This window comes from Xyrauchen texanus, chromosome 47 (genome assembly GCF_025860055.1).
Source record: "Xyrauchen texanus isolate HMW12.3.18 chromosome 47, RBS_HiC_50CHRs, whole genome shotgun sequence".
Lineage (NCBI taxonomy): Eukaryota > Metazoa > Chordata > Actinopteri > Cypriniformes > Catostomidae > Xyrauchen > Xyrauchen texanus.
In genome coordinates, this window is record NC_068322.1 from 6,965,093 (window position 1) to 7,222,575 (window position 257,483).

The following is a 257,483-nucleotide window of genomic DNA, read 5'->3' on the forward strand; positions in this document are numbered from 1 at the left end:
CAATGGAGGAAACAGAGCTGGAGAGTATCTCTCTATAGAATGTCTGTCTGTCCCAATCAAACGCAAAGAGCAACAGACTGTTGTGCGGAGAACCAGAAAAATGTCAAAGCAGTCTCTGAGAAACTGCTGAAATTACTTTATTTCAGCAAATAAGACAAGCTTGTACTCATTGCATATAGAGGTAATGAATGGAGCAATTCTAAGAAGGGGTTTGGAACCATGTCAGGGCCCGAGGACTGGAGCTGGGCTTGATTATGTACAGGAGTGGGTCGTGAGAGGTTTGTCAGATAAAAGCTGCAGTTGAAATGCATCACGTTTCTAGCTTGGCTTTATCGCGGCCGTTTTGACATTCTTACATTTTGCTTGCATTTGATATGGCATGGCAGACGCGAGGGAGTGCGTTCAAAGGCCTCGCATTCCCATGACAACTGCAATGTCAGTCAGTTCACTGTTTCCATGGTGAGATGAGTTCCTTCGCCATTCAAATTGAAACTTTAGAAGGTCCCTTATAGCATGATGCTCTTAAAGGTACCGATATTGATCCATTGACAGAATGTGTTGATGAATTTTTTAACAACTGTAATGCTAGGTAGTTGTTCCAGGTCTGTTTACCAGATCGAAGTTCCTAATCTCTTTGCCAGAGTATTTGTTATTGTGAGAGCAAGTCTATAAAGACAAAGACATAGGCCTAGTTTGCCTCGTCCCTTCTTTAAAAAAAAAAAAAAAAAAAAGCATAAATGTGGGTTACAGTGAGGCACTTACAATGGAATGGAATGGGGACAATCCGTAAATGTTCAAATACTCAACGTTTAAAAAATATAGCCACAAGACGTAAACAATATGCATCTTAGCATGATTACAGTGTAATTAAATCACTTACTAACCTTTTCTCTGTACAGTTATTTCCAATTTTACTACTTTGTTGCCATGACGATTTAATGCCAGAAAACCTAAAACACTAAAATGACTGTAAAACAACAATTTAAACAACTTTACAGTTCAAATGATATGCAAGTTTTAACAGAACAATTAATGCAAATCTTTTATAAAATTATAAGCTTCACATTTCTGCCTTTTAAACCCTCCAAAAACTGGCCAAATTCACTTCCATTTGAATGTCCTCCCTGTAACCGTTTTTGCTTCTTTTTTTCTTTTTTTTACGAAAAAGGACAAGTATAAACAATTTTGGTTGTAGGCTAATCAACATTATGCCACAAAAGCTGTCGATTGAGCTTAACTTGTATTGAACCTGTAATATTCCTTTAAAGAAAATGACATGTCTTTCAATAGGGTTGGGGGAAAGGCTCAGAAAATTGAGATGTTATCAATACTTTTGTCAGAATCTTTCACGCTGTTTGCCAGCACAAATCTCCAGATGTCAGAGGTGGGCACGCAGCGGTAGATCAGGCCCATATGTGTGGATTCAGGAGTGGAGCACTGCAATATGTGTGTTCTGGAGAAATGGAGTTGGGTCTGACCTGCTGGCCCCTCTACGCTTGTTAAACCGATATCTTCACATGTGGAAATCAGATACAGCTCTACTGCATGTTTGTGCTCCATTGTCATCTACCGTTTGTTCAGACGATCCGTGTGTGTGTGTGTGTGTGTGTGTGTGTGTGTGTGTGTGTGTGTGTGTGTGTGTGTGTGAATAGACTGTAGGTGTACACCCCAGCAAAGTTCAGAGCTATTGTCAATGATAATTGTCATATTTATGCATTTTTAGTACTGCTGCAATCTCTGTGCAGTTATGAAACTACAGCTTGAATCAAATTGCAAGAGTGCAAAGCAGTTTTTTGTCAAAGCCATTTTGTTGCAGTTTTATAAATCGTGCATTACTTCGTAATATGCAAACTTTTTTCAAATGTTATACTTTACTTTTTTTTTTTCTTTTACCCATTTGACAAAACAGTTTTATCCAAAGCGCATTACACTGCATGCAAAATATTCTATTTATCATGTGTGCCCAGGGATTCCTGATCTAGAGGTTACAGGCACCATGCTACCAGTTGAGCTATTATTGCATTATGTTTATGTAAATTATTAACTAGAATATTGTATATAAATAAATGTTACAAAACTCTAAAAAGTTATAATTAGATTCTCAAAGTATGCACAGACCTGCCACAATACTTCATCACTGTTATAATAGCTCATTTCTACAAGTTTATTGGCTGACTAATATGAGCAGTGGTTGGGACACTGGTCCAAGTGTTCGTTAAAAGGGAATGCGCGTTCCCGCTGGGCTGTTGGAGGACTGTGCTTTCTTTCCCTCCCCTGTTTCAAAGTTGGAGAGATAGGGAAGGCAGGCGGGCCCATTAGTAGGCAATGCACAAACTAGTCCAAACTCATTCAGTCTTTCACCCCCCTGCCCGCGGACTGAAGCAGTCGCTAGAGTTTCATCGTCTGCTTTTAGTGCTTTCTTCTAAGCACTGGGGTTTTAAGTTAAGAACCAGTGCAGTGACACATTTTGCCTCTGGAAAGAAAAGAGAAAAGAGGAAAAAAAAAGTTTGAAAAGGTTTCCAAATTTCCTGCACAAACGGCACAAGAGGATTAAATGCGGAGGTTGGAGTTAAGAGAAAAAACTTTTGAGCGTAAAAGTTCAACAACTCTAGTTCATCAACTCTGTGAGGTGAACTGAATGATTCCAGACTCTTCTGTCCACGATAAATTGCTCTAATAAGAAGGGGGAAAACTGTTTGTCGTTCCAGCTGCCTGTCGCGCGCTGCAAGCGGGGCGCGTGCCTCGAGTTTGCGCGCTTGTCAAGCGATCGAACGTTTAATTGACACCTGTTGCATTGTGACGCGCGACAATGCACTGTTTCCCGGTAAGTGATTCAAACATTTAAAAAAGTTAAATTCGAGTGAATTCTGTGGAATTTTTGTAAGATGGACAGCGCCGGACAGTTAGAGGAGTATGTTCTTCAGTCTGTAAGTGTTTAAAAGGGAGAGAAAACACACGGGGAACTCAGGCGTCAAGTTAAATCTGTCTGAGGTGGAATTGTTACATATTTTCAGGAGTAACTCCTACTTTGTGAACGGTTAAAAAAGTAACTCAAAGAACATAGAGTTAGACGAGGTTCAGCTCCCAGGACTTCAACTCTGGAACTTTAGAGAAACTTCTGGAGACCTGCGCTGAACGGAACGTCAAACAAGTAAGAATGTGTTGTTTCTATCACGCCTATTACACGTTAAATTAATTGTAAATGACGTTTGTTGAAAACGTTTGCGCTCCTAAGTTACGAACCTAGGTTTGAGAACACCCTCTGTCAGAGAGAGAGAGAGAGAACGTTTCTGCTGGTCCGAGATGCTTCATTTATCCTAGCTATTCACCTCTAAGTAGTATTTACAACAACAAAAAAAAAAATATATATATATATATATATATATATATATATTTTATTTTATTTTATTTTTATTTTTTTGCACAATACCTACTTGTATCTAGTTTTATTTAACCACTTAAATTCTCCTTATAGTAATCAAGCTTTTTCCGCTGACTTATAGAACCCTTATGTCCCGTTAATCGTAGATGTGTATTTTTAATGAATTAATGTCGTCTTTGGTTTAAACGACTCACCCTTCGAACAGTCAATTTAAGACTGGGATACTAAAATAAACTGAATCACTCATCGGCCTTTTCATTCTCGAGGCCATAAGATATGGGGCAATTCTTTACGAATTTAGGTCAAATGATTTAAATAACTTTTATCTGGCTCGTGCTGGGATTTTATCGCAAAAATACTTTGTCCTATAATGGAGTTAAAGCTGAAAAATGACAGCTGGTGCATTTTATGAAATTAAAGCCGTCTGTAGTATGTCCGTATAGATGTATTTGAAATCTACCTCCTGTAGGCTATGTATGTTTTCCACGTCTTCTTGCTTGACGGATCCTAATTTATTTACGCATATTTTGTTGTTAAAGTTAAAAGTGTGTCTAAAAGTTTGGATATATTTGTGAAAGTTTAGTTGCATCCTCTATATGCCGCTGTGGACGTTTGCATCGTCTTCACAGATGTTTTTTCATAACATTACATTTAATTATTTAGCATACAAACATCATTTAGTTTTTTACATTAGAAATGAGAAATGTTTGATTGTCAAATTTATTTCTTATGTATGGAGAGATAGTTTTGCAATATATTTTGTATTATATTAATATTAAGCAAATAGAAAAGATTAGAATAGAAGAACAGGGAGATCTGCAAGAGATGGCATTGCCCACCACAGAGCCCCCCATTTAACATTGTGTCTGTCTGGGATTACATGAAGATACAGACGCAATTGAGTTAACCTACATAGATAGAACTGTGGCGAATTGTCCAAGAAGCTTGGAACATCCTATCTGCCAACAACTAAGAAAAACTATGTCCAGGTGTACCTATTGGTGCTGTTTTAAAGGCAAAATTGTTCACACCAAATATTGATTTAGCTTTTTTATGTTTACTGGACTTTGTATGATGTTAACTGATAAATGAAAACTATTAATGGCATTATGTTTGAAGATACCCTCACTATGCAACATCTTTCAATGTGCCTAAAACTTTTACGTGGAACTGTGTGTGTGTGTGTGTGTGTGTATGTGTGTGTGTGTGTGTGTATATATATATATATATATACACACACACACACACACACACATATACATATATACACACACACACACACACACTACTTTTTCTAAACTTTTGAAACAGGACTGAAATATTTCTCATGATCTTAAAATTCGTTTGATCTGAAGGCGTATGCTTAAATGTTTGAAATTAGTTTTGTAGAAAAAATATATTTGTGCCAACATATTAATTTAATTATAAAAGTAAAATTGTACATAACAATTTTTTTTTTTTTTAAATTGATGACTTGGACCAAATAATAAAGAAAATAAGCCAATAAGTGCCCAACATATAGATGGGAACAACTTCAATACTGTTTAAAAAGCATCCCAGGGTGATACCTCAAGAATTTGCTGGAGAAAATGTCAAGAGTACATGTCTGCAAATTCTAAGCAAAGGGGGACTACTTTGAAGATGCTAAAATATAACACAGTTTTGATTTATTTTGGATTTTGTTTAGTCACAACATAATTCCCATTGTTCCATTTAAGTTATTCCATAGTTTGATTACATTAGTATTATTCTAAAATGTGAAGAAAAAAAATATATAATACAGATTGAATGTTTTTCAAACTTTCTAAATATATGTGTATGTACGTATGTGTGTGTGTGTATATATATGTGTTTATGTGTGTGTGTGTGTATATATATATATATATGTGTGTGTGTGTGTATGTGTGTATATATATATATATATATATATATATATATATATATATATATAATGCCTTTTTTATGCAGATTGTTCATTGCATCTGTTTTGTTTTACTATTATGGACATTTTTTGTTTTGCGTGCACAGTATTTGAATTTGTGTGTGTGTAACGTAAAGCTACCTTTTCCAGTGCCTCTGGAATGATAAGACAAGAAATGCTTGTCTGCTCATGACTCAGACAAAATAGTTTCTAACCACAAAAATATAAACAGGTGTCGGTTAACCAAACACTTGAAGATTTAGATGTACTCTGAGTCTCTCTTTTATCAGCTCAAACTAAGGAATGGACAGTGGGAAGCAATATCTCCTGTTGTGTGTATAAACGCTGGCTGCGGGTTTCATTCCCTCTGTCGGCTGGATAATTCATGTGTTTGTGTTTTATGTTACCTTTTCTGCCTGTCATAAACTGAATTTGTTTAACTGACATGACAGGCTTGCATTAAACGTATAGGCCACATGTGCTGTATCAATTGTGCATGTTAGACCTCATTAATACTTAATCTGTGAAGGAAAGAGATTCTGGGATGTAATGTGGACCCAGAGTTTTGGAGAAGAGCAACTCTACACTTAGGTCTATTGCTTAGTCTTTATCTGATTTTAAGATGGTCCATAATACTGCACATTCATTGGAAGTTTGGTGTTCCTTGTCTTCCTGTTGAGATCTTAATCCTGAAAGTGATTTGGGTGTTTTGAGTGAAGCCCTGGTCTAACAGTAGATGAGTGTCCAAGTGGTGCTGACACTCATTTGGATGTGCATGAACATGAGGTTCGATGGATTGTATCTATTTTCCATGGGGTTCTAAATATCTAGAGGATGTGTATAGAAGGCCATTTGATGAGGCTTTTTTCATTGTTAATTTGTTTGAAAAGACTAGCTGTATGTTAATGACCAATTCCTTTGATCACGTCAAAGGAATCCGTGAAATGTATGCCACTTTTCCGCAGCCAAAAGTCTCTTTTGCAAAGCGAAATGGGTCAGATCTGTGATCAAGAAACTGCTGTTTAGCTTTCAGATGCTTTCAACCTCATTCCTACCTCAGTCCAGGGTTTTTCCCTCTCTCACTCTGTCTCTTTTATATATGTCTATCTGTTTTTCTGTGGTATTTGTATTATGGGGGGTGATTAAGCCATTGATTCATTTAATGAAATGTTTGAGTTCTGGGGCGGAATGAGAAGCTCCAGACACCAGCTGTGTTTCTGTGGCCAAAGCTCTGGGAAACCTCTCAAAAGCTGATTCAGAGAGATAAAACCGTCAACAGCCCACCTGCACAAGCCAACCTGCCTCTCTTGCCTGAGCACGCGCTACACACATGTACATCCCCCATCATTCACAACACACACTCTTTGGATCGCTCTTGTTTTTTTTCTCGCACAATCTATTATGCTGTCTTTCTTTCGCTCTTAGGAGAATGCATACACACAAACGCACAAACAATCTAAACTTTACTCTCCTGTAATCGCATACACACGCACAATACAAACAGGTATCCCACCTCCTCAATAAATGTGTATTTCCTCTGCAATTGTTACTTGTGTCTACATTGCTTGTTATTCTTGTCAGATTCTGGTCTGATCACCATGAACCAGATGCTTCTCTTAAGTCTGACAATGCACCCTGCCAGGCCCTGCAGTCCATTGAAAAGTTAGGCATCCTTCTTTAAAGTGCTAATAGTACCACCCCCTGCTCACAAGCTACAACAACAGAGACCACACCACCTCCTTGATACAAAACAGCTCTCTCTGTCTCCCTTTACCCATCCCTTGTGGCCTAAAGCCTTTTGTTGCTTTCTGGTTCTTGGATGTAAGCCTTTCTCTGGGTCTTTTGGGGACGTGCAGGGGCATACTTCTGCCCACTGCCTGACCAGAGCCACCCTGAACCAGGGAGAATTTGTGCAGATGTCTTCCTCATGCTAACCAAAGGCTGGTGCAGTCTTCAAAGTGATGTGTGATTTAGATGGTCAGCCGTTCACTTGTGAATATAAGGCTAATGGATCTTCTTTGATATATTTTTTAAAGCAGCACTACAAAAATGTTCCTGTTTTAGTTTTCATCTTGGTTTTCTTTAATTCAGCCCAAACTGCTTAAATGAATGTTATGGTTTCAGTACTTAAGTTAAGCTTTATCAACAGCATTTGTGACATAATGTTGATTTCTCAAAAAAAAATATTTTGACTCGTCCCTCCTTAAAAAAAAAAAGAAAAAATGTGAGAAGTGAATGGGGCCAATGTTTGGAGGAATTAAAGGCAAAAATGTGAAGCTTATAATTTTATAAAAGCACTTGAATGAATTCTCCTTTTGAAACCTGTTTATTAGTTTTGCTGTAAAGCAGTTTTAGGGTTTCAGAGTTTACAGTGTTAATTTGTCATTGCAACAAAGTTGTAAAATTGGATGTAACTTCACACAGAATAGGTTAGTAAGTGATTTCATCACACTAAAATCATTAAAGGGGTCATGACATGGGTTTTTTTATTGTATTATTATGTTCACTTAGGTGCAATTATAGTATTAATATATTTTTTTTTTAAGAAAAACTTTTAAAATCTAGTGATTTATGACCTTTTCCCACCCTGTTTCTCATCCTCTGATTCAAACAGTCTGTTTTGGGAGCGTTTTCCATTTAAGACTTCAGTGTTAACGCCCACTGTTATGATTGGCTAACGTCAGTGCCTATGTATCAATTATTGACGCCCCAGCCAGAACAATATGCAAGTAAACTAAGTAAAAACACTGTGATTATTCATAATGAATGAAATTGCGCTTTAAAAAGTAGTTTAAAGTTTAAAATAGATTACTTACAGTTTGCGTCGTCGTTGTTCCCAGAATAGTCGGCACGGACTTATCTTTGAGCAACAGTTTTCTGGCAAAGCCAGCATCATATTGAGATTTGTTCTCAAAACAGTCATCCTTAAAATGTACAGAACAAACGCTTAAGTTAACACTGCCGTGACTGGGACGTCCTCAAAAAATAAACTGCATCCATTTTTCGCTGACGTCTGGATCTTTCGGCAGCTTATTCAGAGGTTTTGTTTGACCACAGCCAGGAACAGCACATCTGTGTGGCATCGTAATTTTCCTGTGCACAAGTAGTCTCTGTCAGAGCTCGCTGTCCATCGACTGAACACTTGTGAGGCGCACGGCGATACGAAATGAGCGTAGTTGTCTTGCGCTGGAGGCGGTCATATGCAAACGCTGGTACGTCACTTCTAACCGTCACGTCACTTCTAACCGTCACGTCACTTCTAACCATGAATCCAGAACGAGCTGTATTTTGAGCTTGATTAAATAAATGATTCATTTAGAATGGGGAGGACGTCTTAAAATATTAAACTTGCAGGACGTTTTAATGATACAAAGACCTCTTATATACCAAAAGATCAAGGCAAATTTGGTTTCTCATGTCATGACCCCTTTAAACACGCATATAGTTTACGTCTTGTCACTATCCTTTTTAAACTACAGTATATATGCCTTTACACTGCAAATGCAGCATCGCATGTGGAATTATGTTTATGCAAAACCAAAACCTAAAGCTGTAGATTACTTAAAAAGAAAACACTAATCTTTTTTCTGCTTGAAAGCACTTGTATTTCCTTTTGGAAGTGCAAATCTAATTGTTTTTGCTGTCCCAGTATTATATCACAACATCTCATTGGTTAATACTGACCTGCTGTGCAACAGTTTAAAAATGTAAAGACTTTTGCATTAAACTTCACTTTTTCCCCCCAATTTGGAATACCCAATTCCCACTGTACTCTAAATCCTCATGGTGGCGTAGTCCTCATGGATGAACCTCAGTTGCCTCCGTGTCTGAGACCGTCAACCTGCGCATCACGTGGCTTGTTGAGTGTGTTGCCGTGGAGACGTAGCGCATGTGGAGGCTTCACGCCCTCCACCGAGACATCCATGCACAACTTGCCACATGCCCCACCAAGAACGAGAACCACATTATAGCAACCATGAGGAGGTTACCCCATGTGACTCTAGCCTCCCTAGCAACCGGGCCCATTTAGTTCCTTAGAGGATCTGGCTGGAGTCACTCAGCATACCCTGGGGTTCAAACTCGCGGTCTCCAGGGGTGGTAGTCAGCGTTTGCACTACCAATTGCACTTGTTTTAACAAATCTAAGATCATCAGCTTTACACTGGTTTCTAGCTTGTAATCATATAGAGATAGTCTAACTTGTTAAGATGCTCAACAGAAGCTCCAACACCTGGTGTGCACTCTCTAAAATAACCCACTATTTTAGAAGAGGAGGCAATGTTCATTGATTAGAGAGGTCCAGGTTGTAAAGTGTTTGTGTTCAGCCTCTTGACTCACTCATTGAAGGGCACAGCGTATCGACATCATGTCCGATTGAGAATGGGCATGTCTGTCTATGTGTTTACCTTCATCACCTGGGATGTGCATTTTGATGGGCATCAGCATCTATCTGTCACTCACACACACTCACATATTGACGTCCTGTCCATACGCAGAGGCTGATCAGCAGAATTGCTGCACAAATTTCAAACGGCTCATGAGCGCTAACACAGCGCTAAAACTGGAGCAAAGTTAACATTTGTGCTTTTATGAACAACATTTTGTTTACTAGTTAGACCCTTTTAACTTGCATTTTCCTGTATCATGAAAATTAATGTTGACTACCATATTTTGTGTTTTTATGCATGGCGAAAGCTTGCTCCTTTTTGCATATGTGAAACAGTGGCTGGGGATGTAACTGGTAAAATAATACCTACATGATGTATCTCCGCACCACGTTATATTGTCAGTGCTGTATGGCATCGACCTGGTGTAAACACAGCTGTATATAACTCCCAATAGCCAGCTGTTAATTTGTGAGTGTGTGTTCACCTCTGGGTGTTAGAAGATTCCCCATCGGCTCTTTAGCAGAAAGCAGGGCTATTCCAGCATATTCATCAGTTATGCAAAAGGCTCTGCACTTATATGTGTAAGATTTAGAGAGTTTCCGGTAGAGAGGATAGATGTTACAGATACAGGCCACTGTTGAATGCACACATGCCTGCACATGTGTGTGTTTAACCACTTTAATGTGTTAGATACTGCTGTGAAGTCCTGTTTGAGATTTGAAGCTTTGTACCAGATAAATCTCTCCCCCTTGCTGTGATGTGCAAAATTGGGTGTCTTGATGGTGAGTCTTTTAGTGGCCTGGGCAGCAGGGAGGGTTTGAAGCTCACCAGGGTTTCTAGTTGTTGTTGTTGAAGGATGAACAAAAGAATGGTGAAATTATTTTTCCAGTTATGCACTAATTGAGCTCTACTAAGGCCCAGAGACAGACATAGACTTTAGGAGTTTTTACAAAAGTTTTACCATTTCTTCTGTAACCAGGATGTTAGCAGGCTGTTAATGTATATTTGTGTCTGTCTGTATTCACATGCACACACTTAAAGTATGTTCACCCTTTTGAAAAGCCCAGCTAAGACCAGTATGATTTCCCACGCTGGTCCAGTGATGACTTTGCTGGATTAATATCTTTTGTTGGTCCTTGAACAACATTCAGGTCAAAAGTAGTCCTTATTCTACACATTAAAGCAGAAATGAAAATACTGTTCCAAACCTGTATGACTCACTGACTTCTGTGTAATAAAGGAGATATTTGGCTGTATATAGTCTTAGTCATGGGTTAAATTGGACCAGTACAGTCCGGAATGGTGTTCCGGCACCTTCGATTTCCTAAAGAAAAAAAAATTGCTTGTTTGTCAATCAATTCCATTTATTGTGTTCTCCAGTGCAGTTTTTGTTTGATCCATTTGATGTATTCCTTCTATATTTAGCGAGTGCACTTGTTCATTGTGCTTTGCTCTAGTCAATTGTGGTACTGCGCTGGTAGAGGCAACATATACGAGAGTGGCATGAGACAACGCAACCCCGCCACCACCCTGCATATAGACGCACCTTCCGCTACTGTATCTGCCAAATGAATAAATGTATTGTGCCATGGTCCTATCTGTTTTAAAGAAATCGCGTAATATGGAATCAACTGCTCACCCGTTTCTTAGATCCACTGATATGCAGTAGCAAGTTTGCTTGGTTTTGAAAAATAAAAGCTGCCTGAAGGGGTTTTTAATTCAGAATCAGTTGCATCCAAAGCAACATCAACATGGATCAAAATATCATACCACTCGAGAGTAGGGTTCCCCCAACTCTAAAATCCCTTTTCTACAACACCCCATGATTTTAGGAGATCAACACATTTCATCAAAAGGTTTGTTTCTGTGAATACGGTTTGAGAGCTGTCTGCTATGTATGCAATCATTAAACCTGCTGTAGAGCACAATGTTTATTACTTTATGCATTTATTGCCCAGTCTTTTTTAAAGGGATATCTCACCCAAACATGAAAACACCACCATCATTTACTCACCCTTATGTCATTCAATACCTGTGACTTTTCCATGGAACACAAAAGGAGATGTTAGGCAGAATGACAGCCTGGATCACATTTCACTTGCATTGTATGGGGGGAAAAGATGCAATGAAAGTGAATATTGACTGAGGCTAGCATTCTGCCGAACATTTCCTTTTGTGTACTGTGGAAGAAAGAAACTCAAATGTGTTTGGAATGACATAGGGGTGAGTAAATGCTTCCAAAATGTCATTTTTAACTGAACTATCCCTTAAAGCGATAGTGATTGGCGCATTCTGACAGGGGCAGCACTAAAGAGCTGGCAAAGGATTTGAGTGAGAACAGACCATTCTGCTGAGCACATTTGAACACGTTGAGTGTGAAATAGGGTTTAGGGAGTGAGCTAAGAAGATTTTGAGGGCACTAGCAGAGCACTAGAAATAGACTGGTGTAATAGCTGTGTAAATCCTGCTTGAGCCTACACACACATGCACATACACACGCATATGGCCACGCTTTCTTTAAAACACTCTAATTTTCTCCTCTCACATGTTTTCTTGTTCTTGCACCAATTGAAACACAATTTCCCCACAGTTTAGCTTTACACACACTCACTAAATGAGAGTCTGACCCCGCTGCCCTGGCCCTCACAGCAGCCTTAATTGGTGTCATTAAGCACTCTGAAAGCTGGAAGATAATTGGCCGGGCCCACTTGAGCAAACAGGACTTCAATGGAGTCATTTAACAGGCGATAGGGTGAGGGTCTGGGAGCCCTGGGAAGAGGGCTGACAGCGAGAGAGGGGGGAATGGGGTGTTTGGGTTTAAAAAGGGTTTCTCTTAAACAAGATATTTGGGGGCCAAATGGTGGTAGCGCACTTAATCTGTTTACCAGGTAACGCTGTGACCCAGCAACACTGAAACACAATGCACTGTTATGGTTCTTTATGTATGCATCTTACAATAATGCATAATGTTATACTGTTGTACAAGCCTTAGTAATATTAAAAATGAATCTAAATGTTAATATTAGTGTACTAAATTCTGTCTGTCTGTATTTCTAGCTATCATTTGTTTGTTTATTTTACATATAGTTTTGAACAATATTTGAAGTTGGGAACCATGGTAGATTTGGGCAGTTTTATAAAACATATAGTTTTAACCGTGGATGTTTTTAAGGACAACTTTAATCCCTAAAATTGCTGTTTGTTTATTCTCCGTTCTGTGGAGACTTGGTGGGCTCTGTGGGGGCAGCGGGACGTTTGGAGTGACTCAGAACATCACCAGGCCTTTTGTTCTTCATTGAAGTTCATTAAGTTTTCCCATTCTACTGCCACAACATTATGGCTTTTATTTGAGTCCACTTTCACATTCATTGCCAGATTCACACACTTCCGAAGGCCAGATTTTGTGCCTGAAATGTGCCTACTGTCTAAGATTTCTTGCATTATTCCATCATCTTTTTTCCTCCTTACAGAAATTGTTTGCTCAAAAGTGAATGTTTTGTTATCATTTACACACACTCATGTTGTTCCAAACCAATATGAATTTCTTTCTTCTTCACAAGTCAGCCAGCTATACAGGTTTGAAACAACAAACTGGGCAAACTATCCCTTTAAAATGCTATCTTTTTTTATGTGTCTTGCTATTTTCTGCTTTCTAATAACATCCTTTATAACTTTTTCTCTTTAGCTCTCTCTCTCTCGAATGCCTAAGGCGCATTTCACGACTGATTTCACCTCATTGTGAGCTAGTTTACAGAAACATGCCGACTTCAACACATTGAAGTGGACAGCCAGAATCTGGGTTCACATTAATCCTTAGATGAGGTCATGCAACATTTGGGGGCAATTTAATATTATTTGCATTGCATCATCAATTCCTCTCCCTCTTTTCTCTTTTCTGACCTAGTATCCGCCACCCAGTCCACACTTTCTTCCACTCTCTTGGTCATATGATGAAAAGATGGAATCTAACCTCACCATTAATGAGGATTAGTGGGGCAGGGAATGTTTGTCAGCGAGCCAACCAGATCAAAGATGCTGCTCAGTGGACCGTGAACTCCTCTGATCCTGTGATAGCGAGAGTCCGTGGTCGCTTAAACAAGCAAAATAAACAACAAAACCAACAGCATCACCCCTGTATAGAACGCTGGGTCTCACAGGTTTTTTTTATCACTAGCGAGGCACATCTGACCCAAAATGACACAGTAGGGGCCGCTCCGTGCATCCCAGGTTGAATATCTATGTTGATCTATTGTAAATCACGCCTCTTCCAGCCAGCCAACCCAAACATGAGCCCTGTGAATGGGACTCGCTGGACTTGCGGTGTGGTCCTATGTTTATTTGCCTCCACATCCATGGAGGCTCTTTTAAAGAGCCATTTAGAGCATGCTGAGGCCTCGAGACGGCATTAACAGAAGAGATGTTGCACTGGAGACGCAACAGGTGCTGCATTGTGCATCTGTGTGTGCAGCTGAGTGTCCGATCGTGTTGGTGTGAACTGACAGTGAGTAAAGGTTCCATCGGCGGTGATCTGCATTCCAGCAGAGCGCTAATTATCAAGGTTGTTATTATTACCTAGCAAACAGACAGATGTTTAGATAGATGGTGAAAAGACTTGCAGGTGGTGAGTAAGAAGGAAAAGGGCTGGGTGGTGTGACAGTACTGTGTGACAGATATGTGTCAGCCAATCCAAGTTTTGCTGTATGGTTTATCCTGCAGTAGATGTTTTCATGACTATTACTTTGTAGGACTGCTTCACATTTATACAGTTTCCTAATGTCATTGTTTTTCTAAAATATACATTAAAAGAGACATGGAGGAAAACACTGTTTTACTGTGGATGTGAGGTGTAAACTTGGGAAAATCTATGTGTTTTCAAACGAAAATGTATTAGTGCGGACTTGGCCTAATGCTGCATGAACATTGTGTCGGAATTACTTTAAAGGAGAATTCCAGGTATAGCTCTACCGACGGCATTTGTGGTATAATATTGATTACCGCAAAAATATATTGTGACTTGTCCTTAGTTTTGTTTAAAAAGGTAAGAAGCAAATAGGAAAAGAATGGGAGCCAATCCTTAAATGTTAAAATACTCACTGTTTCAAAAGTTTAACCACAAGACATAAACGATATGCGTGTTAACATGATTTTAGTGTGATAAAATCACTTACTAAACTTGTGTGTAAAGTTATAGCCAATTTTACAACTGCATTGCCATGAGTATGTAATGTCAACAATCCCTAAAATGCAATTTAAACAACTTTGCAGCTCAAATAATACATTCGTTTTAACAGAAAAATGAATGTAAGTCTTTTATAAAAATGATAAGCTTCACATTTCTGCATTTTAAACCCTCCAAAAATTGGCCACATTCACGTCCATTGTAAGTGCCTCGCCGCAACCTCGATTTTTGCTTCATGCTTTTTGAGACAAAGTACATTTTTGTGGAAATCAATATTATGCCACAAATGCTGTTGATTGAGCTTAACTTGTATTGAATCTGGAATATTAACTAACTTTATGAGATTCAACTCGGAAATTCTAATGCCAAAAATAGCATTGTATGTTGATAACAGCAAAATATTTATCACCATATTAATTCAATAATTCACCTCTATATGTTCTTGAAAAATGTTTAAGAACAAAGAAAGTGCAGGGAAGTCCAGTGCATGCTGAGTGAGGCTTCCTAAGCAACCAATTGGCATGGTTGCTAGGGTGGGTAGAGTCATGTTGGGTTGGCCTGGTCGTGGTCGCTATAATGTGGTTCTCGCTGTCGGTGGGGCAAATGTTGAGTTGTGTGTGGATGCCATGGGGAAAGGCGTGAGACTCCACAAGCGCTAGGTCTCCGCGGTAATGCGCTCAAGTCAGGTGATATAAAACACGGATTTACGACCTCAGACGCGGAGGCAACTGAGATTCGTCCTCCACCACCCAGATTGAGGCAAGTCACTACGCCACCACGAGGACTTGGAGTGCATTGGGAATTGGGCATTCCAAATTGGGGAGAAAAGTTGGAGTAAAAAAAAAAGAACAAAGAAAGTGCTCCAGAGATCAATGGCATAATTAAATGGCATATCAAACAGAAATATGTGTTCACTAACTTCATCTATTGAGGGTGAGGCCGCTCTCATATTGGCTATTTTTGCATCTTGACGTCATCAAGCCGGAGCTTTATAGAATTCAATGTTTGCAATTTTTCTACGAAGATGTGAATGCTTTTTACATTTTGTAATTACGGTACTTCAAACATGGCGTAAAAGTATCATTAGTAGTTTACCAATCCCAAGCCAATATTGAATTTAATTGATGTATGGTCCCAGTTGTGTATATATTGACTAATTTAAAGCAACTCTGAATATGGCTCACCCAATCGGAGCCAAAAATATCTGTTGAGAATACTATTTGTAGTGTTGAGTCTTTTGTGTTGCATAATGTCAGGCTGATCATTTATTTTATATGAATAGGCTAATCTTTAATTAGTTTGTCCATCACATAAAAAATAAGAACAAAAAATAAAATGAGAGTATTCAGTTGTTACAATAGTTCACTGCATTGTCCAGAAATATGCATTTTCTTGTGGTTATTCAAATAAATACAAATCTTGTATTTATATATGCACAATTAGATTGTGATACATATCATTACTGTGATATAACATTTTGGTCATACCGCCCACCCCTAACACCCAGTACTGCCACAGAAAATGTATAAATCATCAGCAAAAAAAGTTGAGAGTTTGGACAGCAAAAGTTAAGAGTTTCATTAGCTATAGACTCAGACAGCCATGGGAGAGTGAGAGTGCTGCACACATTGGAAGATGGCACAGACTGACTGATGGGTAGGGATTTTGAAACACAGTTGGTGTAGGGAGACAGACGGCACACAGATAGACGTGATGTGAGGGATGAAGCCTGTGGGGAGCACAGAGTGTAAGTGCCCTGCAGGCTTCTCTGCCTGCATGACAGCTCTCTGTCCCATTTTACCACACACTGTGCTAAAATGTCACTGGTGTCAAATTGTTCAATGCAACTGCCTTGCATGTTCTGTCTTAGACACATTATTAAAAAAAAAAAATTACACTTTCTAAAGATTGTAAATTGTATTTATAACTTACACTTTAATTGAATTAATGAAAACTTGGACACCTCCGTTTTAGTGCTGTGGGTGGAATCTTCAGACGGTCCCTTACGAGTGCTGAAAGTCTATCGGAGCATTTTCAGGCATAATTCTCCAGCTACAACAAACATTGACTGTTTGAGTTCAATGAGCCTGTTTGATAGAGTCATATATTCTTTAACCTAATTGGGCTTTTGATATTGTTGTAAAATTGTCGGCTCCAAACGAATAAGTTACCTTACCTTTGTAGTGCAATTTCCCACATTTTTATCACAAAACCTGATCTGGATCTGATTTTCTGCTTTATTGAATGCACCTGAGCCCAACTCGTGAGAGATCGCTCTTATTTAGCATGCATTCATTACAAAATATTTTTGCACGTATAGAATACATCTGTTGAGTTTTATTTTCTTGAACTACATACAGAACACACTTATTTATAATCAGGTATTTTTTTCCTCTGTCTTTTATTTAATGTTTTACACTGTACAATGCAGAAACAAGACAAATGTAGAGCAACAAGTTTGGTAAAACCATCAATGAAGCGACTTGAAACGGCATGCAGGAACAGAAGTAAACAAACAGGTATGAAGAAACAGCAGCTAGCATTATACAGGGGCACACCGCACCTGCAATGGCAAATGTATTATGAATACACTTAAAAACATAAAATTGAAACCCTTATTAACCATCCCACTCTCGAATTCATGCATATTTTTCAAAACAACTTGTCACTTAAATCGTTAAACTGATTATATGTTTAATCTGTAATGGGAAATTTTGGATTTAAATTTGAAAATAATAAAAAAATAGAAGCATATTCACTTGTGATCTCAAACTTTTGGACCCGCTGAGTGGCTGTACATGGAAAGTCTGCCACATACAAAGTTTCTACACAGTCCAGGCACTTAAAACAAATGAACGGAAGAGAGAGAAGACAAGTGAATGATGGGTTTAAAGGGAAGGACACTGAGGAAGATGGACACAAGTCATATCTGGAGGGAAATATCGCCCCTCTATGGCAGCTTACTCTCACTGCACTCTCTCTCTCTCTCTCTCTCTCTCTCTCTCTCAATTTCTGTTTCAATTTTAAAGTACTTTTAGCATGATTGTGTTTACATACAATATTGCCAAAGCATTAATATACAAAATGGATAGCAAGAAAAAAATAAAATCTAATGGTAACAAATAACAATAAAAATATAATTAAATATATAAATACAGTATAACAAAATAAGCATTTAACAAGACATTATGAACTTAAAAAATAGAGTGGTCTTAAAAAATATATATATATTTCTCTCTCTCAGCCTAGAATGCAGACAAAAGATAAAACTATTAAAAAGACGAAAAGCAGTATTGATCTGAGGGGTTTCACTTTTTGTCACTGTGTATTATATAGATCTTTGCGCCAAGTGTGGTCTGTATCGTGTTTGTATGACAGATGAAGAGCCGATGGAAATGAGTGTAGGAAGTCTAAGCTCTTTTATTGATCCAAAGCGTGAAGGGCTGCCACACACCTCATAACCTTAAAGGACAGTTCTTAAAATTCATAATTTCTACATGTATTTATGTGTTCGCCCCTTGTGTTTTGGAATACAATTGAATGTAAAAGTGCATTGTGTGTATGTTGTTCCCAGTAAGAAATATATATATTTTTGGAGTCCAGTACAAATGTACTTTTACAGATTTACTCTTTCTCTCATTTAGGAGACACTACAATTTAACTGTGCTGATATTTCACTTCTCTTCTGCAAAAAACGGCTTAAACCGGTGGTTAGCTAGTCTCCTAGCCTGGAAAAAACTTGTTAGGCTTTTTTTTTTTTTTTTTTTTTCTGTTTTTGCTGGTTTTAGGGCTTCTGGGAGACCTGCTTAATGCTCTCTTGACCAGACTGGGAGACCAGGTGGTTTGCTGGTTTTAGCTGGATTTTATTTCCCCCAGCACAGTTAGCCTTTGTATCTGCCTGTGTCATCAGCTTTTTTCAACAAATTCACCAAACCTCCCTAATTCTCCTCCAAACCTCCTCCAAATTCACCTTTTCCCATGATCACTTGCCATCACTTCAATTCTCTCTTGGTATCACTTCATTCTGCATTTGGAGCAAAGAGATTCTGCTGACGGTCATCCAGCCAGAGCAATCTCTAAGGAGGGCGGGCTTTAAATTGTTTCTGGCTGTTTTGGCTGCCAAGAAAGATACCATGAGTGAGATAAATTTCTTTACCTTTGGTGTTCTGCAATTTAGAGTTTATAAAATGGTCTTAGATTGCTGGGAGATATTTAGGTTTAAGGACAATGGCTTGTGTTTAAGAGTCATTGTTCCAGCTGCAGACAGAGGGCGCTCTCTCCTTTAGATAAAACAACGAGAGCAAAAGGGAAGAGTTGGAAAGACAGATACAGCGATCTGCCTGTGTAGAGGAAACGGGATAGGAGAGAGAGAGAGAGAGAGAGAGATGTGGAGAGTCTTTGTCTTGAGACCTTTTCTGATTAAAGCATGCAGTGAGTGAAGATAGCAAGAGAGCACATGGTAGGGAGACTTTTATGAGGAACAGATGGATAGAGAGAGATGTGGATTGTGGAATGAGGGGAATATACACACACTTGCGCGCACACACAACTCTTGTGATTACTTTTGAGTGACGACTCTTGTGAATATTGTTTTTTTTTTTTTTATGTTTTATACATTACATTATTGGCCAATGCAGATAACTTCAATATGACACTAGACAATATAACAGTTTATCACTTCTAACCCAAACACTCTTGCTTTCTTTCTCTCTATCCTTGCTGTTATTTATAGTGCAGTAGAAAGGCAGATAGAGTCTGCGGCATGGGCCGAATCATGCTAAGTCAATGTGTGTGTGCATGGGGATTTTTTACAGTTTAGTTAATGGTATATATCATATCTGGATTTCACACCAGTGCTCCCCTGGGATGCAGCAATCCTCGCTGCAATTAAACTGACAGTGGGCAGGCAGGGCTCCCAACAGATGCTCTGAGGACAGCTAATCAGCCCTGAGAGTACACTGGGGGTGGAGAGGCGTCAGAACTGAAGCAAGACTGATAGACTGTTCGGTTTGAACTAACTCGAGGCGGAGGATCCCAAGTTATTGATTATTACATGGTTTTAATATATATGCAATATAATATTTTTTTGTATTAATATAATTGTTTAAATGTTGTCCCAGGTAACCTATATTTCTTTATTTGGTAAGTTACTGTGCAATGAGCAGAATAATGTAAAGTCAGCCAGTCATATTTGCAAAATAATCCCAAAATAATGACTGTGTGATCAGGGTGATCTTGTATCACCCTGAAGTAGTTAACCATAACATTATTCATTACATAGCTGTTGGCTCTAATGAAGTGCTGTAACCATGGATTCAGAAGAAGAAGACAGAAATTCAAACCTGTTTTTGTAGGGGTGTACAAGATTCAAACAGATAGCTCTGGGAATTCAAATTATGTTAGTGGCCATCGAAAGGGATTTGAGCCTAGCTCAGAAACAGCCAAAGAGGATTCAAAGCGACTCAGAAACATTGAAGAGACAATCCAGGGATGAAAAGATTTAAGGATTTGGTAAATATCAGGTCTGTTTCTTAGCTGAAATGATTATTTGTTAGAGCAGTTATGTTTACCATGGGGATTTCTGGCAGTGAGTATGCGTCATGGATGTTTACTGTAAAGAGCATGTATTATGCATGAGTGCTGATAAACTCTTGTGCTGGTATTGACACGGTTTGTGGTCTCCCTCTCCTAATGTGAGCGGTATGTATTTATATGTAGGCATTCCTCAGCCTTCATTGAATGCAGAAAGCTGCAACTCTTTTGAGCAGTGGTGGTTGGGTCGCAACCCAAAATGAGTCTAATAAAATACTAATAAACATGTTCACCAGCTTTTGAAAGGGAAGAAAAATGCTTCCAAAATCATTTGTTGTTGATGTCAAAGGCTGTCCATACAATCAAACTCTACATTATTTTGGCACAAATTCTTTCAAATGCCCTCATTCTTAATAACGATTAACAAAACTGCACGATAAACAAAAATATGACTCAAATTAAATAAACATTAAATAAAGTTCAGTTGCAACAAACATTAATATGGTTTGCGCAAACTGCAATGCTTATTGAAAAGTGCATAGAAAATTAAGAGACATTGAAGAAGCAAAATTGCCAGTTTTCCTACTCTGTCTATACAACGCCAACATACCATTAGGACAAGTCCACTAATAGATTTTCGTTTGATTGATTTTGCTACCTTTTACACCTGTCATCCACACTATAATGCTGTTTTCCACCACCAAAAACAGAGCATTTAGAAAATGCCCTCTATTACCGCATACTTGGAAAAACAATGACGTTAGAAAACAAAACCGATTTTATAGAAGAAAACTGATTATTTTGGATGTGAACTTATTTTACAGACTAATTTAAGTTTTTCCAAAATCCCTAAATCAAGATCCTAATGATCAATTGTAACTCCCTCTAGAGCTTTCAAGTTAAATCAACCAAATTCTGCAAATTCAAGGTCTTCAGACTGTTCTGAAATAGTGTGCCATGTCAACTCTTCGGGCATACAGTTTTCCTGTAGTGGGCGATCATGTAATCTGACAATCTTTCTGACTGTCTATGTGACAGTCTCTTTGACCATCTTGCTAGCTTTCTTGCTGGCTTTTTGTCTTACGGTAATGTCTGGATAACTATTAAACTTTTAAAACAACTTTATACTTTCAGACAAGGCTTTGGCAAACCAATATCAAAGTTTGTCTTGACACACTTTACCTATCTGGTTTTGCATATATATGGGCCAATGCAGTTGCATAGGAATATTAACTCTTTTAGTTTATGTTTGTGTGATGGTGCTGTGTTGAGTCTCCAACTTGATGTCCAATATAAATTCTGGGTCCTCAAGCAAAACCAGTTGAGAACCATTGCTTTGGATCTTCAGAGTTTTCCATGTCAGTCACAGCCCATATCCCACCTTCAGACTCAAAACTACACACAGGCTCTCTGTCGCAGGTTCTCTATATGACTTGTCTTTCCCATTTACCTCTCCACACTGAACATTCCTCTACTCTCCACCATGATCAATCAGTAGCTACGCTCTGTTGGCTCCTCTCTAGTCTGCATGGCTACAGATGATACTCATGTACTTGGTTCGAGCCAAAACCCCAATTTTGGCAATTCCATTAGTAGTATGGGAAGGGGTTTGTTCTCAGCGTGTGGGCATTTACCAGATGCTGCCGCCACTGTGAGAGACCATCATCAATCTGGTTTCAGCTGGCAGTGGATTTCCCCCCATTGCGGCCCACATTTGCTCAAATACACACAGTAAATACTTTTCAAACAATTCAAATTTCAGAAATTTTATGAAAATTATGCAATTTATTGAATTTATCTTTTCACTCCCTTCTGTTTTTGAGACCTTTTACAGTCGTTGACAACACTTTATTTTTGTCTTATTTGACAGTCAGACTCTGTTCTGGCTAGCTGTACCTCTCTCACATTTATGCATTTACATTTACATTTATGCATTTTGGCAGACGCTTTTATCCAAAGCGAATTACAGAGCCCTTATTACAGGGACAATCCCCCTGGAGCAACCTGGAGTTAAGTGCTTTTCTCAAGGACACAATGGTGGTGGCTGTGGGGATCGAACCAGCGACCTTCTGATTACCAGATTACCAGTTATGTGCTTTAGACCACTACACCACCACCACTCTCACCATTTCCAGTTGTTGTTACTGCTGCAAAATTTATGCAGTCAATAACAAAAATGATATTGATTTTATCCACTACTGTCCTCAATTAAATACATTTAAAGACAATGGCATCACAAAAAGAATGAAACAAAATGATAAATATTATGAAATCTTCCTACTTTGTGTCTCAAAAAGTGATTTTTGTGTCCTCACAAAAAATTGAAAATGCTGCATTATCAAACAAAGTTACTGTCAATCAGAAGCTATTTAATGTTCAGTATGCAGTTATTTTTGTGGATTTTGAACCAGCCGTTGAGAATGGACTGTGGACAGGGCTGTTGATTTGGATAAAATAATCTGCCAAATGCCCAAATATTAATGTTTCACTGTTTAAACTAGATTAAATAATAATTGATGATTGTACAATTCTCTTCATGTCTGTATAACCAGAATCTGTCATGTAAAAAAACACTACGTCTTCATAGACATCATAATTACAAGTTGTAAACTTAATTCTATGAAAACTTTTTGTGTGGTTATGTAAAAAGAACCAATATGGCAGCGGCCTCAACAATCAAATATAATATTAAACACATTTCTGTGTGAAAGGACATTTTATTATTCCATTGTTACCTGGAGAGCATTCTGTGTTGCATTTTGCATGAACATATAAAGGTGAATTAATTAAGGCAGATGCTATTTGCATCTAAATGTGTAAATAATGGTATATGCTAATTACACCCCAGTGCAAATAGTGGCAGATATTATTTGCACCCCAGCCCTGGTGCAAATAGTGTAAAACTATTTGCACCCATATTTAAATACTAACATTCAGTATGATGAGTCCCACAGACACACTACATTAACCTCTATCCCTAAACCTAACTTTAACCTTACATTAGAAAAAAATATATCCTTGGTTTTACTACAGTAAACATGGTTTCACGTGGGAATGAGTACAATCGACAGACCCGCCTCCAGATCAAACACAGTGACCAAATCACTGCAATAAAATCAACATGCATGTAAATTATTATCTGTTATTTTAAATAGTATTAAAGGAAATATTAAGAGTGGACAGTAAATCAGATGTGAAAAAGAGTGGATCAGAATGCAGATTGGAACTGCGGTCACTAAGACAACAGTACACGTTCACACCGTCTTTACACTCCACCCTCTACAGCGACATCTATTGGTTAATTTGTTGTTAGATTTCTGTGGTTCCACCATACTATTGGGGTGCATATACCTGTGTGGCAGATGCTATTTACAGAGTGTTATTAGACATTCCGGTTATGATAATGGAGTTATAAATGCAGCATAACACATTTTGGCAGAAACTGTGGTTACCAAGGTAGATTTTTCTGGCTCTTTTTGCCTAAATCTGCCTCTCTCTCTATATATATATCTGTCGGCCTTTGCAGACCAAAGCAGCACAATATTACCCACTGAATATCTGTGGGAGGGTGTGAGTGAGTGAGTGAAATGGCTCTGGGTGGCTGCCAGGTCTAGAGCTGTGGAGGCTGGAACAGAGGGGAGGGCAGGCAGAGAGGAGCCAGCCTCCCCAAGTAAGAGAGGTCAGAACTGGGCAGTCATCTCCCTGGAGCCGTGGGAGAGAGAGTCGAGCCTGTGTGGAGGAGAAAGAGGCAGGCAGCGGAGCGCAACGCTGTAGAGAAGAGTAACAAACATCCTGACACTCAGCACAGAGTGTGTGTGTGGGGAGGATTTGGATGTGTGCTCTGCTGGAGGAAAAGCACTTGAAATACGTGTGTGTAAGAGAGAGAGCGATTTTGAGGAATTCAAAATCTGGAATTATTGTGCTAAAACCTTGAGAATGTATTAATTACAGACTAGGGGAGCCTACACATTAGAGTTTAAGTCTCGAAAATTTTACGAATCCATAGATTTCAATGGGGATGGTGGATCGCAAGTATGTAGAAGAAAATCATAAGGGTTTGTTTACTTCTGCTGTAAAGATGCACTCTGCTGTAAACCTTGTCTAATGAGAATTTCGGAGAGGCGAGTCTACTTATCTTTCAGAAATCCAATTCGCTGTATTCCTTTTTATTTTAAACTGACCCGGCTCTTTCCGCACCCTCAAAATGGATCTAACGTATTACTATGTGTCATTTGGAGCTTTCACTAGTTTCCTCTAGGCATCAAAAGTTACAAGTCAGCCACGCCAGATGCGTTCTTGCATCAGTCTACAAAAATAGCATATATCTGCACTGTAAAATTGAATTGAAAGATTCAACAGGAGAAATATTTCATTATACTTAGTTGTAGCATACAGCAACTGTGTTTGGAGATCACACGTCTCACGTTTGAGAAACACAAAGACTTCCATCTGAACAAGAGTATATGGTTTATGTGTGCCTGCATGACACTATGTACTCTAGAATATTCTGGAATTCTGCTTTCTTGTATTTGTGCTCTATCTTTGTGTGTATACTCTGCATGGGGTCTGATATACAGAATTTGAGTGTTTCTCTGTAAGAACAAACAGACACCCAGGAGGCGGTTGGACATACGCACATCTGTTGTCAGGCAGAATTGCAGAATCTGTCCTTCTGTTCGAGTTTTCAGCTGTCATTGTATTTTAATTGATCATTTTATGTCATTAGGTTTTTGCAATGATGGACCCTTTTCACATTTCTGGGATTGGAATACAAAGATAAACTATAGCAGGGTAAACTTTTATAGTGGTGAATGGTAAACTACAGCAAATATTATTTTTACATTCCCATTTGCTTTAACAGCAAAATAAAAAAATGCACTTTTACTTTTTCACAACATCCCAAAAGAGGGAAAGAAAATGGAGAGCATTGGATTACGACACTCAGAAGAGGGAAAAATTACAAATGTAATATCACTCCCTGAACTGAGTTTGAAACCCATTATAGTAAACTCCCTGTTCTCAGTAAGGGGCTCCATACTATAGTGAGCATTTGCATAAATTATCTTCTACGATTCTAAGTTTTTTTTCCTTGTTGTTCCCTCTTTTGTAACCGTCAACACTGGCCAAGTATCCACGTCTGCATACATTTTTAAGTTTAGATTAAAACTCTTGATTGTTGCAGTACGTTCTTGTGTTTAGACGGGAAGAAACTGCCATGTAAAGGCCTGAGTTTACTTTGTTTTTCTGCTTTCTGGATCAGATCGCACCTGATCAACCTTGTTGCCTAGCAAATTATACTCTTTTGACCATGAGCGATTATGAACGCGTTCGACGTGTGTGCACGACAACTGCTTTGTGACACTCTTTTAGTACAGTCGATGGAGGCCAGACTGTTTGCACAGAATGTGCTGATGATGGAATTTTACAGCGAGCAATCAGGCACTCGGACTACTGTATACTTTGGCCTGGCATGTAATATTGGCTTTAAATAGTATATTTAACATTGTATTCAGCCATTTTTATAAGCATCTAACTATATGCCACAAATCATCTCATAGATGTAAGCCCAGCTAGGACAAATACACAGGTCTGATAGACATTTAGGGCGTATGCCACATGCAGCAGGGCAGGACTTTCTGTCCGTCAGTGCAGGTCTCACCTCAGGAAGTATGTTTAGCTCAACCTATCTCTGATTATTGAGGACTGGCCGAAAGATTCATTGCTGTTATTTTATTGGCCAGCAGATTGTATGTGAGCCAGTAGGGAGAGGCTGAATGACCTTGTGGCTTGTTTTCCCTTGTGTAGTCAACTCGTTAGGAGTCAGGACACACGTCCAGTTTGCCATATCAGAGTCCAACTATGACACCGTCTAAGTGTTTTGCTGTTGTTGTTTTTTTGTGTGACATTGTTAATTCCTTAGAGCAAATTATTGTTCTGTGTGCAGTGCTTGTAGGGGAGAGGGAGATTGTTGGGATCTCATCTGGAGGTGTGAATGTAGAGGAGTGCTCATGATGAAATGTGGGAGAGAGTGATGAATGTGTGTTTGAATTAAGAGTGCCCAGGGAGCTGGGCGGCTCACACCTGCCTTGGGCTTCTCTCTCTCTCGCTCTCTCTCTCTCTCTCTCTATATATATATATATATATATATATATATATATATATATCTGATGATGTACGAAGATGGTTATTTATATCTTCAGCATTAGTGTGTCAATAGGAAATATAAATGTTAGACTCCCAAACATTACTTTTGCAAATAGAAAAGATTAGAATAGAAGCACCAGGAGCCCTGCAAGAGATGTCATGGCCCCCACAAAGCCTTCCATTGAACATCATGCCAGTCTGAGATTACATAAAGAGACAGAAGCAATTGAGCCTAAATAAATAGAAGAACTGTGGCGAATTCTCCAAGAAGCTCGGAATATCCTATGCTGCTAAGTCTATCTCATAGCAAATCTGTTTTGAAGCCTCTTTTTAAATAGCTACAAAACATGTCTTTTTCAATGTAATGCAAAATTAAACTTTATAAATATTAATTAAATAATTCTCATAATTTACGCACCCTCATGCCGTCCCAGAGGTGTATGACATTCTTTCATATGCTGAACTCAAATGAAGATTTTTAGAAGAATTTCTCAGCTCTTTTGGTCCATACAATGCAAGTGAATGGGTGCCAACATTTTGAAGATCCAAAAGTCACATCAGCATAAAATTAATCGATATGACTCCAGTGGTCTTCAGAAGTGATATATGATATGATAGGTGTGGGTGAGAAACCGATCACTTTCACATTGTTCTTCTAGTATTTTCTTGTTGATTCACATTCTTCATGCATATTGCCCCCTACTGTAAATGATGAAAGAATGTTCATTTTTGGCTTAACTATCCCATTAATATTTTCTGCAAATGTGGGCTAGGGTTGTAACAATTTAACTGGTATGAATTTGGTCACTAAAAATACCACAGTATTACGATATCACAATACTAAAAAGTGCATCGCTAATGTTAATATTATTAAGATAATAATAAAAATAATAGCAATATTATATAATAAAAAATCATGTATAAAAAAAGACTGCTGCCCAGATTAACAGTTTATCTATGTATTAGATTCCGTAATTGGTCGCTCTTGTAATTTAGTTTGATATCGAAACCGTTCTTACTGAAAAATAAAGAAAACTTCAATAAACAAGGTGTGTACTGATAAACTATGCTCTCTTTCTTTAAACCTTATTTACTACACTTTCTGGTAGTCAAACATTAGTGAAAAAGTCTACACCTGTGGTTACTTTGTCAGGATGCCTGTATAAACTTGCATGAACTGACTTCATACATCCAATAAAACTGAGAATGAGACCAGTTGATTGAAAGTCACTGCAGAAATGATTGCTCAGAAAAGTGAATCTAGTTCAGAGAAAAGGTCTAGCGTCATATTCTTGCAGATGCCACTTGGTTTGGTATCTTAATCTTTAATGCAATGACATTCATACATTTTAAAGTGTGTCTTAAGTGTCCAAATAACTTTTGGAACTTCTGTACTAATCCCCCCCTTTATTCATGCCATATTATGTGTATTTCCCCATTGATTCCCTCTTTGTGTGATCACTCTCTGGAAGGGAACATAGAGAGTCAGTCCGTCTGGGGTCTGTTAGTCAGAACTGTGTATGTGTGGAGGGGAAGCCGCCTTTCTGTCTGTACCCAGCACACTTCAGGGAATCATGGGTTTATGCTCACAGGAACAACACGTGCTGTTACAGCATTTGCTGTGTGTTCCCTCAGAAAAAAAGGTGTTCTGATCGGACATAGTCTTCACAGTGGGCTATAACAGCATGAGAGGGAAGTGATGAGTGAGTGTGTGTGAAAGGGAGAGAGGAAGAGAGAAAAACAGAAGCAGTGGGTGTTAGGAGAAAAGTCACCTTGACGGCTCTATTTAAAAAGGAACGTTCGGAGGACCTTGGGTATTGAGCAATTTTAGTCTAATTGTTTTTCACAGAAAGAGCTTGGCTGGAAAACACAAGGGAGAACTTACGTGAGAGAGAGAGAATCACAGTTTGTTCGTCGTCTCTGTTTTTTCTCAGCAGCGTGCCAGCAGAAGGGTCTAAGCCTCAGAGGAACTTGCAGTTAAAGGTCAAAATCTTTGGGAGACAGTGACTTACTAAAGACACTGTCTGTCATCTTATCGAATTCAACAAATGGAGCAAACCATGATTGGATGGTAATACTACTAAAATCAAGTATGGTAGAATGCCAAAGCCATCATGTTTGCATAATCTGAGATATCATAAGAGTCACATGCTTTTTAGGCTCTGTTTACACCTTATATAATATGTGTCTTGGTGATCCGATTAAAAGAGTTAAACTGAGGCAGATCGCAATTTACACCAGTTATTAACATGCATTTCAAATGTGTCTCCTGCGACCACTTGTGATTGGATTTCATCAAACAAAGGGGTTTTTACATGGTCTAAAAGGATATTTTCTTATAAAGAGCAGACCTACTGTAAATTGTCCTTGTGCTGGAAGGAAATACAGTTATACCCAGTAAAGAGACCAGTATGTTTAATGATGGCATTGAGTCAAAGTTGAAATATAAATTAATAGAGAGAGAGTTTACTGAAGACAATGTTATCCACATTTCTTTTGGCAAAAGATGAGAAAACGAGTTCAGGATCTAACCTCAAACTTACTTTGATTACAGAAATGACAGTAATTATAGGCATATGCAAATAAATTGACATCATCTTTACAAGTACAGGGTTCTGATAGGTGAACTATCTTATATATTTGTCACTTACTATTTCAGTCAGTACGGTTACATGCACAGATATAACCAAGCTACTGCATCTGTCTGTCAAAGTATACATGACACAGTGGATAATCGAATATTTGAAGGAAGGTCATCATTTGAGTAAGTGTAAAATATCCATCATGCGTCATGTCTTTCGGCGCATGCACAGAATTCAGGGGATAATTGTAGTCTGAATAGTGTCTATACATTCTGGATGAAGCCGAGCCTCAACTGAATTTTCTAGGTCTGTTAGTCCAATTTTGGAGAAATCTGACTGGTATGATTTACGTGACAATTTACCATGTTATTAATGTCCTGACTATACATTGTGATCAGTTGAATGACACTTTGGTGAATAAAAGTACCAATTTCTTTTCCAAACTTTTGTCCGCCAGTGTATAGTGTATAGTGTGGTGGGGTGAGCAGGTGACAGACACTGTGTGTATGTGTGTCATCAAGCCTCAGAGAGGCATTTATTGAAAATAGTAGTAAACATAAAATGTCCAAAAGGGGGAATAAATAGTGTCCAGGGGGAATTGGTAGACAAAATAAAGGGGAAACTGGCATCCTCACGGTGAAATTGGGGCTCCATGAAGGCTGGGGAAGTGTCCATGTATGGCCCAGGCGTGAGAGGGGAGAATGGCCTCACAGGCGTCACAACTAATTCACGCCTGGGGGTTCGAGGAGCAGTTCTGGCAATGCATCTAACTTGGCCGAACCCTCCCTGCTCTGCTCCTGGGCCTGTGAGGATGCTAGTGTGTGGAGAATAGAAGCCGGCTCCCTGAGAAGAGGTTCGCTCTGCATTTATTTAGCAGAGGTGATGAAGCCAAACACAAATCAGGTGTGCCTCATTCCCCCGCTGCCCAAACGTGGCTTATTCATTTTGCGCCTCTTCTCCTGCCCAACCCCCTTCATGAGCATTGCTGAAGGACGGACTTCAGAGGCGGGGCGACGATGACGAGAGGGAGGGGATGAGATGTTATTTCTGTGTGTAAATGGGGGGCCTTGGAGATTATTGATGCTTTGAGACATGTCAAGCCAACATGCCTTTCCTCATCTGCGCTGGGCATCCATCATAAAGCCCCAGCGCATCACCCTGAGCCCAGAGCGGATCTGTTCAGTTTACCGCAAGCTTGTCCCATATGCTTGAAGCCACAGGGGGCTGATGACAGTGCGTAGGTTGCAAGGATAGAGACTTGTCCCCCAGCCTCTTAGCATGAATTCAGCAGACTTCACCAAGGCTGACATTGGTCATGGTGGAGTTGCTGGGAATGAGGATGTGTGTGCTGCGGCCGGGTGCAAGGCAGTCAGGGGTCACATGTAGAACAGGTGCTGTGTGACCCACGGTGTTACTTGGATGTCTCTTTTCCCTCTCTGTTTATCAGAGTTTTAAATGAGTGAGATTGGAGAATGGAATCCCCCTTGTGGCCCCTGGAGCTGGCCCTGAGCTTTGACTCATTAGCGCCTGGTTCTCCCCTGACCTGGAGCTACTTCAGTGGGAAACCCACAGCCTGATACTCTTGTGGCCAATAGTGCTAAATCGTGTGTTAAATGTTTGCTGAAAATAATTTTTAGACTCTAATTTGATTATCTTTTTAATCAGGGAAATCTGAACCAAATCACTTGTCACAAGTTTTGGATGGTTTTAGTTTAAATTGTGGGATTTTTTTTTTTCTGTTGTAAATTTCATTTAGTGAAGAAAGGACAGGGAATAAAGGCCAAAAGATGGGAGAACCAGATTGGGAAAGGTTGCGAGCCAGGTTCAAACTTATGCATGCACATTTGCTAACCAGTAGTTTCATCAAAGTCAATTTAGTAAGGTTTATTTAATTAATATTCTTATGTTGGTCCAACTTTGAAACTGTTGCACTGTAAATGAATCATAATAAAAGTCCACCCTCAAACTAAGCACAAGCACCATTCTTCACTACAATGATATCCCCAAATCTAAAGGATAAATATAGGACACTCTTTTGAAATACCAATATAAAAGAACATTAACAAACCTCCTTGAAGTCTATATCTTGTTCAAAATGCATAAAATATCACTTAATTTCAACATGCAATGAAAGTACCATGCTGGAAAATGGAAATCCCCTGCCCAGTTTCATAAATGCTACATTAACACCATAAAAGTTATTCAGGGATAGTGGATAGAACACAATGTCATCAAGTTGTGACAAAATGTGTTGGAATTGTTTAATTATTATTTTTATTTTTTGGGGGAGTTGGTGGAATCTGACCACTTCATCTAATCAACAAATCGAGCACAATTATCAGCCGATGCAGATCATTTCAACACTGCTAAATATTGGTGAAAGTCTGGCTGATATATCGGTCTCTCATTCTCTTCGTGTCTATCATGTTTTGCTGGAATATATCTCCATGTTGAGAGATATTTTGAGCTGCCTCTCAGTTCTTATTATTTGTTCCTGAAACATATTCTGCATTGACTTCAACTCAGGCCACAGAGTGCTGAGCTCTCACAGTCTCTGGGAGAGAAAGTTGAGTACAGGGCGTGTGGAGAGGAGCACTCTGGAACATGATTGTGCCAGCAAGCGTGACTGAGACTGACAGCTTGATTTATATTATGGCTATAAGTAGCCACAACGTCGGCTGTCTTCAGCTGGGTGGAGTCCCTGCAGACACCTAATGCCTGGTTCCTGGTGCCTCTGTAGAACACACTCCTCACTCCAGCAGGGTGTATGTGCGCTTAAGGCGGGAGAGCAACAGTCCTCAGCCAAGGTGCCAAATCTGCATGTTTATCTGGTCTTGTGCCAGCCGGTAATCAATTAAAATTCTGCTGTCTTTGAGGGAGGAGAGAGAGGAGCAAATGTATCCTCAGGCTGCCTGGAGGGAGGGAGGGAGGGAGGAAAGAAAGATAGAAAGAAAGCAAGCAAGAAAGAAAAACAGAGAAGGGAGGAAAGAAAGACAGAGACAGAAAGACAAAGAATAAGAGTAAGAAAGAAAGAGACAGAACTATGGAGAAAGAAATTACTGTTACTTTACTCACACACTGCCATGTTCAATGATATTGAAATGCATTTACAATTTTTTTTGGAAAATTACATATTTAATGCTTATATTACAGACTCGCCTACATTTACACACTTATTCCAATGTGATCAGCTTCTGCGGTATCTCACCTCATTGTGTGTGTTGAATTTAGGACTCGGAAGGCCATGATTCAAGACCAGTCAAGTATGCAAGCTGACATGCAAGTCAAGAGTGCCTTAGAAGCAACACGAGATGGCGTGTTTCAGAAAATGTGTTTTTTTTATTTCTCATTTTGTTTTTGGACACTATCGGTTAGGGTTAAGCATAGGTTAAGGGTAAGGATGTCTATTTTGTGTCAACTTCTCTTTTGATTTGACATCACAATTGGTTAGGTTTAGGTTCAACTTTAGCACACTGGTTCTAGGGGGCATCAAGATGACTTGAATTGTTTTAAAATTTAGTTATATTAAAATATGATAACTTTGTTTAAATGCTGAAATCAGCTGTAGGTTTACAACTGACTATTCCTAAAACATCTGAAATCCTAAAATTAATTGAGGTATTTATTTGAATCTATTGAAGCTCCAAGTTTCTAGGGTTTGAATATTGTCTTGGACAATGGGAGGCATCAGGTTGAGAATCATGGATCTAGGTCATGCTTACAAAGGAAAACCATGCAAAAACACATTTGGCCCCTTAATGTTGCTACAGTATTAATACAACTCTGGCATCACTGGCCACTATTATCATCAAAGTTTAAATGACAGGAAGATTCCTACAGCTTCTTGCACTGTGAGTGAAACCCCATGTTCATTTATTACAACAATAACTGTAGTAACCTTTTTCTGCAGAAACTGTGGTTACCATGGTAAACATTATTCTTTCACAAACTTTTCAATTGAATGAGTGCACTTCCTGTAGGCTACTCCTATCTTGCATATATTGTCCAGTGCTGTGAGAGGCTTGTGTGACCTGTGTGACCGCCGTCTCATTGGCTCGTGGTTGTCATGGGGATGTGTCTTGGCTTAGGTGCTCATGGATGTGATCCTGCTCTTAGAGCAGGTGTTTTGCATCTTCCTCTATCTCAGAGAGAAACCGCACATCACCGTCATTACAGATTCACAATTTAATTACACGTGTCTATGTCCTCATCAAGCCAGCTATCTCTTTCCTCATAAAATCTCTAGAAATATTTACATCCCCTCATCCACATCAACCAAAAAAAAAATAAGGGTGTTGGGGGGGGGGGTTCTTTGATCTGATAGAAAGGCCCCTGCAGGGATGGAGGCCTGGGCTGGTGCCAGAACCCCTCTTGGCTGACAGTTGTCTTTGCTGGTTGGCAGCTTGAAGGCTTTGGTGATTAATTCTGCTGGGAGGATGAAAGCAGATCTAGCCAGCAACTCCTTGACTTATAAGACCAGGGACATGTCCTAAACCCAGCCCAGTCCAGACCAGCCATTATTTCTCTGGCTGTCCAACTGCCTGTCTGCATGCCTGCTGCCTCAGGAACAACCACTACAGGTGATGGAACAGAGAGAGTGACAGTGAGGGAGAAAGAGAAGGATAGGGAGAGTTAAGGGAAGGTGGAGGAAGAAAACAGTTATTATAGTTTTTAATTTTTAAAGTAGTTTTTATTTGTATTGTATTTATAATTTGTCCTTTCAATGAAGTGTCATTTTCATTATTTTTCACTTGGTGACTGTTAGTTTTAGATTTAGTTTTGCAGTAAATATATAGTTTGACATGTGGAAACAGCACACCACAGTATGTCTGCATATGTACGTAACATTTAGAGGCACATAAATCTGCTAGAGGGGCTCTGGACACCAAAATAAACCAGCATGCAAGAAAGATCTGACTTCAAATAACGAAAGAGAAATTAGAGCCTCACATACAACCCCAACTCCGAAAAAGTTGGGACAGTATGAAAAATGCTAATAAAAACAAAGTGATTTTGATAATTATATTTACCCGTTCCCATATTGAAAGCAATTCAACTACACAAAATATGATGTTTTACCTTGTGAATTTCATTGTTTTTTTTTTTTATTGTACAGTAAGTTTAAATCAGATGTTTACATCACGCTCCAACAAAAGTTGAGACGGAGACAATTTAAGACTAATAACAATTTGACAAGTTGAAAAAAGGCAATGTGAAACAGATGTAAACAGGTGAGGTAATTGTGTCAGTACTGTATACTGTATAAGGAGCCTAAAAAAACAGCCTAGCCTTCAAGAGCAAGGATCGTTCGAGACATGTCAATGTGCCAACAGATGCCTCCGCAAATAATCCAGCACTTTGAGAACAATGTTCCCCAAAGACTAATTGGAAGGATTTTGGGCATTTCACCCTCTACAGTGCACAATATAGTTAAAAGATTCCAGAAATCTGGTCAACTTTTGGTGCGTAAAGGGCAAGATGTAAACCACTTCTGAATGTGCGTGATCTGTGATCCTGCAGACGTCACTGTCTTAAAAAACATCATTCATGTGTAATGGATATCATGAACATGAGCTTGTTCTCTGGGCCAAAAAGGAAAAGGACCATCCAAGCTGTTATTAGCATCAGGTCCAAAAGTCTGTATGGGCCAGGGGTGTGTCAGCGCCCGTGGCGTGGGTAACTGTAACGAACCCCGCTCCTCTAGTTCTCCCCACTTCATCGAGCTCACAGGCTCGCTCCCCGAGCTCACACGCTCACTCCCAATCACCCCCCTCTGGCTCTCATGCACGCTCCCAATCACCAGAGTATTAGTTTCACCTGTACTCGTCCCAATCACCTGGTTATTCGTTTCACCTGCACCGCTCGTTTTCTCCCCTATATATATCACAACCCTTTCGTTTCACTCTTGTTGGTTATTGTTTAGTTTACCCCTTCGCTTTGCCAGCTCTAGTGTTCCCCTAGCTCCCCTGTCTATTCAACTCGCTTGTTTACCCGTTCTGATATTCTGACTTCCCCGGCTTCGACCGTACGCTTTCCTCGACCACTCTTTTGTAGATTTGCCCCGTTGCCATATCCTGATTCCCCGGCTTCGACCTTACGCTCCCCTCGACCGCTCTCTTCTGGATTTGCCCTATTTGTACTTTTGCTTTGCCTGCAATAAACGCAGTTTGACTATACATTGTGACTGTCTCTTCTTGTGCGGGTTACAGAAACTCACACATATGTGAGAACACCATGAATGCAGACAGATATGTAAACATTTTGGAGCAACATATACTGCCATTCAGCACCGTCTTTTCCAGGGACGTCCTTGCATTTTCCAGCAGGACAACTTCAAACCACATACTGCCTGGACTTTAAGTGCATGACTGTGTAAGCAGGGAGTGTGGGTGCTAGATTGGCCTGCCCACAGTCCTGACCTGTTTCCAATTGAGAATGTGTGGCGCATTATGAAGCGCAGTAGATGGCAATGAGACCCCTTACAGTTGTGCAGCTAAAGACCTACATAATAAATGAATGGGGAAAATTTCCACTTTCTAAACTTAACAAACTTGTGTCTTCAGTGGCCAAATGCTTAATAAGTGTTATTAGAAGAAATGGTGATGTTTCACAGTGGTAAACACTCGACTGTCCCAACTTTTTTGGAGTGTGTTCCAATCATCTGATTTGAAATGACTGTAAAAAAAAATAATGAAATTAACATGGTAAAACATCATTTAATGTGTAGTTGTAGAGCTTTCAATATAGCAAAGGGTGAATATAATTTACAAATCACACATTTTATTTTTTATTAGCATATTTCATACTGTACCAACTTGTTTAGTATTGGGTTGTAGTTGACCTCAAACAAAACTTATGAATATATTTAATTCGACAAACTTCTGAAATTTTGGTAAATAAGCGACTAGTTGTTCCCTGGTGCAGGCCATCTGACACAAGTGTTGTGTGTTTCTAGTCCTTGCTGATAAATGCTGAGGAAATGTCGAAGTAGTTACTGTTTAATGAATCAGCAGTGGAACATTTATATCACATTTAATTCCATTTTTAAATCCATTTTGATATGTCAGTCTCTGTCATTCATACAGTGATTTAAAACTCAACTGGGCTACCATATAAAAAAAATCCTTCTTTTTAATACTAAAACTAAAATTATGGTTTAATTTCAGTTAGTGAAAATGGCTTTATTTATTGATTTAGATCTCTTAATGAAAATAACCCTGAGAGAAAGACACGCTGATGCATATTGAACAAGCTTTCTTTCTGTTTCTCCCTCTGTCTCTCACTCCTGTTTTATTAGGTAGCATATTTTATGTTGTTCTGCTATGCTACAATAATCCCCTGAGACAGTGCAGCACCCTGTTTCAAACAGGAATATAAGGAACAGCTGTCAGCCACTCTGGACCAGTGCAGCAAGAGAGAGAGAGAGACCTTGAACCCACAGACCTCAACCAGCCTCAAAGAAAAATGAAGCAAAAACTAGAAGATTTAAAGAAAACAATAAAAAATTATCAAAATCCATTGGTTACATTTTATAATTACCAAAGATTTAGTCAAAATATTCAATCTTGTTTTTTGGTCTGGTGTCTTCCCAGAGATCTGGTCCGAAGGACTGATTACCTCTATATTTTAAAAATGGAGATAAATTTGACCCCTATAATTACCATGACATTTGCATGGGCAGTGCCCTAGGGAAGTTATTCTATAGTATAATAAATAGATCACATTCATTTCAAAATGCAACATCCTAAATAAATCACAAATTGGCTTTTTACCAAAACAGCGTGCATCCGACCGCATTTATTCTCTTCATTCTTTAATCAACAAAAGCTTCAATGACAAACAAAGAACAATATTTGCAGGTTTTATAGATTTAAAAAAAGCATTCGACTCAATTTGGCACAATGGTTTATTTTACAAACTTCTTCAAATTGGCATTGGCAGAAACACATTTGATATTATACAATCTCTGTATGCAAACAGTAAATGGGCAATCAAATTGAAAAATCACAGAACAGTATTCTTCCAGCAGGGACTTGAGGTGAGACAGGGATGCAGTCTGAGTCCAACCCTATTTAACATCTATATAAATGATTTTGCAGCAGCTCTGGAGCAGTCCAGTATCCCTGGCCTCACTCTGCATAACACTGAGGTCAAATATCTGATGTATGCAGATGATTTAGTCCTGCTGTCTCCCACAGCAGAGGGTCTCTGCAGAGCTTGTCCCTGCTGGAAGAGTACTATCAGGAGTGGGCCCTTACAGTCATCCTGGACAAAACCAGAGTCGTGGTATTCCAGAAGAAGGCCAGATCTCAGTGAAACTAATACCAGTTCACCACATAGGAGAGGTCCTACAGCATAGCACCAGCTACAGTTTTCTGGACATTGAGGTCAGTGCATCTGGGGGTTTCAGTCTGGCTGTAAAAGCATTGACTGATAAGGCTCAGAGTGCATTTTATGCAGTTAAATCACGATTTGGCCATATGAAATGACCAATTATAACATGGATTAAATTATACAAGCAATTCTATTATATGGATGTGAAATTTGTGGACCAGTCTTACATTTTCTAAATTGGGATAAAACTGCAGTAGAAACAATTCAGTTGGAATTTTCAAAGAATATATTTGGTGTATATAGAGGCTCTTCTAATACCGGCTGCAGGACAGAATTAGGCTTATATCCCCTAAACATTGAAATACAGAAGAGATCTGTTCATTTCTGGCATCACCTCTATCAGTCTGATCCGAGTCTATAAAATATAAAGCCCTCCTTGCCAATGAGATCCCACCAGTGTCTCATCCTCTAAATATGCTGGCTCTTTAACTAGTTAATGAACTCAACCTGTGATTGACTCCAGGTACAACTCTAAAATCATTATTAAAGACATTGATAAAAATCTAAAAAATACTCATGATAAAATGTTAAAAACTCAATTTGACCTCCAAAAGAAACTCCAACGTTATTCAGCCCTAAATAGAACCACAAAATTGGCAAACTACTTGTCAATTAAACAATCTAAAGAGAGAAAAATACAACCTCTCAAAATACAGATGAAGTGATCATGAATTAGAAATAGAGAGAGAAAGACATAAGGAAGTCTGGACACCAAGAGAGCAGAGGACACTGTGATCTTTTTTTCTGATCTGTCCCAAATACCACACTGTGAGAGAAATGTTTTTCCCCAAATTTAAAACACTGAATCCATCATTCCTTTATACTCCCCTATATATTTGGAGAGTACGACAGCACAGCTGCACTAGCAGATAAATATGTGTCTGCCATTCACACTGTTAGACATGACTAATTCACTGTATACATTTAATTTATGTTGTATATATTCTCCTATTTTATTTATATATATATATATATATATATATATATATATATATATATATATATATATATATATATATATATATATATATATACACACGCAGCCATTCATACGCTAATGTGCTGAGGCGATCAAGGGAAAAGTACACGCCCTCGACTGCGAGATTTGATGTAAACACAACACAACTCAACTTTTCTGCATGTTTGTAACGATACACAGGCGATCAAACTCTTGGCTATTAAGGAAGAGTTACATTTTTTCTGAGAAGAAGAGCGGGACTCCGATGAACGTTTGTATTTTGAAGAGTGACTTGATCCAGCAGAGGATACAATTTCAAACGAGTAAGTCGTTTAGTTTTCATTAGCTGACATGCAATTTTATATAAACATGTACATATTTTACTAGTGGGACTGTTTCCAGACAGGATTCAAAGTTTGACATTTGACATTCAAAGTATTGACATGTCCTAATAGGCAAGTTTTAGTTACATGTAAATGTTGTTATTTACATTGTATGCTGTATGATATAAATATGATATGTAATATGATATAAAAATAATTTGAATGTTAGATTATATTTTAATGTGTTTATGCTGACTCGTTATCATCAACAAAGCTTGTGCTTGCAGATAGGTTAAATGAGTAAAATGCACTTTAAATATGCCCATATTAGAAAATCAGCATATTATCATATGTATTTTGGATCAAATAAATGCAGTCTTGGTGAACAGAAGAGACTTCTTTTAATGGTAGTGTAGGTCTAAAATTAAGTAAAGTCTTTATGTAAAGAAAATATATAGTCAGATTACTTCTTTTAACTTAAAACTTGATTTTGATCATTAAGTCTCCTCACATTAATTCTCTTTGTCACAATCCTCATTGATGGGCCCAGAGGAGTGTCCTCAGGTGTGAATCTCATCAATATTCATGATCGTTCACGCCTCCTCGCTTATTACCATTCAGCACTAAAATTGTCGCACAAAAGTTAAATGACTATATTGTTTTGTATGAATGAGTGATCAGGATGATTTTTCACATCATTTTGTAGCAAAAACTCAAGGCTACAAGATCCAGTTCTCAAAAGTCTTGTGGACAAATGTTTAGTATGTGTTATATGGCCTTATTTCAGTGACTTAACATTTTCGTTTTTTCAAAAACCACGCATAAACGTTATTTTCTCAAAAATACAAACATGTACACACATGTTGCTCACATATTATTGTAGCCCAGTTTGTGCTGAATACAGTGTTATCAGACTTTAGACATTAATATGTTTTTAAGCAACTGAAAAAAGCACAAATGTCAAGGCATGTCAAAACTTCTCCAGGGCCCAAAACACCCTCAGACCCCAGAGGGTTAAAATGCTTTGGCATTGCTATACTCCAATTGTCGTGCCAATAAAGCTATAGAGAGAGAGAGAGAGAGATTTGTGACAGATGCAGAGGTATAAAGAGAAATGTAAAGGAAGCACATATGAAATACATGGTCATTTATCTCCTGCAGTCCATTAACTTGATGCTTCAGAAACTCACATCATTGTAATGTCCTCACATGCTGTTAAAATATGGTTTGTGTCTGGTAATATTACAGCTCCACCCCAAGACATTTAAGTTTCCGCCTTTTAGGGAGGGGCCAGAGACGGGGCAAACAGCTGGGGATTTCTGGGATAGCAAGAACAGCTGTTTAGGTGCAACCAGAGGAACATTTTAATTGCTGAAATGTTGCTCTTTCATAGCTCAAGTGACTTAATGGACTTTCCAATTGGGGTTTATTTTCATGTCAACTTTATCTCACATGTTTCTACTAAAATGACTAGAAATAGAAATAGACAAATATTAGACCTTTGCTGACATGAAAAAAGGGTATTGAATTATAAAATGAATATGGAGAGCAAAGCTCAGGTAATTTGGTGGTGGAAGAAATATTTCAGTTTATGTAGAAATCTCAGATCCCAGATGCGGGTATGTGAAAGAAATGTGGAGTACTCCTGTTTAAACACTTTATACTGGCATGTAACTGCTTTAATCGCATTTCTTCTCTGATCAAAGTGTGCCTGCACCAGTGCTGCGTAAGGATCATGTTCCACTCAAGCACAGGTTTGAAAACATCGCGAAAAAGAAGCTACGCTTACTTTTTGGCTTCAATGGTGCTCCCCCATCTACAGCCCTGCCATGGCAAAAGAAAACATATTATGAACAGATTCTTTTTTTTAAGTGAATCAAAACAGATAGAGTAACCATTGTAGTCCAACAAACAAATGACTCTTATGAACCTATTCTTTTTAGTGAGGCAAAACAGACAGTGTATCCAGTGTAGTCGAAAAAGACTACACTGAATGAAGTGGTTATTTTAATAAATCATTCAAAAAGACGAAATTGAAGTGGTTGGCCCAAACGATGTAAACATCTTATTCTTATTCTCCAATTATTGCAATAGTCAGAGTATTGGTGTACATGTAAACGTATGCAATGTTGATTTCTTCTGAATCTTTAGAGAAGACATGACATTACTCTGGTCTTTTTCTCTAGAGAATAATCTGAGAAGCAGGATCTTGTGATTTAACATTATTGCTGTCTTGGAGAATCGATTGAGATATTAAAGAGCTTTCATTTGTGTATTTCTTTCCTACAGGCAGCATTCAGCTGTGCTTCCAGTAAAATCTACGATGGCAATGCGTGTTACATTGTGTGCAATCTTGATTCAATATACCATCTTAAGATCTTTAAAGGCAAAGTCAGATCTTGATTTTTATTTAATCCAGTCAACTAATAATTAAATTCAATTTAAGAACAAGAGCGTTTTTTTACAAATCCATCCCTGGAAATTATTGTGTACAATTGCACTTTTCAGAGTTGCAAAACTCATGCACACACAGTACAGTTAAAAGCAGTGCCTGAGTTTTGAGCCCTGCAATGGAATTAGATATACAGAGACCTTAATAACCTTTGACCTATAACCTCAGTAACTCAGATTACAGATTAATAAAATGCTGTAATTAGGGGCCTTGGTAGCTCAGTGAGTATAGACGCTGACTACCACCCCTGGAGTTCATGAGTTTGAATCCCAGGGTGTGCTGAGTGACTCCAGCCAGATTGGCCTGGTTGCTAGGGAGGGTAGACTCACTTGGGGTAACCTCCTCGTGGTCACTATAATGTGGTTCTCGGTCTCAGTGGGGTGCATGGTGAGTTCTATGTGGATGCTGCGGAGAGTAGCGTGAAGCCTCCAAACGCATTATGTCTCCGCGGTAATGTGCTCAACAAGCCACGTGATAAGATGCACGCGTTGAAGATCTCAAACATGGAGGAAACTGAGATTGTCCTCCGCCACATGGATTGAGGCGAGTCACTACGCCACCACAAGGAGAGTGCATTGGGAATTGGGCATTCCAAATAGGGGAGAAAAAGGGGAAAAATTAATAAATAAAAGGCTGTAATTTGTGTCATATAATACAATTTTGCATATCATTTTTGTAGCCTTGTGTCTGCTTTCAAGATATTTCTACTTTTTCCAATTCTCAGTATTGTCGGTTCATTGCTTACCAATTACACACATATTTGAAAGAAAAATAAACTACTGATTATTAATCTTCTTACTAGAAGATTATCATTGTAAAACCGTTATTAACAGATGCTCGTTTCAGATGCAGTTAGTCCATCAGATTTTCAGGTCAAAGTCAATTGGCCAGATTTGATAGAATATTTTCCAGTTTTTGATTAAGTGCTCAAATCATGATCAGGACCAGAACTTCTGTGATGTCATGATTTATTCTGATAGAATCAAAAGTAAACTTCAAGAAACTCACAAGCTATTCACAAGCTATCGATTGGATTCAGATTTTGATATGATTTGATTCTATTCTGATTAATTTGGGTATATTTCAGTAATAATGTCCATTTTGTTAAAATATGAAATAAATGATCTCTCAGCTAATGCTTTAAATTACACAGGAAAACTTTAACTCCTCCCATTACTAATGTACATTAAGAAAATTTTAACAAAATAAATTAACAACAGGGCCAATTATGTAATTCAGTTTCTATTTATTTAACAGATATAATAATGAACAAAACCAAAACTGAAGTAAACTTTATAACAAAAGATCGATATTGGGATTTAACCAAGGGATTTTATTAGATCGAGCATGTTCCTATGAAAATTGCGATTATGCTATAAAAATAAATGCAGCCCTACATACAATATTGTGTGTCAGGTGGGCTTGACCTCTTTTCATCTGTTTGTGGATGGATTACATGAAATATTTTTGCAAAGTTGATGTCTAAAACTATTTTAAACAGCGTTTTGCTATTTCATTTATAATTATTATCAATGAAGCTTTTATGACCATGTTAATTGAGAGACTGTATATCTGTACTTTCAAGAATAGCTACAGGACCTAAGATATACACTTCCCTCAAACATCAGGATAAATTGTAACCTAATATCTTGATGTTTAATTAGAAAGAAAAGCTTCTATGGACAAGTTATGCATCCATTACTCATGTCTGGCCCTGCAGCTGGTTTTAGGCCAGGAGACGGCATTGAGTGTGTATGTATGTATGTGTGTGTGTGTTACTCTCCCACCCTTACCCAGGAATATCCCTCACTCTGCAAAAAGGAAATAGCAGATTAAATCTACATTACTCTCAGAGCATTTTCATCTCTCCCACTCAGAGTGCCCGCCTCCCTCTGTATCAATCTTTTTCGTGTTTTGCTAGTCTTTTTGTCCCCTAAGACATGTTCTCTTTTTGGCACCCTGTGTAGAATTTGTGCTATGTCTCTCTCTCTCTCTCTCTCTCTCTCTCATATACACACACACTTACTCTCTCCTGGGTGTAACATTGTTGGCAGTCTGTATGAGAGGCAGCAGCCAGGCCTGTAAGCATATCCTGTGGGAGATCGGTTTTCAGCTGTGCGTGTGTGTGCGTGAATGTTTTCTTTCTCTTGCTCTCGCTGTCTCTCTGTGGCGGTGGGTAGTTTTTTCACCTGCTCGAGGGACAGGCTCCCAGGTCTTAGAGGGGGCTTTACGGCGGGTTCGGATAATGCTGCTAATGTTTCTGTGTGCCGCCTGGCTTCAGCCATCTACTCTCAACGTCCTGCCTGTGCTGAGTCCATACGGCCCTGCACATACACATACACACAGCCACAGGGGCCTGTCAATGATTAATAGCTTCTCCCTGAGTGGCATCTTGGGAGGGCCTGAGAGAGAAAGAGGCAAAACAAGAGCTCTGTTTTCCTCTCTGCTCGCTCCTCTCTTCCTCTTGTGTGCGAGAGAGCATTCACTCTCAATCCACTTCAGAAAGCTTGATTAAAAAAAGACAAAGCCAAAAATGTGCACGTGTGGGTTATCAGGAGAAAATGCAGCAAATCCCATGTCCTTAAAGGGATAGTTCACCCAGAAATGAAAATTCTGTCATTATTTAGGCTATTTACCCTCATGTCATTCCAAACTCATATGCTGTTAATGTTTTTAATGGAACACAAAAAGGGGATTTTTTTTTTTTAGGAACCTCAATTCAGCTTGTGTTGTATGCAGCATACTGTACAATGGCAGTTTATAGTGACCTCGGCTGTCAACCTCCACAAAGGATGAACGACAGAAGAAAAAAAACTTGTGTGTGTGTGTATATATATACACTGGCGGCCAAAAGTTTGGAATAATGTACAGATTTTGCCACCAAAGTGGCATTCAACTGATGTAAAAAAAAACAGCACCATCACTATTTGGAAAAAAGTCATTTATCAAATCTAGACAGGCCCCATTTCCAGCAGCCATCACTCCAACAACTTATCCTTGAGTAATCATGCTAAATTGCTAATTTGGTTCTTGAAAATCACTTGCCATTATATCAAACACAGCTAGAAGCTATTTGGGTCATTAAATGAAGCTTAACATTGTCTTTGTGTTTGTTTTTGAGTTGCCACAATATGCAATAGACTGGCATGTCTTAAGGTCAATATTAAGTAAAAAAGAAACCGTTTTCTCTAGAAACTCATCATTGTTTTGAGGAGTGAAGGCTATACAATGCTTAACATTGCCAAAAAACTGAAGATTTCATACAATGGTGTACACTACAGTCTTCAAAGTCAAATGACAACTGGCTCTAACAAGGGCAGAAAGATGTGGAAGAGACTCTAGTTTGAGAAATAGACGTCTTGATCTGCAAAGCTGTCATTGCTGCACATGATTTGTTTTATGAGAACTCTTTGAAGTAGTTTAAGAAAAAGTAGTTGAAAAAAAAAAAAAAACTTTTTCTGAAAAAATAAAATGTATTAGTAATTTTTCATTGTGATAAGCTGAATGACATTTTGGTGAAAAATTTACCAATTTCTTTCCATAAGAGCAAAATCTGTACATTATTCCAAACTTTTGGCTGTCAGTGTGTGTGTATGTATGTATGTATGTATGTATGTATGTGTGTGTGTGTGTGTGTATGTATATATATATATATATATACACAGTATCTCACAAAAGTGAGTACACCCCTCACATTTTTGTAAATATTTGATTAAATCTTTTCATGTGACAACACTGAAGAAATTACACTTTGATACAATTTAAAGTAGTGAGTGTACAGCTTGTATAACAGTGTAAATTTGCTGTCCCCTCAAAATAACTCAACACACAGCCATTAATGTCTAAACCGCTGGCAACAAACGTGAGTACACCCCAGAGTGAAAATGTCCAAATTGGGCCCAATTAGCCATTTTTCCTCCCCGGTGTCATGTGACTCATTAGTGTTACAAGGTCTCAGGTGAGAATGGGGAGTAGGTGTGTTAAATGTGGTGTCATCGCTCTCACACTTCCTCATACTGGTCACTGGAAGTTCAACATGGCACCTCATGGCAAAGAACTCTCTGAGGATCTGAAAAAAACTATTGTTACTCTATATAAAGATGACCTAGGCTATAAGATTGCCAAGACCCTGACACTGAGCTGCAGCACGGTGGCCAAGACCATACAGCGGTTTAACAGGACAGGTTCCACTCACAACAGGCCTTGCCAAGTTGAGTGCAAGTGCTCAGCGTCATATCCAGAGGTTTTCTTTGTGAAATAGATATATGAGTGCTGCCAGCATTGCTGCAGAGGTTGAAGGGGTGGGGGGGTCAGCCTGTCAGTGCTCAGAACATACGCTGCACACTGCATCAAATTGGTCTGCATGGCTGTCGTCCCAGAAGGAAGCCTCTTCTAAAGATGATGCACAAGAAAGCCTGCAAACAGTTTGCTGAAGACAAGCAGACTAAGGACATGGATTACTGGAACCATGTCCTGTGGTCTGATGAGACCAAGATAAACTTATTTGGTTCAGATGGTGTCAAACTTGTGTGGCGGAAACCAGGTGAGGAGTACAAAGACAAGTGTGTCTAGCCTACAGTCAAGCATGGTGTTGGGAGTGTCATGGTCATTCTGGCACCATTCTGAGTAAATTCTAGAGACTGTTGTGTGTGAAAATCCCAGGAGATAAGCAGTTACAGAAATACTCAAACCAGCCCATCTGACACCAACAATCATCCATGCGATTATCTAATCAGCCAATTGTGTGGCAGTAATGCAGTGCATAAAATCACGCAGACACGGGTTATGAGTGCAAGTTAATGTTCACATCAACCATCAGAATAGGGGGAAAAATGTGATCTCAGTGATTTGGAGTGTGGCATGATTGTTCTTGCTAGATGGGCTGGTTTGAGTATTTCTATAACTGCTGATCTCCTGGGATTTTCACGCACAACAGTCTCTAGAATTTACTTTATATATTAAAGGCGCCAAAAACAAAGTAAATCTATTCAGCGGCAGTTCTGTGGTTGGAAATACCTTGTTGATGAGAGAGGTCAACAGAGAATGGCCTGACAGTCTAACCACTCTGTACAATTGTGGTGAGAAGAATATTATCTCAGAATGCTATTCTGAGATGCGGGTTGGCGCTGTTTTGGCAACACGAGTGGGACAGACACAATATTAGGCAGATGGTTTTAATGTTTTGGCTGATCGGTGTATAGTTTATACTGTATATAAAATTTTCTGTTTCAGAATTACACAACACACTCTCTCGGGATGGTACTGCAGCAGTCCGACAAGAGTTGGACTGCAAACCAAAGTCAAGAGTCTGCTTTACAAAGTCATGTCATAATGAACTCACCAACTCTGACATTTTCCGTATTTCATCAGGTCCAAAGCGCTGCATAATGCAGTTGGAAACATGAAAGAGTCTTTCATGCTTTTATGCAAGTTTTATCAAGTCCGAAGCACCAGGGCTTTTCAAGTCGTCCAGGATGAAATCATATGAAAAAATAAGTAGATAATGATTAGAATAGTCTAATTCCTGTTTTAAAATGGTGTAAAGTGACTTTTGGAATATCCTTGATGATGTGTCAACAGCACATGGATCATATCAGGATTGTACAGGCTGCAAGCCAATGTGATTATAATGATGTTACAATGAGCAGGGAAGCATAATGAATGTCCTCAGCTATGGGAGATCTTTTAATTTGCTTTAGTAGGTGAAAATCTATTGCATCATTCTAAATAATTACGTAGTCAGATGAAAAGTTTTATTTTTTAGAGGTTTCAGTTCTCAGTTAGGTTTCAACTTTGTATCAATGGCTACGTTTACATGCACCCTCATAATGCAATTACAATACGATTAATGCAATACTGCGATTAAACTGCTCATGTAAAACAGAATATTGCGACTATGATATTGAGATTATGCTAATAATCAGAGTGATGTTAATCGCAGTAAGATATGTGGAGTAATCCTGTTTTATACTTTATACTTGCATTTCTTCCACTCGGATCAAAGTGTGTCTGTGCCAGTGCTGCATATGGATCATGTTCCACTTGGTCATATAGCAAAACAGAAGAAGCTGTGCTTATTTCTCGGCTTCATGTGAAACGGCAGTTTCTTGCAATGTTTTCCAGCAGTGGTGCTACCCAACTGAAGAATCTACAGCCCCACGGCTAAAGAAAACATATTTTCCTGAGTTGTGAATGACCGTTTGCAGTTTTAATTGAACGTTGGTGATGTACAAAGACTGTATTCTGCATAATAAAAATGGCGAATTTGTCATCGAGTTTGTCAAACAAGTTTGTCCTCGTGGGCAGAACACAACAACATCCAGCGCGTGTATCCTGATTCACAAACAAGTTACTCGAATGAACCGATTCTATTTAGTGAATCAAATGAGACTGGCGCATCCAGTGTAATCGAAAATGACTCTTTTGAAGTGGTTCCTTTAATAAATCGTTCAATAAGACTCACAAACTGACTACATAACTGAAACTGAAAAACTACATATTTGCAACAAGATGTTTTTGTAATATTATTTTATAAAAAAGCATTAAAACTTAAAATTAACAAGCAATAATCAGAGCATTATCAAGTAGCATCTAAATGGGAATGAAGAGGTGTAAACATCTTAATCTAATCACCAGTCAATAATTTTGCTTGTTCTCATAGCGTTGTCTTTGAAGTGGATCATTGAGGCAATGACTTATAATGTTTTCAGTTGAGGGGGCTATTGTGCCACAGTTAAATTTGACATCCACAGGAACAAACAATGCTGCTCTTTTGCTCTGTTTTGGTCTCAAAATTATATTAGGAGTGCAGGGTTTTGGAATGAGGGTGCATGGCTGATTCAACGGCTCAGTCACATGAAAGCTTCAGAACGTTACAATCGCTTACAGCACCTTTAACAATACAAATGACTGATGTATGGTAAATGGTCTGCACTTATATAACGCTTTTTTTAACCTTAGAGGTTACCAAAGCACTTTACACTGTCCCAATCACCTATTCGCACACACACTCATACACCAATGGCGGCAGAGCTGCCATGCAAGGTGCTAGCCTGCCATTGGGAGCAACTTGGGGTTCAGTGTCTTGCCCAAGGACATTTCAGCATGTGGAGTCGTGGGGGCCGTGAATTGAACCGCCAACCTTGCAATTAGCAGCAGACTCGCTCTACCACCTGAGCCACAGCCACACCTAACAGCCGATGTATGTCTGTAATATGCTTCCATCTTCTCATTCCAAACCTTGATGTTTTCTTCTATGGTACACAACTGTTATTTTTCTCCCCAATTTGGAATGCCCAATTCCCATTGCGCTCTAAGTCCTCGTAGTGGCGTAGTGACTCGCCCCAATCTGGGTGGCGGAGAACGAATCTCAGTTGCCTCCACATCTGAGACCGCCTATCTTATCACGTGGCTTGTTGAGCGTATTACCGCAGAGACATGGCGCCTGTGGAGGCTTCGCACTATTCTCTGCGGCATCCACACACAACTCGCCACACGCCCCACAGAGAGTGAGAACCACATTATAGCGACCATGAGGAGGTTACCCCATGTGACTCTACCCTCCCTAGCAACCGGGTCAATTTGGTTGCTTAGGAGACCTGGCTGGAGTCACTCATTCGAACTCGTGACTCCAGGGGTGGTAGTCAGTGTCTTTACTCACTGAGCTACACAGGCCCCCTGTTATTCTAATTTTTAAATCATGGTAAGGTTTAAGTTTGGGTCTTGGGTTAGTGGTTAATCTTAGGAAAAAACATAATAACATAGTTCGTTGGATTCATTTATTTTTTTTCTAAAAGGAAACTCGTACGATTTCAAAACTTGCACTTATTATTACAACTTGTTGTAAGACCGGGTTAGAAATGACAGGGAAATCTGCTTATTTGTGAGACGTATTGTTGTAAACTACAGCTTTGTATTGTGATGATAGTACTGCATTAGTGAAGCACAGACTTTATACAGCCGAGCAGGGGGGTCTGCAGTCAAAGATGAGGCTTAGGGGAAGACAAGAGGCCCCAGGATCGAGATAGTTCAGGCAAGTCCCTTGTGCCTGCTGGCCGGCTATGAGACCAGGCCAAGAGGAGGAGGAGGAAAAGTGAGAGGGTTAAGGAGGGGGGCCAGGGGGTGAAAGCAGAGCTGGAATTTGTGCGGTATGCAGAGAATGATGGGATTTTTCCTGCTGGGCGGCTGAGAGCTGCTGTAATGCAGAGCATTGACCAGCACACACACACACACACACACACACAAAGAACTGAATGCTCTACCACCATCACCCTCTCTACTTCACACATACTCTCTCATTCTCTCACTCTCCCTCACTCTCTAGCTCAATTTTTTCATCTTTTGTGGAATGCTCACAGTTATTTAAAGGGATAGTTCACCCAAAAATGAATTTCCTGTTATCATATATTTACCATTGTGTTGTTCCAAACTCAAATGACACAAAAAAAGATATTAATGTTTATCTCGGTCACCATTAACTTTTGGTATTTCTTAAATTTGGTCTGGTACCGCTAAGTTGACTATCTGGAAAACAAGAAAAACAAGGCAGGGCAGGGTGCAGTGTATGCCGTGGCTATATTTTCAGGGGTGGGTGACTTCTGGATTATGATATAAATATGCATGTTAAAAGTGGGTGGAGTGTCCACCAAAGTTCATGTATATCTGGTGGATATTAAATATGATGTACCGTTGATGAATAGGTGTTGGATTTCTTGAAATTTAAATTCTCTCTCTTCCACAAAAGAACAGAGCATTTCTCTAACAGTTGGCTCTGTCTTTCTGTGTCTGTATTCCTGTCTCTTCTGTTGCTCTTCTCCTTTTTTTCCTCTCTCCCTTTTAGCAATCACTCTTTTCTGCCATTATTTCATTTTCCTCCTCTTGATGATTAAAACACTAACTCTCTTTTCCTTTGTTCTCCTCAATGTCTATGTTTTCTTTCCTCCTCCACAATCATTCTTCTACCTGTCTCCATCTCATTCTTTTAACTTGTAAATATTTAAAATGAAATTGTAAATATTTAAAATGTCTAAAGCTGTAAATATGTAAAAATGTTTCAGTTTTAGATGCTTTCACATATCCATATTGTATGTTTTAGTGTCTATCCAAATGCAAAAACAGGTACATTTAAATGTTACAAATATTAACGTACAAATAGCTACTTATATTAATGAGATCAGGCTGGTATTTGATGGTGATTTGCTATTTGCACACTTTTTGTTATATTTTTGTAGATCTTAACATTTAGATTGTAATTTTATAACTTTTACTGAACTTTCCATGATTTGACAAAAAAATGTCTCCATATTAGGCATGCATGTAGGACATTTTCAAATTCCATTCTATCTTTCTCGCTCTTTCTTTTTCTCTCTCTCTCTCTCTCTCTCGGTCTAACTCTCTGCTCTGAGGCAGCTCCTCTGCTCTGTCTGCTGGCTTGCTTCCAGTGCCTGACAGTCATAAGATTATTTCATTTATTTAGTCTTTTTTTCCTCTTCTATTTTCTGTCCATTGTGTCCCTCTAAATATGAGCCATTGTTCAGAATGACCTTATCGGTCTTTGGGAGCATGCTTTATTTTAGTAACAGAGTTAAAGAATTTAATTGTCTGCATTTGAGATCATGATGTGGAGTCTTTGGGACATAGCGTATGGCTTTAAGGGAAAACAATGACAAATATTAAAAAAGTAAAGTTTACCCAATATTAGGATGTGCTTTTGTATTTTTATGCTTTATAGAGTATATTACATTATTAGTTAGCAAAATCAAACTCTATTGAACTCCCATGCAGAGCACTATATGTGTGGTGTGCAGAGTTGCTGACTGTGTTATGTGTTCAAAATCAGTCACTTGGAATGTTTTATCTTAGTTAGGATTGTAAGAAGGTAACCGTTTATGTAGACACTAGGCAGCTCACTAGGTTTTTGAACAGAGCTATTGTGTCATGTGTTGATTTTCTCAAACTAGAAACTAAAAATCTGTTTGTCTTTCTCTAGCCCTCTTTTTCTCTCTCCCTTTCTCAGGACAGGTCATATATTAGGGTTCAAGAACCATTTTGTTTCCTCCATTCTTTTGTCTGAGGCAAGTTTTGAGAAATTCTTGGCCGGCTCCCTCCCGCCTCCTTGAAAGAGAAACTGTCAGTTTAATTGGCTGTGATCTCGTATGCAAAGCTGCTTTCACTTATTGCACTCAGGTCTTATCCTTAAAATATGGATAAGATGCTGTGAAAAAACCCCTCCACATGGTCTTCTCCTGTCTGTATGCTTTGAATTTAAACCAGACGCACTGGTTTGTCCCATATTATTTTTATTTAAGTTTTTCAAACCGTGATATATTCCTCATCGTAGTGCTGGAGATTTCCACACATCCTCCTCTGTCTCTCTCTCTAAATGTCTCTAAAGAATATCAATGGGTAGAATTTCACAAGAGTCGGATCGGGGGAGCACTGAAGTGGCAAAGCATTTTTTTCAGAATCACTTAACACACTACAACAAAATCTGCAATCATGTCGGCTATAATCCTGAGAGACAGATCCATTTTTGAGACAAAGAGAGAGATGGGGAGATGAGGACAGCCAGAGATAGTTGGTTTTACATTAACACGTGTATGGAGAAAGCGTGTGCTTGTTATTTAGGCTTAAAAACAACATGAAACCGCATTCACAATGCATTAAGTTCCCATAATGTGTCGTATTTCTTAGTAAAACAGAATATTTAAGTGGGAATTAATGAAGTGGGGCTTTTGTCCATCAGGATTTGATTGGATAAAAACATGCTGTTGTATTTAAGCAATATTACCATAGTTCTGCTATACTGACACACTATGTAAGAGCACGATTAAGTGTGATATTCCTTTCATACAACAGTTAACAACACTTAATATTTGAGTAACTGACATTAAAGACATAAAAAAAACATTCTGTTTTGTTTTTGGATACAATATTGCAAACCATAAAATTGGACACAGATTAAAAATCGTCCAAGTACCAATCAGATTAGTGGACCAGAACTAACTGCTATAATATTGGTTAGTTCTGATGAAGTGCGCACAAAAAGGCTGTAAACATTTTTTGGATTTTCTCTGATTTTCTCCCCAAATACCAATGCGCTCTAGGTCCTCGTGGTGGTGTTTTGACTGGCCTCGATCTGGGTGGCGGAGGATGAATCTCAGTTGCCTCCGTGTCTGAGAGAGTCAATCCATACATCTTATCACGTGGCTTGTTGAGCGCATTACCGAGGACTTCTAGCGCGTGTAGAGGCTTCACGCTATTCTCCACGGCATCCAAGCACAACTCACCACGCGCCCCACCGAGAGTGAGAACCACATTATAGTGACCATGAGGAGGTTAACCCATGTGACTCTACCCTCCCTAGCAACCGGGCCAATTTGGTAAAATTGACCCAAAACATTTATTAAGAAAGTAAATGGTACTGTATGTTGTCTTTGAAAAATCAGATCTGTTGAAGTATTTTACATTACTTCAGAGCGGCTCATCCATGGTAAGGAGTTAAATCAGGGCAGTGAGATGTCAAGGGGCCATTGTGTGAATTCCCTGACTAGCCCATGTTTAATTGAAGTCTTTTTTTATTGTAGTAACATAAGCAGTTGGATGTTGCTGAAATGTATTAACATTAGTTCCCTAATAGCATAATACCTGACCAACCCATTTTCTCTCACTGTTTCTTCTGGAGTATCAAATTAATAACTACTTTACTGCTGGGTGTTTTTTCAAATTTGGGCACTTTTGTGTCCCAGGGGTTGATTTTAATTAAAATAAACCGATTTAAACTTTTTGTTATACGTAGGTCCTTTTAAACCGTTCAAAAATCAGCTCCATTTACTTCCATTGTAAGTGCCTCAATGCAATGTAGTGGAAATGTCCCTGTGGTGGGAATTTTCAAGACTTTAAAAAAAAAAAAAACACACAAATTTGACAAATCTCCTTTGATGCATTTGCATACTCTGCTTGACATTATTAGTAGAAAAAGTTTATTAAAAAAAATTGAGAGCATGAAAAATGCTTTAACATTCTAGAAATGCAAGTTAGAAACAGCCTGTTATTTTGTGCTAATCTTAAGAGAATATTTATAGAATTCTTTCTCAATTTAATAACATTTTAATATCATGAATATCTCTAACATATTCATTTACCGTGGTATTTACTTGGTACTCAAACGTACATCAAAGTATAGCATTACAATCATGGTTGTGTAGTCCACAAATTTGTGTTTCTTTTCTATTTGGCCTTTACCAAGTGGAGATGTCTTCCTAAGGATCAAAACATAAAGACAGATCTTCCCAGACAATGGAATCAAGTATGTAGCAACTTTAATAACACTTTCTAAAATCAGTAGCAGTGATATACCGGTACTCTAAGATAGAAAAGCAGTGCAGACTTGGATTGGGCCGATAAACATCAGCACAAGACTGAGTTTCCAATTCCTGCCTCTGAATAGACCCTGGGCTATGAGAGTTAGGAAGAGGGAGAACGAGAAGGGGAGATTGAAATGCGGTAGAGAGAGTGAAAGAGAGAGAGGCAGCCCTCTCTGGCCCTGTGGCTGTCGGAGTGAATGGACCATGTGACAGGACATGTCGCGTTGAGTGACAAAGCAAAAAAAAAAAAAAAGAGAGTGAAAGAAGTGGCAACACAAATGTAAAACACTCTGGTTTCCCAGCATCCAGCCTCACAGCGCAGAGAGAGAACGCGAAACAGGAAGGGGGAGGAAGAACAGATGGAAAAACTGGCAAATGCATAGCAAACACAAGGTTAAAAAGTGTAGATACAGTATGGATGGTGCATGGGTAGATATATGTGTGCACATGTGTTTCAAGTTTTGAGTATGTGAGAAAAGAACAGTGAAAGGAATAATTCGCCCCCAAATTGAAAATTCCTTTTACAGAGGGAGGACAGCAGGGGTTAAAGGAGTTAGAGAACAGGGCAGAAGATGTAAAATGGATTGGAAATATGGAGAGGTAGTGAGAGAAAAGTGGGGGAGGGGTGAATACTCTGCATACTGCATGGCGATAACGTCAGACACTTTATAAATTTCCCCGGCTGACTCAAACTGCTACCTCGAGGCAGACACAGGCCGTGCCTCTCCATGTCACACTCTGAGCCTCTAAATCTTAGAGCGAGAGAGCAACAGCATGGCATTTACAGTGGGCTGAGAGAGAGGAGGAGATGTACATGGACGGCTGCCACTGAGTGAGAAGGTTCGTAGGGAAAGAGGAAGGACGGAGAGAGAAAATGAGGTGAAAGAATGGGCTCAGTGCTTCCCAAGTGTGTGGTGTCATATTCCTGCGTAGCCCCTAGCTCTACAAATGGCTAAAAGAGAAATACTGTTTTACATTTGTTCCTTTTCTATAATACTAGTATTGAGAATACAGTTAATTTGCTTAGTTATTATGAAGAATTTCAGATGGTGACGGGCCTTTCTTGAATAGAACTTTAATCAAAAGAGTCCAAGCTGAGGAGCGATTCAGGTTACAATTCTGGTATTTCTACCATGGAGCAAAAAAAATAAAATTCTCTCTCCTTGAAAGTATTTTTAAAGAAGCTACCGATTATAAAAAAGCATATTTTTTAGGGGGGGAATTTTGTAAATTTGATTTTCAATATTCAAGATTTTTTTCAACCAAAACTGTTGTTGTGATCGATACAGTTCAGAGTTCAGCTTATTTTATGTGTAGCTGCTGTGTAAAAAAAAATAAATAAAAAAAATAGGTATTATTCAAATGTTTTAAACTTTGCAATTCTAATGTGCTGGGTCTCTGAGTGATAAACAATACATTAATATTGAGTAACTTGACACTTTTATAAAAATAATAAAAAATCTATTGTTGCTCTACTAACAAAAATGGTTCCAAAAGAAGCCGAAGCAAGTAAATGTCAACTTAAATTTCATCCGGTTCTTCATACAATGCTATCATATGCATTCAGAAGACTTGGAGTTGGACTTGTATCGCTAAAATTGTATGGACTAGATTTATGGTGCTTTAGTGGAGAACTTTTAGGAGCTTAAAGGAATATTCCGTGTTCAATACAAGTTAAGCTCAGTATACAGCCTTTGTGGCCTATGTTGATTACCACAAAACCCTCCTCGACCCTCCTTTAAAAACAAAAAAGGAAAAATCAAGGTTTAAGTGAGGCACTTCTATTTAGAGGGTTTAAAGGCAGAAATGAGAAGCTTATATTTTATAAAATCAATTAAATTAATTCGTCTGTCAAAACTCATATATTAATTTAGCTGTTAAGTCAGGGTTTGTTGACATAAGTTGTAAAATTGGCTATAACTTCACACCGAAAAGGTTAGTAAGTGATTTTATCACACTTGTGGCAATTGTTTGAAACAGTGAGTCAGTGTTCCAAAATTGGCCCCATTCACTTCCATTGAAGGTACCTCACTGTAACCCAGATTTTAATTTAATTTAAAAACATTTAAGAAAAGGCCTCATGTCACTATGTATTTGTTGTATAAAAAAGATCAGTGTGAACATTCTACAGAACGTATCCTTTTATGGTCGATGGAAAATACATCATAAATGTTTGGAACATAATGAGGCTTAATCAGAATAATAAGAAATGTAATTTTGGGTGAACTATTCCTGTAAGACCAAAACCACATGAAGACTTTATTTTTGAGCCTCTTTTACTGTGATAGCAGCACAAGGCTATCCTAGTCAAATGTATCTTTTCTCTTTCAATGTATGCTGAATTACGCACCCCATTTCCTGTTGGCATCAACGTTCTTTGGACATGCTTGAAACAAGGGTAGCTGCAATTACGCTGACACGTCAGCTTCTGTTCTGCTATTGTGCATGTAGACCAGTGGGTGCTGCTGTATTAATACGCAGCTAAAGCCCTTAATATAGTTCACTCATTTATATTGTATCCTGTTTTTATAATTTTGTTATCCGTTTTAGTAACCGTTTCACTGTTGTTTCTGTAATCAGTTTCTTGGAATAATAACCTAATTGTAATACCGAGGTACTTTGATGTATGGCATTGTACTGAATGCTTAGTATATTCATATAACATGAGCGGTTTCCCAAACGACACTCTATACACTACGCACTTTTAAAATATACTATGCACTCAGCCATGTAGTGTGAATTTTCAAAGTGTAGTATCATCCCAAATGGAACACTTAATGATTTTTTACTACATGGAAGCATTCAGGACAGCTTCCTGACTCCTCCTCGTGACGCGTTACCTTGCCAAACAAGCTTACATCATCCCTCTCATGAGTGCATGTCACAGAGATATATGGAAGCAAACATTTGTTACTAAAAGTATTTAAGAATTGTTTGTTTCTCAAAATAATCAAGCGTTTATTTGCCGACTGGAGTTGTGTGGATTATTTTGATGCACCCTAAATATGAGTACATTCACTTGCATTGTTTAGAGGAGGAGGCCTGAAATGAAATCCTAGAAGTCTTAAATTCTGTTTTAATGAAGAAAGAAATTCGTCTTGGTTGGCCTGAGGGGGGAGTAAATTATCAGCTAATTTTCATTTTTGAGTTAACTATTCCTTTAAAGTTAAGATGGACTGGTAATATGGCCGGGTATTTTCCTGGTGGGCCGACACACTTTTGGGCCGATCAGGAAATTATCGTAATGGCCATCGGGAGAACTGAGCGGGCCGGTGGTTCGGCCGCAAAACATGCCGAATGGGCCGCGATAAGCAGAGAAGGACAGCAACAACAGTTGGGCCAGTTGCCATTTAAAATCCCGGGATGATTTCTCTTCCCAGTCCAGCCTTGATGGTACTCCAAGGTACTTTAAAGAACATCATGGCTATAATGGAGGTGTTCAAAAACCATTGAACCATGATATTTTGTATGTGTGATGCCAGAACAGATTTTTATATATATAAATCCCACAGTGTCAGTCTCTGTGAAATTATTTTAAATCAAAACTTGTTTTTGAATCCAGGATTTTGAATTTTGAATATCAGGATTCTAAGATTGACATTGACTAAGATTGTGATTTTCATTGACATTAAAGCATCAGAATTTAAAAGAGACAAATATTTAACATAGCTTTGAATCAGGCAGTATGAAGTTATAAGTGTTCCTTCTCTAGCGGCGCTCTCCTTTTTATTTGTATACTAGAGCTGGTATTGAGAGGTGGGCTCGAGAGAGCCCGGCATTAAACTTGATCAAACCGGTCTATTTGTCTTTAAAGCTCCCGAGACATGCTTCACTTCCTGTTGTGTAACACTGCCTTTTTCACATCTCCAACAGAGCCACAGAGTACCCGGGCCCGAGAGAATGAGAATGAGAATGAGAAAGAAAGAAAAGAAACAATTTTGTTGCCGCAAAAGACATTCCAAATTTTGGCTGTCCAGTGCTCTTCCAGAATATTCCATTCTTTCAAAACCTGAATGTTCCACAAACCTTAAACTTAGTCTGAAATGTATAAGAATAGCATAAAAGGAATTTGGCTCCCTGTTAAGAAGAAACAAAATCACATTGTGGAATATTTAAGAAGGGTGAGATCTTCATTTGAATGATGATAAATATTAAAGGCCATAAAATTAGTCAGAAGGTGGGATTTTCAGTTAATAACAAACTGGTCTCACACAAAGCTATCATATTCATACGGTATCAGTAGGCTTGGAATGAAATGCTTAAGTCATATGGGTAACTTTTATAGTGCTTTTATGTCAATTCTTTGGAGTTTGACAGCATAAATGATCATCTATTTTCACTGCATGAAATAGAGCAGCAAGGACATTCTGCTAAATATGTTCTTTTGTTTTCTCACAGATGAAAGAAAACAATACAGATTTTGAATGACATGAGGGATAGCAAATTATTACAGAAGTTGTAGATGGGTTGAACAAGCTGAATCCCTTTAACATTTTATCATTTAAATAAAGATCTCGCTGTTCTTGCAAATTCCACAATGCCATTTGTTTCTGGAATTCCACAGATTTATGTCATCAATCTGTGGTACAGTGGTAAAGTTAATTTCCTTGTTATGGCTATGGTGCCATGTTGGATCTACTTTGATTTATCTAATCCAGATTTGCTAAGGTTTTTTTTTCTACCTTGCTCAGGATACATCTTTATTCCATTTTGACCAATACCTTTGATCTAAAATCACTGAAAAACTCATGGCAAGCTACAAATTTCACTGGATTTATAAACCTATTGGACCTTTAGTTCTTTTTATATGTATTGCACTTAAAAAGTTTCTACCCAAACATTATAGATTGCACCGCTTAGATGATTTCAAATGCCATGGTGGTTGAAAAATACATCCCCCTGTAGAGAGCAGCTAAACCAGCTCTGTGGGGTGCAGCAGATGTTACGGGCAGAAGCTGCTGTATTTGTGTGGAGTGATTTTAGCTACAGTACTGCGCCTCCCTTGTCATCCATCTCTCATTCTCTTTCTTCCTTTTTGCGTTCCCTCTTTCCGCTATTTGAGTGGATCCTGAAAGACACACACGCCCTCTCTACCACCCACACTCTGAGTAACAGCACATCTCCTCCTGTGCAGTCGGCCTGTAGCCTTGGATTTCCAGCACACACAAACACACCGAACAACTCGTCTATCAACTCTTACCTTTTAAATCCTAAAGCAAATACAAATACAAACACAGTTGTGGAAAAATAAAGCAGTTTCTTATACTGTTACCCCAAAAGCAAGTGCTGTACAATAATATTAATAAAACGGTAGGAAAATTCACAAGTTCACACAAAATTATAACATATATTCACCTACACAGATCTAAGAGATGGTTGAAAAACATCAACAGTAAGAAAATGACAAACAACACAATCATGTAAACAAAATATAACACAAACACATATCCACCTACTCGGATCCATAGGCTACAGAGAAAAGATAATAAATAAAATGGACAATAAAACTGTTTGTGATCTGCATACCAATGGTAGGAGATGTGGTGTTTCTGAAAAATAGTGGCTAATGATAGCATATACAAAGCCAAATTTAACCGGGGCCAAAATGGATCTCTGAGGTACCCCACATGTTAAAGGTGCAAAGAGGAGAAATTCCCAATCTCTACAAAAAAAAAAAGTTCTCTCCTTGAGATAGGACGAGAACCAATTCAATGCAGATCCCCCAAATACCAACCCACTGCTCAAGGCATTCCAGCAGAATTGCATGATCAATAGTATCAAACGCAGCAGAGATCCAAAAGAACTAAAATGGCACAATTCCGAAGTCAACGGAGAGCAACAGGTCATTCGATACTTTCAGTAGGGCATAACCTGTGCTGTACTCTCAAACCATATTGGTATCTATCCAAAATGTCATTCTCCTTAAAGTTAGAAAGCTGATTAAAAAAAAAAAACCTTTTCCAATACTTTAGAAAGAGAAGGAAGAAAAGACTACTTCCATTTTACCCCATTTCCCAAGCATCTTTCCCCTTTTACCTACCTGTTTTCCAAGCACCTTTTCCCGTTTTACCTGACTTTGCTGGCTTTCTTGTTAATACATGTTAATAATAGAGAATACATTTTCATATGTTAATTAAAAATAATGACAACTAGCATTTTCCTTTGTCCAGTGGTGGCTAACGCTTTAGCTTATAAACCCATGGAAGAATGTATTAATGCTTATTTAAATGGTCTACCGGTCTTTTTTTTTTTTTTTTTTTTTTTTGAGTATTGTTATAGTATAGTATGTTATATTATTATTTAAGCTAGAAGGTAATAGAGGACATGCTATATTGTGAATATATTCACAATGTGCATATATGCTAATGGAAATATTTGTATATTTATAATGAAATGTATAGCATTAAACCAGTCAGAATTTATACTTGTTGTCAACAATGTGTGCTAGCTCAGTCTGACAATTTGAGGTCAAGGATTAACATGAAAATAGTTGGTTGAGAACCAACAAAGCTTCCAAATGCAGGTTCACTTTTTTTTGTTGTTGTTGTGTGGTGTAGTTTTCAGTCATGCACTCAAGTTTCTTTCATGCACAGACCTCCTGCCTCCAGAGTGCTGCCGGAAAGCTGCGTTTCACTGCATATGAAAGCAGATACAATCCAGAACATGTGGACTCGTCACCTAATGCAATCAGAACAAAGGGGAAAACTGGTGCAACCAACATTGCTGTTGTAAATATGTGTGTGTGTGTGTGTGAAGGGTGGGGCGAGAGCAACAGATTGGGTCTCCTGGCTCCAGCCCCTCTGTACGAACACTTCCAGCAAGGTCACATGACACCAGTTAAACCCTGTCACAACCTTTTCCAGGGGAGTGCTGGCAACAACAAACTAGTGCACACCGAGACATTACACATACACCAATCTACTTGCCTTTTTACTTGCAAACCTATCTTTTTGTCAGGATGCTTTAGGAAAAAAAAGCACTCGACATACAGTATGTGCAGTAAAACAGTTGTGTCGGTACCAACTGCTTGTAAAAATGCCATATGGCCGTCATCCAGCCCATAGTGTAAAAAGACTGCTGTGGATTAGCCCTAATGAGAGGTATAACTAAAACCTGAAAGCCATGTGAGACCGTTTGCCAACATACAGGCATACACCATAAAGTTAATTCCACTTTCTTTCTCAATCCAAAATCTCTCTGTATATCCGTGTGTCACTAACCTTTATCACTGAATATCTCGAAAACATGTCCAGTTCACATTTAACCCCAAAATCAAAAGAATATAGTTATAAAAATATTTTAAATTATATGTTGAAATATATTTTATATATTCATATATTGAATATCATTGTTTTAATCATTTATAAGTGAATAGAATTTTGCTTATTTTAGAGCCATTTCTGCATTGTGACATTGTTTTTATGACAATTAAGTATATACTTTTATAAATCTCACACACATACAAGGGTGGGCGTTACAGTGTGAAGAATTTACATGTGTCCATTGATCTTGCTTGTTTTGATTATTCCCATCCCCCTGGAATCTACGTCGTAGCACACAAATATGTTGGGATAAATATAACCTGGGCACGTATTTTGTCTCATTAGAGAATTTGGGGATGGACTCAGCCAACAATAAGGCTAATAAGCCTCCAACATGACTCTACAGTTTAAATGAGCTTTACTCAACTCAGTTTCAAAATGTAGCCAATTGTTGTTTCTCAAGAATGTAGATTGCATACTTTTGCACAAATTAAAGATTTCCTTTTCCTGATTTGCTAAATAGGATTCCTTAAACTCAAATCACACGCAAAGGCTTCATTCAAACCTGTCTGAAGTATTTATCCTGTGCAGAATTGAGCAAAAGATTCAGTTTGGTAACCATGCCCTCTGCATCTGGCCTCATGCCATTGTTCTGTACAAATAAACACAGCTATACCACACAAATAGAAAGGAACTAAAACACCTCAAAAAAACTGTATCACTCATATGCCATGTTTGTTAGACAGTGCCGGTCTCCTGAAGTCGGACAGGATTCCTGCACCGCGGTTTTTCACAGCGTAGTCGAACAGTGACTCATAAATTCCTCTCTATTTTCCAGCGATGTGGCAGGCACTGCTTTCAGCAGCCTTTTCTAAACTCTCAAAACCTCTTTTACAACCACATCTGATTTTTTATTTGTGTTTTTTTTTCTATCAGATGATTACACTTTTTGATTTAAGCTTGATTTAGGCTGTCTGAGCAAATCATATATACCTTCTAAAATGCCTGCAACTTTAGACAAAGCAAAATACCTTCCAATCCTGTAAACTCCAAGCCCTCCACCCACACCTTTCTGGAACCTTCTAAAACTTCAAAACGACTCTCTGTAAGCTGGAGACACCTTCAACCACTGGTGCTGAAAAAGCCTTACAGGTCGTTGCTAATGTTCCAACTGCTTTGTTAAAATTTCCCTGCTGCCAGCAGTATAATAAACCGGTATTTTCATAGGGAGAAAAAAAAAAAATGTGAGACTTCTCACAGGTGTAACTATTTCAGAGATTTTTTTCTTCTGCAAAAACATTACACTAGTATGGTTTTAAAGCAATATTCTGAGTTCAATAAAAATTCAGCTCATTGACAGCTCATTTGTGGCAAAATGGTGATTACCAAAAAACTATTTTCAACCCGTCAAAAATCAGTGTTACAGTGGCTATGTTTACATGCCTAATTTTTTCAATCCGAATAAATTCAATCCGATTGCAGATTCCGAATGTATTGTTTATATGTCCCCTAAACTTTGCAATCTGATACAAACATTTGTTTACATGTGCATTACATGTTTTCCAAAACTTCTGCGCATGCGAAGCACGTTCTGAAGTGGATAAAGGCTGAGAACGTGAGCATGGCACCAAAAACCATAATTGGTGTTTTCTCTTTGAGATATCTAAAAAAATATGCCAGAAAAGCTTTCTTCTTATGTTGCTCACTCTACTCGGCAAATGAAGAATTAGAAGCAGCATCTAATACCCTGTCTGACCATGTATTTGCCTCATGCCCATTGCCAATCTAACCACAGACAGCTCTGGATGCGAGTAGGTCACGAAGTGAAGACAGGTGGGGGAGAGTTGTCCTTAACTTTAAGCAACAGCTGCGGATGGGACGCTACGCAAAAAACACTAAGCAATAAAGATGGCAGAATGGAGCAATTTAATCATTAAAGAAAAAAAAGCTAGGCTATTTAAAACGGCAAGAGAATGGATGCATTGTTAAATTAACAGTCAGAAGAAGACTTTTACTCTTGTACAATATAAATAGCCTATGTCAAAATTGTAGATATTATATTCAATAGGCTATCAATATTTTTAAGTTTTTTTTTATTCAAAGCCTATAACTGTGTGTAATTTAACACGTTTTGAGGAGGATGTATAGACAGACTATTTACTTTGTTCACTTAGCATCATCTCTTGTAAAACATTCTAACATTTACTATACTAATATGTCACTATGTCAAAGAAGAAATGCTTCAGAAATTATGGTTTCGACATCAGGAAGTCGCGTGCACACAATGGAACACAACACCGTAAACCACACCTACTGCTTGAAGTCCCTATTAAGAATGACACAACATTATTTTTTGCTTTATGTGATGTCATGAAAGAACATGAGTGCCCTACGTAATATTCAGTGTGAGCCTGCATCCCCTTAATAATGCGTTTTGTCATTGCTTTGTATAAATTAGGTTCCCATGAAGCATATCATGTGTAAACATGCATACACACCAAATCTCTGCCTATCGCAATGTATTTTAGAGTACGATTTAGAAATTAGTCAGATTCAAACATTTGCGTGGCTAGTGAGGCACTTACAATGGAAGTGAATGTGGCTAATTTTTGGTGGGTTTAAAGGCAGAAATGTGAAGCTTATAATTTTATAAAAGCACTTAAATTACTGTACATCAATTCTTCTATTAAAACTCATGTATTATTTGAGCTGTCACAGCAAAGGAGTTGTTAAATTGGCTATAACTTTACACAGAAAAGGTTAGTAAGCAATTTGATCACACTAAAATCATGTTAACATGTCTTACGTCTTGTGGCTATACTTTAGAAACAGTGCGTATTTAAAAGTTTACAGACTGTCCACATTCACTTCTATTTTAAGCACCTCACTGTTACCCAGATTTTTTATTATTATTTTTTTTTTAAGGAGGGGAAGGTCAAAATACATTTTAGTGGTTATTAATATTATGCCACGAATGCTGTCGATTGAGCTTAACTTGTATTGCACCGGAAAAATGCCTTAAATATACTAGTCAAATATGTTCAATAATAACAAAGCAGCATTCAATCATTTTATTATTAAATAGGCTATCTAGCAAGAGAGCATAAACTCGGTCCATTTGACTTTAATGTTTTCTCAAGCCAAAGACGATATAATGGGTGTGGGGATTGTTTTTCTAGGCACAAATTTGCATTCTTTTTAAGAATAACAATCCGTATTGGTTACATATACCATTGTATAAAATACAACCAAAAATGTTGCTCCCGAGCAAAAAAGATCTATGAACTCTGCAAAGTTTGTGAAAACGAGATGGCGGTAAACTTCAGATGGGCTTAAATTCTCTTGCGCGCTCTCATCAAGTGGTCAGCACCCCCGTTTAAATCTTCCTCCCCTTCTGGAGGGAAGCAAAGAGATTTAAATGCTTTGAATGATGGTGAGGAATGTTTAAAAGTGTCTGTTTGAGGAAGGGGGGTGGGCTTTTGAGGTTTTTTCATGGGGGGAAGAAGACTCATGTGGGACAAACCCCATCTCTCAGATCTGGTATGCGTGACTGAGCAAGGAGAAGGCAAAAAAAATAAAAAATTCAAAACCTGGCTTCTCAACTTAGGGAAACAATAGCAACTGTTGAGAGCAGGATTTAGCATTTTTGTAACATAGTAAAGTATTCTACGATTATAATCACTGAAGTAATTTGATTCTAAATAATAATAATAATGTTACTGGATTATAATCATTGGAAATAAAAGCACTATTTGCAGTTTTAAAGCCAAACTGGCACAATCAAGGGGAAGCATCCATTTTGTTGCGCTTCATAAATAATGTAACAAACAAGAGCATAAATGCCCTTAAAGCACAAATATCATTCTCTAAAAATGCTGATCTTTCAAACTCACTAAATTAGCTGAAACTCAACCAAATAAACCCACACATATTGACAACTCTTGTCCTGATGATAATATCATATAAAAACAACATTTGACTCCGATACCATCTAAACATTATGAAATTCACCTGTTTTTAAAAGGGCACAAAACAACACTAAATGCATGAGCTTAATGAAAAAAGTCACTAGTGTGTTCCACACAAAAACAGTTTAACGAAATTTAACGTGGCACTTTTTATTTATATAAATATCAACTTTAATGTTTTTTACTGTAAGAATATAAAACATTTTAATTCGGGATTCTTTTTTACAAATACATTTACAGTACATTAGATCACAGTAGCTTCTCAGCAGGATTCAATACATGTTGCAGGTCGATACATCATGTTACATATATAGGCCTGACACTCATTTTGCTTGCTCCTCGTTGTCCTTTTATATGTAATATTGAATATTAATTTATTTAAAACGGACATATTGTTTTAATATCATGGTAGTGCCCTGTAAAGCCTTGTAAAGAGGCAAACCAGGTGTCAGTGAATTGCAAACAGGAAACTCAGTGGTTTTTCTTTTTCCGAGACAAAATTCACTTCAATTTGAAGTACAACGCTCTGAATAACAGCCATTAATGCAACAATATCTGCTTACATAAGCATAAATACATCAGCAGAGAGCCTCTTATTCAAAGCAGGAATTAAAGGCTTTCAGGCCTGTAGAATTGAGCTAAAATCAAAACTAAAGTGATTGGAAATATAAAAGCTTTAGTGTACAAACCCAGTATTTTCGTCTGTCTTTGCATAAACTCGCTATGAGTCGAGCCGATCTTTGCTCGCGACTCCTTTTGTTGGTTGTTTAAAGGGAAGGGAAATTAACAAAGGTAGTTTGAATCCATTGCTTTCAGTCTTTTTTGCTTTTCTCAAGCCAAAGACGAGATAATGGGGGAGGGGATTGTTTTTCTAGGCACAAATTCGCATTCTTTTTAAGAATAACAAGATATAATACATCTAACGAGGTAGCCAAAATATCTCGATACTTAGGGAGGAGGAGGTTTAATATTGCGATTTGTTAGGATAATGTTTTAGTGTTTCTTACACTGACCGGACTGTGTTAATAATTATAATATCTGACACATGTATCACATTTAGAATTTTTTTATTATTTATTTTTTTGCCAATGCAGAAGCTTCATTTTTATGCTGTTTGCTGTACTGATATCCAACTAGGATAGCAAGAGAAGGTTTTTTTAATCATTAAAAAAAGACCCTCCCAACCTATCCCCTCCTCCTCCATTCCCCTCCCTCCAGAATCTCACCGAGTTTCACCTCACTTTTTCACTTTCAGTCATCTGCCAAAGGCCCAGGTTCAAAACTTTAAGGCAGGGGAGCTGCGTGATCCTCTCCAGTCCCCTCTTAGTGATTTTCGTACATCCATACAGATCAATGCCGGTCAGTTGAGTCAAGTGGTCGGCGATGAGCTCCAGTCCTTTGTCTGTAATCCGCACGCATTGGCCGATGTTCAGCGTCCTCAGCTCGTGCATCTGGCGTACCATCCTGTTGATGCCGTCGTCGCTGATGTGGCACGAGCACAGCGACAACGACTTGAGCTGGTACAGACCCTGCGCGATGTACGCCAAGCTCTGGTCGCCGATCTTATCGCAAAAAGACACATCGAGCCCGGAGAGTCTCAGGGTCCCCATGGCGAGGTGCATGATGCCCGTGTCGCTGATGTTGTCGCACGAGCGCAGATTAAGGCTCCACAGACTCGTCATGTGCGAAAGGTGAATCATGCCGGCGTCCGAGATTCCTCCGCAGAAACTCAGGTTGAGCACTTTGAGCTTGGTCAGGCCTTTAGAGATGTGCTTGAGGGACAGGTCTGTCAACTTCTGACAGTCCTGCAGGGTCAGGTATTCCAGACTGAGGCAGCCCTCCGCCGCGCTCCGGGTCATTCCGGCCAAATGTCCGATCCCCACGTCCGACACATGTCGGCAGCTCCGCAGATTAAGACTCTTGAGTCTGTGCAAACCCCATGCGATGAGTAACAAACCAGTATTGGTGATGTTGCTGCAGCCGCCCAGTTCCAACACTTCCAAGTTTTTCAGATACTGGGCTATTCTGCCCAAACTGGAATCCGTGATCTGTTTACAGAGGCTCAGATTGAGCACTCTCAGGGAAGAGATCTCCTGTACGAACGCATGCCCCAGGCCGTTATCTGTTAAGTTATAGCAGCCGCTCAGATTCAAGCTCTCGATGTTGGGCATCCCCTGGATCACGTAGCTGAGGCTGCGCCGCAGGCTGAGGATCTGCACACGCCTGATGCCCCGCGCCTGCAGGCTGGGGAACAGAGAAGGGTTCGCCCTCCTCAGATGCAACTTGGCTTCCACCCCCCTCCACACGGACTTGTGGTAGGACGCGTCCCTCCACGCCGTGCACACTTGGGCCACTCTGCCTTTGTCCCTCACGTCCAGGTAGCTGAAAATCATGGCTAAAATCTCTGGGAAGAGACACGAGATGTGCGTCTCCATCTTCCACGCGCACGTTTACGAAAATAAACGGCGGCAAACCCCTCCACCAACGGTCAGAATACAGTCCGCTCAGGAGAAAAAATGGCTTTAAAAACCTTCGCTAGTTTTCTTTTTACATTTAAATGTGTAAATCGAGCAACTCCACGTACCACGTGATCCGTTCGGTGGCGCAGTAAGTATTCAAATGCAAAAAAGCCCAAAAAAAGCTTGATCCGACACAGACCGACAGCAAACGGAGGGGAAACGCTGGCGGTCATTCAGCGCTGCTGCCCGTTTGGCGCTCTGATAATAGCCTTCGCTCGACCCGGGGATCCAGACGGTCGTACATTTTCAAAAGATTTCTAAAACTGCCACAAACCTCGGGAGAAAGCAAATTCAGTCCGATTCGATCGTGTCTTCAAACCTCTATCAGATAACAAGACTGAGGTTTCGTTTTGCGTTTGTGCTCCGCTCACACTGCCAAGCCGAAGGGCTTCCTGCTGCCTTTGTCTGATCTTTTCAAACATACTTGGCAGGGCCGCCAGCACAGAGCGGCTGTGGGGGAAGGCGCGCATTAAAACACGGTTAAACTCCGCAAATCATTAGAGAAGAGCCTGCAACTTATAAATAAGCACAATGTATATGTTCCATAGAGGTCCTTGTGTGTGTTCTGTTTTTCTCAAAACTCTCATCAAATAAATTCTTGTAGTCTTTGTTTGTTCTCCCCCCTTTTGGAAACGAAAGTGGTTTAGCCCAACTCAGCTGGAACAGTAAGAATAGTTCCCCTGGAAACCAACTTCTTACAATTCAGTTCACTTTACCCTTAACCCTTCATCTGCCGAGTCAGATGATGCTATATTATTATTATTATTATTTTGATATTTCAGTTATGTTTTTCCGAGTAAACTGAAAATTAAACTTTATAACAGAAAAACCTTACTGTGAGAGAGGCCTATTTAAAAATGTAAATAGTATACTTAAATAATGTCACATTTTACCATAAAACTTTTGTAAATCTTAGGATAATTGATTACAATATTTTGCATACTTGTTTCTCTGTATATTGTCTTGATCTTACTGAATATTTTAGATTAATATTTTAATTATTTGTTATTCAAAGTCGAATAGATTTAGTATGGCAGATTAATGTCAGGATTTTTGTTACGTAATTAATCTTATTGCTGTTTCTGACATTCGCTGATCCTAAAAGCAACATTGCTTATTTATAACCCAAATAAAATAAAGGTGCATAATGTTTAGTTTAATAACAGCTCTATTAAATAAACAATAACAGTTACATTTGTTGCTCCAGCCAGTCTTACTTAAAGTAGTTTTTATTCCACCTTTTGCATATTTCCCTGTCTTTGGGCCTCGGGCCCCCCTCTGTGGGTGCTTTGGCATTGTTTGCTGATATGACGGGAGCATTTGCACAAGGTACTGGAGTGTAGCAGAGAGATAGAAGAAAAGGAGCACACACACACACACACACACACACGTATTTGTGTTTACAAAAGAAAATGCAGCACAGCACAACTGACAGCACAAGTCCAACATTCCACCCTCCCCACTCTGTCTGTCTGTCTGTCTCTCTTTCTGTCTCAAACATTTCCTCTAGTCTAGCTCATCACATGTCTCTCTCTCCCTCTCTCTCTCTCTTCAATAAATATCACTTTTCTCCTTCCCCTCTCTATAATTGCGTAATAAACATTAATAGCATAGTGTAATAGCATTTCTATCCAGTAATTTGATTATTTCTAGCAGTGCAGTCCTGTAGTTTCAAGCTTTTTGAAAGTCAACATCATATCAAAATGGGCCATATTTACTCTCCTAATTCACGTTCCTGGTCTGATGAATGAGTGCATGTTATTCCGGTGGGAAAAATGCCTTTATAATCTTATATCAAAATGTAATAAATTGTTCCTCTTCTGAAACAACTTTTATTTTCAGATGAGGTCACCAAGCCCTCTTTTTCAACCCCTCCCCTCCAACCACATGGCTCCAATCCAGCTTGATCTCATGAAAATAATGTGACTGTGGTGTAATTGCTGCAAAATTGTATTACATGGTTCCTTACATGTATCACGGCAGTTCCCTGGAGAAATGTCCACTGAGTGGCTCAGAAGCAAGTTCAGTTTTGTTCTAAACATATTAATCAAGTTTAAAGACAACAACCAACCTATCTAACCTAAACCTTCAACTTAAACTTAACCGATAGTGTCATAAAAAGCAAACGTGACATGAAAAACACAATTGCTGAAGCAACCATGTCATTTTCGGTTCACGAAAAACGACCATTTGCGCTACCGTACAATCAATTCTATCTGTTGAGCTACTGTGCAATTTGACCGCGCTCAAACAAGCTTGTTAATGTTGTTTGTTATTTAATGCAAATGTTAAAATGTATGGCCTTACAAGTCATGCACTTCAGTAAACATGTTTATATGTAATAGCATTGTGTGAAGAACAGGGCAAAAAGTAAGGGTTAATGTACAATCTGCCAGTTGTTATCGCAAAAAGACCCCTTCAGGGCGATATAAGATGCTGATCACCCTGTCTGGTTTTATTCTGCAACTGTACATTATCCCGCTTATTGAACGACTACAAATCAAATAAATAAAGACATGGGCATAAAATATTGATTTGCATTGAAATTATGTAATTATGTGAGCAGAAATACATTTCTGAACAGCTGAAATCCACCTCTGGTTTGTTAGTTTATTTTGTAATTAATGACAGCCTGCTCATTATGCATCTTAATAGAAGACTGCTTGCCAAATAAATAAATAAATGCACAAGAAACATTGATTTTGATTAATTGAGCTGAAATTATTTTATCATCTTACTTGTACAGATCGCACCGTGATCTGAGAAAAAGTAAAGATGGCTCGCAGTACCCAGAAAAACAGTCTGATATGTAGATGTGCGGTTGTTTCTGAGAAATATCAGGCCACTAGATGGCCTCAGTGACCAATCAGAATCAAGGATTCCAGAGACCCATGTATTAAGGACTGATAATCTTATGTTTTAATCGTGCTTTGTGTGAAAGAATAAAAGTAATTGATGTTGTAGTGCCTCTAGTGTTCATTTCAATGTGAAAATGCCACATACAACAAACCACGGATAAATAATTCTGCAGAAATTTTGGTATATTAACTTGATTCTATGAGACCAAATTTCTCCATTGTGGTATGAAACCTCCACTTTTCATGATACAATCAATTACAGATTGTTAAAATGAAATTTGTCTAATTGAATAAACATTTTCTCTCTAAAATACATTAGATAAGGTAAGTAAAATGGGTTATGAGTGTTAATGAGTTTGTTGGAGTTGAATTCATGCACTGGTTGATTGGCAGCTCCTGGGTTTATGTGGTGGACAGATGAAGGGCTCTGAATGTGCACTGAGCCCCAATGCCCAGCGTGTAAGGGTTGAGAGGTCTGTGACAGCGGCCCCTCTCCCCTGCTCTTCTTGCCGGCCTCACTGCCAGAGAGGAGGGCCGCTCCAGAACTGCACTGCTGTGAGTCAGAAACTCTCAAAGCAAGCCTGCAGAGTCAAAAGCGGAACTCAAGCTGGAACTCAAGCTGCTCCTGGAAATAAGCAGAGAGAGAGAGAGAGAGAGAGAGAGAAAGAGAGAGGAATGACAGGGAGGGGCTTGATTTAGAAAACAGAAGAAAGCTAACAATTAAAAACAGGCACTCACCACAGAGATATGGAACTATTAATTGTTCAGTTTTTGATCATTCAGTCTAAATTGAACCAAGTGAAATCAAAATACACTGTGCAGACTGAAAGCATATAAGGACTTTGCAACCTCCCAATAGACTAAAGACAAACAAAAAAGAAAAGAAACAAATAAAAACAAAGAAGTAAAAATGAAGCTGAAAGACATAAGAACTGGAAGGACAAATGCTACATGCAAATGCGAAGGTGTTGTTGGACCTTGCAAAAAATTCTGTCATGTGATTTGATGTGTTGATTCAGGGGAGGGAGATAATTGGATAATTGCATGCCACAGAACTGCGCTGATAACTGCGCTTGGGGCACCCGTTTCCTAGGAGACGTAGGCATGTGTCAACATGCTGTTGAAAGCTGACACCTCATGAATAGATTTTAGGCTACTTTGTAGTTTCTCTCTCCTCCTTCACGGATTCGTGTATGACTCCAATCTGCTTTTGTGTTTTGCAAGCGGTGACAGTTTGAGGAAAGATTTTGGCATCTGTAACTTGCACAAACCGCACACATATCAAGCCAGCTGAAATGGGTTTTTCATGAAATCAGACAACAGTTGCTTCTACGGCAGGATAAACCACATTACTCTATTCAAATGAGGTCGATCTCACTAGGAGCCGCTCCCCCAGTGGGATACTTCAGGGGACACACTAAGAAGTCGATGCTCTATGTATGTCTATAAAGAACACGCAATGATGTAATACTCGCCCTGTGTAACTGCATTCTAATGGTAATACATTTATGCATTCAGCAGTGCTTTTATCCAAAGTGACTCACAGTGCATTCAAAGTATATTTTATCATATATTATCAGTAGGTGTACTCCTTTGGAATCAAACCCATGACCTTGGGGTTTCAAGCACCAAGTTGAGCCAATTGAGCATTCGTAACAGAATTCTATCTTTACAATACTAACAATCTATACAATTACTAATTTTAATACTGCCTATACAATACTAACAATCTATACCAACAAGTCCCTGTTTTTACCTCATAACATCTTTATCGTTTAAATTAACTGCTCTCATGTTTTATACCCTGTAATCAAACACATTGCATGATGTAATGAGGTTTTTGTTTTAGTACTTATGAGAAATGTCCACTGAGTGGCGCTAAAAGCGAGTTCTCCCAAACAGATGAGGTTTTTAAGGTTAATGCTTGTTAGAGTTTTAAATCAACAAAACCTACTGTACTTCCTTAAACCTACACACAATTGTTGAATCAGACAACATCATTTTGTGGTGCTTCTATGACACTCGAAGACTCATTTGACAATTTGCTTGCTCTTCAGAATGCGATCCCCATTCATTTGCATCACAAGTGCAATGCTATATAACTTGAGCTACTGTGCATTTTGGTCTTGCATCAACAAGCTTTTAAGTATATTTAGTTATGTAATACAAACATTAATACATATCACCTTAGAAGTCAGTAAAAGTGTTTTTAATGTCATAATATATTATTTTGTCAAGAACAGGTCAAATAGCAAGTGTTTATGAATTGAAAATCTGCTGTTTTATTCGTGATTTGTGTGGAAGGGAAAAAAGTCATTCTTGTTGTAGCGCCTCTAGTGAGTATTTAATCAGGAAACTGCCACAGCAATGTACAACAAACCACATACAAATTATTTTGCCATGTATTTTAGTGTTTCCATGGTTGGTCAGGTCAGCAAATCTACTTACATTTGATTAGTGAACTAGAGATAGTGCAGAATCTTAAATATTTCAGATTAAGTTGTAATGTTTCTTTGTTTTTACATTTTTATGAAGCTTTCTCATCATTCTCTGTCTCTCTCTGTCTCCCTCTGTGTGTCTCTCTCTATCCCTTTGAATGCCTGGAGCCCACAGCCAGGTGAGGCCCCTCCAGAGAGTAATTACAACCTGAAACAGAGATCGGAGCCCTGCGGCATTCACCATCAAAGCGGTCGTAGGGAACAGCCCCAGCTAATGTGGTGAAGGAGAAAGACATTGACAGGGCAAATAGCAATAGGTTCAAATCACATGCACACATCCCAAAAAAACATTGAACTCAAGCTCTCTCTCATAGCATGACCAACAATAACAAGCTATTTGCCCACACAATGGACACGTTGCTCACATGGGACCTTCAGAAGGCAAAAACAGAGAGAGAGAGAGAGAGAGGGCAAAACAGACAGAGAGAAGAAGAGGGAGAGAGATGACTGAATTAGTCTGCAGCATGTCCAGGCCTGGAGAGAGGGTGGGACCAAGAACACATTGAAAAGTGTTCTGCAAACTACTGTGTGACTCAAGGGCAGGTTTTGGCTGTAGAATTTACATGCATCACAGGCACCCAGCTAGTAAAGCCAACAGCATTAGGAGTTGTGAGATCCAGTACCAGGAAATGCCATAGATCCAACAATACTCACATGGAGAAATACTGCTAATTAAAGCTTTAAAGCTTCTAAACCAAAATTAAAAGTGATATGTCTGGAGCAAGTGTGACATTGAAAAAAAAACATGCCTACTGTTAAGGATGCTGGTGATAGTATCATGCTGCAGGGCTGTTTTTCATCAGCAGCTACTTGGCATCTTATTCTTTTTAAATGTATGGTGGAAGAATGGGTGGTGCAATATACAGATAAATATTGCAAGAAAGCCTGTTTCAATGTTGGAAATAATAATAAGAATGATAATGAATGGAAGGGGTGAGTGTTTTTTTCTCTCTGCATATTAGGCTGGTATGGAAGAAAGTATTATAACGCTGGAAAATGACATCACAGAAAGAATGTTTTCAACATAAAACAATGTTTCATTTATTTTGAGACATATAGAGGGTCTAAGTACATTGTAGCCCTGCACTTTATATCTCTCAGTGTGTGTGTGTGTGTGTGTGTGTGTGTGTGTGTGTGTGTGTATGTGTGAGCGTGTATTTATCACTTTGTGGGGACCAAATGTCCCCATAAGGATAGTAAAACCCGAAATTTTTGACCTTGTGGGGACATTTTGTCGGTCCCCATGAGGAAAACAGCTTATAAATCATACTAAATTATGTTTTTTGAAAATGTAAAAATGCAGAAAGTTTTCTGTGAGGGCTAGGTTTAGGGGTAGGGTTAGGTTTAGGGGATAGAATATAAAGTTTGTACAGTATAAAAACCATTATGTCTATGGAAAGTCCCCATAAAACATGGAAACACAACATGTGTGTGTGTGTGTGTGTGTGTGCGCACACGCCAGTTTATTTTTGGTTCATCTCACCATAGCTGTCAGAGAGTATCTCTTTTAGACAGTGTTGATTGTGTAGAAGAAAGCTAAGCTGTTTGTCTCTGTGCTGGGACTCAGAAACAGGCGTATGCTGACAGACCATCTGTGCTGCCCTCATAATAACAATAATGAAAACCTAAAAAATGTATATGTTCTCGCAAAAAATTAACAGTTTGCATTTGAATTAAACATTCCAAAAAGGTGTATTGTGATCAAGTTCCAAACATAAAGGAAATGAAATGCAAAACCTGAATGTAAGGATTAGAACATAAGCAAGTCTGATTTGGTTCTCTTTCTCTTCCTGTACTTCTCATTCCTGTGCCTCTCCTCTCATCCACTTCAGGAAAGTGGGCTGCACTCGCGTCCCGAGGGGTTTATCCGATACAGGTCAGGTTAATCAATCCAGCGGGAGTGAGAGGCAGTGCTGGGACTTTTAATCAGGCAGAGACAGTGGAGACTCCGACCTCTCCACCCTCCAGCTGCCTGATCCCAGCCAGCATGTTTGTATGTGTGGTCACGTTTAAGGACTTGTCCTCTTTCCTCTCCTCTCTCTCTCTCTCTCTCTCTCTCTCTCTCTCTCTGCATTTGTGCTCATGTATAAGCTGCAACATTTCTGTACTTTGATGCAGTCCCATTGTGGCTTATGCACTTATTCTCAGTACTCTATTCCATTGTGAAGCTGCAGTCATGGATGGATGGATAGATAGATAGACAAACAGACAGACATTATTATTTCACATGTATTGTGTTATGCATGTATTCAGAACATTTTTAATTGCCAGCACCAGTTGTAATTGAAAAGCTTAGAAATGTGGCACTGTTGTATTCTAGTTGCACTTGAGGAAGCTCTCCTGATTCTTCAGTGTGATAAAACCTTTTAACTTGGGCTTGCCACCTTGGGCCCTGCTGTGTTTCTGAGGGTGACATTCAGTCTGTAGTCCCTGTATGGCAAGTGATAGGCAGGGAAGAGGGAGGAGTAGAGGAGGAGGGTTGTAGGGAATGAAAGGGCTCTCCAGGGCAGTGCAGGAGGACTGATGGGCAGCCAGCGGCCTGTCAGCGTGCCAGGACTGGAGCGGGCACCGTGCCCAGACTGGCGGCATCCTCCAAGCTGCCTGGGGAGAGAACGAGAACCCATCCTCTTCCGAGATAAGAGTGAAAGAGATATATACGGAGAGGGAGACAGAAATAAAGGGGAAAGGAGAAGAAAGCAGCTAAATACATTGATGGAACTGACCTGTATCCTCCGTAAATACACAATGCATACAGATTCATGCAAGATCAGATGAGCAAAGCCATCCATTGACTCGTTTGACTCTTAACACAGAAAGTGGATCGAGCCATTTTGTTGGTTAGCTGTTTACCATTTAGTCAATGCCTTTTCAACCAATGCAACTGACTCTGATCGTAATTGCTGGAGAATCCAGGTTAAGTGCATCGATCAAAGGCAAAGTGGCGATTGAGCAGGATCATGGCTGCAGTCAATGGTAAGCACTTCTTTTTAGATGTAACAAGGATTTTAGGTTGCCTAATTATGATTTATAATACTTTAAAGGGATTGTTTGTTGTCTCTAACTCATTTGACTTTCATTCTTCGGTGGAGCACAAACAGAGATAATGTGAAGAATGTCAGTGGTGTTTTTGCCCATTCAATGTGTGTCAAGATGTTCCACAACTTTCAAGCTCCAAAAATGACATAAAGGCAACATAAAAGTAATCCATATTATTTGAGTGGTTTAATCCATGTCCTCTGAAATTCTGTGATCTTTTTGGGTGAGAAGCAGATCACAATTTGAGTTCTTATTCACTTTAAATATTATACCATTTGCCCGTTGTCCCAATTTTACTTTGCATGTACATGCATTTAATCAGTTTAAAACAAACGACATCATTTTAAAATGCAATTTGAACATCTTTTTCTTGAGATGTCGGTTTATTAATTTTCATGATCTGACACCGATTATGCTTACTAAGCAACGTGTGAGGTCATGTAAATGCCTTAAATAGTTTTGTTATACTTTATCAGAGAATGGGTCTTACGCAAAACCCAATTGGCACACCTCGATTTTTGTCCATTATGCAGATTTTGCTCTGCTTGTGAACACGTTTACCAGTGTTCTGGACATTTATTTAATGTGCACATCTTGTGCTCAAATCTTTTTAAATTTTTACCTCAAAACTGAAGATAAAATAGACCATTTTAAAATCTCTTTCATGGTATATTTAAATTATGAGCTGATAATTCATGCAAACACATTCATTGCTCATTTTAATTTGCTTTTCCTGGAACATGATGACCCAAACTCAAACAGTGCCATAACACCATCAACCCCACAAAGCAATAACATGTGCTGTGTTCCTCATCACCCTGGGGTAACTGACCCCAGACCAGTTCTGTGCCCATGAAGAGTGGCTGTCAATGCATTCCCTCTTTACATCCTTTCCCACCCCTTACTCCCCCATGAGGAACCTGGCAGACACATGGTCTCTCCTACAGGCACAGGCCCCTGACTGCTGAGGCCATCTATTTATTAGAGAATAAAGTAGCTCTAAGCAGACCCTGCACTTTTATAGCAGAATCCCTGCTGGTTCTCTATACTACACAAAGTCCTATCAGGCTTCTTACTGGGAACAAATTGACAGAGAGGAAGGAGAAGAGAGTGAGAGAGAGGGAGCTATGTGCGTCATAGAATAGAGGGAGTGACTGGTGTGTGGCCAGTTTGGCCTGTGTCTGGTTTCCTGAGCAGTCGGTGTAGAATGCCATATGTGCTTGAGAGAGAGAGAGAGAGAGAGAGAAAGAGAAAAGAGAGACATGCGTTCACTTTCACAATAAGAGCTGCTTGCATGAGTCATCTTTTTCCAGTTCAGAGAGGGAAGCAAAGAGAAATATAGTGGCAACGAGAGTGGAAGATATTTAGGTATAGACAGGTACAGAATAGTCTGCTGTCTCTCTCTCTCTATCTATCTAACGAGAGGGAGTCTGTTTGTCTGTATGTATCTAGAGAGAGAGAGTCGGGGGCATTAAACATCTGATAGGCAGGTGTTAGACAAAGAAAAATGTGAAAGAGCAGAAGAAAGAGTAATAGAGATCATATTTTGTATATAAAATACCATATGTTGTACATGCCATATCTCATACGTAAGTCCATCCCCATTGTATTGTTATTTTTCATTTATTTATTTTAACCTGGTCCCTTTTTTTCAATTCCCCTGCATTTCCTATTGTGCTTTATTTATTTGTATTTTCTTGGGTCATTTTGTACATTTCTGTCTTAAAAGTATTGGATAAACTTATTGTATAAACATATCCTGCCAATAAACCTTTGGTTCTTGTTGGTTCATACTCTGGGAAACAGAAAACAAGAGAGGCATGTTACTTGAAGTAAGGAGGTGAAGGGTAAAAAAGTAAAAAAAACGGGACAGAAAGAAGAAACAAATTATGGAATTTCAAGAGTGCATAGTGGAAAATGTCTCTGAGTGAAAGAAAGCAACATGGGGTGGGAATGATGGAGTTGACAGTAAAGGAGAAAAAGTATAAGTGTTGATACATTGTGTATTTCAGTTTGTGTGTGCAGCCCACATGTCTTTGATTTGGGAGTCTGCCTGCTATCTGGGTTAGTCACAGACAGCGTTACGGAGAGACGCTGCAGTTTTAATGATATACAGCAGGCTGCTTGCTTAGACACCTCAGCATGCTGATCTGTCAGGCCTCCCTCACCATTGATCTCACAGTGGTTGGTGCAAAGCACCCTGGGAAACACAGCTGGACGGGTTAACCCCACCCCCAACACATGTAGTTCTTTTCAGCTGCCTCCTCCCCTGATTTTCCACTCTACACTTAACCACATGGCAATGCTGAATTTATGTGTGTATGTGTAGAAAGATGGGGTATTTTACAGTATGTGTGACTCAACGGGGAGTTAAGAGTTTTACAGACCTGTGAACACTTTGATTATTATATAAGTGCTGCGAGTTCACAGCCAGAAAGCTGCTGCACATATGATAGTTTGATGCTTTGTGTTTAAAGACATCATGAAAGGCCATTTGCAACCCATTTTACCTTTATGATGTGACATATTATTGATTGAAACAAGATTTTTGCAGATGTTAAATTTTTTTTAACCATAACATTTTCGGATTACTTTTTTATCCACACTCTTCAGTATTCAACAAAATATTACTTATTATTTACTACAATATGCATTCTGGGATTGTCTTCTCCACAAAGCATACATGATATGCTGCCTTGGGCTTCGTCCTCACTAATATGTTTAGTTTGAAAACACAATGATTTTGCTATGTTTATGCCTCTCATCCACACTAGGATGCCATTTTCCTCCAGAATGTGGCCTTAAAATTTAGCCAAAACAAGGTATTTTAGGACAACATAATCACATGGGACATCAACATGATTTTCTTTTTTTTTTTTGGAGTTCGTGTACCGTGAAATTAACCACATTCAGCCAAATTTTTGACAAGCGCTATCTCCCATCAGACATTCTGCTTCAAATGCTTGAACACATTTCACTCGAGTGCTGCTGATAGCATGATGCGTGAGCAACCTCTGAGAGATTGATTTTGGTCTTTAGGGAACCAGGAAGTAATTGTGTTCACATAAACAATGGTGAGCACTATATGAAGGCTGCATTTTCCCTCTAAAATTAAATTTTTACTCTCCACTGATGGTTCGGTTTAGGGCTGTTGTTGGATTAGGAGGTAGAGTTAATAAAATGTGCACGCCTGTTGACTGTATATATGTATTATAACATTTACTATATGATAACTAAAATCAACTCACTTTCAGCGTCATTCTGTGTACATTTCATTCAGAAACTGGAGCTCATTGACTGTGTCCGTACGTTCAACAACACTTCCAGCTTCGGCCACTGCGGGCAGTAGTTCAAATTTCAATAAGCACAGACCGATTTCAGCCACAGAACTTTAGACCTATTGTTGCCGAATTCAGAGTGTGATCAGTCTCACCTTTCAAAGTATACTTCATTGACATGAACATTGTGCGCTACGACTGCTATGGGACACCAACAGATTATTTCTCTTCAGGAGTTAAGAGCCTTAAAGTTGTCTTTCAATTCCTTCAGACTCGAGTTATACAATTGGTGTCTCCTGACCTTCTCAGACACATGTTTTTGACATGCACATCCACTGTTGTAGCTTCAAAATTTGTCTCCTGTTGTTAACCGGCGAATACATCTTCTCCTATCGATTTTCATGACTGGAAAAGCTCAGCTGAGTGTTGCCTACATGGGACCCACTAACAGGGGCGCATTAACGCACAAGCTTACGCAGGCTGAAGCTCGAGGGCTCACAACTCTCAGGGGGCCTCTCTCGCGGCATCCGCCACCCTATTCTTCACCGTTGACGATCGTGGGCAAGAATCTTGCTATGTGCAAGAGCACGCATCACTAAATTTTGGAAACATTTACAGTACATATATACATTAGTATATAGCATATTTTCTTCATTATTTTGTGTTCTTGTTTGTCCTTGTGTGCGGAGAGAGAGGGAGGAAGAGGAAGAGGCATTAGGCTACGTGGCAGATTGTTTTGATTAGTGGCTGTTTTTCGTGCTAGTTGAGATCTTTGGTAGGGGTGGCATCTTTTGTCTCTCTCTCCCTCACTTTTTTGTGTCTGTCTCGTTCTCTCAGGCGCCTGAGCTCTTTGTGTGCAGTTCTGTAACTCCAGTATTATCACAGAGTTCAAGAGCTCTCCTGAGCCTCAGCCAGGCTGTCTTCATCTCTCTCACTCACTCACTCACTTATACATACGCATACATGTCTTCTCGTCTGCTGTGTTTTTCCTGTCTTCTCTCACCTCTTTTACTTTCCTGTGCTCTTTCAGACACAGAGACATGGAAACTGTTTACATTATCACTCAAAATCAGATCCAAGCCATAACTGATCTGCCAGCATTGGCAACAGCTCTGCTAAAGTAAGTCAGAGCAAATCTGCAAATCTAGATTTTAAAGCCTAGCAGAAACTGGATGCTTAAAGGCATAGATTCTGTTCATGTGTGTCAGTGATGTCATAATTTACCAAACTATAGCTGGCAGGGGCACAGATGGCATAGAATGTGTCCATTAACGGTCACATTGAGATGTGTGTTGTTGGAGGGCAAATATAAGGCAGAAAAAGCAATGCATCTGTGATGTATGTAAGCACACATTTATTCATATCTGAAATAGCACTGATTGATATTCAGTTTTGTGGATGGAGTGCATGCTTGTTTTTCAGGTTCTGTTGCTCGCAGTCAGATGTGACCAGCTGTAGAGAATCTGTCTGGTGGACTTGACTTTCACCTGAGAAGATCCCACAAGAGCTTATAAAAAATAAAAATACAAATAATTAAATACAGGCAGTGTTTTTCATGGTCATTACCTTTTGAGAGCCCTAAGTATGGTGCTTTTTCTCTTATGAATATTCTTCATGTAACAACTACACAGAGCTTAATGCGTTTACTGAAAACCTTGAGTCTATAGTATCAAGTCGTGTGTCACACTGACATTGCGCTCTGTTGCGCTCCGATTGCATTGACCTCAAAATAAAATGTACTTGCTAGATTTAGCTCTTTGCTTATTACTTGCTACAGCGCCCCCCCCAAGTGGTTGATTACAGTAACACAGTTACACGAATTTACATTAAAAGTTGGGGCGTTAAAGCGTGCATTAGAATGGACTCTGAAGTTTGCATCATTTTTGGATCAGATCCTTGAATTTATAAAATTATTAAGTTACTTTATTATGCACTATAATTTATGCATTTTTGGTTTTAAGATTTGCAAATAGATTTTTTTTTCAACAACATCTTTACTTTAGATTTTATTTTCTGATAACTTTTTTTTTAGTTTTCAAAATTACTCTATAAAGTTAATCTGTTCATTATAATGTTTTATTCCCAAATTCCATAAACTGTGATCTTCATATTTACATTTAATGCTGCACTGCACCGATGCCAGTCACTGTTGTCTATCAATAACCTCTCTGCAAAGTTTCTAGAAAATTATTACAAACAAATTAGGAAAAATGTGAATAAAAAATAAAGTTAAAATAACCATTCTGTATACGTTATTATTAGGTTAAACACAAAAACGTCCCTGCAACATCTTCGTTCATGGTTATAAAAATGAAACCTAATGTATTGTATGTATGTATATATATATATATATATATATATATATATATATATATATATATATATATATATATATATATATATATATATATATATAAATAAATAAATAAATGGCAAACATACATATATATAGCCTATATATATATATATATATATATATATATATATATATATATATATATATATATATAGCATATATATATATATATATATATATATATATATATATATAATGAGAGTTATACATTTGTGTTTGGGTTGCAGAATAAATATTCTAATCTAATGGCGTTGTAATTTCTTAACCAGTACACAAAGGGGCGTGTACTAGACTCAATGATGGTGAACTAACGTGATCGATTTATCATGATCGTGGTTCCAACCAGTGTACATTATCAATTGTATTATTTTTGGCCTTTGATTGTACAAAGGAACTATTTCTAAATAGTGAACGTTGTAAATTTGTATTAAGTCTGTGTAATAAACTTTCTATTCTATTCTTTTCTACTGGGGTTGTAATTACTCAAACAGTACACCAGGAGGCGCCTGAAGAACTCATTAATGATGATAAACTAATATAAACTCCTAATTACGATAGTGGATCCACCCAGTGTACATTAATTTATTGTATTATTTTTAGCAATTGGTTTTTATATATTAACTATGTAAATACTGAGAGCTATTAATTTGTGTTTTGTCTGTGTAATAAATATTCTATAAATTCAGTTTTATTCCATCGTAAAGTAGTTGTCATTACTTAATCTGTACACCAGGGGGAGCACAAAGAACTGATTTACGATGGTGAAATCAAATGCACCGCCATGTAAACTAATCTCGCTTTAAAGAATAAATCATTAATGTACTTAAGTAATCAGTTTAGAGACACCTCTATATAAATATAACATTTATAAAATACATAAACACACATTTATTAAACATATAAAACACTCACTGTATTTGCATTCCTTCCTCTGCACTTCTGAAGGATAGGGTGCAATGTGGCTGTTTATGTCTGCTATATTGTTATCAGTCGTAAATTCGTCCAGAATGGGTTTGCTGATAAAAAAAAAAAAATTCCCCTCATTATAGCGTGGTTTAATCTTGCTTGCTTACAACTCAGAGCGGATATCTCATGCCCAAGTGCGTTTAATGCAACTGCGTCGTTTATGTGCAAAGTGATTTAAAGGGTAGCAGGAGTTGAACTGTCAAAGATCAGATGTGTGGCTTTTATTTCTGATGTCTAACTGCGATTTTTTTTTATTTAAATTGCCTTGTTCGGATGTATTGCAGTAAACTATAGCCGAAGAGAAAAGAGATTATGAGCATGTGAACTTTGATGGAGTATGATATTTCCCAAGCCGTTAACTCTTTTATTCTCTCTCTCTCTCTCTCTCTCTCTCTCTCTCTCTCTCTCTCTCTCTCTCTCTCTCTCTCTCTGGGCTTCATCTGAACTTTTGCCTTTCTGACTCTTTGTCTAGAGGCACATTTTCATACAAATCCATGGAAATCCACGAATATCTAAACGCGTTCTAATTTACCGTGTCTCCAAAACGCGTTTTTACGCACAGGATCTCTCTGCTCAGAGGAAGTTCTGGCTGTTCTCTTTTGCTGCCCTCTTGTGTTGTTCCGCACTCAGTCCATTGGCCTCCCCAAATTCCTCTCACAAGTTCCTCTGCCCCCCCTGCGCTCCACCTCCTTTCCATTGTATCCTCGTAAAAGACGAAGGGGTGCGGAGAAATAGGAGGAGGAGGAGGAGGGAGGGTTATGTTGTGCCATAGGAGCGGAGAGGTGTTAGTCCATATTGAGAGAACCGGTAGAGGCAGAAGGGGAGAGTTTGAACTCTCACATTATAATTGCACTTATTCTTTTATTCGTTCGTTTTAAATTCATCCATGTGGCGCTTACATTTTACAAGCCAAAGTTTGAGCAGAACTTTCTCAACAGATGTCAGACTCCGTTAGTGCCTCCGGTCATATAGGTGTTTCATGCACAGCTGGTGCTTAAAGAAACTGAGTCCCTGTGCTTCAAAACAGTTTAGTTGATTTTAGTCAAGTTACATCCGAAGAAAGCGACTTCTCCAAGTGGATTATTATCATTTCCTCAATGTTTCCCCAGAGGAGGTTCTTTCCATTTCTTGGACGAGGAAGGATGGATGTGAGAATGAACCAAGGACACCTAGTTCTGGCAGTGATCCTAATCGCCTGCAACTCACAGCTGCTGGTGGTCGCCAACTCGTGGTGGTAAGATCACATTGATACCGCAAATATATATTGCTATTTAAATGGCAAAAAAAGTATATATATATATATATATATATATATATATAATTGCGTTATGTATTTTAGGAAAGATGAAACGATGCATGAGAAAACTGTTAGCTAAGAACAAATGTGGAGGCTTTGTCACAATATTTAGATTGGGTAACAAATGGTCAAACTGTTTGTAAATAAAGGACAACTGATTTTTCCTCCAGTTAACTTTCTCGGTATCTTAAAATCATATTGGCCTATTGCTTGAAATTAATAACGTTCATAATTATTGCAAGGCATCACAATAAGTCATTGCAATGCTTTCTTTTGGTTTGCAGTCTGAGCAAGAATAGTAAATAACTTTATTGCAATGTGTGCAAGACAATCTAATTCTTATTCATATTTATCTCATATTGCATTTCTAAAAACAACAGCACCATAACAGGACCATACACGAAATAAAGGCCTTTATTGAGCATGAAATACTGAACCAGTATATTAGTTCCGCAGCCTCATGAAGATTTACGGAATGAATAATGTTTTTGGAGTTGTAGACTGCAGGCTTGTTGTTTATTCTGTGTTTAGATTGTTTTAATATGGGACATTCTCAGGTCATTAGCCATGAACCCCATCCAGAGGCCGGAGATGTACATCATCGGAGCGCAACCTTTGTGCAGCCAGCTGACGGGCCTGTCTCAGGGTCAGAAGAAGCTCTGTCAGCTCTATCAGGACCATATGGTTTATATCGGAGAAGGGGCAAAGACGGGCATCAAGGAGTGTCAGTACCAGTTCAAGCAGAGGCGATGGAACTGCAGCACGGTGGACAACACATCGGTGTTCGGCCGCGTCATCCAGATAGGTGAGTCAAGTGAACGCTCATGACACGCGCAAAACTCACATGCGCTCAACATGTCATAAAATCACATTTAATGCACTAAATGCGCATCGGCGATTACTTGCGAAGCAAAGTTATTTTTACGCGTTTTAGCATAGGCATATGCCCCTCCATATAAATTCTAAAATAATTAAAGTAGTTTATTGTTAGAAAAATGCTAATTGTAAAGTTACATTAATTAAGTGTATATAAATGTAAAAATCTAGTAATTGTATCCTCAGCACGCGTCCAAACGTTTCAGAGGATAGTTGCGCTTTTTTGCGCGTGATATTTTGTTCATTTATTTCGTTTCTAAAAATAGCGAGAGTTCCAAATTTGTTTATGCATGCATGTTTTTTGTTTTTGTTTTTTTAGATTAAAAAAACGTTCTAAAGATAGTTTGTGTTTGCTTATGTTGTTCTTAAAGTGTATAGTTTTATACAGCATCTTAAAGTAGCCGAACATAACTTGTACTCTAATTTATGCATGCATGCTCGTATACTTGTTGGTCGTTCAAAGAAGAGAGCTCTCCTTGCCTCAATTGAGTGTTAGTTCCGCTCATCATTGAAACAAGGTGTTAGTCGGGCCATTGTCCAGCGTCGCTTTTGAAATGCAATGACACGATGACACAGAGTCGGGATATCCGGGACTCTATTTGTAGTCTGGGCACCAAAGGCCAATAAAAGTGGCCCTCCTAATTCAATAGGCGCATCGCTGGAATGCAGGTACACACCCGTTTAACCGCGCCTCATTGTGTGTTTGGTGCTTATCTATCTGTCTATCTATCTGTCTGTCTGTCTGTCTGTCTGTCAATAACACCCAGTTTTTATTAAAGGATTTGTTCACTCAAAAAATGAAAATTCTCTCATTATTTACTCACCTACATGTCGTTCTAAACCTGTATGACTTTGCCTTCTTCTATGGAACACAAAGAGGATACATTTTGAAGAAGGCAATGAAAATAAATGGTGACTGAGCCTGTCAGTCCCCATTCTGCCTAACGTCTCCTTTTGTGTTGATCTGAAGAAAGTCATGCAGATTTGGAGCAACACGATGGTGAGTAAATAATGTCAGAGTTTTCGGGTGAACTATCCCTTTAAGTATGTTGTAAAACAACATTATATATGGTTGGTCCGGTGATGCAATTTTTGTGCTTTTTAATGCATAAAGAAGTTACTTATATTCCAAAGTAAGGGGAAAATTCACTTTCAAAAGGCATTGAAGAAGACCGGATCATTAAAAAGGAATTCTCAAGCCCTGTGGTTTGAAAACATTTTGTTTGACAAATTTCCTCTCATAATCACTGTGTCGTTGACTTGATACTGAGTGCTTATCTCTAAATATGGTTGTACCCGCAGTTTTTAACATGTTTAAACAGCTTTTAAACGTTAAACACTATTAACTGTATTGCCTGTGCTGTTGAGGTATGTGAAATCTGCATTCCAGATGGCTTATTAGATGGGGAAAAAAATTCAGGTAACACGTGCACAACAGATGCGAAAAGGAGCACAAATTTTTATAAACCTGGTGCCTCTTTGGCAAGAAACTTTGTGGTTTATCATATGCCTCATATGAAGTGTACCAAAAATGGAAAAACTGTCAGTTCTCTTTTTGCTCATATGTAAATATATTTCCATTGAAATATAACGAAAATGGCACAATGAATCAGTGATGTCCGTGTACAAACACTCATTTCTGATAATCTTATCTCTCTCACTGGAGGGCCTACCAAAAGGATTGTTACCATATGTGGGTGTCCGGACTCTAAAAATGAGTTGTTTTTTGTTTGCTGTACTAATGGGTGAATAATAAAGTAAAATAGCAACGAAGATTTGAGGGTGATTGAATATCAAGTGATTTGTTGCACTATCTGTCTTGAGAATATATGATACAATTGTATCCTTGTCCTAGCTATGTTTGTGTGTCTTCTGCAGGCAGTAGAGAAACAGCTTTTACCTATGCCATCAGCGCAGCAGGCGTAGTGAATGCGGTGAGTCGGGCATGCCGTGAGGGCGAGCTTTCAACCTGTGGCTGCAGCAGAGCAGCCCGTCCCAAAGACCTCCCAAGAGACTGGCTATGGGGTGGCTGTGGGGACAATGCCAACTACGGGTACCGTTTCGCCCGGGAGTTTGTCGATGCCCGTGAGCGGGAGAAGAACTACCCACGTGGATCTGTCGAGCATGCACACACACTTATGAATCTACAGAACAATGAAGCTGGGAGAATGGTGAGTAACTAAACACACACACAGACAGATGGTTAATTTATTAATAATGTTCCTGTTGCTCAATTGGGAGAGCATGATTCTAGCAATGCCAATATCATGGTTTTGATACCTAGGGAACACACAAACTGATAAAATGCAAAGCTTCAAATCACGGAAAGTTACTTTGGATTAAATAAATACAAATTATTGAATAATATATATATATACAATTTTCCAAATGCTCAAATGGTAAACATAATTGGGAAATAGTAAGTGTCCTAAAAGCAAGATATTACTGTTGTGGTCTTAATAATATTCACCTAGTCTGTGAGCTTTTTCAAATCCATTATATACCTCTTCAATTCGTGTTATGCAAGAGTCTGCAGTGCTTTCTTTATGGTTGAGGTGTGCTTCTCTAATGGATATGGGGAACAACTGTTGCAACCTCTGTTGTGATACTGAGAAATAAAAGTCCAGATATGCACTGTGACATATAAACAGGGCTATAGATGTGTTTGTGTGTGAATAAACTAAAGACAGCTCTTATGTCTCCTGCAGAAAACCATTAACACCATAAAAATGTCAGTTACATCATTCTTCCTCTGTTGTTGAGTGGCTTTACTTAGCGGTACTTTGGTATCAAAACTGTCCCCAGAAATTAATTAAATCTGATAAAACCTCCATTTGGAGATGTTCATGGATGTCCTTGAGGGTAAAATAGTTTCTTAAAGGGACAGTTCATCCAAAAATGAAAATAATCTCATCATTAACTCACCCTTATGCGATCTAAGATGTGTATGGTTTTCTTTCATCTGCTGAACTCAAATTAAGTTTTTTAGAAGAATTTCTCAGCTCTTTTGGTCCATACAATGCCAGCAAATGGGTGCAAACATTTTGAAGCTTCAAAAATGACATGAGACAGCATAAAAGTAATCCATAAGACTCCAGTGGTTAAATCAATAGCTTCAGAAGCTATATGATAGGTGTGAGTGAGAAACAGGTCACTTTCACATCTGGGAAGGCATGAGAGTGAGTAAATGATAGAATATTCATTTTTGGGTGAAGTATCCCTTTAATCTAAGTAAATCATGTATTTTGTATTTCATGTTTTGTGTGTGTGTGTGTGTGTGTATTTGATCTACAACTGTAAAATGTAAAAACATATCTTTGGGGGTAGGGTTTTGTAGTGATTATAATTAGACAGCATAAGTAAACATTTAAGTAAACACGTGTGTGAGTGCACGGAAGAGTAGCCTGGGCTAAAGGGAGAGCTAATTTAATGTATGTGACCAAATGGCTCCCATGCTAGGACAGTGCCCTTGGAGTCTGGTGCGGGTCAGGAGGTCAAAGTGCTACAGCCAAAACAACCATTTTATTTGCTCTTTCTTTTTATTAACTTTTATTAAATTAATGGTTCAGTCCATGCCAAAATGAATAGTTTTTATAAGGTAATGTGTGGCAAATATGTTTAGTGTTTGTAAACTCTCTGACACTGCACATTTTCTTTTTGAATGGCTTCTTGCTGTTTTATAGAACAAGCTATATGGTAGAGACATTATTGAAACCTATCCAGATGTGTGTGTGTGTGTGTGTGTGTGTGTGTCTGGCTCCAGCAAGCTGTGGCCCCCCTGCCACGTTCAGGTGGGCATAAAACATGAGCGGGCAGCTTATCGCTCTCTTGGAGCGCCCTGCAGAATGTCACCCCATCTTGCCAAAACACACCATCAAGCTGGAATGTGTTCCTCGTCCCCTTAATAGTCCCACGCTTTGTCATACCACACCCCTGTTCCATCCTCTTTGCCTTGGTTATTTGAGTGCTTTTAAAATGAAGCAGTCCCATAAAAAGTCCATTTGCCTGCTGATGTGGGTGCTTGCCGTGGCAGGGCTCTGCTGCTTATGTTTGTCTTTGTAAAGATGAGTGTATTTAAGGTGTTTACAAAAGAAAGGGCCCCTTCTCTGGAGTTATGGCACTTCTGAGTCCCTGCCTCTTCTCCTGGAGGTCCCAGAGGTCAGAAGGTCAACGCCTGGATGGATTCTGGAAATTTGAATGGAAACTGTTACTTTAAAGGGTTAGTTCACCCTAAAATTTCAATTCTCTCATCATGTACTCACATTCATGCAATCATGTGTTTGCTGATCATGAACAAAGATTTTTAGAAGAATATCACAGCTCTGTAAGTACATATAATGCAAGTGAATGGTGATCAGACCTTTTGTAGCTCCAAAAACAACATAAAGGAAACATAGAAGTAATCTATATAGGACTCCATTGGTTAAATCCATATCTTCAGAAGCGATATAATAGATGTGGGTTACAAACCGATCAGAATTTAATTCCTTTTTTAAACTCTAAATCTCCACTTTTACTTTTACATCTGAAAGTCACATGACATGTGGTGCCTGTTTAGTTTCACTTTCACATCTGAAAGTGGAGATTTAGAGTAAAAAAAGGACTTAAATATCATGTCTGAGGATATCGATTTGTATCGAATGTATTACCTTAATGTAATTTTTGGAGCTACAAAGGTCTGGTCACTATTCACTTGCATTGTATGGACCTACAGAGCTGAGAAATGATTCTAATAATTTTTTTTTTGTGTTCTACTGAAGAAAGAAAGTCATACACATCTGGGATATCATGAAGGTGAGTGAATGATGAGCGAATTTTCAGAGTTTTGGGTGAACTATTCTTTTAAATATCCGATAATAGATACTTTGATGTGGATAAATAACACTTGTGTATGTGAAATTATCCAGGTTTAATTGGATCAAACGCAACAGCACAGAGTTTGTTTAAAATCAATATTGCACTGAACAACACATGCAAAATGTAGCTATTTTTACACCTGTACATTTACAATATTTTTTTAAAGTTGAAGAAAGAACAAGTGTAACCACTTATAAAACTATTTTGATATTAACAGAATTTGTAAACTGCCCTGAAAGGCAAAACTTAGCAACTACACCTGAAATCGGGTCACTTAGAGTCCTGAGACAGAAAGGTTTGGCTCAACTATATTCCAAAGAAAACAAAGTGAGAGTATAATAATCTAAATTATTTATAATTATCCATTAATTATAATACATTTAAAAAAAACTGAAAACTGGAGTAATTGTTCTCGGTTTACGGTGCTTCACTACAGATTATATCTTACGGTGTTGCGAAGGAACTCGACCATCCTCTTATTGAAACATATTTTTTGTTTGTGTTATAGGCACCTGCTTTTTTGGTGTTTTTTTCTTTACTTCTGCCCTCATCATTGGTGGGTCGTCACAGGTTGGATGTGAAGTTGTGGTGTGCCCCTATTTCATCTGTCTGTTACCCCGAGCGAACTGTTTTGTGTAACTTACCCAACAGTGAACATCATATTATATCATCAGAATAAACTCCATTAGCAGTATTATATGTTGACTCTCAAAGTTAATTTGTCCTGAGAGACAGCACTATAGCTTGCATCTTACCAATCACCCCCAATGAATCCACAAAAATTTAGATAACTTATAGATCTATTTTGAAAATATGAATCATTACCACAAATATGTTTTTGTGCTCTTGAAAACTGCTAAAGTTTCCTCAAAAAGCCAAGCACAAGATCATATTTTTTTACTTTAGCTTCTTTTCCCCCGCCTTGCATCTCTTATCTCTACACCCGCAGGGATGGTTGTTTGCCGTCTCCCACTCCGCCCCGACCCCGCCCAGCAGCCAACCCTGACCCTGTCTGAGCGTGCTCCATTGTGCGCAGCACCACATGCGTGTCTTTACCACGCACCAATGAGCCTGTCTATCCATCACACCTTGATCACTTGGACCAGAAAAAGAGACAGAAACAGTGAAATGGAGGAGGAGGGAGCAGAGAGAAAAGGAGAAAGATGAAAGTGAGGATGAATAAAAGAGAGAAATAAAAGCTTTCATGTGAACAGATTTTCAGTTGGATGCACATGTTACATACAAATGCTCAAAACAGCTTTTGTCGAGATAATTTGCTTGAGATAGTGAATCACAGACAAAATGTAACCTTCAGCTTGACACGCATGAGAGTAAATAACAAGGTGCGTCATGCACGTTTTTTTTTCTTTTCTTTTGAGGGGGCATCAGTAGCACTCCTTGCTCAATAGTGCCCTAGGCAGGATAATACATGACCATTTAACACTAAACAATAAGTTTGTGTTTGTTAACATTAATTACTTACAATAGTTAATTTGTTCATTAAACGTTTTATATTTTAACATTTGTCAGTGCACTATGAACTAACATGAACTAACAATGAACAATAGTAGTTTGATAAATTAACATTAACCAAGTTTTATAAATGCTGTTAAAAAAAGTCACTATTCATTGTTAGTTTATGATATCAAATGCATTTAATAATATTAAAGGACCCACTTTATATTAGGTGGCCTTAACTACTATGTACTGATCCATTTGATACAATGTACTAATTATGTACATACATGTTGTTACATTTAAAGTATTTGCATTTAATTACATTTATAGTTACACTGTTAACGTTACCCCTAACCATATCCTTACATCCTAACTCTAGTCCCCTAATCCTAACACTCTTATTCCTAAACCTACCCGTACCTCAACCTCAGTAGCAGCAAATGTTGGAATTTTGCAGAACAACATGTAGTTACACAGTAAATACATAGTCTTGTATGTATTCAATGTTAGTACATAGTAGTTAAGGCCACCTACTATAAAGTGTGACCATATTAACAAATAAAACCTTTGTATAGTCCCTATTGTAAATGTAAGACATAATAATGAAGCACTACAATATCCATTTAGATTGCAAGAGGGACCCAGATTCATATTCTGAACCAAGTATATATATATATATTTTTTGTATTGTTCTGTATTTTTTTCTCCCCCTTTTCTCCCCTATTTGGAATGCCGAATTCCCAAGTCCTCATGGTGGTGTAGTGACTCACCCCAATCCGTGTGGTGGAGGACGAATCTCAGTTGCCTCCATGTCTGAGACCGTTAACCCATGCACCTTATCACATGGCTTGTTGAGCACATTACTGTGGAGTATAGCATGTGTGGAGGCTTCACGCTACACTCCGCTGCGTCCACGCACAACTCGCCAAGCGCCCTACCGAGAGTGATCCACATTATAGCGTCCACGTGGAGGTTACCCCATGTGACTCTATCCTCCCTAGCAACCGGGATAATTTGGTTGCTTAGGAGACCTGGCTGGAGTCACTCAGCACACCTTGGATTCAAACTCACGACTCCAGGGATGATAGTCAGCATCAAAAAATAGGTGCCATATGATATCAGAATATGATTATAGGATGAACTATGCTTTTGAAGGGGAATTTCACCCATAAATAACAATTCTGTTTTAATTTACTCCCCCTCATGCTGTTCCAAACCTAAACATTTTCCTTTTGTGGAACACAAAAAGAGAGTGTTAAAAGGGTAGAAAGTTAGGAACACACAGGCTCAGTCAGCATTCACTTTCCTTGTATGGAAAATATGCAATGAAAGTGAATGGTGACTGAGACTAATATACTTGCTAACATCTTTTTGTGTTCCATCATGGAAGAAAGAATGTCCAACCAGTTTGGAACAGCATGATGGTGAGTAAATGATGACATCATAAAGAAATTGGTGTGCTGTCCCTTTTTTAAATTAAAGATATATATATATATATATATATATATATATATTTTTTTTTTTTTTATTAAAGTGTTGCATTCCAAATCCACTTGGCTCTTAAATCTGAGTGGCCACATCTGTTTGAATGAACACGATCCTTCTGTATATAACTGAGACACGGTTCCGTGATTTGGGCCGATGCTGTGTGGGAAAGTGTGTGTTTATTTTAGTATGTGCGTGTTGTTTCTGGATTGTAGACAGGTATGCAGGTGGGGCCAGTGATGACAGAGACTTAAAAGGTGTTGGCACTCCCCTTAATAATGTCTGTGTGCGAGCAGGTAAATGGTGGGGGACTTAAACAGCTTCCACTAAAAGGGGGGTTGGAGAGTCATAGCAGGACATCCTCAAAGACAGCCGTTAAATGTTCTCACGTGAGGTGTTAAAGGGAGGAGCGCTGCTGGGGCTTAAATGACAGAGTGAGGGAGAGAGAGAAATGTCTTTTATGTTCTCTCGTTCAGGACACTAAACCTGCACAAAGACACAACAAACAAGAAGCACCACAGACCAGGCGGGAAATACCCCACATTGTCCTACCCAAAGTTGGTGGAGCCAGACATGGAAAATCGATTGTACTCATTAGCTTAATGTTTGTTTGTGTGTACTGAGGTCTTTGATTTGTAGGTTTTCTACAAAACTTGCATAGAGCACTTCATGCATTCAAGCAAGACATGATTTGGCATTCAAAAACAGCATGATGCAGTGGAAAAAATGGTAGGCCTACCGAAATGCAGGAGTCTGATGATGAGGTTTTCAAAGTAAAACTATGAAGACCAGTGAAATGGGTCTTCATGACTGCAGTTTTATTTTCAGTGTAGGAGAGGACATATCGACATCACAGCCATGAACCATACCTCCTGGCCGGTTGCAGAGGGACAGACGTTTTCATTCTAGAGAGCATTTGATTGCATAAAAATCTGTTTAGTGCAGCATGAGTCATCACTTTTTTTTGGTCTGTTTATATCTGTAAAAGATTTTAAATGAGTTTATCTGCTATAATTGAACTTTGGGAATGTTTAGGAGTACACTAGGATGTGTGTTGCCTCAGAGCTAACAGACATGAACTAAAAGCCAAAAAAATCTAATTCTGATTTCATTGGGACTTAAAAATTGGGTACTTCTTAAAAAGTAGCGCCAACAGAATGCAAAAAGGCTCCTAGTTTCTGCCGCATTGTGATCAGTTAATAAATAGTCATAGTCTGATAATGTTACATAAGAAATAATTACAAAAGATTATCTCAAAAAAGGAAAGAAAAGGGGGAAAAAACAGTCATTAGTTCAGTACAACAATATGTTTCTTTATTGATTTAGCAGGGGGTTTCATTGAATTTAATCAGCAGGAAGTCTGCTGTCAGTGGACATGGGGCCCTCTGTGTGTTCTAGAACAGAATGAACATTCATCCCATTGTTCTACAAATGCTCTCACTAGGTCTGTCTGTTTGTTAAGGGTCCATAAACTCAAAGGGTCTCTGGAGGCCCTACCAGGTTCAAAAAGTCTCTCTGTGCATTTAAAGCATTTGGCCTTTAGAGGGCAGTCTTGTTTTGTGAAATTCCATTTTGCAGTCATATTATGTAACTGTTACTATTCCCCAGATCAATGCATTTGACATATGCCGAAATATGTCTAATTTCATTTAAAAATGAATGTTCAAAAAGGATCCAAATTTAGTCAAACTTTTTATAGTAAAATATAATATCAGCATAACAATTTGTGTGATAAGTTGAATGTTATTAAATGTATTATTCAGTGGTGTTCATAAGTCTGAGACAACATTAAAAATGTCATATTTCTTTCATTTGTAAAATCTGGAAATATATAGAAAGTTTTAGGATTTTGAAATATTTAAAACAAAGAAAAAGCTAAAGGGGGATATACCAAATTCTAAGAAAGCAACTGTTTCATTTCAACTTTTAACTTAAATTGTTATGCTGATATTACAATTATGCTGATAGATTATGCTATTATGCTTAATTAGTATTTTATATATATATATGTGTGTGTGTGTGTGTGTGTGTGTGTGTGTGTGTGTGTGTGTGTGTTTTATTACCTTTTGAATACAGGTGTTAACATGGTCAACTTATTCATAATTTATAAATCAATTCTAATAATTTGAATACATTTTATTATTTTATAATACAGAGGTGTCCAAAATTCTGAGACCAGATTAAATATCTGTAATTTTTTTTATTTAGAAAAATTGGAAATAAACCATTAAACATTTGGAAAACAAGCAAACAATTCTGATAATTCATGCAAATGTTGAACTCAGATGTTTAATTGTGCTCAGATTGTTATGCTTATAATATAATTTGTAATGAAAATTAATTACTCAAAAATATATATTAAACTAGAAAATATAAACATGTTCACTTGTGGTTTCTGAATTTCTTAGTATTTAGTATTGGCAAGTGATCCATGTTATCCCAGCATGATTTGAGAATGTTCCAAAAATCATCTGAATTTAAGCAAGGGAATCTGATCTTTGGGCTTAGACTGAAACTTTCTTACAAAATTTTTATTTTGCAGTGTTTTGCACACAATCTAATTTTAATTGTATCAAATTAAGTAAAATCTACTTTATGCCATGACATAATTTTCATTCAAGTGAGTACATTTTACTTCATATTTCAGTTAATACAATAACATACAAATCTGATTTACATGGTAATTAAACTTTAATGATTTTTAAAGGTGCACTCAATAATTTTTTCCCCATTAAAAAGGATTTCTCCTAAAGAAATGAATTGTAATTTTGAAACATATGTATAAAATCATGACCACTCACGTGAGATGAAGACTCTAGTCATATCTGTTTTATTCTACATGGTGCTCTAATGGGGACTGTCATTTTAGAATCACATGACCAGCTGACTACTACTCACTTAATCTCTTTTTATTGGACACTTTCACTCTTGGATTAAATTAATCATGGCTGATTGTGAATAGTGAATTTCTACAATGGCATCTGTAACTGAAAACTATTGATTTTGAACAATGCTGCATCCATACCACTAGGTGTCACTGTAAGTCCAAGATGGCATGAACAAAAAGTTAGTGAATGCACTTTTAACTATCCTTATAAACAAGTTTAATCATGCACCACATGACAAACAAAAGCGCTTCACAGAGAAGGATAATGCATGCTTTGTAATTCATTATACAAGATCCCTTTGCATCGCTGGTGATAGAAACAAGATATGGAGCTGCGCACGCAGACCTCAACATGATGACGGCAACAATCAACAGATTTTGAACGATTCATTTTTATCATGAATAGGTTATTTTGAGCTTAACAAATGTAGAATTTACTTAAAAGATGATTAAAATAACTTACCCTATGTAGAAGCTTATCCAGACAGGGACATTTTTGGTTGGGCCATAGCATACACGGCTTGGTGTTGTTCATTATCATTGTCTATGCTTTATTTGTTGTTGATTCTTATTCCAATGTAGAGCTGTGATGCTATGCTCACATCAATATTAAATATTTTTCCCTGTCTCTTTCTCCACTCAAAGGCAGTGTACAATCTGGCCGACATGTCATGCAAGTGTCATGGCGTCTCCGGTTCATGCAGTCTGAAGACCTGTTGGCTCCAACTGGCCGATTTCCGTCGTGTTGGGGAGTTCCTGAAAGAAAAGTACGACAGCGCCGCTGCAATGCGCATCAACCGACGAGGCAAGCTCGAACTGGTCAACAACCGCTTCAACCCCCCGACATCCGAAGACCTAGTCTACATCGACCCCAGTCCAGACTACTGCTTGCGTAATGAGACCACCGGCTCCCTGGGCACCCAGGGCCGTCTTTGCAACAAGACCTCAGAGGGAATGGACGGCTGCGAGCTAATGTGCTGTGGTCGTGGTTACGACCAATTCAAAACCTACAAACATGAGCGGTGCCACTGCAAGTTCCACTGGTGCTGCTATGTCAAATGCAAGCGCTGCACATCACTGGTAGACCAATTTGTCTGCAAGTAGCACCCTGGGAATGGGACAGAAACCCTGGAGAGGCACTGAGCAATTAGTGAGAGATGAACAGGACCCTTGGCGGCCCCCAAGGGGAACTTAGAGATAATTAAATGTAAAATGATATATTAAATACAACAAATTAAAGAATATAAATAAGTGTATGTGTGCCATTGATAGTAATTTAATTACTTTTTCTGACTCAAGAATTAAATGTTAGACGTCATTGATGAAACAGATGCATGAGTGCTCGTTTATTTTGTCGTCAAGATGTTGTTCTCTCTACCGTACGTGCTCAGCAAACACATTTGTGTTTGAATGTGCTTGAACGAAGGTGGGACCCTTGGCCGTCTTTAGAAGGAAGAGCCTATAAACCCTTGAGAGACTCTAGAATTTTCTAGAAAAGGAAGAGATGTAGAAAGAGGACGGAGAACAACATGGCACACCGACCAACACATTTTCTAAACCGTTGGTCATCCACTTGCTTTTAGACTGTGCTGATTCTTGACCAGACCTCCACAAACACACTCCACCTTGCCGATAGCAGAGCTCTTAAGAACCTTGAGTCAAATTGGGACACCGGGATTGCGGAGAAACACAGTTATTGGACATTGTGTTCCATGGTGTCAAAAGAAAAAAAAATCTAATGCTGCTTCTCAACCTCTTGTTAAGCTAGCCACTCCCCCAAAAAACCTGGAGAGACAGGTGATGCATAAAAGTAGGTACAGGTATTGCCTGGAATGGAGTTTAAATCCTGGCAGACACACGCTGCTCCCTATGGATCTTTTCCATTGGATCTAAATGGTCCATCATTGGATTTTTGACACAAATAATCCTCAAAATAGGCTTTCAAATATCTGTTATGAACTTTTGATGCATTTCAGGGTCTTCCAGACATCGTATCTTGGAAGAGCATCTAACTTAGAGCTGATATTGAGGAGAATGTTGTGTTGTTCTGTCACAGTAATGAATGTGCGTGTGGAAAGCAAATCAAGGCAACATTAAAAGGACTGCAAAAATATTATTGTAACCAAATACTAGTGGTTCAGATTATATTTTATTAATTGCTTCTCATTGTATACATCATATGTATTGTTCTCATTATTATAATTTGATAAAGAAGCTTTTTACTGGGGATTTATATGCTAACAGAGGAGATATTACTGGCCACCAAAATAATGGGCAATCATAGCCAACCTCTCCCAATCTCTGTCAAGCCACACAACAAGACAAAAATATCTTCTGTTCATTTATGTTTTTGGAGGAAAACTACACTTGTAAATAACAGTCAACACATACTGTTTATGCAAATAACACTTGACTTCACCTGTCTGTCCACAATGTTTTCTGCCCTGTGATCATATGCTTGTTGTGTGTATTTCCCCCTCATTCAAACCAGTAATATTAAAAATATCAATAGTAATTATTATAACCCATGTAGCTACTTTAATTCACTTTCCCTGACTGTGTTTATTCTGTTAACTTTGTGCAATTACTCAATTGATCACAATGACAAATGGGATATATATTGCACATTAGCACAATGTAATAAGAATTATAAGTGTGTAAATGTCAAGATGATGTAAATGAGTATTGACTGTTCCTCTGACTTCAAGATTTATTTAGCCTATTCAATGTCAGATATTTTAGTAACACTTTACTAAAACGAAATGCATTAGATATCACAAACTAACAAAGAATAATTACTTTTTACAGCATTTATTAATGTTGGTTTATGTTAATTTATCAAAATAATGTTGTTCATTGTTAGTTCATATTGTATTACCTAATGTTAACATATAAAACTTTTAATGAAAAAAAGTCAGATTTGGGAAAATAGCACATTAAAAGTACAGTTACAGCACTTAAGTAACACAAGTAAAAGTATTCATTTTTTAAACTATTTAAAAAAGTACAATTCCTGGGCAAAACTACTTAATTACAGTACCGTGAGTATTTGTAATTTGTTACTTGACTCCCCTGTACATGACACAGAAGCTGTTGTTCACCACAAAATGAAAATTCTATCATCATTTACTCACTCTCATGTGGTTAAAACCCATATTAGCCTACATTCTTTATTATGTGGTCTCTTGTTTGTTCTGTTTGGTCAGACTGGAAATTTAGAGTGGAAATTCTTGAGAAAGCTCATATAGGTCTCAAACCACAAGAAACACATTTGACCACACAGATACTCATATATATTTTAAACTGAAAACCATCACACATATTCTTTTTATTGTTATCATGACAAATGGTAGTTTACGTCAAACTGAAGTGCAATTTTGGAATTCCAACATTACAGACTTTATACTCCTTTGATGGTGTTCAGCACCTAGATACAGTTTTACCATAAAGATCAATCTGATCTTTAACTTTTGCCATTGATAAGACTATTACTATTTTAAGCAGTCTACACTATTTTTTTCTAACCCCTGCAACATTGCACAACTGTAAACTTTGGAACCGATATCATATCTGAACCAATCCTTTAGAGAAAGCCACTGCATAGCAAAAATTATTTTTGTATGGCAAGTATTTTAATTTCTGCAACTGGTTGTAAGAAATAGGCTTTATTTCATCACAGGCAGATGACTGCAGAGCCCTAAATGAGAAAAGAAGAAGAGGAGTTTTCAAAAAATGAAAATAACTTTTGAGAGAAAAACAAAACCAAACATTAAAGACAGATAAAATAAAACATTTGAGAGAAAAATACATTTAAATGTCTTTATACATTTTAATGATAACACTTTACAATAAGGTTGTTTTTATTCACAATAGTAAATGCATTAGGTATCATGAACTATTAGCTAGCAATTTTTAAAGCATTTATTCATCTTTGTTAATGCTACTTCATAAATGAAGTATTGTTCATTTATAGTTCATAATGCATTAACTAATGATAACATATCCAACTTATAGTTAAAAAAATAATTATAATTCTAAATTATAATTTTACCATGTAAATTCATGTTTATATAAAAAAAAAGTGATATTTAGATCAAATGTTTTCACTTCATAAACTACAGTCCGACGGTGAAAAAATATCAAACACAACATGAATCATGCGAATAAACAAGTCCCGCGCAAACTACAAATCCCATCAAACCTAATTCCTGAAATCAATCACATGCTCTCATCTGAGCATTCTCATTGGCCGTTTTGGCCTCACGCGAGGGGCGTCACAAATAAACGCAAAGATATCCTCAAAATCCAGCCAGTTTGAGTCAGTGAAGTCAGTCCACTGGATCGGCAGCATCACTCCGACAAAAACAAACTTTTGAAGGGCAACCGCTCTCCGCTGTTTCTTACAGGTAACCAAAAACCCACCACCGGACATTTACACGAGGTCATTAGGTTGTGTTTTAAAACGTTACTGGCGATAAACTCTTCGTTGCTAATTAAGTTGTTTTTGTCAGTATTGCTAGTAGACTAGCGATGTCGCTAACCTCACTGTGAAACGGCTTTGCTGTTGTTTCCAACTCTTTCTTGACGATAATTAGATTTTAAATTATTTAAAACACCTGGATTTTCCGGTGGATGTGTCTGAAAGCATTTAAAGACCCTGCAGTCCTACTTAGACGTGAAAAGAGACGTGTTTAGTTAGTAAACTCTGTTTATTATTCACTTTAAGACTTGTTTTTGTCAGTCTTTGAGAGTCGAGTGTGACCACTGATGGGGCTTTTGTCTATTGTTTTCATCCTGTTGACATGCATTTTTCCCAGGTTTCTCTAATCATTAGACCAGTTTTACATATTAAAATATAAAATTAGAGATGACAATATAATATGCTGTCTGGTTGGGTTGTAAACAAACCAACGTCATTTAACTGCGTGCAAGAATCGAACTAATAGAGGTCAAATGGTGATTGGCATTAATGGAAATGTTTTCAATTTTCTGGCATTAAAGAAATCGTGCCTACTGATATCTGTGTTAAGCGTTGACGTGTGAAAGTGTTTGACAGCTCTGTTTTGGTCTTATCGACTTGTCATAATCACAGCCATTTTTGACCTATTTTCTCTGTATGACTGTAAAAATGCCCCTCATGATTACACAGGGCTATTCTGAGTTTTTTTTTTTTTTTTTTTTACATATTTAGAAGGAGAATTTATCTTTTCAGTTGATTCAGATTTACTTGTCTGCATAGTCAAATGCTGGTCTCAACCAGAGGGCAGTATGATATTTTACTTACAGTACATCTGTCAAACTGTCTCTGTTTTTGTAGTTATAAGAAGAGTCACTGTGTCCTACTTTTTGTGTTCGAAGACAGCTTGTCATATTTAAGTAAATTGGTTGTCATTGGACTGGAGTTCTGCCCAAAACCAGTGCTGTACTTCTAGTTATTCCACATAACAGGTATCGAGGTTGTGCATCCAACTCTTAATGACTGCACATCTCTGAACTTAATGCTAAACACTATGGTGTGACTATTTCCTAACACAAAAAGTGTGTTGGTTTTTCGCTTGTTGTTGGGGCCCCTAAACAGTGTCTCCTCATTTGCTATAAATGGAGCTTGTCAAAGCTGGCTGCCACCAGATAAGCATCTTAGACCAAACACTTGCCATTTCAAATGGACTTCAAACAAGTCCTTGCTTCTCATAAGAATTCAGAGCAGATAATCTCTCTTTAGCATTAAAGTAAATATAAAATCAATATTGACCTTATTTACATTCATTATGAACTAGTCTTTAGTGCACATTATTCCAAAGAAAAACATTTACATTTTGATCTAAGATTATGAGGACCAAAGACTTTTTATACCTCTTATTTTTCACCTGTCCCCTCAAACCATCTGTTATATAGAGTAGGGCTAGGTATTGATATAGATTTCCCAATTTGATTCTGAATCACAGGTTTTCAATCCAATTTGGATTACATTTTCATTCTTTTGGGTATACTTTTTTCAATCACAATGTCAATTTTGCTTAAATATAAAATAAATGTAGTTCTTTCTCAGCTAAAGCTGTTAATTATATTCAGGAGACCTTCTAAATGGATACAATATAAAAATATGAATTGTAAAACATTTTTATCATTATCATTAGTTTTTCGTTTTGGGTTTAAAAATGCACGTTTTCTATGAATAAATATGATTTCTTGAAAGTGCATATGTATGTATGTATGTATGTATGTATGTTTACATGCATAATTAGTACTATTTACAAATATTTACATTTATTTGTTGAACACAGAACGAGTCAAACCAAATTTTACTCTTAACATGCAGTAAAACGCTGCTAATCTTCTTCGCCACTATGCTTCTCAATCACTGATGAGTGAAGTCTAAAAGTGTATCAGCCATTGGCTAGTGACATTTTTGGTTGCATATGTGAGTGATTTACTCACATTGTAGAGGGTTGTGTTTAGAGATGCACCAATCTGATACCTGGATCAATAACGGCTCTGATACTGACGTTTTTAGACGGATCGGGTATCGGATCCAAATCCGATACTGTGTGCTAGTCATATTCATTACTGTCAAGCTCCAAAACTGAAAGAATAACCATAAAAACACCATTAAAGTAGTCCATATGACTTGTGCATTTTATTCAAACCCACCTGAAGACATAAGACAGATCTGTGAATCACAAAAGGCTGGCTAATAAGTAAATACGCAGCACGTTAGTGAATGGCGCTGCTCTGTTGACACAATTATAAGCACGCATTAGCTGGTGAAGCGGTCAAGGCTATTTTCATATGTGAGTGTTACTCACAAACATCATCTCAGATGTAGATGCTCAATAGTTCGGTTCACTTATAATGTGCATTTAGAATGGCACCTGACGAGCATTTTAACAGACTTTGAGCAAGATGTGAATTAAACCACTGTTAAGCCTACATACAGACATAAAGACTTCCCGGAGTGTTCAGATCGTCAAAATAAAAGCCTGATGGTTTTCAAGTTAAAGGTGCACGACTAATGTTAAAGGGGTTCTAAAAAATACTAATATCTTACAGCTAAATTGACATATGTCAACCCCGTTTTTTTTAAACAAGACCTTGTGTTTCATGTTGACTACTGGAGGGAGCTACAGTGAGAACTCGTAGGCTGCTTTCTACTTAAGAGGGGCTAAATCTTAAATTCTTCTTTCTTCTCAGGTAATCTACGTCCAGATGTATTTAGATTCTTAATATTTATTTAGCTTGGAGAGCTCTTGCCATGCTATGCTTTTAGCGCTTTTCTTGCAGGTGTTGTGTCTATTAATTACGAGCGGAACACCGGATCGGCGCTAATTAGTTCCGCCTCTAGGATCTCCTATTATTTTTCAGGTAGGAACCAAAAAACGGTAACAAACTTAACTAAAAAATTTGAGGTGGTTACACTGGCTTCTTTTCTACTGAAGACTTAGACTGTTAATTTTGCTGCTATATTATCCAGTATACTAGTTAACAATAAAGTGTTTCTTAATAGGCTATACATTTATATTGAAATAATGTGTAGTTAGAGGTTTGTGTTTCTTTACATATAAAAGAGTAACCCCAATTAGTTTTTGATATAGGAGAGGCTCTGCCTAGACAGATGAGGTGAATATGTAGCCAGACGTTTGCACAATTAAAGTGATTTCACACAGTCAAGGTGTCGAACCATACTGCTCTGTTCTACCACACTGCTCTGTTCTACCACACTGCTCTGTTCTACCACGTCAGCAGTAGTTTTGGACCACTGCTTTTAAGCTGCAGTGGGGGAAGGCACCTTATAATGGAGTGGCGAAGCAAACATATTGTAAATGACAAGATTACTAAACTCCTGAAAAGCTTGGTTGACTTCGTTTCTGTCTATGGTTATTGTAGGAATGAGAGCACACTTGGTTCAAAACTAACTGTACTGTGCAGCACATCAGCATGTCATTCCTCATGTCCCATAATCTTTGCAAGGTGGGGTGACGTTGCCAATACGAACAACTACTATTGGCTCATCCTGTTTGTGTAGATCATGTACTGGAAAGCTGCTCAGTAATCAATGTCATTTTGCCTTAGTCTATTCATTCTGACACCAGGAGTTTCTAAAGAACTATGATACATTTGTGGTTTATGCAAAGTGCTCAATGTCAAATAATCAAGTGGAAGTGCGTATGTGCTTATTTTGGTCTGACAGATATACCATCAGTGTGGCTGAGGACATGGTTTATTTATTGTGAATGTAATGAATGTCTAACACATGTTCTTCTATATTGGTTGGCAGTTGGATTCCACTTTGTAACCCTTTCCCAAAGAGCCTCTTCCTCTCTGACAGAAGATCAGTGCAGCGCTGGTGGTCAGCCCTGGTCTCATGACCAACAAATGGCACACAAAGGCACCTCTAACCCTTTGATAGTTCTCTTCGTCGGTCACATGCCCCACACAACCAATGAATAGCTCCAACAACTGCTTTTATTTTTATCTGCTTTTACTGCTTCTCCATTTTATCTTTTGTTTTTAGTTGTTTTCCTTTCGTGTAAAATCCTCAGGAAAATCACATGTTGTGGCCGTTAGGGGTTGTCGATATACTGGTAGAGACGATAAACCAGTAGAAATTTGACTACTGGTATACATTTTAGATTATCGTCTCTTGCACGGTTACAAAAAATGAGCACCTCATGGAAAGAAATGTGCTGAGTATTCATTTCGTGTTACACAAATGTTGAGGAGGAAGGCGGAGTGGCCACAAAATAGTAACCACAAAATAAACCTGGTTAATATATAGTCAAATTAAGGGAACCGTATGGAAACTAAAGTTTTACTGTTATAAAACCATGATTTTTGCTCAGAAAACCATGGTGACAGCAGTCATGTTTACTACAATATTACTATAGTAAAACCTACATTTTCTGTAATTACTAAATCAACATTTTAACATAATACCTGCACTAATATGCTACATGCATCAACATAAAGTGCTCTTCAAAGGCATCTCAACATATATTCAATATTCGGAAGCTGCTCATCATTCACTATAAGGAATAACCTTGCTATTAAAATGGATAGGAGAAGGGATGTTGTGATAATGCTGCTTGAGTTTAATCATACGTGGAAATCCCACATGAACACCCCAAGCGCTTTAGTTATTGTTTCATGTCTGTCAAATTAGCACTGAGTGTCTGCTTAAAAATGGAAGGGAGTGTGTAGTTTCGGCTCACCTGCGGCTCTTTACCTGGGTGATGTCAGCATAAATGATTAATCAAGTATCAATCTATTACTTAAACGGCATTTTAATGCCATTAATAAAAGCACATTTTTGACGCTGACAATAGATTACAGCCACGTGAGGAAACCCGAAGATCTCTCGGGCACATTTTAAACCCTTGCGTGCATTATTGCCACATATTACCAGTATACGACACTCACTCTGAACGATGTCTGCAAATAGTGCCTGTTAAGTAAACAATGTTTTATCATCGCTGTTGTAATTGTCTGCAAAAAGAAAATGTTCCCAGAAAGGTGAAATGCAGGGTGCTTCTCTATAAATGGCTTGTTTTCTCTGCTTGCCATTTTCAACTACACACAACGTGTGCAGAACTGTGATGTCATCAAGTTGACCCATGTGAAACACAGGGGGAGTGTCCATCTACAGAGACATATAGATGCATTAACAGCGTTTGTAAAGTCTGTTTGACACTTTGGTTTCTTCACCAAACCTTTTGCTCTAGATACATCATTAAAGTTGAGGTGAACCAACCGCGGTGCCAATGCTTACTGAACCGTGGGGGGTGAACTGTACGGTCTGGTTGTTTACTGAGAACCCCTAGTACATATCCATCAGTGGTCATGGCTAGCAGCTGCCAAAGCGAAGCACATATCTCACATTCTAAATATGCTTTTAATCTGAAATGCTATTACAGTAAGATCCACCATGCACCATTTAAATGTACATTGTAGGAAGTGTGAAAATTCAGTAATATTTATCTGGAAAGCCCTACCTGATTGGACGGAGAAACTATAGCCCTACCCCTAATCATTATGTAGCCTGTCATGTAGCACTTTCATCATAAATATGAGTCCTCTCCTGCCATCCTACGTTTTGAAAATCTAGCCGTGTGGGAGCCGAAACTAGGAAATAAAAATAACGTCATTATTATATATAATACTATATAATTTTTATATACTATAATAATAATTTAATTTCACATATATCGCCAACCACTAGTGGCCATGTGGTTGTGCGTTCATGAAGACGTTGTCAAGTTTTCACCAGTGAGGTCTGAACATGAGTAGAAAATTGCTGCAGGGTGTCACAGAACACAAAAACGATTAACATCTCAAAGGTGTTTTGTTGTTTTCTCTTAAGGCAAAAACAGGGTTTCCAGAGCTATGTAAAACCTGGAGTTATCAGGGAAGTTTAAAATTGCGATTTCTAGGCCTAGAAATGTTTTAACCATAAGTCATGGAAGTTCTATGGTGAAATATATATATTTTTATCATTCTCAGACCTTTTTGTGCATTACATTATCATTTATGAAAACAATTTATACATGAAATTGTAAACTAAATGCTATCAAAATGTAATTTATAAGCATCAATTTAAATATTTTGTTTAAAAAAATATTTTAACTTTCAAATTTATTATTATTCAATTTTTATTCATTTTATAATCAAATTGTTCCTTTTTATTAAATATTACTAGGCTAAGTATTAAGGATTTTATTAAGTTATTAAATTTAAACTTTGGCTAGACATTTTATTTTGTGACTGCAATCTCTATAACTAGTAGTCACAAAAGCCTCGAAAATGCATTGAAGAGTCAATGAATAGATAGAAATATATTTGGAGCCAAATGGATTTACAGAAGAAACAATGTACTGTTAAAGGTGCAATATGTAACAATTTTCATTTTTTTGGCCAATGTGTGAACGGCTTGTAACTTCCTAGATTGCCTATTAAAGCCTATATACTGATTTTCATGTGAAGGGAACGGGTCGCTTTTGCCTCAGACAGTAGCTTCTCTGCCGCTATTCAACAGCGACAACAAACTGCAACACTAGGTAATGTTATCTTAGAGATGGAATCCAGCAAACTTCTGGCTCCCAGCACAACACTGACTCCTACACAAACTCCGAGGAAGCCAAAAAAAATTTATCTACTGAATCATGTCTGGCTAAGCGGGAACGTGATCGTGGTCGAGCAAAAACTGGAGTGAACGTCGGCAGGGCATTTGATTCCTTGAGGGAGCTTTGTTTGTTTTTGGTGATCAAAACTGACCCTGAATTGGCGTTCTTCTTATTGTACCGGTAAATGTACATAACTGCAAAGGGTGTGAAATATAGTGCCATAAGGATTGATCTGTGTAATATTTGCCTGCTAACACTGACGAATTGCAAGCTACCTTGCTTCGTAACATTCAAATAATTCAACGATCTTCTCTTTATATTAAAAGTTCACTTGAAGGCCACAGGTCCACAGGTGTCATTAATAACAAGGGTTTCTGAATCTTACATACTGCACCTATAAATGGGTCTAGTTATGAGAATTGATTGTTGTGAAATTGACAGTTGTTAAATATTTTTAGTAAATGCAATTCTCTGAAACTTTCCCTACACAGAATCTGACTGAGTCACATCATGCATGTCATCATCTGTCATTTACTGCATTGGCAAAACATTGTACTCTCAAAAATGGTCTTTTAATATATTCAAGTTTGATAATTACATTTTTAAAGTTTTATTAATTTAGATAAAGATAAAATATTTTTTTTTGAGTGTGGTGTTCCTGAGGTTCAGCTGCAGCCAGAAATTAAAAGCTATATGCTATAATTCCATGAATCACACTTCTGCTTTGAATTGGCTTATGCGTGACATTCTGTAAACGGAGAGGTGGATCCAGTGTAGCTTTTCACATGTCAGGTGTAATGCAAGCATTTCTCTGTCCAGATTTGTCAGTCATGTTAGCACATGTGATGGAGAAGAATCAGTTGCAAGCATCAGGATTGGCTTGTAAGCTATGTGTTTGTCCATCTGAGTTGTGTCGTAGCCTGTGTGCATGCGCATGTTTCCGTCAAATCGGTCTCTCCTCTGCAAATTTCAGTGCACTGTGTCCTTCCCCACACTTTCCTCTTGAACAGTGGCTGATACAACGAGGGTCAAGTGGTCTTTGTTCCGTGATTAGGGGGACCACATCATACGAATGCTACGATGTACTACTAAGTGTAATTTCAGTCTGAATTTCTCCGATTACTGCTCCTCCCTAGGCACCTTTCTATTGGCCTCATGAAGTGCTCCCTTCCCACCGCATCAGAGCTTTCCGAGAGCCAGATCAGTCACAGAGGATGAAGTCCTGCCTGGTTAGGTTTTGGAGAAGGCACACCGGAGCTAATAGGTGGTCTATTGTATTGTAGAGAGAGATGCTGTCTAGTGTCACAGACTAGTGACGCTTTCTTTCAGGTGCACTTTGGCAGTGCCGAAGTAGAATTGGGATTGAAACTTGTTTCTGCGGTTACGAAATTGCTGACAAACTATAGCTGCTTCAGTTTAAAGCTGAAAACACAGAAAAGCAAGCTGGCAGGTAGTCAGCTGTATGGGCGGCTGTCGAATGCCATTTCTCTTTTCTCCATTCGATGTTCTCCCTGGTAAAATGTTTTGCTCACTGTGGACTCAATTGATTTTTAAATCTTTTCTACAGGAACAAAAAATAAAATAAAAATCAAGCCATTGCCACACAATAGAAATCTAAAACTTGCTTCTTTTAAAGTGTGTTTCGCCCTATTTCTGCACAAGAATGTTTAAGGTTTCTGCTTGGAGATACTTAAGGGTGCTGCTGTATTTTTGTCACATTGAGCACGTTTGCATCCACATCCTTCCACCAATTATGCTTAAAGGGATAGTTCACCCAAAAATCTAAATTCTCTCATTATTTACCTTGCAATATCCCAGGTGTGTATGACTTTCTTTCTTCACCAGAACACATTGCTCAGTAGGTCCTTAAAATGCAATTGAAATGGATATTTCTGCCTTTAAGGTCCAAAAATCACAGAGAGCATAAACTTCATTCATACGACACCAGCTGTTATATGAATGTCTTCTAAAGCAACACAATTGCTTTAAAAGATATATATTTAAGTACTTTTATTTACTCTAAATCATGCTTCCGGTCGGCAGCGGTATGCACGTGTGATGTAATCGCATTTGAAAAACGTGAGAACTGACACACTTGTGACAAAGTCGAAAAAGCAGTGCTGTTTACAAATGAGGAGGAAAGCTGTACAGTAGATTGGTTGATTTTGGTTTAGATCTGTTATTTATCTGTTTCTTTACTCACAATGGTGCGTTTGTGAGCTTATCTTGAATGTCCCAACCGAGTGGAGAATGTGAGATTACATTGGTATCCATGGCAATGCAAATATATCACACTAGACACCATTTGTACTCCACCCTCTCGTGATGTGTTGGATTATAGTTAAAAAGTACTTAAATATTTATCTTTTTTTTTCACACCAAAAGCGATCATATTGCTTTAGAAGACATTCATTTATCAGCTGGTGTCGTATTGATGATGTTTATGCTGACTGTCTGTTATTTTTGGACCTTCAAAAGAGTAATCGCCATTCACTTGCATTTTAAGGATTTACTGAGCGAAGACATTTTTATTTTTTTCTTCAAATGTGTTCTGGTGAAGAAAAAGACATACACACCTGGGAAATCATGAGGCTGAGTAAATAATGAGAGAATTTTCCTTTTTGGGTGAACTATCCCTTTAATAAAAAAATGTGTATTTCATGACAACGTAAAGCTCTTTATAGTTTATATACTTTACAGCTCAAAATACAGCTTTATTTTTGTATTCTTTAACAGAAGAATATAAGGCTAATATAAGTTTCACATTTCTGCTTTTTAAACCCTCCAAAAAAAGTCCCAATGTAAGTGCCTCACTAGAACCTCAATTTTTGCTTTTTTTAAAGAAAAGGAGGGATGAGTCAAAATAATCTTTTGGTAATGGACATTATGCTACAAATGCTGTTGATTGAGCTAAATTTGTATTGAACCTGGAATATTCGTTTTTATGTGTTGTGCGCATTCCTGTCTATGTTTTTGACATCAAAAGCAGAGAATAACCCAATGAGTTCAAGTCTTGTGTAAATGCTGTTTTGTTGTTGTCAGATTAAAAAAAAAAAAGCAGGTTTTTGGTTGCTATCTGAATATTTGTGTGCATGGAAACAAAGGTTGCGCTGTAAACGGGTATTAAAGAAATAGCACAATAGCAAATAATTCTAAATCGTACAATATCATCTTGCTGCTAATTTCGGTAATAAACTACAGTGTGGTGCTATTGGCAAAAATGATCAGGGTGACATTTTTTATTTTTACATTCTTTGTAAGCCCTCACTGATACTAACCTCGACATCAGTGGAACAATAATAGTGTTGTGTATAGCAGGGCTCACCAGCTGTGGGTTTGCAATGAATATGGCACTGGTCAAATGTGTCAAAGGGTGCAATAGCCTTTGAACATAATTAGACATTTGTTTATAGTGAACATAATGAATGAGCTGATAATTAGCCGATAATGACTTGTCAGCTCCTCCCCTCCCTCTGGATGTATGTATAGGGACATTCAACCTGTTCGTATCGGTTTCCTGGTCAGGCACAACACACCCTGCACAGCAGGCCAAGGGAGCAAGAGGGGTCAGTTTCCTTGAGTGTGTCCACACTCCTACTGTGTAACATTATTCCAAAGCAGTTGTTTGGTTTGACATCAAAGAGTGCTGAAACTGAGATGACGAGGGCCAAATTCTACCAGCAACCCTTTTGAAAGAGGGCACCTGCACCTTTTTGCCAATTTGGACACCGATCATCACACAATTTAAATTTCTAGCTGAATCTGATTTCCTGGCTCGTGAACACACTGCTGTGCCCCCACTTTTCATTTACAAAACGAGTGAAACTCTGAGCAGACGGATGCTGGCAGTTTCAAAGCTGTGGCTCTGATGGCTCTCACTGCTACAAAACTTGGCAGACTACTCAAGGCTTGTAGCTGATACCAACTCAAATTAATCTCTCTTCAGAGGGGCAAAGCATTTGAAGGAGATGACTGATTTCAGTTATCGGTCAGATGTTGAGTAATGGTAATAACTGGGATTATCTCCACTTTGTCATAATGTTAAAGGAGATTGCTGCAAGATCCTGATTAGCCTAGTTAAAGCATTCCCTTTTATCATATAGGCTAACGCTAAAGCTTTGGGCATCACATGAGGTCCAGTGACACTGGACCCACTGAAGCTCAGGGGACCTTGTGACGTGAATATACTCTGGCACAACTTGTGTGTGCCTATGTGGAACTTATCAGTCTGGATCAGGGTATTAAATTTGTTAATTCTTTCTTGACTTACAGTAAGGCTTTTTCAGTTATTGCATAAAAGACTAATCTAAATATATGCAGCATAACTAATAACCTGATTGTGAAAAAAGTTTTATGCTTTGCACTGCGTCCTGATTTTTTTTTTGCGCAAGAGCATGTTTGGTCTTAACGGCCCATTAGAGAGAACAACTGAGGGAAGGAGTCAGTTTATATTTTCAGTTGATGCTCTTTTAGGTCTTTTTAAATTTGTTTTGATTGTTTTGCAAACCTGTTTCTAAACTACAGTGATCTCGACTTGTGAGCTCATCGTTTTAATTACGGAGATCACAATACTGTGTTAAAACATAATTAAAGCACATAATCGTCATTATACTGGCAAGTAATTGATTTCAACGTCATTATGTGCTATTGAAGACCATTGTTATTAAATACCTCTTAGATATTTGACATTTATGTGTGTCTTTTCCAGTTTCGGCCGTGAGTCTTGCATTCTGCTGTGAATCCTCGAGGGACAGTTTTGGAGTTGAGGGCCCACTCGGTCTAGTGTGGTCTAGCATCCATTGTCATTAAGAAGTAGAACAGAAGCAACAAAGCAAGCTGGACGGAGGAGAGGTGAGGGAGGACGAGGGCGCTGCCTTCGTCCTGAGACACAGAATCTGCTCCAGCAACAATACTGACCCCACCCACACATCCACCTCAGACAGCCAGGACACCATGCGTCCCGGCACAGAACACAGATCAACCGGCCCCGCACAGAATGGGGTGAGTGCACCACCACACAGTAACATAGTTACTATGTGCTAGCTATAGACTGATGTTTGGCCGTTTTAAGATTATAGGCATCATCTGATAACAGATTAATAGTATCAGCAATCACAAAATTCACTAAAAGTTTTCAATTACAGAAAACTGTTTAGTAAATGTTCAAAAGGATAATAAACTGTTAATAAAATAAAAATGTTCTTCTGACAATTAATACAGTTCATTAGTCTAACTAAACATTTTAATGGTTTTGTAAATTGCATTAAAAATTCATCTAATAGGTGGTCACAGGTGTGCACATGTTCAGCTATTTCATTCATCCAGCTTTCTGTTTTATAAACTATAGGATGCCCTTTTTTATTGCAAAGGGCACAAAGTATATACAATTATTGGATCTAAAGTAGTTTATAGTGTCTGCTTATAAATAATTCTCACTCAATAAGGTAAGTGCACTCACTTGAAAATTCAATGGACTGTTAATAAAAGCTAATGAACTATTAATGAATGCTGAGTGCAATGACTGCCCACACTCTAATTCACATCTCAGTCCATTATAGCCCTAGAGCTAAACAGATCCATCATTTAATGTGTGGCGGAGATTTATTATATAGAATTACTGCAAAGTGATAATCTACCTTTTTGTGTTATTTGTTTCTTTGATCTATAATTACTTATAGCAGTCCAATATAGACCGATTCAGTTGAGATTCTTGTACTCTCAGTGGAGTCCGTTCTGGCTGGGAATTCTGCAGAGATGATCAGTAAGTTCTCACGGGGCTCTATTGAGCAGATGAGACGGGCTTAGATCAAGGCTTGCAGGAATATGCTCTGGACAAAAAGGAGCGGAGATAGGAATGTGAATTGTAAGGAGTTTATCAATTCTAGTTACTATTCTACTTAACGATTTCTTTGATAATCTTTTAGGGAAAAGAATATACAATGTGCCTTATTCAGGAAACGCCTGCAAAACAGTTTTTGTGTGGGACTCCCTTTAAATGAAATGGGAATATTTAGCCTAAGAAAAAAAATATTCTTGAAAGATTTATGCAAATTTGTTCTGCTCATGTTTCATAAATAAGGTCAATTGTCAATTTAAGTTTTCAACAGAACTGTAATAACAAATCAGAAATAAATTGTATCTTTCTATCTTTAACCCATACTGTTTGCAAAGGTGCATATATGCCATGAAAAGGTGTTTTCACACAGACTATTTAATCACTCTAAACAGTGACAATCACAGGTTCAAATGTTGATTGATATATTTGCAAAGTTGAAAGAAAAGCTTGGATGCATAATGCATGTTTTATTATAATGGTCCATCCACATTGTTCCAGTAACACATCTAAATGTCATGCCAGGTTAAATTATTTAAAAAAGAAATTTCTGTATTCAGTTGGGCTCGAGTTGATCTTTTCCTGTTAATTTAGTTTAGTGGTATTGCTTATTGAAATTGTTAGCTTTTATGTTTTTAGTTTTGAATATTTCCTAGCAACATTGCTGTCTGCGGAAGGGTAACACTGATATGCACATAGTTCTAACAGTTCCTCCTGTTACCTGGCTTTGACTTCTTTGAGCTTGCTTAAGCTGTTGCCAACAGTTATTTGCATGCGTCCACACACATGCACTCATTCAGTGGTTGTGTATTGTGTAACCTGACTCGAACAATGTTTATTTGAGTCATTGTGAGCCACGTGGCGGTTGGCTGCCAAAGCTGTGGCGTGGTCAGATGAGGTATGTGTAAAACTATCCCAGTCCGTTGGAAGGTTGCAGATGCCTTGCTGGCATTTCAGCTTAAGGTAGATCCAGGGCAACAAGGCTGGGCTGATGAAACTTTAAACAGCTCTCAAGTCACAGTAATGTACACTGCCTGTGGTGTTTATTTGCATTTTGTTTCTGGTAGACACAGTAGAGTTTGTGTGACTGGATACAGTGTTTGGGATTCTCTTTGCCCACTCCCTTTGTTTTCTCTCCAAAAACAAAAATCAATGAGATTTAAATTGAGGGAGGGATAAATTGGATCAAGTGTCCATTGATACACAGGCGTGTCATTGTACCTGAAAAATGAGATGGAAATCTTCTCCTGTGAGTGTGCCATAATTGACCAGGTTCACATAACCAGGTGTAGTGTTCACACCTTTGTGCAATGATGGTTCCTATAAAGGTTTAGCCCATGATAATTGTTTTTGGTATTTAAATGATTATGGCTAATTGCTCCCAAGGATAAACACTATAATCAATTGTTATTTTATAGGTTTTATGTTGGTATTAAGTTTATATTTTGTGGTGCTTGCCAAGCATCTAAGGAGAGCATAACGTCTCTTCTCCTTAATATCGAAGCATGCTCAGATGCTGGTTTCACTAGTGGAAGTGCACCTGTTCACTGAGTTTTGATCGCAGAATGAAAGCTAAACAAGCTTGCTTTCATGTTAAACAGGAATAAAATACATGTAGACCGATATATCAAGTTTAATGATCAATCTGGTCCGATAGTGGCTTTTTGGAACTATCGGTTATCGGCAAAAATATTTGCTGATAATTTTAATCTGGTGAATATAGGACATAAAAAGTATAACTAGGTAAATGCTGCAATGTAATGGAGCCAAATGTGTAATTTCCAAACAAGAGTACTGAAATATGTGTATTCCATTCTTGTGTATAGTTTAAAATCCTGCATTATGCATCAAATCTTAATTTTTTTCTGCTTATTGGGATTTTGGTTGCACAACAAAGTGCATCTGGGATTTTGTTCATTTTTTATTTTTATATCCTCTGTGCCTTTTTAACATTCTATAAATAAGTTTTTAAAACTATCGGCTGATTAATCGGTTATCAGCCTGTTCCACTTTAGTTAGTTAAATCGTGATCGGCAAAATCCATTATCGGTCTACCTCTAGAATAAGCTACCTATGCTGTGTTGTCTGGATGGACATTTCTTTCATCTAAATTATAAAATTTAGTCAAAGTACGTTATAGTACGTTGGAAAGTTGCATTGGAAAGATTGTACGGCAGGCTTCTGTTTTTCCATCCTGCCATCTCCAGATGGTACTGTTATATGTAGTCATGTTAATTGGAGTGGGTTGATTTGTTTGCCTTATGGTGTTTGCTTTACAAAGGTAACAGGGGTTCTCTCTAACCCCTAAGCTTTGGTGCTATGGCAACAAACTGGACATGAATCCCCACCAAATGGCCGATTGTTAACCAGGAACTACATAATCATTTTGATCTGATCATTAGATAAACAATTTTTTTTTTTTATAAATGGAAGGAAAGTAAAGTTGAACATCCATTACTTATCACTCTTATCTGGTGGATAATGTCATATGTAATCTCATATCAAAGTATGGAACATATGAAAGGATTACATCTTTTTGACATTCTGGAAACGCTGTCTCACCTTTTTCTTTCTAACCTGACACACGCCTGACTTAAGTTCTGAGAAAACCAGTGGGAGGAGTGTGTTAAAATGATCTCACTTAAAGTGATTGTTACCCCAAAAATAAAAATGATCACACCCTCATATTCATTGTTCCAAACCCATATGCTATTTTCACCTATGGTACACAAAAGGAAATTTTGGATACAATGTTAGCCTCAGTCATCATTCACTTTCCTTGTATGGAAAATATTAAGATACATGTTAAGGCACATTGCCCAACAGCTCCTTTTTGTTGTATGATTTTGGATCAACATGAGTGCGAGTGATTTTCATTTTGGGGTGAATTAGCCCTTTAAAGCCTGAATGTCTAGAAATCCCATGTGTTCAGGATTCCTTAAGCTTTTCCAAACGTGGAGTACCATTTGTTATGGCTGTTTTGGTTACCAAAGTAACCAGTGTGATTTGTAATTAGCTTGATCATTCCTGTATTTCTCTGGGACTCAGGAAGGGAGAGATTTTTGGATAAAGAAGGATATTAACTCCAGCTTCCTAGACCCTCAAGGGATTTGCGAATGTTGTGTGAAGGACTTTTTTTAGTGTTGTGTCTATACACACTAGAAAGATCGAGTGAGTGAGTCAATGTCACATGCGTGAAGCAGAACAGCAGCATTTAGGTTAGTCTGTATAAGGGTCAGTTCCTGATTAAGCAAGAAACTGTGGCTCCACTGTGCTCTACATGTGATGTTTATAGTGGAAAGTTGAGGACCATAGATAGGATCAGGGAGGGAAAAATTAAGTGAAAGTACGTCTTGCTTGATGTTTTTCTTTTATGATGTTTAAAGGTGCTCTCAGTAATTTATTTTCTCTATTAAAATAATTTTACTCAAAGAAATTGGTTGTAATTTTGAAACATTTGTATAAAATCATGACCACTCACATGAGACAAGGACTCGTATCTCATATCATTAACCATATAAAAGCTCATGGGGGTCATTAGAATGACATGACCAGCTGCTTTATCTCAGTAACCGTTCTTTTTATTGGACACTTTCACGCTTGCATTAAATTAATCATGGCTGATAATGAATTTCTACAATGGCAACTGTAAATGAAAACTCTTGATTTTAAATGATGCTGCATCCACACCACTAGGTGTCACTGGATGTCCAAGATGACCCGAGTAAAAAGTTACTCGGTGCACCTTTAATCTAACTGCTACTAAGGCATCTTCCACAACTATTCATTCTAGAGTATGACCGATAGTGGATTTTAATATATATAAACTAATATTAGAATTTTAAAGTCAGCTGATTTTTAAATGGATGTTGTTTCCTTAGTGCACAAGGGGGTGCAATAAATACATAAACCATTCAGCACTGTTATATTATTGCAGAGAACATTCCTTTCCTGGCTGTTAAAAGAGCATTTAATTTTCTACTTATGTGCATGAAATAAATACGTTTTTAGTCTGTCCATATGCTCAAATGTTAAGTCAAAAGTAAAGTGAGGGGGGAAACACTTCAATAGACAGTTCACATGGTGTTACACTTGCACTGATTCCTACTCCTCCAGCTTCATAATAACTGCAAAATACCACATTGTTTTTTTTCATTATGTAGAGTAGCAATATTCACAGATAGCAATGGTATTCGGCTGAACTTGGTGGTGAAGTGGCTCAGATTCTGACCCAGGCCAGGGGCTGTTCAAACAGACGGAACACAACAGTCTGGAACTGAATGTGAGGATCTTGATACACATTTCCAAGTTGAACATCTTTCCTGACAAAACATTTGAACGACTCATTTCTTAATCTGAGAAATACTTATAAGAGAGCAAAACGCAACAGCCAAAGACCTCCACCAACTGTAAGGGGCTTTTCACACCAAACACTTTTGCAACCATCCATTTGTTTTTCTGTGCAAACGCAAACTAGACAAACGTCTTTGTTTATTCTGTGTCTTGTGTAGGAGCACTGTTTTTTAGATGTGTCTAATTTAAAAGAACTTAAAAAGCATATTGAGACTTTCTTTACTTTCTGCTAAACTGTATTTGTTGCGCTGTATCTAGCCTTTTTAGCACAAGAATGTGATCGATCTGAAGTCATCGTATTACAGTCAGAATACCTGTTTTTTTTTCATTGAAATCAGATGCGTTTCTGATTTTGTTTATGTTTCTCTTGAGATTTTAATTTGCTTTCTCAAGTCACTAGCTTTAAATATGCAACTTAGCTGGCTAACAAATGCAAAAACATGACCAGCTGGATATAAAGTAATGCAAATAAATGGTAATAGGTGGTAACAATCATGACATTTAAACATTTGGGTAGGGCATGCCTGTATTTTTGTCACATTGTTCTAACCGCTTGAGGTTAGCTTTAATGTTAGCGCCCTCTCAGCCTTGTCGGCAAACATACTGCTGGGCTCTACTAATGCAGCATCTAGTCTACAAATTAATTACTTTATAATGATATGACAACGTGTACTTTAGTGTACTGTATACATTTTCGTTGTTGATGTTTTAAATCTGCATCTGTAGTGTTCTGCTCCATGCAGAGTGTAGTCTCACATGTCAAAACAAACACAAGGCATCAGTGAAGTGATAGTTATTATTTTGCCTCTAGAGGCTGCTTTCATACTAAATAATTATGGTGGACCATTCCCAGCTGCTCCAGCACCAGAAGCAATGGGGAAAAACTATTGGATTTTTGCTGATAACCGATAGTTCCAGAAATCTATTATCTGTACAGATTAATCAGCAATACCGATATATCGGTCAACCTCTAATTCATTCATTAGTTACCCAAGTGATTGGGTCACAATTAATACTATCAAGTAGGGCTGCAAGGTTAATATAAATAAAATGGGAATTGCGATATGACCTTGCACGATTATTAAACCGCATAAGGGCTGAGATTTAATTAAGCAAATAAATAGTCTGCTCGCTTCAAAGATTATTTGTGATGTGTTGACCTGTATGCATGATGTTAGTGCATTATTACAGTGTTTTCAGAATGGTTCTGTACTTCACAATTCCATCTTGTGCTCAGAGTTTGGTTTTGTTTGCTTTGCTGGGGTGTGCGGAGCTCACAAAATTTTAATGGTCATTGTCGATCAGAAAACTACCTTTGGTCAATCTTGATAATACCTTTGGTCAATCAGCAGGTCAAAAGGGAAAGAGGATAGAGATGGAAACGACAACATTTATATCTATAATAATTAAAAACTTTTTATATCGCTTCTGCATCAGTGCTCTGTTTGACAGACAGGCTGCTTATGTGTGTGTGCTCCTAAATTGTCAAATACACTTCAAAGTTATGCCAAAATGCCCATCTTTTGAGAGTTTTTAATGTAAACACACTCTGTTATGTCAAGGAAATTTAAAGAGTAGGCATGTTCAAGAGTAGTCGAATATTCGTTCTGCAATTACTCGAATAGTAAAAATACTATTCGAATTTCGCAAAGTTTTGCTTTGCTGGCCATATAGACAGTGAGATGCATGTTAAATCCTGAACACAAACTAAAACTGGCTGTTATAACAGAATGCACTGGGTGGCGCTGTTGAGTTGTGGACACAAGTTGATCACATTTGATTGGTAAACCGTTCAGATGGACACCAGAAAAGAGGGTTATTGTGAGAATGTGGCTTACTGTGAGAAAGCTGGGTTTCTGTTTAAATGTACTGGATAAGCGGTGAAATCTTTATACGTGCAACTCAGAAAGCAGCATCCCTGTTGAAACGTAATCCCTGTGACTCTTCTGTAAACAACAAACATGGCATCCGAGAAAGACTATGCTAGCTGAGGTAAGGGACATTCCATCAGTTAAACTGGATATTTACATTTAATGTGGATATGCTTGTTTTTCTCAACAAAACATGACATGAGATACAATATAAACATAACTATTATATGCCGAGTGTTTACACTTGTCCTGTACATTAACTGCGTCAGTCTATTTCATTAGCGGTTTCTTTTTCTTTGCTTTGCGTGAGCTTAAATGCGTGCTTTCTACTGTATTTCTTTTTTTTTTTCACGCATTGCTTGTTTAAATAATACAAAAAGAAAAACACAGAACATGATATAAGCTTGTTTTGATCATAATTAGAAGCTTGATTTGTTTTATTTATGTTGACGTAAACTTTGACAAATATTTTACGTCTCTTTCTATTTAATTACCTTCAATTAAATAATGAAATACATTTTTTTGTTTTGTTTTTAAGACCATAAATATTCGAATACCAAATTATTGATGAATGCCCATCCTAAATGTACAGTGGGACAAAAAAAGTTATTATGAAAATGATTATGAAAAAGTAGAGCTTTTTCCATAAATGTAAGCACCCCTGTTTTAACCCCAGATTCACTTTAATTTCACATTGCGTATTTAAAAATATGTTTTGGCACTACATGTTAATATAAAAATAATACACCCCATGTTGCAGGGAGGAGCTGTTGTTAATTCAGCTACACAGAAACTCTTCATGTAGTTGTATGCTAAAATAATAAAATCTTGATGGTTTAGAACTTGTTTGTTTAACTGTACCGAATAGCAATTCCTTGTATATTACAAATACTTTATTTATGGATGATGATAAATGATTATTATTATTATTATTATTATTAATCTAATATTATAATATTACAATAACATAATATTCAAGTTGACTGGGTTCCAAAAAATAATGATGATGAATAGTGGGCTAAGACCGTATCATAAAGGCAAAAACAGGTACAGGTACAATTTGAATATGATTTTTTTATTTGTGGAAAAGGTCTGAGTTTGGTTCTTTTTAAGAGGACTGAAGTGTGGACCCTCAAAGAGTAGCACAAGTCTTTTTATTGGTAGTAGAACATGGCCAAAGTATTACCAAATGATGTGTAGTTTTGCGGTAGCTAGAAATGGTTATTAACAGTCACATTGGAAACTGAGGGCCAAACCTGTTTAACTGGATTGCAAACTGCTTTCATTTAACCAAGGACAAATATGTTATTTTGCAGGAACAGATTAGTGAAGTACTTTTCAGCTTTAAACAATCTGCGGTCCAGACTGTAAGTTGAGCAATGCTGTTGAGTCGATCGAATGTAAACATGTGGCAATGGACTCCGGCAACCCACACTGTTACGCAATTGAATGTCCTAGGGTGCACATACAATCTTATTGGCAGAGGATGGCAGATTTTCTCTGTAGAAGACCAGAAGTGCTTAAACATGTGGATCATTACTGACCTTCAAACCCTTGACCTGTGACATGTTGGTAATGCTGAGACATGTGGAATTACATGATAAGGAATTGTCTTTCAGTAGGAAGGAGATTTGCACTAATAAAATTCCATCCGTGTAGGCCATACGACTATCACTTGTTAGCTTATCAGATGAAAGACATGCAAGACAACAAAGGACTAAAGCACTGTGGTGAAAAGTGGGGGTGATTAGAAGAATTTTGCAAGTAATAAAACCGTAAGCTGTTAAAATGAACGAGCACACAATGTTGTCAAATGTCACCTGTTATAAGATCTCGGTGTTCTTCTGGTTTTGAGATATTAGAGCACAGGTAGGTGTGAGGCTGTTTTTTTTTTTTTTTGTTCTTTTGAGTTTGACTGTGACACATGGCCCTCCCGCAGTGAACATGCCATTCTAGAGGCCAGCAACATGATGTTCCCAGCATTCAAGGAATTGAAATGTGCAGGGCTGTATCCCCACCAAACTCGTGATACTCTGCCAAACTTCTGTTGCTGTTTTTTGTTACTGAACACATGCTTCTCTCAAAATGTCTCATAGGGTCTTTCAAAGTCATGGGGTACGTTATTTATGTTCTCCATGATGAGGTGCCAGTGTACTTGGCTTAAATGTTTTGACAGACTTAACACAACATTAGCCTTATTTATAGGTGACGTTTAAGCAGTGTTGCAGAGGTGTCTACCATCACACCACATTATTGCTTGCATTTAATGAGGTCATATAATGATGGAACATACTTTCAGATAAACCTTCATGCCATGTCCTAACCAGACCCCATAAATCTCCCCTCTGTTAATCTCCATGTTTTTCTGTGCCAGGTTTAACTCCTTGGAGTTTTATTCAGCAAACACTTGAGTAGATCTGAAAAAACATATATACAGTAGGTTTTTAATCACTATTTACCTTTTAATTGCATTTTTGTCATGAAAATTGCCATTGAAGCTGGCATGGCATTAAACAACAAACAAACAAAACACTTTTTTGTTTTTTCTATGCAGCTGCAACTTGCGACAAAGCATTTTGCTTGGTTATTTTCATTACGGTTCAATCCCACCCACATTGAAATCACATTGGTCCAAAATCTTGCTGTGTATATAAAACATCAAATATAATCAGATCGTCTGTGGTTTTGTTGCTTCATGCATTATTTTGCTTTCATTGAAGAGAAAAAATTACCTGACGCACGAAATGTGTCACAGCTTGTTAGGACACTATCATAATGGCTCTATAAAGTAGCGGTTTGATGTTAATAATCCATAAAGCTCTCGTTTAGATCATTTTGTAGTGTTTTTGAAGACAAGGCCTACGCCATATGAGACTGGCTCAGCCCTTCTCTGTAAAGTACTCTCATATTATCCAGTTGATCTGTCTCTAATCTGACATCCAGACGTGGGCTGGAATACAATATGACCTGCCGTTGGCTAACTAATCTCAGACAAGACCTCAGAGCCCTGCAGACCTCCTGCCAAGACCCTGTGTGTTTAATTGGACAGAAAATACGTTTTGCATTTACTCCTTTCAAAGTCAGTCAATCTAGTTCCCTTAATGAAACAAGGCTGCAAAATGCTCTGTGTAAAATAAATCCTCATTCATTTTTTTTTCTTTTGCTATTAGAAGCTACCTGAAATTTTTGTTCTCTCTGCTTTATATTTGACATCTAGTTTAAAGTTTTACTCCAAATGCAGGTGTTGGTACATCCTTAACTATAAGTGGTGTTTTATTTTGACCATATGCGTTCTCTCCTTCTGATCAGTGAAGGAAAAACATGACAGAAACAAATCTCCTAAAGATGCTGGCAGTGTTGTTTGGTGTTTTCTCTTCAGAGCAGGTGGATGGGGGTATTACATCTGAGTCACGCTAAAGCCAGCAAAATCAGACCGTCTGTAGCTGTTAAGCTTGGACGAACATGCTGAAGAGTACAGGAACATTGGAATACAATGTTGCATTGGAGCATCTGTCAACTTTGTGGAAGACCCATCTGAATGTTTTGTGGCTTAACCAGTTTTTTCTGTTTTACATTTCCCCTCTTCATAACACCAACCCCAGCTTTATTATCATTTATTCAAATATATATTTTGCCACATTATGAACAGATTATTCATAACAAATATATAAGAGTTGCATCTGTGCAAAAGTAGAAGAATTCATGGAATAAATGGTTAAATACAAGACATTAAACAGGAAAACTAATTCATTTAGAGAACCATTTACTTTTTATGATTGGATGGCACATTCAAAAACATTGTAAAATAGCCGATGTATGCACACTTGTGATTGCATTGTTGAATTGTATATGAATGTGTGAAAAGAACGTTCCACCTCCTCCCCACTAATAACCACGCAAAGCTGGTGCATTTGTTCTATCCTATCGCCCAGCCCTATCTGGGATGGTGTTTGCCTCATTGAAAGCTCTTTTGTTGTGGCTGCATTTCTCATGATGACAAATGTATCTGCTGTGAAGATGTGCAATGTACTTCATTATGCAGAACTAGCAGATATTGAGAGACTGCTTGTATGACTGTGTTCACACATGCCTTTCAAAGGTGTGCGTGTTTGCAGGCTTGTTCGAGATTGTTTTCTAAGGGTGTGTGTGTATAATTCACTTGCATGTGTAATTTGCACACACACGCACACACTTGTGTACATTTACACATGTACAAGGGTAATATATTATTCAGAGCTGTGGATGGCACCCGTGAATTATCTTCTATGACTTCAAGCATTTTAGTTAGAAACTGTGGCAGACGAGAGCGTTTAATATGCTCAACAATTACAGAGACCCGAACACACTCTTACAAAATGCTGTCTTGCTCGCAGGCATGGGAAGTAGGTTATTCATGCATTATAGATTCGGTTCTGGTCCTGCTCTGCTCTACTTGCAGACGACAAGAGAGACTCACTGTAAGCTGGTCAGCCTTTTAACCGTGACCTCTGCTCGATAAACACCTCTAGGTGGGTCTAGATTTACTTGGCCCAGCAGTGTCCCAAATTTTTATTGGTAGATGGAACACATGTCAGGTGAAAATATATCTTGGACATTTATTGTTAATTTCACTGTGTTTGTATATGTCTGGTTCATCACACACATTAAATATAGTAGGTCAGTGATGTAGTGAGTAGCCTTTGACCCTGTAGGTTAGACATATCAGTGACTTAAACGCTCAGTTTACATTTTTATTATTATTAGTTATGACAATTAATGTAAATATAATTGAGCAAATAGGGATTATAAATTCATAAATATGATTTAAATATGAAGGTTTTGCATGTGCAGAAATAAATGACATATACACAATCACTTGTAATTCAAAATACCTGTTGTGATTATATTTGCAAAGTAAATAATGATTTCTGACTTCTACATTGATAACTATTCAGATACTGAAGGTAGTAGCACATGTGTAAGTCAAAAAATTTATATTTCTCACTTTGCACTAATGATTTTAAATTAAATGCATCACATCTGGTCCGGCGGTTGCATATGATAGTTGCACAAAGTAAATATTTCAATTAGAGGTTGACTGATAGTGGATGTTGCCTGATACCAACAAGTAAGGTGGTTGAAAGGGTCAATAACCGATTATTTGGCTGATATTTATTAAATTAATTTCTAGAATGTTAAAAAATATTTATTAGCCTTTCCTTACTATGATTAGCACAGACATTGAAGCTACAAGAGTCCAAAATGAATAAAACCCCAGAATTACACTGGGGGCCAAAAGTTTGGAATAATGTACAGATTTTGCTGTTTCAGAAGGAAATTGGTACTTTAATTCACCAAATTTGCATTCAACTGATCACAAAGTATAGTCAGGACATTACTGATATAAAAAACAGCACCATCACTATTTGAAAAAAGTAATTTTTGATCAAATCTAGACAGCATTTCCCACAGCCATCACTCCAACAACTTATCCTTGAGTAATCATGATAAATTGCTAATTTGGTTCTTGAAAATCACTTGCCATTATATCAAACACAGCTGAAAGCTATTTGGGTCATTAAATTAAGCTTAACATTGTCTTTGTGTTTGTTTTTGAGTTGCAACAGTGTGCAATAGACTGGCATGTCTTAAGGTCAAAATTAGATAAAACAAAATGGCTAAAAAGCTGAAGATTACATACAAACTGTGTACACTACAGTCTTCAAAGACAAAGGACAACTGGCTCTAACAAGGACAGAAAGAGATGTGAAAGTCCAGATGTACAACTAAACAAGAGGATAAGAACATCAGAGTCTCTAGTTTGAGAAATAAACACCTCGCATGTCAAATTCTACCCGCTCAACACCAGTTTCATGTACAACAGGTAAAGAGAAGACTCAGGGATGCAGGCATTATGGGAAGAATTGCAAAGAAAAAGCCACTTTTGAAACAGAAAAAGAAAAGGTTTGAGAGGACAAAGAAACACAGACATTGGACTACAGATAATTGGATAAGAGTGTTATGGATCTTAACCCCATTGAGATTTTGTGGGATCAGCTAGACGGTAAGTTGGGTGGGTGCCTGACAAAACAGACACATCTATGTCAAGTGCCGCAGGAAGCGTGAGGTGAAATGTCACCTGAGTATCTATGCCAAGAATCTGCAAAGCTGTCATTGCAGCACGTGGAGATTATTTGATGAGAACTCTTTGAAGTAGTTTTTAAAATTGTAGAAGTAACTTCATGTCCTGACTATATATTGTGATCAGATGAATGACACTTTGGTTTATTGAAAAGGTTTGGCTCCAGTGTAGATTGTTTAACCAAAACAAGCAAATCCCTGTGAGGAATCAGTGATTTGCTTTTATTTCATCTCTGGAGGCTACTGTTATCTTACATTGGGTTGTATAATTGGTAACACCTTGGTTAATCATTTTATGTATGCTGATGATTTGGCCATTTTCTCTCCTAGCAGTGCTGGTTTTCAGCAGTTACTGAATATCTGCTCTGAGTATGGGGTGAAATTTGATGTGCTGTATAATGCCAAAAAGAGTGCTCTGATAATATGTAGGACAAAAGTGGATAAAGATCTTTGTTTTCCAGACTTTTATCTGTCAGGACAAGTGATGACTGTTTGTAATAAAATTAAATACCTGGGTCATTATATTACAGATCAGTTATCTGATGATGAGGATTTATACAGGCAGCGTCGCATATTATATGCCCAAGCTAACATGCTGGTAAGAAAATTCCACAGGTGCACGGATGACGTCAAAATTGGCCTGTTCAAAGCATATTGCACTCCTTTGTATACTGCTCCTTTGTGGTCTAAGTTTAAAAAGGCTAGTATGCAGAAGCTTAAGTTGCTTATAATGACTGTATGAGGACACTGCTCAACAAACCCAGGTGCTCTAGTGCAAGTGACCTGTTTTGTAATGCAGGGGTCTGCACTTTTCAGGCATTACTGAGGAGACTCGCCTACAAATTCATTTGTCGCCTGAATAACTCCCAGAACAGCATTGTGATGCTGCTAGTAAATGCTAGGTTTAGTGCCATACGATACCAATCATCACTATGGAAAGGCTGGTATAAGTGTCTTTATAGAAATGCCGTATTTTAGTTTTTTTTTTTTTTTTTCCTCTCCTTTTATCTTTGTATCTTTTTTATCTTTTTGTATATGTTTTTGATTTATGTATTGTTGCATGTTATGTCTGTGCCTTCTGAATGGACCAAGAGTCTGTAAAATAAAGGTTGATTGATTGATTGATTACAGAACCAAGCCATTTTAATTGTAGAGTCCTCCAGTGCCGGCCACAGAGGATCAAAAATCAAATATTGACAATTATAGGCATAGATTTTTGCAGCCTATTTACAAAGTGAAAACAGTAGTTTAGATGTAGCCACTGTTGAATCATCTACCTCTGTCATCTGTGTGTGGATAGCAACACTGTAAAAATGCCACTGGATGTTCTGCAGTTGGACCCTGCTGGTTGTTCATTGTAAGTGATGCTGATGCTCCACTGCAGGGCCTTCAAGGTCATTTGTGATTGTCTCAGTCATACCTTATTCTGTTGAAGATTCCCTCCAGCTGTGTGTCTGTGTTTCAGCAGGAGAACAGAGGAGGGGGCAATTCACAAAGCAACCAGGGAATTAGAACCACGCTAATACCACGTCAGCACTGATTACAGAGAGTCTGATTGTCCCTCTAGCCAAGTGTGATCTGCTTAAGAGAGGCTTCATAACCTTGTCCTTGAAACACCTTACACTTTCACCCTCTGTGACCCTGGGGATCTTGTGTTCTAATATTACTCTATCTGCCTTTTATCCAATAGTTTGGGGCACCTTCTTTTGCCCCTGATTTGTGGCAAAGCCAACTTACTATATATTCAGTCTAGTCTGTCCTGGGAAAGCCTGTGTGTGTGTTTTATAGTACTTCTATTTGAGCAGAGCAGTTCCTGAGTTCTTAAAGGGATAATTCACCCAAAATACTCATCCTTTGTTGTTCAAAGCCCATAACACTTGACTCGCCGTCTTCATTGGAACACAAATTAGATAATTTCATTGTATGGAAAAGATGCAATGAAAGTGAATGGTGACTGAGACTAACATTCTGCTAAACATCTCCATTGAATTTCCATGGAGGAATTTTTTTTTTCTGTGAACTGTCCCTTTAACACTGCTGTTCTTTACCTGATACGGTTTATAGTTTGTGTTACTGATGTTTGCACATATACCCTTTTGTGTTCAACATCATATGTTTGATAGATGAGCGTATATTTAAGCCTCTCGGGGCCTATCTTTATGCCCCCTGTGCACACTGCACTGATTGTTATTACAAGCACATGCTGTGCAGAGAGAGAGAAATTGGTGAGAGTCAGCAGGGCTTTGCCTCCAACACACAAACTGCTGGGAACATGCCATAAGCAAGGTCATACCAATCAATGCAGTTTTAATTAAATTGAGTGTATATGTTTGTAGAGGGAGAGAGTCCTTAAAAGACCTTTTATATGGGTTCTGAGTGAGTGAGCAAGTCCAGGTTGACTGCATGTGTTTTCATATGTAATGGGTATTGGTCAGGATGGTTGAATAGTGAGGGCAGTGAGGTCGACTATTGTGTTTATCTAGACTTTTGTTAATTTTTCATTCTTTTGTTTTCTTCCAGTTTTAAGATTTGTATGCTGTAATGCATTAAAGGGGATTTATTTAAAGATGAGTTTTAGTGTGCTGACAGTCTAAAGGCCAAAATATTTGGTGGATATCCACGTTGCTGATTGCTCCGAGCACAGTACGTGTGATGCAAATGTCATTTACAACAAAGTCTGCTCGGACTGTACGCGTGCAGCCCAGAGTTTCTCAACACGTGGACATTTCTGGTCTGTGCATATCGTCGGCACAAGCATCTGCAGTTGACCGTGCTAAAAAGTATCACAAAGTATTTGTAGTGTGCATGCGTCAGACATGTTCATATTTAATCGCAGTCAAATGAGTATGAGGCAACGTGGTTGATCAGGTGCAATCCGAAGCACAGAAAATCAGTGTATACCTACAGCCTTAACAGTTATAGCCATGTTTTGCTATAGATTTTTAAACAAGCATTGCACTGTTTTTTGTTTTTGTTTTTTTATTCTCCAGTGTCGAGTGTTGTATTTTTATAAATGTTTTTTTAAACACTGAAGTAAATTCTGAAAATGTTTATTTTCATGAAACAGGCCAAGACAATGTTCTGGTTATATTTAACCCCAAATCAATGCAGAAAAAGATATGAAATTATATTTTGCATAAAGACAATGTTAGATTTTCTGTATTGTGGCACTGAATCACTGAAAATGAAAGGCTGTGACAAGTTAGCACAGCTATAATGTGTAAATACAATTTAAATAATATTTTTCACAGTGCAGTAAAGAGCATCACAATGACCATCCTTTGATTTGCGGTAATGAAAGGTAAAATGTGTGTAACTGTCGTGAAAATCATGTTACAATTAAAAAAAAATAATTCAATTACAAAATATAATTTCTTGTTTTACTTGATTTTTTTTAATAAAAATAGTACCAGGATGTTTTCTTGACAGGTTTCGTGAGAATCAACCCCCTGGCATGAAACAAGGTTGATATTCACTCACTGTGAAATATGACCGTTTTTATTTGTGTTTTCAGTGCCTTACTGTGAGGAGGGCAGTACATGAAGACAGAGAGGAAACAACAGACAGAGAAGAGGAGGAGGAGGAGGAGGAAGAAGAAGAGCAGGAGAAGAAGAAGAGGGGCTCTGATGAAGGCCTTCTGCTGCAGGCGCACCACGCCATGGAGAGGGTGGAGGAGTTTGTGCACAAGGTCAAATCATCCCTCACGCACCAACACGACACAACCTTTAATTTCATAGCTTAGACCCATCTCATACTCCATAAACACCGATGCATTTAGGGCCATAGAGCAAGATTAAACAAACAATCTCAGATACTTATAATGGGTAGTTCCCCCATAAATGTATTCTCTGTTATTATTTACTCACCCTCATGTTGTATAAATTTCTTTCTTCTGTGGAACATTAAAGAAATGTTCAAGGTTCAATACAAGTTAAGCTCAATCAACAGCATTTGTGGCATAATGTTGATTACCACAATTTATTTTGACTTGTTCTTGCTTTCCTTTAAAAAAAAGCAAAAATCGAGGTTACATCGAGGCACTTACAATGGAAGTGAATTAGGGCCAATTTTTGAACATTCACATTTTTCAAAAGTATAGAAACAAGACATAAACAATATGCATGTTTGTAAAGGTATTACAAACCTTTTCTGTATAGTTCTAGCCAATTTTATATCTTCGTTACCATGACAATGTATCAACAAAACCTAAAACGACTGTAAAAATGTCAATTTAAGCTAAAATAATACATGTTTTAACAGAATTAATGCAAGTGCTTTTATAAAATAAGTTTCACGTTTCTGTTTAAACCCTCCAAAAAATGGCCACATTCACTTCCATTGTAAGGGCCTCACTGTAACCTCGATTTTTGCAACAAGTCTAAATTAACTTGTATTGAACCCGGAACATTTCTTTAAAGTTCCACAGAAGAATGTCATACAAGTGAGTAAATAATGACAAAGTTTATTTTTTTGATGAACTATACCTTTAAAGTGACAACAGCGCACCTGAGCTAAGTGCTCATTGCTGCCTTTGCATGAACATTCCCTGCCAAACCAGACACCCATCTCCTGGCTAGAGCAATCTCAGACTCTTATTGAGAGAATGCTAGATACAGAGGAAAAAGAGCTGAAAGACTACTTCTTGGTAACATGTGATTTTCCCCATAAACAGCTCAAATTTTGTTGGCTTTTTGAAGGCCTTCTACTTATGGCTCTTTGTTCCTCCCCGGGGAGAAGCAAAGCTCTCAGTTTTGAATAGCAAACACAGTACAAGATCCAATCAGTGCCATTCAATATCAGCACTCAGGTACAGGAGACTTGAGAGCAACACTTCTAGGAAAGCTCAGTTTGAAAACACATCTTGACAGATGACATAAAGGCATCGAGCCAACCAATCAATCAACCTGACCTAGTTTCATTGTTTTTGTGTAATGTATGTAAAAGTATGTTCTGAATGTAAAGTGAGAGTAGCACACACTATAGAGGCAAATATGGCATTTCATAATTTAGGTTTAGTTCTCATAGTCCTGGCCTGTAGTTTTTCCTTTTTCTTTTTTTAAATTCCCCTTTTCTTCCAATTTGGAATGCCCAATTCCCACTACTTGGTAGGTTCTCGTGGTGGAGGACAGGTCTCTGTTGCCTCCGCTTCTGAGACAGTCAGTCCGTGCATCTTATCACACGGCTCGTTGTGCATGCCACCACGGAGACTAACGACACGTGGAGGCTCATGCTACTCTCTATGATCCAAGCACAACTTACCACGTGCCCCATTGAGAGCGAGAACCACTAATCGCGACTACAAGGATGTTTCCCCATGTGACTCTACCCTCCCTAGCAACTGGCCAATTTGGTTGCTTAGGAGACCTGGCTGGAGTCACTCAGCACACCCTGGCTACGAACTCGCGACTCCAGAGGTGGTAGTCAGCATCACTATTCGCTGATATACCCAGGCTCCTCTGGCCTGTAGGTTTTATATGCGTTACTTTTTTACATGTAATCTTGTGGCCACGCCTGTAAATGGCATGATTGCACGGGTTGGGTTTTCACTGGCCTGATTTGGCAGAAAGCGGTTTATAAACTGAACCAGTTCTCTGTTTCTCAGCAGTGTGACCACAGCTGGTATAGAGTAACTGGGAAAGCTAGTTTTTTAAATAGTGCAGAAGAAAAAAAAATTCACATGCGGTTGTTTCTTTCACATTTCATAAAGGAAAACATTCTGCACCTTCAAAGCTCATGAGGCTAAATGATTTGGTTTCACCTAATAAAGGTCACATGCACTTATGGGAATTAGTGGGAAATTAGCTTTATTTTCTGACTGTTTAACGTAACATTAAGTCTTCCATGAGAGTAGCCCAATGTTGTCACGTCCACTTAAGTGACTTTGGGCATGTCACTTACAGCTATAATTTATAAATATGGGCAGTCGTGGGTTGTGAGGTTATTTCCAGAATAGTTTCAACAGAATTGCCAAACATTTCAGTAACATTTCTTAAAAATTTACTTAGAATTTACTAGAAGTTACTTGAGGCAAAATAGTCACTCTGAAACAGAAGTTCCAGTCGTCTGAGTATGTAAGCAAAATCTCTTTTCCACCATTGGGCCGAAATTATTTTGTGCACAATGTGCAACAGTTCCAGTAGCATTTCCACTTAAGCACGGTTCGATAACAAACCGTTTCCGGTCTGGATTTCTCAGCACGGTTAGGTTACTGTGGGACTACTCACTTAACTGTGCCAAAGTACAGTGGATCAACAAAGAACTGCATGGTTCTGCAACAAGAACAGTTAGGCCAGATGGTAGAAAACTGCTTCTACTCTATGCAATAAGAAAATTCAGACTAGAATGCTTGGTCAACACATTGCAAGTATGCTGTACTGCAGTACATTAAATACTTTACATGCATTCTATTTTACAGTTGATGTAAAAAACGTCAGTAATCAAGGAGGCGATAATGTTACCAGCAAATATTAATATGTATTAAGTGTATACAGTTTAACTAACTTGCTCAGCCAGATTTTCTTCAAACTTCCTATTCCATGACGAGTTGACCTGAAAGAGAAAACTGACCTTAGGAGGCAGTTTATAGCAGTCCTTGCTGAAATGCTGTACTTGCATTGCGTTAGGAATTGTGCTCTGACTAACGTCAGATTGCCACAGCATTTGTGATTAAACTTGTGTAGCTAAAAGGGTTTGTGTTTATATACTTACATGGATTATTTTCTGGGGAGAATATGGAATTTTTGCTTGTGCCTCAACTCAGAGAGACTGTAATGACTGTAATGCTTTTCTCTTGCTCGCTCAAACACACCTTGTAATTACTTTCTGAAGTTAAATGAGAGGGCTTTCTCATGTCAACCAGTAATGTAGGCCTGGGTCTCAGCATAATGGCATGTCAAAGAGTGACCAGATATTTCATCTTTGTTGGTGAGATCAGTGATGCTAATTTCTGTTTTTGAAGCTAAATTATTTTGTCTCCTAGATGTGGGAGGGCAGATGGCGTGTAATTCCTCACGACGTCCTTCCTGATTGGCTGAAGGATAATGACTTCCTGTTGCACGGGCACCGGCCGCCTATGCCCTCATTCAGAGCGTGCTTCAAGAGTATCTTCAGAATCCATACAGAAACAGGCAACATTTGGACCCATCTTCTGGGTATAGCAAACACACTTGTACACATACTCTCAAAAGTGGAAATAACATGCATCTACACAGAACAAAACCAATTCTATATCCTACATGTAGTTAACTGAGATAACGATTGCAAAAAACATTCTTTTGAACTACTAATAGCTTTAGATTAATGAGCACTCATTTTAGGTATAGGGAAATGTCTGTGGACTTGTGTTGCCACCTAGTGGAGGAATGAGTGCACTGTCTACTACACTTGGAATGTAAAGGATACATGGAATATTTGTATTTTTATACATTTTCTACAATATTTAAAACTGTATTACCAGGACAGTTTAAAATGAACAAGTGAAGACAAAAAGGTGACCTTAAAAAGTAAAGTTCCCTTAAACATTTCAATACATTTTTACCTAAAACCCAGGATTTATAGAGGTCATGGACATGTTCCTCCTAACTACCCTTTTAATGTTTGTACATTCACACAAGCACATTTATAGATTTATTGTACTGAGCTGTAGAGGGGAGGAGCATCTGCGTAAAATGCTTCCTTAACTGATCACATGAAAACCTTTTAAAGTGCCAAAGCAACATTTGACATCCCCTCTGAATGTATATATAATCAGTCCAGTTACTTAACCTTTATACTAAAACACACACTTAAATAACCAGTGTTTCCGCATGTGTTTGCAGGCTGCCTGTTCTTTCTCTGTCTGGGCATTGTGTACATGTTCAGACCCAATATGTCATTTGTGGCACCATTCCAGGAGAAGATCGTCATCGGCATGTTCTTCTTGGGGGCAATCCTCTGCCTGTCCTTCTCCTGGCTCTTCCACACTGTGTACTGCCACTCAGAGGGGGTGTCCCGTGTATTCTCAAAGTCAGCACCTACAACACACACACACACACAGTCCAAACATTCTTTATCAGATGTTCCCACGGTCATGGAAAACCTGGAACACTTAAGGTTTTATATGTTAATATTAGTTGATGTATTGGGTATCATGTAACTATGAACTGTATTTTTAAGGAAGGACTTCAGTGCCAGGCAGAGCTTAGACTTCCGCCACAATAATAATAAAACAAGTTTCTATTACATACACCATACAACAGTGTTTTTTATTAAGTTCTTCAATGAGGGAGAAAAAAAAGTGTTTTTAAATAGTTTAATCTGAATTTTAAACCAAAATTAATTCTAGGGCCTTAACTACAAAAATTCACAAATGAAATGAAACAATAAATAGATAGTTTATATATAGCGCTGAAAAATGTAGTTGCTAAACGATCAGTTTCTCTGGATTTACTATTAATGAGTATGTGTTTGAGTAAAATTGACATTTTTATTTTATAAAGTACTGAGCATTTTCCCCCGAATAAAAAAAAAAAAAAAAAAGTCATTTAGAGCATTTATTTGCCCAACAGCAATGTGAAAGACTGGCAGAGAGCATGCCAAGACGCATGAAAGCTGCGATTGGAAATCAGGATTATTCCACCATATATTGAATTCTGAAATCTTCTGAAGTAAAAACATTAATATTGTCATTTAAAAATGAATATGAACTTGTTTTCTTTGCATTATTCGAGATCTGAAAACACTGCATATTTTTGTTAATTTGACCAGTTGTCATTTTCTGCAAATAAATGCTCTAACATGCCATTTCCAGCATTTGGTAATATTGGTTTAAATATTGTCCTATTGCATTATTGTAAAGTGTTGTCATGGTAGTTAATAAATCTGCTTAAAAATATACATATCTAAAGTCAAGTTATTTTTCTAGTTATACTCCGCTCTAAGAAATTGCTTTGTGGGTGCAGTCTCTAAAATGATTATTAAAATCATTAACCAGTAATGAAAAACAATTGTAAAATATCAGGTTCAAAATGTATTCAAAATTAAAATAGATTTCCAAGGAGTAAAACAAGGCACACCTGTTACTGTCATGATGTAAAGACATGAATTAATAAACAACTGCCTCTCTCTCATTCATTCCCATTACAGGTTGGATTATTCAGGCATTGCGTTCCTGATCATGGGCAGTTTCGTTCCGTGGCTGTACTACTCTTTCTACTGCTCCCCTCAGCCCTGTTTCATCTACCTGTTTGTGGTGTGTATACTGGGGATAGCCGCCATCACCGTATCACAGTGCGATTTCTTTGCCACGCCACAGTACCGTGGAGTCAGAGCTGGTAAGAACCCATCTCTATAATGAAAACATCAACATCTCCCAAAACGCTCTCTCGTCATTATTTTCTTCTGATTTTTTCCCCCCGTTTTGTGCAAATCAGTGCAATTATTGGTGCAAGCTCATCTTTCATGTTGTTTGTTGGCTCATCATGAATAAACTCTCCCGTTGCTATGTTTGTGAAAGAATGTAGGGATTGTAGTTTAATTCGGGCACAAATGGTCATGTGTTTGGTACAGCTGGTCTGCAAACAGTCGTGTTTGTGCACTTGACTTTAGTGTATGCATTTAACTCGGGTCTTTGTTTCTACATCTGTCTTTGGTGCACACCACTGCTCTGCCGTGATTTAATCTGAACTCCGAATCGATTCAGAATCATTTGAGTATGAATCACGATGCATCACTGAATTAATGTTTCCCCCACCCCTAGTTTTTTGAATCCGTCTATGCATCGGTATCAGATAATTAGAAATGCATTATTATGAGGTTGCTTTAAAGTTAAGAGAGATTCATACCTGCCCTGTTCTCTGTGTTTCAGGTGTTTTTGTAGGTCTGGGCCTCAGTGGAGTTGTCCCTTCGCTGCACTTTGTGATCACCGAGGGCTTCCTGAAGGCCACCACCATGGGTCAGATGGGCTGGCTCTTCCTCATGGCTGTCTTGTACATCACCGGAGCCTGCCTTTACGCAGCACGCATCCCTGAGAGATTCTTCCCTGGCAAGTGTGACATCTGGGTGAGTGTGAACACACATTTGCCGACACTTTTTTACACAAGCACATAAAGTTAGCTGCACTTGATGATTCATTACAACTTAAGCTCGATCAATGGTTACTAAAAAAGTGTTTTATAATAAAACTTTTAAACAAGGACAGGCTAAGATAATATTAAGATGGATAGCCCTTTAAAAGAAATGAAGCTTGGTGTCAAACTGAAGACAAACTGATTACCCATAGGTGCAATTAATCTTAATGTGATATTTTTGGTTATTGATTCATTATCATTATTTCTTATATTATTATTCCTTATTTTATTTCCGCATTATATTTAATACATGATATTTTGGTATCTTAATATTGTATTAGGAATTATTATATTTATAAATTCCTTCCCTGCCTTTTCACTTAGTTGGATGATTATATTAATAGTTAATTGTTCCCTTGTTGCTGCTTGAACTTTGAGGGGAACACGATCTCTCATGAGGGCAAGAGATGAGAGTGCATGTTTCTGTAATCTACGGATGCTACTATTGTTAATGCCATTTAATCGGGTGATATTTAATTAAGATTTGAATTACACCACAATTTGTAGCTCTCATTATTACTGGGATGCCTCGTGCTGCCGCCATAAATGATAATAAGGACCGTTTCACACCAGTACACCAACTTTGCATATTCCTCTCCCACTGCATTGTTCATCCTGAATCAAGTTTGTTACAACACTATTCCAGTATTCCCCACACTCCGTGATGCTATGACAGTGCTGCTGATTTCTTAAAGGAGCCGTGCGTCTTTTCCAACATGAGTGATCAGTTAATGCGATCGGCCAAATTACCGATCGAGTCATAGGACGTGAATATCAGCCAATACCGATTGAATGGCGCATCCCTAATTGTAAGTGCATTACATGCATTATTTGTTTTTGTAATGTTAGAAATTTTTAATGTGGAATGAGTGAATTATTTTCTGTGGTAATCAACAGCATGCCACAAAAGCGTTTGATAGTGTTTAAATGTTTTGAAAAAGGAAGATTCCTTTCATTTTTGCCAGTGTTTGTCATTTACATACTTGATATAAATTAAAAATTGCCGGCCTAAAAGTCTCACACACCAAGTGCACCATCTAAACGGCTAAAGAGGAAACATCTACTTTAAATAGAATTGTTTGCATTCTCTCCTGCCTTGCTACGTTTAAAGTATAACCTGTACCTTGTTTTCCTGCAGTTCCACTCCCACCAGCTGTTCCATATCTTGGTGGTGGCAGGTGCGTTTGTACACTTTCATGGCGTGTCCAATCTGCAGGAGTTCCGCTATACTGCTGGAGGAGGCTGTGCAAAGGACGGTGCTGTGTGAGCCTTGTGCCCTGCGGTGCTGACATGCACCACTAGAGGGAGACAAAGTATCTTTGCCGCCAGTAACCGCTCTGTCTCTCCTACTCATGAGGGGTAAACCAAGGAGGACAACACTAAAAGACAGTCACCCACCCTTATTTTCCTCTCCTTTTTCTTTTGTTCTCTGTTTTGCCCTTAAATCTTCATGGGATAAGATGGACATATGTTGAGGATGGAAATTTGAGTTTCCTAAGATCATATATTTATGAGACCGTTTTCTCTATTGCTGTTTGAGGGTATTTTTTTTTTTGTTGTAAAAGGGGGGACATTGAAAAGAACTTGTGTGAACGTTTCTTGGTGAACTTTTTTTATGTAAATAAGATTTCTAAATTTGGATTATATAGATTTGTATGAAACAAAGTTATAATTTTTTTTTAAATAAAGAAATAAATATAATTATATTGTTTAATAGAGGTAAAAAAACAAAACAAAAAAAACAGTAATATAGCAGAAGTGTCACAGCCAGGAGGGAAATGCTGTGCAAAACATTTAAGACAAAGAAGATGATCTGCAGAGTAAACCATATTGTTCAAGCGCCATAATGTTTATGTGGACTAGTGGATTTGGTGAGGGTGACGTCACCAAACATGGTTTCTGAAGAGGTCAACCAGATGGCTGAGTTTGCTGTTGTCCTGAGTTTGCTCACAGCTGTGAGAGCTGACAGTTTTCAGCATCCTGTAGGATGCTGAAAAGCCATACGCCTGTCGAGCCACCCAGGGCCTAAACAAGGGTCAGAACACAGCACTAACTTACCCCACAGGCCTTTGTATCTCTGTCAGGGTGGTTTTCTTTCCATGCAGAAGGATGATTTCCCTCTCTCTCTCTCTCTCTCTCTCTCTCTCTCTCTCTCTCTCTCTCTCTTTTGTTCTTGTTTTGGATGTGATTCAACCTAGTTTGAAATAAAACAAATTGTGAAACACTTGCAATTTTCAAGTTCACAACAGTGCAAGGATGCTTTCATTGTGTAACATTCTGTACTTCACCATCTGTACATGATCTAATTTATTAAAGAGTTTTCATGGAAACATTATAATGTGCTGCAATTTTCCACAATTAAACATGGGCAGTGTTTTAGTGTTCTGGGATTTTTACATGAATTGATATTTGTTTTAATTTGAAATGAATAAACAGAAGAAACTATCATGACAAATGTGGTCATATTTTCTTGTGATTAATTTCAGGAGCACCGGTATAACCGTGATATTTTCTGAGACTGTATCACAGTATCGGTATTAACACATTAGCAGTTACAATGACATTTAAAGGAGTGAAAACAAAATATATATATATATTTTAACAAACGCTTTATTGAAACTTGAAAGCATTTAACTATTTACTTTTTAATTTGTTAGTCTTTTCGTGGAAAATCGCGATGAATCTCTCTAAGTCGAAGAAAAGTCTCAGAGTCTTGAGTTCCAGATGCCAGAGTTGTAGTTTATTGAAAACCAACAAACATGAGTTCAGCCAGCTGTCTGTCCTGCCTCTATCCTCTTAAGCACTCAAATATATACCTTTGTTATCTTGCTACCTGTTATCTCTGTCCAATGGGAAAGTTACCCTAGTCTCTCTCTCATGTCACCAATATGTTTTAATTCTCACTTTAGGTAATTATTGGTGGAAGATTCCCCATCTCTGTATTTTTTAAAAAGACAAAGACATACATTATTCATAAAAGTACATATGTCAGCAAAAACATACATACAGCTGGTGACTTTCCCACATTCCAGACACATGTACTAGTTACATACATATCTACTTAAATGCATTAGTACACAGGACACTTTCACACAATAAGAGACTCTTTCACACACATCATTCTCCTAGTAATGCCATCAGCTTAAACACATCAGTACAAAAGATTGTTTGACTCTTTACATACATCAGCACTTTTCACTTGGGGTGACCTTGTTTGAGCATGTACTGCAACATTAACACATTATCAAACATAAAAGAGAATACAAGAGATATTATGTCAAAAATACATTATCTTAATCATAAAGGATTTTTCTACCATAGTCTCTCTTTTGAAAATAAATTAAATAAATAGAATAAGAATGATAATAAACTGAATTATAACATGATAAAAAAATAGCATTTAATATAACATGTTATATAGTTATATCCTGGGTTGCGTTTCCTTTTATATTGGTTTTGTCATGGTTTTCAAGTACAAGGACATGCATCAAGTGGCATTAATTTTGTTGTTGACATCAAATATAAAGGAAGTTTTCTCTCTCCATTTTAAAAATTGAAGAGCATATTTAATTATATGAGCCCATTATTATCCCGTTTGTTATCATTTCAAACATCATTCAAACAGAACATACATATTACACGTTAGGTCAGTGTAGCTAGTCTTAAATAATAGTAATAATAATAACAAATAATTATAGGATTTATGAAAAAATAAATACTAGTTGAACCTTTAACTAAATGCCACTGTTGATATAAAATGAGATAATAGATTCTACCTTTAAATTATTTTATATGAAACTAACATTTTGTCAAAATATAACAGTTACTTTTACTCATGTAAAATCGTGAAACAATTTTGTAAAGGTGATGATGTGTAGTGATTTTATTTTTAGCGCATTTCATGATAATCTCAACTGCACTTTCGTGTAACGGAACCAGCTCGCGATCATGATCTACTCTTCTTTCTGGCACGTGCGTGCGTGCAACGACCAGGCTTGAGGAGCTCAGACCTCAAAACTGATGTGACCAATTTCAATTCTAAGTGAAACTTTTCTAGTTTAAAGCGTTACAGAGGAAATCAAGTCCAACCTTTCAAACAGTAGCAGCCCTGACATGCCAAACAGCACTGAGGAAAAGAGCAGCACTGTGTTAAAATCACTAGCTACACATCATCACCTTTACAAAATTGTTTCACGATTTTACATGAGTAAAAGTAACTGTTAAATTCTGACAAAATGTTAGTTTCATATGAAATAATCTAAAGTTAGAATCTTAGATCTCATTTTATATCAACAGTGGCATTTAGTTAAAGTTTCAACAAGTATTTATTTTTTCATAAATCCTATAATTTGTTGTTATTATTATTACTATTATTTAAGACTAGCTACACGGACCTAACAATGGTTATGAAAAGCATTCCTCCTGTGTAATATGTTTGTTCTGTTTTATAGACATTATAGTTTTATCGTCTGTTAATGCTGATCTTCTGTAAAGCTGCTTTGAAACGATGTGTGTTGTGAAAGGAGCTATACAAATAAAATTGAATTGAATTATAGTTACATGCAGTATTTTTAATAATTCAGTTTAATATTACAATTCAGTTTATTTATTATTATTATTTATAATTCTATTTATTTTCAAAAGAGAGTCTTTTTTTTACACATACTTCCGTTAAAAAATGGTTTCAAGTTTCAATTATAATAAAGCGTTTGTTCAAACAAAACAAAAGTTCTGTTCTCACTCCTTTAAATGTCATTGTAACTGCTAATAATAATTGTGTTATACCGTGATACAGAGAAACTGTGATATTTTCTGAGACGGTTATTATACCGTGAAAATCTCAAACCGTTTCAACCCTAGTCCCAGGTGAGTTCTGGGGTATAAGAACACGCAACATAGTCAAAAGGTTTAAAGAGTGTTAGTCCCCAGAATGTGTCTGAAGTTTCAGCTCAAAATACACCACGGATCATTTATTATACCATGAGAAAATGTAAATGCCTCTTTTTGGGTGGAATCAAAAACATGCTGTTTTCCAGTGTGTCTCTTTAAATGCAAATGAGCTGATGCTCCCCATCCCGACATAGCTCTGGTTTCTGTGAATACAATCAGAGACAATGGTAACTTTAGCTGCATTAGCCGTGAAATCAGCTATCAAGCACATTCGGAAAGGCAATTTGCAAAATATAAAAGTGCGATACATAAACCTTCAGGATATAAAGCTGAAACAGGAACAGTACTGATCCATGCTTGAGAATCTATATTTTTTTTCAATCCTGCTTGACACTCATTCACAAAGCAGTCCGGTGTAAAATGATTTTCACATAAATAGACATTTCGGTATGTTTTGGGGCACATTTCCTTCAAAAACAAAAGTTTTCCACTGCGTCTACAGTGGCTCTGATGCCGGGAGTACATGAAGACTCTTATGTTCACTTTTACAGCCAACAACAACAGAAAGAACACTTATGAAGCTGAGACAATATTCTTCTCACTGTATCTGATCCAGTGTGGAAAAAAATGTCAGACTGTGTGTAGATCACTCAGGGGAGGATCTATGATATTAGGGTGGAGTCCGTCACCAGTTGTGGGCGAGGCCTGATCTAATGTGACATCACTTTAGAGTAGAAACGAAAACCATTCATTTTGACACACTGTTTTTGATTAATAGAAATATAGGAAAGAGGAGTGGGTGGACTTTTAACATGGTAGGGTGGTTGTGTACACACTGCCGACTCACATTTACGTACAAACACCATGTAAAAGTCCCCTTTAAATTTGTTTTGTCATATGTAACGAAACATTCCCATCAAAAACACTCAACAAAACACCTGAAACTCAGTGGTTCAGGGGATAAACTTCTGCCTTTCATCCTGGAAAGTCTTGGTTTGAATCTGACCATTTTAAAGTTTCTTTCGTCATATGTAGCAAAGCGTCTCCGCCAAATCATGCAGTGAAACACTCCAAATGCAGAGGCTCAAGAAATAAGCTTTTGCTTTTCATTCCCAAAAGTCACTCAGAAATATAGTTTATGTGACTACATCACTCAACAATGTTGAAAATATTTGCTGTAGTCTGTCACAGCTTCCACAGTGCTTTTCAATTGATTAAATTAGTTTGCCTAACTAATTCTATCTAATCTTAAATTTCAATGTCTCAATAGAACTAAAATTCTAATTCCACACTAAATTGTGACATTTTGAAAAAGATAAAAAAAGATGAAAGATAACCTGTCCTGGACGGATGTGGTACTTTTTTTTAGTACAAGTGTGCTACACAACAGTTTTCATGCATTCAAATATATATTTTAGGAAGGGGTCCGTTACAAGGAGAATATCATATTTAGGGTCCATCTTGGCATTTTCAAAAGAAGAGTTGCTTAAGACTACTGTAAAGTCACTACTCAAATCCCCTGGGGCCGGTTGCACCAGCTACAGTGTACATAAGTTCTAACTTAGCCTAGTTGTGGCATAAATGGGCATTAAGTGACAATTTACACACTACTAAATATTTGAGCATTGCACCATTAAACATATACATTAAATATTTACAGAAGCCTCTGACCAGAAGTAACAGTTGTAATAAAAAAGCAGACTGATTTCATGTCACATATACATACGAGCCATATATGATGATGCTGATATTTACACTCATTTACATTTAGCAGAGAACATTATATTAAAACTGACATCTTAGCGGCTCTTCAACAGTGCACTTTCCTGTGTGCGTAGCCCGGTGTCAAGTTTCAACACATAAAACATATATAGATTATTAAAATGAATAAATGTCTAGATGTTTAGATACAGCTCCTGAATATTGTTATTTACATAGGCTAAGTATACTATATATTAAATCTACTTTTATTACATATGGCATTTACATTTTATTACAGATGACATTTACACGAGCAAAACAAGGTTTGAACGCCAACCGTTACAAGATCAAACTGAAATTCGTGGCTTTTAACACTTCTGTTTACAAATTTGAAGGCTGCTTATTGCATCTATACAGGTAAACATCATATTATCTGACTACACATTACTTTAAGGAGAGCTTACAACCTACTAGTTAAGTCTTGGCTTAAGAACAGGTGGTGCAACCAAATTAAGCATCAACATTTTTAGCCATCCCTTAGTGTGAACTTTACGTCCCAACTAAATTCAGACCTTATGCATAGCTGGTGTAACTCTACCCTTATCTCTAACACACAGTCAACAAAATCTATGAGAAGCTGAATGATGACAATAAATGGAGCTTTATAGCCCTTTAACAGATGCTCAACTGTACAGTAACTTATGAGCTACAGTGTCTCTGTAATCATATGACAGGATGTTGATCCTCTGACAGACCTACAAATTGAGAATACTAAAATGAAGTTAGCTCAGTAAATTATTCTCAGATTGCAACACATTTAGTTTACTGCTCTCTGACTGTATTGATAACAACACAGATTTATATCTGAAAATTGCATTTCAAGTCTTGTTCTGTGTATTGTTCACCTTGTAGTAGTCATAGCTGGAAGTAGGAAAAGCATGAAGCAGCAGGAGAACATCAGACCTTCCCACATCAACTGACTCTATTAACAAACATTAATACAGTAGTCTATTACTTACAGTGAGTTTACAACATCAAAAATGACAATTATTAACAATTCTACTTTATAAACTTCATAAGTATAGCTCACTTTTACAAAGATATGTCTCAGATCCTTCAATGCAACAACTACTGATTACAGGTAGTTTATTATTCTTAAAGGTGAAATGTGTACTTTCTGTGCCTCTAGCATCAACAAACAAAATTGCATAAATCAGGACTCCATTCAGTCAAGTTTCATGAACACAACTGGATTGTCCCACCACTGAATGGCTAATGTTGCTAATAGGGTTGCATGGTATACCTCAGTATGGAAATTGACGGTTATCATGTACATATTCCTCCTGTCAGACTCGTCAACTTGCGACACACACACACACACACAAATGTTGTGTTTCCATGTTTTATGGGGACTTTCCATAGACATAATGGTTTTTATACTGTACAAACTTTATATTCTATCCCCTAACCCTACCCCTAAACCTAACCCTCACAGAAAACTTTCTGCATTTTTACATTTTCAAAAAACATAATTTAGTATGATTTATAAGCTGTTTTCCTCATGGGGACCGACAAAATGTCCCCACAAGGTCAAAAATTTCGAGTTTTACTATCCTTATGGGGAAAGATTCACTCTTTCACTATATAGTGCATGGTAGGTAGTGCACTATATATCAGCAGTAAGTGAACGAAATTTGTGAATTCGGACGAGCGTGTCGGAGCTCTGGGGCTGGTGCAGAAACGTCACTTATGAAATGTTTAAATACTTGGGCCTTATTTGTTATTCTTATTAGATAATATATTAATACAATAAATCTTCATGCTGTTTGTCATTTTTAATATATACTGTGTGTTAATAAAGAGTAAACACATTTGATCAAATCAAGAGTACATTTTAAAATGTATCTGTATGTTTTATCGCTCTATATGTTGTTATTTTAATCCAGTAATGATTTGTCAAAAAGTAATTTACTACATTCAGCATGAAATAAATTATTGCACCAGTTGAGAAACACTGCTTTAACACACACACTCACTTATGTCAGACTCCTTCACCCTGACAATTTCTCTGCTCTGTGTGTGTGTGTGTGTGTGTGTGTGAGCGTGTATTTATCACTTTGTGGAAAAAGAGCCGGATTGCCCATCACTAATCCAGACCGCCAGCGATAACGCATGGGAGATTGAGAGCAATCTACAGTTTCAGGAGACAACCTGTCCCCCTAGTGGTCGGGAGCATTTCCGTTGTGTTGTGGCTATTCCGTTGTGTTGTGGCTTGTTTCCGTTGTGTTGCGGCTTTTTTGCGTTGTGTTGTGGCTTGTTTCCGTTGTGTTGTGAACTTATGTTTGCTTTTTGAATTTCGTTGTGTTGTGCACTACTGGGCCACCGTAACATTCAACCTCTCACAAACTTCAGAAAATTGTGCATCATGCATTAGAATGAGAACACAAATATTTCTGGGCTTAAAAGAAACAATCTCAATCTCATCTTTTGTATCTCAAAATGAGGACAATGTGGCCCCCCATGTGCTATTAAAAAATGAAAATTCTCTCATCATTTACTCACCCTCATACCATCCCAGATGTCTATGACTTTCTTTCTTCAGAACACAAATGAGAAACAGATCAATATTTAAGTCAATTTTTGCTAGAAATTATTCTCCCTGCCCAGTAGATGGCTATACACATAAAGAATGTGAATCACAAAAACAAAAGAAGAAAGTGAATGTTAAAGTGGAGATTGACTGAGCAGGGAGGAGAATTTCTAGCAAACATATATTAAATATTGATCTGTTTCTCACCCACACCTATCATATCTCTTCAGAAGACATGGATTTAACCACTGGAGTCACAGGAATTCGGCTACTTTTATGCTGAATATTGTGATTTTTGAAGCTTCAAAATTTGCCACCAATTCACCAAAAGAGCTGAAATATTCTTCTAAAAATCTTAATTTTTGTTCTGCTGATGAAAGAAAGTCATATCTGGGATGGCATAAGGGTGAATACATAATGAGAGAATTTAGAATTTTGTGTGAATTATTCCTTTAAAGCCCGATGTGACCCCTGTACCAAACAACTGCTCTTCCGCCTCTATAAGTGAATCTGCTTTTTAGTGTGTTTTTCTGCAACAATAACTCTCTCAGTCGGCATTAAGGGAAATTTAGACCCTGCACATGAACTGATTTTAATGTAATTGTTTCATACATTATGATATTGAAAAAAAAAGTTTTTTTCTTTTCATTTCTGTAAATCTCTCATTCTCATGTTGCCCTTTTATTTATTTTTCCATCAGATTAACGTAGTGTTTGCAGTATCATAGATAAGTGATGAATTTTAAAAGCTTTCAATCACAAACACCAATAAAATACCTATATTGTTTTATTCCTTCTGGCAAACAGCCATTAAAGGGAATGTAAATTACACTATGTGTGCAACATTTTTAAATTGCAGCATAGAGTTTTATTATAAAGGGGCATAACTTTCATAACTCTGTCCTCAATACACACTACTCATGAGTACTTTTAAATGAGCTACTCTTTTACCCTTACTTGAGTAGTTTTTAGGACATGCAGTTTACTGTGTGTGTGTGAAGGCCTATGGTTGTGATGGAATGTGTGCTCAACACATGTGTGACTATTTGAAGGTTTGTGCAGAAACAGGAATAGCCTTGCATGTGTGCTCTCATGACTGCTGGGAGAATATATGTCTTCCACAGGTGGTTCCTGTCCACTTCTTAAAATGGTCAAACCAGAGTCAAAGAATAGGATGATGGATAATGCATGTTTAAAAAAAAGTATAAGCCCCAGCTTGTTAGGGGACATGTATTTAAGTGAACAAAACCCAGAGTTGTTCAGTTGCTCTGCAGACTGACTCGGCTTGTTATTTGTAATAATAAAGTCAAATTTTCTGGCATCAAAACCTAAGAATTTGAGAGTGATTCTTCACAGATTTAGGCAGAAACTACAACAGTACTTTTACTCGACTCAAACAAATTTTTTAAGAAGTAACAGTACTTTTACTTGAGTATTATTTTAAATTACTTGAGTATTATTTTTCAGTACTCTTTCCACCCCTGCCCAACAGCTATAGCAAATATATGATATTGAAACTATCTGGGATTTGAACCAGTGACTTTTTAGCCAGAGACAAGAGAACTTGTATTCAAATGAATGGGAGAAATTGGAACAGCAAATATGGGCGGATGTAGAGAAGGAAGTCCATAACCTTACGGATAAAAGAGCCATTTTCCTTTTAGAATCAGACATGTCGTTCAGCTCGGAATGTTCTTGCACATTAGCTGAACCAGCCTGAAAAATAGTTGGTGCTTCTCAATCGGAAGGCTGCATTAGGTGCATCCTTTGTGGCCTTCAATCACCCACAATCCTTACAATTCAGTTTTTTTTGTTTTAAAGAAAATATCAGAAAAGAAATCTAACAGATGTGCACCCTCCTGGTGGCTTCCTCCATTTCTGCAAAATAGTTGTAGTGGTTCACAAATAATTCATTTTCTTTTTTTCTTTTTTTTTGTAATTTAGTGTTTTTATTTATTTTGAAAAAGTTTACAAAACATTTTGCAATATAAGAAAGAAAACTTATATGACTACTAATTCCCTTCTAATCCCCCCCCCCCCCTTCCCCCCTTCCCCCCTTCCCGCACCCACCCCAGTGCACTTCGGGACACTGAGCAGTATCCGAATAACAAGGAATAAAATAAAATGCATACATAGAAAGACAAATAAAATAACGTTAATGGTAACACCTATAAGTAGCTGCAGATTAAGTAGCTAAATATTTCTTGACTGTAGATATCCAGTTCTTCCACATCGAAAAAGTCCTAGGGTTAGCGTGATTGGTCCGTGCAGATGACAGCTCCAGGTATAATATCTCCAATAAAGAGTGAAGCCATTGTTTAATAGAAAGGTCATGCAGGGGTTTCCACCGTTGAACAAGTAACTTCTTTGCAGCGGTCATGGCAGCTAACCAGAATTTCCGTACCTTCTCACAAAGAGGAAATTAAGAATTGTCATTTAATACAAATAATTCATTTTCAAAAATGTCATGCCATGACCACGGAAGCAGAAAGCTTTATGACGTAGCCATGCAGACTTACTAGACCATCTCATTCATAGCACTGAATGTTGAGAAAGACCCTAGCCTACAGCCTCAGAAGTAGTGGTCTAGGAAGTACACAGCCTTACTAGTCTGCAGCCTTTCATTTTTGAAGCACTATGTGTTTTTCTAAGCTTAAAAAGCATTAAAGGGACAGTTACCCAAAAATGAAAATTCTCTCATTATTTACTCACTCTCAAGTCATCCCAGATGTATGTCTTTCTTTCTTCTGCAGAACACAAACTAATATTTTTAGAAGAATATTTTAGCTCTGTAGATCCATACAATGGCCTTAAATATTGATCTGTTTCTCACTCACACCTATCATACCATGTCTGTACACATTAATTTAACCACTGGATTACTTTTATGCTCCCTTTATGTAGAATTTGGAGTTTCAAAAGTTTGGCACCCATTCAATTGCATTGTATGGACCTACAGAGCTGAAATATTCTTCTGAAAATCCTAATTTCTGTTCTGCAGAAAAAGGAAAGTCATATACATCTAGGAAGTCATGAGGTAAGTAAATCATGAGAGAACTTTCATTTTTGGGTGAACTATCCCTTTAAAGAAGCACAATTTATACCATTGTTTTCAGATTTTTACATCTGATTTGAACTACGCTCTTTGATCATAATCTTGAGCAACCATTTTGGAAATTTCAGTCTTTGCACATTTAAGTAGATAGGAGCTGTACTTGTATGCTGCTTGTAAAGAAAATAGCTGCCCAGGAGCATTCCAAAGATGGCGGCTGAGTGGACTGACTTGCAAAGGGACTTTGTTTAAACTCAAAAGATACAGATATAGAAAAAGCCCCTGTGACAACATCCCCGCGTGACAACTAGCCCTGGTCTCCCCTATAAATCAAGAATATTAGAAGTACAGTAAATGTGGCCTCCATGAATCAATTCAAGGTTTCTGCAATTGAACATTTTAACTGCTGTATTTGTTATTCATCACCTAAGAAGCTCAAATTTCAAATAAAACATCATTTGAAACAACTACCTTTCCAGTATATTTTCATGTAACTTATTTCCTAAACAACAAATATGTAAAAATAACATTACATATTATACCTAAAATGTAACATTTGAAGATGACTGTGATCACAAAACAACATGATTTAGTCATACATAGAGTACTTTACAACATTATAAACAATAAAAACCCAGGTAAAAAAAAATATTGTATAAAAAATAAAGTTTTCTACTTCGCACCCAATGGTGAAATTACAATTAAAAAAGGTCAGAAATGTCATTTACAGAAAACATTCAGCCACAGGTATAATATGCCCTTAAAGTAAACATTTTAAAATAAATTATTAAGTTATTTCTAAGCTATTTTGTAGTGTAGTGTCATGTAGTGTATCCGTAAGCTTTTGCTGAGAAAATGGTTTTCTAGAATAATTTTTCTCTATCTTTTTGCTGGATAGATGCATGGCTCTTTGTTTCAAATGGCTTTTTAAAGCATCCATTTTTAACTTTAAGGCTTCCTGAGGTTTCTGCATTTTTTTCTTCTGCCATGGAGTTTTGGGTGGAGAAGAAATCATCTTCATCTTCTGTGGTGATTTAGGTAGAGAGGTCATCCTTTTCTTCACCTGTGGTAAGTTGGGTTTAGAATTCTTTGTTACTTTGGGTATGTAGGTGCTGCTCCACTGGTTGTGAACTTTTTGTTTAGCAGAAAGCACACCAGCATAGTCCTTGCCAGCAGTAGAGACTATTAAGGTAGGAGGGGCAGGGGAATGGAGCTCCAAGGCAACACATTGGTCTTCATCTTTGGACCCATATAAGGCAAATGTCACTTTCTTTTTCCCATTATTCATATCAAGCATATTATTTGACTTGTGGGGCATTGCGGTCATGCACTGTGTTGTATTTGAATGACTGGACACTTTCTCTCTCACTTTGTGTAGGCTTTCTGTATGGTTCTGGGAGATTCTGTCCATCACAGCCTGAAGTAAATCATTTCTTGTCTCTTCAACACCAATCCTAGTGCTATCAGATTTAGGTTTATGCTCTCCAAAAACAGATTTTGTTGGAGGAGGTGTGTTGCATTGTATGGGCATTTGGAGCTTGGTTAAGCTGATTTTGTCTGATTTGACCTTATCTGGTTGAATCTTGGGAAGCACCTCTTCAACTGAATTCTGAATCTCAAGCATTTTGACATCAGGCATTGCTGACTTTACCATATTGTCACTTTTTGTACGTATCAGTCCTTTATCCTCAATGTATTCCTCTGTTAAAGGAACACTTAACACCTGGACTTTCAGTTCAAGAGTTGGAGGGCTACTATTTTGCTCCCATTCATCTGATTTAGTGGGAGTGCCAGAAGTCTTGTTCCTCATAGGAGAGAACAACTCTCCTTCTAGTTTAAGCGATGGTGCCTCGTCCCAACAGTGGGAGCAGAAAAGTTCACCATCATTGTACTTCTTAGTCACATGAGGGGAATTGGATTTCTCAATTCGATTGGTACCACAACAAGAGCAAATCTTTGCTTTGCTACATTCATGGTTAGGCTGACTGGGTGAGCTAAACCATGCCACAAGCTTTGGAGTGTCAACATTTGATTGAGTAGATGTAGTTTTTACATTACATTGAGGCTCTTTTTGTAACTGTTGGAAAAGATTTATAGCATCTTCAGATGATAGCACAGTTACCTCCATCATCGGGGAGTCATCTCTTGAATTTTCATCATTAGAAACAGCTTCTACAACATATATGTCTGGCTCATCTGAATTCTCGTTGTCAGAATTATCTTCCACCAGCCATATATCCTGTGGAGCCTCCACATGACCTAAATTGTCATCATCAGAAATATCTTCTATTTGACATGTGTTTGTGGCGTTACTAGCGGCCTCCTTATTGCCTGAATTCTCATCGTCAGAAATATCTTCTACTTGACATGTGTTTGTGGCGTTACTAGCGGCCTCCTTATTGCCTGAATTCTCATCGTCAGAAATATCTTCTACTTGACATGTGTTTGTAGGCTACTAGCGCCTCCTTATTGCCTGAATTCTCATCGTCAGAAATATCTTCTACTTGACATGTGTTTGTGGCGTTACTAGCGGCCTCCTTATTGCCTGAATTCTCATCGTCAGAAATATCTTCTACTTGACATGTGTTTGTGGCGTTACTAGCGGCCTCCTTATTGCCTGAATTCTCATCGTCAGAAATATCTTCTACTTGACATGTGTTTGTGGCGCTACTAGCGGCCTCCTTATTGCCTGAATTCTCATCGTCAGAAATATCTTCTACTTGACATGTGTTTGTGACGTTACTAGCGGCCTCCTTATTGCCTGAATTCTCATCGTCAGAAATATCTTCTACTTGACATGTGTTTGTGGCGTTACTAGCGGCCTCCTTATTGCCTGAATTCTCATCGTCAGAAATATCTTCTACTTGACATGTGTTTGTGGCGTTACTAGCGGCCTCCTTATTGCCTGAATTCTCATCGTCAGAAATATCTTCTACTTGACATGTGTTTGTGGCGTTACTAAGAACCTCTGTAGAAAAGGACATCTTAGAGGTTTTCACAACATCTGAAACAGCACTGGCACATTCAAAAAGTTCATCTGCAGGGTTCACAGGAAGTGAATCAGACACAGCAGACTCTAAACATATGACTTCCTGGGAGGAGGAGAGATTGATGTCTTGTGTAACTCTGATGTGTTCTTTTTTTAATACTTTAGTTTCTTTGCTGCTGTCTTTGCTGTTGTCTATTAGATCTTCTAAAGGCATTTCTGATAATGGTGAGAGGTCTGCATGTACTTTGTATTTGATGGCTGTTTCCTGCTTGCCATTTCCTGCCAAAGGTGTAAAAACCTCTGTGTGACTTGTGTTTGGCTTCACACTTTGCACTGTGCTGAGTGATGTAACCTCAGGAGCTTCTTTAAGGGAATTCACACCTACATTGTCTGAGGGAACATAATCAGACAGTGGTTCTGAAAGCACTTTGTCAATATCCGCTGGCCATCCATCAACATTTAACCAAGAAGATCTGAACTCCTCAGATGATAAAAATATCCCATTCTCGAGAATGTCACAATGATCCAGTTTCTTCAAGTTGTCAGATGAGATGCTTTCAAATACCACTGATTCATAATTCTTAACACCTCCGGCTAATGAGCGCTCAATCAGTTTTCTATGCGATTTCAAAGATTTCACTAAATTGTATGTGTTCCCTTTCCAGTAGAGTTCCAAGATCCAATTGAAAACACTCTCTGGTATCTCTGTGAGTCTAGTGCTTAACTTGGTAATCTCTTCCATCTGTATAGACTTAGCCAAGTTCATCAGATTTAAAAGTGTGTACTCATCCACTGGCACATTGGACAAGTTAAACACAGTATCACCTGAATCACAATCACTCTGCTGTATATCATTTTGCTGCAAGTAATTTTGACATCCTCCTTTTGAGTTAGCAGAGCAAATATCAGAACTTTGAGGTATGCAAGTGTCTGTGTTTGTAGTCTCAATTTGAATGCTTAAACTTCTATCATCCTGCTGTGCGATTGGTGCCGGTGATTGATATAGCTTGTCATTTATTTTTGTGACTGGACTCTGTGCATCAGGCTCTTCAGCAATGGACCAAATGGCATCAATCTTTAGAGGAGGACTGTCCACAGTTTTTGGACTGGTATCATCCATCTGTGCAGTATTTGAGGTTTGCTGGGAAATAGGTGGCACGATTGCTACAGCTTTGTGAACTTGCTGAGCAGCTTTCTGTAGAGCAAACACAGCTTCAAGGCAATCTGCCGGGTCAGTAGTGTATTGTACCTTGTGCTGTCTTGTATCATGTCGCTTCTCGCTGCTATTCTGTTCTGTTCTGCCCGTCTGATCGATGCTAGGTAAGGCAGATTGTGATGCAAGCTCACTCGCATCTTTGGAGATGGAGCATAATTCTTTGGAGGGTACTTGGTTCCAATAGTCTTTCTGACTTAAACCATAGTTCATTCTTTTACTAGGGGGTTCATCTGTAAACTGTGAACTCTGTAAAGAAAGGTGTCGCTGTGAATACAAATTATAGTCAGTCCTGTTGGAAGCTTTCCGATTTCCAGTTCTGTCATCAGATGGCTGCTTATTTGTCACTGAACTATTAGCAAAACCTTGTTCATTGTCATGTGAATAAATTAATTTACGTAATTGTGGGTATACATAAGGATTTAAGTTAAAATCAGGCTTAGACTGAGGGTTAAGATGGGCTTTGTTGGTGGGAGTCCTCTGCTGTGTCTGATTTTTAGTGGTCTGATTAATGCCACATATCCTGTTTTCTATGCTCTGCCTACTATTCTGAAACTGGGTTGCTGACAAATTTGGACCTGCATTCATCCGCATTACTAGCTGTCTCTGATTGACAGGACTCTGTTGAAAGTTATAGGAAGGTGGTGAAATGCTCTTTTGCGCTCCAGATGGTGGCAATGTGGGAGAGGTGCTTGAAGTATGATGGACTGTTGCTGTGTTCTGAGCTTGCCTGGTGTACATTCTCTGAGTTGTAACATTGTTTTGGGGCAAAGAAGTGGATTGTTGTGATAGTACAGGTGTCGAGTGGTGCATAGTCAGCGGTTTTCCAGCCTGTTTTCCAGAGAACCTTTGTTGATGATGAAGAGGAGCTGTTATAGAAGAAGGAGGTTGTTGCTGGTTGTTCATGTGGTGAGAGCTGCCATTGTCAGAAATGTGAAGCTTCCAGCTCCTGGTGTTATCATTACACTCAGTTCTAGAACCTCCATTGTCTGAACGAGAAGACCAATACACTGGAGCTTGGTTAGGGTCATGATTATTCTGCACTGGACCTGTGTTTCTATAGTTGAATTGAGCATAAAGCCTGTTTGTCTTGGGGTTTTTGGATGGGACTTCTGGCTGAGAGACCATCCCTTGTGTACAGTGCTGCTGTGTCTGGGAGCCTAACAGGTTGGGGTGGGTCAGGTTTGCATTTGGTTGAAAGGAAAGCGCTAAAGATTTCTCACTGCTTGAGCGAACAACTTGAGGATAATTCCAGTATTGTTGCTGTGCATTGGAAACATTTAGCTGCACTGAGTTATATAGTTGGGGTTTTAACTTTATCTGATCATTCCTGGTGGGTTGGTACATAGGTGGGTGTCGTTCTTGGTACTTGGGCGGAGGTTGTTCTTGGTAATTGGGCAGAGGTTGTTCTTGGTACTTAGGTGGAGGTTGTTCTTGGTACTTAGGTGGAGGTTGTTCTTGGTACTTAGGTGGAGGTTGTTCTTGGTACTTAGGTGGAGGTTGTTCTTGGTACTTAGGTGGAGGTTGTTCTTGGTACTTAGGTGGAGGTTGTTGATTAGAAGTCCAGTTGAATCCTTGCATGAGTTTAGTAATGGCTGCTGCCGTTGCTCTTAAGCAGTTACACAAAAAGCACTCTAAAAACAAAAGAAGTTAAAGAAAGAAAACAAAGATTATTAGGTCAAAAACATGACAATCCTTGGAATATGTGTTGTGCACATCAATGTATACAGACATATGTTAAACTCTTATTAAGTATTCATTAATTTGATTGATTGACATATCTTTGGAGGGCAGAGTTTTTGAGAGAGTGCATGTTATTGATTTAAATAATATCAATTATTTAGACATAGTTTGCACTCAGTATTACAGTACATTTAGGCTATACCACAAAACTCAATTTACAGTCCCTTGAGTTTATGCATTAAGATATCATTAGTTCATAAAATAATACTTTAATGATAAGGGATTATACATTAATAGCTTTAACAAATGATAATAAACATTGCGGCTACAAATAAACAAAACATTAACACTTTCAATGAAGCCTATAATGCATTGCAAAGACATTACACATGAATTATACTGCATTAATAATGTCTCATAATACACCTTATAATTATTTATGATAAGTTATAACTTATTATAACTACAGTTACAATAAATAATAAGACTTCCCCTATTCATAGTTATACTTTGAGATGTATAATGCATTATAACACGAGCAACATCCAATTTTAACGCATAAGAAGCTAATAAAGTTGTATAAGTGCTGTTATGCAAAAGCAGCATAGTGTAAACAGACAAAAGGCTTTATGACATGGTCATATTATTAGTGGTCTTTGCCTGCTTTAAGTAAAGTTACAAAAGCAGTATCATCTTATAAACAGCCATAACATAAACCTGTAACATACAATACATTACAAGTCAAACTAATACAATTTAAGTTATTTATAAAATAAGTCTTCAAATAAGATGCACAAACATAACATTTTATTGAAAAGAGTCCAATATAGGGTCAGTTATATATTTTTGTATTATTCTTGGGTTTGTTTACACCCAAGAAAATTGGCTACATGTGAGATCAACGTGCACATTTTTTTCTCAATAGAGAGTTTCTGATATATTTTATCTTTGTAGCTTTACAAGTGTTTTTAGTAATATCTCAAAATTTACATTGAATGTGTAATGTATATATCTTCCAGCATGACTTGATTTTTTTTTTTATTTGAAATCTTTATTTCGAACATGGAAAAGAAAGTATATAAAAATTTAAAACAATGTTTAAAAACATAGGAGAAAAAAAACAAAACAAATGAGCAGCAAAAAAAATATATATACTTCTTTCCTGTTGACATACTACTATTACATGTGCGAAAAGGAGTAGGAAGAAGTAAAACTTATATACTCCTACCCCCTTAATTCTTACAGTCATTCAATTTACAATTTTTATATTATTATTATCATATTGTTCTATACATCCATACACATATACATATATATATATATATACATACACATACACACATACATACACATGCATACCCACATACACATCATTGTGACCACTGACAAGTATTTATTTCTCTAACCTCAATTATGTACTTATTCAAGCAGCAAAAAAATACAACCAAAAATAACAAAGCAAACAAACAAAGAAAAACAACATAAACAATGGAGCACTCCTACTTTCACTACAGTGCTTCTTGATACCTCTTGAAAATAATTTCTCTATACATTTTTTTTAAATAGGAATATGTTTGAGAATTGCTTTAGTTTATCATTTAGTTTATTCCACAATTTAACCCCGCAAATAGATAAACATAATCTTTTCCTTGTTGTTCTAAATCTATTATTCTTAAATTTCCCCTTCCTCTTAAATTGTACTCTCTCTCCCTCTCAGAAAACATATTTTGTATATTCCCAGGCAATAGGCTATTTCTTGCTTTGAACATGAATACTGCAATTTGGTATTCGATTAGATCTTGAATTTTTAGCAATTTAGACTGCAAAAATAATAAATTTGTGTGATCCCGAAATCCAACGTTGTGAAAGATTCTCATGGCTCTTTTTTGCATTATAACTAGTGGCTGTAGTGAATGTTGATAAGTGCTTCCCCAAACCTCTACACAATAATTCAAATAAGGTAACAATAATGAACAGTACAAAATGCGAAGTGATTTAAGCTCCAGTATGTGCTTGGCTCTTGCTAGGACTGCAGTAGTTTTGGACATTTTGTTTTTGATGTATTTTATGTGAGGCTTCCAGCAAACCTTCTCATCTATGATCACTCCAAGGAATTTATTTTCATGTACTCTTTCTATGTTAACACCCTCTATCTGTATCTGTGCTTGATGATTTGACTTACTGTTTCCGAATACCATGAATATAGTTTTACTCAAATTTATTGATAACCTATTTATGTCAAACCATTGTTTTATTTTCTTGAATTCTGAAGTGATTAATTCCAAGAGTTGCTGTAAGCTGTCCCCTGAACCAAATATGTTTGTATCATCAGCAAATAATACAAAATTCAATACTTCAGATACTTTACAAATATCATTGATGTATAATAAAAGCAACTTTGGTCCCAACACTGACCTATAATACCTACAATAAAAGTATTATAACCACTTAAAAATATTTTATGGATGTTTATATGAATATATTGCTTTTGTAACTTAAAGCATAGCTATTATATATATATATATATAATATATTATAAATTCTGCTGATAAAAAGTTATTTTATGTGGTCTAATGCATTATACTATGAGGTATAACTATGAATAGGTATTATAAGGCATTATAATTGTGGTTACAATTATTTATGAGGTGTATTATATTATAAGGTGTATTATAAACATTACTAATGCATTATAATGCCTTTACAGTGCATTATAGATATGGGCTTCATAGAAAGTTTTACCCCAAATATGATTAAAGTCTCAAAAGCCAAAAAATTTGTTTTTCCTCGTGACATGTTAATGGCTAACTGCATGTTGCCATGTATTCTTTGAGAGCAAATAAAGGAAAAAATAAATAAAACCATGGGGTTTTGTTGCGATAAGCGTTTTGTTGAGATTTCAAAGTGTCATTTTAAAACTTTGATCTCTGAATTTTTCACAACAAAAAACGGGGGTGTTATATTTACAGTCCTTTTAAATGATTCAGGCATAGATTACACTATCAAATAGCTACACCAGTGTTGCTTTATTCAGTTCTAAATGAGTTTTTAACAAAATATACATCCAAGAATTCGTTTTCTCAATGAATTACTGTATACACTTGTAGGCCTACTGCATATCTGGCTTAATAAATATCCATATGTTTCTTCACAAGCAATCGCCTACTTAAAATAAACTAATACATTCAATAATATTATAATTAAAAAACAGCAACAAATGATGTAACTATCTCTTTTATTTTTCGTTGTAAAAAGCAAGCTGAACGGTGTGTTGTTTCACTTTCAAACCATATGCTCTTATATTGCTGTAATGGTTAAACAGTTATTTTAACTCTCCGCGTGCGAATGATGAAGATCTATTGGGATTTTCCTCAAGTTCATCACTGAAAATGTTTGCTCGCAGACTTGACACTAAACAGCACATGCAGCATCACGAATGGACACGGAGTGACTGCATCACACTTTTCTTTGAGCGAGATATTGCACTATTGAGCGTATTTTTAAAAACAAATTAAGAGGAGAGAGTGCGCACACGCAAACATGGCTGCCAGATTGCATAAATGAAGTATATTTCCTATTTGTGCATGAATAAATCTCTGATTGGGGTGTTACATCTATTATCTGGCAATCCTGAGCATATTAAACGCTTGTGGATGAGTGAAAGTTCCCAAAGCCAGATAAATGAAAGATCTAATGAAAAACATTAATGATAAATGGGCAGTAGTTTACCCTGGTCTGCAATTGGACAAGGAGTGGTGGTGGCGTAATGGGCTAAAGCACAAAACTGTTAAGCAGAAGGTCGCTGTTTGATCCCCACGGCCACCACCATTGTGTGCTTCAGCAAGGCACTTAACTCCAGGTTGCTCTGGGGGGATTGTCCCTGTAATAAGTGCACTGTAAGTCCCTTTGGATAAAAGCATCTGCCAAATGCATAAATGTAAATGTAAATGCAATTGAGGGTGCTTAGCACGAATGCTTTAGACTACAGTCCTAATCATGGTCTCTTTTAAAAGAAGACACATAGGAGTTTTTTGGTGCAAGTGAAAGCAAGCAGCAATGTAACTGAAACAACATTATAGAAACTTAAGTTTATTTGAAAGAAAATACAATGCACTTAACTTGCACTAAACTTAGCTAAAACAAGCAAAAACGGCCCACGGTGACCGTCCCATGAGAGGTTCTAAATAAGCTATTTCATAGTAAATAAACATCAATGACTGACATGAACCGTCGTTACCTTTATATTGCTATTTTTTCCTGCTCTTTATTTGTGCCGCTCCCTGCCTTGTGCACCTGATCATTTGTTTGTTTACACATGACAAGGATCCGCTTATAATATAATCGTGTAGTGCAAGTGCTCAATATATGGTCAGAGGGGCATACAGTCGTCACGAGAGGGCGCACTTCCGCCAAAAAAACTAAATATAAATTTTGCGCCACATAACCTATGCAATGGGCCGGCCCTGGGTGTTTGTTTGTTTGTTCCTTCCTCTGTCATTTTGCGCCCTAGGCATCCGCCTATGTAGCATATGCCATGGGCCGGCCCTGGGTGTTTGTTTGTTCCTTCCTCTGTCATTTTGCGCCCTAGGCATCCGCCTATGTAGCATATGCCATGGGCTTGCCCTGGGTGGTTCATTCATTCATTCTTTCTTTCTTCCTTCCTTCCTTTTTGAAGTTTTGGAATCAGAACTTTGCGTCTCCAGACATCTTTTTGGACTCGTATGCACTTCAGTTGCTGTTTTGAAGAAATCTACCACGACTATAGATAAACAGACAGACCTTCCATCCGCCCGTCTATCTATTGTCTTGGTAGATTTCTTCAAAACAGCAATTGAAGTGCAGTCGAGTCAAAGATTTCTGGAGACCCACCCGGCCGAGGGAGAAGCTCCTGTCTTCTGCCCCCCTTACTTCATGACAGGCTTATATAGGATGCACTTATGTTCCTTTGTTTATTAATATGTTGGATGTGATTCTCTCTTCAGCAGATTTCCATATGATATCAGCGAGATATATTTTAGGATGCATTTGTATACATTCTATATTACTCCAAGTTTGTCGTATGATCAGATAATAAGGAGCATGCTCTTTATAACAAAGAGACATTTGTCTTTTGCTCAAAAACAGGATGTTCCATTTGAACTCTTGATCACAATAAATCTATAAATCACAAATCAAGCTTATATTTTCTTTCACACTAGCAAAAGCATAACTATTTCAAAAGAACAACACATATCAGTTAACATATGCTCAAACTGACATTTAAAAGCTAGTTCATGTTTTCATAGTGTGTGTGTGTGTGTGTGTGTGTGTGTGTGTGTGTGTGTGTGTGTGTGTGTGTGTGTGTGTGTCATTGATGGAAATCATGTGGGAAATGTTTCCTGTTTTTCTTCTCTGTTCTAGGATATTTTGTTTCATTTACATAAACGTTAGAATAAAGTTTTCTCTGGTCCACTAGTTGTTTGCTTCAGTCTGCATGCGTTGCTTATATGGCATAAGCCTCGAGGGAAGAGGAATGACAGACACCAAAGTGCTTCAGTTCATTCTCCTGCTTTATTCTGTTAAGTCTAGGGTTTATATACAGTCTAAGTAGGTCAGTGCCAATGTCAATGAAACGATAAGAGACATGATGTGATCTTAAAACAAAGAACTAGAGGACAGATGAGTCGTCAGTTACAAAGGTCAGTCCACATCTGTATGTCTGCACAAGGGAACTGACCATTGACCAAAAGGAAACAGAGTGTTCAGATAAAAAGGTTGCACACACACAGAAAATGATTAGACATGAAGATTTTATATTTTACAATATTTCATATATAATCTTTATGTATGCTTTCTGCAAAAAAGGTAATGCATATGGATAATGCAGTTAAGTATATATATAATGCTGTGCTTAACAATAAAGCACGAGAAAACTTTGATGCATGCTCGGTGACACAAATTTCGAGACAGCGACTGCAGACCTGACTTGATACTTGGGGTCTAATCCTGAAAATTCCTAACACCATTAACTAACTAACTAATCCGCCTCGTGTTTCCATCTATGCCCCTTCTCGTCTAAGGCCAATATAACGATCTAATTAACACGAACTACTACACATGATAGGCTACTCACAATTTACGGCGCATTTCCAAGACCGACTCCGTGTCCATTGTAGCTCTACAAACGTGTCCAGTTTGGGGTTCAAAACAAAGATTTACTCCGCATGATAATTCCCAGAACTGGTAGAGTTAAACTCGTTAAATTAAACTTGCATCTTCACGCTGCATCACCAAAGCGCAAATGCGAATGAGCGGGAGTTTTCTAAGCAATCTAGGCGTAAACAAACAGCAATGCATTACAGAGGGGTTGAGTAGTTCATCTGAGAAAGGCTTCATCCTCCGCCCATCAGAAATATGTTGCAGCCTTAAAACGAATGTGGAAACCTCCACAGATTGGATGGAGAAATCTTGTTTACTGATTGTTAGAAATAAAAGTCTTCTAAACCACAGAAGTGCCTTTTCTCTCCGTCTTTTATTGAGTCGTGAATGAATCAATACAAAGTATTGAATCCAACGTTGGGGAGTGTTAGAAATAAAAGTCTTCTAAACCACAGAAATGCCTTTTCTCTCCGTCTTTTATTGAGTCGTGAATGAATCAATACAAAGTATCCAACGTTGGGGAGCGAATAAAATATGTAGCTCACTCTTCTAATACGTGGCATGCAAATATATACTGTAATAGTAAAGGGGAGTTTATACTTCTAACCAATAAAAGCATACATTACCTCATACAGATATCACAAATAACAACTCCATATATGGCAAAGACGCCTTCTAGTCCGTGAGAGCCTTTCGGACTTTTTGCCATATACATAATACAATATGCACATTGACAGAGTGAGGAGGGGGCCTCCACAGCTCCATCCCAATATGAAACAGATGTTTGATAATGTATACAGAATGGAATGCGCCAACGCAGCCTTTCTCTCTTGGAAAGGGCTGAGATGTAGAAATAACATTTCTTACAGTGCCCCCTTTGATAATCAGGTGTAATAGCGACTGTGCGGACATGGCTTAACGGTCTTGTTAATACTTATTGTTAACTTCAATCAACAATCTCGTTCTTCGTCTACTTCTTTTCCTCGTCCTCCTCAGGTCATTCTAATTCACAGATTCCCGGTTGGGCACTGGCGCTGCGTGTTCAGCTCCTCCAGTGCTTTCACCGTTCACCTCGAATTAGTAAGGCCCTCCTCTGGAGCAAACTTCACGCGGCTTGCGTGGATCCACTGTGGTTGAAGATCAGTCAGAACACCTGTCCTTGTCACAGCGATCACAGTGGCAGGCCCCAGATAATTCGGTTCTCCAAGTTTCGTAGGTTTCAGACACCTAATCAACACCGATTGTCCTGGAACGAAAGGATGAATTGGCCCTTCCGATGGAAGAGGGAGAGAGAGAGAGACATCACCATTTATGCCATTTAACGCTCTAACTAGGGAATCCACATAATCCACGATGATCACCTCCGTGTCACCTGTGGAAAGATTGCCAGCGCGACCTCTGACCCAAGGGGTCGGGAAAGGTCTACCCATGAGAATTTCAAAGGGAGACATTTTTGTAGTGGCTGACAGAGACATTCTCATTTCAGTCAGTACGGCAGACAACAAATCAACCCAATTTCTGCCCGTATCTAGACACGCTTTATTAAGACGTTCTTTTATCGTTTTGTTCAAACGTTCCACTTTGACGAAGACTGAGGATGATACGGGATATGAAAATGCCAATTAATACTGAGTTCTTTAGCTAATAATTGCGTTACTTTAGAAGCAAATGGAGTTCCATTGTCGCTTGCTATAACAGTTGGAATACCGAAACGCGGTATAATTTCTTTGGCAAGAACCTTCACTACCATCTTTGCGTCTTCTTTTCCACACGGAAAAGCCTCAGGCCACTTAGTAAATCGATCAATAATCAAGAGCAAATACTTGTGATTTCCACATGGAGGCATGTGTGTAAAATCGATCTGTAAATATTGGAAAGGAAGTTCAGGATGCGGTAAAGCATCATGGCTGATTGCCTTGTGCCTGTTTGTTTGCGCACACACCAGGCAAGCATCCAATATCAACAAAGTATTTCTTCAAACGTTTGCAATGCAGTATGATTGATTCAAATTTTGTATCACTTTCTCTTTTGACACATGTGATACACCATGATAATGCCTACACAGCATTACAACAGTAGATGCTGGTAGCGCGATTCTACCTTGTTTATCTCTTAAGATACCAACTTGATCTGGTTTTACTTCATTGGCTGCCCAATGAGTCAAATCATCTTGTGTAGGATTCGCTTGTAAGATTTTAACATCCAAATCATTAATCAACGATGAATTCATCATCGGCACTTCATTGTTTTGTTAATTTACATGCGGACTACGTATTGCTTCTTTTGCTGCCCATTTCGCTACTTCATCCACAAATCTGTTTCCTTTGGCCTCGTCAGATTCACCTGTTTTATGACCAGCTACTTTAATTACAGCAAGCTTCAATGGTTGCTGTGCTGCCCTAATCAGCTCGGCCACAATGTTATGATGCGAAATTGGTTTTCCTTCGGAGGTTTTGAAATTTCTTTCCTCCCACAATTTAGCAAAATCATGGACTACGCCATACGCATATTTGGAGACAGTATATATGTTGATACACTGACCTTTTGCCAATTGACAAGCTCTTGTTAAAGCAATCAGTTCTGCGACTTGTGCTGATTTATGTGGCAGTGAATACGCTTCAATTACTTTATCAGGCAATTCAACAATAGCATAACCACACAAATATGTACTATCGTTTGGCTTAAAGCAGGATCCATCAATATACCAATGCATTCCCTCCTCCAGGACAGACGTGGAAACGTCTGGCCTGCAAGCAGTCGAAATTTGGATCCTGTTAAGGCAGTCGTGATCGTCACTCTCAAATTCACCTTGTGTCAGCAACCTATGCAAATGTACAGTAGGGCCATGAATAACAGAAGTTACTTTCAACATTACATTAGCAGTAGCTAACAATATAGCCTCATATCCGAACGGCATTGGGCAGTCATGTGTTGAGTCGAAATATTATGCATAATGGCTCCTACCTGATGAGAAACATGTACAATGAGAGGATGTGACAAAACAACCTTTTCAGCATCCTGTATCATGATTGCTGTGGCAGCCACTGCACGCAAACAAGCCGGAAGTCCCCTAGCCACCGAATCAAGGGTCTTGGATAAATAAGCTATTGGACGGAAAGTGCCCCCATGCTCTTGGGCCAGGATTGCTGCGGCTGCGCCACCACTTTCGTACACGTATAGATGAAAGTCTTGTCTGTAACAGGGTAGGCCAAGGGCAGGCGGCCTTAAGAGTGATGATTGCAAATGTTTGAATGCTTGATTCATCTCACTTGTCCATTGTTAGAAATAAAAGTCTTCTAAACGATAGCAGTGCCTTTTCTCTCCGTCTTTTATTGAGTCGTGAATGAATCAGTACAAAGCCTCCAACGTTGGGGAGCGAAAGTAGCTCGCTCTTCCACTATATGGCATGCAAAGTTATACTATAATAGTAAAAAGGGGAGTTCTCATCACTAACCAATCAGAGCAAACATTACCTCATAGATAACAATTCCATATGGTAAAGGCTCCTTCAAATCCTAGAGAGCCTTCGGACCTCTGCCATATACACTAATACAATACACACACACACACACAGAGAAAGAGAGAGAGAGAGAAGGAGAAAGAGGGGGCGCTTACAACTGCTTGCTAATATGAAACAGATGTTTGATAATGCATACAGAAAGTAATGCAGCAACTCAGCATCTCTCTTGGACAGAGCTGAGATGTAGAAATAACATTTCTATTTCTTACATCCATGTAATATCTTCTTTGTCACCCAGCGCAGCTTCTCGCAGGATTTTGTCATACATGGAGCAATTAGGCACCCACAGGCGTCAGTAATTGACCAGTCCCAGGAAGCTTTGCATTCGCTTCCGTGTGGATGGATGCTTAAATGTAGCGATGGCTTTGATCCTGTCCGCAGACAGACGAACTTGGCCTTGTGACAGTTCATGTCCAAGGGAATTGACTTTTCTCTGCACCCATTGAAGTTTGTCTTGAGATGCCTTGAAACCAGCCTCAGCCAGAACATTGCAAACAATCTTTGAGGCAGCAGCACACATGTCCTCAGAGGCACCAGTGACCAGAATGTCATCAGCAAATTGGAGCAGGCAGGTGTCTGGAGGGAGTTTGACATTTTTCAGTGTATCGTGTACTACAGCGGAGAAAACAGCCGGAGAATCTCTGAACCCTTGTGGGAGACGCGTCCAACTGTATTGACAATTCTGAAAACAAAATGCAAACAGTGGCTGAGTTTCACGATCAACAGGAATACTGAAAAATGCGGAGCTTAAATCAATAACTGAATAAAATTTATGTTCTGAAGGAATATAATTAATTATAGCCTGAACTTCTGGTACAATAGGAGCAAGTGGTTTGATCAAATCATTAATTTTTCTCAGGTCTTGCGTTAAAAGCCAAGTACCATTAGCTTTCTTAATTGGATTGATTGGTGTATTATAAGGTGAATGAGTTCGAACCAGAATGCCTTTTTCCAAAAATCGAGCAATGAGAGGTTTGATTCCCTCCTCTTTTTCCTTTGAAAGCGGGTATTGTTTTTGAAACACAGGCCTAGTAGTTATCAAATTCGCCCTGTAGGGCTGGATATCTATTAACCCTACGTCATCCTTGTGTTCCGCCCACAATTGAGGGTTGACTCCCGAAATTTCCGGTAGCTGCACAGTTGCAGACAAATCTTCAACAAGAGCACATCCTGTGTCGGTTGTAATGGAAAAAACTGAAGGAAACAGAAGTGTCAAAGTGTTAGAATCAAAATTCAATTTCATACCAAGTTTATGCATCAAGTCTCTACCTAACAGGCAGAATGGAGAATTCGGTATGATTGCAAAAGCATCCATTGTAAACAATGTCGGTACATCCTTAGAAGTAATTGGTAAGGCGGGCGTCAATTCGCATTTCACAGGAACATTATTAATCCCTACAGAACTAATTTTCTTTCCCGTGATGGAGCCTGAGTACACATCGGAAGATAACGAGGACACCTAAGCGCCGCTATCGATTAAAAACATGTATGGTTTATGGTCAACATTTAATTCAAGGAATGGCAAAACATTTGATTTATTTGGATATTGCATTGAAAGTAGTGAAAACTCAGACTCTTTGTTCTCGCACCGTCAGGCGCGGTTCCATTCAGTTGGATATCTCCCTGACTCTGTTACTCCCTGTCTCTGGTTAGGAGAAAACGAAGGAGGGTTTTTCTTTCTCATAGCCATTAGAGCGCTTACACATCTGGTTTCTATTAGGCTGCTGCTCAGTTCTTTGTCTGCAAAACTTTGCAACATGTCCAGAGCGACCACAACAGTAACATTTAACAGGCTTTGTCTTGTGAAGGAACGGACGTGTCTGAGCCGCAGCATCAACCTGTAACATTATCAGAGTTTTCCCTTTGGAGGAAGCAAAGGCTCCAGCAGAGGAAAGCTCACGTAAACGCTTGCCAAGGTCATCAATCGACATCGTTTAAAAATTATTCGTGGTGATACGAATCAATTGTGCAGTCTCATCATGCATGTTATTTAGAAACGTGTTCACAAACAACTGACAATTATCATCATCAACCGGAATCGCCGAATCTTCAATCCATGCACGTTTAAATCTGTTGAAAAAAGCAACTGGACTCTCGCCAGCTTTTTGTTTTGCGTTAGCCGCATGTGAGATATCTTGTTTAGCAGATGACAACTTCAGCAAAAATGCCGTTAATTGTTTGAAGAAAAGTTTAAGTTTACCCGAATTGGCCCAAACCCAATCAACATCATAGTCATCATGATCATCCATAACCCTAACGCCACGGAAAGGTCTGGACAAATCAACAGGCTCTGCTGCATGTTTTGTCAAAATGTTACGAGCCGCTGGTGTATCATAAGTCGGGCTTAACAAATCAATTTCTTCAATTAATTCTTCCTCCGTGATTTCAGGAGGGAGTGTTTTAGTTAATATGAAACGATAATCACGCCCTGTCAATTGACTATAAGCTGTCAATCGCTTCAAAACCGAAACATACTGATGAGGTGTTTTAGACGGATCAGGAAGCTCTTTAGCAATAGCTATAACATCAGCAAGAGGCAACGGGTGAACCTTAAATCCTTCTGCAGTTTCCATGAACGGAAATGCAGTCGCAGCCTTCAAATCAGGATACAGTTTATTTTCCATGGGCTCACACGCTAAAGGAGCCTGAAGATGTTCATAGATCGGGGGAAGGGCAGTGTAAGAGAAACTTTTTTCTCTCTCCTCAGGCTGTGAGACTGACTTGGGAGGAACACTTTCCACTCTCTCAGACTGTGCACTGAGATCAGCCCGCGGGGGAGAAAATTTGCGATCTTTGTTTATTCCAGCAGCTTTATCTATCTCAGGTCCGCGATCCCAGTACTTTTCATCATTTCCCAAGTTTTATAGGATTGTTTCATATAATCGAAGTCCCATTCTGGATCACCCCAATTTTCAAAAATCATGTCTTTCGCTGCAGACATGTCTGTATCTTTAAAGGAACCTTTACGTGGAAATGGATCCAGCTGTGTTTTGTCAGCTGACCAGCCAGCTAAATTTGATAGATAAGGTTCCGTAAAAAAGGCTTGATTATTTCTTTCCATAAAATCTTTCGGAGATTCATTAAATAAAGGTGGATTTATTTTATTTCCCATTTTTAAGCCACACAAAAATGTTCTCCTCTAAACAAAATAAACAAAATTCAAATAATCAAATAGAAAACAAAGAAAAAAAATTCTGCAGTGTCAATTGTTAGTAAAGCATTTTAGTCAAGGAAGCAAAGAAACAAGAAGAACAGAGAAAGAAGAAAAACAAAAAATCTAAATAAACTGTGCATTAATTCACTCACAAACCCTTTTTATGAAATATCTCGCAACAATCTTTCTTACAAAAGTAAGGATATCACACAACGAAGAAAATTGATCACGTTTTCTTACGTTCGTCCCGTAGTTTATCAAAAACTTACGATGTCACTCACAACAACAAAAAGAGGGAGCTCAAGTCTCTTTTGTGTTCTTCCCGCATCTCATTAGAAACACGAGGATAATCCTCCCGCATTTATCAAAAATACGAGGAGACCGTACACCCCCCAACGACAAATAAACTTGATCATGTCCTTTATCGCTCTTCCCTCATTAATTAAAACACGAGGAGTCACCAATCCCTGGTGACCTATACGGTCCTATAATAACCCAATACGGCACTATCATAACTTCATTATTATATTATATGATATTATATTATAATCATATACTTATAATTATTTCTCAGCAAATAGTAAGAATCAACCCCTCATTAAAAGGAAAAATTAGATTCTAACCGTTTGGAGAAATCCGGACGAGCCCCCAATTGTTAGAAATAAAAGTCTTCTAAACCACAGAAATGCCTTTTCTCTCCGTCTTTTATTGAGTCGTGAATGAATCAATACAAAGTGTCCAACGTTGGGGAGCGAATAAAATATGTAGCTCACTCTTCTAATACGTGGCATGCAAATATATACTGTAATAGTAAAGGGGAGTTTATATTTCTAACCAATAAAAGCATACATTACCTTATACAGATATCACAAATAACAACTCCATATATGGCAAAGACGCCTTCTAGTCCGTGAGAGCCTTTCAGACTTTTTGCCATATACATAATACAATATACACATTGACAGAGTGAGGAGGGGGCCTCCACAGCTCCATCCCAATATGAAACAGATGTTTGATAATGTATACAGAATGGAATGCGCCAACGCAGCCTTTCTCTCTTGGAAAGAGCTGAGATATAAAATTACATTTCTTACACTGATTTTAAAACTTTTGGTTCTTTTAACTGCTTTAATTAACAGAAGCATAATGCAGCATGGAGAGAAATCAGCAACCATGGAGATTAAATCAAATAAAAAAAACACACACACACAATTGCATTTAACAAACACCATATTGCAATCAAAATAAGTCAGTGCAAATAACTTTGAACTTTTTAATTCTGTATCATTTTCAATATACTCTCAAGAGCTTTATTTGTTTTCTAGTAGCATTGTATATTTTTATTAAACATAGAAATTAGGGCTATCAATCGATTCAAATTTTTAATTGAATTAATTACATGGTGTCCCAATTAATTAATCACGATTAATCACATTTAATCGCATACAAATATATGCTGAGAAAGCCCTCATAACAATAATTCAATATATAATGATGAAATAATTATACATAATTATCTTTAAATACTGAAAATTTATATATATATATATATATATATATATATATATATATATATATATATATATATATATATATAATAAAAAATATTCAGATAATTAAAATGCATTACATTCTTGTGGCAGAAGATTTAATCATTGATAAGACAATACAAAAAGTGGATTTAGAATACAATGTATTGTTTACTACCATATTATTGAACATAAGTCAATCTTTGGCACACAGTTCACAGCAATCCATTTCACAAGTGAATTTTTCAATCAGTTGGAGATTTATTATGAGGGCTTGTTTAAGGACCGTCAATTTACAGCTGCGTAAGACATTTGTGTAGTGTCGCGGGTAAGTTGCATCATAAACATAAATGTTTTAGGTCATTGTGTCAAGTTAAATATATTTTAATACTTAGATTCTCAACATCTTGTGATCTCTTAGTTTGCATTTGCACTCCATCAAGTGTTTTGAATGCAAGAACATAACGAATGTTTGCGTTGTCTGCTGGATGGTTGTTTTCTTCACTGTATAAACTGTGCGTTACCACACAGCTGAAGTTTCCCTTACTGCCCTCTGGATTAAACAGGTGGTACTACAAGCTTGCATTTCTCAGGAATCTTCCTTATTACGGTCCGGGGGCATTGCGATTAATTGCGGAATTTTTTTAACGCGTTAATTTTTATACAATTAGTCGCACTGAATTAACATGTTAAATCGACAGCCCTAATAGAAAGATTTTTGTGTAGAAGTAGCCTGGGCATTATTTAAAACAGGAACATGTACACAAGGCAGTATGCTGCCTTTAAAAGCACACTCAGCAATGTTATACTTAGTGGAGAAGGCATTCTTAAAGCACTGGATGTTACAGCCATTAGTTAAGTTACTCATTGTTTAAACTACTCTATTCTGTTTACATAGAATGCACACTTTCTTAAATAAATAACAGATTGGTTGCCAGGATTCCACAGTTAGAAAGAAGTCAGAAAGTATGTTATATAATGGTGGCAAACAGAAACAGGTGGGGAAGAAAGCCCATTGGTTAAGATAACAGAAATGTATGTTTATTGGCTCAAAGATGATCACAGAAATATATAAATATCAGTTTGGGACTGGATGTCAGATAAACAGCTGGCATCTCAGGTTTTGTTGTTTTGCTCAATAAAGCCTAACCTTTGACATCTGGAACTCCTGACTTCGAGAGTTTTCTTGCAGAGAAGGAAAAATACTTCAATATTATGTGACAGTAGTAGCATAACAATATGTGCAGAATGGTTCATTTCAAAGTATTTGTCTTGATGAGGTGTTTGATTTGTCAAACTGGTTATGCCTGCTTCTCTGCTTTCTTCAAAGGGCAACATTTTATACACATATTTCTTTGCTATGTAGACTACATTTTCATAATAATAGTATTAATAATCATTATTAGTATTCATAGTCATTTAGTAATATTTTTGATCATTTGTATTACAAGCCATATATAGGTTGTATATGTATGCTTTATATAGATTGTATAAGCAAGCCTTATGTTGTACAGTGGCATGCAAAAGTTTGTGCACCCCGATCAAAATTTCTGTTGCTGTGAATATCTAAGCGAGAAAAAGATGGCCTTATTTCCAAAAGGCATAAAGTTAAAGATGACATATTTCTTTAATATTTTAAGAAATTTTACTTATTTATATCCATCTTTTACAGTTTCAAATTAACAAAAAAGGAAAAGGCCCGAAGCAAAAGTTTGGGCACCCTGCATGGTCAGTACTTAGTAACACCCCCTTGCAAGTATCCCAGCTTGTGAAAGCTTTTTGTAGCCAGCTAAATGTCTTTCAATTCTTGTTTGGGGGATTTTCGCCCATTCATCCTTGCAAAAGGCTTCTTGTTCTGTGAGATTCTTGGGCCGTCTTGCATGCACTGCTCTTTTCAGGTCTATCCACAGATTTTCGATGATGTATGGTATGATTAAATACACCCTGAAAATGTATTTTCTTCAGAGAAATCCTGAGAAAGCACCAGCAAGACTGAGAGATGATTGGGAAACCATTTATGACATCACTCTTTAAATTAAAACTCCTAAATAAGCTATTTCATATACATGCTCCTTATATACTATGACACATTTGCCTCACCTGTTTAACATCTCCTGTTTCACATTGCATTAGTCTTAAATTGCCCGTCTCTCAACTTTCTGATCTGAAACAACTGTACAGTTTCAAAACAACAATGAAATTCACCAAGTAAAATGTCAAATGTGTAGTTGTTGTGCTTTCATAATACTGCAGCAAAGGGTTAAAATAATTTACAAAATCACTCCTTTTTGTTTTTATTCGCATTTTTCATATTGTTCTAATTTTTTTGGAATTGCCATTGTATGTCTGATAACTAAAATAATGAATATATTTGTTATTTCTTGGAAAGTAACTGGTGTTTGGCTCCGTCACAATGTGGAAAAAGACCAGGTGAGAGACCAGAAAACTCATCATGACCCATAAAAGTGACAATGACTTCTCCCTCTCAAGACATATATAGCTCAAGAGTTACATAACTTTTTTTTTAAAGATACAAATGTGCTTAATTTTATTGATGCACAACAACATAAAAGCACAACAAATTATGTAGTACACCCTTATTCATGGTATAGGGACATATATCTTTTTGGCCTAGAGCCATTTGGAAGCAGAACCCCAGATCAGACATTTGAAGTGTCTTTGATGTCAGTTCACAGAGGCTATAGTCTTCCAAAGAAAACAAATGTGTGTGACTAACAACTGCACACAGACACAACCTACTGTGAATTCTAAATGATTTCACTACAATGGGTGGCATTTCTCCATGTTCTTTTGCAATGCACTAACTTTTAAAATGAAAGAAATATTATGGTATATTTTCAAATGTCTGTATGTATGCGATGTTCAGATGTATATTTGTCCAGCCAACGATCAGATGAACGTTGCATGTTCAGCAAACACATAGAACAAGAAATAGATGTTCTTTGTATACACATAGATGACTATTGTATACATACGAATGACTATTCAGTAGAAATTAGATATGTAAGATATGTTAGATATGCCTGTTTTTAAAAAACAAAGCAAGCATTAAGTTTCCACCAATAGAGAGAAGTCAGATGGTCCACAGAACTAATGGTGGAAAATAAGATGCAATCTCATTGGCTAGAAGTAAGCAAGTTGAACGATTTATAGTTTAAAGAAGTTTATAAAACCTGGGAGGCTGGAACTGGAAGACAGAATCCATTGCTGGCCTTCGCAGGTTTATTTAATGCTCAATAAACTTATACCCCTGACATTTGGAAACCCTGACTCGGAGATTTCTTGCAAAAAGACAAAAATCTTGTTTAATTTGGAATCAATTTATAGGTTTCTCTCTATGTCCTTAAGATCACTTTCCATCCTTTTAGTAGGCCTAATATTAAAACAAAAGCCCATTTCTTTTTGACATCATAGTGGACATAATATTAGGCGCTAATCAAAATGTCAAAAGATGGTTTTTCAATATTTACCTTAAAGTTGACAAATCCTCATGAAAGATCAAAGGCTCAATTTTAATGATCCACTTACACAATGACACAATAATGTTTCAGTACATAAACATGACCGTATGATCTTATACAGTCTTATAAAGAATTATACAGTTTTGATATGAAAGGGGCTGGGCAACATTCTTCAGCAGAATAGTGATTGTCAAATCCTTTTGAAGTGAGAATGAGGGGCAGTTCCTCTCAACACTGGTGAAAGTATTTATGACCTGCAGGATAGGCACCATCTCTGCACATGGGTTGAATTACACATCGTTTCAGGGTTCTCCCTTTTTTGTTTGACGGGGGTGGGTGGAAGGGGATGAGTTGGGGGTGGGAAAGGGCCGTGACAAGCGATGTTGAGTTCCTGAGGGGACACAGGCAAAAGCACAGGCAATAAATAGCCTTTAGATTATTATACACTGATTAAAATCATTATCAATTACCTACATGTAAATATGCAATATGCTTGTGGAGCTGTATGTGGGTCTCACAAGTAGAGCTTGTTCTAACACTGTATCTTTTATTGCCCATCACCTCTGCTCTTAGGGTCTATATGCTGAGATGGTTAGCTAGTCATGTCATGGGGTATTCCCTGATATATAACATGGATGAGTAGATGTCTTTGAGATATACTGATCTCTTCAGTTCTCAAGATGGTTGAGAGAAAAACAAAAAAAAAAACAGATGCTGTATTTTCTTAGCTTCTTATTGCTTAGAGCAATTCTGGTGTTGTAGGCCATCTTGGTTCATCCGTTTTTGTCTTAATTTCCTTCTGCTGGGCTACTCCAATCCTACAATGGCCACCACAAAATATACGGATTGCAGACGGGGCTATTAATAAATAAATAATCCACTATAACTACTACTGTGGGGGGAATGACACAATTTAATGTAGGCTTATATATTCTTGCTAACCTGTGGACTAGCCAAGGCTCATCCATGAGATGGGTCTATTCCCATTTGGAGGAGTAATAGTGGCATTGCAAAAAATAATGCGCTAACGTACATGTTACAGTCTCTGGCTAATGAAACATCGACTTCTATGTCGTAGATATCTGATTACATTTCTGAAATGAGGCAGGCAGTAATACAGCATGAAATAGTTCTTGACATACTACAAAAGGAGGAGTTGATTCATCGTGTTGTTTCTACATTCCTGACTATTCTTCAAACCTGACAAAAATGATTAAACATATGAGGAAAACGGTGCCAAACCCACTGACTGCAACGCATGGTCTGAAACCATTGAGAACTGGTTAACAAACTTGTTTGGTTCAGTGTTCAGAGTACTGGCGCAGGTGTCTTAATCACTTATAAATTGACATGCTGTGCCACATCAAAGGCTCTTTCTTCTAGTGGCAGTTCTACACCTTTTATTCCCATGACTGAGAGGAGATATTGGTGATAATATTCATTATAAATAGGGGGAAAATGAGCTGATGTGAGAACAGTTCATGATGTGATGCAGACAGTGAGTCCATGGGAAACAGGATGAGACAGGACGCATGTGTCAAGCGAATGAGTAGGGAGTTTTAAGAATAAGGAAAACTACATGTGGCAGCGCACGTAATTCTCCATCTCACAGGGATGTTTTGTATGTGACCAATAAACTGAAATAAGGGAAATTATTTAAAATACTAATCAAATTAATGTATAAAGTAATAATTGTTAGTGAATATAGAATATGTAACTATATAAGGTAATTACAGTATGATTTATGCATATATGATAAGATAAGGCACCATCAAATTAAAAATGAAGTCCTGCAGGATGTCTGGCTAGAGTGATGATACAAATAGAGGGGCAAAAGATTTAATTAGATAATATCATTAGATGATAGTATGGGAAGATTTTTGGATAATCTTTATTGGATGAAAAGGCCAACAGAGACTGTATAAAATATACATGTTCTAAAGTGAAAATTCAGATGCTACATGAACATCTTGGCTTTGTTACTTTGTAATAAACAAAGAAACTACATCTCCACAAATGATTGACTCGACTACACTTCGATTACTGTTTTGAAGAAATTTGCACCAACAGTATGTGGGGAATGCTTGCATGAGACACCACTTGATAACCAGAAATAGAAACATCCAAGGCCCTTAAGGTCATTGACTGAATACACACACTCACAGCAACAAGCCACATATGATGCACACGCAGAGACATAAAAACCTTGAAACTCAGATCTCACTCTCGCACTCTAGCGCTGTCTGTGAAGCTAAAAAAAAAAAAAAACCTTTTTTGTGCACCCCTGCCTCTGATGTGTCTTCTTACTTCTACCTAATGATTCTTGTATATGACAAAGTGAATGCTAGAAATGTCAGTATTTGTAATAAATTTGTAACACTTAATTTTTTTTTAACCGATATCAAGTATTATGCATAATCTTTTTGTCAGATTATGAATCAGGCATCCAAACATAAGTGAATACATCTGAACATCTTCAACAGATTAATTTAAAATAACTCTAAATTACTATTTACCAAAAATCAATCCAAATTACATGTTTGAATTGTACATCTTCAGCATAGTTCATCAATGGGCAGTGTATATATATATATTTGAGAGTGATTTTTCACAGAAGCCATGACAAAATAAATAGACTAAGGAATGTATTGCACATAATTATTGCTCAATGTGTCAGTTTTAACTGTTCATGAGATGGATAGTCTGAGGGAGAAAACTGTTCCTGTGCCTGACGGTTCTGGTGCTCAGTGCTCTGTAGCACCTGCCAGAAGGCAACAGTTAAAAAAAAGTAATGGGCTGGGCGAGTGGGGTCCATTGTTGGGGTGTTCCTCCTAAAGACCACAATAATCTCCACCGTTTTGAGCTGTTCAGTTCCAGGTTGTTTTAACTACACCAGTGAGCCAGCCATTCGTCCTCCCTTCATTACACAGACTCATCGTCATCTTGGATGAGGCTGATGACAGTAGTCTCGTCTCCAAACTTCAGGAGTTTCTTCTTGGCGTTGCAGTCATTTGTATACAGGGAGAAGAGTAGTGGGGAGAGCACACATCCCTGGGGGGCACCAGTGCTGATTGTACAGTTGCTGGAAGGGAGTTTCCCCTGTCTATCAAGCTGCTGCCTGTCTGTCAGGAAGCTGGTGTTTCACTGACTAATAGACATGGGAACAGAGAGTTGGTGTAATTTAGTCTGGAGAATAGCTGGGATGATGGTGTTGAAAGCTACATGTCGAAAAAAGGTTGTTTGATGCTTAAACAATGTAGCGTCTGGAGGAATCAATGAAGGATAATCATTAACTCAGCAGGTCCATGAAAACAAGAACTTACTGTTCCAACTCCCCTAATTACTGCAATAGCGCCGACTAGTCTCCACGAGCACAATAAATGTATTGACAAAGAGACAAGGAACTATTGACAGGAAATCCTCGTGACTGCTAAGCCCCCCCTTTCCCATATGACTCGCCTCACACCGCGTGCTTTACCATGTGAGATCTTGAACGTAAAAATGTGGGTGTGTGTGTTTTTCAGTTTAAACTTAGAAATGTATGTCTAATGAAATATGTTTTAATCCCTGTGTGTTTATTTGTCTGATGATAGATCAAAACTAGTTGAAAGTAGTTCATTTGTGTAGTAAAACCTGTTATAGTTAATAAGAGGCCTTATATTTAATAGCCTAACAGTGTATATCCACGTCTAAGTGTACCAAATATACTTTTCTTGGTATCAAATTAAACCTTACGATTTGTCCTAGCCGAATTTGAATATAAGATTTCCGTAGAATGATATTTCGGCTATGTTTACCATCTTTTGAGTCATTCAGCCCAAAATCTCTTAGTCCTCTTATCTCTTAGCTCTCTTATTCCTCTTACTTCCCTTATCTCCTCTTATCTTCGAAAGCTCTTATCTTCTTCCTCTCTCTCTTGCTTTCAACTCCCAACTTACTTCATCTCTCCTTGGACTTCCCCCGGCACCCCTCTCTCTCCTCTTCTGCTGAACATTTGCAACTGCTTGGAACAACCCCTCAACTCTCTCTTCAAGTGAGTCTCAACTCCACGCTCTGGAAACACTGAACCGAAATCCTCCGCCTCAAGAAAGCCCCGAGGACGCGACATCCACGCAGCCTTGCTCATCCACACATAGGCCCATTTTGCAAGTATCATTTCATCTGAAATCCAAACGCGTTAAAATGTGTAATTCCATTTGCTGGCTCTTAAGGGTTAACTGTTGTAATAAGTTGCTATCCTTAATAATCTCTTTATTTTCCTTATTGCTTCTACTCTGTTTATTTTATGTTTATTTTATGTTACATGTTAAGTGTCTGTTTGTCAAGTGTAGTGATATATTCTAGTTCCTTGTATTAAACCCAATTATATGCTTGATTGTCTGTGTGTGTTGATCATAAAACAAAGCCTCTTTAATGTGCGATTTTAAGCTACGAGCTGATATTATCAAAGTAAGTTAACGTGTTTAATTATTTATATATATTTGAAGCAGACTCCTGGACTAAATAAGCCCTTTTTGGGGCGTTTTTACAATGTGTATGGGTATCCGGGTCAAATCGTCTGATTAATCATTGATTACGATCATTGAAATTAATTATACATTTCCCCAAACCTGACCTGCATACCCTACAACAAATAGAACACTGTTTTGATAGCGCTCAGAGCTACAGTGTGTAAACGTTTTTGTAGAAATAATTTGACAAATTTTACAAAACTTTACAAAACTAACAGGGACTAGGAGAAAGTATTTTGACATAAAAAATGATATACTTGAGCTTTAAAATGACTGCCACTTTATATTATAATAGTTTAATGCATGCAGCTTGGAGAGAATGGAACACATTCTCTAACACCATTTGTACTTAATTTAAATTCCTCTGTTGAACCCATTGTCTATACAACAAAATGCTTATCTTCAAGATCTCTGCCCTGTTATCTTGCAGACATTCTTTAAGTGACCTGGCATGGTTGCCTCAACATTACAATTTGCAGGAAACAACTACTCACATTTGGAAACTCTTCCACAGACATGATACTTTCAGATCGGATAAGATTGGCTACACAAAGTTGGAATAGTACATAGGAGTTAGGAAGTATTTTTAGCATTGAAAAAACCCAATCACACCTCAGTTTTAACATTTAAGTTAACTTATACATTTGCATCTGCCACTTGACATTAGTAGTTATAACCAGGGGTGGAAAGAGTACTGAAAAATCATACTCAAGTAGAAGTACTGTTACTTCCCAAAAAATTTAGTGTGAGTAAAGTAAATGTAGCTGTCCTAAAAACCACTCAAGTAAGAGTAAAAGAGTAGCTCATTTAAAAATACTCATTAGTAGTGAGTATTGAGTACTGAGTTACAAAACATATGCCCCATTATTATGAACACTGTCTGCCAACTTTTAAAATACATCACTTATCTATGATAAACACTTCATGAATCTGATTCCAAAAATATAAGGGAGACATGATTACAGAAATGAAAAGATTAAAAAGTTATTTTCAATACACTATCATCATTTTAAATCGTAATATATGAAACAATTACATTAAAATCAGTTTATGTGTAGGGTCTATTTCCCTAAATGCAGACAGAGTGTTATTGTTCTGCATAAAACATGTTCAAACAATGCAAGGAATGAAATGCTAAATAAGCAGGATCCCTTGGCACGTAATGTCCTGCACATTAGAGGTAGAGCAGGCATGGGAAAAGTTGTTTGGTACAGGGGCTACATCAAGCTTAAAAAGGAATAATTCACCCAAAAATGAAAATTCACCACTTTAACATTCACTTTCTTCTTTTGTTTTGGTAATTCACATTTTCCCTGTATATCGCCACCTACTGGGCAGGGAGAAGAATTTCTTGCAACAATTGACTTCAATATTGATATGTTTCTCACCCACACCTGTCATATCAATTAATGGATTCATCATGGATTCAAGTCATGGATTTAACCAATGGTTGTATATATTACTTTTATGCTGCTTTTATGTGCTTTTTGGACCGTCAACATTTTTGGCACCCCTTCAGTTATTAGTGAATGATAAGAGAATTTTCATTTTTGTTTGAATTATTTCTTTAAGTAGCAGATGGGGGCCCACAATGTCCTTCTTTTGAGATACAATGTTCCACATTGATTTAGTTCTTGTATCTTTTAAGCCAAGAAATATTTGTGTTACTCTAATGAATGTTGCACAATTTTCTGAAGTTTGTGACTGGCGGAATGTTCTGCCTGAAGTATTTCTCTACAAATGTTGATACTTTTCTATCTTTATCAAGGCTAAGAATAATTATAAATTATTTTATCATATATATATATACTTTCCTGGTAATTTATTATACCAATAAACACACTCTCTACATCATGGGTCATTATTATTAAAAAATGAACAATATTTTACCAAAAACTACTCAAAGTTAAACTACTCAAGTTATCCGGCCAAAAGAAGTGAGTGGTTTTCTCATTTCCTTGTTAATGATGTTTGGTTAATAGCTTTTACATGACATAGCCTACTAGACTGTGCTCAATTCGGTTACATGTTGTTAGGCATACCTCGTCTTGTTTCACCGTTGCCCTTTGTTTACCATTTTTGTCACTTTTGTAATTCCTTAGTTTTCACTTTTGTAGCTCCACAGTATCCCTGTTAGTGTTGTCCGTTCATTGTTTTCCCGCTTGCCCGCTTCCCGAGCCTCCTACGGCTCCGCCTCCAGAGCCCCCCGAGCCTCCCTCGGCTCCGCCTCCAGAGCCTTCCAGGCCTCCGCCTCTAGAGCCTCCTATGGCGCCACCTCCATCGGCCCCGCCGCCAGAGCCTTCCAGGTCTCTGCCTCTAGAGCCTCCTACGGCGCTACCTCCCTCGGCTCCACCTCCTGAACCTGCCCCTGTCCGGTGGCCTCCTCCCAGGCTCCCTGACCCTGTTCCTGACCTGTGGCCTCCTCCCAGGCCTCCTGACCCGGCCCCTGTCCTGTGGCCTCCTCCCAGGCCTCCTGAACCTGCCCCTGTCCGGTGGTATCCCTGTTAGTGTTCGTGTTCTCCGATCATTGTTTTCACCTGCCCTCGTTAATTTGCCATTGGTTTCTGTTTATCCCCTTGTTATCTTGTTTGAGTTCTGTTTGTTCATTGGCCCCTTTGTCCCATGTTCATGTATTTATACCCTGGTTCTTTGTTCAGTCCTTGTCTATCATTGAATGTTGTCATGCCTGGTATGTGTTCCCTGCCCGAGTTCTCAGTTTTATGTTTATTTCCCCATTGAGGGTTTTCCTTTGTGTTTATTGGTTTGTCTGTTCAATAAAGTAAGTTTGCATTTAGATCCGCTCTCCTCGTCTGCCTTCGCGGCCTCCATTCATAACAGAACGATAGACCACACATGGATCTAGCAGCCTACTCTGCGAATTAACGGCTCCTTAGCCTCAAGCAGGGGGACCGCCCTTTGGAGGACCACGTCCAAGAGTTTCTGAAGCTGGCAAACATCTCTGACTTCCCCGACTACGCTCTGGTGGCATTCTTCCAGGGTAACTTGAACGAGTCCCTGAGGGAACTGTTGCCGCCGGCGAAGCGTGGCTGGACACTCTTCAGTTTCGTGGAGGAGACCCTGCGAGTCAGCGGATCGCCGCTCATGGTGGACGTTCTGGAGGATGATGCTACCGCTCCTCCCACGAAGATACTCCCCCTCTCCGCCACGATTCGTCTCTCCACACCCGTCCTGACCTACACGCTGCCAACTTCATTCGCTTCAGAGCTGGCGCGCTCAACTTCGTCCGCCCGGAGGAGGAGGAGAAGACAGGCTTCCGCTTCCCGGTCCACGCCTGTCACGGTCAGCGAGCCAGAGCCCACGCCTGCCATGGTCAGTGAGCCTGAGCCCTCGTCAGCCACGGTCAGCGAGCCGTTAGCCTCCGACGTCAGTGAGCCAGCGCCTGTAGCCTTGACCATCCCTGAGCCAGCGCCTGTAGCCATGACCGTCCAAGAGCCAGCACCCCTCGAGCCTCCCAGGGCTCCTCCTCCCGAGCTTTCCAGAGCTCCGCCTCACGATCTTTCCAGAGCTCCGCCTCCCAAGCTTTCCAGAGCTCCGCCTCCCGAGCTTTCCAGAGCTCCGCCTTCCAAGCGTCCCGAGCTTTCCAGAGCTCCGCCTTCCGAGCTTTCCAGAGCTCCGCCTTCCGAGCTTTCCAGAGCTCTGCCTCCCGAGCTTCCCGAGCTTTCCAGAGCTCCGCCTTCCGAGCTTTCCAGAGCTCCGCCTTCCGAGCTTCCCAGAGCTCCGCCTTCTGAGCTTCCTGAGCTTTCCAGAGCTCCGCCTCCCGAGCTTTCCAGGGCTCCGCCTCCCGAGCTTTCCAGAGCTCTGCCTTCTGAGCTTCCCGAGCTTTCCAGAGCTCCGCCCTCCGAGCTTTCCAGAGCTCCGCCTTCCGAGCTTCCAGAGCTCTGCCTCCCGAGCTTCCCGAGCTTTCCAGAGCTCTGCCTTCCGAGCTTCCCGAGCTTTCCAGAGCTCCGCCTTCCGAGCTTTCCAGAGCTCTGCCTCCCAAGCTTTCCAGAGCTCCGCCCTCCGAGCTTTCCAGCGCTCCGCGCTTCCAGAGCTCTGCCTCCTAAGCTTTCCAGAGCTCCACCTCCCGAGCTTTCCAGAGCTCCACCTCTCAAGCCTCTCGAGCCTTCCAGGGCTCCGCCCCTCAAGCCTCTCGAGCCTTCCATGACCCTTCTCCCCGAGCCTCCTACGGCTCCGCCTCCCGAGCCTCCTACGGCTCCACCTCCCGAGCCTCCTACGGCTCCACCCCCCGAGCCTCCTACGGCTCTGCTCCCAGAGACTCCTGAGCTTTCTAGGGCTCTGCCTCTCGAGCCTCCTACGGCTCCGCCTCCCGAGCCTTCTACGGCTCCACCTCCAGAGCCTCCTACGGCTCCACCTCCCGAGCCTCCTACGGCTCTGCTCCCAGAGACTCCAGAGCTTTCTAGGGCTCCACCTCTCGAGCATCCTTCGGCCCCGCCTCCCGAGCCTCCTATGGCTCTGCTCCCAGAGCCTCTCGAGCCTCCTATGGCTCCGCCTCCCGAGCCTCCTATGGCTCCGCCTCCCGAGCCTCCTACGGCTCCACCTCCTGGGCCCTCTAGGGCTCCACTACTCAAGTCTCTGGAGCCTCCCAGGGCTCTGCCCCTCAAGTCTCTCGAGCCTTCCTTGGCTCCGCTTCCCGAGCCTCCTATGGCTCCGCCTCCAGAGCCCCCTCGAGCCTCCCTCGGCTCCGCCTCCAGAGCCTTCCAGGCCTCCGCCTCTAGAGCCTCCTATGGCGCCACCTCCATCAGCCCCGCCGCCAGAGCCTTCCGGGTCTCTGCCTCTAGAGCCTCCTACGGCGCTACCTCCCTCGGCTCCGCCTCCTGAACCTGCCCCTGTCCGGTGGCCTCCTCCCAGGCTCCCTGACCCTGTTCCTGACCTGTGGCCTCCTCCCAGGCCTCCTGACCCGGCCCCTGTCCTGTGGCCTCCTCCCAGGCCTCCTGAACCTGCCCCTGTCCAGTGGCCTCCTCCCAGGGCCCCTGACCCTGTTCCTGACCTGTGGCGTCCTCCCAGGCCTCCTGACCCGGCCCCTATCCTGTGGCCTCCTCTCAGGCCCCCTGACCCAGTCCCTGTCCTGTGGCCTCTTCCCAGGCTCCCTGACCCTGTTCCCGTCCTGTGGCCTCCTGCCAGGCCTCCTGACCCAGTCCCTGTCCTGTGGCCTCCTCCCAGGCCTCCTGACCCAGTCCCTGTCCTGTGGCCTCTTCCCAGGCCCCCTGACCCAGTCCCTGTCCAGTGGCCTCCTCCCAGGTCCCCCAAACCTATCCTTGCCCTGTGGCCAGCTCCCAGACCACCTGAACCTGTCCTTGCCCTGTGGCCAGCTCCCAGACCTCCTGAACCTATCCTTGCCCTGTGGCCAGCTCCCAGACCACCTGAACCTGTCCTTGCCCTGTGGCCAGCTCCCAGGCCTCCTGAACCAGTCCCTGCCCTGGGGCCAGCTCCCAGGCCTCCTGAACCGGTCCCTGTCCTGTGGCCACCTCCCAGGCCCCCTGACCCAGTCCCCTTTGTGCCCCCCTTGGACTTCCTGCCTGCCCTTTGTGCCCCCTTGGACTTCCTGCCTGCCCTCTGTGCCCCCTTGGACTTCCTGCCTGCCCTTTGTGCCCCCTTGGACTTCCTGCCTGCCCTCTGTGCCCCCTTGGACTGCCTTCTTGCTCTCGTGCTCCCCCGGTCTGCCCGTCTGCTCCTGGTGTTTTTTTTATTTGTTTCTTTTTATTATTTCGGATCGCCTGGAATCCGATCCTTGAGGGGGGGGGGGGCTCTGTTAGGCATACCTCGTCTTGTTTCACCGTTGCCCTTTGTTTACCATTTTTGTCACTTTTTTAATTCCTTAGTTTTCACTTTTGTCCCTTTTGTAGCTCCACAGTCTCCCTGTTAGCGTTCGTGTTCTCCGTTCATTGTTTTCACCTGCCCTCGTTAATTTGCCATTGGTTTCTGTTTATCCCCTTGTTATCTTGTTTGAGTTCTGTTTGTTCATTGGCCCCTTTGTCCCATGTTCATGTATTTATACCCTGGTTCTTTGTTCAGTCCTTGTCTATCGTTGAATGTCGTCATGCCTGGTATGTGTTCCCTGCCCGAGTTCTCAGTTTTATGTTTATTTCCCCATTGATGGTTTTCCTTTGTGTTTATTGGTTTGTCTGTTCAATAAAGTAAGTTTGCATTTAGATCCGCTCTCCTCGTCTGCCTTCGCTGCCTCCATTCGTAATACATGTACACTTCCAGTCTGACATTTTGATACAAATATGCTTTTTGTCCCACTGTTTAAATTCACTTTAGCTGCCGCTCAAGTTTTTTACGTGTGATTTGATTGGATGGGTGTCACGAGACTCTCCCTAGCTAATCATGCTGATAGATAAAAATAAAATCAGGACAGAAAAGTAGCGAATACAGACGGTGGGAAAATAGTGTGGTAAAAGTACAGTTACAGCACTTAAAATGTACAATAAAAGTACAAACAATTAAAAAGTAAACAATTAAAAGTAAACCATTTTTAAACTACTTAAAAAAGTAGAATTCTTGGAAAAAAGTGGCACAAACAAAAAACGTCTTTTTCAAGATGCCTTTTCGTTTGTGTATGTTTCCTGGTCACTGTCGCTGCCTCTCGTGTTGGGCACTGCCCACGCAATGGAAGCTTCTCTGCCGCGAAACCCCCCACAGATCTCCCATTCCCCAGCAAGCTCGTTTGCCCCAGCGAGTTTGCGATGTGACCGCCGGCTCATCTCAGGGTGAGTTTGCGGTCGCGTTCGCGAAGTGGATGAGCATTCGATTACAGCATTGGAGAGTGGGTTGGTTCAGTCTGTTGCCATGCGCAGCTGATGGCCATGCTTGCCCGGGTGGCTGCGAGTGTCGGGATGGAGTGGAATCGTCCGCTCCCCCCTGAACCCTCACAGCCCGGTGATTGGTCCTGGGGCTCCGAGCTCCGCTTATGGTCGCGCCCTGCCCCTGTACCTTTCTTCCCGGAAGTGCATGATGAGCTCATGTGATCGCGGCAGGCACCTTTTACTGCCCGGACCCGGTTTGTGGGCTCGTCCTCTCTCACTACCCTCGACGGAGGGCTGCCAGGGGGTGCTTGGTGACTCCCCAGGTCGGTAAGGCGATCGCGGTGCACTTGTGCCCGCAGAACGCCGCCACCTAGCGGAGCCGTCAAGGTCTCCCGTCCAGGGCCTGTGGGTTTACGTCGTCACTCACGACTGAGCCTAAAATGCCACTGGACTGTCTGCATGCATTCAGACAGAACACGTTGGCCCCAGTGAAATCCTTTCAGAGGCTCTTGTGCATATGGCATCCTTAGCGATGGTCACACCGCTTGGGTTGATGCATATGAGTGTGAGACACTTCAGCACTGGCTACAGGAGTCGAGAGATGAGCATGGCGCCATGGCACACACCGCATCCTTGTCATGCAGGCTTGTCGCTGTCTATTCAGCCCCTGGTCAGACCTAGCTTTCCTACGGGCAGGAGCTCCCCTAGGCCAGATCCCCAGGCACGTCGTGGTTACGACAGATGCCTCCCAGCGGGGCTGGGGCACCATGTGCAATGGGCACTCAGTCATCAGCCCTTGGACCGGCCCACGACTGTGTTTGCACTTCAACTGCCTCGACTTGCTGACAGTACTACATGCCCTGAGGAGGCTATTGCCATTGATCCGGGGCAAGCATGTGTTAATCCGGACAGACAACACAATTGCGTACATCAGCCACCAAGGCGACCTACACTCTCGTCGAATGTCACAACTCGCCCGTCTTCTCCTCCTTTGGAGTCCGCAGCGGCTCAAGTCGCTGCAAACCACCCACATCCCGGGCCACCTCAACAGCACAGCAGACGAGCTGTCTCGACAGGTTACAGTCAGGAGAGGGTGGAGACTCCACCCTCAGGTGGTCCAGCTGATCTGGAGTCGATTCGGCCAAGCACAGGTAGACCTGTTCGCTTCCCCAGAATCGCGCAAATATGCGTTGCCCCTAGTGAGCCTACTTGCACAGATGTTGTGCAAAGTCAAGGAGGACGAGGAGCAGATTCTCTTAGTGGCCCCTTATTGGCCCTCCAGGATTTGGATCTCGGACCTCATGCTCCTCGTGATAGCACCCCCTGGTGAATTCCCTTCCTCGGGGAGGGGGCACCATCTGGCACCTGCGACCGGACCTCTGAAATCTCCATGTCTGGCCCTTGGATGGGATGTGAAAGACTTAAGTGGCCTACCACCCACGGTGGTAGACACAATTACTCAGGCCAGGGCCCCAGACCCCCACTTGCAGCATCATTCCTTTTATACCCGTATGTCCGGGGGAGTGGCACGAAAATTCCACACACCAATTTTCATTGGCCTTTTTTCAAGATCAGATATGTCTGGGCTCCCAAGAAGGTCATAAATCAAATGTCATTTATCAATTCATTTGACATTTTGACACATAGTATAGGTTATAACAACTGACATTAGTTTTGTGAGACAGGGGGTCTTTTGTGTCTTTAGAGCCTGCTGGTTTAGAAAGACCATAATTCTTATGTAACATTCCATCTGTATGTTGTAATCCTGGGAGATATGTTCCAGATGTTTTCTCACACTTTTCTATGAGAGCTCTATAAAACATGGCCACAAAATGTTAGATGAAACATCCATTTATAACGTCATTGGAAATACATCTAAGATAGTCTTCTTACAGGACACACATACACATATTTAAGTACATAGGTCAGACGGACCATAAACTGGACATGGATAAGACAAACTTTCCTTGTCCATAAGAGGAGATGACAATAACAAGATAAACAATGTTTTGGTGGTAGCCTTCAGCCTTAAGATACTCGCTGATGCTTATCTACCAGGATTCAAGGGCCTGGGATATTTTCTCGATACCTGCAATATGAAGGATGGTCACATACTCTAGGTTCAAGATAGACAGGGTGGTTGACAAAATGCCTAACCATTTGTGAAATTGTTCTTTGTGTGGATGATGATTAATTGTGTGACAGCTGGGAAATATCAGAAAGTGTACAGAATAATGTTGTACGGCTAGTCTGAATGGTATAATGAGATGTTCTGAGAGAAGTACTTAGAAGAGTTTCTTACCCACTTGCAGGTTTAACGTTTAACATTATATTTTTGTCTGAGTGAACGATCATCGACCTTCGGCCTAGAGTGCTCTGGTCGGTCAGGGGCTCGTGAGTATCCCCACACCCTCCCGTCGCCTCACACCCTGGGAAACTCCAGAGAAGAATAGAGTCCATCCCCTATCCAGAAGTATGGATCCAGAGCCAAGACTGTGCGTCGAAGTAAGCCACACCAGATTCCATGTCCCCAGAGCTAGCCTTTGCCGCCCGGGTCTGGTCCGTCGATAAAAACCCCATTTACTATCACATAAAAAAAACAAAACACTGTGACAGTCGTGTTTATACCCTAGCGGCTTATGTGTTAGGAGAAGATCCAATGGGACTAATATATATCAACGTATTGACACCCGCTACCCCAACAGAAACCCCTGTAATTAAAAGCACCACTCAAAATAGCATGCCTGATTATAAAATAGTGAAATATTTGACTATAACCGACCCGAAAGAAACCTTGGCTGTGGAGATAGGTGTCACTGAAAGAAATGAGTGGTTGGCTTGGCTATTAAACACTGCTAATCAAACCCAGACAAGAAATTGCATTGTATGCGCTGTGTAGCCAGGCCCATTTCGTTAACCATACTAGGAATGCGGTAAAAGGTTTGGCTGGACAAAACTAGCCTTATGGCCAGGCAGAATCGATGGGGCATGTGTAGGATTTTTGGCTCTGTATGATATATTTTGTCCCCAATAATACTAGTCCAGATGGTAGTGTTACCAGAGCCCTTGAAGGCTTAACAGCCTTAGCAAATGAACTGGCAGAAAATTCAGGAATAGATGACCCATTCTCTAGTATGCTAGAATCATGGTTTGGGAAGTGGACAGGGTGGATTCAGATGAGCTCACTGGTCTTGGCGGTGGCACTGCTGGTAACCTGTGGATGCTGTTGCATTCCATCAATAAGGGGACTAGCACAAAGACTAATTGATACTGCATTGACTAAACAATATCTAGAAACAATAAAGACATTTATTTACAGTATATGGGATAATAGGAAACCTTAAAAAGTCAAAATAATTCTTAAGTTGAATTCCCAAATGTAATATATTATTATAAAGCTGCCAAAATTCAACCTATATTGATTGGATGAACAAAGAATCAAAAGTGAAATGGAGGAAGATGGAAATTTAACAAATAGGGGAACCTAATAGTATATCCCTTTTCTTACCCACACAAAGCAACAAATTTAAATCAATAGATAATATTTGTATTAATTGTATTTTTAGATTTTGGTAAGAAAAATAGACAAATTAATTAATAAAATTAAGAAAGATATAGTTAATTTACAAGAAATTGCTAAAGATCCAATTTTCATGTCAAATAGATTAGATAATACATTTAAGTTTTGGGCAGATAGAGGTCTGAAAATATATCACCACCTGTTCACTGATAAATTAATGGATAACTTTTCAAACCTAGAAAAAAATGATGAGCTTCCCAATTCACATTTAGTTAATTATTTACAGGTAAGAATATATTTAGTAAAATAAATAAAAAAGGAAATGCATCCATTAATAAATTATATAATTGATACATACAATACAACTAATACAATAAAATCTTTTAGATATTTAAAGAGAACTTGAAAGAGATATGACACATTCTGAACAAAATTATATGTAGACGGGAGGATGAATTAAAAATAAAAATTAATCAGCAAGACTGGGAAGAAATATCAAATAGTACATTCTATACTACTCAATCCAGTGTTTGCAGGGAATATGCCTGGAAGATACAAATGAGATTTTTTTTATAACACCTGTTATTCAAAGTAAATACAATAGCGTGGTAAAAGCGGATTGTTGGAGAAAGTGTGGAGAAAACAAATGCTCATTACAGTCAAATTCTATATGAGTGCTCTAAATTGACAACTGATTGGAATAAAGTGATAAGATTATTATTTAACTGCACAATAGAAATACATCCAGAAAACCATATTTTGGGTGAAATGGAATTGTCCTTAAGAAGTAAAACTGAACAAAATGTATTTAGGGTAATCAGAATTTGAGACAGATTACAAAAAAATTGTCTTAAATCAGAACCCCCACAATTTCAAAGATGAGAGAAACAATTTTGGAAATACACCAAATAGCATTTATAATTAATGATAAAGGTCTGGAATGTGAACATAAATGGTATTTGCTTAAAATATTATAAATGAATTTTTTGAATTTCTTTCCTTCAGATTCTTGATTTTTGAACATTAGTTAAAATACGTGGTATTATGTCCTATCTTATCTAATATTTTTTAAAAAGGAGGTGATGTCTTATCTTACTTTCCACTTCATTTGAAATAAAATATAACAGGTAAATGAATGAATTACACATGCTATTATTTATATAATATGTTGTGAATGGTTATTTGATATGGTTATTCAAAATTAAAAAATTTTTTTATCTTTCTTGATGTACAATTTGTGCATTGTCTTTAGAAAAATAAAATAAAAAATAAAAAATCATATAAAATGCTACTATTGATTATTTAAAAAGTGAGCACTTGGAATACTGTGTGCAAAAATCTTGTATGCAATATAAGATGTATTTGTTCTTTTTGTAAAATACATATATTGTGTACTGCAATATTGCTTATTGCTTATATTATTATAACTTCAAGTAAAATACTTTATGTTCATCTCGAGTCCACGAAAGAAAGAAGGGGTTTGGGTAACCTTCACATAGCCATAGCAATCTTGAGCTTTTAATATTTTTAAAACGATTATATGTTCAAAGATATTTTCTACAATGGCTAAAGACGGTAAATGAAAAGCAAATACATTTTAAATAATATAGCTGCAAGCAGCAATACCGGGGTCAAGCCCATTATCAGCAGCATGAGCAGCTAAAGAAGCAATGTAACACATTTTAAGTTATAAAACTGATGAATGCTGTAGGAGTTAATGATAAAAAACAAAGATTTATGGCCATGTTTCTCAAGATACACTACTGTTCTATTTGCGTGTTCTAGTTGCACATTAAAATCTCTATCATCGTTTGAACAAAAGTGCTTGCTCTTTTGGCTATTAGTACATTGATAAAGAGCGTTTACTCAAGGTTGTGCAGAGGGTGTTAAATGCAACATTGCACACTATACATTGTTTAGTGTATTCTCAAGCACAATTTTTTGAAAAAATTGGAAAAGTCTGTTTTTACATCTATAGAGTTATATGCAATACATTTATAGACATCTATAAAATATTTAGCTTAATTACATTTAAACTAAAAAAAGATTTGGATTATTTACATACTAAAATTGTTTTGCGTTCCTCCACAATAGATATGCCTTCTCTCACAAAACGTTTTGCGTTACCTTGAAACAGTTTTGCATTCCCCGGAATTATTTTGTGATCCTTCGCAATAGCTTTAACCATCCCTTACAAAAGTTAACCATAGTTTTACAAAATGTAACAGTGGTTTTACAGTAGTAACTATATTTTAACTCTGATATTTGAAGTTAAACTATACTGTAGTAATACAGTTAAACTGAAACTATGGTGATATATTCATTCAAAAAACATGGTTACTACAGTTTTACTATAGAAACTCCACAGCAAATCTTCAAAAATAGCACTTGGTCTAGGATGTGACAGGTGTGGGTTCAAAGTGGAAACGCAAAATATGCGGTTTCAGATTTCAACCTGTTCACATACACAGCAGAAGGAGCACACATCTTAATGCTCACTGTCAGCATATCGTATCAAAAACAGCAGTAAAAACTAGTTACATGAAATATATATGAAGAGCAATGCAATCATACTTCAAGGAAAAACAATATAGGGTTCAAGAATCCCGTTATCTTAAAGAAGTACAAGGATAAAGGACAGAAAATTCATTGTAATGAAAAAAGTATAACATGTCGTTTTTACAATATTTGTTGGGTAAACAAGTGATCATAATAAAATAACACTTACATGCATTCTATGGCTAGTGTTAACCATATAATGACAAGGGTATTTTTCATGTCAGGTTGGTTATCACATTTTTATTGGAACAATTGCTTTAAATGTTATAAATGACATAAAACACAATTTATTAATTACAATATTTGTAGGCCAAAGTTTTGTTTTTTTCTGTTTCCGAATTGTTTTGTGTGTTATACATATATATATATATATATATATATATATATATATATATATATATATATATATATATATATATATATATAAAAATCTGTTTAAATTTTGGTGAAAAGCCTATAGACTGCTATGTGGCAGTTATGCAATGCAACAGCATGCCTAGTTTAGCATTACAACATGCCCTACTATTGGGGCAATGAACTGTATCTTTTTCATGGGCAATAATGGTGGAAATGTTTAAAATATTTTTCTAGCCAAGACTTCAAAAATAAACCTAGTCTGAGAAATGAAACTACTGAGGAGTAAAACAAACCCTAATTTCCCCCATTTGATCTATATATACATTTTGTTACATTTCTTATCACAAGGACATGATGTGTCCTCACTCTTTGCCATGGAGTTTAGATTTTGTCCTCTTGAAGGGGACAAAATGAAATTCTGACAGGTGAGATCTCTGTGTTTTTCTGGGTGTGTGTGTAACCGGCCCTGGTTGCCCCGCTCCGAACGGGACATGAACCAGCTTCTCCAGTGTGGGAGGCAGGTGCGCTAACAAGGGGGCTAAAGGCTACAGCCTCTAGCGTAAGTTGCTAGTGCACCTCTAAAAAAAATAAGGCTTAGCACTTTTCACATGTGTACTTACAGGCAGCTGTTCTGTATATTGTAGTGGTTACAGCTTTAGCCCGTAGACCAGTAGGATTGGAATGAAGACCAGGAGTCGAGGTGTCAATCAAATTAGTTGACATTTTACTGAAGAGAGTTGTTTGCGAAATCAAATGGCAGAAGTCAGCAGATCAAAAGCCTCTGAGTTCGAAGACTAGAGAATCACAAACTGAACTCAGGTCAAAAAACATCAATACTTATATTCAGATACAGCATCAATTTGACATTAATGCAATGGCTTCTAGAATTCTGATTGGTTACAAGCAAAGGTAACTATAGAACATTTCTGAACTTGGTCATGGTGTACATCGTTTATCTTATTGATTGTTGGCATGATGCTTTAGTTCCGTATATAGGCTCCAATGGTGCGAGGCAGGTCATAGGCCAAGGACAGTCTTCCTTTTATGGAAAATAGTAGGTCTCTGAGGTCCAGTTGTCCACCTCTCGACTGCTATTCTCTCTTCACTGAATTACTGAAACAGAAATACTTTGAGAAACACACACACAGTTTCTCCTATTCAAGGTCTTATACTACAAAACTTCTCTTGGGGACTGGTTTTATCTTATTGGAACTCAAAACATAGAGATAATTGTACTTCCTCTCGCATCTGGAGTGGTATTTATAGTATATTTTTCAATATTATAGTATGTTTTTATATCAAAGTACTTATATGAGTTTCCTGGCCTTTGTGTGACCCAGGAGAGAGCATATGAGTTTACTAAAAGTGTTGATGCTGCAAAAACCACAAAGAGCACCCAGCTGTAACAAAATAATGAGGCTATGGACCTTGAAACACAGCTGAAGATAAAGAGTAAAAACAACCAGTGGTCAAAGTAATTAAGAAGACTAAAGCCAGGTTTCTACCAGTAAAAAGATATCAAAAGGCTCTGTGAGATAATGGTGGTGAATAGTATATGTAAACATTAGGGATTTTCTAGGTAAACATTCTGATGTTGAAAAGGAATAAATAATAAATTATTTTAATATAAAAGCTGAACATAGAGACACTTCTGTTTTTATATGCAATGAAGAAACTGCTAATGGAACTTGAAATTGGAATTGAAACTGTTGATGATACTAGATAAAACTTTGTTCTTGGATCTCTTAATAATTAATTTTTGTCCCTCCAACAAAAAAAGACAAATATTTTTTTCTTTGTTGCTGCAAAAACAGTTGATGGGAGCAAAGGTAGAGGTAGCTAAAAAAGAGAGGAAGTGAAACTTCAACTGCCACTAGAGACAGACTGAGGTGAAATTCTTGCTGGATAACAGAACGCTAATGCCAAAGCCTGCATAGGTGAGGCACGATTTATGTTCCTTCAACAGAAGAAGGACCGAACCTGAGATCAGATGTGGAGATATGGATGGTGTGGCAAGCTGACAAGAAGCAGGCGCTTTTCAGAAAACCCAGCCACTGGGTAAGGGTCTTTAGGGGACCAAGGTGCAACGAACTTCCCTTCCCACACCAAAGCTTCACACCCCTGGTGGCCATTTCAACAGCTTCCAGTGACCCTACCCTAAACTCCCAACTGCTCACCCCTCAACCAGACAGAAAACATATGGATTTTCTTTTTAAAATAACTGAAACAAAACACAGTAAGCTGTCACAGTACATCTTGGTAAGAATTTCACACAAGAGACTCTAAATATAAATGATGGGAAAAAATAGAAAGACCTGTTTCTAAGTTATTTACTGGTATAACAGCAGCTCTTTGATTTTTCTGTTGCACTAACATCCTTTCAAGTTAAACTACACCAATCAGCCACAACATTAAAACCACCTGGCAAATATTGTGTATGTCCCCCTCGTGCCACCAAAACAGCACCAACCAAGATGATTATCTTCTCACCACAATTGTGCAGAGCGGTTATCTGAGTTATCGTAGACTTTGTTAGTTCAAACCAGTATGGCCATTCTCCATTGATATCTCTCATCAACAAGGCATTTCCATCTACAGTACAGTACATCACTTGATGTTTTTTGTTTTTGGCACCATTCAGAGTAAATTCTAGAGACTGTGTGGAAATCCCAGGGACTGGAATTCTAGAGACTGTTGTGTGTGGAAATATCAGGAGATCATCAGTTACAGAAATACTCAAACCAGCCCATCTGGCAACAACAATCATCCATGCAATTATCTAATCAGCCAATCGTGTGGCAGCAGTGCATAAAATCATGCAGATAAGGGCCAGGAGCTTCAGTTAATGTTCACATCAACCATCAGAATGAGGAAAAAAATTTGACCTCAGTGATTTAGAGCGTGGCATGATTGTTGGTGCCAGATGGTCTGGTATTGTTTATTTGTTTTACAAGGTATGTAACTGATATTGATGATCGTGAGAGATACAATCAGAGGGGCGATATGTGATAGAAATGTTAAGGTTAAGTATGAGAGATAGCTGAGCAGGGGAGCATAGAGGGGTCAGTGCAAGTGGAATTATTTGAGGGGACCGAAAAATGGGAACCTGACATTGTTTAACCCTATGTACTGGACCATGCCACTAACGATGACTGGAATTTTCATAAAACTCTCTTTCTGTGACCATATTTCATAACGTTAATCTTGTGGAATATTTGTATCAAGTTAAATATAAATTAATGAAGTAATATCATATGTAAATATAGCCATTTATAACTATTTTATATATATAATCGTTTCTGATGGTCATATGTGTCTTTTTGTGTATGTGAGTGGTTCAGCATAAAGGTCTGAGAATGGAATGTAGGGAAAGGTACATGGACATTCACACAGAAATGACTTACATATGTTTCCTATTCACTTCTTTTGAAGCTAAAGAAAACATATGATGAGGCCCCTCTTAGTGTAATGTTTTTACATAGGGTGAAATTGCTCACAGTATGTACCTGAAGCCTTCTGGTTTGAAGATGGAGAAGATATAATGGTGGGGCCCCAAAGATGTTTTTCTGCACAAAACACTACAGATTGAAGAAACAATATAAATGAATAATGATATATGGAAGGTTTTAGCCATGCCTTGTGAGACCTATGTAAGCGAGTGCAAACTCAAGACACATCAGTTGTTTCTGCAGAGCAACTCGGCTTGTTATATCTCTGATAATAAAGTCTATTTTCTGGCGTCAAAAACTCCAAGTATTTCAGAGTGATTTTTCACAAATTGGGCAGAAACCACAACATTCTCTTACCAAGATTAAGTAATACAAAATAACATTATATATCCAATCAGAATAAAGTACACAAGAATCAGGAGAGATCATGTAATTTATAAAAGCTTGTGCTTAACTTTTCTTGGATGAGATTTTCAGCTCCATCTGATGGAACCCCCAGCCGAATACCAATAAAAAAGATATGTGAGTTAAGTATTATGGTAAATTCTCTAGTGTGTAGTGACAGAATACAAGATTCTCGCATTGAGAGAGTATCATCAGTGGGCAGAGCGTGTTGTGGAAAAAGATTCTTTCTCGACCTTACGAGGAATCAGGGATTCCAAATGCCAAAGGTTAAAGTTTATTGAGCAACCAATAAACCTGAGAATGCCAGCTGTTGTAGTGGTTTCTACCCAATTTGTGAAAAATCACTCGAAGTCTTAGGGATTTTGATTTCAGAAGAATAGACTTTATTATCATACAATAAATCCAAGTTGCCTGCAGAACAACTAAAGCATCTCTGGGCTTGGGTTCACTTAAATACATGTCCTCTAACAAGGTGGGGCTAATACACTTCAATCGTGTCACCATAATCCATCATCCTATTCTTTGACTCCAGTGTAATTATATTAAGAAATGGACAGGAGACACCTGTGGAAGAGCCTCACCATATATTCTCTCAGCAGTCATGAGAAAACCTGCACAGACCTCTAAATAGGCACACACATATGTTGAGCTCAGTCATGAGACCACATATGTGAGACTATTCCTGTTCCTGCACAGGCCTTTAAAAACACACACACACACACACACACACACACACACACACACACACACACACACACACACACACACACACACACACATGTTGTGTTTCCATGTTTTATGGGGACTTTCCATAGACATAATGGTTTTTATACTGTACAAACTTTATATTCTATCCCCTAAACCTAACCCTACCCTAAACCTAACCCTCACAGAAAACTTTCTGCATTTTTACATTTTCAAAAACATAATTTAGTATGATTTATAAGCTGTTTTCCTCATGGGGACCGACAAAATGTCCCCACAAGGTCAAAAATTTCGGGTTTTACTATCCTTATGGGGACATTTGGTCCCCACAAAGTGATAAATACACGCTCACACATACACACACACACACACACACACACACACAGTAAAAGAACTGCTTGACCATCAGAAATAATTGTAGAATAAAATGGCATTGATTACACCTGATTAATGTATACTTAACTTGATAAAAATACACCACACTGTCTGCTCTGCCTCCCCAATCTCAGTCTCCCAGTCTTTAAACATTTTTGTTATCCTTCTGAACCCATAGAGTGTTCATTCTCATAATCTCTAACCACTGGGCTTGCTTTTCCACTTGTCTCTGCTCGCCACCATTATTTCTTAAACCAATCTGACTTCAATCTAATGGTGGAACCCTAGCAACCCATCTATAAAAGGCCCATTTGTTTAGGAAGTGTATATTCTAGGTAAAAAGTTAAAGGTGATTAAACATAATGAGTATCTTGCCTAATGGGTTGCCTAAACATATTATACATCTTGTCTAAGTAAATACGTATTTAAAATACTAAATATACACTCACCTAAAGGATTATTAGGAACACCTGTTCAATTTCTCATTAATGCAATTATCTAATCAACCAATCACATGGCAGTTGCTTCAATGCATTTAGGGGTGTGGTCCTGGTCAAGACAATCTCCTGAACTCCAAACTGAATGTCAGAATGGGAAAGAAATGTGATTTAAGCAATTTTGAGTGTGGCATGGTTGTTGGTGCCAGACGGGCCGGTCTGAGTATTTCACAATCTGCTCAGTTACTGGGATTTTCACGCACAACCATTTCTAGGGTTTACAAAGAATGGTGTGAAAAGGAAAAACATCCAGTATGCGGCAGTCCTGTGGGCAAAAATGCCTTGTTGATGCTAGAGGTCAGAGGAGAATGGGCCGACTGATTCAAGCTGATAGAAGAGCAACTTTGCCTGAAATAAGCACTCGTTACAACCGAGGTATGCAGCAAAGCATTTGTGAAGCCACAACACGCACAACCTTGAGGCGGATGGGCTACAACAGCAGAAGACCCCACCGGGTACCACTCATCTCCACTATAAATAGGAAAAAGAGGCTACAATTTGCAAGAGCTCACCAAAATTGGACAGTTGAAGACTGGAAAAATGTTGCCTGGTCTGATGAGTCTCGATTTCTGTTGAGACATTCAGATGGTAGAGTCAGAATTTGGCGTAAACAGAATGAGAACATGGATCCATCATGCCTTGTTACCACTGTGCAGGCTGCTGGTGGTGGTGGTGGTGGTGTAATGGTTTGGGGGATGTTTTCTTGGCACACTTTAGGCCCCTTAGTGCCAATTGGACATCGTTTAAATGCCACGGCCTACCTGAGCATTGTTTCTGACCATGTCCATCCCTTTATGGCCACCATGTACCCATCCTCTGATGGCTACTTCCAGCAGGATAATGCACCATGTCACAAAGCTCGAATCATTTCAAATTGGTTTCTTGAACATAACAATGAGTTCACTGTACTAAAATGGCCCCCACAGTCACCAGATCTCAACCCAATAGAGCATCTTTGTGATGTGGTGGAACGGGAGCTTCGTGCCCTGGATGTGCATCCCACAAATCTCCATCAACTGCAAGATGCTATCCTATCAATATGGGCCAACATTTCTAAAGAATGCTTTCAGCACCTTGTTATATATATATATATAAATAATGGCGTTGTGCAGGTTTATGTGAATGTAGATCTGACCTTGGTGGAGGAGAGGGATCTGGTGAAATACCTCAAACCTATCCAAAGTCGGAAGTTAATGAAGGGCATCAAAGAAGGTAAATTCATCTGTTCACCCATTACACTTTTCACTCTTTCATGTCACTGAATTAGGGCCTTAGAACATTGGCACAACTGGTAGACAATATACTTCGTATGTAGTCCCAAGCTCACACATTGGTTACCTGTCAAATACTATTGGATGAAGTGATTAATCTCAGGTGTGCAGCACAGCTTATAGACCTTATTCATGTGTGTGGTATTTGTTCAGTGTGACGTAATGGGTTGGGGAAATGTATAATAGGCATAAAAAATAATAATTGGAATTACAAACTCATCAAAACTGGGCTGTTTTTCACTGCTGTTGTTTTCACATCTGGAAATACATAGAAGTGAATGCAGCTGATGCTTATTACTTGCATGCATTTCCAAACTTAATAACAATAGCAGTGAAAAACAATCAGACCCTGTTATGATGAGTTTGTAATTCCAATAGTGTATTGGCCTGTTATTTTAACTATTGTTTTTTAAGTGGCATTATCAGAGCAATCTTTTAACATGAGTCAATGGACACTTCTGCGTTCTCCCAACCCATTATGTCACATTCGAACAAATGGCACTCACGTGAATAAATTCGAATTGCTTCATCCAATAGTGCTGACAGGAAACCAATGTGTGCTTCCTCCAGGAAGTACTGGAGCAGGACTACAGTTAAGCACACAGTCTATTGACCCATAACCCTACATCTTGCCCTATCTTAATTAATAAATTGTTTTTGTGCCTTCTAGGACTTGTTACTCTTAATATGGAGTTGGTCTCTGCTCCTGATCCAAGTGCTCCAAGTTCCCCAACTCCATGGTCTCCAAACACAACATTCCAACCTCCAAATCAGCTGTTGCCCAGCCCTCCAAGCACGTCAAGCGCTTCACAGCCTGGCGTACCATGGCATGTTGACTTTCGTCTCAACTGGGACCAGGTGTCATCAGCCATTCGGCTTAGAGTGGAAAAAGAAGAAAGACCATTGCCAGACGAGAGAAAGGCCTTCGTGGTCGTGCTCGTGGACCAAATGATGCAGCACGACCGTAACCCAACCAGAGCCATGTGCCACAGCGTTGTGAGAAACATTGTCAGGTAGGGATGGGACTATTATCAATATTAGCTGTCAGTTAATCCCCAGCCCCACCCCCTTCAACTGTTTGTAACTTTCACTGATTTATTCCCTGCACCTATGATGTAACAAGGGTGCAAAAGTGAAGACTTTGTAAACATGGTTTGTTTAAACAGAGCTAGTATATTCAAGAAAACCATACTAATTCACATGTTTTTATGAAGGTCTTGTTCAGCCTGATGTTTTTTTTTTTTGGTCTTGTTCAGCCTGATGTTTTTTTAAGCGTGGTTCTTTCCTTTAAGTAATCCTTACATTAGCTGTACGCTTCTGTCGTAAGTGCCACAATGGTGACATGTTTCCTAATTATCCCACCCACATTTTCAGGAGCAATCCAAAATCATTTGGCGACATTGGCAAGCACGGTGTTACTGCTGGAGACGGATGTCACTCTCTTCTGCAACAAGTAAAAACGAGAGTGGAGAACAAAAATAGGAATAATACACTTGCTCAACGCCGCAGAGAAAGAAGACCGTGCACGGTCTTCTTTCTTAGCTGTACGCTTCTGACGTAGAAGCTACAGGAGGCAATTAGTCGACGAGGACAGACCATCCTGGATTACTGTGCAACACTGGACAACCCCAAGATCCGTGATGTTCTGGCCTGCTATGATCCAGACTCTGACAAGGCTGCCTGCATCCTGCTGCTCCTAATGTTGTACTTCAAAGAGCCGAAAGAGAGTTTGATGCTTGAAGTTGATGTAAGATTTTTTATACAAATATTTAAAATGCAAAATGAGTGATTACATTATCAACATTTACCTTGCATGATTTTCTACCTCTGACAAATGAACAATATTTATCCTTTATCCTAAATCCATGCTATTGTGTGTTAACTATGTTACAGCCATGTGCCACTGCTGTGGACTTCAATACTGCAGAACTCCCCAGCACCCCCTGCTTGATCATTCAAGGTAATGTTACTTTGATCTAGTATTGACAATTCTAACTCATTATTTTGTTTTCATTCTAGAAATCTACATGACCACAATAAATAATAATAATTATAATTATAATAAGAATTACATTTGTATAGCCCTTTGTATCTTAAGCAGATCGCAAAGTGCTCATAACACATAATGTTGTATCTGTTCATTTCAGGTGACATGATGAAACCCTCTGGATGGCTTATATCCATCGAGGGACATGTCGTGATGGGCCCACACCCTTTCTTTTTACACGGAGTAGCTGCTTTCTTCAGCAGATATTACGTCTTCAACCTTGAGTATCCTGCCGCTGGATCGTCGACGCTGGAGTTCATTCAAAGGTATTTTATAAAGATCACATTTAATCTTGTAATTCACATTATAGTACAGGCTTCCAACTCAATGATTGTCTTGAGGTCTAAAATGCTGACAAACGAGGTACATGAGGCTAGCCTGGTGAGACCATCCTGATCTCGCGAACTCCTTCAATTTCGCTCTGCAGATCAGTCTGGTTTTCTACACATGTTATGCTGACAAATACCTGCCGGTCCAATCACAGCTATTTATTTTGTTTTGGGGCAGGCTATGTGATGATGATTTCGAAACGTCTATTGCGAAATGCGAATGTATTGAATGAAGTAGATGAAATTTTCTTTAAAAGCAGAACAAAATGCTCTCAGGCCCTTAATTGAAAAGGATGTGTTTGTCATACTTTCAACAGCGTTTGGTTTTAATTTAACAACTGGCCAATTGCGTGAAGATGCATTTCAGTGGTGGCGCACGTTGATATGGCCTCTCATTATAGAAAATCAACTACTTTGCCTCAGGCAAACCTAACCTGAGGCACCTTGGCTAAAAATGGCTAAAAAAAATTATGGTGAGAGTAAGATCTAACAAGTTTGGATTATAAATCTATTAGGGTTTGATGTGGGGAAAAAGCACAGCAAAAAGCACACCTTGATAAATGCTGTCTGCAATACATACTGTAAGTCTATTTAAAACTGAAACTATCTTTGCTTATTAACAGGTGCTTCCTGGGCATCAATCCTGAAAGAGGCTCAAAGACCAAGAAGTGGACAACAATGAACCCTCATGTGAGCACCCTTTTGAGGAAACTTATTGACTTTGAGTGGGCATCATAGTTTTTTTTTGCAGCGGTAGTTGTCAGGCTCAGTTTTGAGTAGCCTTGTACTTTTCGTAATTTTTCAAGACAACTTTGCACTACAAGATTTTTACACAATGCTGTTGCGTGTGGATTCATTATAATGTTTGAGACTGAGAGGAGCGCCTGACCCCTTTACGACATTCCTTCATCGCTCTCCCCTTGCTCTCTTATCTTGCCATGAAGGCCTCATTCCCATCCTGTCCATTACTGTTATTGTGACACAGCTAGTTGAATAGTTTAATTGTGAGACAGGTAGTTGAATTGCAAGTTTGCACAATTTCTCTGTATTTTAAGATGGCTTTTATGACTAGAAAGTTGAATTTCTTGAACTCTTGAAGTTCTTGGCATCTGCTGTACATTGAAAAATATGTATTTGTTAATAAATATGCCATTGGGCTAACATTGACTTTACCTCAGAGTTGTTTGTTGGGGGGTGGGGGTTAATTGTAAAATGATTGTAAATTCACAGTAAATGGAAGCTTCATCTGCATTACTTTTACAGTAAGTTACTTGACAATTTTAGCATGACTTCCACAGTATACATTGTAAATTCACAGTAAATTATTGTCAACTTGTACATTACTTTCACAGTACACACTGTAAAAGTACAGGGCCTTGTTGTAATGATTAGCAAAAGATTGTAATTCCCCAGTAATGTACTGTAATATCACAGTAATTCTTTGTCATTGAAGCTGTGAAGTTACAGTATACAGTGTGCTTTTACAACAATGCATTGTAATATCACAGATATAAAATTACAGTAAATTGCTGTGAGTATATTTCACAGTATATTGCTGTAATCCTTACTGTGAAAGTCATGCAAAATGTATCCAATTATTTATTGTAAATTCACAACGAAAAATTTTGCAGTGTGTAGTGTGACCAATAACTCTAGTTTGTTGATAATGGAAGTAAGTACACTGACCTTGATTTCTGTAGACTGTAGATCATTTTTGTCAGTAGATGATGTCTGTTTGGTTTCGGAGTATTTTGCTGAGTTGTGAAGTTAGCTGTATCCATTTCGTAGCGGTTGTAGTAGTAATCGATGTATGCTTCTATGTGTGCTTCTAGGTCCGTTAATTCCTCCAGTATACAAAGGGTATGTTCCCGTGGTTGTCGTAAGTATTATTTGGTAATAGTCCAAAATTGTTATTTGTACAGTTGGTACAAGTGGGCGCCACCATGATGAATCTCACCCTCTCTGTGTGAAGTCTCAGGTTACTTGAATTGATCACGTTTAACTCTTGCTGAATTTGCAAAGTCTGGGAACAAGAAAATGCTGAGGTTCTTCCAAAAAACCCTTCCTTTACTCCTTGCCTCGCACAACACAAGATATTTATCAGATGATCTCAGAAATTTGGCCAGAATTTATAGGGCCTCTCTCCCTCAGTGGATCACTGAGACAGAACCCTGAGAGCTTGCTCGATTTCCAGCTTATGGCCTGTTATGTCAAGCAGATTCTGAAAAATATTTCACGATATCCTGACCCTCTTCAGCTTCAGGAATTCCGACGATTCGGACGTTATTCCACCGGTTACGGTTCTCCATGTCCTCCAATTTCTCCCAGATGCGCTATAAATCCACCTTGGTCGCTAGCAGATTAGCTGCTATTTCCCTCTCCGATGACTCCAGATAATTGATATGTTTCTTGACATCCCCCACTCTTGTGACCACCTCAGCGATTTTTGTCTTCATGCTAGTGATCGATCGACATATTACAGCAAGATTCTCCAAGTCAGCATTGCCGACATGTTCAACAATTCTCGCCGAATTTCCCTCACTTCTCTGGCCAAATCGCTCGGGGCCTTAAGGGCATCAGATTGAGCAAGACCAGTATTCGTTTTAGTTTAAGATTTAGTTTGGATATATTCATATGTACATATTTACTAAATGCATTAATTTTTATGAGTTTTACAAATGTAAGTTTTGTTATTACTTGTACAAATATTATTGATTGTGTCTGTATCAATTCATCTGCTGGATCATTTTTCATCAATTACAAAATAAAAACTATAAAATAAATATTTTATAATTCAATTATAAAATATTTAACTATTTATTATTAAGACATCTGCTGACCTCTGCTAACTTAATGAAATAAAAGCATTCCAACAATGAATTTACATCTTATATTTACTTTAAATATTAAACACTTTTGAATTTCTTCAGGATTCTGTATCTACAGTATTTTATTATATAAACACTTTGGAAGCTTTTTAACATCTATATTGCACATATGCATAAGACAAAATCAGAAATTCCTGATGTAAAGGATTATTTTTTAAAGGCAGGAGTTCTTTATCACCAATAAACATTTTAACCAGTTACCATTATTACCAGTTCAGCAATTAAATCAATTCAGAAGATATTGGCTGTTTATTCCAGTAATGGCTGCAACCTTGTTCTTGTTTACATTTATACTATAAGAAAAGGAGACAGAGCCCCTCCTCTGCTTGAAGAGGCAAACACAGCCTAATAAATTCTTTCCGATAACACCCTGGTGATGGAAGACTTCAACCAGGGAAAATTCCACCAATAAATAAAGATAAAAGTCTGAGCAACTGACTCAAAGATAAATCAACTAGACAGAGAGAGAGAGAGAGAGAGAGAGAGAGAGAGGAGATAATATATCCAGCAGAAGTTAAATCAAACAAAGATAAGAAAATGAAAGATATAACCCAGAAAGAGAATCCAGAGATGCTGCTGTCTCATTACACTGGATTAGAACCCAACAGAGTCTGGTGTAACCTGCTCTTCTTCACTGATCAGCCATCAGCCTGGCACAGTATTTGCCATGCACTGCATCAGAAAAGGTGGCATCAGTAAAGAAAGATAAATCACTCTGGTAGGAGAAAAAGAGATAAAGCTGACTGTAAACTTGTATCACAACGGTACAGTCATGTTCCAGGGGTCAGAACCCAGCCTTGATGAATTCTAGAAGAGTTTCATGAACTTTAAAATGGATGTTCAGAGGTTTAAGAAAGATCCTGAGGTGAAGAGCAGTGTAGTGTCATGCTCCACAATAGTCACAAACAGAGCCCTCAGTCTGTGTGTTACCCCTGTAACACACAGACACCACCTGCATCTCAAAAGATCAAGGTCTTGAGAGTCAACATCGCTGAGCTGGAGCAGGACTACTTCCTGTTTAAAGAGGAAACTACCAACAACCTCTGTCAGCTACAAAACAAGACCAGCCACCTCAGCACACAACTTCATCAGCTCTGCTCTGCTGTCAGACAGCTGGAGGAGAACAGCCAGGAGCCACGAGAGGAGCTGAGGAGGGTGAGAGAGGAGTTGGTCAAGAGAGATCAACACATCAATATGCTGGAGAAAGATCAGGGGAGGAGATCAGACAACAGCTACACACAAACCCTGAACACATCACAACCACAGAACAACAACAACAGTGTACCAGCACAGAAACACTCAACATCTCTCCTCCTAAACACATCAGAAAAACAACACAACACCAGCAGTGTGTTAAAACACAAACACACACCATCCCATCCCCTGCAACACTGCAGGTCTCTTAAGCTTCTCAGAAATTCAAGAAGATAACAGTACCAGACAGAGACATCCAGAGGTCACAACAATCTCCAACAGAGAACATAAGAGACAACACAACATCATCATCCTCTGTGACTCTAACGGCAACCACCAGTACCAGAGACGACTGTTCCCCAGGAAAACTCCAACCTCTCACTCTGCTTTGAAACTGCTGAAAGAGGATATTTTGGGAACACATCACAAATCATTCTGCACACAGGGACAAATGACCTCAGCAGCAGAAGAGTGGATGTCACCAAAGCTCTCATTAATGTGGTGAAAACAGCTGGAGGAATCTACCCCAAAGACAAAGTCATGATCTCTACACTGCTGCCTCACATTGTTGGGGAGTAACGCAATACATGTAATGGGATTACATGTATTGTAGCTGTATTCCACTAAAGTTACAATTGAAACGGTTGGTAAACAGATAAAGTTACATTCCAAATTATTTTGATTACTGAAGAGATTACTTTGCATTTTATTGTTTTTTAAAAAATAGTATTTTGTGTATTCATTTGATAAACATTTATCAGTATACCTGATGCAATCTGAAAAGGTGTACACTCTGAGTTTTTTAACCTTGTGTAAATTGTCATGTGAACATTTAGCTTAATGCTAAGCTAAAATGCTACTTCTAGCCCTTTTACATGCGCCTGTTACTAGGCACAATTATATTTATTTCTATAAAGAAAGTCCATGTTAGATCGTAATTTTTTTTTTCTCTAGTAAGTAATATTTGGGGAATTGTGCAAAAATCTTATTCTTGATGAGAATTTTTTTATTGTTTTCCAGTAAAATATATATATATAAAAAAACATAAAACAAGATAAATTTGCTCTTGTTTTAGAAGCAACACTGCATATGATATTTAGTCTTTTTTCAGAGAATGTATTTTTAACGTGTCTTATTGTACTGGCAGATTTGACATGTTATTAAATTTCTTATAGTCAAAACAATTAAAGAAAAAAGTGCTGAAGAAGTATTCCAAAGTATTTAGATTACATTACTGACCTTGAGTAATCTAACGGAATATGTTACAAATGACATTTTTTAGCATGTATTCTGTAATTTGTAGTGAATTAAATTTTAAAAGTAATCCTCCCAACCCCGCTCCACAAAACATCATCAATGTCATTAATGCAGAGATAGCTGATATGTGTGCACTCATGCAACATCAGCCCTCTAGTTTTAAAGTTAGTAACAGTGATATTAGAAGTTACTACAGAACCATCAAGGAAAAGTGGAAGTGGTTCGACCAAATGGATGCCATCTAAACCGGTGAGCAATGGGAGTGAGAGTGCCCTGAACCTTTGTTACGTTAACTCTATATTCTGCTTGATACCTTCACTTTATTTAGTTGACCAGCTTGCTTCTAAAACAACCAGGCCAACTGAACTGTTACATTTGAGTAAAATCACCATGCAACAACTGCTTTATGCATCACAATGAGCTAGTAGCTAACAGCTAGCGGTCACGTTATTGTTTTGGTCAGTTTGTGTCGTGTTTAAGATGTCACGGCAGTAGAGGCGGCACAACTATGATAATCCCACCCACGTTGAGTCGAACCGTAACGTGCAGTGGAAAAGTGCCATAAGGTACTAAATTTATGAGCCTCTCCTACTATCAAGTGTACCTCAGAGATCTACAAGGGTTTGTTCCAAAATACAGAATATTTATCCAACACAATCATACATATTAATTTTTCAGAAGACAAAGAATCAACTAAATGATTGGTTAAATATAAAAAGTAAATACCATAGAACCTCCTATCTTTCTTCATCTAACAAGGAGAGGTTCCTGTCCTGAAATGCTCTAATCTTCATCCACACTAGTCTTCCTCAGCACATTCCATAATAATAATATGTTTTTCACTCTTCGGCTGTGTCCTTTGATAAGACACAGTTCTCTGCCTCCCTTTGCCTCTCTGACCTTGACAGAGATGGCCATACAAAGAAACTTCTGTTGACTTGATAAAGAGAGTTTAAAGAGAGAAAGTATTTATCTAAGCATTTGAACATGTTTGTTTCATCTACAGCCTGTACTTTCAAAATACAAAATGTACTTTCCACAAAAATTACATATACCATCAGTGAAACACCCTCACATTAAAAATGGAAGAGATTCAGTAGGAATTACAGTATAGTTTGGTTAAAAGAACATATTTTCCATTACATTCCGCCTTTGAAAAAAGGGAGAACACACGTTTGGATTAAAATGAAAAAATAACTAATGTGTACAGATGAGGATATTTACCTGTGTGCCACCTACATCCCCCCACATGAGTCACCCTATTATAGTGAGGAGATCTTAAAAACAATACAATTTGAGGTCATTCAGTTTCAGTCTCTTGGCTCATTCCTGATAAAGGGGGATATGAGATATGGGGGGAGTTGCTACATCACGGCGACCGGAGGGCAGCTGGAACTGCCTAAGGGAGACGCGGGTCCACTCGTAAGGGGACCATACCGAGGAAAATACACACAGGAGGAGTCACCGCAGGAGTCCCAGCCTGTGAAGCACCTATTCCAGTACAGGGTAGATTTGAGTACCCGCAGTGGATTGGGTCGGCAAATTCCTCCGCTAAATTGTGGACCCACAGGGCTAGGGAGGAGTCATCCAGGGATCCGAATGAACGGGATTTCCTGGGAGAGAAAGCGCATGGTTTTACCTCGGCCGAGGGAAAGGGCACTAGGTGCAAGCAGGTTGGGAAGTGAAAGCCACGCGTCCAAGCTCCGTGCTAGGGGCACCAAGGGGACGATTATTTTGACGATTATTATTACTTTATAAGAAAATCTCTATTTAAATTTAATCTCCCTATTAAACTGTGGCTGAAATTGTTTGCCAGTGTCATCAAGCCCATACTTATGCATGTGGCATTAAAATCTGGGGCCCCAAATATAAAATTAATTATGAATCATGGGATACAAGTCCAGTTGACATTTTTCACCTTGAAATCTGTAAAAATATCCTGGGAGTTCACAGAAGTGCTTCTAACCTGGGCTGTAGGGCAGAACTGTGCAGATTCCCTCTTTTGACTGACATTCAAGAGAGAGACACTAATTTCTAGTTTCACCTATCTATCATGTCTCCATCAGGCTCTCCACCTCTTTCCACACTCTGTTTACTCTCCCCTGACTTCTTATCAGCCACACCTGCAAACAATCACACAGTTAGTCAAGGACTGCTTATATATACTCACTTCCCTCTCACATTCATTGTTAAGTCTCACCAAGGACTATTTCCATTCCTAGCCTCTTCTTCGGTGGTAACTTACCTGTTTATTGCCATTTGTTCATCCAACTGTTCATCCTGCTACATACTCTGCCCAGTTTCTTCTTGTCAGCTGTGCTATTTATTATCTGCCTTTTGTCTGCTTCTAAGCACTCTCTCCATGATCTTTAGAGTTCATAGAAACAATAATTGTAACATTAAAAAGCTAAGACTTTCTTTTTCACACCCTATCCACATCCCTATCGGAGTTGGCCACAGCGGAAACAGTCTCCGCCACCCTTTTCACAGGTTTGTTGTTTGCTCAATAAACTTATACCTTTGGCATCTGGAACCCCTGACTCTGAGGGATTTCTTGCAAAGAGGGAACAATCTTTGACAATTTTCCACAACATGATCTACAAGAAACACACTACATATCTAAAGAAAAAACCATAACGATTTTCAAAATGTTTTACAAAATCAGTTTATACAATATGCCTTAGATATGTACTATGATAACAACATGTTTTTGGACATGCACCATGGTAGTACCATTTTTCTTAACCAACCTTATGTTGTTGCTCACCATTCAATTCTACTGTATGCAAAAAATGAATGCAATAAAAGTGAAAAGTCAGAGGCTTCTATATTCTACTTTATATATTATTTGTGTTCCACAGAATGAGATTACTGACAACCATTGGAAGAAGTTTCCAACTCTTTCTGTGGGAGTATTCCTGAAACACAATCTCTCAAATATTTGAATGACCTAGTTTAATTGTCAGAGTAGGATGACCCTGGAAAACAGCCAGATGCTACTCACACATCTGACCGCCTGCCAAGTGACTCACTGCTGCCCTCACCTTGTGGGATCAGCTTCTGTTTCCAGAGAACTCGGCAGGGCGTTCCGTCCACCAGGAGCCGGAAGACTGCCTCTGACTTTTAAGTTACAGCTAAAGACTGGCCAGTTAATACCTGCATTACTAGTGTTTTTTTCTTCAGTTAAAATCATTTCAAAAGAACTCAAAGCATCAAGCACAAACTGCTTTCTGTACTGCTTTCAATACTGTGTTTTGAATTAGAGTACTGCAAATGTATCAGTGTTTTTGAACGAGTCTTTTCTCATTCATTTCTCAGTCAACTATGAAATTACTCACTCATAACAAAAAAGATGCTCAGTTGTCGCAACCTACTGGCATAAATGTGCAATCTCCAAAAATGGTCAATGAACGAATCAGTGAATGAAATCAAAATGAACAATGAATCAGAATCCCCATGGGTAGCCTATATAAAAAAGATGTAAGACACGAGGAGACAGACAGCACCTCTCATCGACACCGAATTAACAATAGGGGAAACAGAAGCACATGTCCCACAAAACGCTGCATCCAGCTATGACTCATGATCACGCACGGTGCTCTCAGCTAATATTGGCGGGAGAATCAATGGGACAGGGTGCAAGAGTGCGGCGCAGGATGATGTGTGCGCAGGTGCGGGAGAAAGAAATGACTCACGGAACTCCCGCAAAATATAAATATCTAATCTAAATAACAAAATATATGTTCATCATCATGATTCAGGTACAGAGTGTTATTCGTCTATTACGCAAGACCAATAAAAATAAACTAGGCTATTTACAGGCATAGGTTGGTTGCAACAAATTATTCCTTGTGTCCCGTGCGGTGGAAAGTGCTGGATGTTAACGCTTTATTAAAGAAATGTACAAACAAAACTTTGAAACCAACCAAAGGTCAATCAGATATTTGGCAGTATTAGAGTGATAACAAAATGTGTCTCTTTCCATTTTTTTCCCTTTCCGTGTGGGGAAAAATGCTTACCGGAGCAGGACATAGCCTAATGGTGTCCTGACACAGCCAGAAAAAATAAATAAAAATGTATTCACCAAAGTGGCATTCAACTGATCACAATGTATAGTCAGGACATTAACAACGTGAAAATGTACTATTACAATTTGAAAAAAATTAATTCTGAACTTCTTAAACTACTTCAAATAAATAAAGCTCACACAATTTGACTTGAGAAGGTGTTGGAGTGATGGCTGCTGGAAATGGAGCCAATCTAGATTTGATCAATAATGACTTAATAGTGATGGTGCTGTTTTTACATCTGTAATGTCCTGACTATATATTGTGATCAGTTGAATGCCACTTTGATATATATATAAAAAGGAAAACTTAAGCTATCTTACTTTAAAATAATTACCACTTGATATTTTGATTGTTTGCCACTTGTTTTAGTATTTTACAGGTAAGTGTGGCTTAGGCAACTCTAGCATTTTGTAACTACAGGCAGAAAAGAATAATGTAGAGTTACGTGCAGATCCAGGTACAGTCGACCTGGCACAACAATGAGGATGGCTGCATTATTACCTCATTGGCAAGTTGTAAATTCAGACTCTTCGCAGGAGTGCGTTGTGGTGTTCTCCTCTTTAACCTTTTCATTTACTTTGTTCATTAGATGAGACAACATACTATTTGTTAATACTAGAGTTATTCCATGGTACAACTTTAGATCTATTTACTTAAATATATCCAAACATTTATTTTTGCTTTTATTCAGAGTATCATTTTATTCAGGTTTTTTCAGTTATTTCATTTTTATAATGAGAAGCTTATTTATTCCTTCAAATCTCTGGTTGTGTGTAATCATTTAGTCAGCTGGATCTTCTTGCATCATATATACTGTATATACACAGTGAGTGCATATATATATATATATATATATATATATATATATATATATATATATATATATATATATATATATATATATATATATATATAATAAGATTTAATTATTGTTAAATCATTAAAATTAATGTGGAGTCTTTTACATTCCTTTATTTCTTTGGATATTATTAATTTCAATTAATTATATAATTAAATAATTATATTTATTGTTATTGTTTTTATCATTGTTATTATTAACGATAATAATAATATTTATTTTCCTTTTCTTTGAAACTCAAACGTGATGGTATGGTTAAATAGCTACAAGACTTATTTCACTTTATTACTTTAATATTTCACAAAATGTTGCATATGTGGAGTTATTTGCTCCAAAAAATAAAAGGAAATGCACATAATGACTTTCCAATGAAAACCTGTAGCTTTTCAAATTATACATATTGATGTAAACGTCCTTAATACTGCCACATACCATTTTACACCTAGAAAAGATTTAAATGACTTTTATCATTCCTATCAGTACCATTTCCCCCCCCAATAATTGTCAATATTTTCCAAAAACATGCTGTGTAGGGTGAGGATTAGACAGACTTTATGATTCATAATTTGTAAAATAAAAAAGCAAGATTCATGGGCCCACAGTCTTTATTTGATTGTTCACATTTGTGACAGACTTGTATGGCATGTATAATAGTATTTCAAGGGTTGAGGTCTCATAGAAGTATTAGCACCAGATGCAATGTAAACTCTGAAATAAGTTAAATTTCCATTCTGCATCCAAGTCAGCAAAACAGACTGACTGATACAGTAGGCCATTCATACTCTAAATTAGTTTTTACTAGAGAATTGACAAACACATCTTTGGTTTTGAATGGAGAATAAAGGAGCAAATGGAGCATCATATGACAGGAGGAGTGCTTGACATGTCAAGCACATTTACACCCTCAGAGCTTTTGACTACCCAAACCCATATTTCCCATTGCTAGAAAACTGCAAAATATTTTTCAGAATGGTCCGACTGTCTGTATATAGTTTAAGGCAAGGGGCCTCTACATTGTTCCATTTGGCTCGTATGATTGTCCTGTGAGCCAACAAAAAAGCACATCTGTCTTGGAGAGGGTCTTGTGGAATTTGAACTGTCCAGTGGATAGGAAGAGGAAGCCTCATGGAGGTCATCTAAAAAAGTCCAGTTGTAATCATCAAGGTTGCTGACAGAAAGAGGTATGTGTCTGTTTTGCTCTATGACAGGTGTCGGTTGATCTACTGTTGGTGGTTCACTCACACATCTTCTCAAGGGGGCGCCACTACACAATGTATGACAACAAGATAACCAACAGTTTGTGCATAATATCAAATTTAGCTATAAGGTGTCTAATTTCTTAATGGGATTGTTCACCCAAAAATGAAAATCCTCTCATGATATACTTACCTTTAAGCCACCCAGATGTGTATGACTTTCCTTCTTCAGCAGAACCGAAGTGAATATTTTATAATATATAAGCAGATTTCAGATCAGTTTGTAGCAACATTTGGGCCCAGTTATCACTCCACTCAAGCTCTTTCAATGTTTTTTCTTCTTTTAATTAATAAATAGGCAGAAAATACTTGGAGAAAAGTGTAACACTTCAGCAATATGAAAGCATTATTCCCCAAATTAAATCAATATTGAGTGTACAAAATGAAAATAAATTTTAATTTGATTTACATTTATCATGCATTTTATTTACAACTTTATTTTTAATTACTATTTTACTTTTAATAAATTTACTTTAAATGTCTGTAAACTTCTTTAGTTAAGATTCACACCACTCAAATAAAAAAAAATAACAAAGTTTGAACAATTTATATTGGTAAGTATTTATGGGGCATTTTAATCCAAATCAGCAGATACAATTGGATAAAATTATAGACGCATGATATATCATCAGTCTATATGAATTAAAAAATGTTGCATGGCCAATAGGTTAGTAATCTAAAAGAGGAGAAAGACATACTATAACCCACCATTTTTGTTTTCCCCTGTAGGAACAGAGAAGTTTTTTTTATTTTCCGGGCCACAGGTTTGGATCAGGCTGTCTTATTACAGGCCTATTTGACAAAATACACTTTTCTTTTTATATGTGAGCCTATGCTCCTGATGAAGTGGTATTGAAGCAACGGAAATGCTGATGTCCTGACTTCCAGTAAAAAAAAAAATGCTCCTCCAGGCAAATCTCGCAATTTCGCTTCAAATCCGCAATGCTCCCATAACGTGAGTCACGTTCACTGATTGTGGCAATTGGGGCCACAATCGGCTACGATGTGTATCATACAGTCTGACATAATGTCGCTCAGTGTGCCATGGTGCTATCAATGCCTTCATATACTACATATGTGGCTCAGGTGGTAGAGCGGTTCGGCCACTAATCACAGGTTTGGTGGTTCGATTCCCGGCCCACATGACTCCACATGCCGAAGTGTCCTTGGGCAATGACACTGAACCCCAAGTTGCTCCCAATGGCAGGCTAGCGCCTTGCATGGCAGCTCTGCCGTCATTGGTGTATGACTGTGTGTGTGAATGGGTGAATGAGTAAAGCGCTTTGGTAACCGCTAAGGTTAAAAAAGGCGCTATATAAGTGCAGACGATTTATTTACCATTTACATGCATTGTAATGAAATCTGAAATCTGCTTATAAAATCTTCTTTTCGGTTTTGCACAAAAAAGAAAGTCATACACATCTGGATGGCTTAAAGTTAAGTAAATAATTTTTTTGGTGAACTAACTCTTTAATGGTGGATTGGTTCTTTAATAGAATGACTCCTGAGGGATATTACCTGCTTGTCTTTGATGTTGAACCATTCCACGGAAGTCTGTAAACACCTGCAATTTCAGCAAGCCAGCGCACATCTGCAGGGACTTCTGGGATCCACTCCAAAAATCTTGCAAACATCAACAGTACACAGATGAAGTAAAAGAAACTACTACAAATAGATAGAAATAAAAACGATCTATCGATCTATCGATCTATCTATCTATCTATCTATCTATCTATCTATCTATCTATCTATCTATCTATCTATCTATCTATCTATCTATCTACTCACCCATCCACCCATCTATCATCCATCTATCTATCTATCTATCTATCTATCTATCTATCTATCTATCTATCTATCTATCTATCTATCTATCTATCTATCTATCTATCTATCTATCTATATTCTTATCTCTATCCATATATACTGTATAACCTAATTCAATAGTTCCCTGTATATAGTTTAGGTGAGTGATAGTACTTATAGTGAGTGATGGTACTTACCTTTGTGCTGCTGAGTAAACTGATTCCACTGGTAGTGTGTAAGGCATCAACATGTATGAAGCAACACGCATCGGCAGCAAACCAGTCACCTGTGCCAGTAGACCATGCTTTTCTCTGCAGGCCTCACAAAAAACTGCAAGCACATGCACTTAGTACACTACATAGTTAACATAGTAATATTATAAAGTTTAACATAGTACATCTTATATTCCAGAGAATGCATGATCATTCTACCTTTCTTAATGGGCGTGGGCAGGTTGTCAACAAGCTGTTCATCCAACCAGCAGTGGTGCTTTTTTAAGAGGCGGAGCCTCCGCAGCACCCACTGTTTTGTGGTTTCTACGACGACTGGATTTTTATTGATTGGGCAGCAGAAGGTGGGTGTGGTCAGAGTCATATCTGCTGATGGACATGCCACCTGTAGCAAATCTACATAGAGACGTCAGCAGATATGCTCTAGAGCATAACACACATTATTTTTGTGGATAACCGATGAATACACAATAGACTATGAGAAATAAAGGGGACTCACTGTTTTCCTGGAGAAATCGGAGAGCATCTTTATACCCACTCTGACACATCTCTGCCAGCACCTGCCAGAAACATGCAGAAGAAACTATGAGGAATAGCAAAGAAACCAAGAAAGTTACTAGAAGGAAATACCAGCACTTAAAAGTCAGCAACAGTGTTTGAAGTACATTTACGTTTTAGGTTCAGTGTAAGTGAAATGCAAATTATTTGGAGTGTGTACAAGTGGTTGGGATGAATTAATTGCAGAAATTGCAGAAAAAGAAAAATCAATATAGTGCTCGCCTTGCATAAATGCTGTCTTGATATGTGTAAAAATAATTGAAACAAATCAGAATATGAGTGAAGAAATGATTCAAAAGATTTAAATATTAGGATCTATCAAAATTAGATTCCTAATCTGACAACAAGTAATTCAGTTTCAAGGGCTTAAGCGATTCATGATAAATCAGGGGCATTTAACGGCACATGCTTCTCAAGGGCTTATTAAAGACATGGCTTGTGTAACTGTACTGCCATTAGTCATGCATACCACACTCAGGCACGTGAATGTGTGTGTGGGTGTTTGGGCACTCTCACTTTTGGCTCTGGAGGGAACAGGGCTTTGCTCAATCTGTACATGTTGTCAAAGTTGACTTGGATGCTGGTGTTGGTGAAACGCAGCTCGTGGAAGCTGGTGGAATTGTCTTTAGGACAGATGTCACTCTCTCCTGAGAATGGAGATATGGTGATAGTGTTCTTCAGCTCTGGCTGAGGCAGATTGTCACTGATACCACCATCTACATAACGCTGAAAAAAGTTAATGTTGCTCTTAGTCTCATTGATCATGTATTTATGAGAATGCAGAAACCCATTAGATGCAAAAGCCAGTCTAAATCAGTTCCAACTGTGGTTATTTCTTTTTGTATAAATGTACACATATATGAGTAGTTGACAAATAACTTGCAAGCCCTTTTGATATTTAATCATGTAAAGAATATAATTTATAAATAGGCCCTCTGCAATTACATTTTCACTTGTTAAAATGCTAAATCTTGATATTATTATATCTGTAATTAGGTTTGAACTGATAAAACAGTTATTGATATAAAAATGCTGCATTACTTACATAATTAGCCACTCTTGATATCAAAAATAAAAAAATTTGAAATCCATAATTTTTGATGTCTGTAATTGCAATTTCACAATGATCTATCATTCACTCCTGTTAAAAATAGCAAATACAGATATCTATAATTTATTTCTTACTAGTTGAAATTCCATTTTCATATATTAGCTATGTACTGTACTTCTTACTAGTACAATTATTATTTATTTCATATCAATAATTACACTGTTACTAGTGCAAATGTCAATGATTTCAACAATTAAATTGCAACTATTTTCACATTAGATTTGGTACTTTCAGATATCGTGAAACAGATTTCAGATATCAATAAATTGAAGAGTAGTAAAGATATCTTAAAATTATTTCATAAATAGCATTGCCACTAGTAAAAAAACAAATTAAAAATATCAAAAATTAGCATTTTAACTAGTTGTTATACATTTATTGACATCAGGAATGGACATTTGCACTAGTAAAAATGTTATTATTAATATACACTTGTGGCCAAAAGTTGAAATAATGTACAGATTTTGCTCTTTTGGAAAGAAATTGGTACTTTTATTCACCAAAGTGGCATTCAATTGATCACAATGTATAGTCAAGACATTAATAATGTGAAAAATTACTATTACAATTTGAAAAACATTTTCATAACTTCTTAAACTACTTCAAAGAATTCTCCACGTGCATCAATTACAGCTTTGCAGATCTTTAGCATTCTAGCAGTCAGTTTTTCCAAATACTCAGGTGACATTTCACCCCACACTTCCTGTAGATGTGTCTGTCTTGTCGGGCACTTCTCACACACCTTACACTCTAACTGATCCCACAAAAGCTCAATGGGGTTAAGATCCATAACACTCTTTTCCAATTATATGTTGTCCAATGTCTGTTTTCTTTGCCCTCTCAAACCTTTTCTTTTTGTTTTTCTGTTTCAAAAGTGGCTTTTTCTTTTGCCATTCTTCTCATAAGGCCTCCTGAGTCTTCTCTTTACTGTTGTACATGAAACTGGTGTTGAGCGGGTAGAATTCATTGAAGCTGTCAGCTGAGGACATGTGAGGCATCTATTTCTCAAACTAGAGACTCTAATGTTCTTATCCTCTTGTTTAGTTGTACATCTGGTCTTCCACATCTCTTTCTGTTCTTGTTAGAGCCAGTTGTCCTTTGTCTTTGAATACTGTAGTGTACACCTTTGTATGTAATCTTCAGTTTTTTGGCAATTTCAAGCATTGTATAGCCTTCATTCCTCAAAACAATGATTGACTGACAAGTTTTTTTGTGTTTTTTTTTTGCCATATTTGACCTAATATCGACCTTAAGACAAGTCAGTCTATTACATACTGTGTCAACTCAAAAACAAACACAAAGACAATGTTAAGCTTCACTGAATTACCCAAATAGCTTTCAGCTGTGTTTGATATAATGGCAAGTGATTTTCAAGGACCAAATTAGCAATTTGGCATGATTACTCAAGGATAAGTTGTTGGAGTGATGGCTGCTGGAAATGGGGTCTGTCTAGATTTGATCAAAAATATTTTTTTTCAAATAGTGATGGTGCTGTTTTTTTTTTTGCATTAGTAATGTCCTGACTATACTTTGTGATCAGTTGAATGCCAGTTGAAATTTAATTTTTAATATCCATGATGGGTAATTCTATGTGTACTGATGTCATTTCTTTAGTAGTATTTCTATTGCTGATATCAAGAAATAGCATTTCAACTAGTAAAAAGTTTATTGGAAGATATCTATAATTCATATTCTGCACACAATTAAATGTCATAAGAGTTTACAATAGGGCATGGCCATTTTTTCAGGATCAGCTAAATAAAGATCATTCATTCATCCCTGAGGGTACATTTATTGTTTGTAATGAGCAAAGACATTTAAATCTGGCATTTGCCAGCTATTACAAATAGCAGTGTGGCTGAGTTCAGGGTGGTCTGACTCTGTAAGTCAGGACTTGGCTGGCACAAAGGTGTTTGTGATCAGACCACTAGACTTGCATAATAGCTTTTATTTTTCCTTTAATAGGTCAACTTCACAGCTAAAACATTTAAAAAGTTTACTAGATGAACCTCCATTTAATCCAAATACAGTTTAGGCAGATTAACTAACCTGGCTAAGTCATGATTAGTAATTGGCATTTACTGCATGTTAAAGAACCGTTTGTTGTTTAAAAAAAAAACTCTGGAAATGTAATGAAACAACTATTCCTAACATTAACTAGCCTAAATAATAAGCAGCCCTTGGCTGTCTCTGTTAAGATAAACAGATGGACATTGAGATAACATCTGAACTAGTAGACCAATGAACTATTTCTATACATTGGCACCTCCTCCCCATTCAAAGAAAAGGAACACAATGTACTGAATATGGGGAGGATGATGGGCTCTGTGCAGACAAACAAAGTCCCAATGTTACAAGAGGAACTAAGATTTTGTTGGAAAGCCAATGCCTACAAATCCTCTTTAGCATATTTTATATTTGGGCCAATGTTTGTTCAGTGTGCCCTAGTGACTGAATTCTTCCAGGCAAAAGCATTGCACTCTGGTAGAAATGTCCTAATTCTTTCTTTTTTTTTTTTTGTTGTTGTTAAAAATGACATCACTGTTGATTTGAACTTTAACACTTACCACACCACGAAAGGCAGGAGGGATTAAACCACAATATACAGGAATGAAACAGCTACAAACAAGCGCCTGGGAATATGAGAGACAGGGAAATAAGGGAATAACAAACAAGGTAAAAAGAAAGCCAGTTCAGTTTTAATTTGCAATCATGGCCTTGCCATATTTATTATGTGTAGGCACCGACAAATTTTTTTTTGATGGAAAGCATGTGGAATGGATATAACCATTTTATTTTTCTTATGACTGATGATTCTGGTGAACTTATCCAACCAAATATAATGACATAATTTCTAAATAAGGAAAATTAGAGTGACGTCATATTATGGCCATATGACATCATTTTTATTTAGATAAAGGTTTATAAATTGTGGGTTATCAAAGTAATTAAGTAAGTTGCTGCCACCTCGTTTCTATGACGACATGTCCCGTCATGTTAGCGTGTCGAGAGACAATCAAATTCTGAGCTCTGTTTCTATGGTTTCTAACAGCATCCTCACCTGAATGAGTTCATCTTTGGAACAAAAGTCTGAGACCAGAACATTCTGCCCATCCATGACTCGTGTGAGAGATACACACAGTCTGCCTGAGGCAAGTGTGTGTGCATTGGAAGGCAGGTCGCGATACAGGCCTCCGCGTAACACTTTCACCAGGTTGAACGTCGGGTGCAAAGGGCCCAGATTACGTTTCCGTGCCTCCTTGGCAACTTCGATGACATCCTCACAACATTTCTCTACATAGAGACATGGACATTACACAAAGAATGAATAAAGCAATCTACAAACAATCAAGTCCAGAAGAACATGAGCTGAAAAACAAAACAGTAACTGCAATACCGATATTGATCAGCAGTTCACAAAATCACAACAAGCACAATCTCTGAATGTAATAAAGCAAAGGTTGATTAGTGTCTGATTCACCGTGCCCAGTTTAGATACAAGATGAAAGTGAAAGAATGCAAATCACGCTGATATCACAGACTTCCACCTTTGAGTTTTAGCTAACACGATATGAGAGTCTGAGTCCCACTTTTATTTCCTAATTTAAATTTTTTGATCGAGAATTCTTTGCTGTAACAATGTTACAAGTTGACTTCTAAATCAGGGGTTAGATTTTAAAAGCTAACTATTCTTTGTAAAAATGTATAATATCTTTCATTGATAACATTTACAAACATTTTACTATTTTTAGCATTTTTTTATAATGCTTATCAATATTATTATTATTAGGCCAAAGTGTATACGTGTTTGTTAATGACATATTGTTAATTGAAATATTATTATTTTATATGTATACTTTCTAATATTATGCTATTATGTCACTTTTTTAAAGAAATTCTAAATATAATTGATTTATTATTATTTGTTACTGTTTTATTATTATTATTATTTTCCTTGTCATTATCTATTTTGTGTATTAATGCTTTGGCAACATTATTTTTAAATGCAAATAAAGTTTTAGATTTAAATTGGATTGAAAATCAAGGTTGTTTCACATATGGGACACTGTAGGCTGGCAAACCCAAGATTTTAGATTGATACTTTCATTTTCATTCAGAGTTTTCATCCACTGTAGTTTTGTTCAAATAGTTTATGGAAGGCACATTGTGCGCTTTGAACCTACAACCTTTTTGTTACCACCAACATATATCTTTAACCACCAACCTAAATCTGATTATAGACATTTCAAATAATATTTTCTTTTTAGAAGCGAAATTCCCAAGAAAAACCACAATCAGTAGAAATTACATAAATAATGACCAAATATTGGTGTGCTGTCTACCAAGACAGCATTTTTGGGCATCATAGGATTTGTTAATCTTGATGCAATACTCAGAAATGCTGTCAGAAACAGACTTGGAGAGACCTACATACATACCTAGACATGCCTCAGTAGTGAGCACAGAGGCAGTGAGGGCCCCTGCGGAGGCTCCATAGATCTTAGTGGCCCCACGGACGAGATAGGGCGCCTGTTCCAGAAGACAGCTCGCAACCCCTATGTGATAAATCCCCAAAAATCCGCATCCAGCGAACGAGAGATTCCACCCACCCTTTAAATCAAACATGACAGCCAAATATAGTTGCTGAAATATTAGGACGTTAGTTTGTTAATTAGTTAGTTTGGACTAAACATCTTTTATAGGCCCCCCACCTCCGTGTTTGCGAGTGTCTCTGTGCTGTTTTTGTGATTTTTGGTGTTAAATGATTGCGTCTGACAACGTTAGAGCCAATAGAAAACATGCGGCAGCCCCAGAGAAATACAAGCTAGAAAGTCCATTGTGATTAAACAGGGTTTACAGAATGGGTGGGGCTACCGGCACGGAAGTTATTCCTAATTGGTCATTTTTCTAATTCATCTCTTCGCTTTGAATTTTCACAGTGTCATTAATTAGCTATAAATTATTGTCCAGATCACTGCTAGAGCACTATATGGAACACGTTGTCACGTGGTACATGTGTATTTTCTCAACGCTGGTCAGGGTGTTCAAATCGTATTCGTTTTGATTAAGGCTTTAAAAGCATTTTCATCGACACTGCTGTGTCGGATTGTCATTTGTATATAAGGTACCAATCCTTGGAATGAATAGATTTAAACAGTTATAATTGAATATACAAATGCCTCCAGAAAAAAAAAAAACCCTGTGGGATTTGCATACGACTCAATAGAGGGTTTGGCTTTCTGAGTGGTCATGCGCCCTCTGGAGGAACATTTAGTCAATTACACTTTTTACTAGTTGCACTCCTTATATAATAGTATCCGTCACACTAATTTATGCGCTTTGAAAACGAGTCTATCTTTTATTTATATATGTGGCAACACTTTATAATAACTTTATTTTTATTATTATAGTATTCTTAAACGTATTCAAATTCATATATTCAAATAGGTCAAGTACTCCTTGCTGACCCATATTTTTCTGAAAAACCAAATTACATTATTAATCTTTTAGGCAATGTTTTATATTCATTAGACAAAAATAACTCAAAAGAAACCCTCATATATTTCCTTTTGTAATATTGATCTCACAATATGCATTGAAACCCTTTCAAACATGAGATCACAAAACAAAAAGCTTGTGAAAACAATAAAAATGTTAAAGCTTTTCAAATTCATGTAACTGCCCTAATATTACATAGCACTTTTTATCCCAGTATTTCCTTTTATTTATTATTATTTATTTAGATTATTATAATTCTTTTTACATATATGTTCTTTTTATGTTTTAGTTGTTGTTGTTATTCTCTGATTCACATACTATGAACTGTACCATAATGCCTTATATTTGCCTTGTACTTTTTGCATTGAACTTGTCTGTTATTTAACTAAATAAAAGAAGGAAAAAAGTACTCCTTGATGCAGACTGTAGCATGATAACGTAGTGGATCTAATCCCATGTGTATTGGATTTTAGTGATGTAGTGTATGTTTTAATGCGCATGCGTAATCATTTTAATGTTTTGTTTTATTACTGTAGCATACTTAACTGTCATTAATACAATATATATTCATAACACACACACACAGACACACAGCACACACACACACACACACACACACACACACACACACACACACACACACACACACACACACACACACACACTTTGGTCTACCTATCATTATGAGGACTTTCCATGTACTGTACAAACTATAGATTCTATCCCCTAAACCTCAAACAACACCTAAACTTAACCCTCACAGAAAACTTTCTGCATTTTTACATTTTCAATAAAACATCATTTAATATGTTTTTAAGCTATTTAAATTATGGGGACACTAGAAATGTCCTCATAAACCACATTTATAGCATAATACCCTTGTAATTACAAGTTTGTAACCTAAAGAAATGTCCTCGTGAACCACATAAATATGCCCACACACACACAAAAATATTAGGGCTGCACAATTAATTAAAATCGTGGTATGACATTGTGCGATTATTTAACTACAAAAGGCTAAAACTATTTAATGACTAGATAAATCAAGCAGTTGGCTTCAAAGTCTATGCATGCAGCTCTGTCCTGTCTGTACTGTGTATAAGCATAATTAAAGAGTATTCAGAGCGGTTCTGTGCTCCACAACTTAATCTCGTCCTCAGAGTAACAGATGTTTTCCATTTGGTTCCGTGTGCTGAGCGTGTCATTTTTAAAGTGCTCCAGATTCACTTTAATTTCACTTTTCCATACTTCCAAGTAGGCCTATGTTTGACCACTAGCCTACATGTTCATATACAAACAATTCACCCCATGGCATTCATCTATAGCGGAGGAGATGTTAAACTGAGGAGGATATTATAGTGAGGCGTATATTGCTTAATTTATATATTTGTTTTCTGTGGGTGAAGAGGAAAAACAAGGAAAAGTAATTTATGAAATGGTAAATGGTCTGCACTTATATAGCGCCTTTTTAACCTTAACGGTATTCAAAGCACTTTACACTGTGACACATTGCCCAGTCACACACCAATGGCGGCAGAGCTACATGTAAGGTGCTAGCCTGCCATTGGGAGCAACTTGGGGGTTCAGTATCTTGCCCAAGGACACTTTGGTCGTCAAATCTTGAATAGAAAATATTGGAATTATTTGCATAACTTAAAGGGTCCTCGTACTGTTGGACTGGTTTCCTTTATCTACCCATCATTGTATTCAGTCCTCTCCTCCCATCTCTTGCATTTCCAGTTTTAAGTTTCTCCTCAACGTTCTCTTCATATTCCTTCTGTGCATATTTTATCATGTTTTATCGCCTTATTTAGCTCTTTTACATTCTGCGAGTCATTTAGCAGAAAAGCAATTTTCTTCATATTTAAATCATGTTTCAAATCTTTGTTAATCCATGTGTAGAGCGGAGGAGGGCGGGGTTGGGCTGGAACAACGCAGGCATGCCATTCTCTCTCTCTCGAACCATTGTCACCGGCCACCTTTATCCTTTTCGCACCCCCATCAGGCTGATTCGGATTGTTCTAGCCCGGCCCAGCCCTCTTCCGCTCTACATCAGTGCTCTCAAAACAACCCCTTAGCTCTTCAATTTAATCCCTTGTCCATGCTTTAATAGCTGCCTATATTTTGGTAAAAGATAGATGACATTGAGCCGAGCATGCACATAGTTGCCAAAACATTTGTCCAGAGTCTTATCCAATCTCGTATTTTGTTCAAGATTTGGCGACAACATAGAAACATCACATTTATTAAAATCTCCAAGCAAAAAGATTGGCAGAACTCATCGGCAGAATTGCACAGCACTTTGTTGTAACTGGCGACCAGGTTTGGATTGGTAATCTGGCATATCAGGCATTTTCCCGGTGGGCCGACGCACTTAGGGGCCAATCAGAGGCGGACTGGCCATCAGGAAAACCAGGCGGGCTGGCCGCGAAATGGGGCAGCGATAAACTGAAATGAGCAGCCACGTTATGCAGAACGGGCCACAAAACGGCGCCGTGATATGCAGAAAAGGACAGTGAATATTGTCAACAGTAGCGGACTGGGAAGACAAATTGGTCTGGGATTTTACACAGAAACTGGCCCAAAAATGTTGGGCCAGATTTCGAAGTCTGCCCCCTTCGGCATATTGTGGCACCATTTTGTGGCCTATTCTGCATAATGTGGCAGACCATTATAGCTTATTACGGCCCCTTTTGTGGCCGGACCTTCAGGAAAAGTCCCAGTTCTCCTGATGGCCAGTGCGCCCCTGATTGTCAACCACCTCTGTCAGCCATGTTTCCGTAAAACATAGCCTACTTGCAAATATGTACATATTTGAACAGTGATTTATAGGCCTATATGAAAGTTATTACAAAGTATCATAGCCATTCAGTTAGTCGACAAACATAATAAAGTTTCAATTTTTAGGCAAGCACTTAATTCAGAGTAGCTTGTTCAACTTTTTCCATCAGTTTAATAATAACGAAGAAAAAAAAAATATATCATTATTTTTAGAATTAAATGTGACTTTTGCTCACCGAGTTGTTAATTTAGGCTATTAGACGAAATAATTACAAAGCAGTGCTTTGAAAGCACATAATAAATTCACCATAAAACAGCATCAATTCTTACAGAAGTATGTTTGTTACTTCTATTTCTCACTCGCACAAATGAACAGCTTTCTTCCATGCTCGAGGAGCCGCCCCGACTGGTGCTGATGCTGAGCACCATCACTGAGAGAGAATCCCATTACATCATCTCTCCTCCACCTGATTGGCTGAAGGTCTAGACGCATGCAAGCAGTACGTCTTTAACAAAACAATCAGGGGCTGGTGGATATCAAATGCGTTCTCTTCGACCAAAATATTGTAAAAAATCGATTCCTTAAAGCTTTTCGTAGTGTGATCGCGTTAAAGGATGGCGGAAAGCGAGGTGGACACGCCGAGCACCCCGATAGAATACGAAAACAAATACTTCGAGTATCATGGAGTTCGACTCCCTCCTTTCTGCAGGGGCAAGATGGACGAGATCGCCAACTTTTCGTTAAGAAACAGCGACATATGGATCGTCACGTATCCCAAATCAGGTATTTAAATGCACCCGCCAGAATAAAGCTTTCAAGGTGCATGCTTCCTTAATCGAGGATGCAACTATCTAAGGTGTTATGCAATAAGGGTACCTCTGAGTTCTTTAAAGTCACGTACGCATTTTAAAAACGACAGTCACTGCATATGTCTTTTTTAGATCATGTTATTGGTTCAGGATATCCCAAAGCTCGTTTCGGAGAGCTTGTGGACAAAATGCATATTTATTTATGCTCATGATTTAAGATGACATAGGCATTTTAATTAGTTTTTAAATTCTAGACAGATTAATATTTTGTTTGCCTATGACTCAATGACATCGGCGATATAATCTGTAGACTACTGACTAAAAAACATTAAATTTTTTTTTTAAAAAACACCATTTTGAACCACAAGAGTTGCATTCTAATAATAAAGTTAAAAGTCATGCATTTTTTAGATTGCTTGGTCTTTGGTCGGTATGAATGATTAATTAGAGCTGGATGTGTTGAAATTGTGCGTTCATGTGCGAAACAGCGAGTTGAAATGTTTTCCATGCCCACGCGTGCAATTCAGATGCAGGCCCACTGCAGAGGTGCTGCGCGGTTCCCTGCGTGTGTACGGGTGGGTCTCCTGATAGGATATAGCGCACCATATCGCACGCATGCTTGTTGCTATGTCTATTGACTCATGTGATAGTAAAACATTTTGGGTGAAAAATTTTTTTTTGTCCTGCATAAAAAAAGTAAGCTGTAGGCAGGAAAGTATAGGTGCATGCCAGAGCCATCTTATCTTCTACTTTCCTGCTTGCACAGCAAGAAAAGACACTAGAAACACAAAGACAACAGATTGGGCCTGTAAACAGCACCAATACAGTCACAGGCCATCTAAATGGAAGCAGTTTGATACAGATACCATGAAAAAAGCCTTAGGCCATGTCAACACTATTCCATTTGCCCTTTCAGTTCCTTAAAGCCATAGTTTTTCCAAAAGTATGCGGTTATGGTGTTTGTTTTGGAGGAAAACTAATTATTGTGGATGTGGCTTCTTGAGAATATGTTCCAAAGAGAAACAAGGAACCTGACTTTTTATTTGAAGGAGTTAACAGTGTCACAAATTTGTTTAGTGCAAGGATAGACAGACATCAGGAAAGTAAGAATGATTGTGTGAGGGTCTGAAATTGCTTTGCTTTGCATAGACTGTTGTGTCGCACCAGCATCTGTGTAATTGAGGGAACGGAGGGAAGGCCCAGCTCTGCTGTATGTTACACACTGAAATGTGTGTCTCCAGTGGGCCGTGATGGATGACAAGTCAATAGAGTCACACGTTGTACTGGTGCTCAGTTCTGCAGGATAAACAGACATTACTGTCTTGAGAGTTTTGGTGTGCAGGGAATGGCAGGATTGGTGTATACTCTGATGTTTCTAATCAAGATCTGAATGAAATTAACCGAATAAATATTCCATCCAAAAGTGCAAATTCTCTCATAATTTTCTCACCCTTATGCCTTCCCAGATTTGTATGAATTTCTTTCATCAGCTTTCAAATTAAGATTTTTAGAAGAATTTCTCAGCTCTTTTGGTCCTTACAATGCAAGTGAATGGGGGCCAACATTTTGATGCTCCAAAAATCATATAAGTCAGCATAAAAGTAATCCATATGACTCTAATGGTTAATAAATGTTTTTTAGAAGAGATATGATAGGTGTGAGTGAGAGAAAGATCCATATTTAAGTAATTATTTTCTTAATAATTACCTCCCTGCTCAGTCAATCACTACTTTAACTTTCACATTCTTCAAGAATATTGCCCCCTACTGGGCAGGGAGAAGAATTTCTAACAAAAAAGGACTTATATATATAGAGAGAGAGAGCTGTTTCTCACCCACACCTATCATATCACTTCTGAAGACATGGATTAAAACACTGGAGTCATATGGATTACTTTTATGATGCCTTTATGTTCCGTTTATGTTTTGGAGAGTCAAAATTTTGGCACCCATTCACTTGCATTGTATGCAACTACAGAGCTGAAATAATCTTCAAAAATCGTACTTTGTGTTCTGCAAAAGAGAGAAAGTTATAAACATCTGGGATGGCATCAGGGTGAGTAAATGATGAGATAATTTTCATTTTTGGGTGAATTTACCCTTTTATATTTAAAAATATTCCGATTTTTGTTCCTCCACATTAAATAATTGAATGACATTGTGGGCTGAAGTTTCAATACTTTTTCACATGTTTACTGAAATACAGATATTAGTTATGAGATGAAAAAATAAATACTCAGAGGAAGAAATTAGTCAGTTTAAGGCTGTAAATAGAGCAGCTCGTTATAGATAAATAGATTAACATTGAGACCACATTCCCCATTCACTTATGATTGCAATCAAGTTTAAATGATTTAATCTCTTTAAACAATCTCCTCTTTGAACAAATGCCTAGAAAATCATAAATCAATTATGTAAATAAAAGGTCAAGGAAGGTTTGATAACTTAAGTTGTGTTAGCAAAATAACTTCACTTTGTGTGTTTTAATTTTGTTTTCAGACACTGCTGTTGTGTTTGCATATTACTATTATTATATATTTTTTTTCATACAAAAATCTCTGTTGCAAATAAAGCAAGTTATCCTTTCTATAAGTGTGGGTGTTTCAGAAGAAAATTGATTTCTTATTGAGAGATCCATGTCATTGTGGCACTGAACGATAGATCTCTCCTAAAAACCTGTATTAATAGACTTGTTTCAGATCTTAAAAGATAATAAGTTTACATATCTGGAATTAATTATTAAAAGCATCTGTACAGCAAATCAAGTTTTTTTTTTTTGCAATATTTAAAATACTGCAACTGTATGGTGTATCGGTGAGGGAGTGTCCTGGATTTTTTGTTGTTTATTTTGTATCTGACAATGTAAACAAACAACAAAACTGCTGAATGGAAGCAAAAGTGATTTTTTATGTCTTGTTTTTATCATGCCTTTGATTTGTTGTTCCATAAGGTCAACAAAGAGTTTCGGCAACATCATGTTCTCATGATGCTAGAGGGAAGTCTCCAGAAGCACATGTTCTCTAAAACATTTCATCATTAAGGGGCAAAAGTCAGAAGTGAAAGAGGACATTGATAAGCCTCGGAACGCACTCGCACACAAGACTGAGGGAAAAAAAGTTTATGTATATTTGATGGATTAAAATGTTGTAGTATTGCATATGGAATCCAAACTTCTTGGTGTGTTTTTCACACCCATTTTCTTGTGATTAACAACTCTATTGCCACTTAACACTTGTCATGTGTTTAAACCAACTTTGTCCATTCCACAGTTACTGTTACAATTAATTTGTTAAAGCTTTTTTTTCCCCAAAATGTTCTCTTAGAATGTGTTTCCTGAACGTCACTTACAAATAACTAACTTCGGGTTCCAAATCAAAAACCCTCACTAAAATTTGCTTGACATAAAAGCTCAAATCAAGACCATTCAGACGTTTGTTCAGTGTTAATAAGCTCTTTTAACCAAAATATGTAAGCTAATATAAGCAAAGTCATGTGGCCTGGGAATCGAACCACCAAACCTGCGATTAGTGGCTGACCTGCTCTACCACCTGAGCCACAGCCACCATTTATGGTGAACTATGCTTACTGTAGTAAAACAATAGTTCATTTTTGCAAGGGAAGTTTAGGGTTAGGTTTATTGGTAGAGGTTGGTGTAGGGTGTTTGTTGGATTCTAAATAAACACAATAAACATGCTGCAGTGATGCCTCTACTTAATGTTAGTATTGAATTAGGTGTGCAAATAATATCTGCAACTATTTGCAAAAAAATGATGCTTTTTGTTGCAATTTACATTTAACGTATAGCCTCTGCCATAAATGTATCTGAACACATCTGAAGAACATAGCTAACTCAATTAATATTGGCTAACATTAAAAAAGGTCTTGGAGTGGCCTTGTTATTGGTGTTACAGGAGAGGCTATATTCCAAAAAATGCACATTATATATCTCATGAGTGCAGCAAGCTGGCAAAGTTTTACCATTTATAATACATCCCATGTGACTATATGTACTTTCTTTCTGTCGTGCCAATAGGTACGAGTTTGTTACAGGAGGTAGTGTATCTGGTGAGCCAGGGAGCTGACCCAGATGAGATCGGGCTCATGAATATTGATGAGCAACTTCCAGTGTTGGAATACCCACAGCCGGGATTGGAGATTATCCAGGTACACGTTCTCTCGTTTTTGACACAGACACATTAAACAAAACAAAGCCATCAATGAAGCATCTTGGCCAATACTGAGCAGAATAAGAAATAAAATCTGATCTCTTTAACTGATAAAGTGCAGTTTTGTTTTTTGTTTCTGTAGGAACTGACATCGCCTCGTCTGATCAAAAGCCACCTGCCATACCGTTTCCTGCCCACAGCAATGCACAATGGAGAAGGCAAGGTTAGTTCTAATACACAAGGTTTTAAGCACACAACAGTGGCTACACGACACTATCGTTGGATTGACTTGACTTCATGGAGTGTTAAAGGGATAATTCACCCAAAAATGAAAATTTGTGCGTTATTTACTCACCATTATTCAATCAAAACCCGTATTACTTTCTTTCATTGGTGGAACACAAGAGGAGATGTTAGTTAAATGTTATGCAGTCGTCATTCACTTTCATTGAATGAAAGAAAGATGCAATAAATGTGAATGGTGACTGAGGCTGTCAGTCCCATTCTGGTGGGACTCACTTATTTAGGCCTTTGAAAAGCAAATTACTTCACTTTTGCAATTCACTTTTGGTTTTTTTAAGCCTTTACGCAAATATTTCCATGTGTTTTCTGTAGGTGATCTACATGGCCAGGAACCCTAAAGATCTGGTGGTGTCCTATTATCAATTTCATCGCTCTTTAAGAACAATGAGCTACCGTGGAACATTCCAGGAGTTCTGCAGACGATTCATGAATGACAAGTGTAAGTGAGACAAACACTGTCACATGAGCTACATAAGACAGAGTCAACATTTTGTTAAAAAGCAAAGTGTGTGAGCGCATAGAGGAACTGGAATTGAGTTTAACTCTTTCTCTCTCTCTGTAGTGGGATATGGCTCCTGGTTTGAACATGTTCAGGAGTTCTGGGAGCAACGCATGAACTCCAATGTTCTCTTTCTGAAATACGAGGACATGTACAAGGTACAATGGAGGTTACTCTGGCACAAACACATCCACTCATTACATCCACTCACCCTGCCTCCCTTTCTGGCGATGTTCTGAACAGAATGTCACTTTACATGTAGTACTTGTACTAGTTCAACATGAAATACCCAGATGACCTGAGAAAATGAGCAGTAAACAACCAGGCAAAATTTGTTGAACACTGTATCCCACAATGTGATGCGCTTGACCATCCAATTGCCATGTAAATGAACTGAAGAATATCAGCTGCGATTTTTAACATTAACATATGCAGTAAGCCATACATATTCAATTCCTTTTCTAGTCTCTTTTTAACCTCCGTACATCTTATCACATACGTCAAATTTTCTACAGTGCAATCTGTGCAAAGAGACCCTTGACCACCCATAAACACTTGTTGCTACATTTTATTCCACTGTGCTAATGAAAAACTGAACTAATGTCATAAGGATAACAGTTCCTGGAAACACCATCTATAGGTAGGTGGTATTAATGTATGTGCTCGAGAGGGATGTCACTGGTAGTCAATCTGCTTAAACAAATATGTTGTCGCTGTATCTAAATGGGGTACTGAGATAAAGAGAGCTCAGAGTCCAGGGTGAAAGCACAGATATTGCATGTCATAGTATGTTACCCTATGAGGCAACAGACTTGAATGTATAGAAGCAGAACATATAGATACAGTAGAACAGTCTGTTCCTGTTTTTATCAGATTCAGTAGTCTTCATGTGGTCTAAGAGGTCACACAAAACCTATATGCAGAATATAAAGGATGCATATAATATAAATATGGGCACAGAACATCTGGTAAATAAATAACACCTGTACCTAAAGGTTATTTAAATGATATATTAAAAAATGAGGTTAATTATGTAAGCTGTTTCCATTATTGATGTGTTCATCTAAGACCAAGGAGTGCGTCATAATTACATAACCATAATATTGCCATTCCCTCTCTCTTTCTCTCTATCCACCTGCCTTGTGTATTTTCTCTCTGGAGGATCTGGGCACCCTGGTGGAGCAGCTGGCACGGTTTCTGGGTGTTTCCTGTGATAAAGCGCAGCTGGAGAGTATGGTGGAGAGCTGCAACCAGCTCATAGAGCAGTGCTGTAACTCTGAGGCCCTGTCCATCTACCGGGGTGAGAGAGAGAGATGAGTGAATAATGATTCAAATAAATTAAGAGAAAAAAAGACAGAAAGACAGACCCAGTGGACACAATGAGGCCTCGTGCTGTAGTCTGTTGTTCCCTGAGCTTACATGACCCTAAGTCCACTAACCCTGTACCTTATTAAGTCTAAAGCAGACTGTGCTGAAATAGATATTCTTTTAAATAAAACGAATGCCCAGAGATTTGTTCTTGAGCAAAAGCAATCCTTAGTCTTTCACATGGAAGATCATTCATTGGCATAGGCAAATATATCTTTTTTTTTAAAGGCCAAAAGCGAACTTATGACCATATTTCACTGTATATCTCTGTCTGAGAGAATGTAGCCCCTTTTCTTCATTTAATTTATGACTTAGCCCTTAGACAATCTATGTGAGATAAAGGGACACTTCACCCCAAAATGATTTTTCTCTTATCATTTGCTCACCCACAGTCCATCTCAGATATGTATGACCTTCTTTCCATTGCAGAATGCAAACAAAGATTTTTAGAAGACTATTTCAGCTCTGTAGGTCCATAAAATGCAAGTAATTGGTGGCTAGAACTTTGAAGCTACAAAAAACAGTCCACTTTTACTATAAATCTCTATATTCTCTTTCAGTTCCACATTCTTCTTTTGTTTTTTGGCGATACGCATTTTTTTCGTGCATATTGCCACCTACTGGTCATAGCTGGTCAAAGATGGAGATTTATTCACTTGCATTGTGTGTATCTACAGAGCTGAGATATTCTTCTTACAATCCTCATGCATGTTCTGCAGAAGATAGAAAGTCACACATCTGGTATGGCATGAGTGTGAGTAATTTGTTAGAGATAATTCATTTTTGGATGAATTATTCCATTATTGTAGGAGTTTAGGAATGTTGGAGCATCAACTCCCACAGCGCCATCATGTGGTGAAAATATGTAATGCTCCTTAGTCACTTTGTGTTGGAATTTCAAAACTATATTCTGTTGCTATCTTTTGTGTTTGTTTTATTTTTTTTTCTTTAGTTCACTTTATTTCTTATTTTTTACATAAAAAAAAATTAAAAATACACATGAAGGTTGTCCAGTTCTGTTCTTGCATTATTTTATAATTTGCAGTTTTGTTCTCTTTTGTTTTTGTTTTCTTGTGTCTTATTCAATTTACTTTTAGCATGGATTCTTGGCTTGTCATGATGGTGAAAAGTCACTGCATACAGTCGGTCTTATATAAACAGTGCACATGGAGAGATAGAGGGAGAGGGGGAGATAGAGAGAGGGGCTGAAGGTGAGTCTAAATGATGATGAAAATATAAAACGGTCTCATTCATTGTTGAATTTCTACACTTGAAATTGTTAACCTGTGTGTTTTTTAACACTTACTAACCGAGTTAGTAATCCTAAATAGTCAGGTTTCTAGATTTCACACTGTATATTTGTAAACCCTGGGTTAACTGGGTTGTATACTGTGTAACGTTTGCACTACAATTCAGGGTTAGCAGCACAAGTTTGCACTGGATTTAACCTAGTATGAAAGCCTTTAAGTTTGTCATTACTAGATGTGAGGTGATCTGAATCCCTTACCTAAAATCAAAAGCTCTGTTTCTGATATAAATTCTGTTTTCGTTGTCTACTGCAGGTCGTGTTGGGCAGTGGAAGGACATTTTCACTGTGTCCATGAATGACAAGTTTGATAATGTGTACCTACAGAAAATGGCAAAGTCTGACCTTACCTTCGACTTTAATGTGTGAGGAGGCGACTCAGTCTGTGGACTATCTGTCAACTGTTTAAGGAACAAACCAACCAATCAGTTCACCTGCTGATCTGCTGTGCTTAATGTCACCTGATGGACATTCCCCGTCATTGAGATTTAATCTTTACATCCCTACCCCTTTTGCTCTTATTAGTTACACAAATGTTACTTCTTGGAACTAATACAAAGTCCAGTCCTAATGCTTTGTTCAGACAGGGAGCAAAAATCTGATTTTAGTGCATATCTGACTCAAATCTGAATTTTTGGTAGTCTGATAAAAAGAAAAACCCGATCCAAGCCTCATCCAAATGTGGTTTCAAATTATTATTTGTTTTTGGAATGTGTCTCAGTCTGAACGGTCAGATTGGATTTAATATTTTTCCGTCATATAGGAAGCAACGCTTATCTGCACAATATTTTTCGGAACTGTGTCCGAGTACAACCAGTTTACTATATTTTCACAGTCATTCCTAAAATTCAGATTTATAATGTGTGCCCAAATATTAGGCAAGTGAGTATTCTGATCTTATCATTATTTCCGTGTACATTTTCCAACTCCAAACCATATAAACTTGAATGCTTATTGGATTCAATCATTTTCAGGTGATATATATTTATGTAATGAGGGAAGGTGTGGAGAAAGTGACTAACACCTTATATCAAGGTGTGCATAATTATTGGGCATCTTCATTACCTCAGGTAAAATGGGGCAAAAAAGTGATTTAACTGACACAGAAAAGTCAAATATTGTAAAATGCCTTTCAGATGGATGCAACACTCCTGAAATAGCTACACTATTGAGGTGTGAACACCAGACAATCAATAGTTTTGTTGCGAATAGTCATCTGGGACCAACTGCAAAAGACTTGAGAAGAATTAAACATGAAGCTACCAGGAACCCATTATCCTCCCATAATGCTACCATATTCCATAACTGCAACCTACCTGGAGAGTCCAGAAGTACAAGGTGTCAAGTGCTCAGAGACATGGACAAGGTCAAGAAGGCTGAAGCACAACCACCACTGAATATATTCACAAGCTTAAGCGTCAAGATTGGGCAAAGAAATACATGAAGACAGATTTTTCAAAGGTTTTGGACAGATGAAATGTGAGTGACTCTTGATGGACCAGATGGATGGGCCCGTGGCTGGATCACTAATGGACACAGGGCACCACTTCGAGTCAGGTGCCAGCTAGGTGGAGGAGGGGTACTGGTATGGGCTGCTCTCATTAATGATGAGGTAGTTGGACTTTTTGAGTTGAAGATGGACTGAAACTCAACTTTCAAACCTACTGCCAGTTTCTGGAAAGTACTTTCTTCAAGCAGTGGTACAGGAAGTAGTGTTCAGCATTCAAGAAGGCCATGATCTTTATGTAGGACAATGCTCCATCACATGCATCCAAGTACTCCACTGATTGGCTAGCCAGTAAGGGCCTCAAAGATGCCCAAATAATGACTTGGCCTCCTTCTTCACCTGACTTAAATCCTACTTGTAGGCCCTTCTCAAATGTGAGATTTACAGTGAGGGAAGACAATACACCTCTTTGAACAGCATTTGGGAGACTCCATGGATGGAAGGCTCATGGCAGTTATTGAATAGAAGGGTGGCTATATTGCTCACTGAAAGGCCAAATATTTTATTTAATTGTCATTTTGTGTTACTTATTTGTTGCACCTACTCTAAAAATTGAGAATAAACAATTGAGTTGGGAGAAATTATTTGTGTAATTTAGTTGCCTAATAATTGTGCACACTAATAGATGCCTAACAATTGTGCACACTTATATATCCCCCCGAGAAAGACAAAACTCACTTTTTCTTTGTTAAACATTCAGGTTTGAGGTTCAATAACATTTTGGATTCACTGAGAGCATTGTGTTTGTCCAACAATAAAATTAATCCCGAGGAATACAATTTGTCTAATAATTGGGCACGCAGTGTTAAAACCAAATCGGATTTGGTGCAGTGCGAAGAAAGTCTAACAGGCATTTTCAGAGCTTTCTATTGTGTGTATTTGTATAAGCAGCAGTGCTTTAGACTGAAGTGTGAGCACAGTGCTTGTTGCGTTTGTACATGTTACAGAGCTATTCATATCCCAAAGGCTCTCATGAAATGTGTATATATTAAAAATCATCAATAAATTATTTTAGACTATATTCTATATGCTAAAAACTAAAACCCATATAACAAACTCTCAGAGAAAATTGTTGTCTGACCGTCTGAGTGTTTGAATTTCTCAGGAGGATTCTTTCAAATCATCGACTACCCGCTGCAACACATGCAGTCATCCAATCACATCTCAGGTAGTGGAAACCTGACCCTCATAATGAATGCTGATTGACAACTGTCCAAAATATCTCTAAGTATGTCTGTATTCTAATATCTTTTCTTTTCATGCACCTGTTTTTAATGGCTATACAGCTTTGACTTAAATTCCTGTACAGCTATTCATTTACAATGCAGTAAATGTACTGAATGTTTTTGTTAACTTTACTCACTTGTGCATGTTTTGCATCTGGGAACTTGCACCTGCGAGAGTGTGGCTATAATTTCTACACATTGCATTGCACAATCTCCCTCCGGCCCAGTCTGTGAATCTGCCTAAATGCGAAGGAAGAACATTTAGGGAACATTTTACACTCAGTTACACGCATTTCATGTTATAATGTGTCAGAAGTGTTGTTATGAGCAGGTATCTCATAATTAGATCATTATGTCTCAGTTTTAAAGCATAAAAGATGCATTAAGGTAAAAACGTTTCTTCGAAATACCAGCACTCATAACTGTCAGGTTTAATCTCACAAATGTTCACATATCAATCAAGAAGCTCCAGAGGTTCACCTCATCACAGGCCCAAAACTCTGAATTGAATCCTTAATTAAATTTCCATGCATTTTCTCTTTCATTATGGCCAGTATCACGTCCCCTTTCCAATAATTGCTTCTTGCCTCTGGATTTATTTGTCTGGTGCCACTAAATGTCAAGAAACATAACTCTTATAGACGCTAAATGGGGACTCAATATTGATTTCTTTTCATTCTTGCTTGCTGGTTTATTAATAAAGTGACATCTTCGGGCCTTGAGGTTCAGTTTGCATACTGTGTCTGTTTTTGCAATGTCGCTATTTAGATGATGATGATAATGATGTTTATTAATTAATGCTTTCTTTTCTAATTTTTTGCCTTAGAGCATTACTGGTAAATATGTATCAAAAGGCTGTTAATACAAAGAGTGGCTTAATTCTGAGCTTCTGGATTAACAACAGTTGGAAACTGAAGCATGCTGACTACAAAGGGTTACTAAATGAGCACAGATGGCACCAAAGTTCATTGAAGTTCCTATGGCAACAAATCAGCGCCTGTGATACACAGTGTGTCATTTAATTTGCCAGTCAAATATATAAAAATAAATCAGTGCTGAAAATGACAGCAAGTGTTGACAAGGATCTCTCATTAGTATAAGAAAATTGTGAAACACAAAGTAACGTTGTGTTTTTCAATATTACTTAATGCACATTTCACAAGAATAGCTTAGTAATATTAAAAGAGCCAAATCATTCTGTATCACATTTAAATAAATACATGCATGCATGTACTGTAAGCAATGTTTTATCAGGCAAACTAACAAATGTGCTTCTTGTGATAACATCTAAATGAACTGCTTTTATTCAAGTCATAAATATAATTTAATAAGGCATATTTAGCCTACTTTAAGAAATTTTGGGGGTAATTTCAGGTAGGAATAGTCTCTTACAACTACAAAAAAAATATTATATTTTATTTTTACCACACAGGCATTGACAAAAGCTCACTTTTGAACTTTGATTATTTGAAACAGTTTATAATTGTAAAAACACAAACAACAATAACAATTAAACATGTCTATCACCAAAAAACAGAACGGTGTGCCATTTTAGAGAAATTGAAAAGGTTAATTAATTTTGAGTTTCCAAACTAATTAAACATTCTCTCCTATCGCTGTATTAATCTGTATAAAACATTGCTTAATTCATAAGTCAATTCATAAGTTGAATTCACTAATGAAGCCCTGTGAACCCCCTGCAGTGATTTTGTCTGCTGACAGCTGCTCATTTGTATAATAACATTGTCTCACACATACCAGATGCATAAAAATGAAGAATTTCCACGCTGTACTTTAAAACATATTAATATATCACACGGCATATATTAGCAAAAGAGGATCATGCTCACTTACTAATGACTAAACTTATAGTTTATGCTCAAATGTTGTCACACACTGTCAAACCACTAGAGAGCAGTGCAATGCAAGAGCAGATATACTTAAGGGCTCGTTCACCAAAAATGAAAATATATTCACCCTCATGCCATCCCAGATTCTTTCCTCTGCTGAACACAAATGAAGCTTTTTAAAGAGCATTTCAGCTGTGTTGGTCCACGCAATGCAAGTGAAAAAAATCACATAAAGCCAGCATAAAAGTATTCCACCTTCAGAAGTGTTTTCTTCATCATCATATTCATAGGTGTGGGTTAGAAACAGATCAATATTTAAATCCTTTATTACAATAAATCTCCACCTTTGATCAGCCCTGACCAGTAGGTGGCAATGTTGACACAAAACAAAAGAAGAAGAATCTGGAGGTGAAAGTGAAGATCATTTAATAAAAAAGGACTTAAATATTGATCTTCACATGCACGCAAACCTATCATATCGCTTTAGAAGATTGAATTGAATGGAATTGAATGGATCACATTTATGCTGACTTTATATGATTTTTAGAGATGCAAAGTTCTGGACAACATTCACTTGGATTGTATGGACCAACAGAGCTGAAATATTCTTCTAAATATCTCTGTGGTGGGTGCGAGGTCAAGCGCCAGTTTGTAAATGGAGAGCAAGATCGGGAGATCAGAACAGCGAGAATTAACAGTGATTGTCTCTAACACCTGTTTGTCATTGCAGTGAAGGCATGAGAGGGATTTAAGGGTGAGCCTGACGCCAGAGAAGGGAAGAGAGAGTTTACACACACATCGGATGCTGTGCACTTTGTTTGAGGCTGAAAAGCAGAGTTTTGATTTCGGTTTATGCTGGAAAGATTTCTGTGTTATTTAAATAAAACTTAAATAAAACATGGATTGCTGATCTGGTCCCTGCTTCCTCCTTTTTATATCCAACAAAACTGTTACAGTCTTCATTTCGGTTCTGCATATGAAAGAAAGTCATACACATCTGGGATGACATGAGGGTGAGTACATGATGAGAGAATTTTTGGGTAAACTATCCATTTAACAAATATTTCAAATCAGTTTACAGTATATTTATCCAGTGTTCAAATTGATTCAGAGCTCTTTGTGGGTCCCTTTATTCCCAAATAACCTGATGGTATAGTTCTAAGATAAAAGAAGATTTAATGTTTGTAATTTAAGAGAACCAGCAGTCATATATCAAAGAAGAATTATATCTCACCATTATTGAGAGGTGAAAATTAGGATTCACTCTGCCAGTGTCACTCAGTCACCGTCTGTAAGTTCCTTCAGAAAATAGCACGTGGCACATTTGTGGGTGTTTTCATACGTAAAAAACCTGGTTTAGGTTATTTATGAAAACTGGGACAGATGATGGACAATGTCACGTTCGGCCACTACAAACATTTGAAAAAAAGTTTGTTTTATTCTGGTTAACACCTTAACTCTTATCATATCAGAGCGGATCTGACTTGCTACACTAAGAGTCACAGAGTTAGAAGCTCTACAAGATGCATATCTGAAAATTGTGTTGTCTGAGCAAATAAGTAGCTAATCTGCTGCTAAATTTCCTGCCAAATCAAACCCGACTGCGGAAGCCTGAAATTTCCTGCCAAATCAAACCCGACTGCGGAAGCCTGAAATTTCCTACCAAATCAATCCCGACTGCGGAAGCCTGAAATTTCCTGCCAAATCAATCCCAACTGCGGAAGCCTGAAATTTCCTGCCAAATCAATCCCGACTGCGGAAGCCTGAAATTTCCTGCCAAATCAATCCCAACTGCGGAAGCCTGAAATTTCCTGCCAAATCAATCCCGACTGCGGAAGCCTGAAATTTCCTGCCAAATCAAACTCGATTGCGGAAGCCTGAAATTTCCTGCCAAATCAAACCCGACTGCGGAAGCCTGAAATTTCCTGCCAAATCAAACCCGACTGCGGAAGCCTGAAATTTCCTGCCAAATCAAACCCGACTGCGGAAGCCTGAAATTTCCTGCCAAATCAAACCCGACTGCGGAAGCCTGAAATTTCCTGCCAAATCAAACCCGACTGCGGAAGCCTGAAATTTCCTGCCAAATCAATCCCGACTGCGGAAGCCTGAAATTTCCTGCCAAATCAAACCCGACTGCGGAAGCCTGAAATTTCCTGCTAAATCAAACCCGACTGCGGAAGCCTGAAATTTCCTGCCAAATCAAACTCGATTGCGGAAGCCTGAAATTTCCTGCCAAATCAATCCCGACTGCGGAAGCCTGAAATTTCCTACCAAATCAATCCCGACTGCGGAAGCCTGAAATTTCCTGCCAAATCAAACCCGACTGCGGAAGCCTGAAACCGAGTACCCTGACAAAACTAAATGTATTGCAAGCAACATTTAAATCGCAAATATTATTAAATAGATTTTACCAGGTATTATAGACCTTCTTGGTAGATTCATTATGATTGTTGACGTACATTTCACAAAGCAGTCATCCTGCAGTTAAAATTAGGCTTGCTTGAGCATTAAGTGTCATTTCAAGTTCTGGCTTTCGTGCATGGACGTGTTTTTAACGTGTCAGTTGGTATTATTAGTTGACTGCCACGTAATGTATGATAGGCATAGCGTCTTATTCATTGTGAAACTGTGTTATCTTAATGGCATGAATTGCACTGAAGGCCTAAACTTAAAATGTTACACCTACATAGACATGCATAATTGCTCCATTTAATGCCCATGAAAGAAATGGGAAATAAAAGGTGGTACAAATTACTCACCAGTCTGATGCTCTGAATTTTGGACCAGACTTCAAAGAGAAAGACAAACTAAGGACTCCCAAATGAGAATAATCAGACAGGAATACAAACATGATAGTAACTACAATACATGTTGTCTCACTTTCTGTTTAGTTGTTCATCAGCTATTTTTAAAAGCAAATACACAACACTGTAGATGATCCTGAATGTTGTAAATACAACATATACTTCTCATCTTAAATAATGGCAACACCTGTCTCAGCAAGATTCTCAGAACCAGCTACAACTACAACTATAAACACCACCCACTCACCTTAATACACTCACTCACATCTGATAGCAAATCAAGCATCTATTTGCAGAAAAACTGCTGAACTTTATAATCTATGTCTTCCCTTTGTATTGTGAACATACAGTGAGGAAATAAGTATTTGAACACCCTGCTATTTTGCAAGTTCTCCCACTTGGAAATCATGGAGGGGTCTGAAATTGTCATCATAGGTGCATGTCCACTGTGAGAGACATAATCTAAAAAAAAAAATCCAGAAATCACAATGTATGATTTTTTAACTATTTATTTGTATGATACAGCTGCAAATAAGTATTTGAACACCTGTCTATCAGCTAGAATTCTGACCCTCAAAGACCTGTTAGTCTGCCTTTAAAATGTCCACCTCCACTCCATTTATTATCCTAAATTAGATGCACCTGTTTGAGGTCGTTAGCTGCATAAAGATACCTGTCCACCCCATACAATCAGTAAGAATCCAACTACTAACATGGCCAAGACCAAAGAGCTGTCCAAAGACACTAGAGACAAAATTGTACACCTCCACAAGGCTGGAAAGGGCTACGGGGAAATTGCCAAGCAGCTTGGTGAAAAACACTGTATTAAGGAGAGGATGACCGGGCCATGTATTGCGAGATTTTGGGGAACAACCTCCTTCCCTCAGTTAGAGCATTGAAGATGGGTCAAGGCTGGGTCTTCCAACATGACAATGACCTGAAGCACACAGCCAGGATAACCAAGGAGTGGCTCTGTAAGAAGCATATCAAGGTTCTGGCGTGGCCTAGCCAGTCTCCAGACCTAAACCCAATAGAGAATCTTTGGAGGGAGCTCAAACTCTGTGTTTCTCAGCGACAGCCCAGAAACCTGACTGATCTAGAGAAGATCTGTGTGGAGGAGTGGGCCAAAATCCCTCCTGCAGTGTGTGCAAACCTGGTGAAAAACTACAGGAAACGTTTGACCTCTGTAATTGCAAACAAAGGCTACTGTACCAAATATTAACATTGATTTTCTCAGGTGTTCAAATACTTATTTGCAGCTGTATCATACAAATAAATAGTTAAAAAATCATACATTGTGATTTCTGGATTTTTTTTTTTAGATTATGTCTCTCACAGTGGACATGCACCTACTGATGACAATTTCAGACCCTCCATGATTTCTAAGTGGGAGAACTTGCAAAATAGCAGGGTGTTCAAATACTTATTTTCCTCACTGTATGTGCTTAAATTAAATAACCTTAAATATTATAATTTAATAAACTAAGGTTTTTATGAAACACCTTTTTAATATAAAACTTTTTTTTATATTGTTTTGTCAATGATTGCATTTAATACAGCTCTCACTTAAACTGTTGGATGATTGATTATCCAAGTCACATCAGGTACCTCAGGGCGCAGTGCTTGGCCCACTTCTCTTCTCTATATACACAACATCACTGGGACCCATCATTCAAGCACATGGATTCTCTTACCACTGCTATGCCATTGGCACACAGATCTACTTGTCTTTCCAGCTCGGTGACTCCAAGGTGACTGGCCTGTTTCATCTACAATAACACCTTCCAAAATTATCAGAAAGCTTGCGGTTACCATCGACAACCAACTCCATTTCACCGACCACATCTCAAAAACAGCCCGATCATGTAGATTTGCAATTTACAACATCAGGAAAATAAGACCTTTCCTCTCTTAACATGCCACACAACCTTTGTTCTGTTGCTTGTGTGACGCTCTTGTTCAACCCGCTCCATACGGAACTTGAACCTATGTCTCCGGCGTGGGAGTTGGGTGCTCTAACAAGGAGGCTAAAGGCTACAGCCTCTAGCGTCAGTCGCTAGTGCACCTCTTGAGGTCAGGAGAGTGAGGTTTACACACTGCACAGCTATCTACCAGCTGGCTTCCGTTACACTTGTCATATCTAGACTGGACAACTGTAATGCTCTTTTAGCCAGCCTCCCTGTATGTGCAATTAGGCCTCTGCAAATTATCCAGAATGCAGAAACACATCTGGTCTTCAACAAACCCAAGGACCGTTACACCACTCCTTGTCTGTCTTCACTTGCTGTCGGTTGCTGCACATATCAAGTTCAAGGCTATGATGCTGGCATACAGAACAGCCACTGAGTCTGTTCCAGCTTACCTACAATCATTCCTTCAGAGCTACATTCCCTCCAGAAGCCTGCGGTCAGGTAATGAGTGGCGCCTTGTCGTACCAACACAAAGAGTCACCAAATCACTTTCCCAGACTTTTGGTTTCACTGTACGATGGTGGAATGACCTTCCCAACTCCATCCGTGAGGTAGACTCCCTCTCTGTCTTCAAAAACATAAAGACACATCTTTACATGAGCACTTGGCCATAGACGCATAATAATAATAATATTAAACATATATACAGTATTATTTTTTGCACTCTAATCTCTGTCTTGCACAGTATTTTTCTGATGCAATTGAAATATAAATATATTTTCCAAAATATTACAAAAAATATGTTATATGTTTTCATATACAGTATACAGTTTGTTACATACAGTTTTTCCACAAATACTAGTGTAATTTACACATGCTTAAATATATGAACTATAATTTTAAATATATGTTCATATATGGCTGTATGATAGATTTCTGTACAAGATAAACAGAATAAAGATGATCGGAACAGCCCCTGAAGGTTATAATCCTCCATTTATGCAGAACACATGCACATACAAATGGACAGATTTTCCTTAAACTCCTTTTTTGAGGGTAATTCTTCCTTTGTAAATGACAATTTCCTGATGAACAACTGTGCTAAAACATATTGCGTCTGCTCTTTTTGTGTTTCTCCCTAAGGTGCGTCTAGAACAGAGCACAAATGTTCCTAATTATACGGGTTCAGGTATATTCACTTATCCAACCACACTAGGCAGAATTTAAGTGCAAGTGCGACGCTATGCGTGCAACATAAGTCGCGTAGAGCTTGTGTTTATGCGGCATGCATCAGTGTCACGTCAAGTGCACATTTGTGTGATTCTGCCACTGTTCTGCTACACGGTCATAATTGTCTTTCTGTTCATCTTTGTTCCGTCTGGCTGCCTCCATCTGACAGTTTGACTGCTTAATTCAGTCTGTCTTTCCATACTGATATCCTCTGTAATATCAGCCCTCTTCCCCCCATATGAGAGAAGTTGGGGAAAGTTAACTTTACGGGGCTGTATACTAACGTTAACAGCTGCTGTGCTCCTGAAATCTAGATGTCTCTTATTGGAGTCGCGTTGTGCTTCTGGGAATGACGTGCCATTTGGCGGCTTATTTCAGTTATTATTATTTCTTTGATTTTTCTAGTTCTATCTCACTCTCAGGCAAGAGACTGAGAACTGGGTGCACCTCTCCACTCATCAATTATTTAACATGCAAGTCATTGCTAGAGATGAGAAAAGAACACTAACGCAAATAATTTCAGGGGGATACGGTGGAAGACAGAAAAGAGAGAAGGAGAGGCAGCAAGGGAGATAGAAAGGGGAAAATAAATTTATACCTGCTAAAAGCTTAAAACCAGCCTCAACTGGTCTCATGGCCTGGTCAGGCTGGACATTTTTAAGCTGGCCAGCTGAGCACCAGTTTAGCAAGCCTGGAAGACCAACTTAAACCAGCTAAGACCAGCTAACCAGCTAAGGGGACCAGTCAGCAGTCAAGGAAAACGACTTAATAAAGATACAAAATTATGTAAATATCAAATAATGACAATGTAAATGGGTAGGAATTGGAAAAAGAATATATAATTTGCACAATAGACGTAAATGGGAAATCCCTACACCTATGCATGTCTATGTATACAATGTATCGCTGTGCAAAAAATAACTTTGAAACTGTGACTTGAGAGTGCAAAGACAAAAGCAAAAAAGCAAGAGTGAGTGAGTGTGCCTAAAGTAGAGGCACTTTGACTGCAGGTACTAAAGTAAAATAAGTGTTAATGCATTGTCTTGTCAGCTATGGTGCATAATTGAATGGAAGAGAGGCTTCATTCAGTGCCAGAATAGCCATCTGCCAGAGTCCTTTGTGAATGCACTAGTGTTAAGAGCCCAGCCTGAGCTCCATTAGCCACACACATACACACACAGTGGATTTGTGTTAATGAAAAACTGTGCTTTATTATAAGACCCACTCTGACCGACTCTTAAGGGACTATCTGCGGTGGATTAGAGCATTTTCAGGATGTAGGGCACGTCATAGGAGACTGTGCTTTGATTATGCATGACTAATATAGGTGTCTGTGTGTGTGTGGCTTGCTTTGCTTACTGTGCAGTGTGTGTTTCAGGTTTGAAGTCCTGTCCCTAGTGCAACCTTAAACTGGTAACTTAAATTCCCACGTGAGGCTGCTTTAGAAATTACCGCTTAAATTAGCTTTTGATGCATTATGCTATTCAGAAAAGTTTGTGCTGTTCCTACTCCAGTACTGTACAATATACACCACCTCAGGACCGATGACAAGATGTGCTGATAGAAGGCTTGCATCATCAATAAAATGTTAAAATAAGTTTCTAAAACAGTTAAAAGGTTAAGAAATCCATTATGCTTTAACACCAGAATAAAAGTGGGTGATACTCACAGAACCACAAAAAAATATAAATAAATATTTTGCATATGGAAAATTCAAATTTTTCACAATGTAGCTTTATTTAAATTAAAGTTATGCACATATATATATATATATATATATATATATATATATATATATATATATATATATATTCACTGTCCTTTTCTGCATATCGCTGTGCCGGTTTGTGGTCCGTTCTGCATAACGCGGTGGCTCATTTTAGCCTATTGCGGCCCATTTGGTCCATTTCGCAGCCGACCCACCGGCCCGCTCGGTTCTCCTGATGGCCAGCCTGCCCCTGATTGGCCCCAAAGTGTGTCAGCCCACTGGTAAAATGCCAGATTACCAGTCCAGCCCTGTCTAGAACAAAGCACAAAAATCCTTAATTATGCAGGTTCAAGTTAATTGACTCATCCAACCGCGCTAGACAGAATTAAAGTGCAAGTATGATGCTATGCGTCCTCTCCTTCATGGCTTTTAATAAAAAGAAATTGCAACTTCATCTTTTTTACCATAAAACCAAAAAAATTACTTTGTTACGGTAGTGAGTATCATCATTAAAAACAGTGGTAAAAACAAAAGTGAAACGTTCAGACCTGTTGCAAAAATGATAATTGGGGTTAAAATGGGCTCAAGTGTCCTAAAAATAAGGTCACAAAAAAACACCCTCCAATCCTCAGATTTAGTGTCATAACATAACTTCGCTTTAAACCACACTGTTTAATCTCCATACATTCAGTTGTATGAATGGAGAAATAATTTCTTGCAAATTATGAATTAATTTTAGACTATTAAAAACAGCGTGACTTGATTTACAAATGCCATTTTTCTTTGTTAATTTTACTGAAGGACTAAATGTATTAATTTGTATCAAGCAGCATAAGCCAGGAAGCGTAGATGGTTTAAAATAATGCATTCACACTTTTTGCTTTGTACATGTTCCTGATATCAAGTAGGTTGTTTGTTTTCCTCATAATAAAATTGAGGAATTTACTAAATTAAATCATAGAAGGCAAATTAGACCCACAGAGACGCTCTTTCATTTTCTCTCTCTCTTTCACCACATTCTGTACATTTCTGTCTGTTTATCGGTTTTGCTCTCTTTTCAATCTCTCTTTGAAGCCCTTGTTCATTCTCTTTCATTGTTCTTTTTCATTTCTTTCCAAAAACACTGCCTCCTCCTCCCCCACAGTTTCTTTGTTATGTCTCCCTCTCCACCATCACATTTGCAGTGTGAGTGATAAAACAGACATTTGCACGTACACACATTGACTTAGCTAGCTAAATGAGGACATTTCATAAATAAAGCTATACTCATTGCAGACCAACCCAATCCAGACCAATCCACATGCCGAAGTGTCCTTGGGCAAGACACTAAACCCCAAGTTGCTCCCAATGGCAGGCTAGTGCCTTGCATGGCAGCTCTGCCATCATTGGTGTATGAGTGCGAGTGTGTGAATGGGTGAATGAGTTCACTGTGTAAAGTGCTTTGGTAACCGCTAAGGTTAAAAAAGGTGCTATATAAGTGCAGACCATTTACCATTGGGACCGTTGGTTGGCCCCCATAATGTAGGTGATTTCAGGTTTTACTATTGTCAATGAAGGCAAAACCTGACCACACACAAACACACACACATTTCAGTTATCTTTTGACTTTGTGCTCCTCCAAAACTACACCTTTCCCATGCATTATTGTCAGTTTACTAAAATTGCAAAACGATATTACAGCTCCGATCCCGATTTTGTTTTGTGATTTCTTTCACAAATATAACTGGTTTGATCGGTTACATTGATGGCATTTATAATGCCAAAATTGCTGGAGAACATTTTAAGTGCCTTTATTATTTCACTCAGAAAACAGACACAAACACACGCATGCACAAAATATACTAAACTCACATATTTTGATCCATTAAGTACAGTTTTTAATTTGTTACTTTACATTTACGCAACATTATGTCAAAATGGTGCAAACTTATCCTACTGAAATGCATTTGACATCAAATAATCAGACATAATCCAAAAGTAATCAGATTAGATTATTTAAAAAATGTAATCCAATAGATAACGTTACGTCGTGTAAATTGTAATCAATACCACATTACAATTTAGAAAGAATCCAGCACTGACTATGCCAATCATTCAGAGTTCAGAAATTACTCCGTTTTCTTCTCCTTTTCTTTCCCTATCTTTCTATGAATCCAGACAGTTTTTTCCTGTAGAGGTGGTCCCATGTCTTTGCCATGAACCATAGACGCCCATTCATCTCATTTTAGTTGAAACTTCCAGAGATTAGTGTTGTAACAACATAATACACTGCAAAAAACACACTAACAAGACTCGTCTCTCATTGTCTGTGCTTGTGTTATATCTCTCCAAAACCTGTTGACAGACAACACAACAAGCCTTTTGTTTAGATTCTTAGACAGAGACAAAAGCTTTGTGGATTTTGTAAGAAATGAAGCTCAATTTGAAGTTAAAACGGTCAGGATGTCAATGCACACTATGATGCAATAACAAACACACAGGGTCACCGATGCCCTGCCCCCTGGTTCCTGTTTAATTATGGACATCTAATTGGCACGTAGTGACACCGGCGATAACACTAATGAACATATTTTGAGGTCTGGTGGTATTCTGGCCATTTGCACGCACGCAGACTGGCACATGCTGGAAGTATGGCCACATGCCAGCCTCAAAATGAAGCCAGTCAGTGTACATCCACTTAATGGAACGTTGGCAATGATGAGAGAGAAAGAAAAAGAGAAAACACACACACACACACACACACACAGAGGGAACGACAAGGGGATCAAATAAGATAGATGAATAGAAATTAGATGAGATCTCTATCTTTCAGCTCATTAATTGTTCAAGATATCCTTTTCTCCTTTGTGGTTTTAACAGACTTCTAATTAGCTCCTAATTCAGGAAGTTTAAGCCTCATGATCTTATTTATACATATGGTCTTAAGAACTTCTCTTTCATTTGATCTTTTCTCTCTCTAACTTACAAAACTGGCTGCAGTTTCAAGTTTCCTCTCCCCTCATTGAATCGCAAAGATAACTTAATGCAGCTGTAATTGTTCGCTTGTCGAATGTGATTGTTGGGACTAAAACCCAAGCTTTTTTCCTTGCAACACTGCTTTGCTGACAATTACAGAAGATTGTATTAAAAAAAAAAGGCATTTAGTGAAAATGAAAGCCTAAGAAAGTGATAAAGGAGATCTTCGTCCTCGGGCAATGTCTGTGTAGAGGTGACATCAAGAGATAACGCAGTCATATGATCGCACAATAAGACTCTGAACGAGCCTCTGTTATTTCTCCTCTGTGCTGCTAACCAAGAGTTTGGACGGCTAGTGGCAGCTTAAAGCATATCTGGGAGGAGATTTTGGTTTTCCAAGCTTGATTTGGCAGCAGACCTAATAAGAGTTCAATTAAAACAAAAGTTCTTTGGACGACAGTAGGATTACCCAGGAGTCAGGAATATATAGTAGCTGTTCCTCTTTCTGCATATGGCTGGAGTTCTTGTGCCAGGAACTGAGGGATGATGAGGGAGGACTGTTTGCACAAAGCATTATGACTGACTCCTTTCTCTCTGCTAAAAAGCAGCCAGGTTTTGGAGTACAAAGTTGTGTTCAAAACAGCATGATCTCATTTTTCATGTTTCATTATCGTGGTAGTTCCTAGGTGAAATGTCCACAGTGTGGCGTTAAAAGAGAGATAAAATTTCAGATGAAATCAGATTAGTTTTTTTATCAACAAAACTGACCTCCTTACCCTAAACCTTTAACCTAAACCTAACCGATAGTGACAAAAAATGCAGATGTGAGGACGTAAGCTCCATAAAATTATAGAGAATGTAAGTATTATTAATCATATTGATCAAGTGACAAACAAATAGTATTAACAGTGATTGTATCGCCCTTCCAGGTTAGACTGTGGATCGATGGATCATTATTTATTTATTTATTTTTTGCACACGCTGCTCTTGAATATTTTTTTGAAACATGAAAAACCAAATATATTTCTAAATTCAGATAACACTTAAAATGAAATGAAACAAAAATAAAAACTTCTACCACCAGCGCCTTTAGCAGTGACTTAAAAATCACTCTATGATAACAGGTGGAAAAATACCAATACAACTTAGATCATAAATACAATTGTAAATATTAACAACATAATAATAGAAAAATAAACCATGACCAATTTGATGTTCCACGATATTTTCAGAGTTTGAACTTTATTACCACCTGCTGGTGGAATCTCCAAACTGCAAATGCAGGATCTGAGTTTAGACTTTGCGCTGAAAACCTATTTTCAGTTTTTTTTTTTACCTAATTCTCGGGAAAATAGCAGATTGCACTTTGCGTCACTTAAGTTACATACAATACACCCACATACAGCGCAAACACTCCCACCCACTCCCAAATGAATTTTGCCCTAGCATGAAAATTGCACTTAGAATTAGCACTCTCACGAAAACTGGATAAGACATTGTGCACGGTCATGAAAACAGAGCCTCTAGTGTTCATTACACTTCTGCGAAACTGCAGTGATATGTACAACAAGCCACATAAAATATATTTTCCAAAACTTTTGGTATAGTAACATGATTCTATGAAACCAATTCAAAACCAGCTGCTTTGTTGCCTCACTGCCTAGTACAGTATTTATATTTTTTTGTCACATCCCCCTTTGAAACTAGAAAAACTATCAAAACAGCTATGCAACATTTTGGACACACTAATGCATCCCAGAATCTGCAAAGTACCGTCTCATAGTCTTTCCCTGTCTCTGTTTCACCTGCCTAATAACCATTTCTCTGATAGAGTTACTCATGTTTGTGATTTCCCCTGATCTTCTGTGATGCTTTGGGGAACAGACTTGCCATGGAAAGATCAAGGCGTACACATCAATTTCAGTGTATAGCAGCGAGATGAAAGGTGGGCAAAGGCACTGGGTTAGGGTACATAAGTTCAGTTGCCCCATAGCAGATTCACGAGCTCCCGCCCATGTGGCTTTTTAACTTTGCCTGTTCAACTAGAACAAATATTGACACATCATTCAGTTTGAGCTGTTGAGAAGGAAAGTGAATCACTACTTTAAAAGAATAGTTCACCTAATAATTCTGTCATCATATACGCATCCTTTTGCTGGGCAGTATGCTAGTTTCAGTCACCATTCACTTTCAGGTAACCAATATACATTTTTGGGTGAACTATCTCTTTAACAAAAACAGTGAGTGGTTGCATGTATATATGGGAGGGAGGTTGAAAAAGATTGAGGAAGAGAGAAAGATTTGGGCTAATGAATCTTACAGTTCTAAGATACTTTTATTCAGCAGGCCCAAGCATTATGAGGCAATAACGACATGATTGTGTCCAATAAGGCAAAGCGGGAATATGGTAGAAAATGGAAAGTGACCGAAAAACCATCTTTTCCATCAAGGACTTTTTTCAAACTTTGTGCCTGGCAGTCAAATTTCCTCATCAGGTTTATGATGAGACTCATGGGCATACGCAGCGACAGGTTCATTTCTGAAGTGTCTAATTGGTTTCAGCTTTCGCTCAGCTAGGTCCCTCATTACTGTGCATTTAGCACAAATACTGTAAACCCTAGCCGCCAGCCTCGCACCTTACCCATATTGTAAAATAATACTTTGGCACTCAAATTTGTTCTACTAGCCTGATCTAATGAAAATTATGTGACTGTGGCAGTCTTTTAGCAAAATATTATGTTGGTTCTGACAAGTATCGCATCAGTTCTGAGGTGAAATGTCCAGAATGTGGCACTAAAAGCCAGTTAAAGAGATGTTTTTTTTTAGGTTAATGCACTATTGAGTTTTAAATAAAAACAAACATTCTCCCTACCCTAAATTTTAATCCTAAACCTAACAGATAGTGTCAAAAAACACAAATGTAACATGAAAAACACAATTGCTGAAGCAACCACAACGTCATCTTTAATACTTTTGTTGTAATTCTTCAAATGAATAGCTGACCTGCATTGACTAAACCTTCAAATTGAACTGAATTTGAAAGAGTGGGAATTTTTGAAGAGAAAGACAGCAATGAAATGAAAGATTTGTCAAAGATAAGAACAGAAAAAAGGCAGCGCTTCCATCTGAATGACAGGTGATATAATGCAGTGAGATGGGTCTGAACATGACTAACAGAGAGGAAAGACTCCAAGATGGGAAGTCAGATATTGTCTTCTCCCAGACACACACACATAGTGACTGTGTGTGCATTATCACATATACATCAGTCACACAATAAGTCAAGCAGAGAAGACAGGAGAGAACATCACTACGAAAAGCATGTTCATTTTAGTTATTTCTTTCTCATAAAACAGACTGTCATAAAATTATTATAATTATTTTTAGTCAATTATGAATTTGCTGCCTATGACTCACAGCCTTATGGCAAGATAACATGGCAAGCCAACATTGAAAGAAATAATGACTCAAAATTGTCAAAATGTAATAATCTTATTCTGTTCAAACCCAAGGAGCACAAAATGCTAATTAATATGCAGAAGACGTGCTATGCCAGTTTTAACAAATATGATCCCAAAAGGCTTACTATATGTGTATATGTGGAAGCGCAAACGAGATATGTGAAATATGGTGGAGTTGAAGTTTTTCTGTGCACAACAACTTACATTTCTGTCTGTTCCTCACACTCAGTTAGGTAAGTGTGAGTGTAGCTCTAACAGGACGATCTCGGGATTCTTTCAGTCAGGCATCTCATCCAATCACAATACTGCCTCTGCTTCATAAGCCTGCCACCTGCCTCTCATTGTTAGCATACTTCCATGTTTTCACCCTCCACCCCATCTCCACCAGTTTAGGTCCCATCCTGTGCAGGGGTAAGCTCCACTCCCCTGCCGTCATTGCCTCTTGCAGGATCTGATGGTTCAAGCCACATAGGAGCGCTGAAACATAGGATGGGGCTTATGCCAAATGATACAGCATCTTTTAGTTCATATTAATTCCAATTATCTTGAATCTTTCTGATTGAAATTAAATGACTTGGAATATAGAGCACAAGTCATGTGGGCTACTTTTATGGTAGCTTATGGTGATTTTGTCTTTGTTGGAGCTTGACAGTTCCTGGTCACCGTATGATTTCATTGTATGGAAAAGAACAGCAACAACATTCTGCTAAACTTCTGCTTTTGTGATCCACAGAAGAAATATAAAAGATGACAGAATGTTAGTGAATTATTCCTTTAAACGATCATCATCGCCTGTGTTTTACCTAAATAGAGAAGAAAGTGCAGAAGGGCCGCTCTTTCAGGGAAAATTTCAGAAATAAGTAACATGATTTTCATCCTTCTAAATGAAATCATATTCCTTTCCTTTATTCTAACTTCCCTTTTGTTCACTGTCAGTCATTGTATAATCTGAGCACAATTTGAGTAGTACCTGAAGGCATCACCCACCAACTCATATTACCACAAACATGATCCAGGAGAGCAGGGAGACTGCTTCAGGGAACTCTGAGCTGTCCGAGGGCAATTGAGTTGATTGTGTGGGCCTCATTAGAATAAACACTGTTTATTCACGTTTTTTTTTTTTACCCCTCTAGTTCGCTCTGTTCCCACCGTTAACCACCATCTGGGGCCCCCCTCACAGTGGTCCCTGCTTTTAGAGGACAGAGCGGTGGAAATTGGCACTAAGTGAAGAGATGGTATGCACGCGACAGAGGGAACAATTTTAATTAAAATGTTTGCCCAGAAAATAATCTCCCGAGTAGCCTTGTTAATTATAACTAATGCCAGCAAAGGTAGCACATTCAAACGCAGCACGCTCACACTGTGTGTGGGGGTGTTCTCCATGGAAACGCAGACGGCCGTTGTTTTATCCCACATCACCCCCCACCCCCACCCCACCCATAACGGAAGTGGGGTGGCACTCCTCTTCCATTTGTTCCTTGCTGAAGTGGTTTGTTGGTTTGTTTGGCCACCCGGTGATGTGACTTTGTTGTTAATTGGGCCATTGGCTTTACTGCGGCGCTTTGACTCCTTCACCCTGATGTGAAATCCCAGGTGGTCAGTTGCGCAACACAAACATGCCCACATGCATACACACTGTCCATATGTGCACTTGCCTGTATACACAATTACACAAACACATACTCATCAACGTATGATCAAAGGAGAAATTAATAGAGGAGAATTAGAGTCGTTAAATGCTGATTAGAATATGAAATATGAATTCACACTTACTGAACAGGGGCATCTGCGGCTGAATTTGTTATGTGGTTTAGGGAGCCACATTTAAGATGCTGGAACTCGGAGATGTATCCCTCGTAATATGCAGAGGCAACTTCACTGTAAAAAAATGTAATTATATAAACAAAATAAAAAATCTTCTTGTTTCAACTTAGTGTTCCTGCTGCCTTATTATTTTAAATGATGTCATCTTAAGAGCGAATGTTGTCAACAGATCAAAGTTAATTTAAATCAAACTTCTTAAACTTGTCATTCCATTTGAAATAAAACTGAATATAGAAGTTCAACTACTTAGGCTATCATTTATTATTTTCCACAACCATCAAGACAGGGGCATCCAATTGTCAGAGGTAAAATAAACTGGTATTTGAATGTGAATGGCCTGTTGATGATCAGAAATCAGATCTCTCAATCAAATTTACACTTAAGTGCCAAAGAAAAATGCATGGACCTCATCACTTTACACACAAATCACAATGATGGAGACAATCATCAACACATAATAGAGTAAACATATGGGCTTTGAATTATTGCTACATGGCAAATAACTGAAAGTGACTACAAACACAACAACCAACAGCATAAAAAAGCAGCAAACAGTAAAAAAAGAAAAGTAAGGCATTAACACTGCAATTTGCATAATTTATTCATACCACAGTGCATGCAGTGAAAAGGAACCAGTTTGTATGTTGATTTCCCCTAAAAAAGCAACATTGTGTCTCTGTGGCGCCTTCAAATCATTGGTTTGTTTGAGCATTCCGACCTGCCTGACACAGCAAAATTGCCTCATCCAATTTGTAGTTTGGGATGGGATCTGTTTTGCACAACCAATAGAAGGTGAGGTTTGGTCTGAAATCTGCTGGACAACAGAGATTTTTTATTTTTTTTGCAATTCCGCTTGGTGACGCAAGAGGCACAGAAATAACGCACTATAGATTTATTTATAGCATTATTTTCATGTTTCGAGTTTCCTGTTCTTCTTACATTTCTTTGCCACAAAAGAAAACAACAACAAGAAAAATATTAGATTCCCAATCCTTCTCTACATGAGTGACATTTAGAGGTCAAACTTACTGCAAAAGATGACGAGACGCCATTTCACTGGAAACCTGAACAGTATCTCAACAACAAAAAAACTGTATAAAATGATAGATCTTAGACATCTGTTTGTCTGTTGTCTGGAATTTGTTAACTCTGAAACACCCTCTCAAAATCACAAATCCTCAGAGAAATCCGCAGCCCTTTTTTCCAATGCAACAGTTTGATGCTTCTTCGCTTTTATTAAATATTCAGAACTGTTTTAAAAGCGTGCGCTGCCTGTTTCAGAGACGTCTTCTATAGCGGGCAGACGCGCTTCCTGTCTTTATGGGTGTTTTGTCTTAATAATAAAGCCAGTGAGCTGCAGATCAAAGAGTGGTTTGGCATTACAGCAAATTGTAATCGACCCCGGCAGCAGGTCCGGAGTCAGACAGAGCCGCATGTAAACACTGGGGAGAGAAGCACAGGGCTCTGGGACATGCTCCAATTCCTGATACCCCTGCATGTGCATGTGTTAAATTAATAATCCTTTACTGTGGTGCATATGAGATGTGCATGTTTATGAGTTAGTGAAAGAGCTTTATTTATTGTGTAGATACAGACACAGGGTGTTATGAGTTACAGAGCAAAGGAGGGATTTCACTGGTGGTCTATAGGGGGTTTAAAAGGTGTCATGTAATGGCATTATTTTTCTCTTTGAGGTATATATTATTTTTGCATTCCCATTTGATGCAACAGCAAAAGTAAAAAATCCACAATTACAATTCCACGACTTTCCAATAGAGGGAAAACACAGAAACAAATTGATTACGGCAGTCAGAAGAGAGTTATTTTTACACAATTATGCACTAGACAGACTTTTTTGACCGCTGCGGCATGTCTCGCTTTTTGGCATGTCTTTGTCAAGTTTAAAAACACGCCTTGAGACACCTGCATCCTGCTCTAATTGTTCTAGCGTTTTTAGCGCAATGGCTCCCACATCTTCTAATTTCAAGCAGTCAACATCTCTCCAGCCATTTGGTATGAATAAAACAAATCAGCACACAACATCAATTTGTGTGCCCACATCAAGATGATTAGCAATAAGTGTCAGTTGGTGATGTTTTGATCTTTTTTCGTTACTTAATTATTATGTCACTGCAGGGCGGAAAGAAAAATAGAGAGAAGAGTCCTTCAGAGAGGCGTTTGTCCTCTAGATAATGACTACCTGAAAGTGCCTCTCAAGCTCATAAATGGATATTAAAGTCCTTGAAGAGTTTTAAAAGATGTGGCATGGAGTATACTTAAATTTATCGGCAGGATTCTTCATTTTAAGTAAGTTGTTACAGCACAGAAAATGCCTGGATTTGGGCACCAGTCATTTGCTTTTCTAGGCTGTGTTCCGTGTCTCTTTGAAATAATAAATGCATCTCCAAGTGAATACGTGGCTAATGGATGATTTTGATTTCTAAAGCACTTCATTATGGGATTAAACAGCACATCAGCAGCTATTTGTGATCTGAAAATTTCACATGACTGGATGTCTCTTCACTTCAAAAAATATCTTTGCACAACTCCCCATTTGCATGCCAGTTCTGACATGGTCAACATGGTCACATGGGAAGTCGACATGTTGCTAACGAATTATCCAGTACCCTGACATTGACCCCATTCTGCCGCGTTACTGACAGGCACCATCTACCATCAGACATTTTTGCATCAGTTAAAATATTTACCTTTTCCAGTGGCACTACTAAAAGTTGTCAGAGCAGCCTTAAGGTGGTTTCACAAAATGTATATTTTAAAGGAAACAAACCCATTTCATTTAGAGGGATGGGTTCTGGTCCCACGTAAACCAGGTAGTAATCATGTTCACCAAATCAATCAAGAACGCAATTTGGAGGTTGCATTTTTTCCTCTAAGATTACATTTTTTCTCCACTGATGGTTAGGTTTAGGGTTGGGTTTTGGGTAGTATGGGTAGTAAAATATGCATTACTTTTGATTGCATATTTACAACAAAAAATAATGCGTTTTACAGCTCGTTTTGGGCACCACCCTGTGGACAGTTTATCACATACAATCAACAACACTTCCCGTTTCTGTCTCTCTAGGAGTGGTTTCAATTTTGGTTCAAGCAGTGACCGATTTCAGCTGAAGAACTTTAGACCCACTGTCACCAAATTCACAGAGATCAGTGTATGTTTTACTGGGATTGTACAGCATCGCTCCAACATTGTAATGCAGACACTGGAATCAGCTCTTAAAAATACAGAAAGTGAGCTCGGATATACTGTATGGCCGCTCTTCTCCATCATTTGATAAATTACATAAACATACCTTTTAATCAAAATTCTGTTTTAAGAAGTGCAAGCACTAGGATTCAAAGTTGGGTAAACCACTCGCAGCATCTTCCTGCAGAGCTTTGCACATGTTAATAGCCAACAAATGCCAATTTCAACATTCAGGGCACTCATTTCACCTCTGTAATGTATAGGGCCCTCTGGAGAGTATTCACTCACTCACAACCACATCCTAAAAAGCATCCCATTTCTTGCTTTATGAGTCATTGTAGAGATTATTCGCTGCACAAATATAGCTTACATGTTCTTCGTATCTCATTAGAACAAACAGAAGAAACACTGAATAATTTTGATTTCTAGATGTTCCAGCTAATTATGTTCTTTGGAGGCTGCCTGCAAGCAGCAGGACATCGTTTTAATTTGTATCCTCTAAAAACCCCATTAAAACGAAGTCAGCTAGAAAAGTTTGCTATGTTCGCAGCACTTGTTTTTTTTTTTCAGATTGGAAAAGTGAAGCAAGGCAATTAAATGTACAGTGGGCAGCCATTCTATTTTTTTTATATCATCTGTTGTATTCAGAAGGCAAACACAAACAGAACTCCCCTTTAGAAGAGCATCTCTTAAATGTGATGCTCTCGCTTTGTAAACAAACCAATTACAGCAATATGCAAAGTAAATATTGGTTATAATTTAAATTTGAGATCATATTTGAGATTCAGAGATAATGCATTCAAAGGAATCACTTTAGGCATTGCTGTGCGTGGGCCACAGTACATGACTTACAAACACAAATTATTGGGGTAATTCATTAAAGGCTAACAGCTAACCATTAACAATGATAAAAATAATTGTATCTTTTAGAGATCATTCCAATTTCTCATTTTTGAAAGAACAAGTTCTTTCATCTTATCAACCTTTTAAAATAAAGATGGAAATCTTATTTTGTGTTACGCTCTTGACAAAGAACTGGAGATGTAGTTAATATGCACAGCTATAAAAAAAATGCAAAGAAATGCACATCTTCCACACAAACATTCATATTAATGTTCATCTGTGCAACTGGAAGCTGTGTCTGTGAAGTGAGATCGCTGTTTTATTCAGAGAGGAAGAGAACCAAATTGCAGACCAGACAAAGACCCAGTATGCTCATACACACAAGCACACACACATCCAACCAATGTGCCAATCTCTCTGCACGCTAATCTGATGATGGATTACATGTTGGAATATATGATGGATTCTGGCAGAACACCTTCACTGCCTTCCACTTCACGGACAGAGAATTCGGACAAGACTTCACAGATTTGTAAGACAGTTTGAAGTTTGTCGCCAAGGAAACCAATGTGCTGCACCTGCTGGAATTTAAACCTGGCACCAGCCCCAACACCTAAACAAATCAATAGCTTTGGCCAGTCCTATAGCGTGACGCAAATATATATGATCTGAAATGTGTGGGTATATTTAGAAGACTTTCAGTACAAAGTGTAAAGTCTTGTCATTGTTGAAGACGATTCTCAACAAAATGTCAAACACACTCAAATGCTGATTCGATTCAATAAGTTGATGTCATTTTCCCTGAGCTCATATCAAATCTGGTACATCATTACTTCATTTGAGGATCTCAGAACAGATGGCCTGACATGTCCAAGGTCTGTCTGCTTTCCTTCATATTCTGTCATCAGTTAGTCTGTAGTTGCACTTCACAGTAAGTGAATTTTCAAATTACTCTATAACTGTGCACGTACTCTACTTTGATTCACTGTTGGCTATACATCAATAATAAATACTTAAATTAATAATAACTAAATGTTTTTATAGTAACATTTAGTTACTACATATATATGTACGTTATATATGTACGTTATTACATATATATTACAGTGGAATTTAGTTATTGATCAACAAAAATCACAAAGCAAGCAAGTAGACATTCAGATTGGTCAATGAGCAACTGATAGCTTGATAGATCAATCTACTATTTGAACACTTGATCAAGTTTTAATGAAGTATCAAGCATAGTAATAGAACATGGTAGAGAGTGGTGGTGGTGTAGTGGTCTAAAGCACATAGACCACTATACCACTGCGACCACCATTGTGTCCTTGAGCAAGGCACTTAACTCCAGGTTGCTCCGGGGGGATTGTCCCTGTAATAAAGGCTCTGTAAGTCGCTTTGGATAAAAGCGTCTGCCAAATGCATAAAAATTTAAAATGTAAAATGGTAATAAATAATATAAAGTATTACTATTATGTGACTTTCTTTATTTTAAGTGTCTAAAGAAAGACTATACATAACAGATCTAAGTGCTTTTGGAGCGCAAGTACACGTGGATTGTTTTTATCTATGTTGCAGAAATGGAAGCGCAGCATAGTTCTAGCGGGAAGACTAGCAGCTGTACATCATCACATCATTAGCTGGGTAATTCATAGCCAATTGCATGTAAGCCATTGCTTTAGAAGTCTGCTCACAATCTATCACATTGCTGTTTCAGTGTGCTAACACGGCAACCTCCACCACCCCATCACCACAAGTTGAGCCCTGTCCCGCACGGGGGTAGGCTTCTCGCCCCTGCCTCCTATCTCCGGCAGGACATGACGGTTCCGGGTACAACTCCCTCGGACCGCCGGACAGGGCCTACGCCAAAGAGAGAGACATTACTTCCTGTTTTACATTTATCAAATAAATGGCATCTTAAACTTCACTCAAGCCTGTGTGTCTTCCCGATAGAAAAGCTTTGTATCACTAAAACACCATGGCTTCGTCCCATAGACATGATGTCATTGACTCTTCTTTAGCCACTGGCAGACATGTGCTTTTCAGAAATCCAGGGTACAGCATAAAATGAATACAAAAAAGAAAAATACAAACAGTTCATTTATGGCACCTTCTTTTTGAGTAGTCCAGATGCATTGAAAAAAGGTTATGCGGCTCTATTGAAAATACTAAACCAGTACACTTAAAATGAACATAATATGTAAATGTTTGAGATGAGAACATAAGTATATTGCATGAACTGCTTGCTCAATTAACTTTATTGAAATAGGTTAATGCAACACAATTCTTTAGCATTTGGTCTGAACTTATTTTCATTGTGTACAATTCATCTATGCTCATTTAATCAAATTGTGTTGGGACTATGTGAATTATTTTAGTTGCATCAATGTATTACTGAAGTTGAGCAGGGGATTTATATTTCTCAGCATGCTGTGCATTGGACTAAATTGGGAGAGTATACAGTGTTTTGAAATTAAGTTATTTTAAAGCCAATGTATTTTTACGCAAAATGAGACAAGTATCAGACTTTATAGTAATTATCATTCTGTTGTGATGCGATTTAGAGAAGTTTCTGTCGTGTTGAATATTTTTGGATTACCATTGTGAAGAAGATTGGAGCTAATGGTTAGGTCGAGGATGGGTACATGTAAGTACACGTAAGTGCACTTATCCGTGTTTATTGCTATTCTCATAAATCAATCCCTGAGGGATCATCTCAGTTCAGTCATTATACTGTCTGACTTAGGATCTGTAAATCTCTCAGTACCATGTCATTCAGTATAAAAAGATTTAATATACTAATGTGCTTGTTACTAGCTAGCATCAAGCTGCAAGTTTCAATGGAGTTATTTGAATAGATCAAATTTAAGTTAGGTTAACTCAATTCATTTATGTATTTGCCATAGCATGACCAACTGTTATGAATCACCAACTGCCACATTGGTTGCATGGAACCAATGTCCACAATTGAATTATTTTAAACTAACAATATATTTTAGAGTGCATATTCATGCTTTTCCTTAAGACCCTGGAAAGCAGGGACGTCCCTGGTGCCGAATATCTTGTTCGGAATGGCACAAATAATGACATCAAAACTAATAATGGATTCATCCACATAATATAAAACATGTTAAATTCCTGACCTGAACTGATTTAACATCGGAGCTCGTCTTTTAAAGTTGAAAACATTTATATTCACATCAGCGGTTAAGAGTAATTAAGACTTTTTTCCAAAATAAAAAGTTAAAATGCTCAATAAAGTGCTCATCTATTCGGAATATTCCTCCTTATGTAAAACAAATTTTTTTTTTCTCCTTCTTCTTCTTCAACCTGTGCTAAATTTAATAATGTTAAGTGTTCTTGAACTCTGGTAAGGTGCTATTTAAAGTTAACATTATAATTATTATTTCATTATTATTTAACTAAATAATGGTGACCTATCATAAAAATTCCTGATAAACTTACATGGGACTTTCACCTGTTTATATTGATTTTATTTAAATTTATATTAATGTTTTAAATTTGTATTTATTATTCACTGCAAAATGTGTGCTTGTCATTTCACATTTTGCTTGACACCTCTTGCCTCCAGAATAATGTTGAAATACATGAACAAACAAATGAAAACTCTGTTTCATGCAGATATTA

General features: G+C 38.2%; 7 protein-coding genes across 9 annotated transcripts; 4 read left to right on the plus strand and 3 right to left on the minus strand.

The window, feature by feature from the left end:
* The first annotated feature begins 2,362 nt into the window (after positions 1–2,362).
* On the plus strand, positions 2,363–98,336 carry LOC127638925 (protein Wnt-5b). 3 transcript variants are annotated; one of them, XM_052120687.1, is made up of 6 exons: positions 2,363–2,824; positions 3,015–3,151; positions 83,470–83,594; positions 84,215–84,462; positions 86,412–86,704; positions 95,866–98,336. In XM_052120687.1, exons 3-6 carry the CDS (start codon positions 83,503–83,505, stop codon positions 96,322–96,324), a joined length of 1,092 nt encoding a protein of 363 aa, XP_051976647.1. In that variant the 5' UTR covers positions 2,363–2,824; positions 3,015–3,151; positions 83,470–83,502; the 3' UTR covers positions 96,325–98,336. The 3 variants fall into 3 exon arrangements, with proteins under 3 accessions (XP_051976647.1, XP_051976646.1, XP_051976645.1); XM_052120686.1 differs by having other exon boundaries at positions 2,363–3,151; XM_052120685.1 differs by lacking the exon at positions 3,015–3,151.
* Positions 64,995–67,890, minus strand: LOC127638924 (F-box/LRR-repeat protein 14). Its single transcript, XM_052120684.1, has one exon. It carries the CDS (start codon positions 67,282–67,284, stop codon positions 66,082–66,084), a length of 1,203 nt encoding a protein of 400 aa, XP_051976644.1. The 5' UTR covers positions 67,285–67,890; the 3' UTR covers positions 64,995–66,081.
* Positions 98,337–99,509: 1,173 nt separating the features above from the next.
* On the plus strand, positions 99,510–137,068 carry LOC127639166 (adiponectin receptor protein 2-like). The gene is made up of 8 exons (XM_052121046.1): positions 99,510–99,626; positions 111,046–111,338; positions 128,029–128,202; positions 131,494–131,665; positions 132,332–132,518; positions 133,638–133,825; positions 134,359–134,552; positions 135,759–137,068. Exons 2-8 carry the CDS (start codon positions 111,291–111,293, stop codon positions 135,885–135,887), a joined length of 1,092 nt encoding a protein of 363 aa, XP_051977006.1. The 5' UTR covers positions 99,510–99,626; positions 111,046–111,290; the 3' UTR covers positions 135,888–137,068.
* An 8,797-nt stretch (positions 137,069–145,865) lies between these two features.
* On the minus strand, positions 145,866–152,635 carry LOC127639189 (uncharacterized). Its single transcript, XM_052121087.1, has 2 exons — positions 149,591–152,635; positions 145,866–149,304 (listed from the first exon to the last, which is right to left on the minus strand). Exons 1-2 carry the CDS (start codon positions 152,633–152,635, stop codon positions 147,640–147,642), a joined length of 4,710 nt encoding a protein of 1,569 aa, XP_051977047.1. The 3' UTR covers positions 145,866–147,639.
* Positions 152,636–193,119: 40,484 nt separating this feature from the next.
* On the plus strand, positions 193,120–198,508 carry LOC127638834 (uncharacterized). Its single transcript, XM_052120578.1, has 7 exons — positions 193,120–194,917; positions 195,647–195,989; positions 196,351–196,504; positions 196,538–196,723; positions 196,870–196,936; positions 197,124–197,289; positions 197,976–198,508. The coding sequence occupies exons 1-7, from the start codon at positions 193,960–193,962 to the stop codon at positions 198,088–198,090; spliced, it is 1,989 nt and encodes a 662-aa protein (XP_051976538.1). The 5' UTR covers positions 193,120–193,959; the 3' UTR covers positions 198,091–198,508.
* Positions 198,509–208,188: 9,680 nt separating this feature from the next.
* LOC127639033 (patatin-like phospholipase domain-containing protein 2) lies at positions 208,189–217,302 on the minus strand. The gene is made up of 9 exons (XM_052120852.1): positions 217,021–217,302; positions 215,643–215,875; positions 215,149–215,214; positions 211,987–212,196; positions 211,412–211,472; positions 211,114–211,308; positions 210,880–211,012; positions 210,395–210,499; positions 208,189–208,884 (listed from the first exon to the last, which is right to left on the minus strand). The coding sequence occupies exons 1-9, from the start codon at positions 217,205–217,207 to the stop codon at positions 208,614–208,616; spliced, it is 1,461 nt and encodes a 486-aa protein (XP_051976812.1). The 5' UTR covers positions 217,208–217,302; the 3' UTR covers positions 208,189–208,613.
* Positions 217,303–221,360: 4,058 nt separating this feature from the next.
* On the plus strand, positions 221,361–233,396 carry LOC127639120 (sulfotransferase 4A1-like). Its single transcript, XM_052120980.1, has 7 exons — positions 221,361–221,645; positions 225,704–225,834; positions 225,979–226,059; positions 226,452–226,578; positions 226,702–226,796; positions 227,800–227,938; positions 229,569–233,396. The coding sequence occupies exons 1-7, from the start codon at positions 221,477–221,479 to the stop codon at positions 229,679–229,681; spliced, it is 855 nt and encodes a 284-aa protein (XP_051976940.1). The 5' UTR covers positions 221,361–221,476; the 3' UTR covers positions 229,682–233,396.
* The last annotated feature ends 24,087 nt before the right edge of the window (positions 233,397–257,483 follow it).

What these genes read in the sequence shown, in the direction of transcription:
- LOC127638834 (XM_052120578.1), top strand. Translation starts at nt 193,960, where the DNA reads ATGCGGCAGTCCTGTGGGCAAAAATGCCTTGTTGATGCTAGAGGTCAG. An exon ending in AATGAAGGGCATCAAAGAAG is followed by an intron (nt 194,918 to 195,646) that starts GTAAATTCATCT and finishes TGTGCCTTCTAG; the next exon opens with GACTTGTTACTCTTAATATG. An exon ending in GAGAAAGAAGACCGTGCACG is followed by an intron (nt 196,505 to 196,537) that starts GTCTTCTTTCTT and finishes CTTCTGACGTAG; the next exon opens with AAGCTACAGGAGGCAATTAG.
- LOC127639033 (XM_052120852.1), bottom strand. Translation starts at nt 217,207, where the DNA reads ATGTTTGATTTAAAGGGTGGGTGGAATCTCTCGTTCGCTGGATGCGGA. An exon ending in CCGATTTCTCCAGGAAAACA is followed by an intron (nt 211,309 to 211,411) that starts GTGAGTCCCCTT and finishes GTCTCTATGTAG; the next exon opens with ATTTGCTACAGGTGGCATGT. An exon ending in GTTTACTCAGCAGCACAAAG is followed by an intron (nt 210,500 to 210,879) that starts GTAAGTACCATC and finishes GATGTTTGCAAG; the next exon opens with ATTTTTGGAGTGGATCCCAG.
- LOC127638924 (XM_052120684.1), bottom strand. Translation starts at nt 67,284, where the DNA reads ATGGAGACGCACATCTCGTGTCTCTTCCCAGAGATTTTAGCCATGATT.
- LOC127639166 (XM_052121046.1), top strand. Translation starts at nt 111,291, where the DNA reads ATGCGTCCCGGCACAGAACACAGATCAACCGGCCCCGCACAGAATGGG. An exon ending in GTACCGTGGAGTCAGAGCTG is followed by an intron (nt 133,826 to 134,358) that starts GTAAGAACCCAT and finishes TCTGTGTTTCAG; the next exon opens with GTGTTTTTGTAGGTCTGGGC. An exon ending in CTGGCAAGTGTGACATCTGG is followed by an intron (nt 134,553 to 135,758) that starts GTGAGTGTGAAC and finishes GTTTTCCTGCAG; the next exon opens with TTCCACTCCCACCAGCTGTT.
- LOC127639120 (XM_052120980.1), top strand. Translation starts at nt 221,477, where the DNA reads ATGGCGGAAAGCGAGGTGGACACGCCGAGCACCCCGATAGAATACGAA. An exon ending in CGGGATTGGAGATTATCCAG is followed by an intron (nt 225,835 to 225,978) that starts GTACACGTTCTC and finishes TTGTTTCTGTAG; the next exon opens with GAACTGACATCGCCTCGTCT. An exon ending in TGCACAATGGAGAAGGCAAG is followed by an intron (nt 226,060 to 226,451) that starts GTTAGTTCTAAT and finishes TGTTTTCTGTAG; the next exon opens with GTGATCTACATGGCCAGGAA.
- LOC127639189 (XM_052121087.1), bottom strand. Translation starts at nt 152,635, where the DNA reads ATGCAAGGATTCAACTGGACTTCTAATCAACAACCTCCACCTAAGTAC. An exon ending in ATAAGGAGGCCGCTAGTAAC is followed by an intron (nt 149,305 to 149,590) that starts GTCACAAACACA and finishes AGGCGCTAGTAG; the next exon opens with CCTACAAACACATGTCAAGT.
- LOC127638925 (XM_052120685.1), top strand. An exon ending in GTGGTCGCCAACTCGTGGTG is followed by an intron (nt 83,595 to 84,214) that starts GTAAGATCACAT and finishes GGACATTCTCAG; the next exon opens with GTCATTAGCCATGAACCCCA. An exon ending in CGGCCGCGTCATCCAGATAG is followed by an intron (nt 84,463 to 86,411) that starts GTGAGTCAAGTG and finishes TGTCTTCTGCAG; the next exon opens with GCAGTAGAGAAACAGCTTTT.